The sequence below is a fragment of the Pogona vitticeps genome, chromosome 2 (assembly GCF_051106095.1).
Source record: "Pogona vitticeps strain Pit_001003342236 chromosome 2, PviZW2.1, whole genome shotgun sequence".
In the NCBI taxonomy this organism is placed as follows: domain Eukaryota; kingdom Metazoa; phylum Chordata; class Lepidosauria; order Squamata; family Agamidae; genus Pogona; species Pogona vitticeps.
In genome coordinates this window covers 158,834,372-159,088,394 of record NC_135784.1, presented here as the reverse complement: position 1 = coordinate 159,088,394, position 254,023 = coordinate 158,834,372, and the positions used below count along the sequence as shown (strand labels likewise).

General features: G+C 46.4%; 6 protein-coding genes and 1 long non-coding RNA gene across 11 annotated transcripts; 1 reads left to right on the top strand and 6 right to left on the bottom strand.

Moving 5' to 3' along the window:
* Positions 1–20,313: 20,313 nt before the first annotated feature.
* KMT2D (lysine methyltransferase 2D) lies at positions 20,314–122,229 on the bottom strand. 3 transcript variants are annotated; one of them, XM_072990975.2, is made up of 56 exons: positions 121,858–122,229; positions 120,835–121,216; positions 103,892–103,956; positions 100,793–100,928; positions 98,764–98,981; positions 97,644–97,753; positions 96,421–96,583; positions 95,935–96,100; positions 95,703–95,817; positions 93,520–93,671; positions 91,475–91,626; positions 90,981–91,112; positions 88,357–89,252; positions 88,057–88,170; positions 86,666–86,776; positions 83,956–84,060; positions 82,382–82,563; positions 81,523–81,687; positions 80,648–80,757; positions 79,517–79,564; positions 78,004–78,234; positions 76,391–76,540; positions 76,034–76,150; positions 75,364–75,500; positions 74,704–74,887; positions 72,153–72,233; positions 69,428–69,544; positions 68,930–69,091; positions 66,194–66,281; positions 65,560–65,795; positions 64,381–64,454; positions 63,306–63,356; positions 61,036–62,817; positions 60,059–60,235; positions 58,662–58,813; positions 55,673–57,831; positions 54,140–54,263; positions 52,088–52,178; positions 51,791–51,854; positions 50,415–50,647; positions 45,534–48,662; positions 42,633–42,779; positions 41,662–41,826; positions 39,560–39,716; positions 38,462–38,543; positions 38,103–38,278; positions 37,706–37,833; positions 34,307–34,442; positions 33,971–34,095; positions 31,212–32,364; positions 29,446–29,582; positions 28,917–29,047; positions 26,660–26,945; positions 25,875–25,948; positions 24,082–24,190; positions 20,314–21,392 (listed from the first exon to the last, which is right to left on the bottom strand). In XM_072990975.2, exons 3-56 carry the CDS (start codon positions 103,938–103,940, stop codon positions 21,300–21,302), a joined length of 15,762 nt encoding a protein of 5,253 aa, XP_072847076.2. In that variant the 5' UTR covers positions 103,941–103,956; positions 120,835–121,216; positions 121,858–122,229; the 3' UTR covers positions 20,314–21,299. The 3 variants fall into 3 exon arrangements, with proteins under 3 accessions (XP_072847076.2, XP_072847075.2, XP_072847077.2); XM_072990974.2 differs by lacking the exon at positions 120,835–121,216 and having other exon boundaries at positions 121,858–122,082; XM_072990976.2 differs by lacking the exon at positions 120,835–121,216 and having other exon boundaries at positions 69,500–69,544; positions 121,858–122,082.
* Positions 122,230–122,441: 212 nt separating this feature from the next.
* LOC140704634 (uncharacterized) lies at positions 122,442–138,306 on the top strand. Its single transcript, XR_012083950.2, has 3 exons — positions 122,442–123,000; positions 128,877–129,032; positions 137,817–138,306. It is a non-coding gene; the product is annotated as an uncharacterized LOC140704634 (long non-coding RNA).
* Positions 128,844–151,176, bottom strand: RHEBL1 (RHEB like 1). Of its 2 annotated transcripts, XM_072990972.2 has the most exons (8): positions 151,041–151,176; positions 146,043–146,114; positions 141,442–141,509; positions 140,992–141,074; positions 140,470–140,526; positions 138,820–138,867; positions 137,841–137,925; positions 128,844–137,391 (listed from the first exon to the last, which is right to left on the bottom strand). In XM_072990972.2, the coding sequence occupies exons 1-8, from the start codon at positions 151,090–151,092 to the stop codon at positions 137,302–137,304; spliced, it is 555 nt and encodes a 184-aa protein (XP_072847073.1). In that variant the 5' UTR covers positions 151,093–151,176; the 3' UTR covers positions 128,844–137,301. The 2 variants fall into 2 exon arrangements, with proteins under 2 accessions (XP_072847073.1, XP_072847074.1); XM_072990973.2 differs by lacking the exon at positions 146,043–146,114 and having other exon boundaries at positions 151,041–151,172.
* An 8,003-nt stretch (positions 151,177–159,179) lies between these two features.
* Positions 159,180–175,994, bottom strand: DHH (desert hedgehog signaling molecule). Its single transcript, XM_020783057.3, has 3 exons — positions 175,114–175,994; positions 162,598–162,859; positions 159,180–161,302 (listed from the first exon to the last, which is right to left on the bottom strand). The coding sequence occupies exons 1-3, from the start codon at positions 175,429–175,431 to the stop codon at positions 160,641–160,643; spliced, it is 1,242 nt and encodes a 413-aa protein (XP_020638716.3). The 5' UTR covers positions 175,432–175,994; the 3' UTR covers positions 159,180–160,640.
* Positions 175,995–182,380: 6,386 nt separating this feature from the next.
* Positions 182,381–219,564, bottom strand: LMBR1L (limb development membrane protein 1 like). 2 transcript variants are annotated; one of them, XM_020783076.3, is made up of 17 exons: positions 219,352–219,564; positions 202,692–202,776; positions 198,894–198,924; positions 197,937–198,076; positions 196,405–196,508; positions 196,174–196,300; positions 194,795–194,863; positions 193,114–193,178; positions 191,796–191,871; positions 191,599–191,682; positions 190,988–191,064; positions 190,144–190,221; positions 188,990–189,063; positions 188,136–188,226; positions 187,168–187,234; positions 185,815–185,976; positions 182,381–184,176 (listed from the first exon to the last, which is right to left on the bottom strand). In XM_020783076.3, exons 1-17 carry the CDS (start codon positions 219,421–219,423, stop codon positions 184,118–184,120), a joined length of 1,461 nt encoding a protein of 486 aa, XP_020638735.2. In that variant the 5' UTR covers positions 219,424–219,564; the 3' UTR covers positions 182,381–184,117. The 2 variants fall into 2 exon arrangements, with proteins under 2 accessions (XP_020638735.2, XP_078241304.1); XM_078385178.1 differs by lacking the exons at positions 182,381–184,176; positions 185,815–185,976; positions 187,168–187,234 and adding an exon at positions 187,510–187,702.
* Positions 219,565–227,661: 8,097 nt separating this feature from the next.
* On the bottom strand, positions 227,662–235,626 carry LOC110073656 (tubulin alpha-1B chain). The gene is made up of 4 exons (XM_020783088.3): positions 235,395–235,626; positions 231,925–232,147; positions 231,680–231,828; positions 227,662–228,860 (listed from the first exon to the last, which is right to left on the bottom strand). Exons 1-4 carry the CDS (start codon positions 235,395–235,397, stop codon positions 227,880–227,882), a joined length of 1,356 nt encoding a protein of 451 aa, XP_020638747.1. The 5' UTR covers positions 235,398–235,626; the 3' UTR covers positions 227,662–227,879.
* An 8,578-nt stretch (positions 235,627–244,204) lies between these two features.
* Positions 244,205–249,933, bottom strand: LOC110073662 (tubulin alpha-1A chain). The gene is made up of 4 exons (XM_020783100.3): positions 249,791–249,933; positions 246,813–247,035; positions 246,127–246,275; positions 244,205–245,402 (listed from the first exon to the last, which is right to left on the bottom strand). Exons 1-4 carry the CDS (start codon positions 249,791–249,793, stop codon positions 244,422–244,424), a joined length of 1,356 nt encoding a protein of 451 aa, XP_020638759.2. The 5' UTR covers positions 249,794–249,933; the 3' UTR covers positions 244,205–244,421.
* Between the last annotated feature and the right edge of the window lie 4,090 nt (positions 249,934–254,023).

The window sequence follows — 254,023 nt, the reverse complement described above, 5'->3', positions numbered from 1 at the left end:
AGACCCTTTTTGCTAGCTTCTGGCAGCTCCTCAACTGATCTTCCACTACTGGCCTCAGCTGAGGCTTCTCTGCCCCACTCAGGAGTCTGTGCTCTTGCTCATAACTGGAAGATGAGCCGAGGAGGTGGAAAAAAAACATGCAAACTGGGCCTGGTGAGTGGCTAGATTGGCTGAGGAGGCAGAGAAGGGGAGGAGCAGCACCTTTGCTGCTGCCTTGACAAACCAGTTTGTGCCCATCTCTAATAGGCATAGGACCTGCATTTCTTGGAAAGGCAGAACAGTAAGATCTGAGCCCAAGACACAAAACCTTGCTTTGCATCTAAGGTTTTATTCCAGCGGGCAACTCATTTAGTGGAAGTTACTTCAAAAGGTAAGATATCTTGTCTTAATATATTCTTGCCTGTCCAACTACAGATTATTGCAAATTGCACAGAAGAGCCGCACCTTTCGTATTGCCACTACAGGGGACCCAGTCTGTCTCTGGATTACATGCCAGACCCCACACCTACCCCTTTCGATCGCTAGTAAACTCTTTATCTGTCTTGGATAGGGATTCAAAATGTTCCATTCATTTATAGCCATCCATCCTATTCAGCCATCACAGCATCTCTCCAGAACAGAAGTCACCAAGAAGGAGGCCTCCACTGATCTCTGCTGTTGGGAGGTTTGTGCAGAAAAGGGTCTTTCTCTTTGGCCAACAGACTCAAAAGGGCAGAAGACTGTATAGCTTATAATCAACATGAACAAGACCCTCCTGCTACTTGAAAGCTGGTTTCGAGAAAGAGGGCATGGTTTCATATATATTTTTCCAACCCCTTAAAAAGATAGCTTGACATAGTGCATACATCTGGGGCAGACGAGGGACAGGAGAGTTGTAACTATCAATTTAGAGTTAAAGGCTACTGCTATTCATTGTGATCCATAACATTTGCCACATGTTACAGAATTAAAGGGGTAGGTGCTTAAAATAAATCAGATTTTTAAACATTTAAATAGGATTTGTTTTGCATTTAAATCTGGTTTTAAATGTATTATTGAAATACTTTTTTTAAAAAAAGCCGTGCACAATGATAACTTTAAAATGTGTTGCAGCTCAAAGATGTCATGATGGAATAAAGATTATAAATACTAATTCTATAATATGAGACAGTGTATTCATGTAATCATTTTTTAAAAGTTTTATAAATAAGGCCCAATAGTTTTTAGGTTCGTGCCTCAAATTTATAGGGGTTAGTAGTAGAAAGGGGGTTCCATAAGCTTCTGTACAGGTTACTTAGGCTGTAGTATACAAGTGAATGACGGATCAGATGTTTGGACTTTGAGGTCAATGGTGACTTTAGCGGCCTGGACATTGACACAGACCTGGCAAGCCTGGGAACCAACATTTTGGCTCAGCACCAACCACATGCTACTTGATGCTCAGAAAAGAACAAGAAAATGGGATAAGGAACAAAATCCAGTTTGGATTTTTGCTTTCATACAGAAAAAGCAAATACTCCTGCTTCTGGAGCCCTCTGTGAGTAGAAAGCCCGAATTTTGACATCAGTTTTGGTTGCACTTTTTTGCATGGGGGTGGTCTGAGGTGGCGTGGGAGACCAATGCCAGAACTGAATTTAGGATCACTCCTGTATACTGCCTGAAAAGGGGCTAGAGGTAAAGTTACAGAACTTAATGTAAGCCTGAATGGTTCCCAGAGTTGAAAATTAAAAGCAGTATCCCTCCTTATCCTGCCAACCTAGCAGTTTGAAAGCATGTAAAAATTCAAGTAGCTCAGTAGGTACCACCATGGTGGGAAGGTGTCTAGTCGCACTGGCCACGTGAGCACGGAAGATTGTCTTCGGACAAAATGCTGGAAATGGGGATGAGCACCGCGCGCCCTAGAGTTGGACACAACTGGACTAAATGTTAAGGGGGAACCTTTACCTTTACCTCCCTCCTTAAACTGGTTCTTGAGTTCATGACAATCATCAATATAAGGGAAGATAATTCTCATAGCCCAAGGAAAGCCAGCTGTTACCACTGGACCTCTGCTATTCCCCACTGTATTGGGGGATGATGGAAATGCTGAGAAGAAACAAGCAGAGCTGAAAGTAATGCCTAATAGCACATAGAGAAGCCCATGGTATAGAGTAGCAGTTCATAATTTTTTTCTTTACCCCAGACCCCTTTAAATATCCTTTGTTGCTGTGGACCACCAAGATTTAACCCAAGATTTAAAATCTTAAAATGTATCAAATATTTATTTAAAGTTTCTCATTAAGGATCTGATCAACAAATATTCCTTGCTATACTGCCAACACTTTTTAAGATTACTTTTGCTTTGAACAGGATACACCGTCATCAACACCTGCAGTTGTTTTGTGTTTCAGATTCAGCCAGTGATCCATTCTGAGGATCAGCCAAATGTATTGTTACAAAATTCACTGCGATAATATTGAGAAGTCCCTTTACCCAACAATAACTGAATGGTTTTATTAGCAGAAATTGAAGAAACATGATCACAAAGTCTGTCAGAACACTGACACTGACTGACTCTGACTCTCTCTTCCTGCAGCTTCGGACTGACCAAGAAATATCATATGCTGTCTCTCAGACATTCAGTGTCATTCACTTGCATGTTCTCACTGGTGCAAAAATATTGAACAGTTATTTGCTATTGAACAGTTTTTGCATAACTTTCCTTTTCCTTGTTTTTAACAGAGGCGATAGGTTAGAAAAGCCAAGTTTTACACAAGCAAGGGAAATTAAGGTTTTGTTCTGTGTTTCCTTTTCCTTCTTGCTTCATTCATTCATTCAATTCAATCAATCAATTTTAACTGAAAAAGATCATAACATTTCTTCAAGCCTTCACAGATCCCCTGTGAGGACATTGCAGCCCCCCAGGGGACCTTGGACTGCAGGTTAAAAACCTATGGTATAAGAGCAGTGATTCTCAATCTTGGGTCCCCAGATGACCTTGGACTGTAATACCCAGAAGCCTTCACCACCAGCTCTGCTGGCTGAGGTTTCTGGGAGCTGCAGTCCAATAACACCTGGGATACTGAAGGTTGGGAAACACTGGTATAGAGGGTAAATGGCTACATCAGTACACAGTCATCAGTGGAAACCTGCCAGCCCTTTGCCTTGAAGGAGAAAGAACATGTCTCAAAGTGTGTTCATCAGAAATTTGGTGGCAAAAATAAAATCACTGATAGACCTGACAATCCAGGATAAGAGAAAGGCCTTAATCATTTTGGGGGATCATAAAATAGCAGGAAATCAACCTAGGGCAGTATTGTTGGAACAGGCCCGTTCTGCTTTCTGGTCAAAAGAGTGGAAACGTCTTCAAAGAGTTCAGGGCTTAATCATGTGACTCTTATAGTCTACTGTGCACCCACAATAGACTGTAACCCACAAATCCATGACCATGAATTCTTGTATGTGTAAGCCATGGCAACAGAGGTGACAGTAAAAGGGAAAGAAATGAAAAGAGTAAACAATGCCATTTGCTACAGTCAGTCTGCTTGGGGACTAGAAAGCTTTGACTGTGGACAAGGCTCCTTTTGTGGGTCAGATGCTTTAGATCATTGAGAATAAGTGGGCAATTTCTGAGATCTGTAAGGGTACAAGTGCTTCACATGGTAAGGAAACAATAATGGATTCTCATCTTCCAAGCTCCATGCTGGTGCTTCTTGAGTAGAAAGACCAGCCAAACGGGTGCTGCCATTGCCCAGGGGAAGAACCCCAAATGTGTTCACATTCTTTGGGGAGGCTCTTTCCATGTCCTCCACCATCTGAGATACAGGTGGGCGTCTCAAAAACTTCAGGCTACCAGGAACAGCGTCTAACTAGGTCATTGTTTTGTCCCCAAATACCTAGGTGTTACTTTGGATAGTACACTGACCTGTAAGATACACTGCTAAAAGGCAATGCAAAAGGCTTCTGTAAGGAATTATATTCTTCAAAAGCTATTGACAACCAGTTGGAGCACAAAATCACAGACACAGAGAAGTACAGGCTACTCTGCAGGTGAATATGCCAGCCCCAGTGTGGTATAGCTCAGCCCATGCGAAAGAGGTAGAAAAAAGAACACTCAATAAAAGCGGTAGAATAATTACTGGAGGCTTGAAGCCAATTCCTGTTGATATCATCAAATACCTAGCAGGCATTGCATCGAGTGATGTATGGAAAGAGATAGAAGTTAATAGTGACATCTACATTGTGCAGCTACTCTTCAGTTTCCATCTGCTGCCTCCCATATTAAAATCTTATTAAAATCATTAAAAATTTTCAGAATATCTCTGAATCTTGGAAGGAGCAACAGGGAATGCCATGACTATAATGTGGAAAGAATGAACCACCCATCTCTTAAAATGGATGGAACCTCTGGAAAGTCTATCTCCCAGTCACAATGACAACTGGGTTAATCGGAAACCAAAGAGAACCTAAGAAAATGGGGTTTTCCCACCAACACAATCCTTTGCGAGTATGGAGAAGAATAGGCAACATCACACCTACATCACTACAGTCTAGGCCCCTCAGGAAGTCCTGATGCCAAATGCTCTTGATGTTGCTTGATATTGGGCAAACATTATCTGATATATTTCTCGATCTTACTGTGGTGCTCCTGATATAGCAAGCAAGCTCTTCTAATTGCTAAAACAACCTTCCTCATTAAATGGCAAATCCTCAATTCTTGCACGTGCCGTTGAAGATAGACGTGTTGAATAAAGCCAGACATTGCTCTCGAGTGCAGTGGCACCCACCAGTCCTTCCAACATTACAGAGCAACATGCTCTGAGCAACAGTGATTTGTTAGCCGGCCATATATGCTAAGCTTTGGAGCAAAGAACCTTTGCAATCTGGTTTGAGTCTTAAGGCAAAGTATCAAGCAAGGGGTAGTAAAGAAACAGTAGTTTCCTGTCGTGGGCCAATTATTACCTATATGAATGCCAGGAGATGCCAAAGAATGATGTTGGCAGTCTGTAGCATCATATGTCTGACCCTCCTTCTCTACAAATGCAGGGCAGCTCTTCTGCCCTTACTTAATTTGGAAAGGTTCTATTTTAATGGAATTGTTTGAAAAGGAAATTGAAGCAACCTTTCTGGACTTTATAGAATGACTAGTTAAGAAGAAGAAAAAAGGAAAAGGAAAAAAATGCTGCAGATAGTTGATCGCTTTATCCCAAATTGCATCACTGCTGCAAAGGAAATTTTAACATCAGAAATGCTATTGATGCTATCAGTCCCAATTGAATGTGCTTGTAAATTAGGTAACTAGTGTGTTCTTGAAGACTTCTAGGATAGGACAGCGGTCCCCAACCCTTTTAGGACGGTGGACCGTTGGGGGGGGGCTCTATGCGCAGACCAGGTGGGGGGGCAAGGTTGGCGTGTCACACTCACAGAGGGGCATGTCATGCTTGCAGAGGGGCATGTCACACTCGCGGATGGGCGTGTTGCGCTTGCGGAGGGGCATGTCACACTTGCGTGCATGTGCACAAGTGTGACACACCCACCCACAAGTATGACACGCCTGCCCACTCTCAAAATCTGCCTGGCTTCTAATTTCAGTCCAACCGGGAGCGGGAGCAGCAGTGGCAGCACCTACTAAGCGAGCATGGGGCTTCCTCATCAGGGGCTCCCAGAAACGCCGTGCTTCAGAGTTGTCTCCCTGGTCCTGGAAGGCACAAGGAGCAACCCCGCCACTGCCCACCTGCCCCCCCCCACAAAGCACCCACGCATCCAGAAGGGGAGCCCTCTCCCTGCCCAGCAGTCTTCTCCCTCCAAAGCAGTGGAGCTCGCGAGTCAGGGGTTTGGCGGAAAATAGCACTTTGTACCTTTAGCAGGCATCTCCCCCTTAATTGTGAGAGTCTGGTCCAGCCAGCGTAAGGCCAGCCTGGCTAGTTAGGATTGGGCCCTAAGTCAGGACGAGAAAAAGAAAGATTTTAGTGCTAACATTTTCTGAATTTGGACCAGGGTTCTGTGACATAAATAGTGCTTTGAATTGCAATTAGTTCTCCAACATCTTCTAATATTCCATTCTTGACTCTTGACCTAAAAAGGAGTAGGCAAATAGCTCCATGTCATTAACTAAGATAGTTAAGGGATGCTCATTTGGAGATACTACTTGTCATTTATGAGCTTATAAGAAAAACAAAAACAAAACAGCCCGACAGCCGCCCATGCAGAAGTATTTATGATCCACAGGACAAGACTTTTGTTTCACTCTTGCAAGCAGCCTGGTTGGGCTTAAGAGTGTGAGAGACATTTAAATAACTATTGACATACTGGTGAGGTCATAATGCGATGTGTCACATGACCTCTGAGGTCACATGATTGCTGGAGCAACAGTGCTCTGTTCTTGACAGTTGGTCTTTGCCCACTTGCTGCTTTCCTGCCTCAACAGCCATTGGGAGCAGACTGAGTTAGAGAGACCCTGGCTTTTCAAAATTACTTACATTTACCTTTCATACAGCCTTAACCATGGATTTCTCAGCCATTCAGGTTCATAGTTTGTAGAGATGTACTCTGTATCAACGGAGAGGATTGCTTCCTGTTTTGTCTATAGCAGGGGTCTCAAACTCAATTTACCTGGGGGCCGCTGGAGGCAGAGTCTTGGTGGGCCTGGGCCACATCAGATTTTCCGCCAAGCGGAGCAAGAGCCCGAGGAAGCCGCCCAGTAGTTTCCTTAGCGCAGCTGGTGCTCGGAGGAGGAGGAGGAGGAGTGGGCAGGTGCGAAGCAGAGAAGGGAGGGAGTGCTGGCGACCACCTAGCTGGGGGGGGGAGGAGGGCACGACATTAAAAAAAACACAGAATCGCCTTGCCAAAGGAGAAAAGCCCCCATTGGTAGCCGCAAAATTATACAGAACGGGACAGGGGGCCCTCACAGGTGCATGCACACAGGCACAAACACACACACACACACACACACACAGAGAGGTTGGGCAACCTTCCTCTGAGGACCCCCTCAAAAAAATGAGCACTCAGCAGCAGCAGCTACCCCCACCACGACAGAGGAACAAACTTTGCGAGCCGAGCCCAGGAGGAAGCACCGCTGGGTGCTGAGGCGGCTACTGGCTGGGCTGGTGTTGCCGAGAGAGAAAGAGAGCCAGAGAGCCTCTTCCCTGGAAGAGGTGGCAGCGGCAACTGCTGTTGGAGGCGCTCTTCAAGGACGGGCTGGGAGTGAGCTCTGCTCTCAGGCATCGCTCAGTGGCAGCTCGGGCGCAGGGGAAAAGGGCTGGCAGCACGCCTCACTCAACAGCTCTCCCATAAGACAGTGCCTCTTGCACCCTCCATGCGGAACTGCAGCCTGCCAACCAGCAGACAGGTGGGCTGGCTGGCAAGCTGTAGTTCTGGATGGAGAGTGCCAGAGGCGCTGTATTGGGAGAGAGCTGGCGAGTGATGCGAGGCTTTTTTTGACTCTTGACAACAGAGGATGTGTGGGCGCTTCGGGGGGGGGACAGGCAAGGCGGAGGCCGCAAACTATCATCTGGCAGGCAGCAAATGGCCTCTGGGCCGCATGTTTGAGACACCTGGTCTATAGCTCTGGAAACTATATTAAGGCGTTGCCTGGGTAGTGTAGGTTTAAGGCGGTGAGGTCTGGCAGGGCAGTTGATGTGGTACTTTTGAGAGGTTGCTGTTGTTAATGGAGATAAATGGGTTTGTTAGGGGCAGCCAGATGTAAGCTGGATTTCAATAACAGACTTCCCACACAGATGGGAAAGAGCAGCATTTGTGGAGATCCTTTTCTGGGTGCCCCCTTCCTGATGGAGCCGTGGGTGTAGTTGTTGGAAATGAAACAGAAATGTTTCATTTTTGAAACATTTTCCCACTCTGCATGATTAATCTGTGTATTTCATCCCTAGCATTCATTAGATTGTATTTGGTTAATCTCCTTCCCTAGTAACCATAATTAGAAAAAGGTTTTTGTTTATGTTGTTCAGAAATGAACAACAGACCTCTTTACGTATTGTTTCCGAGTCTGAAGGGTTCCAAAGATTATTGTGTGTGAAATATTTACCCATTTAATGTGTTAATATGGCAGAATCTATTGATTTGTTCAGCTTAATACAGTGGTGCCTCGCTTAACGAGCGCACCGTTTAACAACGAATCTGCATAGCGACCCGTTTTTTGGGGTTGCTAATGCGATTGCATTGCGATGTTTAGATAGGCTAAACATCACATTGCGATCATTTCTGCACCCGGCGACCCTTTTGGAAACAGCTGATCGGCGGTTCAAAAATGGCCGCCGGGTGCAGAAAATGGCCGCCCGCACCATTTTCGCACCCTGCCCTCGCTTAATGGGCAGCGAAAATGGTGGCCGGATCCAGGATTCTTTGCTTACCAGTGAGTTTTTCCCTAATAGGACTGCATTAAACGGAGTTTAATGAGTTCCTATGGGTTTTCCCCGCCCGGATAGTGAAGAATCCGGATAGCGACGTTAATCCTGGAACGGATTAACGTCGCTATGCGGGGCACCACTGTAGTTCTCTTTCTGGGTTGATTTCTCTTGTGTTTATTTTCATATTCATAGTGTTAATTACCTGCTCAAAATTTAAAGAGATACTGGTTTATAAATGTTAATATGTATCACATAACTATCTTCTAGGTAAAACAACATATCTTATGGTTAGGCACTGACCAGGTAAGGGATCAAAACTCAATTTAGATTTATTTATTTTTTTACTACCTTCCCTTCTCATACAGGCCAAGACACCAACCAGGTAAGAGATCAAATCTAATTTTGATTTATTTCCATTTTTACAACCTTCCCTCCTTATGCAGGTGAAGACATTGACTAGGTAAGAAATCAAAACCAATTTCTGTTCATTTTTTCTGTTTTAACTGCCTTCCCTCCTTATTCAGGTAAAGACACTGAGAAGGTAAGAGGTGAAAATTAATTTTGGTTTATTTTTTGCATTTTTACCACCTTCCCTTCTTATACAGGTAAAGACTCCAACCAGATAAGAGATCAAACCTAATTTTGGTTTATTTTTTTTCCCATTTTGACAACCTTGCCTCCTTATACAGGTAAAGACACCAACCAGGTAAGAGATCAAACCTAATTTTGGTTTGGTTGTTGTGAGTTTTTCAGGCTCTTTAGCTGTGTTCTGAAGGTTGTTCTTCCTAACATTTTGCCAGTCTCTGTGGCTGGCATCTTCAGAGGACAGCACTATGTGCTCTGGTTGTAGTTGGCTTGGGAGTGCCCAAATCTAATTTTGGTTTATTTTTTTCCTTTTAACTGCCTTCCCTCCTTATTCAGGTAAAGACACTGAAAAGGTAAGAGATGAAACTAATTTTGGTTTATTTTTTGCATTTTTACCACCTTCCCTCATTATACAGCTCAAGACTGAACAGGTTAGAGATCAAAACAGGTTTTGGTTTAGTTTTTCCAGTTTTACTGCCTTCCCTCCTGTGCTGTGATGTTTCTTGTGTTTTGGTGTTGTTTCTTCCCCAGCCCCATTGCATTCGGGCTGGTTGTGTGTGTGTGTGTGTGTGTGTGTGTGCTGTCTTTTTCCCCCCAGCCCCATCACATTCCGCTGGGGCTGGCTGTTTGTGCGGGGTTGTTTTTGAGTGTTTTTTTCCCAGCCCCATAGCGTTCCACTGAGGCTGGCTGTGTGGGTTGTGTGTGTTTTTCCCCAGTCCCATCATGTTCTGCTGGGGCTGGCTGTGTTTGGGGGTGTTATGTTCCCCCCTGCCTGATGGCGTTCCACTGGGGCTGACTGTGTGTTGGGGGTTTTTTTAAGTGTTTTTTTTCTCAGCCCCATAGCATTCTGCTTGGGCTGGCTGTGTTTTTTGTTTGTTTGTTTTGGTGTGTTTGTTTTTTGGCCCCAGCACATTCCAATGGAGCTTCCAGTGTTTTATTTTTATTTATTTTTGTATCATTTTTTCCAGCCAGAACATATTAATGGGGTTTCTATGTATTCCTATGGGAAATGGTGCTTCGATTTATGACCATTTCGAGTTATACACATCTTCTAGAATGGATTATGGTTGTAAATTGAGGCACCACTGCAGTGTGGTTGCTGAACGTGAGCCAGATATCCTGGAGAGTGAAGTCAAGTGGGCCTTAGAAAGCCTGGCTAACAACAAGGCCACTGGAGGTGATGGCACTCCAGTTGAACTATTTAGAATATTAAAAGATGACGCTGTTAAGGTGCTACACTCAATATACCAGGAAGATTCAAAAACTCAACAGTGGCCAGAGGACTGGAAAAGATCAGTCTACATCCCAATCCCAAAGAAGGGCAGTGCCAAAGAATGCTCCAACTACTGTACAATTTTACTCATTTCACATGCTAGCAAGGTTATGCTCAAAATCCTCCAAGGTAGGCTTCAGCAGTATGTGGACCGAGAACTCCCAGAAGTACAAGCTGGATTCCGAAGGCGCAGAGGAACCAGAGACCAAATTGCTAACATGTGCTGGATTATAGAGAAAGCCAGAGAGTTCCAGAAAAACATCTACTTCTGCTTCATTGACTATGCAAAAGCCTTTGACTGTGTGGACCACAGCAAACTATGGCCAGTCCTTAAAGAAATGGGAGTGCCTCACCACCTTATCTATCTCCTGAGAAACCTATACGTGGGACAGGAAGCAACAGTTAGAACTGGATATGGAACAACTGATTGGTTCAAAATTGGGAAAGGAGTACGACAAGGCTGTATATTGTCCCCCGGCTTATTCAACTTATATGCAGAATACATCATGTGAAAGGCTGGACTGGAGGAATCCCAAACCAGAATTAAGATTGCCGGAAGAAATATCAACAACCTCCGATATGCAGATGATACCACTCTGATGGCAGAAAGTGAAGAGGAATTAAGGAACCTTGTAATTAAAAGACGCCTGCCTCTTGGGAGGAAAATGATGACAAACCTTGACAGCATCCTAAAAAGCAGAGACATCACCTTGCCAACAAAAGTCCGCATAGTCAAAGCTATGGTTTTCCCTGTAGTGACATATGGAAGTGAGAGCTTGACCATAAAGAAAGCTGACCACCGAAGAATTAATGCTTTTGAACTGTGGTGCTGGAGGAGACTCTTGAGAGTCCCCTGGACTGCAAGGAGAACAAACCTATTGATTCTAAAGGAAATCAAGCCTGAGTGCTCACTGGAAGGACAGATCCTGAAACTGAGGCTCCAATACTTTGGCCATCTCATAAGAAGACTCCCTGGAAAAGACCCTGATGTTGGGAAAGTGTGAAGGCAAGAGGAGAAGGGGACGGCAGAGGACGAGATGGTTGGACAGTGTCATCAAAGCTACCAACATAAATTTGACCCAACTCCGGGAGGCAGTGGAAAACAGGAAGGCTTGGTGTGCTCTGGTCCATGGGGTCATGAAGAGTTGGACAAGACTTAACGACTAAACAACAAAATAGGTTGTTGGCAGGAGAGGTGAGTAAATGTTTTGGAGGAACACACGGTCCTATCCAGAACTGCTTTCTCCCATATATACTTCACACATTTCGGCTCCATCTCACTCCTTAGCCAAATCTTTACCCCCCCACTCAATCCCTACATCTGAATTCATCCACTATCACATTGACCTGCCCTCCCCACACCTCCCTCCCTCCAGCAACCGACAGAACATATCTCTTCTCCTACCCACAAACCCCCATCATTGCTCTTCATATGCACATACCTAGACATACTATTAATTTTTCACAAAGTTCCAAGGATCCTCTAGACCCACCCAACTCCCCTCTCATACATACACACTCCACCTTCGTCCCAGCCGTCCTTCGTCCCTACAGGGGATCCTCCCCTCCCAATCCCATATCATGCCACATGATGACTCCTCTGCCCCACATGGACAAAAAGCATCCCACTACGCCCTCCCCTCATCCCTTCCATGCCCCACATACCCGACAGCCCTAACCAATCCACACCATTTATAACACCCACACCCACAACCCACCCCTCAATAGAGGGATTAAAATCAGTTAAGTGTGTTCGTAGTTAACTCCAACACTTCAGTCCATCTCTGTATTTCTGGAGCTGGTGGGCAATGTATACCTCTGCCGGCGTGGATTCATACACTGGCTTGGAACTATTTTTCCCACGTCTCCTGATCTGATATAGGCAGGTAGAGGCACCAATTGGCACTTCCCACAAGGCTGTGCTGGGGCTGGATGTTGGTGGAATTATAAGATCCTTCTGCCTCCAGCCAGCCCTTTTCCTTTGAGTTAACCTGCCCGCCCTGGGTCCAGTGTGGCTGAGGTGGTCACTTCGGGGCCGGATAGGAATTTTGGGTCTGTCTCACCTGATTGGCATATAAAAGGTGGGCGGACGTATTTTTGCCTATCCCACACTGTTTACCCATGGGATTCTGAGGGCTATTCTAGGTTTGAGTCACATTTCAATAGGTCAAACTCTCAGATAGTGCGGAAGAGAAGGTGTGTTTCAGTGAGCTCCCAAAAAGCACATGGGGTCCTACCGCACCCAGCATCACAGCAACCAGGATCTAGCGTTTCACTTGCTGGGATGAGGGGCGAATAAGGTATAGTCTCATCCATTGCATGACTTAATTCTAGACAATTGGATGGATAGCAAATAGGGAGGTTTTTCTTCCCAGTCTGTGGCCAGCTGGGTACGTGTTGTTCAAGGGACAGCTCTGACCAGCAGCTTAGGACTCACCCGCTTAGGATTGGAGAGGGGGTAAGAGATACCCCTAGAGCCTGCCCCAGGGATCCACATGACGTCCAGGCCCCTCTGCAGGATGAAAGTGATTTGAGGTTAAAAGCAATAAAGTGTGTCCCTAGTTAACTCCAACACCTGTGTCCATCTCTTTATTTCGGGAGTGGGTGGGCAGGGATTAAGTAATAGTGGTGGAGGAAAACATTGAATATTAATTTCATGAACTTTAAAATATCATGTGAATAAATCTACAGTGTTTTGGAAATGCATAGTATTACTGGATATTCCAAAGTGCCAATAGTCAATAAGGAAACACAGAGGAATATTTTAACTACACACATTCTCAAATGCTTTCCAGTTTACATGTCTCCTCTACATTTTCTCTTTTGCATTCTTTTTCAACAGCTCCACAGTTCATCCCAAAAGCAGTCTTGACTGCCACTAGCAAAGTTCCATTTCCCACCCCTCCAAATGTAGGATATCCACAGGCCTGACACTATACTGCTTTCCTACTGATTCTGCCTCTTATCATACAAGAGGTGAATTACTGAGACGGGGCTCACATGATCAGCATTGCTGATTTCTCAAGAAAACATCAAACTAGTGGCATTCCCATTTGGACATAAGAAAAAAAGCTCTCCTCTTTTTCTTGATCCTGAAGGATAGAGATTATTATTATTATTATTATTATTATTATTTATTTAATTTATATCCCGCCTATCTAGTCCCGAAGGACTACTCTAGGCGGCCAACAACAACGATAAAATACAATAGAATAAAACAACAAATTACAAAACAATAGAGTAAAGAAACGATAAAGAAGAAAAAAAAAAGAAAAGAAAAAAATCAAAAGTAATCTGGTGGGAAGGCCTGCCGAAACATCCAGGTCTTTAATAGATTCTTAAAGGTGCCCAGCGAGGGAGCTCCGCGAATACCAGGAGGTAAATTATTCCACAAGCAAGGAGCCACCGCCGAGAAGGCCCTATTTCTTGTTTTCTCTTTTCGGGCCTCCCTCGGCGTTAAGCTCCTCAGCCTCACCTCCTGGCTCGCCCGTGTGATCCGGGTAGAACTTGGTGGGAATAGGCGTTCCGCCAGGTATCGAGGCCCTAAACCGTTTAGGGCTTTATACGTAAGCGTTAACACTTTGAAGTCGATGCGGAACCTGATGGGCAGCCAATGCAATGCAGCCAGAGTGGGCGAAATATGTTGGAATTTTTTCACTCCACTGAGTAATCTGGCCGCCGCATTCTGCACCACCTGTAATTTCCGCAGCAACCTCAAAGGAAGCCCCACGTAGAGCGCATTACAGTGGTCTAATCTTGAGATTACGAGCGCGTGTACTAAGATGGTGAGCGCCCCCACATCCAGGTAGGGCCGCAGCTGGGCTATCCGCCTGAGGTGAAAAAAGGCGGTACGGACCACCGATGCCACCTGTGATTCCATGGAAAGCACCGGGTCCAGATGAATCCCCAAGCTGCGTACCCCATCCTTTGCAGGGAGAGTCACCCCCCCAAAAGAGAGGGAGTTTCCCAAATCCCCACCCCACCCTCAATACTTCCGTCTTGTCCGGGTTCAGCCTAAGCCCGTTCTCCTGCATCCATCCCAGTATAGTCTCCAGGCAGCGCTGAAGGCACAGGACAGCTTCTCCTGCAGTTGGCAAAAAGGAGATGTAGAGCTGCGTGTCATCCGCATACTGGTGACACGAAGCACCACACCCCCTGATGACCCCACCCAGCGGCCTCATATAGATGTTAAATAGCATTGGGGAGATAATCGACCCCTGTGGAACCCCACAATTGAGGCTCCACGGGGCCGAGACTCTCTCCCCAAGCTGGACTCTCTGGGGACGGTCCTCCAAGAAGGAACGGAGCCAGGACAATGCGAGGCCACCTATTCCCAACTCGGAGAGCCTCCCCAGGAGGATACCGTGGTCAATGGTATCAAAGGCCGCTGAGATGTCGAGGAGGACCAACAGGGACACTTTGCCCCTATCGGCCTCCCTCAATAGGTCATCACACAGGGCGACCAAAGCCGTTTCTGTGCCGTGGCGCGGCCTGAAGCCCGACTGGAATGGATCCAGGGCATCTGTTTCATCCAGGAGCGCCTGAAGCTGATCGGCCACCACCCTCTCGACTACCTTGCTAAGGAAAGAAACATTGGCGACGGGCCTGTAATTGCCAATTTCGTCGGCCGCCAAACTAGGTTTCTTCCTGATGGGCCTAATGAGTGTGTCCTTCAGGGCAGATGGAAATCTGCCCTCAAGGAGAGACCCATTTATTATAGCCGTGGCCCATTCCGTTGTTAGCGGCCTGGCTGCTTTGATTAGCCAGGCCGGGCAAGGGTCCAAAGAGGAGGTGGTGGCATGACAGCGGTCAAGCGCCCTGGAAACAGTGTCAGGCGTAACAGGCTGAAAGGTGTCCAAAATCACCGGACAAGACGGAGCGCTGGACATCTCAGCTCGACTCACTGTACTCAAAAAAGGTGAGAGGTCCCGGCGGATCCAAGGCTTGGACCCTTATAAATTTTAAACAGAAGTTTCCAAGAGCTGCAGATGGAGATGGTATTTGTAGTGATCTGTGACAGATTGTTACCGCTGATCATACAGGTAAAAGGTAAAATGAATGGAAGAAGCAGTACAGGAAGAATAATCAATTATTCGTCTGGATACCTTTTTATTTGTTCCTTGTTGGCCGTGGTTCTTCAGCCCCGGCGGCGGTGGCACACAAGCAGCAGCGGGAAAGGAAAAGGGAAGGAAGAGAGAGGGAGGGAGGGAGCAAGCGACAGACTGTCAAGAGGGACAGATGGACGGGCGCGAACTCTCCGTGGCAGGCTGAGAAAGGAGACGGGAGAGGGAAGTGCATGCCAGAAGGCTGTTCTCTTGGTATCACCCCCTCCCACGGCACGTCTGGGCAGGGAGTGGAGGAGCGCCAGGAGGAAGGAAGAAGCGCACAACCAGATTGGGAGCGGGGCCCCTCCTTCACCTCAGCTGCAGAGGACAAGGCGAAGCAGCAGCAGCCTCACCAGGTGACCCGCGAAGAGCGTGGGGGGGGGGGAGAGAAAAGTAGAAGCCCAGGTGGCGCCAAACCCCTGAGGGAGAAGACTGCTGGGCAGGGAGAGGGGTCCCCTTCTGGACGTGTGGGCGCTTCAGGGGGCAGGCGGGACCCAGCCCCTACGAGGCGGGGAGGAAGCCCCGCGCTTGCCAAGTAGTTGCTGCCGCTGCTGCTCCCACTGCAGGTTGGGCTGAAATTAGAAGCCAGGCAGATTTTGAGAGTGGGTATTCATGTCGTGCTTGCGGGTGGCCGTGTTGCGCTCATGTGCATGTGCACAAGCGCAACACACCCCTCTGCAAGTGTGACATGCTCACCCACTAGCGTGACAAACCCCTCCGCAAGCATGACATGCCTCCCTGTGCATGCGTGCAGGGGGGGCAGCGGAGATCCATGTCCGCAGCCCAGTTAAAGGAATCCCACGGATTGGCGCCAGGCTGCGGATCAGGGGTTGGCGACCCCTGGGCTAGGATATTTAACTTGGTTGACAAAAGACTGACCACCCTCTGGGACATTTAAAGCTCTGGCCGTTTGATCTGAGGATGTTAAATGAGCCATTGCTGATGAGGTTGTGGAGGCAGGTTAAAAAATGTGACAGAGTGTTAGCTCACACTGGGAGAGCGAGATCATCTGGGGGAAAAAAAGCTACTATACATGGAGTCTCTCCATGTGACTGGGGATCCTGATAGCATGGAGAGGCTCAAGGTTTAGCGAACGGTCCCATTTTTAGTTTAGCAACAGGCACAGAGCAAGACTAGAACGCTACTTTCACATTTTTAAATTCATTTTTTTTCCAAAAGCAAATGAATAGTTGGTTGTTCTAGGTTTTTCAGGCTGTTTGGCCGTGTTCTGGAAGTTTTTCTTCCTAACGTTTCGCTAGTCTCTGTGGACAGCATCTTCAGAGGACAGGAGTTAGAACTCTGTCTGTGTTCTGATGTAGTGTGTGGGATTGTTGAGTATTTGTAGCTGTGGGATTAATTTTTTGTTCTTTTCAGTTTGGGTAATTATTCTAGATGGGTAATATAGAAATCAAATAAATGAATGAATAAATAAATAAATAAACACAATATTGGGATTAGGGTGTTTTTTGTTATGGGTGTTTTGTTGGGAAACTAGCAGCACTTAACCTTACCTTGAGGGTTTATTAAAAAAAGAAGAAGAATGTTGTGTTCAACATTGCAGTTTCCAGGGCAAAAAAAAAGATAGCAAGGGTGTCCGCCCAAAGGGGGAAGCTTGTTCTGCAAATGGAATGGAAAAGTCTGTACACTAATAATAAAATTAAGGTAAAATAATAAGAAGAAAGCTCCTCCAAAGAAAGCAATATTGTCAAATAAGAATTAAACTTAAGGAAGAGAAATAGAAGTAACAAAACTAGATGGGGAAAAAAAACTTTGCTTAAATTTGCATAGTTTCTGTAGTGGCCAAAGAGGAGATGAGGAGACTGGGGTGAGGCTGCCCAATGAAGGATGACAGGGTCTCTGTCGAAATTCTCTGCTTAGAACAGTCCCAGGTGGGACCCTTCACTGAAATGAGTGACACACAGGAAGCCATGACAGAGTCACTGTTTTTCTCTTTGGGCAGGTTGGCCGTGATATGTTACTGTTTCAGGTAGAAGAAAATAGTCTATATAACAATGCAAACTGCTATGTTTCAATGATCATCCCCACTCGCCAGCAATAAAAAGACTGTGTGCTGACCAGACAGCACATTTCCTAGTCAGTATCTCTCACTAGGCCACCCTTAAATTTAGACAGGCACAGGCTGTACATCACAGCAGTAAGGGGGCTGGGAGGAAACTTCCTTCTGCCTGCCTCCATGCCCTTGTTTTATGGCGGAGATTCAAAGAGCTGCGCAGCCAGAATGCTGCAAAGGAGAGCTAATTTTTTTGTGAACTGCTCAAGGGGTGCTCCATTTGGCATGTTTTTTTAAACTTTCCCCTGCACATGCCAAGCTGTTTGTGTTTTGTTTTGCAGAGACATCTTTGAAAAACAGTTTGTCTGTCTTGTCTGTTTTTCAAGATGGCTCCTCTTCCCACTGAACCAGACCAGATTATCCATAGGATGGATGCAAAATAAAAGCAGCAAGAATTAGAACGCCAGGGTTTGTTGTGGTAAAGCTGTGAAACTTAGACTTTAAAGCACAAAAGAATATCATGCTGAGCTCACTACCCATGCCTTACTATACAGTCACTTTCTGGTGGACAGGTAGATTGCACAGAAACCCTAACAAACTTTCTCTTATACACAAATGTTTTCTTAGGAGAGAGAAATCCATCATTCTCATGCAGGCACATAAGGTAAACACAGAAAGCCAAACTTAAACCAAGACTCAAATACTTCAAATGTACTTTAGTGTTTGTTTTTTTATTTCTTCTCTTTAAAAACCTTCTTAGCAAAGCAAAATTGGGAACCGATTCTTTCGCATCTTTGAATGAAAGCTATATACATTTCAAAACTACCCAATACAAAACATGCCACCTACAAGGATGTTTTTGCTTACTCTTTGTTTTAAAGGAATATTTCTGTTTCTTTTTAGCTTCTTGCTCTCATTACAACTCTGCTACACAGGAATCACACACACAAAGTAATAAAACCCCAAAACACAAAATATAATTCCTCACAAAGTCCACACTTTATTTTTAAAAAAGTGATTATTTTGGGTTCATAAAAGGGTTAAAACTTAATATATATAATATGTGCAACTGTAAACAGAAGTATGGGACAAGGCGTCAAATGCAATTATACAGGCAGAGAACTTTAAAAAAGTTTTAGCTTCAAGACCGGGTTATAGTTTATATAAAAATTAAAAACTGTATAGTCTTTCTTCATCAGCTAAAATCTACAGGATTATCTTAAACTCTAACCATCATCCAAAAAAATCTTGACAATCTATTATATTCAGTCACTTTATCTTTTTTTTAAATCTCTCTCAAGCTTTTAAACTTTTGTAGCAATTTTTTTTAAAATTTATTTATTTTTACATCTTTACAGCCTTCCAAATTAATGGAAAGACACATAAACAAATCAAAAGAGACAAAAAAAATGCATACTGGCTTTAACGCAAACCTTTATTTTGAAACAACGTCCAGTGGTTTTGTTTTGTTACTGATTAAAAACTCCCCCCCCCTTTTCTACACATCTTATTTACAATTGTAATTACTTTAATAATTTGTCACACACCCTTCCCACTGTATTTAACCGTCACCGCTCAGAACGGTTCGCAGAAGCAGCTTTTTTTTTTCCCCACTCAAGAACATGGTTCTCCTCTTTGTCGGTAAGTTCAAACAGCAAGACAACTTTCACTCTAACCCTGATTTCATGCCCCACCTCACCCGTTACAAAGGGGAAGTTACGTCGATCTCTCCACGCTACTCTTACCGGGGAAGAGGGAAAATGGTGCAATTGTGCGTTAAAGGTCTTGTCTGTACAAAGTTAGCTAAGAGAGCCCCATCTCAGAGGCCCGGCGACTCTTGTCCTTCCCCTGGACTCACTCGTGTGCAAGGGGTACAGTAGTCGCCCGAAGCCTTATTCAACAGTAGGGAGACCATGTGTGTATGTTTCAGATGGTGTCTGTGTGTGTCCTGTATAATGCCCACATTTTGCTTTCTATTCATATGAAATCGCCATACATGGGGGAAGATGCTGCTGGGCTGATGGCTCTTAAGATACTCGTTATAAACTGATTCTGGTTTTTGTTTTGTTTCTTTTCTTAGAAAAAGGAAAAAAATATATATCTATATACACAAAGAGAGAGAAAGCATAAACATGGGTTCTTTAGGTCCTTCCCTTTCCACCCGAGGATTTCCGAAGACACAAGCATCTCCTCTAATTCCCACCCATCCACGGGGCGGCGGTGGTGGTGGTGGTGGTGGAAGGGGAGGGGGTTCTGCAGAGATCCAGCCAGCTGCCTAGAAAACCCTGCAGCCTGGGCGTTCCTCCCGATGCTAGTTCAAATATATACACAATATATATATAAATAGATAAATAATCCCAAACTCTGCAATGTGCCAACATCTTTCTCTCATTCACACACACAAGAGCCTTCGGAGCAGCAAGTTGATCATGTTAAACTGGGAGAAGGAACTGGGGTTTTAGGGGGACGGGCTTAACCAAGAGCCAGCTGTCTCCACCACCTGCCACCCCCAATGGCAGCACCGGCTGCGAACCATTGGCCCTTAAAATCAAGGGCAAGTCCTGCACTCTGCAGATGGGCAAGATATACTCAAATGGTTTGGACTCCACTGGAGAGAAGTGCTGGGGTTGGCAGCTGGTGTCCAGGAGCCTTGTGCTTCCCCACGCGTTGGCACAGCCAAACCACATTATGCCTTGCAATCTGTCGGAAGATGGGAACCTACAGTACTTACTCAGTCTGGAAGGCTGGTCGGAGACTGAATCTTACTTTTGGTTGAGGCAGGTGGGGTGGAAGGCACAAGGTCTGGAAGAAGGAGCACTCCAAAAAGAGCCACCTCCCACCTCCACCGGGAAACTCTTCCCATGGCCGGGCCAACGCAGCTGTGACTCTTGATGTTCAGGAAGGAGGGTTCAAAAAGCAGAAGAGCGGCACAGCGAGGGGCTCACGTAAGAGAGAACAAAAACAGCAAAGTCTAACACTTCAAATGAGGTAGGTTCAAGTGCTCCTCGCGCATGGAAGATGGGAGGGAATGGGAGGGAAGGGAAGGGGAGAGGAATGGAAGGCCTGTTTGTCCAGCTTTCTTTCTACAAGGCAGTGCCTACTCATCACTGAAAAACTACTTTTTCCAAAAAGCACATGTACACACACACACACACCCTTTTCAAATCCAATACCTAAATGTATACAAAATCCAGAGGCAGCAAGCGAGCTCTGGAAGGTGGATTGTCAAGCTTATGAGTCTCTTTGAAGCCTCTTGTTACCTTGGTAGATTAGCAAGCAATAGATATTAGGGGTGTTTTTTTTTTCTGGGGGGAAGGGGAGGGAATCTCTCTCTCTCACACACACACATAAAAGTTCCCGAAACACCCACACAGGGGGAAAAAAAGGTTACAAATTATTCCCTGGGGATTGATTCAGTAGCCATGCTTCAGTCCCCTTGCCCCAGCTCTGCTAGACAGAATGCCCCCGTCTCCTCCCAGTATATTACTGAAGTCCATTATTTACAGGTGCACAAGGGTGGAAGGGCTCCCCATTTCGGCCGCAAAGAAGAAGAAGAAAAATACTAAAAAGAAAACCCTGAGTTACCAGTTTATCAGTCCCCACCCCAGATGGGGTTGCTTGTGGCTGTTGCCCTTTTGCTGGGGAAAAACAAGTTGCCTTGTCTGGAAGGAGGAGGCAGCCGGCCCTGGTAGCCCAAACAGCCAGCTTGACAGAATAATACTTGACAGAATAACTGCAACGGGTGTGCCGCAGCCAATATGCTAACACACCAACTCCTCTGACTTTGGTTCCTGGCTGTCCTCAAGAGCATGTTGGGGTGGGAGATTCCAAGCATGCTTTCCCTGGGTGATTCTCTACTGCACTGGAGGTTTGGGAGAGCTGGTAGAACAGACCTCTCTCTCTCTCTCTTTCTTTCTCTCTCTCTCTGCAGAGCCTCCTGCGCGGTCTGTACTGGGCAGTCAGGGTGTCCCGTCCTTCCGCCTGGTTCCAAGAGCCTTGTAGAGTTAGTTCATCCACTTCCTGCAGTTCCAGGCTCCACAATGGCAAGGGATTTTGTGCTGATCATCTTCAAAATCAAACTGGTAATCATAGGTCAGCTGAAAGGGAAGGACACCAGAGAAGACTAAGGGTTGCCCGTATAGCACGTCTCAGGCACGATCTAATCCATTTCTTTTTCACACCACTCCTCATATCCATCCTCACACCATCCAGGTTTGCTTTACCAATTACTCTCACAAAACCTTCCAATACTCTTCAATAGAGATGGGGATATTTGTGTACGAATACGCCCTCACAGGTGGAGATAATGAGGGTCCAGCTTCCCCCCCCCGGGGCTGGACTGTCCACTCACCATTCTGCTGTGGCTGTGGGCTCTGTGGTCCCTTCCTATCACTCCAGAGCTCGCGGTCTGCAAGCCACTCTTCAACCTGGCAGCGAGGTTTGTCCTCCCACCTCCTGCCAGGAGTGGCTCGCAGAGCGATAGGAAGGGACAGTCCGGCCCGGGGGGGGGGGGGGCTGGACCCTTGTTATCTCCACCTGTGCGGGGGTATTTGTATAGGAATACCCCCATCTCAACTTTTCAACCTGCTTCTGATACTTTGAAGCTAGGGTCTTCTACATGCACATGTGCCCCTCTATCACTCAGCTATGGGTCCCTTGGTGTTGAAATTAAAGGACTAGGGCCTGGCTGGGCCTTTCTCAGAATCCCTCAATTTAACAGGCAGGAAAGTCAAAACAGGACCACTCTGGGTCTTCTTCATGTCATGTTCTTCAACATAAACAGATGGCAGAAATTTACTCCTGAACATAAACCATGTAAGCAGCACACAAGTAAGGAAGACACTTATGAATAAATCTTTAAAGGGTTATAAAAATTTGCTCATCTTTCATTCATATGAATAAAGTATGTGATTATCACATTACAGCTGCGGCACCAATACAAGGATTTGTCAACAGATGAGCACAATCAGCCACGTTTTGAGGGATCTGAATCCACAGGCTAGAACGTTACTGGTGTTTGGCATAAGGTTTCTGGAACTAGCCAACACTAATTGATGAGGTGTCAGGATACATCTTGATTGTACCATCAGGCATATGATCAAGATGTGCCCCAACACTTTGTCAATTAGCTGGCATTAGCTGCTGCAAGTTATACACATACACCTTACACTGACACTGAGAAGATCCTGGCTACAGTCTAACACAATTCCTTCTACTCTGCTGATTCCTGGATCCAGACAGTATAATTTAATATATCACTGTAACATTGTTCTCACAGAAGAAGGGGTATGCAGCACATAGGTATTGAAATGGAAGTAGTACAAAGTACTTGTTGTCACTGTTTGGAAACCTTCTCACTTTGGGGATATGGCTCAATGCCAGGATGCCAAAAAACAAGGCTTTATATGCATTAACTTGTTTTTCCAAATGATAACAATAGTATTTATTTATATATATGAGTGTGTGTGTTTGTACATCAACATAAAACTCACCAGGCAAGAAGAATAAATCAACTGCTAAAAAACTAGCCAAAAAGTTCAAATAAAATACACTGGTTGCTCACCTCTCCCTACACCTGACACCTTTGGCTTCCAGTTGCAGACAGATTTTAAAACCTTGTCTACATTTGTCCTACTCTGGTTCCAGACAAAGGTGCTGGAGGAGATGGATCGAAAGCCCATAATGAAGCCACTTTGTTGGATAAGCAGGTCTGTACCTGGATGGAGGATGACCCTGAAAGCCACATCCACCCCAATCTGAGTGCCATGATGGCAGCAAGGCAGGATATGCCGTGTTTTTCCATTTATAACACGCCCCCCTGAACCTGAGCACCCCAATCAGCGGGCACCCTCTGGGCCAGCACATCCTCTGGAAGGCAGCCAGGGGACACTTCCTCCCCCCTCCCCAAATATAGGCAGGGCCTTCGCCTGGGCTTCCTGCACTGTGCTGCACTACACCCTGCTCGCTCACTCTCTGATGCAGTGCCGGAGTCACCGTTAATGGGCAGCAGCGATTTCATGCCAAGGGGCGGCTGAGAGCAGCTTCTCCTTTGCCTCCTGCTGCTGCCGCCTGATCACCGCCTCCAATGCCACTCACTGGCTCCCTTTGGGCGGGGGACAAGGTGGTGGGGTGAGCTTGAGCTGAGCCCCAGCAGCAGAGGGCTCTGCGTGCCAGCTGTGGCACGTAGGTTCGGCTAACCTCCGTGTATAAGACGACCCTCATTTTTTAACTCTACCTTAGGAAAAAGTAGTGACTTATACACGGGAAAATATGGTAAAAATGCTCTGAATAAATCAAATAGAATACAAAAAAAAAAAAAAAAAAAAAAAAAAAAAAAAAACCAACCCCACATCACCCTAGACTCAAAATCCCCCACAAGAACAGGAACATCTTCACACTCTTCCATGGCCATTTCCTACTCATAAAATTCACTCATCAGTTCTTAAAACCAGAGAACTAGGAGCCTCATGCTGCGGTGGAAAAACTGCAGTACTGCAGTGAGAACTCTGCTCATGACCTGAACTTGATCCTAGCCTCTCATAGCCAGCTCAAATGTGACTCGGCCATCTGTCCTTCTGAGGTTGGTAAATTGAATACGCAGCTCATAAGGTGGGGGGGGGGGATGTGTGGCCTGCAAGCTTAAATTATAAACCATCCAGAGAGTGCTTTAAGTACTATGGGATGGTATATAAGCAGCACTTTGCTTCGCTCATCGCTTGTTCTACTCTGGTTCCAGACAATGTCTTCCTTGTCCTCCTCCCGTAGTTTCTTCCACAGCAATCCTACCTCCTCTCCCTTGGGTATTCGACGACTCGAGATGATTATGATCTTGTCCTCCTTGTCAAAAGTCACAACCTCAGCCACACAATTGGGTGCGCAGGAGTGATTGATGTACCTGGAATTGGGGACACAGTAGTGGAAGGAAAGAATAATAGCAAGGCATACATGAGAGCAAAGAAGGATGGGAGGACACAGTCCATTTCACGAAGGTCACCATGAGGGCTTAGGCCTTTTGTAATCCATCTTCTGCTCCAGAACGTGACAATCTTGGGAGGTCTCTACGTCTGGGAAAGGTACGGAGGAGCTGGACAAGGTGACTTTGTGTTGTAATATAAGTACATAACTTAAGAATGTAACTTCTTTTTTAGGTCCAAGAAGGACTGAGAAATGCAAGGGTAAAACTAATAGTTTTTGTCAACTGACCTTTTTTGGTTATTGCTCTGGCATCGTGTATAGAACCGTCAAAGAAATCTCAAAGTTCGCCCTCTTTGGATAGTTAGTCTCTTTCAAACAGGAGGGGACCACCAGCAGCACAAAACTGGCATCTCGTCACTTTTGTTGGGCTTTCAATTCTACAGACCTCCTGGATCCAAATCATGCCCTTACCCCACTGTCTTCAAAGCAGCATTTCCTGCCAAAGGGGTTGGGCACGTACGTCTGCATTTGCTTATGTAGGACACGTATTTGTGTGAGGGAGAGGGGTTTGCACCCACTGCTCTAAGACAAGAAAAGCTTGTAGCTCTGCTTGCCAGTTCTAATCTCCACCCATGCTGATTATTACCATTCCCAGGCCTCTTCGTCCTCCTCGTCCTCCTGGCCTGCCATAGCCTCCCAGGTTCCACAGCTGAGTTCAAACATCCTTGAGTTTGGGACAAAGAAGTCTCTTAATGTCCCCTCGTCTCTCCTCCCATCTACATCCAATTGGCAGGCCCCAACAAATCAACAGCCCTGAGGTGGGGATATGATGAGAACTCCCAAGAGCTTTCATTCTTGAGAGATTTACTAGGTCTTCCCATGACGAGAATCTCTGTTGAGACTTTCTTGTGCATCCATGAAATTTCCCAGCTTCCTTTGAAAATGACATCCCCCATCTTTTTTGTTTTTCACCTGTTATCCTGCACAGGAAATGGCCAAATTCTACACAGGTTAGTGCCCCTTCTACACAGGAAATATGCCATTAAAAATTGGATTTTAATAATCCTATGCACAGGATGACTCTTTTGTGCTTTCAAGGCAAAACTTCTGTTGGAAAAATATTATTCTGTGCAGAAACTGTAATAACAATGTATAGCTTCATAATTTCCCCCCAGAAAAATGATCAGGATGTCCATGAAATCCCATGAGATTTCTTGGGGTGGGGGAAAATCTCACCAGAGATATCTTACTGTGAGGGGAAGGGAATCCCCCCCCCCGGTTTCTCTCTGAGAACAAGAAGTACAAGATTCAAATCCCTACCCAGTGGTAATTAAAACTTGATAAATTTAATGCAGAAAGTGAATTCTTCAAAAACTCTGTTCCACCAATGAGAAATATAAAATGAAAGTAAATGTAATCTAATACTCCCTGAAAACAGAATTGATCACCTTCGAATCAAACACACTGAGAGCCTACTTTTCAGCATAAAAATGAATGCCTTAACTTCCAAAACTAAGCTCTTTTAATTACTTAATATATCATGAATTTTGTTCTGGGCAGACCATAAATATTTTGGAGTACCTTGAGAATATCCACACTGTTGATATTCTCAAGGAACCCATCCTGCATACATGCAAACGCTTTCATGGCAGAGGGTGACTCACCGGGCAGGGCCGCCAGTCAGCGTGGCATCAATGACATGCTCATTGTTGATGCGGAACATGTAGATCCCTCGGTTCTGGAACAGGCAACAGTGATGGTGGGGGAAAAAACGATATGTCATGTTTAGGAACCAGGGTCTTATGGTGTTGTTGTTCTCAACCCTTGATGTTCATACACTACTACTCTGTAATACTCATTTATGTGCTTCTCCATTACAGTATACTAAGGGAATGTACACGGCTGGTTTGGAATTGTAGGGAAGCTTTCAGTTAGTTAGAAGGGATAAACTGGCCAGACATGTTGCTGCCGTGCTTCAACACAGTAACCTTTAGACAGAGCATGCATGTCATTTTTTAAAAATTAATTTCTTATCCCAGTTTGTTAAATTCTACAACTTTTAACACTTTGAGATAAACAATTTAAATTTCCTTAGAATTCAGTGCTGAAACATCAGCACTGCCACTATTGTTTTGAAGTTCTGGCAAGCAGCAATGGAAGCAAGAGACCAAGATAATGAAAATAAAAGGTAATAAATCGAATTAACATTAACTAATGTGAAACTTACTTACTTACTTAAAATTAAGGAGGAAGAGAACTGGAAGATCAAATTGTTCAAGACAGGTCCCCATGCCAAGGGCCTTGCCCCCCCCCCCAGCCTGTTTCCTAAATCCCAAGTCAGAGCACACCCACCCCATCCCCCGTTTAGGAAGTATTCCGGATGTTTCTACCCCAATCTCTCCCCAGCCCAAACAAGCACCAGGACAGAGGACTCCCCTTCTCTGCTCACCTGCTCCTCGTAGATCTTCTCGCGCCGGTTCGCCACCTCGTTGCGGATAATGGTGCCAATGTATTCAATGACCATTGTGTGCTTCTCAATATCCTTGGCTGCGTAAAGCCCGAGCCCTTGGATGCGGGAGCGTGCCAGATACACGTTGTTCTTCCACTCCGTCTTGAGGCGGCGGTACTGGGAGGACTTGGAGTGCACAAACTGCTTGCTGTAGGGCGTGTTGGTTTCCCCTGTGAATGTGCTCTGGTAGGCTTTGGACATGCTGGTGCTATTCAGTGTGTGGGGCCTTTGAAAGGTGTTTAGAAGGGAAGGGAGCGCAAGGCAGCCGGGGGGGGGGGAGGAAAGAGAAAGAAAGATATTAAACTTACCAATAAGAGAGAGGACAGACATCCTGAGGATGATGGGGGTCCTCCACAGGGGGTGGGACTGCAGCTCCCAGAAGTCTAGCCCCAGCCGACACAACCAGACGTGAAATGGGGCCTGCAGTCCCGAGGGCCACCATTTTGTCCACACGGCTGTAAGCAGGCGGTTCAACCGATGCTGAAGGCCAATCCTCTTTAGGAAAAAGCAGTCTAAGACACTGAGTTATGGATCCGGTTTGCACTTGCTGACTGGCAAAGCATCATGGAAACCTCCCTCTCGCAGCAGCTTTATCAGTAACTTTGGGAGGGTAATTGTGCTCAACTGCATTACAGACGACAACTAAATCCCAGCTGTTAATCCAAGAAACTTGGAAGCCTGCTCAAAGAATATAGCCCCATCCATATTCATGAAGAACCCAAATTCTGACGCCACACGGCTATGAGCTGAACAAGAATAAAATCAGGCTGGCACGGAGTTTGTAGTGGCCATGGAGCACCACTACTGCTGCTAAAAATCATGTTCGACTTTCAGTCCTCAACACAAGGGTATGCACAGTGCAATGTGGATTCTGCCTTAGGAGTGCTATTCTAGCTTTCACAATTAAAAATAAAAACACAATCATGCATTCTGTGCTCTTTCAGAAAGCAGGAAGTTAAAAAAAAAAACATGCCAGCCCGATTCCCCCTTAATCAATCAATCACTCAATTAATTAATTTTGGGGGGATCGACTTGTATGCCGCCCGCACTCTGCAAGAGTGCCATCAAACTTCAATAATATTCTGTTTTCAATGTCAGGATCCAAGTTTTGTTTGTTAAAGGCACAGAATTTGAAGGTCCAAAAGTTAGCTCTTCTTTCTTAGGGGCAAAGGAAGCATAAAATCGGTGTTCCTTTTCATTTTTTAACTTCTCAGGTTACAAACTCGCTCACTCCAGCTTTTCTGCATTTCTGCACCATGCATCCAGGCTACAGAAATGTAAGAAGCTGTTCAAAATCCTCTGTTGTGTAGTTACACCAACAGAAGGGAAACTGCAACTATCTATGAGTGTAACTTGCCGTGGTGAAGTGCTGCTTACAAATGAGCCTCCAATACCTGGCAGCATGCCAAGCGTGATGGATGTGCAATGAAGAATCCTTGTGCAGACTTATTAATTAGTGGCTATTTGCCATTGCGAGTTATGCCATTTCCCTTCTACTAGTGTAACTACATAGCAGGATTTTGGTCACTGACATATAGAAAATTAGACAATAACCATGTATTCTTATTGCAACCTACAGTGTAATAACAGTTTACTGAAATCTTACTATTTGTGATTTGTAAGCCTAGTTTTGCTGACAAGTAATAGTTTGTAAACTAGCCACAAATGCAGTTTGAACTCTTTTTGTGGAGGGGTGAGCTTAAGAACCTGGCTTGTTTAAACTGGGGCATGTTCATAGTTTGTTTCCCTAGCTACTAATGTTGAAACAGCAGATGACAAAAAGGGTGAGAGAGATATAAGCCACAAATGGGAAAAAGAGGTCATGATATGTTTAGCTTTCTGCTATGCAATCCACAGCTTAAACAATAAACCATGATTAACATAAACCATGATTTACTGTGATCCAGAAATACACCATGTTTATTGAATACAGCAGACCTGGCAGCAGCTCTGCACACTCTTGGGACACCTCTTCTTTCAGTTAGAACTCTCATAACTTTTTAGCTGAAAAAAAACAGAGATTGGACCTGGGAACCTTCTCTAGGCAAAGCACATGCGCTTGCAGTGACTCATGGTTACTTTCCTTACAACATCCCTGCCACCATCACGGTCTTGAACTGTTCCCTCAGGGCGAGGTGTGCACTGTCAGTGAAGGCCTCCACCTGAGCAAAGCTGTCTGGGTACCATTTATGCTCACCGTTTGTAGTGTGTGAGGATTTTGGGCTCCGATCGAGCACAACCTGTGGGATTGATCATGAGTGGCAGCTCCATGAGTGGATGGCGCCCATAGCGGAATAGGTAGTTCTGGCAGCTCTCCACACCAGGCAGCTGGGAAGAAAGAAGTGGGCATGACACCATTCAAAGCCTTAATGCTGCAGACGAATGCCCTAAGACGGCCCTGTAGGATGACGCTGACCCAACTCCCCAAACACATGTGATTCAGGAGTTCCCAGCACAAATCAATCCACATGGCATCACCTTTCTTTGCTAAAAAGGAACTTGAGCAACGTTCACATTCCATCACGAGGGCAGATCCCAGCACTGTTGCTTAGCGCCACCTGCTCTCCCATAGAAAGACCCATCCAAAGGCTACAGTCCTGCCTTCGGTGTTCCCAAAACCAACGCAACTCCTCCTTGATTCCTGAGTCAAGCCACGTTCCCTGCTTTGTTGGCCCACCCCCACCTAATTTTAGAACTCCTGCTCTCTCCCCCTATTTGGTACATACAGACTCTGCGATGCGCAGCACAGCATGGACCGTCAAGCCAAAGAGTTCTTCTCCCTTCAGGTACTCGGGGAAAAGTCGCAGCATGTCCGCTTCCTTGCGCATCATGGCCACTGGTTCAATGATACGGTTCCACACAGCTGGAGCAGGGGAAGAAGTGGAGAGGGGAGTTCAAAATGGACCCAAGTTTAACCCTTGCCCCGATAAGTCAGCCCAACACCTGCTCTGAAAGGACCGTGGCAGAATCACATTCTAGAATCCCAAGCCAGAGATGAGCTGATCGGTGTTTTTGTACTACAACGCCTGAAGTCGTCCAAGACTGCCTGGGGGATGCCCCAAAAGAGACAGAAACCAGCACACCTCTACTCCAAACTGATAGAAATGCATGTTCTTGCTGTACTGTATGATGCTGTCAAGTATTCATAATCTGAATGCAACAACAAGCCAACATAAAGAGCTAAGCTGAACTGAATAAAGGTAGACTCATTGAACACATGGGACACATTAAGCCAGCACTTATATAATGCTAACTGACTTACCCAGTGTATTCCAATTGGGACAAATAACTGGATTTAGTTCTCAGACCAAATAACTGCTTGGCAGCAGGTCTGCAGCTTGGCGTTTCAGGAACTTGGGAAATCTCTTTGATGGCCAGCAGGCTAAAAGTCAGGAAGGAGCACCTTCCCACAAGGCTCCTGTCATGCAACAGGCCCTCCGTTGTTCCATCAACACATACATCACACTGCCTACTTCCCTTGCACTACTCACTAGACTGCTCAGTCTTCTTCTGTTAGTAGGTTATATAATTATATTAGATATTAGATAAATACCTGCTCTTCAATTATGCCAGTTAATAAGAGCTTGCATGCTCATCTGATATCCATTATCTCTTTCTATTGCTAGACTTTGGTTCTCTTGTGAAGCTACTGATAATTTATTATTATTATTATTACATGCCCATCAAGTGGATTCCAACTTAGGGTGACCCTTTCTATGGCTTTCAAGCTATACAGTATTCAGAAGTTTTCAGTCCCTTCTTCTGAGGGAGCCCTGGGGCTGTGCAGCTGGCCCAAGGCCACCCAGGCCGGCTCTTCTCCCGGGAGGCACCCTGGGGAATCGCACTCGCAACCTCTGGCTCTGCAGACCGACTGGTCTAGCGGACAGGATACAGGCGAGTGAATGAATTTATTTCAGCACACACTTTCCCACCTGATCTGCTACAGGAATGGCTTTCTGGACCTTGCAGAATGTTTACCTGTCAAAATATACGACACGGCAATTCCTCTTCTGTCCTCTATTCCTAGCAACGCAGGTATCCACAGATACCTGCACAGTGAGGCACCGAGACATCCCAAGTTTCTCAGCCAGGGAGGTGGCACCTGTGGCCAGATGGCACTGAATTCTAGTTCCCATCAGCCCCAGACAGTCTGTGGCCCATGGTAAGGGCACGGTGGGAACAGCAGTTCATCAACACTGGGAGGGCCACAGGTTCCCCAGCCTTCCTTGGCAGAATCGGACACAAGGCACAGAAAATTGCTCTGCTCTCACACCAACACTTCACACTTTGCATTACTTATTGCAGGTACTGTATATGCAAAGGAACTGCCTCCCTCCCTCCCCCTCCCTCCCTTATTGCCTCATTCAACAGAAAGACTCCTAGACACTAAGAGGGGAAAGAGATCCTAGCTAGCTGTTTGGAAAATCCAACCACTGAGAGAGCCCCAGGAGGGAGGGAGGGAGGGAGGCCCCATGCCCAAGCGGGCCCCTACCCTGTGGTGAGGAGTCTGTGAAGACCAAGTCCTCCAAGCCCTGCTCCATGACCTGCACCACAAACTCCGGCCGGCCATTGTTCTCGCAGATGGTGCAGCGGTAGCAGCAGCGCCGGTTGTTGGTCCGCAGGCTCCAATAGATGCGGGTGGCCTCGTAGCCCACAGGGTAGAGGGCCGTGGCACTGTGGAAGTCTGCCATCTGGTGGGGCAGGAGCTGCCCAATGGCGTGGAAGACAAGGCCCCCTACCCGGAACATGTGGAGGCGCTCCCCGCGCTGGATGATGCTGGCGATCTGCTTGACCTCGTCCCGCTCGATGTAGACCCGCCGGAAGACCGTGAAGGAGCTGAGCTCCTGGTCGCAGGGGCCCTTGAGCTTGTGCAGCGGGCACAGCATGGTCTTGTCCTTGAAGAACATGCACTTGGCCCGGATGGCGCAGGCAAAGTGGTAGACGTTGGGGCAACGGATACGGTTGCAGCTGTTGGTGGCCCCCGTCTTCTGGCACAGCGAGCATTTGGTGAGGAGGCCCCGATGCAGGGCCACCTCCACGTTGATGAGGGCCCCGCCCTGGGTCTCATACACCTCGGTGGACCAGAGGGCACAGTTGAGGTGGACCCACAGATCCAGGTCCAGATTCAGGAGGCGGGCTGGGCCGTCCGTGGCCCCGTCCCCCTCCTCATGGCAGAAGCAGCATTTCCGCAAGTCGCGTGGCACTTTCTCGGGGCGGAGGGTGGTGGCCAGGTGGTCGATGAACTCCGCAATCTCTCGTTCCCCATCGCGCTTGGCGCCACCTTTCTGGATGGTGATGAGGAAGCGCAGCCGTTTCCAGCGCACCCCCTTCCACTTCTTCAGCCGCGGTTTGTTTTCCTCCATGTCCTCCAGGGGGCGGGAGCGTGGCTTGGCTTTGGGGGGAGACTGGGGAGCCGCCTCCTCCTCCTTGGGGGAAGGGGGCACGGGAGATGGAGCAGGCGGAGGTGGAGGGGCTTCTGGTTCAGGTTCAGGCTCAGGAACCCTGGGGGGACTGGGTGGGGAGGGTGCAAAGGGGGAAAGGGGTGGGGAGGGCTCTTCAGGGAGCGTCAAGAGCTGCCGGACATCCAGATTAGCAACATTGTTCACATAGCAGTGTTGAGCAGTCTTTTCTGGAGCTGGACTCTCCTGCAACGGAAGGAAAGAACGAGAATGAGAAAGATTTTGAAAAGGGATTGCAGCCTCAGTTCAGAAGGAAAGAATGCCTGAAAGGACAGGTTGCTTATCAGCAGCTGTAGTTCTTTGAGTGGTCATCTGTAAAATCACACAAATGGGTTGTTCTGCACCTGCACAGATGTTCTCAGAATCTCCCAGAGCCTAGGAAACTGTTAGCCCCCCCCCCAACACCCAGTGTATGCTCCTCCACCCAAACACCTGGATATTCTTTGAGAGGATACATAATTCCCCTTGACAGCAGACAAACAGCTTGGTAGTTTTCTGGAAAACCTTTGCCCTGTTCACGTACAACGCTAGAGCTGTACAGTCATCTAGTGAATATAGAGATCTTTCCAAGTCTGTCGTGGGGACAGAAAGAAAGTTGCCAACACCCGAGACTGACCAATATGAAAGTCTGTCGCAGCTTGAGGGAGAAAAGGCACATCTGTTGCAAGAGCCACCTGATCACTGAAGAACTGTAAGAAAGAGGAGTAACAACATTCTTTATGGTAACTTCTGTAAAATGTTTGCAAATCTGGCAGGACTGCATCTGATGTCCTTTTGCCACACCATAGAGGCACTTAAGAGTGTTAGTTACAGAGATCTTATTTTTGCAGGTGTTGCACTTTTTGAACCAGGCCGTAGAGGCCATAAAAGCTGGGAATGAAACAACAATGAACAAACTATTTTTGAAATTGTGGAACAAAAAAAATCTATGTTTTTGTTGTTGTTGTTGTTGCTTTGACCTTAAGAAGAAACACTGGTGGGGTTAGGAGGGAAAAGAAAGGGCTACTTATTGTATGTGAACTTGGTAAGTAAGCTCTGGACAACAGTTGAGTTGCTGCTTGAGTAGCAGTCAAAATGGAACTGAGAATCAACCATCGAGTGAAGGAGCATGCACTGGGTGTTTGCGTCGGGCTAACAGCTTTCTAGACTCTGGAAGATTCTGGGGACATCTGTGCAAACGCAGAACAACCCACTGGTGTAAATCACAGATACCACGAAGAACTACAGAGTCTAATAAACACGCCCGGCATTAGATCCTGCTACCATCCATAAAGTTTAGGGATCTAGCAAAGTGCCGCTCCAGTACACCTGTCTATCTGCTTGTACCTGTTTATAATATAGGCAGTACTTTAAATTTTCACTGGGGCTGGTTAAATTACAGGTAATGGGGTGATTGCTCATGGATGCCCTCATACACAGAAGAGGAGCTTGGAACACTACTGAGGTCTTTCTCAGATGCATTACGGAGTGCCTTGCTGTCTCCTTTGCTTTTAGACACACTTAATTCAGTACAGAAAAAGAAACCCACACAATGTACTTAGAAATACTTTTGTCAGTGTGAGATACATGGTTGGAGAAAAAAACAGAATGAGGAATTAGAATATCCTCTTTTGTCTGATCGATGGTTGCTGCTCTGGCTCCTACACCTGTTACATCTATGGATTGAACATTCTTGCTTGGTCAGTAGAAAAACAGAAGTTTTACAGATGGAAGACTCTGAAAGAAGAATGTGACCTAAATCATGACAAATTGGGAGAAAAACATTCTGGAAAAGGCCCCACCCCTCCTCCACCTGTTTGAGCAAGGTCAAGATGTCCAGCTCATTCTTGAGACTGTAGCCAGGCAACATGGCATCAAATTGCTTTAGCCACTCTGGACCACCTTCTGGGCCCTTTGGATTCACTGACTTCTCTTTGCCTGGGGGGAAAAAAATAAAAATAAATAGGGACCACTCCATCAAAGGTAGAGCATCTGGATCTTGGAGAAAGTACTTTTTTGGCTTACAATGCCCAAATTCCCCAGTCACCAGAGTCACTGGGGTTTCCGAGAGTTGCAATCCTCCCCTGAAAAACACACCCTCCAGACACAAACTTTTCCAAGCTTTTCGTAGTCAGGTCAGGATACTCACCCTGTGTGTCCGCATCACCTTTTCTGGGCTCACTGGTGGCACCCCGCATTGGGCTGTCTGGAAACAGCACTTCATAAGAACTGGGGATCTTCATGCTCAACAATTCAGCAACAGCCACCATGACACCATTCAGGTTCTGGAGAAGATGGGAAGGGTTAAGAAAGAACAATGGGCAGGTGATTCAACAAAGAATTTGGTGGGGATTTTACAAAGCCCCACAAAAGCTCTATCAGGAAACCACAACCCTCTGTGGCACAAACCATCTCAGAATGCTGCTGAGCTGCCATCAACTCCGGGAAGAGAAAATGGACAGGCCAGCAGTTCTTCATCTGTCACATTTATTTACCGCATCTTTCCATGTATAAGATACCCCCATGTATAAAACTCCCCCCCTTTTCTAACCCAAAATTTCTTTATTTGAAAGAAAGCGGAGGGGGAAGGCAGGGATCAAAGTGCTTTGATTCCTGCTTTCCCCCTCCACTTTCTTGTGAGGAAAGTGCATTCCCTCTCCAGTTTCTTCAAAAAAGGTGCAGGGGGAAAGCAGGAATCATCAAAACATTTTGATTCCTGCTTTCGCCCTCCATTTTCTTCGCAAGAAAATGGAGGGGTAAAGCAGGGATCAAAGTGCTTGATCCCCCCTCCTTCCATGTATAAGATGACTCCCAATTTTTAATCTAAATATTTTAGACAAAAGTATCACCTTATACACGGAAAAATACAGTACTTTTTTCTATCTTCCATTATAGCCCCTAGAGCAGCAGTTCCCAAACTTGGGTCCCCAGATATTCTAGGACTAAAAAGTCTCAGAAATCCTGGTCAGCACAGCTAGTGGTGAAGACTTTTGGGAGCTCTAGATCAAAAACATCTGGGGACCCAAAGTTGGGAAGCACCGATCTAGATATTCTCCGCACATTTTACAAAAGGCTCTCAACACAGAATCCTATTCAAATCTAGTACAAAAAGAGAAGATATGGTGTCTGTAATGCACACAGGATTATTCAGCAGCTTTTCCTGCTCTCATCCTCATTCTTCCTTGATGTCAATACAGGCTGCATCACCCACTAGAGCTGAGACACAATTGTTCAGAAGACTACACTCACAATTATTTATCTTTTACCCCTTTATTTTCCACCAAATGATGCTTAAGGCGACTAAGTAACAGCTATAAAATAGCAATGTTAAAAATTAAAACAAACAAACAACAACAAAACAACAAAAAACCCCACATGCATTTACACCCAAGGCAAGTGAAACAAATCAACCCCAACTCCCACATTCTTAAGGAGCTCAGACTGATACCAAATGATTCCTACAATTTTATACAGTGGTGCCTTGCTTAGCGATCGCTCCACTGAGCGATGAAATCGCTTTGCGATGGACTTTTGGCCATCGCTGGAGCGATCGCTTAGCGATGTCCCCTATGGTCAAAATTCGCTTTGCGATGATTGCGGGGAAGCGATCATGGCAAAGCGAACTTTTTTTAAACAGCTGATCGGCGGTTCCAAAATGGCCGCCACAAAAACAAAATGGCTGCTGCTGTTTTGCCTCGCTTTAGAGGCACCCAAAATGGCCACCACTATGGAGGAATTTTGCTTTAAGGTAAGTTTTTAGCCCATAGGAACGTATTAAACGCGTTTTAATACGTTCCTATGGGCTTTTTAATATCGCTTAGCGATTAATTCACTTAGCAATGTTTTTTCCGGAACGGATTAACATCGCTAATTGAAGTACCACTGTATCTACCTGTGAAGTAAGAGACAGTTTTGTGCACAGATGTTGCTGCTCTGGGTCAAGTTGCCAAACCACACTCTTCCCCTGCATATGGCAAATATTCCTCCACCCAAGATGGGCCACTGTCTGTTACAGGCAGCTCCTTCAAGGTACCTACCTTTAAACCTTGGAGGGCTGGGTTCAGGGAAAGGAGAAAGAAAGATATGTTCCCTCCCTCTGGCCAAAAGCTTAAAGGTATGTGTTCTTATGTTCTGCAGGAGCAGAAGTTGCCTGCTTGCTCAGTTGTTGCCTGCCACTTTTTTGGCTGGTGACTAAATTCCCACTCAGACGTGTTCTCTCCTCCTCAGACAACCTGCTGTGGTGTGCCACCGGCCTCTTTTCAGGGCTCCCTCCCTGAACTCTGAGAGTTCACCAGCCATTTATTTTAAAGCAGTGGGTTCCCAACCTAGGATGACCCAGGTGTTTTGGGACTGCAACACCCAGAAACCCTGAGCAGCCCAGCTGGTGGTGAAGGCTTCTGGGAACTGCAGTCCAAGAACACCTGGCAGGCCCAAGATTGAGAACCACGACTTTAACACACAGCAGGAGGAGAGATGTAAAGAGACAAGAAAGGCACAGCCCGCCTGCCCCCCACGTCACACTGGATGTCTCAGTGGCTACTTGCACACAAGGATGCACAAGGATGCTTTAACCATCAGGTCAGAAACTGGCATGGGTAAGTTCACTAGAGCAGTGGTCTCCAACCTTGGGCTTCCAGATGTTCTTGGACTTCAACTTCCAGAAATCCTGGCCAACAGAGGTGGTGGTGAAGGCTTCTGGAGGTTGTAGTCCAAGAACACATGGAGGCCCAAGGTTGGGGACCACTGCACTAGAGCACTTTGAAGCATTGAAGCCAAATTCACCACTTCTCTCTGGATACTGGGAAACCAAGCAAGATGGCATGAGTACAGCCGAAGATCCGGAACCTGAGGGGTTAACTGTAGCTGAGGAGAATGCTGAGCAATTAGAAATACAAACAGCTGAATCGCCTCCAGATTCTCCTCCCCCAGTAGATAGGCTGAGGGCCAGGCTTCAGGGAAGACTTATGACAAAAAGGTCAGAGGATCGCTTGAAGGCTGCCCACAGAAACATCCGATCAACTCGCCCTGAGTTCTGATAGGATGAAAAGGCTTCCAGCAGTTCAAGGACTGTTTTTACTATATAAACAGATCTCAGACGGCTGAAAGTCCATGGAAGCAACAAGTCAAACTCTGGCTTGCATCCACGCTCCTGACTACCTTGAATCTTCTTCTTTGGACCCTTGGCTTTGGACTCTGACCCTGGACTACGTTGTGCGATTTGGCTTTGGACTCTGACCCTGGACTACACTGTGTGATTTGGCTTTGGTATTTGGATATCGGCTCTGCATTCTCTGAGTTTCTGACATAGGACTGACTTGTCGGACTCTGCTGTTGTAACTCGCGGGAACGTGACACAAGACTGTTTATCTGGTGCTCCACCTTGGTGTCCAAAAAGGTCTCCCTGGACACATCGAGAAACGTTCTGTACTGGCACCTTCACAGAAACGATACACAACATGCAGGAAACCCACTGTCAGCCGTAGGAGGAGGGCTTCACTGCCTCAGAGAAGGCTACGGGGCACCACTCTCCAACTAAGCACCTCCGTACCTTGGCAGCGGCGGCAGACACTGTGAGCATGACGGAGACCTCACTTCCCTTGGCTTTGTCCCAGGAAGTACTTGCCGCCCCTTTTCCTGCCTGCTCTGAGGTCTCATAGGGCTTGGCATCTGGAAAGGCTGAGGAGCAAGAGGAGAGAGGAGGAAAGATGGGAATCAGAAACAGAGCAAAGAGACTAGCCCTTCAAGATGCTTCAAGAAGGGACGAGCTGCCCAGCCACCACCTACCTTTTATAGCTTGCTGTGTTGTACCAGCAGTGCCTTGGCAGACTGCCGTTTGAAGCCACTAGCACACCTGAGTGATCCTATTCCAACCCCCCCATCCTGGACACACTGCCTTCCTGCTGGGCTCTCCCGCTCCAACCCTGTCCTTTCAACCCCTCACCAACCTGGGATGCTGGCCTTGGGAATGATGGGTATGACGGGAGACAGTGGGCACTCCTCCACCTCGGACTTGGCTCCAGCCAGCAGGGGAAAACGCGGCACCTCTTCGCCCAGGATGCTCTCAGGGGATGACGCTGGGACGATGCTGTCGGGGGAGTCACTCTCCTCGTCGCTCTCCATTCTGCAAAGAAATCACCGATGCCTGATGGCCCGCATCCAGGAGGAAGCTTCCCTCTGCCACAACGTCAACCATTCAATCTATTGCCTCCATGTGATGAAAGAGTTTGGGATACTGCACGGCTAAGCCAGTTTCCTCTTCCAGCCTCTGTTTTGGGCCTCTATTCTGTCAAGTCTTCTTTCTTACCTGACATCCTCAGTCTGGTTGTGTGGCGGTGTCGGCAAAGCTGCCAGGAGGTCTAAACTTTTCACTTCCACAGGGGGAGCATCTACAAAGCAAAAGTGTGTTGTTTTAAAAGAAAAACTATCTGTTGCATATTCTCATTGAGGGCTTTTTTTTTTTTAAAAAAATGCTAAATATTGGTCTATCTTTGCAAAGTGAATTTGGATCAGACGTCTTTTCACCTTCCTTTACTATGCTACATGTTTTCACATGCCCCACACAACATAAGTTATTCCCTGTCCTTAGCTTTATAATTTACATAAGCATGTTTATTAAGTAGCTGGCTGGATAGTTCAATGGTTTAGGTATCTGGCTACGGAGGCAGAGGTTGGGACTTTGATTCTCCATTGTGACTCTTGGGAGAAGGGCTGGTCTGTGTGGGGGCAAGCTACACAACCCCAGGATGGCCCCTAGAAGAAGGGAATGGCCAACCACTTCTGAGGACTCTTGGCCCGGAACACTCTGAAAAGGGTCACCAGAAGTCAGAACTGGCTTGATGACACATGAAAAAAAGTTATTTTAGTAAAGTTATTTAGTTTTTGCAATTGCCCAGCATGCACCAATGGTTTTCATTTACAAACCTGCAGGGGTCGGTATAGTCTTTGCAGTGCTGAGACTTGGAAACCCAGGTTTAAGTCCCCAATGAACTGTGAAATTCACTGTACAACTTTAGGTCAGTCACTCTGATCCAGAATGGCCCCACACTATTGTGGAGAGGATCAAGTGAGGAGAGAAGCAAAGCAACAAGTTTTCTTTCACTGAAAAGAGGGTGGCATATAGGTCTAAAGAAAGGATTCTCCAGCCTTGGCACCCCTCTTCCTACATTCCCTTCCCCTTCAACTCTGCTGTGCCAAGGAGTATCATTCACCAATTTCCCCTCGGAGCAGCACCTAGACTTTCACCGCTATCCCAAGTCAGCCTGTCTTTCAGATTCCTTTTCAAGGAGTTCTAGGAGTTTCCTATCCTGAAATGAATCAGGTGGAGATAGGCAGGCAGGCAGGCAGGCAGAGCTTCCACATGCTCCAGGCACTTCCAGGGCCTCCTAGAGCCAACAGGCCTTACCTTTTTGCCCTTCAGGCTCACGGGACAGGACAGGCTCCTTGGGCTGCTCAGTGAGTTCCTCAGAAGACAGGACTCCATTCACCAGCTTTTGCTGCACAGAGGGAGGTGGTGTGGGGGGCAGTGAAGAAGGTGGTGTTGGTGGGTTGCTCAAGTTGCTCTAGGAGGAGATTGGAGGAGTCAGTATTCCCCTATGGCCCATGACCCAACTGTCTTTCTCCAAACCTTGAGAGACACGTTAAACTATTGCCCTGCCACGTGCCGCTTCCACAGAATATATTGTGTGATTGTGTGTGCCCAGGTAATGTTCCTATCACAGAACAAATCTCAGACTTCTAATACCACCCTCACCCATCAGCAGCGGGTTGGTTGTCTACTAGGGAGCCCTCTCCTTCACCTGCCTTGCCCAGGAACTGCTTTGGGGTCCTTTTGGGGCTGGGTGCAAAGACATGTTTATTCTTCCAAGTTTTTTAGACTGCAGTATATCTCGCACAATTGTACCTGCTAGTCTTTCTCTCCCATTTTTTAGTTGATAATTGTATGTACCTATTTTGACACTATTGCTATCTTTTCATATTAGACATTTGCAAATTAAATGCAGAATATAAATCTATCAAGCTTTTTTTAAAAAAGGGTACCATTTTGCTGAAATAAAGGGTGTCAGCTATTTGGCTCACTTCACAACCCACTTCTTTATCTCAAGTCCAAGCGTGATGTGCTCCACTGTTTGCCAACAAGATCTTCGTGAAAACCTCTATATGCACTGTGGGGCACAGCTTTTGGGCAGGTTGCATGACCTCAGAGGGGGGTGGCCATATTTTTCCCGTCAGGGGAAGGCATGAGTTGCACACAGTCCCTCCATATCAGGCGCCTGTTGCAAGGTCACCCTGAAGCTGGTTCTTTTACCTAGGAGGCCTTACACACCTGGCATCTTCTCTCTTTGGGGAGGATTTGGAGGTAAAACGCATCTCCACTGTTATCTCTGATCACCTTTCCAGGTGGGAGCACAAGTGGGGTGTGTGTGTGTGTGTGTCAAGTGGTCTCTCTCTCTCTCTCTCTCTCTCTCTCTCTCTCTCTCTCTGTGTGTGTGTGTGTGTGTGTGTGTGTGTGAGAGAGAGAGAGAGAGAAAGAGAGAGAATTCCTACTTCTATTTTCCATCAACGACAGGTGATAACAGCTGGAAACCCCGGAGATCTTCTAACCTTCTCAGAAGGACTGTGGATGCCTGCGGGAAGTTCCCCATCACTGAGGGAGGACAAACAATGTTTGGGTGGCTTAGGAATGGGGCAGGATTTACAGCGTGGGATGTGGTTTCTCCACTGAGCCATGCTTGGCCAAATGGGTAACCTCAGCAGGTCAGATCAACCCCAAAACGGGAGGTTCTCTTGCTCTGCACTGGAGCAATGAAGATGCAGCTTGAAATGGGCAGGGCTTTCAAAGCTGGACACAGGCAGAGAATCACACACTGATAGCATGAGGACCAAACAGCAGAAAGTGGGCTGAACAGCGCTAGTGCTGATGAAAATCAGATGAATCGGAGTGCTCTGTGCAGCATATAAACCACAGGGACAAGGGCTCAGCAACCCTGATGTGATGTCCAGCCCTGAGGGCCCACCTCTGCATGTATGCAAATCCCACACACAAATACCCACACATATATAGAGGCACCACTGCGCAGGTCTAAAGACACAACAGCATTCTAGGAAGGAGTAACAGTCATGACAAGCACTCAGACCTTCCAACAATTCAGTATGGATAGTTGTAGCTATAACCAACTTGCATGGCATTCACACACCCTGTAAAACAGTGGGCCACTAAAAAGAGCCACAAGCAGGACCAGATGCAGAGAGCTTCCACCTTCAGCTTTCTTCATCAATTTATAAAAAAAGAAAAAGAAAAGAAACTCTTCTCTGCCCAGCAGTAAGATACGTTCTTTGAAATTTATTGTCACCAAACATGTACTAGAATAGTACATGTTTTTTTTTCCCCACCAGCTACTCTACTATCTCCTCCAAGGTGCCCTTGCAAATCAACTACCAGGCCAACGCCTGCCCACCCCAGATGTATCACCAAGCATGCACAAAGCAGTCCAGGGCTGGCCTTACCTTGGTAAGCAGCTGGGAGTAGTAATCTGGAATACTGTCCAAGGCAGCATTGCCAAAGGAGCCCTTCAGCTGGCTCTTGCCATTGACAGGGCTGCTCCCAAAGGGGGGGAAAAGGTTGAAATTGGCGGTGATGACGGGCTCCATCAGAGGTAGCAAAGAGAGCTCCTGCCGGGATTGTTGGGGACGGAGGGAAAGAGAAACAAATCAAAACAGAGGAATCTTTGGAAGCTAGCATCTCTTCGGGCAGGGGTTTCCAACTTTGGGTCCCCAAAATTTCTTGAATTAAAATTCCCAGCAGCCTCCGGCACTAGCTGTGCTGGCCAGGATTTCTGGAAGCTGCAGTCCAGGAACATCTGGGGACCCACGGTTGGGAGCTACTATTTTAGGGGAATGTGTTTTGCTTTGAGCTTCACCTGCACAATGTGCTTGAGAAGGCTTACTGTCTTACTAGCTTCCACTTCCCACTCCGAACGTAATTTTTTTTAAAAAAAAACTTTTTCACATGATCATTCCCAGAAGCCCACAGAGAGGGCAGCAGGGACCATGCTTGCTGAGGGAATTCTGGGAGCTGTAGTCCAATAAATTAACATTTCCAAGCTCTGAGATTACTCTAAGGCAGGACAAGGCCCCCGAAAGATTGGAAAAACCTGTCCTGGGCTTTGGGTGTACAAAGACCTGGAGTAGTCAAGTCTTTTTCAGTCCCAGGGCCACTGCCTAGCTGTGGCAGCAAAGAGAGTCAACCTGCTCCAGAGTGAAACTTTTCCTTTCTCACAGACAGGAAAACACGCTGTTCTAAGCTGTAATCTGGAGCAGTCTCCCTGGCCCTTCCTTCTCCTAATGGAAGGCTGTTGTCCTTTCTTGCCTTCTTTCTGGCTCCAGAGGAAAACAGAAGGGGCACTTAATCAGATTTCTGCACGCCTTTCAAACCACTCCCTCTTCCTTCCACAGGAGCTTGTAAAGCAAATGAGTACCTGCTTCAGTTGTTTCATGAGGGCCTCGTTGGACTTCACTCCTTCCTCCTTGCGCAGCTTCTTCCGGGAGTTGGCGAGTCGCTCCCCAGCTTTCTGAGTCCGCTTAGGTTTGGGCGGAGGGGGTTTCTTGGACACCAGCGTCTCCTGCTGTGCTCCCCCAAATATATATAAAAAGAGGGGGAAAGGGGAAAAGACACAAAAAGAAATGCAAATGAGTTCCTACTCCTTGGCACACCAGGAGGGGCCTCCAATAAAGGCTCTTTTTTGGAAGTACCCAAGTTCCGGGAAGCTAGGACCAAACGTGAGCCATTCTTCTACCTAGAAGTGGCAGAATTACAGACTTCTGTATGCGGAATGTCTCCCCTTGGTGTGCTAGTTCACTGCACAAGCTTCTAGGAAATTTCTGTGTCTCAAAGACACTGTCATCCCAATGTTATATGCCCGCTGACTTTCTTACCAGCCAACCATGATCTCTGTATTTTGAGATCTATATCTTAATGCCATGTATAAATATTAGTCATACTACATGTCTACAAAAGCTCACATTAAAAAAATTCAAAAGTTAGTCTTTAAGGTGCCGCCACGTTTTTGTCATCTTTTTAACTTTTTGTTTTTACCTATAATACTTTACCACAGTATCTATGAAACTCGAGCACACACACATGTGTATACATACACACATTCTCTTTCACCTCATTTTAATTGATGTGAGAACACATTAGACAACTTTATTCCCCTTGATGTTGCACAGTATAGAAGAGAGTCTGCCAAGTTACTGTTTTTGCAGGACAGATCCCAGAAACTTCCCAAGCCTAGGCCTTCTGGTGTATCATCAGTGTATATGAAGAGGAGATTAGAAGGACTCCTTGCTTTTGGGAGTGGGGGTGGTAGTGGGGGTGAAAATGAACAAGGACAGGAAAGACAATGCATATGGCAGAGTCATTTGAGATTCAGCTCTTGTTCCCGGAAGCAGCCTGGGACAGTGAAAGAAAGCAGGGGGTGGGAAGGAAAAGCTTGACAGAAACTCAAGGACCAATTTCTAACAAGCAAGCAAAAAACAGGGATCATTCAGGAGCACAAACATTGCGAGGAGATGTGCAAAATAAGAGAATATCATTCATCCCTTCTGGGAGCAGGAGGGTCTAGTCACATCCCATTGGCCTCAGTTGAACAACAGGGAAACAGACTGTTCTGCGCCAACCTCACACAGAGGCTTTACCCTATGTCAGAAGAATCACTGACAGGCGGGGAAGGCGGTCAGCGCTGCAGGAGGCCCTTTCTTCTCCAAGGGCAAAGTTCAGATGCTATCCTCTTCTTTTTAATAGAAAGAGGAAGACTGCAAACAGGTAGAAAGCTGAGCCTGGGGGTAACCTTGCTAAGAAGATAAAAGAGACCTTATGTCTTTAAGAGAAAAGGCCCTGAGGCTCTAAAGCCAGTTTTGTAAAGGCTTTGTAACAAAGAACAACTAATGCCGGCTGGTGCTCTTCCCCCAGGCAGAAGAAACAACTTGTTATTTAGAAGAAAGAACAAGGGAGGTCAAAGAAAGATAAGAATTTGTTTTTACTTGCCAAGTTCTGAACAGAGCTGCTACTACAGTGGCGGTGGAAAAGAGAACTGAGGGCTAGGTCCGGGGGTGGAGTTATCTAGCCAGGTGTAGGGGAGGTCCTGGCACCAAGTGCTTAAAGCTGTGGAAGTTTCCAGGCTGCTCTGCTGGAGCGCAGATTAACCCATTAGTGTGTATTCACAGAGACCACAAAGGAGAACATGCAAGAGGCTGGGAAAGGATACCAACTGTCCTTCAGAAAAGGGATACAGATGGAGCAGGCCCAACACCTGCGAACCGGAAGGACAGAAGAGGCCAGGAGAAGGGATTGGATTGATGTGCTCAAAAAACGATTGTTCTACTTGCGTTTACAGAATGTGAAGGAGCTCTAAGGAATGAGACCTCTTACAGCAGCAGAAAAATAAAAACTGAGGTAACTGTTAGGGCGGGTGGACCATGAGGGCTTGGGGGAGGGGCTAAAATGGTTACTTTACCTTGTTCTAGAATGTACCGAGGCCTCTGTGCATGCACAGATTTAACTCATTAGTGTGCATTCAGAGGCGACGAAGAACTAAAGACACAAAATTTGAGATTTTGAAAAGGGCCAACCAAAGACTCCCAGAAGGGATGGAAATACCCCAAAAACCCAGCTCATTTTTAACATGTCTACCTGACATACAGTAATCACCATCTAAAACAAGGTATGCTCCTCCACATCTTTTAGGAAAAAAAAATCTGTTTTTTTTTTTTGTGTGGGTTTTTTTTTTGTTGTTATTTAGGTGTTGGTAGGTAGTTATGTGTCCATTAGGTGAAACTACCAGAATGGAGAACTGAAAAAAAATCATTATGGCACATCCTGTGACTTACATCTGGGAGACATTAGTGCAGCCCACAGAACACCCCCCCCCCAGCCTGGCCTTTGAGCTGGCAGCACTTGAAAATGCAGGGGAAGGGCCAGAGGCCAAACTGTTCTGCTCTAGGTAAGACAACCCTCTTCTGAGAGTGGCGGCAGAAACACCTGATCTTTTAGATGTTACTGGACGGCCACTCCCATCACCCTCAACACTGGCTTCACTTGCTGGAGCTGATGGGAAATGCAGTCCAAAAAATCTGGAGGACCATCCGTTACCCACCCTTCCCTTCTGGGAGCAGGGGGGCACACCCTCACGAGGGACAGAAGCATTCCATGCCTATGGGTTTGGCCAAGAGGCAAGCTTTCATACATGGACTTGGTAAATACACTTAGAAAAGTTTCTAACAAGACAGTGAAATTGAGCTCAATCAAAAGTGCTATACCAAATTCCTGAGACAGATCACTGCACCTCTGCTGGCACCGTCTCCTGTCTGTTCACACTCACCTCTCGCACATCTGGTGCTCCCTGCAGCCGGCCCTCAACCCCAGCAAGTTTGCCATCCATGTGCCCGTTGACGTCCCCCGAGCGCTGCATTGCCAAGGTCACGTTCTTGGCCCTGAGCAACTTCTGTAGCAGGAGATGGCTGGCTTCGGTGCGGGTGAGACTGTTGGTGGCAGCGGCCGCAGCAGTGGCAGCAGGAATGGTGGCTGCTGCTGATACAGGATCCCCATTGGCTTCCCGCTTGACCGGCTGGCCACTGCTCATCAGTGCACACTGAGCAGTTTCCTCCTTGGGTTCCTGCTTGATGCAAGCCAGGGGAAGCTCTCCTGGTGGGTGCAGGATCCTTCCTGCTGGGGAGGAAGCCGACTCTACCCCTTGCCCATTGACAGCACTCGGCTTCATGGACTCTTTGGTGGGAGGCCCTTCTGAGCCTCTGAGGCCACAGGCGCTGGAAGCCACATCCTCTGTGCCCGAGGCAACCAGGCTTGGGCCAGGGGGCAGCAAGGGACTGGGGGTAGCTGGCTGGTGTTTCTGGGTGGGAGCCAGCTGTTGCTCTGGGCTTCTGGCCAGAAGCAAAGGGGATGGTCTCTTTGGTTCTGAAGGGCTAAGTGGTGGCGGCGGTTGCTGCTGGTGGTGCACCGGCCCCATACCAGCAACACTCACGGGCACAGGTGGACCTTGAGGGATCGGAAGCCTTTGTGGCCCTTGTTGAAGGGGACTGATTGTTGCCTGCTGGCTCAGTGGCACCCTCTGCTGTTCCACAGAGGTAGCAAAACCCTGTTCTGGACGAACTTGGAACACCGCAAGGGGAGACTGCCTTGGTGGCAGCTGTTGTTGTTGCTGCTGCTGCTGCTGCTGCTCCTGGCCCACAGGGGCAGGCTGGGAAAGCATTGGAGCAGCTGGCTGACCTTGGTCGAGAGGGGCCTGTGCCTGCACCTGTCCCAGGTAGGGGCCGACTTGCCGCATTGCTTGGTTCTGCTGCTGCTGCTGCTGTTGTTGCAGGAGGTTCTGCTGGTGCCGTTGCATCAGCAGAGCCTGCAGTTGCTGCTGCTGTTGAGGGGTGAGGTTCCGCAACTGTGGGTTTTTGGAAATAACGCCCTGAAGCTGGGCACGGATCTGGCCCATCACAGGGCTAGACAGGATGCTTTGGCCTTGCGGGGAGGACTGCTGGACCATCATGTTTTGCTGCTGCTGCTGCTGCTGCTGCTGCTGCTGCTGCTGCACTGGCACCATCATCCCTGGTGTTCTGGGGGGCCCAACTGGGCTCTGGAGGCGCTGCTGCTGCTGCTGCTGCTGTCCCGGCAAGCCTTTGGAAGGCTGCTCCAGGTTCTGACCCATAATCCTCTGCTGCTGCATCATGATGTTCTGCATTTGACCCTGCTGTTCCATCTGCTGGTTGAGCAAGTGGGAGGCCTGGGAGGCATCTCTCGGGTGGTGGTGGTGATGCAGCAGCTGCTGCTGCTGCTGCTGCTGCGACATCTCTGGCTGCAGGACGCCATCCATAGGAAGGTGTGGCCGCTGGGGCTGCTGGAGGTGGCTGTTTTGCTGTTGCTGCTGCATCCGTAGCTGCAGGGAGTTCAAAGCATTCTGCTGCTGAGATCCCAGGAGAAGGTGCTGGGCCTGATGGCCTATTTCACTGGGCTGCTTTGGCTGCTCCCCATGAGGCTGCAGCATCGGCTGAGATGTCTGGTCTTGCAAAGGGGTTCCACGGCTGGGCATGCCCTGCTGCTCTTGCATCCCCATCTGCACCTGCCCTCCCAACTCTGGGCCCACCAAATGGGGCCGGAGCTGCTGCTGTTGTTGTTGCTGCTGCTGCTGCTGCTGCAGGACACTGTCTGTTCCTTCTTGAGGCAGCCCGGCGGTGCCTTCTGGTCCTCCCTGCTGTTCCTTGACAGCCAAGCCCTGCTGCGAGGGGCCCGGCTGAATTCCCTGACTCAAGTGCAGCGGCTGGTTTAGAGACCCGTGCTGTGCAAAGTGCTGGATGGGTTCTGGATTGGCCAGTCCCTGCCCTTGGCCCAGGACGCTCGGTTGAGCGGCTGGCCCCGGGCCCAGTGGTCCTCCCTGCTGAGGGGCTGCCCCCTGGCCAAGGAGGGCCTGGTGCTGTGCTATGGAACTTTGCTGCTGGTGGCTCAGCATGGTCCTCTGCTGGCCAAGCAACCCTGGTTGCTGCTGCTGCTGCTGCTGTGGGGACAAAAGAATCCGATGTCCCATCATCCCATGTGCCTGCTGCTGGGGAGAACCCAGGGCTCTGTGTTGCTGGGGGGCCAACAGCATTTGCCTCTGGGAAGCTGGGTGAGCCATCATGCCCTGATGTTGCAGCACGGCATGTCCCAGCAGGGCTTGCTGCTGCTGCTGCTGCTGCTGCGGAGACAGCTGCTGGACCATGACTCCTGGCTGACTGTTCAGCAGCCCCTGCTGCTTAGGAAGCAGGTTCTGGCTGGGCTGGGGTGTGGGTGGCGGAGGGGGAGGCTGGCTCATCAAGCTGGCCTGGCCTAGAGTGTTCTGCTGCTGCTGCTGCTGCTGCTGCTGCTGTTGCTGCTGCTGTTGTTGTTGCTGCTGCTGCTGCACAGGCACCTGTCCCACGAGGCTTTGCTGCAGGTGCTGCTGCTGACCTGACATCTGTCCCATGAGGTTCTGCTGTTGCAGTGTCATTTGTCCCATGAGGTTTGGGTGGTGCTGCTGCTGCTGTTGCATTGACACTTGTCCCATGAGGTTCTGCTGCTGCTGCTGTTGCTGCAGCTTCTGGGCCAGCTGCAGCCTTTGCTGCTGCAGCTGCCTCTCCTGCAAGAGACGGTTATTGGAGAAGAAGGCGTTGGGCGTGGCTGCTCCAGATGGTGGCGGCGGCTGCAGTTGCGGGGCCTGCTGCTGTTGCTGCCCCATGAATGGTAAGCCCTGTTGCACTGCCATGGGGGCAGCCTGAGGGAGGCGCAAGCTCCCGGCCTGGCCTGGCAGGCCCTGCGGCCCCTGCTGAAGACCATGGGCAGAAAGGAGCTGCCCGGGGAGCTTGGCCATGAGACGGGGGCTTTGCGAGGGGCTCAGGGCCAGGACCGTGGAGGTTTGCTGCTGGTGCTGCTGCTGCTTGTTGCGGTACTCGGCCATGAGGTTGGTATGTTCCTTTTGCTGTTTCCGTACCTGTCAGAGGCAGAGGAAAGGAGAAAGAAAGAAAGAAACAAGCAGAGAGTCTGAACAAGAGGAAGGAGAGTGGGTCAGAGGTAAACTGCTGCAAAGTATTCATTTATCCTGGGACAGCAGGCAACAAGCTGTTATGCCCTACAATCTAATCTTGAACTCCTGGGGTGTGCCTTTTGGGTTTTTGTTTAGTTTTTTTCTCTTCATCCAAAAATTTCCAAGGCAGGATTTTGGGAGTTCCAGCCCACAGATACAAACGTCAACATTTTATTCCCCAAACTGAGGCCTACCTCAGGCCTTGCTTCCTGCTTAAAAAGGACACTGCCCTAGTGCTTCCTGGGAGGCCTAGATCTTTATGGAATGTGTACTTTTGCTTCCCATTAGGCTCTCTAGAGGGCCATTTGATAAGAAACTGTATCTCCCACAACAGACCTAGGTCTCCCATGAAGTAACATGGCACTGTCCTTTTTAATTAGGAAGCGAGGCCTGGCGTAGGCCTCAGTCCAGGTGAAGTGAAAAGTAGACGTCTGTCTGTGGGCTGGAATACCAAGAAGTCTGCTCAGGGAATTCTTGGAGAATTTTGAGAGCTTTTCATACTGACTTGTTCACATCAAGCTATTTAAAAAATAGTAATCTGTTAGCGTTATAAGTATTTTTTTTAATGCTACAGAATTTGTTTTCTCATTCATTCATGAGTCTAAAAAACAACAGATTACTATAAAGGGCCATTAATGAATTAAAGTAATGATGATCATTATATACAGTGGTGCCCCGTATAGCGAGGTTAATCCGTTCCGGATTAACCTTCGCTATACGAAATCTTCGCTAAGCGGGAAGTAAAAAGCCATTGGAACGTATTAAACTTCATTTAATGCGTTCCAAATCGGCCCTAAACTTCCCACTTAGAGAAGTTTCCTGGCCCCGGGCAGCCATTTTCGCGCCCTCCCCTCGCTTGCTGAAGGCGCGAAAACGCCGCGGGGGGCCATTTCGGGTCGTTTTGAAGCCGCAAAACAGCTGTTTTGCGGCTTCAAAACGGACCCGAAATGGCCCCGCGCGGCGTTTTTGCGCCCTCGGCAAGCGAGGGGAGGGCGCGAAAACGCCGCGCGGGGCCATTTCGGGTTGCCCGCGGCCGTTTTGAAGCCGCAAAACAGCTGTTTTGCGGCTTCAAAACGGCCGCGGGCAACCCGAAATGGCCCCGCGCGGCGTTTTCGCGCCCTCCCCTCGCTTGCCGAGGGCGCAAAAACGCCGCGCGGGGCCATTTCGGGTCCGTTTTGAAGCCGCAAAACAGCTGTTTTGCGGCTTCAAAACGGACCCGAAATGGCCCCGTGCCGCGTTTTCGCGCCCTCCCCTCGCTTGCCGAGGGCGCGAAAACACAGCGCGGGGCCATTTCGGGTCCTCCAGCGCCCATTTTGGAGCCACCGATCAGCTGATCGGCGGCTCCAAAATGGCCGCCGGACACCCAATCGTCGCAAAGCGAGGTGCGGCGATTGGGTGCTCCGTATAGCGATCCCGAAAAAGGGGATCGCTATACGGATTCGTCGTTGTACGGTGCGCTCGCTAAGCGAGGCACCACTGTATTGCTCAACAGTAACATAACTGCCATTAAATTATTAAGTCTGAAAGTTTTAAATGCAGAATATTTTAACAGACGCTGGGTGGGCAGAAGATGGGACAAATTAATTTTTTACAGATCATTTCCAAGCTCTGGATCAGCATGCTAAACCCAGGCAAACCCAAAATTGCTGTGGGGATTACCTGATCCAGCTGCTTCTGGATCTTGCTTTGTTGCTCAGTCACCAGCTTTAGTTTCTCTGCATCAGCCTCCGGGAATTCACGGCCGGCCTTTTTAGCTGTCCGCTGCTTAGCACACAGAGCCTTGCGGGATTTGCGATGCACTCCAATCTGCTCCTCCAGCACCTTCAGCTGCATCTGGAGGAGCTGCTGGGTGTGGAAGAGCCACTCTTCATATTGACGCTGATCAGCTTCATCTGAGCAAGGAGGATGAGAAAAGGAGGGGATGATTTGGGAGAGGAGGAGGCGTCCTGCACCTCTGCCTCACGCTAAGCATAGAAGGGAAAAAGCCACCTGCACTTGAGACTGAATACTCCAGACTGCATAAAATCATAACACATACATTGGATTATTTTGGCATCAAGGCCCCAAGTACACAGGCTCCTGCTGGATGTCTGAGACTGTGCAGAATAGCCCTTGGAAGCACTTTTTGAGGGCAGTGGTATGATCACAGTAAACATGGATACAGACATGGAGCAAAAGGGTAACATCAACAGGGAAATGCATCAAGGCCACCTGCCTGGAGATGTAACATTGCCCAAATTTTCCATTTTTTTCCTGGGGGGAAATGTGGGGGGGGGGGAGACTTTTTTTCCTGAAAAAAAGAGAATTTTTGGAAATTTTGCATCTCTAAAGAACACCAGACGTCTTATAATAAAAAATATAAAATGAAAACACTTCTAAGCATGTTTTTTTTTTCCTGGAAAAAATGGAAATGTTCAGAAATGTTACATCTCTACTGCCATCCCTCTTCTCCTTTATCATCAGCAAGGACAGGAAAGCTACATGTCTGCCCCTGACCTGTTCGTACTACTGTCCTACCTACTGCTCTTTTTGAACATGCAGGACTAAGGCACAGGTGCAGAACCTCTGGACTGTAATTCCCATGATGCTCTATTACTGGCCATGACGGGTAGGGCTGATGGGTGTTGCTGTAGGCTGAGGGCCAAGGGTTCCCTCCTCCTGGACAATGTCATTATTGTCAGGTTGCCACAGATTTGTTTCCCAGACTCGCTCCTTGATGACAACCGTTAAGCACCACTTAGAAAATTTGTGAGTTGCCCTCTACACATCTTTTTTTCCCCATCTTTTTTCCAAATTTGCACTGGTTAAAAACCACTAACAAGTATAGAATTTTCTTCCACTTTCAGCCAACATGAGCAGAGAAACTGTGGAGACAGTATTTATTCCAGATTAAGCAGACTTTAAGAAATGTGTACGTAATTGTATTATGCAAATGCACAGCTGGGCAGGAAGTTGTCTGGGAGCATTGCCCCAGGGAAAGCAAGGTGCAGCCCTCTGATGTAAACCCTCTCCACCCTCGACCGCTGGCTACTTACTGATGACACCTTGAGCAAAAGTGGGTGGGTTTGGACGAGCCTGTGCTGGGTCAGTGCTCCGTTCCTGCAAGGGAGTTGAAAGATTCAGAATACCTACCATGTCACACACCCTACTCTTCTCACCACCAACTATATCTCCACACCCACACTCTCCCATCTTTGCCACATAACACCAAGCAAATCTATCACAAGAAAACCAGCCCAAATCCATCAACTTTTCTCCCAAGCCCACCAATATGTGGTTGGAAACTGGGTGTCTTGCCGCCACTCCCAGCTAGCCAGCCAAAGACTCCTCACCTGTCCTCCAGGACCGGGCAGGATATGGTTCTGCATTTCAGATGAAGAGGCTGCTCCAGACAACCTCTGAGCCAGCAAGGAAACCTGTTGCCTGAAATGGAAGGAAAGGTGCAAGGGGAGACAGGGAGAAGAGACCGACAGAGAATGAATGAATGAATGGGTGAGTGAAAAAAAGCACTGAGGAGGACTAGAAACAAGCCTTCCATGTTTACATAAAAGACAAAAAGCACGCATACACACACACACACAAGTTCTCCCCCCCCCATCATTTTCGTCTTCTCTCATTAACCCTCAAAATGGGGTCCTTAAAAATGAATGATTTGTATTAATGGAAGATGGGTACATGAACGTTTTTTGTTCTTTATGTCTCCTTCTTTTGTTTTAACCTTTCTTTCACTCTTTGTCCATCAAATCACTAAGATTTCCCTCCCCAATAGTGCTAAGAGGGTTAATCAGAGCAGCCAATCAGAACACCGGGGGGTGGGGGAGGAATTCTGAATATGTAAAAGGACCTGGATTGATCCTGGAATCCAGTGTGAAGTGCTCTTTTACTTCAATTATTCTTGTGGGTAGGACTGCTGCGTGCTGCTAACTGATCTCCTTCCGATGCTCTCCATTTTGTTGTGCTACCTGTCCACCTGACTCTGTGCCTCCATCTTGAATCCTTTTCTTTTCTGTCCCTTTAAAATGATTTTTGAGGGGATTCTCCCCCCCCCCAATGTATTTTTATTACTTTTATTGCTGCCTGCTAGACTCAAGAAGAGAGAGCATCAATTCAGGGTGGTTGGGGGGAATCTTCCCATACAACAGCTGCTGTTTCAGAGCAGTCATTTTGGTTTCAGAAGGTTTTGGTTATATTTCTTGCCTTTATTTGCTTGTTTTCTTACTTACTTTTCTTGGTTTCTGGAATAGGGAGCTATGTGTGTTTTTATTTTGCTATTTATTCCTCTCTCTCTCTCTCTCTCTCTCTGTGTGTGTGTGTGTGTGTGTGTGTGTGTGTGTGTGTGAGAGAGAGAGAGAGAGAGAGAGAGAGAGAGAGAGAGAGAGAGAGAGAGAGAGAGAGCTTAAACTGTTTCATTATTTTTTACAACTGTTATTAGATAAATTTGCTGTTAGAGGTGTACATTTTGGTGGGTTTTTTTAGTGGAGGGGACGGTTTTGTTTCCTTCTGTGCATAGAACATGTGGGCCACGGTGTAGGTTTTGTGACTGTGTACTATTGCCTGCTTTTGGAGTAGACTGATTTGTTGCCTTGCCTCTCTGCTTTTCTGAAGCAGTTTATAAGGTTTCTTTAGGCTCCATTTGGATGAAATATGGAATACCAGGAAATATGAACGGGGAAACCCAAAATAAAATAACCTAAAAGAGGATTTTCCCTTTCATTTTAAACAAAAGGACTGGCATGCTAAAAAAATACAGGAATGAAAGAAAACGGAAGTCATCCGGGGGGGGGGGGGGAAATCAAATTAAATATGATTTTTTTTTTGTGCCTTGCATACCCCTACTCAAGAAGATCACAAAGCAAGTCTCTCCACACAAGGGGGGGAAATTACTGAGCTTCACCAAGACAAGTCAAAAACAGAAGTCAAAGAATTTGCTGTTACAAGTATAATGGAGGAAAAGGTCATATGGATCATCAAGAATTGAAGGAAGGGTAGAAAGAAAGCACTGTGTTCCCCTGCAGAGCTGCCAGGACCACAGTGGAGCAAGAAAAGGTGAAAGCCCATCAACTCCACCACCAATCCCACAGAATTACAACTATTCTATCCCCATCCGCCTTCTACCAAATATAATTTAAGATTTAATTTAAACATTCTATTTTACCATGAGAGCAGCTACGGTAACTTGAAGGGCTAGAAGCACGATCATCACCTGCCTCCTGACAGAAATCAGGAGAGACACAGAACTTGAGTTCCGATGGTGATGAGGGTAGGGGTACTCAGGAATAAACTTGAACCTTCTCTAGCAAGATTTAGAGATATTTACACCCACCCACCCAGAAATGTTAGCACTACACCACACGGCGACCTCAGCCCTCCGGTTCAGTGTTTACCTGTTCATGCCAGGAGCCACCCCGATGCTGCCTTGTGCCATGACCTTCTTGATACCCTTCAGCGCCACCATCTTAGCCTTAGCAATGGGATCCATGATGTCCTCTGTGGCAAATTTATCCAGATCTGTGCAGGGGAGGACACAAGAAACCAAGCAATCATAAAGCTAGAAGTGCCTCCTTCATGTTCTCTGACATGGTATTAGAAAAGGGTGGGCTCTCCTTTACAGGATTGGCGCTCTTCAGAGGCGCATTTCACCAAAATACTCATCAAGTGGCACGAGCATGAACACACAGGCATGTATTTAGATTTGCTACTGTAGAATTCAGTGTCTGAAACGAAAGTAGTACAGTGATGCCCCACATAGCGACGTTAATCCGTTACAGGATTAACGTCGCTATCCGGATTCGTCGCTATGCGGGGGAAAAACCCCATAGGAACGCATTCAACTCTGTTTAATGCGTTCCTATTGGGGAAAACTCACTGCTATGAGGGGAATCCTCCATCCGGCCGCCATTTTCGCCGCCCAGTAAGCGAGGGCAGGGTGCGAAAACGCTGCGGGCGGCCATTTTCTGCACCCGGCGGCCATTTTGGAACCGCCGATCAGCTGTTCCCAAAACATCGCAATGCAAAGATCGGTAAGCAAAATGCTTACCGATCATCACAATGCGATGTTTTGCCTATTAAAACATCGCAATGCGATCGCATTAGCAATCGCAAAACACACGTCGCGATGCGGATTCGCCGTTAAACGGTGCACTCGTTAAGCAAGGCACCACTGTATATATATCATCAAAGAGAGAACTCAAGCACACCTTGAAAGTAATGAGCCAGCATTATGAACCAGATGTTCCTAATGGGATGGTTCCCCTAGTATGGCAGGTGACAGCCACAGATGAAATTTGGTTAAATTGATAACCAGAACTGGTTCAAGATTTCATGGAGGAACTAACCCACTGTCTGAAATCCTAATGAGATTTTATGTAGGCAAATGGGAACCACATAAACCACTGCTGCTAACTGACAAAGTGGCCTGGGTATATGATTGGTAGGATCGTGAGTGTCATGAACGGGCACCTCTTCAGCTAGCTCCAATTAGCTGTCACAATGTATGGGGCACCTGTCGCATGTACAGAAGATCCCAACAGGATTTTTGGTCACTGCCTTTTATTTGAAGGAATGAAACCATGCAACGCTATTTAAAACAAGAGTCTATGTAATGCACGTGTGGATCCAAATGAATGTAGCCCTTGTGAGGTTTCAAATCTCAAGCATATCAAACTGTCTGTCAGTTTGAAGCATAGAAAGCACTCAAGAAAAACGCCTGAGATCACAGATTATTCCTCCACATCCTATGTTCACTTAAAAATGTAGCACGTCTATTTCCCCCAGCACAGAAGTAGTCCCCAATTTCCTGATTTTCTCCCTCTGATTAAATCTGTACCAGCTATTAAAGTGGAAAACTTTAAGCTACATTTAAAACTTTACTGCATTTGTTGCCCTAGAATTAAAATATCACAACTCTGAGCTCCCACCTGTATCAGGGAAGAAGCTGTTAGCCAACTGCTGCTGCTGCTGCTGTTGTTGCTGCTGCATCACAACTTGCTGAGGCTTAAGTCCCATCATTTGCTGCTGTGGCTGCTGAACTCCAGGCATAGGTTTCTGGACTAAGATTTGCTGCTGGTTTGGTTGCCCGTGTGTGGTCGGGATGCCATGCTGGCTGGCAAGCATATGAGCCTGACTCTGAGTTACTCCCATGTGTGGGGCTAGCACTTGGCTTTGCTGGCCATCAGCCAGACGCTGTTGTTGCTGTTGCTGCTGCTGCTGCTGCATTAGGTGCTGGTTGGACACCATACCCTGCTGCCTAGCCACCATGCCCAACTGAAGCTGCTGCTGCTGCTGCTGCTGCTGATTCACTAGCTGTCCATCATGGGTTTGAGATGGAGGAGCAGCATGAGTCAACATGGTTTGAGACTGGAGGTGCTGAGAGCCCCCAGGCATCTGAGCAGACATCTGCTGTTTCTTCTGCAGCTCTTTCTTCTCATGTTCCAGCAGATCTTCAATTAAGAGCGGCAGCTCACTGGCTACTAGGGAACTCTCCATCTTGTCCAGGTCATCAGCTGGAGAATGTTGCTGGGCATTAGCCAGGCTTAAGGGCCCTCCATCCAGCTCAAACTTCTCCAGGACAGAGTTACTGGTGCTAGTCATCTGGACGGGAGTGAGAGAAGGGCGGCCTGGGGTGCCGTAGAGGACCTTATCCGAGAGGGAGGTGTGGCTATTACTGTGGAACTGGGTCATGCCAAGCCGCATCCCGCCAGGACCCACAAGGTTCTGGCTGGGCTTGATGTTGACTGCTAAGGCAGCCACCATTTTCTCGGTGCCTTCGGATTTGACAGGAGGCTTTTCTGAGAGACCGGTGTTGAACTGGCATGGAGTTGACTTGAGGCAGCCTTCCTCTATCTTAGGCTTGATGTCAGCTGGCAAACTAGCTGCCTTGCTGTCCAGCCCATCACTCTGGCCCTTGAAGGTGGAAAGAATGGGGGATGATGAAGAGACACCTGAAGAGGATGAACAGGGAACATGGAGGAGGCCAAGCCCTTCTTTAGCTTTGGACTCATCATCTTTAGGCAGAGGCGGTGCCTTCTGCTCCCCTGGCTTGCCAACGCCGCTGGTAGGAGTATCCTTGAGGTAGGGTCCAGCAGGGGGCTCTTTCTTGAGCAGAGCCTCACGTTCGGCCTTTTCGTTGGCAGATTCTACCAACCTCAGATGTTCATTGAAGATGTCCTTCTTGTCCCCAGTGTCCAGTTCCGGGTCTGTGTATGCCAACAGGTCAAACTCATCACCATTTAGCAAATCATCGAGGTGCGGGTCATTGGTCTCCAGGTTATCCAAGTTACCAAGATCATCATCGCCCTTAGCAACATCTGGATCCAGGCTCAAGTTGGCCAAGTCATCATCGTCCTCCAGATCCTTGTGGGAATCAAAGTCATCCTCAAGGTCTGGCTCCACGGGCACCTCGCAAGGCAATGGCCTAGTAGCCAGGCCCAGCTGGTTCTTACTAGCCGCCTGAGGAGGGTCGATGGCAGATGGGGGGTTGGATGTATCTTTTGGGCCAGAGGAGGAGAGCGGTCGGGGTGGGATATGTTGCATCTCCAAACCGCCAGGGGGCAGAATCAACTGTGGCAAGGAGGCCTTGGCCTGGGGGTGATGGCTGTTGCTCCTGTCTGCTCCCTGAGGGGAAGAGGAAACAGAGATCTTCTGGGTTTGCATGCCTTGGTTTCCCAGGACAGGAGCCTGCAGGGGAGGAACAGAAGCCTTCGCAGCCTGGTTGGGGCCATCGTTCCCGGGCATGAAAAATCTTGGTCGAGCTTGAGGATTCTGCTGGACAAAAGGGACCCCAGCTCCACTCCCAAGCACACCCTTCTGGATGTTGTGCCGCAGTTCGATGAACTGGGCTCCCAGAGCGCTGGCTGGAGGCTGAAGCGGTTCCCCCGGAGCTGGCAGGCGTGGGGCAAGGCCACCCAGGGCTTGCCGGCTCAGGTCTTGGGTGGACGGGTGGGGGAAGCGCGAAGGAATAGGGAGACGCATGGATGCTGCTTGCTGCTGCTGCTGCTGTTGCCACATTTGCTGCTGTGGGGACTGGCCCTGGAAGACACCGCGAGGATAGAATGGCTGTGCAGCTGCCACGGATGGCCTGGAGGGAAAGGAAGGAAGGAAGGAAGGAAAGGAGAAAGAAAGGAGAGGACACAGATCAGGACTCACAGCATCTGTGCCTACAGGCTGCTAGAAGGCGATGTGCATTTTTAAAAAAACCCAACGCCACTGAAGTGACATCTGGACAAATTCTGCACATCTCTTTTAAGCCAAGGGAGGCAACTTGCGGCACCCGGAGGTCCCCCTTCAAGACCACATGCCTTCCAAAAACAAGTTTTAAAAACTGAACTCAATTAAAAAGTTCCCTCCGCAGTCCCGGCCACAGCAGGCCACACCATCTTGTTTCCAGCCCCCCCCCTCCTCATCGGTTCAGGAGCCAGAGGAGCTGCTTCTCCCTAACCAGGATCGGATGGAACCATCCCCTCCTCCATGGCCACTAGTTGGCATCGAGGGGAGGGGGGTGGCGGCTTTATTTTATTATATAAAAGGATGTGTGTGTGTTTGGGGCCGGGAACAGCCCTCAAGGCCTGAGGCAGGCTTGTGTTGCCTCTCCATCCTTGGCAGTTGCCCACCCGTGTTCCTGAAGATTGTCCCATGGGAGGGTGCTCCTCAGACTTAAAGGACAATGGTGCTGACACCACACCACAATCACACCTTCTTTGGGCATGCGACACAGATACAGACAAAGCCTCCACTTCCCAGACACATGGAAGAAGCTGCTCTGTTCAACCGAGGTCTATGAGTAAAGGCTAAAATAAAGCATGGCAAGAGGTCCCGCTGACGACCAAACACTCTCTCTCCCCTTTCTCTGCCCTTGTTTTTGCAGCCACCGACTCGTCTTCCCCCTACACACAACAGCGGGAGACTCACCGTCTGTTGATATCCACAGTCGAAGGGGTGGCTACGGGTGGAGGCCGGGCCAGTCGCTCATCTTGAATGTAGGTGGGCTGCACCATCACTGCACCGGGCAGTTTGCTACCCCCTGGGGCACCACCCAGGCTGCTCACTATGCCCTTGTTGTCCTGGAGGGGAAAGCAGGTCAGAGGAGAGACTAATAAGGAGTCTGTCGCTTTTTGACAGCACAGCTTCAATGAAGATGGGGGGGGGGGGAGGAGAGAATGCTTTCCTTAGAAAAACCATATGTTAAGTAAGTAGGTAAGACAAACTTGTGGGTGAGGCCATTCATTCATGTTTGGGGAGCAGTATTCGATTCAGTTCCTATCAAAGCCTCTCCTGCAAAATCTGAAATAGTTTAGATTACTGGGTGCCAGGTGACCATCGGTTTCGTAAGCACTCTGTAACCCCTCTTCTGTTAAAGCTGACTCGTGTAGTGGATTTATGCTGAACCAGCATATTCCCTCTAGCCCAGTACGATCCACTCTGATGAATGGCAGCTCTCCAACATCTCAAACGTAAGATCCTTCCTAACCTGCCAGCAGGAATCCCTTTAACTCAAGGAATGGGGACCTTGGGGACCTTCAAACCTGCAACTGTAACTCTCATAATACCTGGCCACTGGCCATTCTGGCTGGGGCTGAAGGGACTTACATAGTCCATCATCATCTGCAGGGCATCCTCAGTTAAGCGTTGCAGAGTTGATCGAAAAAGTAACACACAAAGAGCCCGGACTCCTAGTTAACACCAAGTATGGAGAACTAGGCCACTGAATAGTTGATTTCACTTGCATTAATCTGACTGCACACATCTAAGACGGGCAGCTTCTGAAAGCCAAGGGCTTTCTGGTCCACAACCTGCCTGGGGTTCAGCCCCATTTCTCCCGGGTTTGCTTGGGATATCCTTGCCCATCTGTAGATGGCAAACGGGACTCCCATGCTTGGTTGCAAAACTGGAAAGCAAGCACTCCTTGTTCTGGGACTGCATAGGATTCTGCTCCCTTGAGGAGATTAGGACCACTTTCCTTTCATACCAACAAGGGTTCCTCTTATGTTTGTTGGCTTTGCCTCTATGTCGAGTTGAGAGTGATGAGCCGATTTCTGGATGCTCATCTGCTCCAGGGAGGTCAGGGAGGCTGACTGCACCCCTGCTCTCCTCAGTGCCCAACTCCAGACCCTCATACGGCTAGAGTTCAACAGCCAGATGGCAAGGACCAGGAACTGCCCCCTTTGTAAAAGACAACATTAAGGCCAAGAGCTCTCTGATTGCTGCACTGGACGTCCCGTGGCAAGCCGGACATGGTGTCGCAAGCCTCCAAGCCTTCCAGGTGGGAGTCACCACCGCAAGGCACTCTTTCCTGGATACACCCTTACCTGTGCTGACGGGTAGGGAGTCATGCTCCGAGTCATCTGCTCAAAGGGCTGCCCGCTGCCTTCAGGGTTCCACGAGGCCTGGGCGCTGGTGGTGGCGGCGGCGGCACTCTCCTTCTCTTGCCGCAAGTTGTTCCTCTGGATCTGCTGGCGGATGAGCAGCTCTCGGAGTCTCTGGCGCTAGCAGGGGAAAGAGGTCCCAAAGTACAGTCTGTCTGTCTGCCCTGAGCTCAGGAGATCTGCCAAATCTGGATCACTCCTAGTCACTTGTTCTTCCTCCCGTTGCCCCTGCACCAGTAAGAATCTCAGATTCTGGGACTAGCACCAGAAGCAATTGTTTTTTTAAAACTAGACTCATTTCCAGGGTGAAAAATGAACTCCCACGCTTTTCTCTTTACTGCACATCAAAGTGTGGGAGTATGTATGTATGTATGTATGTATGTATGTATGTATGTATGTATGTATGTATGTATGTATGTATGTATGTATGTATGTATGTATGTATGTATGTATGTATGTATGTATGTATGTATGTATGTATGTCACCTACTGTACTTACTCAACTGTCATTTAATGACTACAGTCATGCAAACAGACAGAAACACAAACTAAGAAATGGAGTAAGGAGCAGAAAATGCAAGCTAAAATGAGTGTACAAAAATAAAATCAGTATGTAAAGTTAGCTACTCTACGTAAGAGACACAACCTCTTACGCTGTCTTCAGTTTCCGGTTTGTTTACCTATTCATACAAATAAGTGTAAAATAGTGGGTGCCCTCTCTGTGAGCTCAAAGCTTTTCTTTAGAAGCACAGTATAGAAACCCAAGCAAAGAAAGAAATCCGTGCATTCTTGGTATTTTTATTAGGCCTTCTTTGGAGTGCAAGCCAAGCGCCAAGGACGGCCAACCCGCCCAGCCTCTTGCAGCCCCAGGGCTGCCCCTGGAGCCCTCTGCAAATGGGCCACAGGGATAACCAACTCACCTGCCTCTGCTTCTCCATCTCTGTTTGGCTGGCGCTGCTGCCAAGAGCCGCTTCCTGGCTGGCCGGCAGTTCTTGCAGCTCCCTATGCGGGGCTCCTACCACTCCATCTTCTCTCTTCTCTCCTGATGGCACCACACCTGTCCGTGGCAGGTAGGACAACGGGCTATCTTGCTGAGAAGGTGGCTGTTGGGGCAGGACTGAAGGGGGGCGCAATGGGGAGACAGTGTATGACTCTGAGGCATTCTTGCTGGGCCCCAGAGGGCTCCCAGCTGGGTGAAATCCAGGCGAAGAAACGTAGCTTGTGCTTTGGGGCTTGCCAGGTGCAAAATGGCTGTTGACCCCATGGGAAGGGGAGCTCTTGATTGGCTCATTCGGAGGGAAGGTGAAACGCATCTGGGGTTGAGTGTTCGGGAAGACGCTGGTCCCAGGGGAGCGAGCAAACTGGGGCTGCTGGTTGGCCTTGGGGTGGGGATCGGCTGAGGGAGCCCCCGTGGGGAAACTCCCCACAGCAAGGCTGTTATGAGCAATGGACATGGGCTTGAAATTGGTGTCCGGCATTTGGGGCCGAGGGGGTTTGTGCAGAGGGGCAAAGGGGTCCCGCGACTGGGGCTGTGACGGGGGCCGGGAGTAGGGGTCAGGGGACTGGAAGTGAGGGGTGACGGGGGACTGACAGAAGGCTTCGTTGGAGAGAGGCCGAGGAGTGAGCGGGGACTGGGAGCTGGACTGCGACTGCGGGCTGGCCGGTATGCGAGAGAAGGGATCCGAGGGCAAGGAGCGAGGAGGCAGGCCACAGCAGCTCTCTGGGGCTGGGGGCTGAGGCCTAGGTGTCAAGGGGGGCTGGGCGTAGGGGTCTGCATAGGGCGACTGCCTGTAGAGATCAGCCTGGCTAGGGGGAGAAGGTGCCAGAGGGTGAGGCTCTGGGGCTCGATGCCCCAAGCCTGGGCTCTGCGGCTCCACCTGAGACGGCCGGGGGGTGAGCGGGGCTTTGAAAACATCCGGAGCCTTCATTTCGCTGGGATGATGGTGAGCCCCAGAGGGGGAGTCCGTGTAGCTGCCACCGTAGCTGGGCGAACAGATCCCAGGGCCGACCTCTTCCTTCTTGATGTCCAAGAGCTTCTTCGGCTCCCCAAACGGCGGAGGTGAAAGCAAAAGGGCAGTTCGCTGGGGACTTCCAGGCACAGACAAGTTTTCCATGGAGCCACTGGGGCAGCGTGGCTTTAGGAAGGGGTCCGGGGTAGAGGGCTGATGCCTTGGCGTCCCAGGAGGGGTGGGCTGGAACTCCCCCGGCTGCGGGGCTGGGCGAGGGTTGGAAAGGAGAGGGGATTGTCCGGATGACGAGGAGGAGGAGGAGGAGGAGGACGAGGAAGCAGAGGCAAAGCCGGCCGGTATGGTAGGACTCTGACCCACCAAGGAGGGAGAGGGGAAACCTGGATCTGGTGGGGGGCAGGCAGAGGCCATGCCATAGGGCTCGTGCAAAGGCACTTGCGCTGGGGGCTGGGCACTGGTGGCAGAAGAGGGTAGCTTGAGGAAGACCTCGCTGGGCGACTCGATGCCTGACCCGCCTGGCAGAGATGCAGCATTGTTGACATAGATGGGCTGCCCTGGTACAGAGGTGGCAGGGGGTGGAGGTGGAGGAGGAGGTGGTGGTGGTGGCGGCGGCTGTGGCTGGGTGGCACAAGGCAGCGCCCCCTGCTGGGGAGGGATGCGCAGGTGCAAGGCCGGGCGGTCTGGTCTCCGCAGCACCTCGACTTTGGTCTGCTTGTTGATCTGGTTCTCAGCTTGCTGTGAAGGAAGGGGCAAAGAACACAAAAGAGGTGTGTCATCACGGACACCATCCGTAGCAGGACAGAAATACACTCACCCCCTGTGTAAGTACCCCATTTCCCAATGCATGGGGCACGCTATTTGTTGGAACGGGGGTGGAACACCGGGAGCTGGCAGATATTTTGGATTTCTTTTTTAATTTTGATAATTTTATTATCACAACTGCAGAATTTAAAATCTCAGTTTTCTCCCTTCATCCCTCCCTCCTCCCGGTTACATCAGCATCCAGACTCATCTTTGTGCTCCTGTCCACGGGATCAGAAGCAGCACCAATGACACAAAAGTAGCACCAGCTGAGACAGGAAGCAGAATCCAGCTTTTCTTGGGAGAGGCTTGACACGGCTCTGCCCAACAGCCTTCGCAGCACAGCATTCCTAGATTGCTCAGTTCATATTTGTTCACCCACTGGTTCTCCCCCCCCCCACACACACAAAGGTCTCCCTTACCTTTTGCACCTTGTTGATGCGATGGGCTGCCCGGTTATCTTTGGCCTTTTGCTGCGTAAAACAATTCAAAAGGAGAAAATGAAGGCCAAGAAAATGAAAAGTGCCCCTCATGGCAAAGCTGGACGAATGTTCTCTTCTTATCACGCTGAATCACCCACTTCCTAAGTTACTGTTGTTCTGAATTACAAAAATAAAATAGCACAGTAGTACAGGGTGCTATTTACGCCTTTTTTGGATTTCAGCTCCCGGAGGTCTCCCTGCAGACTTCTGGGAGTTCCAGCCCAAAACTATCTGCAGGCACCTCCATGTCACTCACCTGAAACAAAGTCTATCTTCCAGGCTGCTTAGCTATCTCAAGCCTACTTGTGGGGCATGTAGTTCTTTGTAGAAGCCCTTTAATAGAGCCTAATGGGCAGGGAAACTACAGCTCCCAGGAAGTCCCAGCCCTCCCAAGAAGCAATTGCCTTTTCATACCCTAACCATAGTAGGCATAAACTCAAGCTCCGAGTGACCATTCTCCTCATGTGGTCAAAAGTGTGGGTCAAGGACACAGGAGACACGAGTTCAAGTCCCCACAATTAAATTAATTGCAAATATGTTTACCCCAACTTTCTTCTTAAAAGGACCACAAAATTCATTAGATCCTCTCTCCCAGTCTCCAAAGCTGTTGTAAGGATATAAAATGGCTGAGGAGGATGGGGTGAAAGAGATCTGTACACTGATAGATCATCTTGGGCTCATTGGAATAAAGGTGAAAAATAAACATAACAAACAACAACATGGTGGTGGGAGACGGAATCAGATATTCCACTACAGAGCACAGCTGAGCATCTGAAACTCTAAACACCAGCATTTTTATGCAGACACGTTTTGTCGGAAGGCCTGCTTGTAACCTAGCAACGAGCAAACCGGGTAGGGACATAAAGTCAGAGTGCACATGCATGCACAGACACAAACAATCCAAAGTCTAATATATATATTAAAAAAACACATAAGTGCAGAAGGAAAAATAACCATTTAAGAAGAGTCATGCAAAAACTTACCCATATAAAACGTTTCTACACGTGCCACTTACCAAGTAAGGGGCTTTGTCAGGGGCTGGCACCTTTCTCCAGAGCTTCATGATTTGCTTGCAGCGGCTTGACCAGTCTTGGAGGAATGAGAAAAAAGATGTCTTGAGTCTACATATTTACTAAGGCCCAAAACGCCCAGTATGGTCTCATACAGTTTCACCAACTTCAGGCTTCAGAAAGGGAAGACCCACATTCAAATACAGTGGTGCCTCGTTTAACGGGTGCCCCGTTTAACGACGAAATCGCATAGCGATGAAGATTTTGCGATCGCTTTGCGATGGTCTGAATGGGTTTTTTTCGCTTTGTGATGATTGGTTCCCTGTTTCGCTTACTGATTATTGCAAAGCGATTATTTTCCCCCAGCTGATCGACGGTTCCAAAATCGGCGCCGGGAAAAAAAAGTGGCCACCCGCTGTGTTTAGGGACGGATTCCTCGCTTACCAGCCAGCGAAAATGGCCGCCGTATGGAGGATATTCGCTTACAGGTCAGTTTTAAGCCCATAGGAAGGCATTGAAGGGGTTTCAATGTATTCCTATGGGCTTTTTAAAATCGCATAGCAACAAAATCGCTTAGCAGTGATTTTTGCTGCACTGATTAATGTCGCTATGCGAGGCACCACTGTATTTGTCAAATCATAAAACCTACTACCACCCTTTCATAGAGTGCAACAAAATCAGTCCTGTATCACTAGTGAGAGAGGATACCTACTGATGCACACCAGTTGAATACATTTCTGTGAGAGCATACTCACTTATGCATATGCAGACAGACAAGAGACATGCCGCTTACTGCAGAGTGGAAGTGCTCCACCTTATACAATCTGCCTTGGACTCTCTTGTCTCCCATCATTTCCATCTATATACTTTCAACCTGCTTTGTTAAACCCACAAAACTGGCAGACGTCATGCCCAGTGGAAGAGAACGGGGAACTCTCCTGCTCAGTTAAACTGAGAATAATACCAGCAGCTTTACCAACCTGGCCCCTTCAAGCCCTGTTGGGTGTTATATGGTGTTCTGCTGTACCCAAGGCCCACTTCCCCAGGGAAGAGCAGACCCTTCACTATCACAAATGTGCAGTGAGCAGAAGTCCCTAGGCAACACAAAGGTGAGTCTTAAAGCTAGGGGGAATAGGGTCTGGGGGTGAGCCGTGGAATGGAGGTCGAAGGATGCGGCCACTGACCTGGGTAGTCCTGCTTGAGACTGGGGAAGTTCATGTTGGCATAGAGCACCGGAGAGATGGTGGAGAGCTCTCCCAGCTCCTCATCTTTCTCCCAGCGCTGCAGGCTCCTCTGGTTGTATGAGAGCCCATCGCTTTCCCCCTCCGTAGTGGGCGTGGTGGGTGTGGATGCTGCAGAGCTGCTGGCCCAGGGGCTCTCGGGCTCACACTGCTCGGGGCTGAAGAAGCCGCTCCTCTCCCTAAAGGCAGGCAAAAAAGGGGCGAAAGCAAGGCCACATGAACCGCCGGGAGCAGAGGCGCCGGCCTCCCGGGTGGGCAGCTGAAGGGCTGCACTAGAGCCAGAGTGGCATCCAGAGGTCAGGGCCATCCACAACACCCAGCAGAGTGAGGCCATGGGCTTCTCAGGTGGCAAACGTTTGAAGCGGCAACAAGAATCTGCATGGAGGAGCTCTGCGTGAAGTGTCTTGTCCCGAGCCCTCCAAGATGACCTGTTGCCTTTAGTCATGATGGGAACAAGGTGAAAAAAAGGGCCCACGGGCCGGCCAAAGGCTTGGGTTATAAGACCTTGGAGGCAGCACCTCAGGCAGCAAAAGGTCTCCCACTGGATGGGGAGGGGACCCCACAGCCACCAACTTACCTGCTGTCAAGAAATGGGGACTGGCAAACTCCGGAGTAGGTCTCCATGGGCACAGCAGGCTGCAGGGGCCCAAGGGAGACACCCCCACCTACAAAAAGGACAGGCAGCATCACCAAGGCTGAAATCCACCCGCATCTTCCACCCAAGGCCTCTGCATGTGGACAGGTGCCTATCCAAACTTTCCAAAGGCAACTTCCACATCGTATGTGTTCTTACTCATATTTTATTTTGTAATCTTTTTCTTTTTTTAAAAAAAAAAACACCACTACATTTTCAAATAGGAACAAGAATTCTACATTATTATGCTAAAATTCATTATTGTACAATTGGAAAAACAGAATTGTACACAGAAGAATAGCAGAACTGTATTAAGTAGAAATGAGAATCATACAACCGAGTATTACACAACAAGGCTAAGGGTCATGGGAAAGAAATAAGGGAGTGAAATGGGAGTAAAGAGGGATGTAGCCATGACACTTGCCTATCCTTCTTGATCCTGTGCATCCATAGCATCATTCATTGCTACGGTAAATTTAATATTCATAGCAAGTCTCTCTAAAATTTCAGTTGCATTTGTGGGAGACTGACAGCTGGCGCATTGTTGCAAAAATGCATAATAAACGGCGCCAGATTCCTGTGATTCTCTTTTAGCATTTTGATCTTGGGTGCTAACCGCTCCATCAGCGCACCATCCCATCTCTTATTTTGGAAACTTTTTTAACACTTCAAATCCAGCAGCAGAAAACATGAGATAGAACTCACATTTTAGAATTGCTGGTGATGAGATAAAAAGGCAACAGAATTTGTTTGGATTCTTTGCATTCTATTCATAAACCAAGGAAGGAAGCAGAGTCACATCCACCAGCAATGGCCTCCACGGGCACACCAGCCCATGTTCTGCTAGCGCATGATGGGACTCTATGAACATACCACTGCACCTGCCTGCTTGTTTGCTTATTTATTTAATTTTATTTAATTTTCTTTTAATATAATATACTGCCCCATTAGTGCAAAAGCACTGTTCTGGGCAGTTTGACAATATGATAAAATATGTATCAGCTGCTCAACAGACAAAGGTTAGAAACATAAAACCAAATGGCGCCAAAGGCAGTTTCCCAATAACAACAGGAGACAAACAGTCAACTGGGATCAGTATGAAGGGCGTCTCTGAAAAGGAATGTTTTGAGTTGTCTTCTAAACAACATCAGGGAGAGAGTCTGGTGTAACTCCTCCAGGAACTGATTCCATAAGGTTGGTGCCACCACAGAGACGGCCGGGGGGGGGGGGGGGGAAGGGAGAAAGAGCCTAGTTTGAAAGATCTGGTGGGTCAGGGAGATGACACTGGGGAACAAGTAACGTGGTCTCAAACCACGAAGGGCTTTATATGCGACTGTCAAAACCTTGTACCTGATCTGGGACTCAATGGGTAACCTATGAAGACGGGCCAGGGATGTGGTCAAACTTGCTCACACCAGTCACCGGTCTGGCTGCCACATTGTGGATCCACTGTAGTCTCCAGGTGAGTCTTCAGGGAAGCCCCACACAGACAGCATTGCACTAACCAATCCAGAAGATGACCAGTGCTCACACCCATGTCCTGAGAGCTCCTCCATGCAAGAGTGTGTGTGTGATCCTGTCCTCAGCTCCAAGGCTATGCAATGCTGTTGTGAAGCTTTCAGCAGGCACTATAGCTTCTGAACTCCATATAAAAGGTAGTCCATAGTAGTTGCTGCAGGGCCACTCCAACAGCACTGCTGAAACACCAGCTCGCCCCCCCCCCCCCGCCCCCAGGCTCTTCCTCTCCCACGTAGCCATGACCGGGACTGGAGTTGAGTGGGTGCCTGGTGTCTTAATTCTCTCCTCTTGTCTTGCGCCTGCTTCTTTGTTCAGTGGAAGTGAACGGGTAAGGACTGTCTTGATTTCACTGGGACTGTACGTAAGTTCTTCTGGAAGACCTCCCAGCTGACGGGTGAGTTTTAAATGCTTTAACTCAGAAGTGGGTAGTCTCCGGGGGTCCAGGGGCTGAGCCTGCCTACCCTGGGGCCTTAGGAGGGCCATGCCACCTGCCTCCCTTCTTGCCTTCTCCCAAATATAGCTGACATGTTTTGTTAAGTGAAAAAGCTCTCTAGGCCTCCTAGTGGCTAAAATTCTTGAAAAATAAAATTTACAGAATTGGGGCAGGGAGGGTGGGCTCCAAAAGACGGCAGAATTGCTTCTCGTGACCTCTAAAGGGGGCTTCTCGACCAACACCACACAAAACACACTTTTTCTCCAGAGAAAAACTGGGCTTAGGAGTCTTGAGGCTGCAGTTTGCCCACCCTTGTTTTAAATGAATAAATAAGTGAACAAACTGCAATGGTGCTGCTGTTAAGTTCTCTATGAGAAAAGGGAACATTTATACACCTTGACCTGCCGTATGTGCGTATGTGGTGCTATTGTTACAAAATAGGAAGAACAATCCCAGGGAAGAACTTCTCGCCCTAGTCACAAAACCTCCCAAGTTTTGCTGGACTATGGAAAACTTGCTGATGGGGAAAATTCAAGCAACTCTTGTTCTTCTGCTACTCTAGCAGAATATATGGTTTTTGCTATAGGGTTCTCTTAGGTAGAAGGCTCCACAGACTTAAGACGGATGCTGGCATGATGCTGCCTCTCTCTTTGAAATTTCAGTGGGCAGAGCCTCTGAAGTAAACCAAGAACGGAACTCATGTCCCATCCACATGATTAAAGGCTCACCTTGCAGGAACGGCCTTTGGGCAAGTGGTGTACGGTTCGGATCGCGAATGCCCCCCGCCTCGGCTTCAGTTCCCACACAATTGAGCTGCTGCTCTCGCTCAGCCGACCCCAGGACATCTTTGAAGAGCTGCTGAACATCCTTGCTTTCCATTTTGGGCAGCTCTGTTAGTAAGGAGAAAAGCCACAGGGGACTCTTATGAACAAATAACCAACAGAGAGCAACTTCAGCCATATAGGGAAGCTGCTGATCTCCCATGAGGGCAGGTTGAACTTCAAGGAAACCGGGGAGTGGACGCAAAGGGGTGGGTATAAAAACACTGGATACAATGGGTACAACAGCACTCATGCTTCCTTGAAGTCACCAGTTATCTGCCCCCATTCTGGAGCTGGGGAGGGAAGCCAGGAGAGCTCTGGCTCCCAGTCTCCCCTGCTCTCCAGGGGGCAGATCCTTGGTAGGGAGATGGGGAGCGGTAGGTCTATTCAAAGGGCCCGCCTGACCTTCAGTGGGGATTTTGTCAAGGTCGGAGCTGAGCACCCCCTCCCCCGGGGGTGTGGCTGGGTTCTCGGCACCTGTGGGGTCTGGCGAGGTCTTGGGCACCATCTGTTCCTCTGTGCCTGCGGGGGGGCAAAAAAACACATCAGGCCCATCACTGCAGGGAGGCAACACTGAAGGGCCCATTCAGCTGACCCTGACGCTGCAGTAGTGACTGTAGCTATTTTGGGAAGGATCACCTACTTCCACCCCCACACTGTCCCAAACGAGGATAGATGGCCTCTCTCCACTTCCTCGGGAGGGTGGTGGTGGTGGCGGGGATGGACAACCTGAACATTTTCAACCACGATCAGTCCCCAAATTCACTTCCAACTAAACCCCACCTCCCCTGCTGTAGAAGCCTGAGGTACCAAGGCAACTCCATTTGACATAAAAATGCTATTGCTATGTAAAAACTGGATTATCTGTGATGGAGGGGACCTTCCTGAGAAGCGTGCCACACCTCTGCTGCTGCAAGCATCTCCTCCAGCACTGCCTTCCCGCCGACTGAGAAGGGAGAGGGTGGAGCAGGAGGTGTGCAGCTACAAAGGACTCCTAGCCATCAAGGGACGGCACCTCAGTAAGTTGCATCACTCCCTTGCTCGTGCGAACTTACAAAATTTGGCAAGGAGGAAGCCAAGGCATACAAATTCATTTTCAGTCTTTATGGGCTGGAGAGGGGCTACAAGAATGCTCATTTGCATACAAATGCAAAATTTGCTAACTTCACGCACTCAATGCCAGCGGTCATAAAGCATCACAGAGGGAACCAGTGGCTGAAATCCATCAGTAAGATACAACTAGAGTAGGGCCACTACATCAACGAAAATTACAGAGGCATCAACTCATCAAATGCCTGCTGGTTCAGTGGGTCTACTTAAGCTGCAGTTTTCTACTGAATGAGTCACATTTTAAGGGATATAATATGGCCACTTATTTATTTGTATGCCACCTTTCTCCCCCTACATCAGGGGTGGGCAATTAATTTCTATAGGGGGGGCACATGAAAAATCTGAACTGTGTTCGGGGGCTGAACCAACTTTACTTAAAAATGAAATGAAACAGTGATGTTATGATTGTTTTTATTTTAAACTTGTTAATCTTCCCAAATACTAAAGAGTTTTTTTGCAGTATGTAAAAGATAAGCAACTGATCAACTTTAGACAAAAAGCTATAAATGGTTTTGATGCTCAAAACTGTCCGCGGGCCAGACAGGAGCGGCTCGCGGGCCGTATGCGGCCCTCGGGCCACACTTTGCCACAGGTCATATATTAGCAGCTAGCTTTGTGACTGTTGTATTCCATGGACTTCCACCCCCATAATTCAGGGAGGAAATTCAGTCCAGGCCAAATTATGAAAGTGAAAGTCCCATAAGAGGATGAGGTACAACAACCCCTTTACCTGCATTCAGTGGCCTTACTGTTCCTCCGGGCAGTGGGAAGAAAAGCATCCCGCTGGACTGCAGGAATCCTGAGATTCCTTGAGATTTGCAAACACGCTCTCTCAAAGGGCAGCCTTTGCTGAGACTCGCCCTACCAGGGGGCCTTGCATGTTTCAAGGCCTCTCATGATTCCCACAGTCCATTAGGATGCTTTCCTTTCTGCTGAATGGAGGAGCAATGAGGGAACAGAATGTCGTTCTGCCTCATAATCTGGCCTGGAAGAGTTCCCATCAAATTATGGGGATCGACGTCCATTAAATATGAAAAGTCCCACCCTTATTAGCAACCCATATACAACTTTGACACATATTGTATACTGTGCAGATTAACATGGCAGACATGCTAAAGGAGTAGAAACCAATACAAATCGTTTTTCTGGTTCCCTATCGTTCTTCACCCCATAACCCCATGGATGTCGAACTATAAGGAAACTTCACTGAGCAAAACGGTGCATACTTCCCAAGGAATTAGGTAGAGGCGTGCCAACCTTTAAAGCATAAAACGGCACACAGTCTCATGTGTGGCTTCGTATTCGTAGAGGAATAAGAAGCCCGCCGGCACAGGTGGCCCGGCCCAATTACCTCCTACCCCCCCAGAATCCACCAGTCCACTTAGAGCGCAGTGTGCAAGGTCTGTGGCTGGTGTCATCATCAGGAGCCAGCCTGGCTGCTGTAGCCCCATCTCCCTGCTCACCCGGCCACTCCAGGAAGGGGGCAGGAGGACGAGACTCCCTGCTCAGCCGTGGAGTGGCGGAATGAGCAGAGAGCCAGGCTACTGCCATGACTGGCTCCTGATGATGGCAACAGCCACACGCCTTGCACACTGCGCTATAAGTAGACTGGCTGGTTCCAGGGGTGGGAAGTAATTGGGACGGGCCACATGGGCCGGCGGGCTGCGCATTCGCCGACGAAAACGAAGCCTCCATCTGTACTCATGAGTCTCACAGGCCCAAAATCTGACTGGTGGTTGCACAAGGTCTGTGTAACTTGCAGTGGCTAACTTGGCAAGGTAAGTCATGGCCCAAGCCCTGCAATGGAGAGTAGTCCACCACGACTAGATAGGCGGGATATAAATTAAATAAATAATAAATAATAATAATAATAATAATACTCCGGTTTCTTTATCAAATGGCTGTTGTTTGCGGCAACAGGTGATGCAAATTTTACATAACCATCAATAGAATTCCGACACAGCCTCACAAACCATTTCCAAAACCTCTTTGCTCTCCTGTCAAGATCAGGCACACTCACCGCTATTTTCGGTCTTGGCGTCCGGGGTTTTCAAGTTGCTCTCTGGAACCGCTACTTCCCTGCCATCAACACACTCATCCCCTGGACAGGAAGGGAAGAAACAACAAGAAGCTGATGCACTAGAAAAGGGCTGATTTAAGCCAGAAGCCTGGAAAGTGCTCCACGGGCCATGGCATTTAGCCTCTGGGGACCCTACCAAGCTGCCATCGAAGCATACCAAACAGGCCGTCAACCTGTCTATCGATCCGCCTGTCCATTCGTCCATCCATCCCAGAAGGTCGTTTTGGTGAGGCTAATGGTAAGCTTCCGCTGAGGAGAAATTTCCACCAGCACAGTAAAACATGGGACTGTGCCACTTGAAAGCAAGCACTGCTTCTGGGCAACTGGTCATCTTGATAAAGAAAAGCTACTTGCCCAGCGGCAATACTTCTGCAAGCAGCCTGATTTCGCCTTTACTCCTCTGGTGGGACCTTCCACTCAGAGGGAGCGCAATAGAACACCGCCCTCAGAAAGGAGAGGAAAAAAATGTTTCGAAATAATACGGGAGACTCCACTCCGTAAAGGAGCACATATTTCCCCAATCTGGATGTGATCTGTTTGTACTACTAAGCATACAACACTCTGTAAAAAGAAGAACCTGAGGTCTTCGGAGAAAGTGGAACTGCTCCAGTAGTCTGAGTAAGAACATCAGCCATCTGTGCATGAGAACAAAGTGCACGAGAGCACGCGTGCAGGCACGCACGCACGCACACACGCGCACACACACACACAAACCATGTACTTCCTCCGGGAGAACTGAGGAGCTTAATGCTTGGGGAGAAACTGTTCCAACCCAGAGCATGTGTTATGTGCCACCGAGTCAGAACCAGCCTCTAGCAACCCTAACAGGATTTTCAATGTAATGCAGATATTCAAGGAGTGGTTTTACTAGCCCTACCCTCCCAGTGAGTTTCCATGGCTGAGCAAGGATTCACACTCAGGTCTCACGAGTCTTAGTCCATCACTCTATCCACTATACTGGGTGCCAACACTACTCTTTATTCTGCTACCCTTTGTCTTATGCTTGCCCATTTTACTATTTTAGAACAATTTTATACTGATGGCCAGGTCAAGAATTAGCATGATTCACAGACACAACAGAACTTACTTTTTTGACTGACTGACCGGTTTTATGCCTTTCTCCCAAAACTGGGACTCAGTGCAGCTCATATTGCAGATGAAAACAAATATATACAACACTGATACCACTTGTTGAAAAGCAGTACCCCCTCTATTTTGCTTTCCATTACCTGTCTCCACTCAAAAATTAAATGCAATTGTCTAAACCAGTGGTCCCAAACCTTGGGCTTCCAGATGTTCTTGGACTTCAACTCCCAGAAATCCTGGCCAGCAGAGGTGGTGGTGAAGGCTTCTGGGAGTTGTAGTCCAAGAACATCTGGAGTCCCAAGGTTGAGGACCACTGGTCTAAACCATGTCAAACATACTATCAAGTACAGTGGTGCCTCGCTTAACGAGCGCACCGTTTAACGAAGAATCCGTATAGCGATCCCTTTTTGGGGATCGCTATACGGATCTGCCCCAATCGCCGCACTCGCTTTGCGACGATTGGGGTGTCCGGCGGCCATTTTGGAGCCGCCGAACAGCTGATCGGCGGCTCCAAAATGGCTGCCGGATGACCCGAAATGGCCCCCTATCAGTGTTTTTGCGCCCTCCCCTTGCTTACCGAGGTCGCAAAAACGCTGCGGGGGGGCATTTCGGGTCATCCGCGGCCATTTTGGAGCCGCCGATCAGCTGATCGGCGGCTCCAAAATGGCCGCCAGACACGAAAACATCGCTGGAGGGGTAAGTTTGGACGCTTATTGGAACGCATTAAACTAAGTTTAATGCGTTTCAATAGGCTTTCCTTGCCCGTACAGCAATGTTTTCGCATAGCGAAGGTTAATCCGGAACGGATTAACCTCGCTATGCAGGGCACCACTGTACTTGCAAGCAGTTGTCATGGAATTAGCTATCTTGTTGAGTTTCAGTTTCTAAGCCCCCAATCTTATTAGCCACTCAACTGCCAAAAGGCCACCTGAAGAAAAAAAAAACACCTTTGGTTGCCAAAAGAAGAAAGAAGACTCCCTCTTGAGAATTTTATGGACAACCATCTGTCAGATATGCTTTGGTTTGTATTCCTAAATTGAGCAGGGAGTTGGACTCAGTGGCCTTATAGGCCCCTTCCAACTCTATTGTTCTATGATTCTATACCCACAGAGAAGTTAATATTTCTAACTCACTCATATAAAAAACCCCTTGCCATTCCGACACATTGCAAATAGTCTCTCATCTTGCATTCCTCCTGCATGATCCTATAGCAAATGGAACTTGTTTCCACTTTTTCAACTAAGAGCCTTTTTAAAGGAGAGATGCTGGCTCCAAGATCAAGCACGTTATACCGTATATGCCCAGCTCTGCTTTTCCTTCTACGCCGGCCACCTCTTTCCCCCCACCTGACAACCTCCCTCCATCTCTCCCCTATTTCTGCCTGCTTATCCCGCCGCCCTCTTACCTTTAGGCTGAGCGGGAGCCTCCTTCCCGTCCGCAGGCCCCTTGGGCAGCAGGCCGGTGTCCACCTTGGGCCTGGGGGCACCCTGGCCGACAGGAGGGTGGGCTGTTCCGTCCCCACCCACCCCACCAGCAGCCAGCAGAGCCTTCCTGCTCAGGTCGAGCAGGGCCTTTCCAAAAAAGGCTTCCTGTCGAAGGGGTTGAAGGAGAAGGGAAAGAAGAAGAGAAGGAGCAGCACAGGCCCTTGTTATGACTCTGACACCAGCAACTGTTCAGAAACAGACCCACCCCCTCCCCCCGTAGTCTTGCCCAACCTGTCAATCCCATCTTAGGCTTGCTCCTCCACCCTCAATCACAGTCTTCTTCCCGTTTATCCAGTGTTTGATCAATGGTTCCCCAGAGAGCTTTCCTCTAGTAAAACATACAGCAATTTTGTAGGACGAACTGGGACTCTGCCATCCCCTCCTTCCTACTCCGGACAAAAGAACAGCCGAAAGCACCAGGATAGGAGAACCTCCCCCCGCAGAGTCACCTCCAATGAACTCAGATAGCCTTCCCCAATCGAGTGCCCTCCGTGTAAATCCAGCCCGCACAGGCTACGGTAGCCACAAAGCCTACAGAGAGCACTGGACTGGAGAAGGCAGAACGAAGCGGACCCAGTTACCTGAAGGTAGGCAGGGAACATGTCCTCCAGCTTGCTCTTTTTCCTGCCCCTCCGCTTCTTCTTCTCATCCCCCTCTACCACACTTTGCTCAGCAACAGTCTCTGCGGGGATTTCGGCAGGTTGCGTGGGTTGAGACCCTAGCATGGGTACGACAATTAAGAGGGTGTCAGTATGACCTTAAAATGAGCAAGACGGGGAGAAACAATCTCATCTGCCTGATTCAGACTATACTGTATTATCTTTCTGGTTCTGAAACTAGAAAACAAGGAGAGGAAACTGGGGAGGATTTCGGCGGCCAGGTTCTGCAAAAGCGTAGCAGCTCCATGAGCATTAATGCTTATGGCTCTGCACTTCCTTTGTACCCAGTGGCTGAAGAAAAAAAAACTTAATTCCCCCCCCCCATGTCTTTTTCTCCCAGCCTTCTGCTGTCCTCAACCCTATCCAAAAAACTCCAGATTTAAGAACCTTGATCTTCAAGGCAGAACACTATGTGGTAATTAAACGGATGCCAGATGTATTTGCATTTCAGTGATAAAATTCTGAATGCAGGATTCAGGATGCAAAATGAGAAACACTGGTGGTTATGTCTATAGAAATACAAACCTTCTCTTTTCTCAACCCAAAACCCAACCCAGAGGAAAAAACTACAAGACACAAGCACAGTCTTTACCTTCCTCCGCTTGCCCCTCAGTGCCTGTCCCTTCACGAGAGGCTTCTGCCAAGACTACGGGGCCCTTTTTCAAGCGGGTATGTGACTTCCGCTGTCGCACCATGAACCCTCCAATCCCTGAGTCAAGAAGCAGCAGAGAGACCAGCCAGTTAGAAATCAGTCAGTCAGTCATTCAAATCAAGTCATTCATTCATTCATTCATTCATTCATTCATTCATTCATTCATTCATTCATTCATTCATTCATAATATGTTTACCCCACTTTTCTCCTTAAAAGGACCCAAGGTCACTTGGAGGAAGAGAGAGGGGAAGGCTCTCCTTCCCTGCCAGAACCCTGACCCAAGCAAGCGGACTGACCTGGGCGGTAGGGCTTCCGTTTCCGCTTCTTGACCTCTTCCGAGTCCTCCAGGAGACCCTTTCCCAACTCAGCTTCAGCTGCAGCCTCCCTCTCTGGGGTAGCAGGGGCTTCCAACTTGATCTCACACTCCATGTGTTCAACATGATTAACTGCAGGCCAATGGAGAAGAAGAGCAAATCCTCTTACACAGTTGTCACACGTTATCTGAAAATATTCTGAAGCCTGTATTATATCGTTAAAAGAAACTCTCCCATTCCTACCAGCGTACACATTCCCATTCCGTTCTGATCTCTTCCCTGTGCACTTTCTGTATAGTCCTCTAATGGAACTCATGCATACGCAATTGCCAAAGGAAGGAACAGACTGCAAACCTTCCTTCAGAATGGACAGTTCTGACCCCACTGCATATATTCAACAACAGTTCACACATCAGCAAAAATTTAAAACTCCATAGCTGTACAGTGGTGCCTCGCTTAACGAGCGCACCGTATAACGATTAAATCGCATAGCGATCCGTTTTTTCGGATCGCTAATGCAATCGCACAACGTTTTTCCCATAGGGAAAAATTCGCTTTGCGAAGACCGGTAAGCGTTTCGCTTACCGATCTTCGCAAAACGACCCCCGCCGATCAGCTGTTCGGCGGCCAAAATGGCCGCCGGAAGCCGGGAAATGGCCTAAAATGGCCGCCCGCAGCGTTTTCGCGCCCTCGTTAAGCGAGGCGAGGGCGCGAAAATGGCTGCCGGCCATTACGAAGCTTCGTTAAACGGTATTTGGCCCATTTGGAACGCATTAAACATGGTTTAATGGGCTTTTCTGTACCGTTTAACGATGCTTCAGCATAGCGAAGGTTAATCTGGAACGGATTAACCTCGCTATGCGAGGCACCACTGTACTTGGGAGGGGGAGCACAGGGTGGGAGGGAGGGAGGAAGCAAGATAGATGGAAATAGAAAAAATCATAACACAGAGATCTCCAGCTAAATAGGCCATTATGGAGTGGGTATTTATCTCTTAGTATCCAGATGCCATGCGATACAATACTGTGCTTCTGCTACAGCTAGAACTTTTTCTGCTCTTACCAAATCAATCATCTAGACCAGCCATTCTCAAACACTTTTTTTTTTGGCCATGGTCATAAACACAATATGAATGAAATACAGGCTGAATCAGGATTGTGTATGTCGCATAATTAGCCTTACAAGGTGGTGTGCGAAGAACCATTTCCAGTCTGTGGACCCCTTCAGATGGGTCAGCCCCCCCCTCCCCCCGCGGGAGCCCATATCCCACAATGCAGAACTATGCTACCTCCATGTGATGCTGCAACGTTAAAATCAGCAGAGCTTGTTCTAGATGACAGGTCAGACTTGGGAGTGGAGGAAAGACAGCTCGGGTATAAAGACATAGATCTGATCCCTGAGATCAAGTGCTGGGAAAGCTCCAGTTTCCACCCAGCAAGGAAATCTCCATATCCCAACATCCTGGCAAAGGACTATCTATATTCCACCACCAGCCAGGTGGACAGTACTGGGCTAAATGGATGACTGTGTTAAAACAGAGATATCAATGCAGCTGTTTTATACTATCCAAGAAGTGGGTGGGGACAAGCACTAACCTTCAGCTTTTAGGATCTCATCTGCCTCCACATCACCCTCCTTCTTTTCATCCGGGCCCAGGGGATCCATGACATCCAGCCCACCTTCGCCATTGAGGGTACCCGCCCGAGGCATGGTTGGTGTGGTCTTGCGTGGCCGGCGCTTGTGTAGTGGCGACAAGGACAGGTTGCGCAGCACCGCCATCCCGGTCTCTGTGAGCCAGACTCCTTCAAAGCGAAAATACTGTGGCTCTGGGTGGGGTGGGGTGGGGAAGGGATGAAACCATGGGTTACTGCATGTTTCCTTTATAGAACAGAAAGCAAGTGGGCTTGCATCCTCTTTTTCCAACCCATCAGATTCCATTTTCCTCTTGCACATGATAACAGCAGTCCGAAAAGCCTTATACTCAAGTTAGTTCCAAGTGTAATGCCTCCCACACCTAGGTGATAAAACTCTGCCTGCTAAGTGCTGGGGCCAAGGAAAAATGTTTGCGATTGTGGGAAAGGGATGGGCTCGAAGGAAGTAATCCATCAAGCTAGCTAGCTAGCTGGTCATAGCCCTCCCCCTTTCCTCCTGTGTAACTCAGGGGAATTTCATGGGTCTCTTCTTCCCTACCTCCACCTCACCATAACTCTCTTGGGGGAAGTGAGGCTGAGTGGTCTGAAGTCACTCAAGTGAGTTTCACAGCTCAGTACGAGATTGACTCCTAGATCTTTGAAACTCTACTTCAACAACACAAACACTGCACCACCCAATCCCAGGCTTCCCCAGGGAGATAAACCGGACAGGCACCAAGCACTTCAAGCCATTGTGGTACCGAAACCAGAGACAATTCCCTTCTAATTCAGAGGTTCTGCACCAGGAGATCTGCCCATATTTCTTAGCATACAGAAGAGGTGTGGGATATGAATATTTAAAAATGTATTTACCACCTTTTTCTGCGTGCAGTATATTATTCAAATTACACAAATGAATGAATTAATTCACTGGCAAAGTTACTCAAAGACAAGGCACAATTACCATAATAATGTGTTACTACAATAATTACCATGAGTACACAGTATGAGGTACATTCACAGCACAGCATCAAGTAAGAATATAAGCAGCAGCCAACAATTTATGCAACAACAAATCTCTCCAAGAGCGGACAAAACTTAGGGGCAGAGCCCAGGCTCTGCATATGGACCGTCCTAGATCTGATCCAGGCCATCTCACACATGGAGCTAGAGAAGACTTCTGCCTCAAACAGTGGAGAGCCACAATTAATCAGGGCAGACTGCCTTAAGCTGGGAGGATCCATGGCAACTTCCTCTGTTTCTAAGCCATCTGTGGTTGGCAGAAGCATTAACAAGAAGAGGAATATGAGTTTTCCTCATCCTTGGAGAACCGATATCTGTGATCCTAGGAGCTGCCAGGTGATTCCCTAGCAACAGAAGCAAGTAAGCTCATAAAATACTCTGGAAGAAATCTTGCTCACTCTTGGCACCCAACTGGAGGGGGTCGGTAGAAAGCATGGATAAGAAACACATTTACCTGGCTCCTTGACCTTCACTTGGATAATTTCTGGAGGTGGAGCTGGAACTGTTAAAGGAAATAACAGCCAAAAGAAAATTTATCTTGGATGATTCAGTACGACTTTTGGTACATTTTTACCCCCTACCTCTGCATAACAGGAGAGATACTCCTATGTTTGGGGAGCGTGCATGACTACCCACCCAACCTGTCTCCTCTGCTCCCTTTAACAGCACACCCTGACCCTTATCCGTGTCATCTCCACACCTTTCCCAGCCACCTGCAAGTCACTGTATTCTACGACTGTAAAGAGTAGCATAGACTAAGCTAGTCTAGCATCCTCTGTTCACTCATTGACTTACCAGGTGCTCTAATGGAAAGCCCTCCAACTCGTCCAGCCCCCAGCAATTAGTATCAAGAAGGTTGCTGGATACATCCTTTGTGACTCACAGCTTTATCTTGCATGACGTGGTTCCATCTTTCAAAGCCACCCAAACGGGTAGTCACTGCTACCATTACCACATTTCTCCGCCTCTCTACCATTACTACTACTCATGCTCCACCACCCTATCCCTCTTTACTCCGCCACTCTCTTCCCTAACGCTCTTCTGGCCAGCCTGGAGGTATTTCCACCACCCACCTCCAATGATCTCACCACAGCCCTCCATGCACCAATGACTTGTCACTTTTTTCTGCCCCCAAGCCATCCCCTAAGTTCAGGTGTGACAGAAGGAAGGTATGCTGGAGCAGCTGTAATTGTCTTCTGATATACACCAGGAGGCAACACCTGGGAAGACCCATGCTTTTGTGTTGATCACAAGAATACCAACCACGCTAGTGGGGGCCACCCTGCCTGGATTGGATGGCAAGGGAAGTTAACCCTTTCATGGATGGCTCCATCTCAGGAAATACAGAACAGTGGCCAGTCCTAGACCCAAGGGTTCTGGTGTTCCTATTTGAGCCGCTGGAGGGAAGGCAAGTGTCCGCGGCAGGTCTTGCCGCTGCACTGAAGCTCTGGCACCCACCCACAGGCACCAACGTGGCAAGCTTGGTGCCCCACTCCACACCTCCCCTCATTTATCAGCTGCTGCTGCTGCTGCTGCTTTGGGAGCAGAACGTGGTTGGAGACTCCTGCACCATCCCAAGACTCACCCACAGGCTTGATCACATAGGGCTGACAGGAGGTGCAGTCAAACCCCTCATCGGCCGCTTGCTCCACTTCCTCTTCAGTGAAAAGATTGTCACACACAGCATGCATCCACCTAAGAAGTACACAGAGAAAATGCTCAAGGGGCACGCTGGTTATTAATATTTAAAAAAAAAATTAAGGGACAAGTTTGGCCCAAATCACGCTGAGCAAGTTCCTAAGCCTATGTTTTTCCTCATAGCATTTGCTCATGTTTGCTTGAATGCAACCTTGGAAGCAATAAACTTTAAATGCCTGTTATTTCATCTTGTTTTCACAAAGAGAGCATAAAGGAAGCAAATGGAAAATACAAAGGCCTCCGAAAAATACATCATCCGTTTCTTAGTCACTGGGCTGTAGAACAGCCCTTTCCACCTTCGGTCCTAGGATGACTTCAGCCATTCGAGAACAATCCCATGGAAAGATTCAGTGAAGGCTTATCATATGCAAGGCCTGCCGCCTTCAACCAAGACATTTAAGCCCAGAACAGAGCTTGGAAGTAACAAGGTACAAGGAGCCAAGTCATCAATGAGTGATGTTTTCTAGTTATTTTTAAGATTTGTTTAAATGAATTTTAGAGGCATTTTGAAGGATTTATCCTGTCCTTCTATCAACCCTCCTGTTGAGAGTTTGCGAAGTAGTATCGAAAAAAACCTAGAGGAGAGTTCTACCAATGGAATGACATCTTTACACTTTATGTTTCCAAATTGGAAGGGTACAGTTAGTTATCAGAAGCATCTTATCAGTAAGGGCCTAACTTTACTTGCCTTTGCACAGATGCGACTGTGACAATCATAAAAGTGCCTTATCAGCGCAGGTGGCCAAGACAACGACGGCTTACCGTTCACACTGCTGGCACTGGATTAGCAGGTCATCCTCTACGTACTTCACCTGGCAGATGGGGCAAGTGACCAGGCTGGCACAGGGCGCACAGTGGGTGTAATTGTTCTGCCACTCGCAGTGGAAGCCAGGAGAAACGGCCCCACACTGTACACAGCACACACACCTATCAAAAAGAAAAGGGAAGGGGATCAACACAAACTGTTTAGATTCCTCTAGGATCCAACCCATCCCCTTCACCGTAAAGAAAGGAGATGCCCTGAAGCATGGAAAGCCAAGCTAGGAGTCTCCCTCTCTCCTTTCAGGGCCACCATCGGAACATCTGTACATACACACTGTGAGAGCCCCTGCAATTCTTTTGTGCAAGGATTTTCTTTTTTTAAAAACCTATTTGCCTCTGTAAGGCTAACATTTGGTGTCACTGCTGCAAATTCAATGATGAGGGATTAACTGCCCACCCCTTAAACAGATGACAATCCACGTCATCATTTACTTTCTCCAAAACATTTATCTGAATGTAGATCAGTAAAGTAGGTGACAAAATCTTCCGAAGTATCTGGAACAAGCCGTACACGGGAGAGTGTAGTTAATGTTTCCTATACAGTATATAAATTCCTTAAGTCCAATTATTATTAGGCCTTGTTACAGACATGGTGCAGATGTAGAACCAAGAGATCATTGCTAGCCACCTTCTTTCTCTGCATTTTGCAGTTATGCTTCCGGATACTTAACCTGCAGCAGCAACAACAACAACACCTGCCCGAATATTGGGAACAATGGCTTCAGGTGTGGACCCCTGGGAGGTGTCCAGGCGAGAGAAGGGCCCCTGCAGCCTTCCTTTGGAAAGCCTAGTCTCTCACCATTTGCACTTCCAGCCACCCTTGGGCACCGTGTTGAGAGGGGGGTCCAGGCAGTACGTGTGGTAGCTGATGTCACAGTCATCGCAGAGCAGCAGCCGGGAAGGGTCAGACGCTTTGCCACAAACTTCACACACAATGCACTCCACGCAGCGCCAGCCCTTTAGCAGCATCACCTTGGTAATCTTTGAACAAGGAAAGAAGAACAGACACATATAAAAGGGAGCCCTACGCCCTGGGGCAGAAGAACCGGAGGGTCCCCTTGCTAGGAGGAGGAGTTAAGAGCCATGCCTGCGCCCTGTCCAGCTCTCCTGGGACACCAGGTGTAGGATTCCTACAAAATGCAATCCAATTCCAGGTGTTCCAGAGCAAATCTCATCATCTTCACCTATCGTGATCCACAGGATGGTAGGAATCATCATTCACCAATTTCTGCAAGCAGCTGTCTCCCTACTCCAACCCACAGGGTTCGCTGGCTATATATTTATTTTATTTATTTTAACTTATAGCCAGCCCTCTCAGGCCTAATCCTTTGGCAGGGTTGCTGGGAGCAAGGGAAGTCGTTGTAGTCGTAGTAGTTATTGTTGTCATCATCATCACAGAATGGCATAGTCAGAACGGTCCAGTCCCTATCAAGGAAGTACAGTGACCTCTGACTCAGCAGCCAGAAGTCTAAACCACGGAGCTATCCAGCAATTCTATGATTCTTCGCTGGGCTCAACTAGTCTCTGAGGAACTGTTTGTCATACCTAGTCCAGCAGGAGCAGCCTATTTTTCCAGGTGCCTCTCCCATGAAGGTCCCAGGGCCTAAAAGAACTTTCTCAGGTCAGGACCTATGGTAAGTGATCTCAGTGCTGGACAGGTTAGCCAATGTCATACTTCCCAGATATTTTTGACTGCAGCACCCATGAACTACAACCATCATGGCCAGTGGTCAGGGATTATGGAATTTTTAGTCCAAAACAGCTGGGGGGAGAGCAGGTTATCTACCGTTACAATGCAGCCTTTATTTTTTGCCAGCTTCCATAATTCCTGTGGGCTGAACTGCTCCTCTCCTGACACATTCCATAAGCGCTTGACCCATTTGGCAATAAATAAATAAACAGACAGACAGATTTTGGAGCTAGAAGTTTCACATTCTACCATGATGTAACTCAAATACAGTGGTGCCTCGCAAGACGAAAGTAATTCGTTCTGCGAGTAGAGCCGTCTTGCGAAAAGCAGTTTCCCATAGGAATGCATTGCAATGCATTCCTACGGGAAACCTCGCAAGACAAATGAATTATTTTCGTCTTGTGAGGCATTGGTCTTGCGGGGGGAAAATCATCTTGCGAAGCAAGGCCACAGAAGAAGCCATCTTGCGAGTCACCAACACGATCGCAAAACGCTTTCGTCTTGCAAGTTTTTCATCCGGTGAGGCGTTCGTCTTGTGAGGCACCACTGTATAGGCAAAACCTTACACTGTGAGACAATTCAAAATATTCAGCTCAAAGCTCAATCAGCCGGAGAGGACCAGGGCTTTAGGGACAGACTTCTATCTTATGGTTGCGAAAGGAGGGGGATGAGGCAGACCTTACCTTGCTATTGACACAGTATGGATGATAACACTGAGAACACTGGGAACACGCCAGGAGATGGCCTTCAGCACCTCGGCCAAAGCTACCGCACACTACGCACATGTCCTGTTCCAGAAAAGATTGAGACGTGGATCAAGAGAGGCCCCACAAATCCCAGGAGAAAAGCTCCTGATCCCCTCAATTCCACATCATTCCCTACATTGCTGTTCTGCTTACTCTGCAGACTTCTGACATTTTACAACTAACAACTCCAGTAAAGGGTCAAGGATGGCTAAGCAGCCAAAATGGGTCTGTTAACACGGTGGCTTGTAGCTATTTCCATTATCCGGAAGATGAATCATGGCAACTGGACTTCTTCCTTATTAAGTTGAAACGTTTGACTACAGTAGTTTCTTCAGTGTCAGATGAAATGAAACTTTTCAACTTAATGAGGCACATTTGGATGAAACAGATGCCCTGGATCCATTTCAGTCGGGCTTCAGGCCGTGCCACGGTACAGAGATAGCACTGGTCGCCCTATACGATGACCTGTTGAGGGAGGCCAACAGGGGTAAAATATCTCTGTTGGTCCTCCTCGACATCTTGGTGGCCTTCGATACCATCAACCACAGTATCCTCCTGGGGAGGCTCTCCGAGTTGGGTATCAGTGGCTTGGCTCTTGCCTGGTTCGGTTCCTTCTTGGGGGATCGCCCCCAGAGGGTGCAGCTTGGGGAGATTATTTCGGCCCCATGGAGTCTCAAATGTGGGGTTCCACAGGGGTCGACTATCTCCCCAATGCTGTTTAACATTTATATGAGGCCGCTGGGTGGGGTCATCAGGGGGTGTGGAGCATTGTGTCATCAATATGCTGATGACACCCAACTCTACATCTCCTTTTCACCAACTGCAGGTGATGCCGTCCTGTCCCTCCAGCGCTGCCTGAAGGCCGTACTGCGATGGATGCGGGAGAACAGGCTGTGGCTGAACCTGGACAAAACGGAAGTTCTGAGGGTGGGTGGCCTTGTGGATGGTGGCTTCGGCAGCTCCCTCATGTTTGGGGGGGCGGCCCTGGCCGCGAAGAGTGGGGTCCGCAGCCTGGGGGTACACCTGGACCCGACGCTCACCATGGAAACGCAGGTGGCGTCGGTAGTCCGCACCGCCTTTTTCCACCTTTGGCAGATTGCCCGGCTGCGACCTTACCTAGACACGGGGGCACTCACCACCTTAGTACATGTACTCGTAATCTCTGGATTAGACTACTGTAACACGCTCTATGTGGGGCTTCCTTTGAAGCTGGTGTGGAAACTTCAGGTGGTGCAGAATGTAGTGGCCAGACTCCTTACTGGAGTGAGAAAATACCAAGGTATTTCTCCTACTCTGGCCATGCTGCACTGGCTGCCCATCCGTTTCCACATTGACTTCAAAGTGTTAATGCTTACATATAAGGCCCTACACGCTTTAGGACCTCGATACTTGGCGGAACGCCTGCTCCCACCTAGATCTACTCGGATCACCCGCACAAGCCAGGAGGTGAGGCTGAGGAGTCTAACGCCGAGGGAAGCCTGGTAGGAAAGGACACGAAATCGGGCCTTCTCGGCGGTGGCTCCTCGCCTCTGGAATAACCTTCCTCCGGCGATTTGTGCGGCCCCTACGCTGGGCACTTTTAAGAGCCAACTAAAAACATGGTTGTACGTTCAGGCCTTCCCTCCTGTCAGTACTTAATTTCTTTTTTTCCTTTCATTTATTATTTGTTTTATTACGGCACGTGTTACAGACTGTTTGTAAAATCCTTATGTTTTATTGTATACTCCTTCATTGGAAGCCGCCCAGAGTGGTCGACCAGACCAGATGGGCGGGATATAAATCAATCAATCAATCAATCAATCAATCAATCAATCAATCAATCAATCAATCAATCAATCAATCAATCAATCAATCAATCAAACAAACAAACAAACAAACAAACAAACATAAATAAGGAAGAAAGAAGTCCAGCTGCCATGATTCGACTTCCAGATAACTTCACCCGGATGACTGAGAATCTTCACTGAGAGTTACATTATATTACTCAATGCAGAAGTCTTCAAAGACTCCTGAATTGGACAATTGGACAAAAACCTCTAAAATATGATGAAGACGATAAATGTAATAAGTGAAATCTAATACATCCTATTGTAACCACAGAGCAAAAACAGCTTTCAACCACAAAGAAGTTCAAAGTGTTGGGGTGGTGGTGGTGGGGGGAAGAGATGTATAAACATTGTTTTAGCAGGATGTCAGCATGTACAAAGACCTAAAGTGGTAGTCATTAGAGCCGTGTTTCCGCAATACATGCATGTGTGTGTTTACCCCATTAAAAATACTTTTCTATGCAAATCTGGCAGGGGGAGTGGCAGGTTACTTGGCTATTATAAAAAGGGGTCAAAACCTGAAAATGTGGGGAACCACTGGTTTAGAGAGAGTCGGAGTTTGACCCAGAAAGGCAAGCTGCTTCCTCCTTGAAACACAGAGGCAGCATTGAACACCCTTCTGAAGTTCTCCAGGGAAGCAGACCTGCTGTGAGACCTGCATCTTTGCTTCTTGGCAGCAGCATACCCAGCCTCACCCCCACAAATCAATTGGTCAGACATTCAATTTAACCAATTTCATCAGTGCCATTAGAGACAGACTACCATACACATTTACATGTTTGCTCCTGCTGCTGTTTCTGAACTGCACCTGTCCTGCCTACCTGCATCAGCACAAATTTGTCAGTGTTGGAGAACAGCACTACGGTGTTTTGCATGGTGTCATCATCGTCGTCATCGTCCTCCTTGCTTGGGGAGCTGTCGATATCAGCCAGCTTGGAAGAAAGAGAGGGAGCAAGCAAAAGGATACAGTGAACCACTACGCCATCTGGAGAGAAAGGACATGGACAGGAAGGAGCACACGCGCACAACTCCATCCTCAGATAGTCCATCTTGCACTGGTGTCCCCGTCCATGCTATGAGTCCCCTTCGTCACCTTTCCGTGCATCACGCCCACCCTCTCTTTCTTACTCCATGCCCCCTCTCCCATCCACACTGCCTGCACTCCAAGAGGGCAGAATTCCTACTTCTTAAAGCAGTGGTCCCCAACCTTGGGCCTCCAGATGTTCTTGGACTTCAACTCCCAGAAATCCTGGCCAGCAGAGGTGGTGGTGAAGGCTTCTGGGAGTTGTAGTCGAAGAACATCTGGAGGCCCAAGGTTGGGGACCACTGCCTTAAAGAACATGGAGGAAGGCAACATTTCCACAAGGGTGGCCTCTCAATGTGGCAACGAAAGGGAAAAACAGCATCTGCTGAACAAGACTCTGCTTTTAAATGTGTGAAGGAGAACAAACTCCATCCCAAAAAGAATACGGAAGCCTAATCTATGCAAGGTGGGACATGGTGGCGCTGCGGGCTAAACCGCACAATCCTGTGCTGCAGGGTCAGAAGACCAAGCAGTCATAAGATCGAATCCACGCGACAGAGTGAGCTCCCGTCGCTTGTCCCAGCTCCCGCCAACCTAACGATTCGAAAGCATGCAAATGCAAGTAGATAAATAGGGACCACCTAGGTGGGAAGGTAATAGCGTTCTGTGTCTAAGTCGCACTGGCCATGTGACCACGGAAGATTGTCTTCGGACAAAAACGCTGGCTCTATGGCTTGGAAATGGGGATGAGCACCGCCCCCTAGAGTCGAACACGACTGGACAAAGATTGTCAAGGGGAACCTTTACCTTTACCTTTTAACCTATTCAAACCAAGAAGTGGGGGACTGATCCTGCAGCTCTTAACACTTTTAAAGGAATGCAAGCTCAAATGGGAGCTGGAGGAGGCCAGGAAGCACTTAAATCTAGGGCCAGTTTCCTCTCCTATATTTATGTGCCTGGAGCTCCAAGTACATTAAGTACTGGAAGGATCTGCCACGGGGCTGGTTGCAAGCCCAGGGAGGCAACCAAGATCTCATCAAGACGGCAAGAGCAGCTTCTGAGCAGGATAGTGGCCGAGCGGCCCAAGCTATACATATAGCTTCCCTAATGCTACTGCCACCGTAGTTTCTCTCCTCCACCCCCCTCATCCACAACAAATATTGTCGTGCCTGCCAAAACTGTCCCTACCGCCAAGGTCTCGATGGAAGAGGTGGTGGATTTCAATCGCGCTCGGCCCCGCCCTCGGCCGGTGTGGGACCCACCCCGAGGCCGTCTCCTCCCAGGAAAACTGCTGCTGCGACCCTAGGACCAGAAGGAAAAGGGAGAGGGAGGGAAAAGTCACGTAGGCTGAAATACACACCCTCCCTTTCACGACCCCCGTCCTCTGAAAGTCCCACGGCTCCCACAGGTGGGGCCCAGGCAGCAAGAGAACCACCGTGCCCGGCAAGGGCCCTCGAGAGTCTGTGGCTGGAGGGCACCCGAGCTTACCTGTTTGACCCGGGAGCGGGCTGGGGAGCCGCGCCGCCGCGCCTTCTCGCACTCGCCTTTGATGTCAAAGGGCAAGGAGTCGTCCATCTCGCCCATGGGCAAAGAGGCCCCATCTTCCCTCTGCAGGCTGACGTCCGTGGAGGTCAGACCAGCCATCTCCAGGGAAAGAGAGCCCCCGCCTTCGTGGTACGGGGAGGCAAACGGGAGCTCTGAGCCCGGGAAGCTGCTGGCGCTCGCATCGCCCTGGCTCAGGTTTGAGATCTCATTAACAATGTCTGACTTCACTAACTGGTGGGACCTCAAAGGGGGTGGCGCTGGGCCGGGTTCCTCCTCTCCACTTGCCCCTCCCTCCGTGGGGTTGGCACTTCCATAGGCCTCCATTGGGGTGGAGGAGCCGCCCAGCAATTCCGCCTCCACAGGTGAGGGAGAGCGCTTGGTTTCACTTGCAAAGCTGAGGTGACCCTCATGAGCTTCTGGGCCCACCGAGGCCGCCCTTTCATCTGGTGGCTCTTCCTCACTCAGCTGGGGAGAGAATCGCTCCTCAAGCTCCATCTTAGGTGCTCCGGCGTCCTCTTCCTCCTCCTCCTCTTCCTCCTCTTGGATGGGCTGGGCTTCTCGGCTGCTGCCAAGGGGGCTCTTCGGGATGGGCACCTCCACCTCCATGGGCTCTTCACTGGCCTCTCCTTCCACCTCGGCCATTTCGGGTGAAGCCACCCTGGACGAGACGGGCTGAGGGCTCCCAGGAGAGGACGGCGACTCCTCCTCAGCTTCCTTGGCCAAGGGGGCTGGCTCAGGACGGCTCTCTGGGGGTTCTGGTTCTGTGGGCAGCAACTCAAAGGTGGGATGCTCTTTGGCACCAGGGGATAACGCCTCAGGGTCGGCAGGGGATGCCGGATCTGGAGGCGTGGGGGAAACAAAAAGAAAATAAATAAATAAATAAATATGGAAACAAAGGAAGGAACATTCCACACACATGGGCAAGAATGATGTCACTCTGAGGGATGACAGGAACCAGAGCCCACTGTTTCCTGTACTGGTTTCTCTCTGCATCCTTGCCACCTACCCCCTTCTTTCACCTAACATAGCCATGTTCTTTGAAGAGTTGAATTCTAGAAGCAAAACTACGGACAGGAGTTCAGTCTGAAGCTACAGATTTGCTTGAACCTATTCCAAGTCTAATACCTGAGCTGATCATTTTTGTTTTGTTTTGCTGAAAGAGTCTGAACTGTGCAATATAAAAATAAGTGTGCTCAATGCTCCCTGGATGCTGTTAATTCAGCACATGTAAAAATTAGCAGAGAGTGCACATTTCTTGACTTGAATGGAAATCAGAACTTCCTTTCGTTGGAAACATGAATGACTTGTTAGCTTGACAAATTAGCTTGGGGGGGGGAATGTGGGACCAGCAGTGTCTCAAAAGCAGAGGAGATTATATTGTCATTGGTGATAAGCTTCTATTATCGTGCATAGCTATCAGCAAAAACAGAATTATAGAAATATGTATTATTAGGCAAATGAATGGTGTTTTGCAAATCCTATATAGCTTGCAGAATCTATTTTTCTTACCATTAAAAGTCAGAGTGAAATGCAACCGCTTGTGTTTTTTTAATGCTTTTAAAGAAGCTCCACACTCACTCTTATGAAATCATTGCAGGACAGCTGGCCATGCCACCAAAAGAAAATAGGGGTTAAAAACTACAGTGGTGCCTCGCTTAACGATGTCAAGCCTACAGTTCAATGCATTCCAATGGGGGAGAAAAAAATTCACCAAAAATTAACGAAGAGTCAGATCAAAGCCAAATTAAGTTTGCAAAGGTTTCAGAAGGTGCACTAACAATCCCAAGCATTTAAAACCATTTTTGAACCTTTTAAGACACTTTAAAAATAGCAAAAATGGAAACAGGGGACCTAAAACTGTCATCGCTAAGCGAGGCAAGGTCCCGAACATCGCTATGCGAAATTTCCCCATAGGGAACATCGCTAAACGGAGCGCAAAATCGCTCCAAAAACCTCATCGCTAAGCGAATACATCGTTAAACGAGGCAATCGCTAAGCGAGGCACCACTGTACTGCCAAAAGCTACAAGAAGAACAGCAACTTTGGTGATTCCAGGGACCAGATTTTGCATACCAAGATCCACAGTGGGCTATACCCTGTGCTGGACTGCTGAAAATCACCAGCAGAAGAGGAAAAGTGGGAGAAAAGCACACACACCTGATTGCTCTAAAACACCTTCAACACCAAATCTAGGTGTGCAGCAGATACATACAAAACAAAACAAAGAGTGATGCCTTTCTTCTAAAACAGGGAGATATCCTGCACACATCTTGTTTTAACATGGAAATTAGGTTCATTTTTTGTCAGCATGCCCCGCGAATTAGTAGTGCTGGAACTGCAGCATGGGCAAAAGTGGCCAGGACTGAGGGAGAGGGTGGCAAGCAGCCTGGGGCCCACATGTCACCCACCCCAGGCTACCCAAAGGTCAACCCTACAGGTTTGTGTAAGACCATCTAAATGCACCGGACCACCCTGGTTTTTACCTTCATAAAAGCATGCTATGTACATCTACACAAAATTACACCTTTGCACTATTTATTCTGGATGCAGACTTTGAGTTAACTTACCGGGTGGTACAGGGGGCGGGGGCGGGGGAGAGGGGGCCTTTTCTAGCTCTAATGGTGTCTCTACTTCCATTTGCTCCTGCCCTGCAGGGACCTCTGGATCCTCTTCCAACACTTCTAGAGGCTTGTCTCCTTCTGTAAGATGTTACAAAACAGGGTTCGGGGTGCATCAGGAACACAGCAAGTGTGTGCACGCAAGCAGGCAAGCAAGCGAGCTCTGTAGCGAACAACATTTCCACTTTCCCCACACCCACTTCAGTTTAGCCCTAGACTCCCTGTGGCCTTCTGGTTTAAAAGGCAACCAATATTCACGATTAAAAAAAAAAACAGGAGCAAGCAATAACTCTTCTCAGACTGAGCCACAGTTATGAGACAATGACCTGACTGAGCATTGCTTCTTTCTCAAGAGAGCGTCTATCACTACCCGTCAATTGGGCAGAGCAAACACACAGACACACCCCAAATTAAGAACCATCTGTTGGGAGATGGTCGCTTACCAGCGGGCTTCTCGCCACACTCCAGAGGCACCTGCTCCTCCTCTTGGTGACAACGGGCGGGGCTGCTTCGGCTTTCCGGCTGCCCTTCATTGGCTACACAAGCTTCTTCTACTGGCTGGGGAGATGCTGGCGTGTCTGTTGTGAGAACATGTCTGAGGAGGTAAAGAAAAAGCAAAGCATACATCCGAATCAAGCCTTTTGAGAGAACAGCCTATTATGTTTCCCCTCAACACATCCACAGCATGCGTATGGATTTAAAGCAGTCTGCATACATTTCCAGCCACCCTGGAAAAGATCTGTGTGTGACCTAGTTCAGCACTATTATTCCTTATTATATAGAGCTCTTGTGAAAAAAAGAGAGGGGAAAGTGGAAGAGAGGGAAGGAGTCCAAATGGTGAATTTGGTGGCAGAAAAAAGGCCTGGCTTGAGACTTCTGCTCCCTTCTTAGCCACCATAATGCGCTAAACTCTCAGCATTTGTATTTGGAACACTGCTTGAAAGCCCCACCCCATAAAACCCAGACGAACAGAAGTAGATGCGCACCCCTGCTCAGTCACAGCAGAAGGAATCTCCAGCCGACTTCACTGAAAGTCCAGCATTGTGTTCTTGCACAGACAGGAGGGAGAAGGGTCTCCTTTATTCCAAGAGTTGTGAGCCAGTCAGTCAGAGCTGGGGTTGAGTCCTCTTCGCCCACTTGCATTACTAGCTGTTGCAATTATCTCCCCTAAGAAATGGTCACTATGACAAAGGTGTATAAAGATGGTGATAATCACTAGTGGGGGGGGGGGAAGACAAGTGTTCTTGTTCTTACTGTTATGACCAAATGCTATAGCCTGTCATTTCCAAGGCTTTGAGGAACTCTTTCTTGCATCTTTCTGAAACAATTTGTTCTTCTAGGAATTCTGGTGCTGGTGTTGATTGAAAAAAGGTCAACAGAAAGAATTGCTTCAAATTCAATAGCATAACCATGGGACACGATGCAAGTACCCATTTATCAATGGCGATGGAGCACCATGTTTTGTAAAAAGGTGCCAAGGAAGACCAAGTGTCAAGAGTGAGGTGTCAGACTCAAAATGATTTTTTTTAAAAAAATGGTTGGTCTTGGGAGCATTCCGGTCAAAACTGTTGTTTTGATGACTTCCCAATCTTTTTTTGCAGATGTTGTTGGAGTCTTGGACCTTGGCCAAGTTGATTGCTGTTTAGATGGCCGAGCTGTTCTTTGTTTACCGGCAGGAGATCTTCCTTTCTGGTAGCTCACATGCCACCTGGCTCCATGCCATTCTCCCCCATTCCAATCATAGACCTCCTTCCAATCTATACCAGCCCTTTGGATTATCAGACTCTATCTATTCATGCTTGGTAATACTGTACTCGGTAGAGGCAGCTGAGGGAAAGTAAGTTGGTAAGGAGCATGTTTAGTCACTTATGTTCAAGGCAGTGTAGCTCTGGCACAGCCATGATGAAGGTGGACAATCTCTCTCCTGCACGGAAGTGAGCAAGGATGCCATAGTGCACTTGCCTCATAATTCATGTCCTTTCAGCACCCATTTCAGAATTCAGGCATACTCTGATGGAAGTTCTAGAAAATAATACACACTGCTTCTACCCTGCCTTGACTACAGGACAAGAAGCTATAGTTCAGGGCAAAGCCATGCGCACCAAGCCTTCACGTTCAACCCCATACAACTCCAGTTAAAGGATTAGGTAGGTAATGACGGGAAAGGCCTTCACACAAAGACCCTGGAGAGCTGCCACCAGCACGGCAGGCAATAGTGGACTTGAGACAGAAGCAGATACATTTATAAACTCCTCACCTCCTCACCTTTGGATCTGTCAATCCGACACTTAAAATTAGCATCCATCAAAGTAGATGAGGACTCAAGAGAACAGTGGAGGAAGGGTTTGTAGCGCAACCTTCTTACAAATTGACATATAACCCCTCCTGCTTAACCCATGCTGTAAGATGGGTCGCTGTCCTTATAACAAAAGTACTTAAGATGAGCCAAGAAACAGAGAATAGGTTCTTCAACCCAAGGCGTACTCACTCCTGGCTGCGCTGCTCAGGGGCCTCCGTGTCGTTTGTGTTCTTGCAGCGCTGTTCTCGGCACCCTTCACACAAAGAATAGTTCTCGTACCACTGGCAGCTCGGATCCAGTGCAGACGGGCGGAGGCCGCAGTCGGAACATACGCGGCAGCTCTGGAAGAAGGGAAATTATATGAGCATTCAAGACAGAAAGAGGCAGCTTGGGGGCTTTCTGAGACTGACAGATGTGGCCATGTATTAGACACTAAAATTAGGGCTGTGTGGTCTTGGGAGTGAAGTAGGGAAATGGGTAGAAGGAAGGACAACGATGAGGCACAGAAGAATGAACAGATGTTTTATTCTTAAAAAAAAATAAGGTTCATTCATTTGGGGAACCCATCCTAGATTAATTTGATTGGATGAATCTAGGAAACGGGATACCTCCTCAAACATACACACTGGGTGCATTTTGCACTGTAAGAACTCATGGCGGCATAAACTAACATGAAGTTGGGACAAGATGTATTTCCTTCTGATGCAAAATACTACTTGAAATGCCTGCAAGGGAAAAACCACTGGATCCCACAAATCTACTGCTCAATTATTCTACCCTTGTCAATTGTTTAGAAATTATTATTCTTAGGCCTTTCTCTAATAAGGTGGACCGATTTACATAAAACAAATTATTTGCATAAAAATCCCTAACTTATTCAACTGCTAAATATAGGCATTTTTGCAGAACCTGCATTCCCATTGGCCCAAGGAATAAAGTTAAGATAGAAGGAGAGATTGCAGAGCAATTGATAGATGGCACAAGTAAAATCACAAGGTGGGTAACACAAGGGACAGCAGTTCCACCCTGGACAAACTACAGCCTGTTAGATACTTTGCCAGAACCTATTCTAACAACAACAACAACAACAACAAAGGACAGAAGCTTGGCTTGGAAAGAGAGCAAAACTACTGAAAAAGTCTCCTTCTGTCATCCTGTGTTTCCTCACTTGGAAGCTGGCAATCTCCAACCCGTCTAGAGAAGAATTGGTTCCACCAGCCTGAGATGAGAATTCAGAATGCAGGTAGCAGAAGGCGGCTGTGTACAGCCAGGGTAGGCCAGCTGGGTATATGAAAGATTTTGGCTACTTTTCACAAACAAGAACACTTTCATTCTTGCTTTCAGAACAGGATAACTCCCAGGAATTTTTTTTCATTTTGAATGCAGGTAAAAACCACAAAGAACCCTCCACTACAAAACCGTACTGCTATGAAATCCTCTCAAGAAGCTTCCCCAGGCATGATTCCCTCTGACTTTCACATTTCTCCTACTCCAATGACATTGGAAAACAGCTCACCTCAGACGTTACTGTTCAGATTCAATGACTGCAACCCTAAACCAAATTTTAGCACTAGGTGAGTGAAAACAACAAGGTGCTCCAGACTTGCATGCGCCCATCCTTTTCTGGCACGACTATGGGGGCAAAGAGAGAACCGAGAAGCATCGGCTTCCTGCTTTAAATTGACCCGGGTTCGTTGTAACTTTGACTATGGTTATTTTGACAAAGTTTGCTAAAACAAGCCCAAGTGATAAACGCATTTGTTTCTAGTTTAACAAAACACAGGCAAAACTAACTATGTTTGCCTTTTTTGGGACATGAGAATAAACCACTGTTGTCAAAAAACAGTTGCAAATGTCTTCCCATCTCCTTTTAGAAGCTGTGCCACAGAAAGAGAAGCTCATGAACCCAAGTCTCACGCATATTCATGGGGTCCCTTCCAGCTCTGCAGCTCTGTGAAGGTGATGATAAACTACTGAAGCATGACTTTGTGCTGTCTCCAGAGAAGGCAAGGACTGCAAACAGGGCAAGAGAAATAAGGCAAGATATGTCAGGCTGCCTTCCTCCAAAGAAGAAAGTGGACAAGAATGCCTAAAACTGATTTATAAGTAAGGTCCCATCTCTTCTGGCCAGAGTTTGGAAAACACGGCATCCAGCACACAAAAGCTTAATACTCTTATTGAAACCAGGTTTCTAGCCCTGAGATTCAAAAACATTGGAAGCAATCGGTGACACTGTTTCTCCATGCCACATCCTTTACCTCTCAGAAACGGAACACTTTCTACAAAAGAAGCAAATATGCACATCCTTAATATAGCCAGGTTGCATTGTAGTTCAGCTACCATGTCAAACTCTACACACTGGGAGGGCTTACTTTGCACTTCCAGGAGTCTGTGGGAACATTCTCAATGGCTGGGTTCAAGCAGTAGGTGTGATAGCATTTTTCACAAGCTTCACACACCAACATCCTGCTGTCCTCTCCAGACAACCTGTTAAGGGAAGAGACACTGTGAGCAAGCAGTCAATCGATTCGCCCCATTACGTCTTTGTGGGATACTCAACAGATGGCCCTTTTCTTCCCCGCCTTCAAGGGGACTTACACTCACCTGCAGGTTTGGCAAACTTTGCATTCGTGACACTGCCAGCCAGACCGCTTGCGTGGTGTTACTGTGATTTCCAGACAGGCACCGTGATAGTGCAGACCGCAGCTGGTGCAAAAAAGTAAATCACGCAGCTCCCCTGGGGCATCACATACCATGCAGCGCGAGTCCTCTGCAGGGAGGGGAGAAGGACACACTAGGACCAAAGTGAAGGCTTCATCCCCCACTAGTCTCCACCGTCTGCAGCCTGACTCAAGAACCAACCCTCAACGTACCTGATGCGCCTCCCTTTGACTGGGCACACAACGCTCAGAAACAAAGTTTCTTAATGTTCTTCTTCCTTTAGCTCTACCCATGATCAACGCTTTCCACTTATTTCCATAGTGTTCACAGAACCACTGATGTACCTAGAATGGGGCCCACCCTAATCCCAGCACACCGGAGTCAAATCTGTGCCCCACCACCTCTCCTTGGCCTACCACCAACACATACCCATCTGTACAGCCTGGCTTAGGTGCTCTGGACACAGCAGCTTCAAGCTCTTCATTGACTGGAAGCAGCCACTAGCTGCTGCACAGGGGAAGTGATAATGGCGCTGGCACCCCTCCGCGTGGCATGGAATGGTAGCACCCCGTCTGTTACAGTGTTCACATTTCTGAAAGAAGCAAAGAATGTATCATGTACCCAAAGAGGAAACTGCTCTTTGTGCACAGGGATAGCAGACAAACAAAGGGTCAGAAAAGCTGAATGTACAACCCCAAGATACAGCTTTTGGTCAAAGCACACTTGTGATTACTTACAGTGGTGTAGGGCCCACCTAGTCTCTGCCTGCATGACACAGCTGGCTCCCCAAAGCTGTTCCACAACATCAAAGCATTTAAAGAAGAACTTTTTGGCCCACTATCCAAACTCCAATTTATCCCAAAAGAGCAGCAAGTACAGCACAGAGCATGCTGGGAGATGGTGGCATTCCAGACGTCTTGGCCTACACTGTGCATCATCACTGCCCACCTAACATAGGAACTCTGGGGGTTGTAGGCCAAAATGGCTGGGGGACCAAAGGGATAAATACATGAATTAACTGCTCTCCAAAGAATTCCTGGATTCTTCACGGCCACAAAAAGGAAATCTAAGTCCTTGTTGCCATGGCTTTGTATCATAGTATTTTCCTCTAGAAGTTTAAACATCCCGGATTTTTGTTACTGGAATGAATGCCTCCAACTGCCTCCATCTACTTAGTATGCACATATTACAACACAACCTAGCTGTAAGGAATGTGTTTTCTGGGGGTAGTGGTGGTTGTACGTTTGTGCCCAGATCTCTGAAGAGTGGAGAGGAGGCAAAGAATAGTACTTTGGTCTTTGCAAGAAAACATGTTTGCAGGAGGGGTTGGGAAGGTTAATAGGGGGAACTGGTTGCTCTGTTGGATGAAAGATCGTGCTCTGATCACTGAGTTCCAACATTTACTTTCAAGCCTCTATCTATCTGATTGTGTCAAATAACTTATTCTCAACATTTAAAGGACGCTGTAGAGTCATGAAGAAAAGTCAGAAAAACAGAAGAGCATTTTTCAAAAATCTAAAGTTATGGCTTTGATGCAGCTGATTCGTAGAGCCTTCCCTGGGAGGTTAATCCATGGGACCTGATCTAATTCATCCCACAATAGCTAGAGAAGGTGCCATCCCCGTACCCCATTACAGCTGACTCAAACAGACCTGTGCAATCCCTGAGATGACAGCTTTGTTCACATGGCTCAACCATGACCCTTCTGGACGCAGGACTCCAGCTGACCAAACTACACACCAGTGATGAGCCCAAAAATGCCCTGTGGAGAAAAAAGAAAGAACAAATAACAAAGGAACACAATATTCAGGGACAACAGTATTCAATGAGGAGGAGACCTGACAGCTTCCATTAGGAAATTCAGGAAACATTATGTGGCACAATGAAGAGGACGAACACCATCATTAGAGCCCCCACTAGTGGATCTGTGGGTGACTCACAGTAGATATGTACTGAGTTGCTTGTGGCCCCTGCAGGTGTTCTTGTACTCCAAATGCTATCAAGCCCTTGCTGGTCTAGACCAGTGGTTCTTAACCTTTGTTACTCGGATGTTTTTGAACTGTAACTCCCAGAAACCCCAGCCAGCACAGTTGGTGGTGAAGGCTTCTGGGAGTTGCAGTCCAAAACTCCTGAGTAACCCAAGGTTAAGAACCAGTGGTCTAGACAATGGTGAAAGATGGAAGAATCAGTGGTTCATCAACAGCTGGAGCATCCATGGTTCTCTGCCCTTTCAGTAAATCAACAAGGGCTTCCAATTCCCCGTTACTCAGTAAAAGCAACAAAAGGCCCTTTCAGTCATATTAGATCATCAAAATTAAGGAAGCTTGGGGAAAATCCAAGAGTGAATCTGCATGTCAAAACTCAGATATTGGGGGGGGGGGGAGGAGAGAGAGAGAGAGAGAGAGAAAAGAAACCCCCTGCACCTAAGCTCATCCTCAGTGGCATCGTGATCACACTCCCAGGCCACCATTTTGCACCACTGCAGGAAAGCTGCATCCCTGGGAGGGGTTTGAGGTTTTAGCTTTTAAGACTGCAGACCTCAAAAGCTGACGTCTGCCCTCTGCTAATCCAGAGGACGTGGAACATACGATTAAATGGGAAAGAGCCAACTTTGGGGGTTGATAACCACTGCTTTACTGGCAACGTTGCACATCCAAGTCAGAATAGGATGCCGAGGATATGGGGAAGGCCAGTCCAATACAAGGCGCCAGAAGAGAGGTACCTGTCTCCATTCTCCCCCATGGGGGCTCCCCCTCTGTGCCAATGTCTCACCTGTTGGCTCAAACACCTCTCGTGGTGACACCTCATCAGCAAAGCCAATCAGGGTCAGGTCATCGCTTCCAGCTTCCGCTGAGCCAGGTTGCTTTCCCTCCTGTGGATCAGGAAGATCTTCTGCCCACTCGGGTGCGGGATCAAAACGCAACAGCTCTCGCTGCCCATGAAGGCTCCACTTGCTACAGTTGCAAAATGCACAGCGTTTGGGTGGGGAGCTGGAAGGAGAGAAAGAGCCTGACATAATTTAAGGGACGCGGCAGCCTCTCCTCATCTAGACGGATGTCGGGGCTGGGGGGCAGACATAACACCAGCCGCTTGGGGTCTCTCGTTGGGAGAAATGTGGCCTATAAATAAAACTAATAAATAACAGTGCTGGGGGTTGGACTAGGCCTCAGGAGACTCGAGTTCCGCTATGAAGTCCACTGTGCAATCTCAGGCCAGTCACACACTCTCAGCCTCACTGAACCAGCAGGATTACTCCAAGAGTAAAGTGAGGCGAGAGCCATATATGCCACTCTTAACTCACTGGAGGAAAGGTAGGATATAAATGTAGGAGACAAACAAATTCCAGTTTTTATAGGCTTGTGGGTGTTATAAATGTCACCTGCGCCCTATCCCCATTTTCATAAATGAAAAGCCTGTTTCCTTGTATGCTTCTTGAATTTACGGTATATCCCAGATTTCCTTTGGGCAGTCTATGTGGCTCCCCCCACCCTTTACTCGATCTTCCAAAAAATAAAATAAAATAAAATTGCAAAGTAGTTCACTTATGGGAAGTCTCTATCAGTTCACCTTTACAGTGGTGCCTCGCTAGACAGTTACCCGCATGCCAGTTTTTTCGCTAGACATTGACTTTTTGTGATCGCTATAGCGATTCGCAAAACAGCAATTCCTATGGGGGGATTTTGCTGGACAATGTTTGATCCCTGCTTTGCAAACCGATTTTCGCTAGACGACGATTTTGACAGCTCCCTCCGCACTCGCAAAACAGGTGTTTTGGGACCTACGCTTCGCAAGACAACTATTTAAACAGCTGATCGGCGGTTCACAAAGCCGCTTTTCCTATGGCTGATCTTCACTAGACAACAACATTCTTCCCCATTGGAACACACTGAACAGGTTTCAATGCATTCCAATGGGGAAATGCTTTTCACTAGATGATGATTTCGCTAAATAGTGATTTCAGTGGAACGGATTATCATCGTCTAGCGAGGCACCACTGTGCATTGTGCTGTGTTTGGGTCACTGCAGGTGTTCCTATAAGTGTTATTATTCATACCTTTTCATAAAATTATTAATTGAGCACATCTAATAATTTAATGAAGTAATTACATGTTATGGTCCACAAAGGAAGGAACCAGCCGGGCCAGATCCGATGCGTCACAATCTGCTATGATCCATGTTCCTCATGCTTGATGCATGTGGCATGCACACCTAGCTCTCTGGATCCTTTTATGCCCCCGAAACCCAAATCTCCATAAAATGGGGATCTAACTTCTGTTCTGTCCTTAGTCTACTACCCCCAGGTTCAAATTCCACATCAAACACCTCCACATATCACCACACCATTCTTCCCTGGGCACAAACGTTTCAACCATAATGTTTGGTAGCCTCCCTGGTCTGCACAACAACGACCGAGTTAAAAATCTGCCCAGGAATGAGGCAAAGGAAAGGCAGGCAATTCAGCAACTAGGTTTCACTGTGGGATCAGGCAGACTACAGAGGGGGAGACGAAAAGGAGCAGGACTCTTTGATCACTTCAAACAGGAGAGAGAGAGAGAGAGAAGAACCACTACACTCTTTTTAGAAAAACAGCCGCCAAAAGAGAGAGCTGCTCATTTGCCCACAACACAACGGGCAAAGCACTTTCGCTCCCCTAGCGACCCCCTTTGTGTCTTTAGGGAACCCTCGTTCCACATGTCAGCAACCACAGCACAGAGCCTGTCGTCCCACCCTCACTATGCGCTTTCCTCTCCCTCCCCCTGTCACAAAACCTCCTCCAGCCCTGAGTCCATAGGTTGCCTACCTGCAGGTCTGGGGCGGCTCCTCTTTCGCTTTCGCTTTGTCCAAGGTCTCCTTCACAGGGCTCCCCTCTTCTGGTGGTTTCACGGGCTCAGCTTCCACACTGCCCTGCTCCTCAGACACCACAATCCCACCTGCAGCTGCAAGAAGGTATCAGTCAGGAGTTGGGCACGACTGGTCACAGGCCCTGATGCCTGAGCCGCATGTCCCTTCCCTAAGGAACTCTCCGAGGAGACAGTGGGCTACAAGGAACACAGGCCCCTTTCTCGTGTGTGTGTGTGTGGGGGGGGAGGGCATGGAAAGGTAGCACTTATTGAATTCTTCCATCTTTAACATGTCACCCAACAAATCTCGATAGGACTGTAATAAGCATTTCCAAACAGGGAGCTACCATGTTTTCCCAAAAATAATACAGGATCTTATATTAATTTCTGCTCCAAAAAAACCTTTGGGTCTTATTTTCAGGGAATGTTTTATTTTTTTATGTACAGCAATCTACATTGATTCAAGTACAGTCCTGTCATCTTCTTCTGGTTGCTGCACAAGGGTGGAGGGCGGGGTTTCACTTAACTGGGGCTTGTTTTTGGGGTAGGGCTCATATTGCAAGCATCCTGAAACATCATACTAGGGCTTATTTTCAGGTTAGGTCTTATTTTCAGGGAAACAGTGTAATAGTGAGTTCCACAGAGCGTCCAGCATTCTATGTTGTCATGAACTAAACACTGAGAGGGAGAAAGGGAAGGCAACACAGTACTCTTGTGCTTCCACAGCAGCCTCACGGATGCATCTAAGCTGTGTTTCAAAATTTATTTATTTTATTTTATTTATTTATTGTATTTATACCCTGCCTATCTAGTCATTTCGACCACTCTAGGCGGCTTACAACATAAAGCATAACAAGTTCAAGGAAAATTTATAACATTTAATTAATTAAATGATTCTGCAAGATGGGAAAAATACAAAATAAATCAAATAAAGAGGAAAAAAAGGAAAGAGGTCAGGAATTAACTGGAAGGGAAGGCATGTCTATACATCCACGTTTTTAGCTGGTTCTTAAAAGTACCTAGCGAGGGTGCAGCACGAATCTCCGGAGGCAGCTTATTCCAGAGGCAAGGAGCCACCGCCGAGAAGGCCCGGTTTCTAGTTCTTTCCTTTCGGGCCTCCCTCAGCGTCAGGCTCCTCAGCCTCACCTCCTGGGTCGCGCGGGTGACACGGGTAGAACTGGGTGGGAATAAGCGTTCCGCCAAGTATTGAGGTCCTAAACCATTTAGGGCTTTATATGTAAGCATTAACACTTTGATATGCAGGCCAGCTCCTCTCTGTTGTCCTCACATGATCGTGGGAAGTAAACCCACACTCCTTTTAAAGACAAATTTAAAGCAGCATACACCTCGAAAATCACATTCACCACACAGACAGGACCCTGGAGGAGATGTTGGTGGGCCTCCAGACATAGACTACTGCTTCCACAATTCTCTGAAATCGACTATACTGACTAGATGTTCTAGGCACTGCAGCGCAACAATATACTGCAGTGGTTCCCAGTCTTGGGTCCCCAGATGTTCATGGACTGTTAGTTAGTTAGGCATCCTTCAGTCTCGAAAGACTATGGTAACGTGCTCTGAATAAAGGACTTGGAACAGCGTCTAGTGTGGCTGAGGAGGCCAATTCGAGAGTGACAATCCCTACCACACTGAAGACAAATCCAATCTGACCCCTGTCCAGCTCTCTGCTTTTGCTGCTTTTGTGACTTCCTCTTCACCTCGGCCTGCACTCCCAGAAATCCTAGCCAGCACAGCAAAGGTGAAGTTTTAGAACATCTGGGGACCCAAGGCTGGGAAATCACTGAACAGGGGTGCCAAAGGTTTTGTACCCGCTAACTGAGACCAAGTAACCAAAGTGATTCATCTTTAGCCATATGAGTGTGGCCACAGAACCAACACCAAACATCACTTTCCCCATTCCTTCTCAGTTCTAACCCACTGACGCCCACTCCTCTTCCCAAGTAGAAAGGCACAAAAGCCCCATCATCTTTCACTCTTCCTGTGAAGTAGCCGCTTTGCATGTTAGAAACTGGGTCGAACATTTTGTACGTTCAGCACCGCACTGCATCTTCTGCTACAATTCTACTATTCCATTGTCATGGAAACTTCAGCAGCCAATTTCTTTCCCTTAAAAATAATACAGGAGTTGTTTAAGCATATCAATACCCGTGAGAAATGTGGAAGGAGAGGTCAGGAATCCAAACATTTACAACACCCAAATCTTTCCAGCATTACAGCTTTGTGGGAGGACATGCATCTCTCAAAGCAGTAAGAGGGAAAGCAACCATCCATTAGAGTACATTATGGGCTCAGAAGTCAGTATGAGGTGATGGATAAAGCAAGCCAAATTCCAGGAGCATGAAAGTGACATCTCAAGCACAGGAATGTGCCAGATAATAAAGAACCTCCAGCGACAAATGTAGAGTCCAAAAATTATGCAACCAAACACCTTCTGCTCTTTCTGTGCAACTTTTCATTACTGCGGGATCACCATTGCAAAGACTGTTGAGGATGTGCCACCTGCTGCCAGAAAACCGCCTCTCACCTATTTGGTTACAGACGGGTTTTTCTTGCCCATGACATTCTCACGCATAATGCCCACTCAGGAGAAGAAATATGCACTCACATCCTTTCCAAAAGCACCAGGAGTGCAGGGTAGGATATCATGGCAGCAGAGCCCCACCCTTAGGCACCGGGCAAAGCAGGACAGAGAGAACATAACGTGGGGACAGAGCTTTGGAGGACAAAGCCATGTGTGCCACATGCTCTGCTTTGTGTCCCCAATCTAACCTGCTGGCTGCAAGTACAGTGAAGGACAGTAGCCTGCATTGAGGCAAGATTCAACTCTCTGTCTGACTGGTTTCTGCAGAAAGAAGCAGCAGGCAGAGAAGGAACGCAATCTTGCCTTTTGCCCCAGATAGCAAAATGCTCTGGATCAGCCCCATGTGGCGACTGCAAAGGCTAACAGACCAGCAACTTACAGCTTGTGTTGACGGCACACTGCATTCACCACCAACAGGCTGCTCAAGAGCAAGAGGAGTCCAGTTGGGAGTACTTACCTGGTGTATCGGAGTCTTTGTCCTCACCAGTTGGTTTCTGATCATCCATCCTGTCTCCAAGGGACCTAGAGAGAAGGAGAAACAGCTCATTACACTTGCATCCCATCAGCTCCTTTTGGAACCTTTAACTTTCTTTCTTAGCATTTTGCTGTATTTTAAAATTATGTCGCATGAGCCGCTTTCCCATTAAGCCTAATGCTAAGCACACTAGATGCCAGAAGAAAAAAGAGAAAGAACTCCATATTAAAGCACAAAACATCCTGCACTCAAGACATACAGATCACATTTACATGCCCTGCTTCTGCATAATCACCTCCGCTTCCTGTACAAATGTTATCTGAAAATAAACCCTGAGGTGTGGGGGAAAAAGAAAGGGAAAGACATGGGACTGGAGCTAACTAGGGGGACAGTGTAGAGCAGGGGTCCCCAACCTTATTCACCTTGTGGACCTGCTGGGGAAGGCAGGACACCACCACCCCCGTGCTCATGCACATGCACAAACATAAGACCATGCTGGTACATGGTAAAGGCAGCTCCTTCCACAATATTAAACACTGGGAATGCCACACACAGTTCCCAATTTCCAGGAACGCTCCCCCCTTTAAAAAAAATTATTAGCAAGATAGAACCAGCCAAATAATTCTGGTCTACGCAAAAGAGCAATGATGTCCGATCTTTTGGGGATTGCCATGTTATTCCAAAATAGGTTGATGTGGCAAAGGCTCATGACTGGTGGGCTTGCTTTAATACATGAAGGTATTGGGTATAAGTAGCTACATAACCCACTGGTTCTTAACCTTGGGTTACTCAGGAGTTTTGGACTGCAACTCCCAGAAGCCTTCACCACCAGCTGTCCTGACTGGGGTTTCTGGGAGTTGCAGTTCAAAAGCATCCGAGTAACAAAGGTTAAGAACCACTGACATAACCTACCATTTGGGACAGCTTTTTTGAATCTCTCTCTCAGTCTACTGATTCTGGGAGGTATACCTGAATGAAAATACATTTTAAAGCCATTGCTTACACATATGTTATTGCAGTCTATTGCACATGTCTAGAACCTATTGCTTGGCCACCTGCATAAAGACAGTATCACCCCCAAATTCAAGTGATATGAGCATTCCACCTACCATGGAAATTTAACTGTGAATACTTTTATACTGGGGGGAAAACAGAAAGCGCCCGATTTTCAGTTCAATCTATTCTGAGACATCTTAACAATAGATAAATTCTTCACTGAATTATAAATTATAGTAAACTTCAAACACCTTGACAACTTCATGTAATACCAGTTCCCATTCCTAATACACATGGAAACTGTTTGAAGACTTTGTAACCGGCAACCAGGGTGGCTTTGATTTACATTTTTAAAACTGGATTTTTTTAACCATTTCAATCAAAACAATTTTTAATTTAAATTGTCATTTAAATCCGTTTGATTTTTAAAAGAAATCAATGGTTTTTGTCCACCCTGCTGGCAACTAAAATTGAACCATATTGAGTACTGTATAATTTTGAACAACTAATTGGCCATAACCCTTTTAGGTATTTACACAGAGAGAAGAGCATTCACAGGAGTCCAGCCATTTAAATGTCAAAGTACAGTATTGGTCAAAAGTTAGTTGCCTGCTTGCCTGTGCCCTTGACACACAGCACACACCTGGCACCTTGCCAATTAATCGCAATCAGCCAAGGCAAATTGTACAACTGCTCTTACACATGTTCTAACATCTGCCAAGATTCTGGCCACCATTTCAAAGACTCTCAAGGCATTCTACAATAAAAAAAAACAAACACATATAATAAAAACAATACCTAAAAATAATGAAGTAATGGAACAGAAGAAGCAATCATATCCATTAAAACAATTAATTACGGTAGTTGTTAACTATTAGGAAAATAGTTATGAAAAAGCCTTGGCAAAGAATTAAGCATTTGGTTCACAGCAGAAATATCTAACCCTGGAAGTCTGCTTAATCTGAATGCTGAGATCATTCCACTGGGCAGGCACCACAACACGAAAGTCCCTGCTCTCCAGCACAACGAAACAAGCCTAAGTAGGTGTGACGACAACAAGCAGAGTTCCCCAAAGGAGAAAAAGAATCTCTGTACAGGAAAGGACAGTTCCTCAGATAATATGCTCTTGACCAGTACAGGGTTTAATAAGGCAAGAGTAATACAGTGGGGTCTTGACTTGAGAACTTAATCCGTATTGGAAGGCGGTTCTCAAGTCAAAAAGTCTGTAAGTCAAGTCTCCATTGACCTACAGTGCACTGAAAACCGATTAATCCCGTAACAGGCCGTTTTTGTTCCATTTTGGGTTTTTTCCCGGTCTGTAAATCAAATCTCAGTCTGCAAGTCAAACCTAAATTTTGCAGCCAGAGAAGTCTGTAACTCAAAAAGTCTGTAAGTCAAGCCGTCTGTAAGTCAAGGGTCCACTGTAGCTTTGAACTTTTTTGCTACCAAACATCAATCACGCCCCCAAATCCCCCACATTTTCAACTTTAATTTGTGTAGGCATTTTGAGAGTCTTTTCTTATTTTGTGCATTATGAGGCCAACACCTAAAACAAACCAGAGAGATGAGACGTCACAGAGCTGTTCTTGATATCGAAAATGTCTCTCCCTCACCCTATTGTTTGCCTCAAGATTTCATTTAAAGTCTTTTACTGTAATACATCCCTTGGACAAAAGAGTCATCATCAGTAGCTGCCATATAGGCGCAGAGATGAAAATGCAGATTTCCAAGTTTAGGCGTTGCTCAAAACAGAACATGAAAGTGAAAAATCAGCTCCATATGAATCCATATCTGTCTTTCGGCAGTGGGTTTTAAATTACATTTCTTGTGGAGTTGCATCCTGCTCCAAAATTTCAGGAAAATGACATAAAATAAACCCAAAATAAACAAAGATGCTGTTTCCTTACATTCTGAGTTTAACTGTTAAGGGCTGAAGTTCCCAATGCTGAAGGCCACTGCAAGTTTTTTTTAAAGCCCCTAAGATCCAGTAACTCCACTGAAACCACAGAAAAAAGTAGATAGTCTCTGTCTCATACGGACTGATAAAATAAAAAAGGAGCATTAAAGAGAGGCAAGAGAATTCAGACCATACAGTGTTACAGTAGACTCTATTATGGGACATTCTGTAGTTCCCTGTAATCATGTGAACAAGAGTAAGAGACTTCAACAGTACTTTTTGGTTTACAAATGCAATCCTGATAAACAAGAATCAAGTCTAAACATCTTTATGAAGGCAAGAGTGGAACTGTAGGGTGTGATTTTTCTCATTCGCCTGTTAAATCACCCAGATCAGCAGTTCCTGCTACTCAGTGCCCTTGCTCCATATCCTAATTGCTTTTCATCACCACCTCTATGGTAGGATATCTTTAAGCGCAGCAATTTCCAGGGGGTGAACAGGCTTATTATGTGAACAGAAAGAAGCCACTGGAGCACTACCTGCAACAAGACAGCCCTAGCAAGTAAAAAGTAGCACAAGATATTTTGACATTTGTACAGACTGACCTCAATTAAAACCTTCTGAAGGATGGGAAGCTGGAAAAGCTAATAAATCCAGCAGAAGGTCCCCTGGGAAGAGGATACCCTATAATCTACCATGCTCAAGAGAGAAGCAGGAGGAAGAAGTGAAGCAAGAAAGCAGCCATGAAATGATGTGTACAACCAGAAAAGAGATCCAACCCTCTGCCATCAACCACCACACAAGCAGGCCACACCCTATATCCTGGAATGGAGCTCATGGGCAGAGGTCAAGCAAAGGCAATTAGGGAGAGAGTCAGGTTTGGAAACCATGGCCTGCGTGGCCTAATCTCAGCTATACTTTCAGTTTGTCTGATACAGTGCACTATCCTAGCCTGTTGTTTAGAAATAATATTGGGATGGCCATATTACGGGTTCCCATTGAACTCTCAGACATTTCAACAGTGTTTCCTGAGCCAAGAAAGGCTCTCTATGGACTCTGCAGCTCTTGGCAGCTCACTGAGATGGCCTGGAGAACCCCTGTCTTCTGCAGGTACCGTATATGTGGTGCGAGTGGCAGCAAAAGTAGAAATGCCTCCTCTTGCAGCAAAGAGATGAAGAACTGAGGAGGCATGGAAGACAACATGCAAAAGAGAGGAGAGGCAGCCATTTGCTAAGGAGGCCATGTCAGGGAGGAAAGAGGAGCAGCGCCCCTAGGTGGGTGGGCAGCAACAACAGAAGAGAGGTAGAGTGAAAGCTGATGAAGAGAGCAATGAGCGAGCACAACAACTGTGTGTGGAAAGAAAGCAGACTCACACAAAGTCCACAGCTCAATTTTGCACTGGATGAACTGCTGGACAGCTCAGTGGTTTAGGTCTCTAGCTGCAGAACCAAACTTTGGGAGTTCAATTCCAAAATGGGCCTCCTTGAAAGGAGATGGGCTCCATGATCTATAGGACCCTCCCCAGCTCTACAGTTCTAAGATGATGCTGATGATGATTATAATGGCCCAGAGACAAGAGCTGGGCCCAAGCTACTGGGCTTCGAACCCCAGCTGTCCATGACCCTTCTCTGCTTCTGCTATGCAGACGACACCCAAGGGTGGCACAAGTTAATCCACACGGGGGCAGAATCTGCACTTTCCCCTCCAGCCAAGCTCTCTAGGCCTCTGTTAGGAAGGAGGGGAAATTAATCTGTTCCCTCCAAGGCCCCTCCACTTTTCCTAGGTTAAATTAGGGGGTTAGGGCCGGAAAGGGGTTTGTTTGCATTTGCGTCCTTCACCCACCCCCGTGGGCCTAATAGAGGAAGGATGATCATGGACGCAGCTTTCCGACTTTTCCAAACTGTGTCTTAGGGGGTGGCGGGTGAGGATCTGATACTGTAGCCATTCCTAAAATACAAAGCACCAGGCCATATAATTTTATAGAGGGCTATGGGGGAAGGAGAGGCCTTCTATTTTCATGTTCTGGCCACAGTATTGGAACAAGAAAGAAGCCATCTTTCCATTCAGTTCAAGATACGCTAAGCTCACTTTTTGTGGACTGGGACAGATAAAGCAGCCTGGACTGCCTTTTCCTGCTGAAATTGCTTCCTGCCCTTTTGAAAGGTTGGAGCCTTTCTAACTTTCCCTCAAGCAAAAAAAAAATCCTACTTACACAGGAGTGGCTTGAGCAGCTTGGTCGCCATAGCGCCGGCGGAACCCGAGGCTGCTGGAAATGGGTGCTCCCTGAGGAAGAGATTTGACCCTTTGCCCAGGCATCTCTCCAAACCGGAAAAAGTCAAGCCACAAAGTTTATCATTCCCAACTCAAGAGTCCTTTCCAACATGGAGGAGATACTTGAAAGTCTGGGAAAAGAGGGGGGCGGTGCGCGTGCACGTGTATGCACAATTTTTCACCACTGCTCTTCAATGATATTTTCATTTGTTTTGACGTTTTTGCTTTTCTGGATAATTTGAATAATTGAAAGATTTTGGATTACAGTATGTGTGTTTTTAGAACCAGAAATAACATGTTTTAAAACAGGTGTTCATATATTCCTATCTAGTGTTGAGTCTCAAAATAATTTCCTATGCTCACTTAGGACTTGAGGTAGATGTTGCTGTTCAGCTAAATCCATTAGTGTATGCACAAAGGTTAGTATTCTCTGTACAGGTTTTTAAGTTGCTGACTTCAGTCAGTGGTTATAATGAACATCTGGGCAAGATCACACACACGAAGTAATTTGTTTGTTTAAAATGTTTTCACCACACAAAAGGGACCCAAGGCGGCTTACATCATTAAAACAACAACAACAATTAAAGCTAACAACAGTGAGTATACAAATACTAAAAAGGATCAAACATATACCATACTAAAAAATATAATTAACATCAAAATACATTCAATGCAGTAAGGTACAACAATCCATTGAAAAAAACACTCTGGTATGCAGTCACTCACTCAGGGAAAGCTCACCTGAACAGAAAGGCCTTCATGCCACTTCAGCCACGGTTTTTGTTTTGTTTTGTTTTGTTTTTAATTTAACTGAAAGTGGGGTCGGGGTAGAAAAAAATAAAGGTGGGCACAAATGCTACAACATATGTGGCTTCCATGTTACGCTGCAGGTTAAGATAAAAATAGGTCCCATGTCGCCATCCAATTTCTCTTTGGAATTTGGTAACAGATTAAAAACAAACTAGGATGACATTACCTCGGTTATATTTAAAATATCCACTGGATTTGCCCAAACACTTCTGAAAAAATGACATTTTTTTGCTTCTAATTTCTGCCTCGAGGCTTTTTGATAAATCTAAAAATGCCCACCTTCCTACCAGGTTAAAGAAACCTTGGCTCTCGTTTCTCTTCAGGATTTTAAGAGATTCAAAGACACAGTACAGTAAGAGAAAAGAAAGAGGCAGGAGCCAGGACCAGCTTCTCTTTCTGGGATAAAGACTGCATTTTGGTTATTAGATCTCTCTTTTTCCGTCACTCCCTTTTCAACCAGTGTACTTTAAGCACCAACTAAAGCCCATGCATCCTGCAACCAACTCCATGGCCAAAGTTCAGCACCAAAATTTGCTTTCTCCTCCCCCACACACATACCTTTTAAACGAGGCATTTATGCTTTAAAATTATGGCACTCATATGTAGTTTTAGGGTCAGCCAGTGTTTCAGGAAAGCTCTGAGGAGTTCTAATTGGGTTCAAACCAAGACATGCATGTCTCGTGCACCTTGTTTTAAAATCCGGAAGTGACCCATTGTTTCAGTCTTTGCTTTATATTGGTGGTGTGGCAGTAAAATTAGAGGGCAATGCTTCCTTTTGCTGCCACCACTGAGTTTTAGCATTAAAGTACTACAAACCCTTCTCTTTTTTGCTAAAATGAACAGTGGCATAGATCAAAAGTTGTCAACCTCTCTTTTGAAAATCCAACCGATGCAAGAGGAGAACCACCATAGGTTTGCTATCATTGTTTTTAACTTCTGGTCAGAATGTAAGATATTGGGTTTAATATAAAATGCAGAATGATTTAGGCCATTACAATCTAAAATACTGGCTGGAATCCTGTTGTTTTCCTTAGTACATTACATCCAGAGTAGGCCCATTTGAATCAATGAAACTTATAGAGGAGATAACTCATAAAATCCCAATGATTCAATAGGTCTACTCTAGTGCAAAGTACTATGTCAAGTAACACATTTTCAGCCATTAATTCATCTCCCAGAATCTGGATGCAACCAGTTTTGTCACTGGGAAGGAAAAGAATGTGATAAAATCACATTTTAAAAATACTGAGCACCAAGAGCAGTAAACACACATGGGGTGCAACAAGTAATGTTTCCCAGGTACTTCTAAAAGGCATTTGGAGAGCCATTTTAATTGGAAATTTTTATGCCATTCTTTAACAATTATAAGCTGTGGTTTTCTAAGTAACAAAACAGTACAGAATATAACAAACAATGAGTCACTATTTTTAAAAATAGCAATGCTATTTATTTATTTATCTCATTTACATCCTCTCTCTCTCTCCAAATTCAGGAACCCAAGGGAACTTACGAAATCAAGGAGGTATGACTGATAATATAAACCAAAATACTGATAATTCAATTAAATGTACAAAAGGACAATGATACTTAAAGCAATTAAAAAACCCAAAATAACAAAAGCCATATACATGCATATAAAGGCTCTTGGGGAAAAAAAGCAGAAAAAGGAGCATCCCCTGTTGAAACACTGCATTCACCTTAATGGCACCAAATTAGTTCTGGGGGACTTCATAACAAGGCACATATCAAGTAATTTTCAAAATGTAGTTTCCCAGCCCCTGTCCTGAACTCTGTACTAGTGATTTGTCCAAGATCAGCAGAGTCCAACCCCATGGCTACAAGGAGTTACAGAATAAGGGCACAAAGACTCCTCAATCATCCAAAAACACTCACTAAAGTCTGAATGAAGTATTTTTCAGAGCCACTGGAAGTCTGTGTGCATGTGTGTCTAGTCAAACCTCCAAAAGCCAATGAATAGCAAACCAATTTCTACCAGACTCTCTTGCTAACGTCGTAGGGAAGGAGACACAGAGAGCACATGCTTTCCATACAAATAGTCCCCAGGTACATGCGATGCAACAGCCTTGGCAAGGAATCTCCTGGTCAGAGCATCAACATTAGGCTACGTGGACCGAGAGACAGTTGGTAAAATGTAGTTTCCTTTGGTCCTTTGCGACGATGCTATGCAAACTCACTTTAAAATCATGGTGTCTACACTCTGTTCAAGACAGACAGACTCCACTCTTTTCCAAAGAAGAAAATTTAGTTGCTCCTTCTGTAGGACAGGTGACGATGGACATTTCCCCAAGGCATAGAAAAGGAAAGAAGGGTTCACAGAACTTGCCCCTTCAGCAGACCCAGCCCCATGCATGCTGCCTCTCTTTTCTCTCAGTATCTTTGCAGAGGCTGGAAGACAGGAAAGCACTCCTCAACATCAGAGCTTCCCAAAACAGGCTACTGGGACTGCGATAAGCTCCCTATGGCCTCTCTGTTGCACATCCGAATGATAATTTTCATGGGACTGGCTCTGCCACAGCTCAAATAATATCCCAAGAAGTCAGCATCTACCTTTCCTTTCACACCCTGCAACCGCTTTGACATAAGCTCTGACAATCCAACCTTCAGGTTTTCATAACATCTTTTTCCTCCCCAAGGCTTAAATCTTAAAGAGGTCTATGTCAGTTCACTGGATGTTTTAATCTAACAGATCTGGTTAAATTTGTGCTTTTAAAAAAGTATGTGGTTCAGAAGCATTCCATCATCATTTTTGGTGACACATTTGTAAGTACCAGGAGCCACTTCAGAAGAGGCATTCGTCTGCCACTTTATAACTTTTACAAGCCCTTGCGACAAAATTAAGTGAACGTCAGCTGGCTTTTAAGGCACATGTGGGCAAAGTCCAGTCCTTTGGATATTGGTGCACTGCAAATCCCAGCATTCCTCAACATTAGCTGTGCTAGCTAGGGCTAATAGGAACTGTAGGACTACACTTTGTTCACTCCTGTTACAAGTGTGATTTTAATATAAGAACTTAATGAAAAGCTCAGTGGTTCCCAACCTTGGGTCCCTGGATGTTTTTAGACTAAAATTCCCAGAAGCCTTTACCACTAGCAGTGCTGGCTAGGATTTCTGGGAGCTGTAGTTGAAGAACATCTAGGGATTCAAGTTTGGGATCCACTGCTTCTATAAGGAATCTGCCAATTAAATGGTAATGTGCCACTGGTAATGGTGGGGCTAAAAAAAAACTGTAAATAATAATAATAATAATAATAATAATAATAATAATAATAATAATAATAATAATAATAATAATAATAATAATAATAATAATAATAATAATAATAATAATAATAATAATAATTTATTTATTTATTTATTTATTTATTTATTTATTTATTTATTTATTTATTTATTTATTTGATTTATATCCCGCCTATCTGGTCCAAACGGACCACTCTAGGCGGCTAACAACCATAAAGATAATATAAACAACGAAAACAGACAATTCTAAAAAAGAAGGCACTACATTACATCATATAATATACAAAACAGAAAACAAAAACAAAAAAAAGGGGGGTCAAGAGGAGTATGATGGAAAGGCCTGCCGGAACAACCAAGTCTTCAATTGCTTCTTAAAGGCACCCAGCGAGGGAGACCTGCGGATCACAGGAGGTAAGTTGTTCCAGAGGCGAGGAGCCACCGCCGAGAAGGCCCGATTTCTTGTCTTCTCCTTCCGGGCCTCCCTCGGCGTTAGGCTCCTCAACCTCACCTCCTGGCTCGCGCGAGTGACACGGGTAGATCTTGGCGGGAGAAGGCGTTCCGCCAAGTATCGAGGCCCTAAACCGTTTAGGGCTTTGTACGTGAGCATCAACACTTTGAAGTCGATGCGGAAACGGATGGGCAGCCAATGCAAGGCGGCCAGAGTGGGTGAAATATGTTGGTATTTTTTCACACCACTGATTAATCTGGCCGCCGCATTCTGCACCACCTGTAGTTTCCGCAGCAACCCCAAAGGTAGCCCCACGTAGAGCGCATTACAGTGGTCTAATCTGGAGATTACGAGCGCATGTACCAAGGTAGTGAGCGCCCCCACATCAAGGTAGGGTCGCAGCTGGGCTATCCGCCTAAGGTGAAAAAAGGCGGAACGGACCACTGACGCCACCTGGGACTCCATAGTGAGCGCCGGGTCCAGATGGATCCCCAAGCTGCGAACCACATCCCTGACGGGCAGGGTCACCCCCCCAAAAGAGAGGGGGTTTCCCAAATCCCGAGCTGCGGGGGCGCCCACCCTCAGCACCTCCGTCTTGTCCGGGTTCAGCCTAAGCCCGTTCTCCTGCATCCATTGCAGTACAGTCTCCAGGCAGCGCTGAAGGGACGGAACGGCATCTCCTGTGGTTGGCAAAAAGGAGATATAGAGCTGGGTGTCATCAGCATACTGATGACACTTGACTCCACACCCCCTGATGACCTCTCCCAGCGGCCTCATGTAGATGTTAAACAGCATTGGGGAGATAATCGACCCCTGCGGAACCCCACAATTGAGGATCCACGGGGCCGAGACACTCTCCCCAAGCTGAACTCTCTGAGGAGAGTAATAATAATAATAATAATAATAATAATAATAATAATAATAATAATAATAATAATAATAATAATAATAATAATAATAATAATAATAATAATAATAATAATAATAATAAATTAAATCAAGGGTGAGCAAAAGACAGCCCGTGAGCTTCATGTGGCACTCAGGCTCCAAACCTTGGTCTCCTACCCCAATAGCCTCTGTCCTCCCATATCCTCCAAAATACTTGATTTTTTTTTAAAAAAGGCTTCTTGCTCCCTTTATGGGGCATGGGGGCAACTTTGCCAGGTATGCCGCAACCTGTTTTAGGCCTGGAGAGGGCATTATTCAAACTTGGAAATGATTTCTAACCATTTCTGATTGGGGGCAGGGAGGCCTGGCAATATTGCTTGCATCCCAAGCTCACTAGAGGGCTGGAGGAGGTTTTATGAATAATTTAAAAAGTTATTTTAAACATCATGGGGGGGGCAATAGAAAGCACAGGACTGAGTGCACCCCTCCAATGTCCAGGTATAGGTTCATGCAACATCTTCATTAAAGCACAGAACCCCAATTTTATAACAATTTTCTGCCTTGTTCAAAAGAAATTCCATCTGCTAATGAAGCAGCAAGTTAATACAGGGTATTAATAAAACACTCTTCTCACCATCCTCTTTGCCAACCTGAAACTCTGGTGGGTTCTGTGCTGTCAAGTCAGAACCAAATTTTAGCAACCCAAATAGGACTTTCAAGGTAAGTGAGATATTTAAGGAGTGCTTTTACCAGTTCCATTCCCCCAATGAGTTCCCATAGCTGGGCAGGGACTTGAACACTGTTCTCCAAAGTCCTAGTCCATCACTCTATCCACTACACTACACTGGGAAGTCTGACTTACTGTAAATCTAAGCTGTCTGAATAGCTCAATGGTTTAGGTATTTGGCTGTGGAGCCAGAGATGGGGAGTTCGAATCCCCACAGTGCCTCCTGTGAGTAGAGCCAGCCTATCTGGCCTTGGGCCAGCTGCACAGTCCCAGGGAGCTTCCAGAAGAAGGGAACAGTAAACCACTTCTGAGTACTCTCTACCTAGAAAACCCTGAAAAGGTTTGCCATAAGCCGGAATTGACTTGAGAGCACATGATTATTATTATTAACTTAAATCTACTTCATGTTATGATTATGGACCGATTATAAGGAAACATCTGTGACACGTGAAGTGGCCTGGTACATCATGAACTGCATGTTTTACAGATTAAAAATATGATTCATTCCTACATCTGGTTTACAAATTTACACAGTTTTGCATAAGTCTATGTATGCAGCTTCACACACAGCTGAACAATAAACATACATTTTAATGGGTAAACATACTGTTTTTTAACATCAAGAACTATGAACTATTTAGTAGTTTATGCGGACTCATGACACGACTGTGAATTTTTAAATCCTCAAAAGAGTACAAAATAAATACAATTTAGTAAACAATAGCTGATACCATTAATCAGCTGCCCAATTTCAACACAACTAGTTCCAGTGATCCTTGAGGCTTCCGTGTCAATAGACAGCAATGTCACCAAAGGGAAAGTGGCCACCTCTATTCCTTACAAAATAAGGTTTACAACGCACAAATTCAAGACACATTTTCCAATCCTAGAAAACACTCTCTGATCACTATTGTCATAGTCACATGCTCATTTATGTCACATCATTGCACTCCATGAAAAACTTTCCTTAGAAAAGCTGAATTTCAATCCCAGTTTTAACCATTTCAACTAGCAATGCCGAATGTTTACATTCACAGCCTAACCCAATTTTATGTCTGCGAAGTTATTGGAGGACAGCTCCCATCATGAAGAAAATGAAGAAAATCATAGCCCAATAGCATCTGAGGCTTTGTTTAGTGCATCAAGTCTGGAGCCAGATTTTTCAGCCATAGTTTTTATTTAACTGCATATATTTAAATGTAGGCATGTACATGGACATCCCACCCAAGAAAGCACCAAGAGCTCTCACAAGAAACATGCTACCCCTATGTACCATGCTAGATAAACGTCCCAGAGCGAGGAGTCAGCTGCCAATCCTGCCAAACCAAAACCACCCAGCTACCATTACTCATACCCAACCTCCAAGCTGGTGCTCAGAGACAAAACTGCCTTCAAATCCTATGCAGCCTGGGCACTAGGCATCTTAAGGGGCTGCCTACCACAATCTGAAACCTGCCCAAGTTGTTGAGATATCTTCAGAGGCTCCTCTGTGAGTGGCCCGGCCTCTAGGAGAGCCGAATGGTGGCAAGGAGACGGGGAAGTATCTTTTAAGTGATGGTGCATCTCTTGTGGATCTTCCTCCACATGCCAGGTGCCTCCTCTCTTACCTTTCCCATACTAAGCAAAGAACTTTCGATTTTTAATCAGCTTCTTAGTTGTAAATTGTCTGCTTCTTATTCATTTATTGCTATTTCTAAATATGTGATAAAGAAACCTATTGGTGTTTTTTTTTAACTTCAAGTTCCCATTGAACTGAAGAGTGGGATCTGAAGTCTGGTAAATAAAGTCAGAAGTGTGGGAATGTATGCTTCAATGGCAGTGACAGGAGCACTATGGAGTTTTCATTTATTGGCTAAAATCCTAATAAAGGAGTAAATCACAACTAGGACAGGGCCATCCAATGGGGATTTGGTAAGTCAAATCCTCCGTAAGTTCCACTGATTCAATAGACCTACTCTAGTTGCAACTTACTACCCTAAACAACAAGATTTCAGTCAAGAAGTAAAAAAAAAAAAAACCACCACACTACACAGTGCTCCTGTCATTACTGAGATCTAGAAAAGTGTAGCTCTGCAAAGGTGACAATTTAATCAGCGTTCTTTTTGCCCATACAAGACTGCAATTCTTTGTTCCTCCCCTCCTCCACCCCACCTCACTCTTCTGTGGGGAAATGAGCATAAAGGCAAGAACATAATACCTCCTCAAATGTCAAGCCAGCTCCATCTGCGTTCCCTCCCACCCTTCCTATGGCATTTCTGATGACCAAAAACCGAGTGTGCCTTTCAGTCTGAGGATCTTGCGCGGGGGTTCATTCAAAGTTTCAACCGAGGCTCACCAACCAGCCTGTGTCAAAACCTCTCCATTTCTCATCTGTGACAATGGGAGCACCAACCTATGCCCAAGGGATTGTGCAAATAAGCAAGATAAAGAAACAGGCTATTCTTCACCTCCAATGCTTTGGAATGGGAAAACAGAACAACCCTTTGAGAGGGGAAGAACAGAATTCTCATCTCTGCCTTTCAGAAACAGAGGCCCACAGATTTTTTTCAGACAGGTCCTAAAGCTGAACCTTAATGCAAAATTCTAGAATAGGGCAACAAATTACTCATGAGTAACTGGCAGATGAGTCCCAGAGTGAAGACAAAATCGTCCCTCTTGGTTCTCTGCTTACCAAGGATTTCTGGACTCAACCCAGGAACCTGAGGCCAGATCTAGCACAGTATGCTACCTGGATGGATAACAATAATACGCTTTGCCTTCTTAGAGAACTAAAGTGATGGGGCAGTTTGATGCATGTGGATCAACCAAACTTGCCATAAGTACCACCTCTTGCTGATTCAACAGAGCAAGGTCTTTCCATTACAGCACTTCAGCTCTTTGGCTCAGATACTGATCTTAGGGGTGCTGGGATATACAGACACACTAGAGTGCTGGATGCAGATGCAGTAGTCCACTATACTAAAAATAAAGGGGCCAATTCCTGGTTGTCCTAAGGTTAACCTTCCTCAACCTTTTGCACTACAAATATGGTGGGCTATAACTCTTATTTCAGGGACGTGGTAGCGCTGCAGGTTAAACCGCAGAAGCCTCTGTGCTGCAAGGTCAGAAGACCTGCAGTCGTAAGATCGAATCCACACAACGGAGTGAGCCCTGTTGCTTGTCCCAGCTCCTGCCAACCTAGTGGTTCAAAAACATGCAAAATGCAAAAGTATGAGTAGATAAATAGGTACCATCATGGCATTCCATGTCTAGTCGTGCTACCCACGTGACCACAGAAGATTGCCTTCGGACAAACAATAGCTCTATGGGTTGGAAACTGCGACTCTAGAGTCCAACACGACTGGACAAACTGTCAAGGGGAACCTTTACCTTACAATTCTTATAATCACCAAGCCAGCTCAGAAAAGTTCTTCATATCTGGATGTCATAAGGTACAAAATGACCATATCAGCTGATTCAAAAATATGTTTATTTTAGGGTAAGCAGTTGTTTTTCATTAAATTGTAGATGAGGTACGTGCAGCCCACCAGATCTGGTTGGGTTACATCTCCTGTCAAACCCAGCCAACCAGCTTAACGATCAGAAATGATGCAAGTGGCAGTCAAACAATGTCTACTTGGACACATCTCCCTTTCTTGAGGATGCAATGAAAAAAGGTAGCTGCCAGAGTGGCAATAAGAGGAGTCTAGCTCCTCCCTATATTACTAAAACATAGTAAACCATAATATACAAGAAAATCAGAAGATACACAGAAGTCTTGAGCATCAATGATTCAATCAATGACTCATTACAAATGTTAGCTGGTAGCTGAAGGATTAAAATATTTCCATAGAACAACTGGTACCAACAGTGAAGCAGAGAAGTGGGGAAGATTTCTAGATCACTTTAACGCAACCAAGTGTGCTAAACAGATCATGGTCATTTGTCAGGAAAAATAAGAATGACAATTGGAAGTCTCCCCACAGCTACAAAAACGTATGCTTGTGGGCTTCGTTGCGATAAAGGGTACACAATATGCCTCTTTGCCAATATCTGTGTCCATAAATGGTGCAGATCCAGTAGCGATTGCAAGAACTGCCACCTCCAAAAATAGTTATGTAAGTAATGGGATTTTAAAACAGTGCTGGAACATCCAGCACAACCTCAGGTGAGCTCTACCCCTGGATGTGGGTATGATATAAAACAGACACACAGATACACATACACACCCACCCACAGGCAGGCACACATAAATACACACACAGGCACACCACTGCCCTCCATAAAAACAGTTGCTGTTCAGCTGCTCTGTCCTCACTGTCCAGAAAAGCAAAGGCTCTCCTCTTCCCCCCCCCCAGGGGACTTAAACCCAACTGCGAGAGTTAAGAGACACACAGAGTGCAACAGGTGTGGCCCACAGAGTCCCCTTTGAGAGCCACAAGACTGAGGGAATGTGTTTATTTCACGGAGACACCTCCCCCCCCCTCAACCTGTAACCCTTTTAAAACACAACAGGAAATTCTGCCCACTAGGAAAAGACAAGATCCTTATTAAAGCAGCCAGATTCTGGAAGGGCTTTCAGCAGATCTGGGATTTCAACAGCTTGGAAAAGGTAAAGCGATCCCCTCATCCCAGTGATGTATGCAAGCTCCTAGGGAGAATGCTGGCTTGGCAAGAGGGAGAAAATGCCAATACAATTCTCCTCCCCTGCCCCCACCCTGTTCTTCTCAGAGCAAATCCCTTCGGACTCCTCCATAATCCTATGCAGGCTGCACGGATCTCCAGAGGGCTGCTGGGCAAAGTAGGCCTTGCCACATAGGCTGCTCTGCTTTGGGGAAAGTGGGCGCCCAGGAGAGAGAAAGGCATTTCAATTACCTTGAGCTAATTCTAGGAAACAAAAGTAGCAGCCTTTTCCAAAACACAGTAGTGTACATATATATTTGAAAAGAGAATGGCAGGAGTGTCTAAATTTAGTAGCAGACACAACCTCTGAAGATGAATGGGCACCTATGTTAGGAAGGCCGATTAGTAATATAGCTTTGTCCCTCTTTGCAGACTACAAATGAAACTGAACAAAAATAAGGGATGGGGGAATGAGAGTACTCTTGGGATAGGGATATGGCCAAGGGAAGGAGGGTGGGGGGGGGATCACATCAAACCTGTAATGAGTTCTTAACAAACACTTCCCTCCAGTCCCATCTCCCTTTAGTACAGCACAAAGAGAAGAAAGCCAGCCCAAAACAAATACACAGTTCCCTGTGGAGTCCATTATTGTGCCAAACATAGCAATAAATCTGTATTTGTGAACCAAAGAACAGATCTTCCCCACACACCCGAAAATTACACAGAGGTTTTCGCCTAACCGGAAAGATGCAAGGGGAATCAGCCCCCTAAACGCTTATTTCTAAGGCCAATAAGAACAGTGGCCTAGAGACTATGGAGGGGAATAGTCTCAGTTCAGTCACTCTAAGCAGCCCTCCTGCATAGCTTTTACATAACCATTTTTCCTGTACCTGAATCCTACATAAACCGACAAGATTTTAAAAGTCTGCTGTAAATACATGCCCTAGACCCAGAGAACACTGACACTGAAATAAGGCTAAGAGATTCCTTGTTCTAGTTCTAGAAAATGGGGAGTCCTCACCTACCTCTCTTCTATAAGACGATCCAGGAGTCCTCACTCGGCAAAATCCATCGGCAAGATATGGCAGAAATCATTATCCAAAAAAAATCGAAAAGGGAGAAAAAAGAACGGGGTGCATTTGTCCCCTCGTTTAAAAAAAACCTTCAAAAATGCGCTGGCCTTCTGTACACAGCCAGCCGGGAGAGAAGGAAAAACAACCAGCGAAAATTAGGATTGGAAAAGATGCTAAATCCGATATCCGAGAATCTCTTTCTCCACCCAGGAAAAAACAGACAGCCCAACCCCCTTCCGAGAGAAGGGGAGGGGGAGAACCTTGCTTCGTTCCTCCACCACGGTACTTTAGGGTTCCAAAATAAGGCGAAAGAAAGAGCGAAGCAGCCAGATCCCTAGGACAACACACAAAGGGAGCTCCGGGTTTGCCTTTGATCTTCAAGCAGGCGACGGAGGCGGCCTCCTCTTGCCTCGTTACTTCGGCCTCCGGACTCGTGTCCCCTCCAGCACCCCTCCCAGCACCCCCACTCCCCAAGAGAACGCCTGGAACGCTCACTTGGAGCCAAAGAGAACGTTGAAGGTTCGGGGAGAATGGAACCCCCACCGGATGGAACGCGGAGCCTTCCCGGGGCGCGGGGGGCAGCCAATGAGGGGAGGGCAGTGGAACGTTCAGACTTTCTTAACCCATGGAACGTACGGCGCCGGCCTCCCGCCTCGCCAAAATGCCCTTACCCAGCCCGACACACGCAGCACGGGAACTCAGGCGAAGTCTCCGCGTATCCCCATCACTCGCTACACGGGATCTTCCCGAAGACAGCAAAATGCACACCCAGCCTCGCTCGCAAGAGCGGCTCCTCCAAACCCCCCCCCCCGTCTCTATTTCCTTCTTTTTGAGGCTTAAGCGGGGGGTGTCTCTCTCTCTCTTCTCTCTCCCCCTCCCGGTAGCCTCCTCCCCGCCTCCGGTTACAGGCCTCCTCTCTTTCTTTTCCTGTTTCGCTCCCTCTCCTGCTCGTTTATTTTTTTTTCAACTTCTCACCTTCTCCCCTCGCACCCTAATCCTCAGCTCCAACAGAGGAGGGGGGCTCAAAGAAGCATCGCGGGCGAGTCTTGATTCCCTTCTGTTTTGCCCCCTACCACGAAGGGCTTCGAGAAATTGAACAGAAAGTGTTCACCGAGGCAGCCATTTTCAGAGAGGAAAGTAGGTCCTGCTGGGCCAGCTCCGGGTTTGCTTAACCTCCCCCCTCCCTCCTCCTCCTCCTGTGCAAAGGGAGGGTGGGATCCCGCACTTAGGGACTTAGCCTTTCTCTCTTTCCCGACGACTCGAATCCTCTTTGGGGTAGGGCGGGAGTGTCTCGGGCAGGATCCCTTTTCCACCCCTTGCGTTTGCCTCGAGATGGTGGGGGGTATAGGGAAAAGAACGGGCCGTGCACTTATTTTGTGTTGGAACCCGGAGGCGGAAGGACACGCAGAAATGGCTTTTGGGGAAGTGAGAGATGAGCCCGTACGGAGCCGCAGTGCACGCTCGGCTGAGGATCACTTCGCCGACTTTAACCCTTCCGTGCCCAGGCCGGGTGGTTGCAAAAAAGCACGTGGGATGGGTTCAGAGGGCTCTTCCTTCCATCTCCGCCCTTTGCGAGGCCTGGAAGGGACCGTGGGGGGACAGGTGCACTTCCCCGCGAGAGGTGGGCGGCGCTGCTGCTGCTTTCCCTCCCGGCGCCGTGGGAGGAAACAAACCGAATACTGGAGGAGGAGGAAGAGGGGGAAAGTTTTTGTTCCCTCGGCCAATTATGCAAGAGGTCGAAGGATTTCGGATGGAGGTCTCTGGGCGAAACCCGGAGGGGGGCGCTGTGCTCCCTCGCTCGGGCATATACTGTACATATGCCTTCAAGACTTTGTCACCTTTGCCTCAAGGAGGTCCCCGTGCGCCCCCTAGCGGCAGGAGCGCTTGGGCGCCCTCGGGGAGGCGCGCGCCGCTTGTTTATTTGGCTGCCCCCCCCCCAAAACCCTTTCTTTTTTTAATTATTATTTTCGGTGCGCGAAGCAATCCGCTCGCGGTCTACTCTACAAGGGTTTGGGAGGCCAGTGGCCGGTTGGACGTCTCTCATGGCAACCGTCCTGTGATCCACGTTTATTGACCCGAAGATCCCTCCTGATGTGTCGCTCTTCCCAGTGACTAGAGGTGATCCCAGATTATTAAGGGTCTTTCTCGGTTGCGGATCACGAAGCGTTTTGAAGTCTGTTCTGTTGTTGTTTTTCCACCCCTCTCCTCCCCCACCTCAAGATGGGACGAATAGGGCACGGAGGGTTCTGCATCGCCTCCTGATTTCCTCCTTGGGAAGTGCCTTTTCCCTCCAGATGTGTGCGCGTCGCTCCTCTCTCTCCTCTTGTAGTTTAGGGCTTGGTCAGCTTTCGTCTCGCGCATTTCATCCAAATGAAGCTGCAGGTTATGGAGAGAGAGCCTGGGAGTAAAGGGATTTAATGCTGCTACCTGGTTCTCCTCAGAAACTCACTCATTGTGCTTTTACTATCCTGACTGACTGATTAATTGAAGGCATTTCTAATCTTCCCTGTATCCTTAACAATGTAAAGATTTTTTTCTGTTGCTTGATGGAGATGTTATGAGCTACTCCGGACAATCTTTATGTTTTCTAGAAAAGTAGCCCTGCAGATCTTTTGCAACAAAACTAGGAGTTTGATGAGAAATATGAACCGCGGCCATTTCAACTTATGGCGACCTTTGCCAGGCTTTTCTAGGTACAGCGCCCTCAGAAGGGGTTTAACATTCCCTTCTTCTAGGAGTACGCAGGGACCGTGTTGTTGTCCAAAGCTGGGCTCTTTTTCCTCAAAAGAGACAGTATCAAAATAAACTCACGACCTCAGGTACTCCCAGAGCTATCCAGCCAGCCCATGGTAACTTAAAGGCTAATACAGTATATACTTATTGTGATACAAGCTGTCCAGACTCCGTGGTGTTTTTATTCCCACTTTTTCTCATCAACCAGCAGCACAATCTTGTATGTGTCTACTCAGACGTAAATCCGGTTTAGTTCAGCTGAGTATCCTTCCAAGCAAGAAGGTGTAAAATAGCGAACCCAAAAGGAAGAGTTTTACATTTCCCCTTGATATCATAGTTTTTAATAAATCTATATGTGTTAACAGCCCGCCCCTCTCAAACTAGGGAAAGAAAACTCTACAGTATTCTGAATGTTTTCAAGGAAGCAGCCATGTTAAGTCTTTTGCAGCAAGAATATCAAAGTCTTAATGTGGCACCTTTAAAATTAACTAATTTTATTTGGCACAATCTTTTGCACACTGTAGCCCATGAAAGCTTATATGACACATAAAACTTGTTAGCCTTAAATGTGCCACACTACTTTTTGTTCTTTCTCTTCAGAATTGTATTGGATGTCAAGAAAGAAACTCAACAGGATGTGTTGCTAAAAAGGTACTGATAGTGCTTGGCTCTGATTTATTGTTTCGGGAGCTGCATTCCAGGCACAGGCAGGGAGCGCTAACAGAGCAATGAAACTTCTTAATGAATCCCCCCCATACATTGAGCCACCTCAAGCCTAATGTCAGAGGCTCCCAAGTTTGTGCTGTCAAAAGCCTTTAGTATTCATGCGGAGCTCACCTCTAGTTCAGCTTAGGACTTCATAGACAAGTGTAGGGCTAACCAGGTCACTTGGGGAAGGAGTGTCTCAACACACATTCAAGGGAACATGTTGCATTTTTTAAAATTTGTTCCATGCATTTATTTATTTTCCACCTTTCTCCAAGGCATATCTATGGCCCTCCACATTTCTGTCCTCGGAGACAATGTTTAGCCCAGCAAGCATTTACCTGGCTTTGTCCCCTTCTAAGGGGTATACAAAATCAGAAGTAGACTCCTTTCATTTGGTGGCTTGCATAGCCTTCAGTAGGTCTTTCTGTCTGTGAATTGGTCCCTGGACCTCTAGAATTTCCAATTCCTGCTTTAATACTACACACAACCTAGTTCTCCAAAAACACCTTGCAAGTCACCCTGTTCCCTGCCTTTGAAGTCAATGCTAGGACAGCTGCCTACCTGTCACATTCTGTAAGCAAAATGTGGTGCTTATATACTGCCCCATAGCACTTAAAGCAGTCTCGGGGTGGTTTACAATTTTTTAATTATACAGGCTACACATTGCCGCCCCCCTCCAGCAAGCTGGGGACTCATTTTACCGACCTCGGAAGGATGGAAGGCTGAGTGAACCTCGAGCTGCCTTTCAGATCTGTTGGTATCAAATGCTGACCATGAGCGAAGTTTGGGCTGCAATATTATTGTTAAACCACTGTTTAACCACCAAATCTTGTTTAACCACAAGATTTGTTTCTTTCAGTTGGCTTTCCATTGTTGTTTTATTTGCTGACATTGCATGTGGTTTGATTTTTTATAATTACTCTTAGAGGTTGTAAATCATTCTGAGCAACCAGGAAAAAGTGCATAAATATGTAAACTAACTAAATGAATAATAGAAAATAAAATTTAAATCATAGTCACTCAGTGCCCCTTTTGACCTTATGCATATTTACTTTGAAATAAATTCTGGCTCTGAGTCCAGATTTTCTCAGGAGGTCACTCTTCCATACAAATAGACTTTAAGTGTTCAGATTCTCTCCCTGCTTCTGAGGTTAGATAGACAGGGATAAGAGAGATGTTGGCCCTTTCCTGTTAACCCTGCTTAGCCCTTCTGAACCTTCCTCAGTCTTGCAGGTACGTATAACATGCTAGATTCCTTGCCTGTTTCAGGACAATAGATATTTCTAAGAAACAAGGACTTCCCAGTTGTGGCACCAACACTATATTAAAATAATCCTAACTAGAAAATAAGGCGTCGCCTCAACACAACACTTGTACACAAAGTGGTGATGAACATATAGTTCTCCAGATGATGTTGGGCTTCAGCTCCCATCCTCCCCTACTGACTGTGCTTTCTGGGGCTGATGGGAGTTGGACTCCCAACTGGGCTGCAAATTCTCTTCTGCTTGTGTGTGTCAAGTTGAGACCTAGGTTTTCAGAGAGGCCTTTTGGTGTCAGCTGAGGACATGATGGTGGTAATTTTTTTTGCTTCTGTATTGGGGGATCCCCCACTTCAACTGCTGTTTCACGCTGCCTGTATTTTGTTTTTATTATTTGCAAACATATTTTCTACCGTGTCATTTTATTACATGTTGTAAGCTGCTCTTTAAGAGTGGGCTGCACATTTTCCCCCAATAAATAAATTCCTCAATACAGTAATAGTTTCTTGTTGCAAGTGGAAAGATAAGTGGTTATACTGATATCATGTTTTGTATTACATAAGGATTCTTGAAAATGCTTTTAGCTATTACCTGTAACAACATGTATCCAGACATAAAGGTATCAGCTGTATTACTAGCGACAACCTGACATGTCTACACGTTGTGCCTGTATATGTTTTTTTTAAAAAACAAGGAACGGCAATGGGAATGGGTGGTTAGTAGTGATATCAAAGCAGGGCTTTGAGCCGTCATTCTTTTGCACTTTACTTCCTGTGCCACCATGATCTCTGTCCCTTCAGCAAATGACATAATTTAAACCCTGTGTACTAAGGGTGCTCTGGAGGCTGCAGTTTCAGCCTGAATATAATCAGCTGGTTTAGAAGATTAATGGTTACTCACCAGACTGTATAACACCTCTGGATCGGAGCAGCTCCTTTCATGCGAGTGGTTGCACAAACTAAAGCCCTCTCCCCTTGCACCAGACCACCAGCAGCCTGTCCTTGACTCTTTCCTCCAGCCTTTGTGGCAGAGTCAAACCAACCCCTTCCAGCTGCCCTGTCTGACCAAGGCCCAACAGCAACTTTGCTCAACATTGTGGAGACTGATTTCCATGTATAACACCGGGGAAGAAGAATGACCGATAATAATATTCCAGTCCAAAGGTAAATAAAATGTATTCTCGAAGGCTTTCACGGTTGGGATCTGATGGTTGTTGTGGTTTTTTTGGGGCTCTTTGTTCTTCAGAACACAGCCAAAGAGCCTGAAAAACCCACAACAACCAAATAAAATGCAGTTTGATTCAAACCTGTTTACTCCCACTCCGTTTAGTGCATCTAGCATCCTAAAGCTGTATGTAGGTTTAAGCTGTGGCAGCCAGCACACACAGCATATTCACCAACACCAAACAGATACAAAACTCCCCACTACCAAATGCCAGTTATTCTGTAGGTGATTGAGCAACAGCTTCAATCTGCAGTGAAAGAGAGGCATGTTCAGATATCAATGGATCCCACAAACTTGATTTTTGTTATTAACTTTTATTATTAGAACAGATAGTGAGCTACCCTCACCCATTCTAACATGACTGCACTTTAAAATGAGGAACATGGGCCATCTCATCTGCCTCCCTCAGACACCAATGAGGTTAACAGAGGGAAGAATGTGACTCTTTTTGCAATGGCAAGTCCTAAACATTTCTACTTTTTGCCCACCCACCCAGTAGTGTTTTATTTGGATTGCTGATGGCTTTGCTATAAACCATTTATTGGATTTCAGTATTTCTTAGATTGGATGCTTATTTTTCCTGGGTTTCATTTTGTTGTTATTGTTGTGGATTTGCATTTATTACTGTGTATTGCATATTGCTGTTTATTGATACATTTTATCTTAAAAGCTGTCTTTTCCCTTAAAGGCAGTTTTTAAAAAATATTTTTTTAAAAGTAAAATGTAACATAGAAAAGGGTTTTAACAGCACAATACAGAAGGCCTGTGAATTTATCTAAATCTTACAGAATTATGATGATAATTAAGGAATTCTCAGCTAATAATGGGTAGTATACTCTGTTCATCTGAAGACAGGGATTATAGTTAATTTCTGTGCTAAAATAAATCTGTTAAGTTTTAAAGATGCTGCAAGAACTTTAAAATAAGCTTTCCTAATTATGAGGAATGGTGGCAGGAAGAATTAAGTAGTTGGAACTCAGTGTGTGTATGATCTGATGCACCTTTGGAAGTCCATAATGAGGGTGAGCAGCCAGAACCGCCACACATGGTCTGCTAATGAGCAGGAAGTGTCATTTGAATAGAAAGGCAGATGGATACCAGGAGGACCTTTATGCTGGTCAAATCAGCATGGGCAAAAATGAAATCAAGAAAACCATTCCCCAGAACAAAATCCAACAGAAAAAGAAGATAAAAAGCCCACCTGTCATCATTCCAGTGATCCAGCTTCTACTCGTCAGCAGTTTATAGATTTGCAGGTTTTTGTAAGAAAGAGTGGATCCTACAAGCGTAAAGTCTCTAAAAATCTGCCCACTGGCTATGATGCCAGGATGAGGATTATGGCTACCTGCATGCATGGGCTGGCCTCTTTTCGCTTCCAGTTGGAAGCTGCTGATGAAAAAAAGCTCCCACTGGTTTAAACTGGAGGTGGGGAGTGTATGGCTCTCCATATGTCTCCAGGGACACTGCAGAATATCGTTTGCCCCCTCCATAAGGGTCTTTTCTGTACCTAAAATTCAAAATGCCAGAGAGATCTGGAAGAGTTCACCTAGTTCTTAAAAACATAAAAAAACCTTCCATGTTCTGAAAGTGTGTGTGTGTGTACCTATATATATATATAGGCATCCTTCAGTCTTGAGAAACTATGATAATCTGCTCTGAACAGAGGTCTTGGAACAGCATCTAGTGTGGCTGAGAAGGCCCATTTGAGAGTGACAATCCCTTCCACACTGAAGACAAAATCTCTCCCCTGTCCAGCTCCTTGTTTTTTGCTGCTTTCAGGACTGCCTCTTTGCCTCGGCCTGCTGGACAAGTCTCTCTCTCTCTCTCTCTCTCTCTCTAATATATATATATATATATGCCTATCCAACTCCCACAGTCAGCATTCCATAATATAAGTTGGGAGTGATGGTAAGGATGTTGAAGACAAATGATTTGTTGATTATAATCAATTTCTATAAATTCAATGTAAATGCATATTGATTTTCCCTCTGTAAATTTTAGTGGTGCTATATACAGTGATAAAACAACACACACAGGTGATATTTTTCTGCTTTTATTTACAATATACAGTGGTTGCAATGACATAATGGTTAAAAACAAATACAGAAGAGAAACATGGCGCGAGGCAGATCTTCCAATATCTGGATCACAACATGCAGAGCCTAATGGCAGAGTCTTGTTAAAAACAGATCATCCTTCCCCCCCCCCCACAGCTGTAAAAAATGAGTAAGTATGGAGCTTCCAAGTCAGGTCTTTTTGGAGCACCTTTTCCATAACAGGATTCTTGTGTCCATCTTTAGTAACATTTGGAAAAGGCTGTGTCTTGGGAGGGAGGGGGACTGGGGAAGAGGGTATTCGGACCTTTTCACTTCCTGGCATTTATGTGTTCAAGGCCCCATCTCCAGCTGCTTGCATACCCACAAGGGAGCTATGGGCCGGTCCCCTTGCACAGTGGAAATGGCAAACTCCTCAGTGTGCACCTAAGGAGAAGCTACAGCCAGTCCTAGGTATCAGATACAGAGATGTAGGGCATATATCCTTGCAACACAGTGTTCTCCTCCTTGTTCTCACCGCACCTTCCAACAGACATCACTGTACACCAAATGAGCCTGATGGGTAGGAGGGTTGTGGGTAGGGTGGGTTGGGGGTGTTGGCCCGAAGTTCCACATAGCATCCAGATTCTAATTGAGACTTTACAAAAAGACTGGCCAGAGGAAAAATCATTCTGCCCTGTCATTTTATGTAGAAAGAAGACAGTATGCTTTCAGAAAATTCGAATACTTCTAGCAGAGATCACCGACACTTTCCCCTTTTTAGGTAAACACAAGCCTACTATGAAATTACTCACAAATATGGGCTGAGCTGAGAACAGAGGTGGTAATAAAACTGAGAAGGGCCTTGAATGGTGGAACTGCAGAGGTGCTTGGGGCCCTATTATCTTGGAAATACCCGTTAGAAACATGCAAACCTGCCCCTCCAAAGAATTGCATGCTTGCTACTTTGTTGTTGTTTAGTCGTTTAGTTCGTGACCCCATGGACCAGAGCACGCCACGCCCTCCTGTCTTCCACTGCCTCCCGGAGTTGGGTCAAAATGCTTGCTACTAGGGATGGAATTTTCATTTGAACTACAGCCCCCAGAAGTCTCCTGCAATTACCCCGGCTAGAATTCTAGAGGCTATAGCCCCCCAAATTAAAGACCTCTCAGGTGTTTGATATACCTGCAGCATAAATGAAAAAGATGCCTCAGCTTCTGAGTTCCAAGGCAGAAGAACTGGGTGGGGCTAGTTCTATGGCACTGCCATAAAACTTAGGGGTAGTGTAGTTTCTCTGCCCATTATGTTCTGTACAGTGTTTTTGAGGAAACAAATGCTCCTAACATATTTGTTCCCAACCTTGAGTATCTCAGGTGTTTTTGGACTGCAATTCCCAGAAGCTTTCATCACCAGCTGTGCTGATCGGGATTTCTGGGAGCTGCTGTCCAAGAACACCTGGGTTACCCAAGGTTGGAACGACTGCCCTAATGCTTTGCAGTGCCATGGAGCTTAGTCCCTCTCTTCCAGCCAGTTGCTCTGCCTCTGCACTCAGAAACTGAGCATTTTTTTCCTCATCTAGGCACCAGGTGTAAGCTATATCAACCACCTCAGAGGCCTTTTGAGAAGGGGGATAAAGCCCCCATAATTTTGGTTGGGGCAATTCCTGCAGACCTCTAGAAGCTGTGGTTAAAAAAACAGTATATAAGAAAATCCCATTTCTACTTGCTACTAAGGATTGGGGCTCTCCACACTGGCATAGCATGCCAAAGGGGTTGGGTCTTTGGATATTTTCAGCTTCCAAAAGCCCCAGCCCATGTGGCCAGTTCTAAAGGATTATGTGATTTGTAGCCCAAAACACACAGTGGGCCAAATGATTCCATAGTCCGGCTGTGGCAAAATCAGAAGCAGCAGAAGCTAAGATACAGGGAAGATCGTGTATGAACACCAACATTCTGACTTCTGGAACATGGGGTGACAATTGTTGTAAGAGGACAATAACCGCGAGCTAGGATGACAGCAGGACAGAAGGGTTGCCTCAAATTACTGAGTCTCCGTCTCCATACCCAAATAGCAGTCATAATTTAAATGGGTATTGACAGAGATACGTTCTCTAACAATGAGATGCATATTCTTTCTTCCCAATCCAGCTCCATAGCAACACACTTCAATCTTCCACAGAAAGAAGCCCACTCCTGTTTCTACTTTGCCTTACTCTTGCAAATAACAGGTCCAGAATATTTTCCCCAGTTTGCCTGAGAAAAAAAACGGGCCCTTGCTCTATTAGGACCAGCCCTTTTCTTCTCTCTGGATCCCCTGTCTTCACGGCCACTCTCTAAAACTCAGAACATAATTGCAGCAGCGTGCATGCAGAAAGAGGGTATATCACCACACATGGCTAATGGTAAGGACTCTGGGAGTTGACGTCCAAAACATGGGAAAGGCTAAAGGTTGCCTGTTCTTGGACTACCACTCCCAGAAGCCTTCACCACCACGTCTGCTGGCCAGGATTTCTGGGAGTTGAAGTCCAAGAACATCTGGAGGCCCAAGGTTGGGGACCACTGGTTTAGACTCTAGAGGATGCAAGGTAGGCCAGTCTGCTTTGTCCCTCATTGCCTCCTTCCCTCCCACAGCATTTTCTAATTAAGGCTGCTGCCCATTTTTGCCTAATGGGAGAGCCAGAACCATTTGCTGTGTACCAGCCCCCTCCCTGCACTGTCGGGAGTGGGACCGCACATGTTAGTACTAGACTCTAGAACTAATATTCTGGGTACTAGGGTATGATTACCCATAAGGCCAAGCCTTTTTAAAGCTGGTATCTGAATCCACTGATTATATGACCTTGTTTTCCCCCAAAAAACAGGAAATAGGTATCACAACTGCAGTGCAAGTGCCTACCTGACCGTGATACCCATTGTCATCTCCTCACCCAACGAAATCAGAAAAAGGGAAATGGTCTGTCTCCTAATTCGTGGGTTCACTTTAAAATTAAATATAGGCAGTGGATGTATGAGTCAAAAGGATGTTAGCTGAAGCCCTTTCCTACAGCTGGCTGTAACCTGAAGAAAGGAGGGTGAAGCCATCGCCCCACTTTTCTGTGACACTCCCTTGAGGATTTCAGGGAGGCTGAGTTCTGGGTGAGAGATACCTCCGAATGGCTTCAGTTGAAAACTTTTAAAGACTGTTTATGTTTTCAATCAGCCCAGAGCACAGCTCAGGATGGCAGTATCTCAATATTATTGCTGTGTTCACTAATAGCATAATTGACGCAATTAGTAGCAAATTAACTCTACATTTGGCAGCAACAGAGAATACTCGGAATACTGAGACATATTAAGCTGAATGTATCTCACAAGGAGGCAAACCATGGGCTATCTCAAAGTGTGCTGATCCCAAGATACAGCGGCACTTTCATTTGGTGCCAGCCCAGGTCATCCAGGCTCAAAGCATCTGCCAAGCCACACACTGTCCTATTAGGGTCACTTTATGGCTACTTTAATATAAGAGGAAACAGCTAGCTAAGATGGAATCGTCAAATCAGAGATAAGAAATGTTATATTTTTACAGTCCAAGAAAGGGGAGCTTTCATCATCTCTTCTTTGATGTCTCTTTCTAACTATCACAGTGGAAAAAGTGAACTTTCGAGCAATTAATTGAAGGTCAGACTATAAGGTGACCTCCTAACCCCACATTTCTGAGTCCCAGTCTTACAAAACAAAACAAAAATAGACACTGTTATAACCAAGAGGCAAAAGGTAGAGAAAGACTGATATAAACAGTAAGGGACTAAGATGGACTAAGCAGCTTCCTGTGTTTCACCTACAACTGGATCTTATTCATAAATTAATAAGAATTAGAGGTAAACAGAAAATGGCTGAATTGTAGACCACATAAAATGATCCAGGATAGGGAAAATCCGGTCAACTGCTAAGAGCGTGCAAAAAGCTCTTTCTAAAGTGAATGAATGAGTAACAAACCAGTAAGTGAGGTTCACTCAAAACAAGACGAAAAACAAAACATTAATCCCAGCTTTACCTACATGCTAGCGAGGTCTTAGCTACTGAGGACTATCCAGGGAAGAGATCCTGAGGCCAAGTTTGATTGAAACATTCACTCAGAAAATTATATCACCCTTGCTTCAAAAATATGTTTAATGCTATTCATTTTCCTGAGCAAAACCGGAAAAAGAGCAGACAAGAGGCCCCCCAAGTTGAACAGGAGACTTAAACACCTTCTAATAACTTCTCCAATCTTGTCCCTGCTGTGCAGGTTGGGCTCCAACTCCTCTTCCCCCTTCAGCTCTCATGACTAACACCTTACATTATTCATGTAAGTGTAAAGGAGGGGTAAGGAATGGGTGGCCCTCCAGATGCTGCTAGGCTGCAATTCCCAACAGCGTTAAATTGTGCCAAGAGTGTGGGACAGAATGTTGGCAATTGGCCTGTATATATACATTACTTTAACATTTATTCACATTATATACAATAACCATGAACGACAGAGCACCAGCAGAAGTCTGCTGTCCCCCCGACCTACATGCTTCTTGCCCTCCTCTCTCCTAGCCATACTTCAGCAGCTAATGGCAGCCCTTGTACAGTATAATGGAGGAGATGGTGAGCAGTTCCAAAAGTGTGTGAGTCGGGCACTCCAGAAACAATCAGGTGCAAGCCTTCATCACTGAGGTCATGTCATGCTAGTTACTCTCTAGGGTAATTTATGTAAATGGTAGGCATCGTTTATAGGCATTAGAGAGCAGTCACAGACAACAAACACCACCAGGGCTCTCTCCTGGCTAGCCTTGCTTGGTCTTTCTCCCCTTGTTCTCTTTTCTTTTCCATCTATCATTTGGCGAAAGGCTTCAGCAGAAGAACATGTCAAGATTAATCTGTATGTCCTGCCTCCCACCACCACCTACAGAAGACTAGATTCTGCAAGCTGCTTCCTGCTTCTGGCCTTCCCCCAGGCACAGCCCAGCAGCAGAATCCACCAGTTAGGTTTTATATTCTATGGCAGCCCAGAAGAGTTGAGACATTTAAACACAGAAGTCCAGGACAACCCTCCCACTAAATGGACATCAGGCACGCAAGCTGCTTCTTCCTCGCTCAGTCTCTGAAAGGGCATCAGAGTAATGGCTGGCCAATATGTTGCTTCATTACCTCTTTGAACAAAAGAGCAGCAAGCCAGTGCCCACAGTCGCCTTAGGAAAGAGAGAGACATGCCTTCAGCTCTACCTGCAGTCCTTAGGAAAAGGGACAGAGGACAGTGAGGAAGACTAAGCAGTGCACAGCTCATCTTCAGCAGTAACTAACTGAAGAGAACAGACTTCAAGGGGTACATTAAAAAATTAAGCTATCTAGGGTACTGGATGGATTAGATTTAAAAATCAGATTGTTTTTGCTTTAAATTTTAAAAATTGATTTAAAAAAAATTAAATTGTGATTTAAATCAATCTGATTTTTAAAAAATCATTGGTTTTTATCCACCCCGCTCAGAACTGTACAAAACTGGGGCAGAAACTGCTAACCATCCCCTCTCCAACAGGGTTAAAATGCTCAATAATTAAGATCCCTAATTTTTTTTTTTTTGCTTTTTGGAGAGACAATATGGGGGCCACCAGACGAGAACACTAGCTTAAAAATGTAAATTCATTAGCTTGCTGTTATACAGCTCCTAGCCACCATGGGTAAAACATATAGCTTTATATTGGCCAAAGTATTCTGTGTTGTTTCAGAGGAAATCTATTGACCTTGATAACATTCCAAGTGATGCTTCATAATCTCCTGAATACCCCTCAATGAAGTCAGGAAATCAATTCTCCACCAGTACAAAACCCCCATGAGTTTTCAGATTTGGAAGAAAGCCCTGGAAGGAGTGCATGATTTTGTGATGCTGGTCTAAAATCCAACATCTGTATAGAGGAAGCTTTCAGCATGGAACAGTGTTGACTCCACAAGAGCATCATAAGAGCTTGGAAACCTTGGTTTAAAAAAGTAATCTGTTCCCATTACTCTTTGCAGCTTTTAAAAACCACTTTTTTATAGTTCATTCATTTGATAAAGGAAGCCACAGGCTTGAGTCTACAAGAGCGGAGCAGGGCTGTAGCATTTTGGAGATGGCTCATTCATTCATACGGTCGCCATAGGTCAGAGCAATTTGACAACACATAACAACAAATTGTAATTCTTGCACTGTTGGTTACTATTTGTCACTTTCAAGAGGGGAAAATTCCAGGGTTATTAACAGAATGGCAAAACTCACTGAAAATTCTATTCAACCTGGCCTCTGAAGAAACCTCTAAAAATACACATTGAAGTAATTTTTAAAGTAACTGAAAATGTTACTCACTGTAAACATGCTCAGAAATATTTTTATATCATTCCCACTTTTGAAGTGTAAACTGCATTTACATCTTTTTACAAAAAAAAGTTTAAGAAAAAAACAAGTAATTCATCACCACTGACATTTAATTTGGAACCTTGCCACTACTGGGCTTTGAGTCGGGGCTCATTGACACCAGATATTATGGGCATTAAAGAATGTGGGCCCAGCGGTACTCTGGCTGGGGTCAGGACCTGTCCAGACCATGCCAACAGATCTCCCACACACACACACTTTTCACAGGCCACAGTGCACGAGGGTTCAAGAGCAACTGCTTCCTGAGATCTGCTCTGCCCAAGACTGCCTAGTGTTCCAGGGTGCTACTGCCAGGCAGCCGGTGGGAGTCTGCGTGTCTACATTCCCTCCAGCAGCCCTTTGCACCCCAGCCTCCATCAAAGGAAATGCCCCAAAGCCTCCTAGTTTGTATTTGACCCAAAATGGACAGAGCACAAGAAAAGCAGGCGCTATGTAGTCTGGGGCTAGGCAAGCCAAGTGAGGTGGGAGGGCAGCTGTTTACTCAGAAACTGTGGAACCCATTTCAAAGCTCCCTTTCTGGAGGTGGGGGGGGATCAATAATCCCAGAATATTAAGAGTGTGCCCTGTTACACCTGACCTTAGTCAATGGAGGAGCAAAATGTGGCTTTCAAAGTGTTATTGGACTGCAACTCTAATCAGTCCATGCTAGCATAGATCATGATGAAGAATGATGGGAATTGCAGTCCCAAAGTACTTGGAGGATCACATGTCATCTGTCCTTTCTCTAAACAAAAGGCAGCTTCATGCTGATGGGAAGCCGGACATGAACAATTTTGCAGAAAATGAGGAGTTTGAATGCTACATAGCTACCCTATGGAAAGACATGGTTGCATTTCACACTCTAGCATAGCAAAGATTTAGAAAGAGGCCTCTTCTCTCTGCTCCACTTTAGCATAATCAGGCAACACAGCTGGACTTTGTAGAAACACATCCAAGACTTCCAGCAAACTGCATCCCCCCCCCCAGCCATTAACAAGATAAGTGCAAACATTTCACCCCCTCAGAAAGCTAGGTCTTTCCAGTCAGTGTCAACGGAAGATGTGTTTCCCCCCCCCCCCCAAACACCCCTCTCTGCATTGCTTTAAAGATCTTCCAGATGAAACAATGGCCGTAAGCAAGACATAAGGAGATGGAAGAGTTCAGACAGGACTCCTCTACAACATCTTGCTTTCCCCCCCCCCATCCTTGTAGCAACACTAAGCAGTTCCCAGTATTTATATCAAGACTAGATGCAACATCATCAGATCAGTAGTCAGTATGCTGATGCTTCTTACATAAAGTTTTTTGCCATCTGGCTCCTGAAGAATTTTCCTTTTATTTCCATAATGAAAGAAAAGTTTACCAGGCCTCACTGAGCCATTAGCCATTTCGAGCGTTCCAGAGCTACAGTGGAAGCTGGGGAGTAGGGGGAATGCACTTTTGGATTCAGATCGGAGACTAAACTCTCACCCTGCCAAAAATAAGGCAATGAGTTGCAAGAGGCACAACTGAAGAATAACAGCATTTCTGGTTTAGCTGCCAATGGGGGGGGGGGGGGACAACTGTAGATCAAAGAACCAGCCCTCAATGGATTCCACAGGGAGGAAAATATACATTCGGCAGCCTCTCCATTACACCAAGCAGTGAACAGATAAATATGTAAACTTTGTGCATATATGGATGCTACTTTGAAATAAATGGACAAAAGAGCCCCTCCATTAAAAAAAACCCAAAACATAAATAGAACCCGTTGTGCTCCCAGGTACCCAGTTCTGTAAACATTTGGCAAAACATATATACATACATACACGCACGCACGCACACATACACACACCCCTATATATACATACACACACATTGTGTCTAGAAAACTCATGTGCAAAAAAATGGCTCCCTCCTATAGGAGAGGAGTAACGAGGTATAGTTGTGTCTATGTGTGGGTTACCCGTAAGCTACTTCAGACCTGTTGTTCAGGACTCTAGGTAGCTGTAATACCTTGTCCCGAGTTGGCCTGATTCACCTGATGCACCCCTCCCACTGGCAGAGTGGCCTCAGGCAGGGAGAAACAGGCATCACATCAAGATGCAGCTGCGCTGTTCACCATAGGAGTTGTCCACACGATCAATTTCCTCGATGACCTTTGTGAAGATACCTTGAGTCATCTGTGAGCCAGAGGAAGGAAGACGGGTCAATGTTACATTGGCAGCAAGGATGACCACTGTTTTTGAGATGGGGCAAGGAATTGGTAGGTCCTCCAGATGCTGCTGGAGTACAACTCCCATCATCCCGGGCCACTGGCCATGCTGGGATTTGGTGTCCAACAACAACATCTAGAGGATTACAAGTGCCTCACCCATTTTGAGAGCTTCTCTCTTTTTTTCTTTTTTCTTCTTCTTTTTTTGGATAAAGCAGCTGGAGAAAACGCCCAGTTTTCTCCAAAATGAGAGAATTGAGTTTACAGCTTCTTTTGCAATTATTTACAATGTGAAGTTCCCATCCAAATTAAACCCGGGATAAGAAAGCTAAGAAAAAAGCTGGATTTCTGTGGACATCCAAAAATAACTATATCCTTTTCTTCCCAATCTAGGTGCACAAGGAACAAATGTCAGACCTGGTTTTCTTTTGCTGAGGATTCTAGGAAAACAGCACCCCACGAATCAGCAAGCTTCCGTCCTTCATCTGTCTTCACCTGACGGCTAGAAAGACAAACAAATAGGAGGAGATGGGAAAGGGTAGCAGGGAGATGCCAACGCATGGCATAAATCTCCTCTTTTTTTTTGATAAAGTAAATAGCTCAGTGAGTTAGGGATCTGGCTGAGGTGCCAGAGACTGGTAGTTCCCCACTGTATATTGTGAGCCAAAAGCCAGCCGATGTAGCTTTTGGCAAGGTGCAGAGTGCAAAGGTGACACCAGAATAAGGGAATGTTAAATCTTGCCTGAGTAACTCAATACCTAGAAAACTCTGGAAAAGGTCACCATATGTTAGAATTGATTTGATGACATGCAATGATGATGACGATGACTGCTACACTGATGGTCTGGTCCAGGACAAATATATAAAAAAGCTTTCCTACCTCCATGATGGTGAGAAGCCTACTTTTAAAAAAATGAGAAATACCAATAACCCTTCAGAAGGCCACCTTCAAAAGAGTTTTTTAAAGAAACACACAAGAGCCAACAGAATCAGTTGGCACTTATAACAGAGGCCCATTCAAGAAAAGAACTCTGCTCTTGGGATGTTAAGAATGCAGCAAGATCAGAGCCAAAGGGGAAGGGCTGTCTGTTACGTGCTGTGATGTTCAAGCACTGTGGGAGGACATTGACATTTTACACAGGTGTACCAAAATTGTGTGTGGGGGGGGAGGTGGAAGTAACTTCCCCTTAATCTTTTCAAGGAAGTCACTGAACAGATCTTTTAATTAATGGACACTTAGTCCAGTCCCCCAATTAAAAAAATGATGAAAAAAGTGTCTGGCCAAAGATTATTCAAAGAGCCCTAAATTAAGAACCCCATCCAACTCAGATCACCAAACATGTTTTAAGGACATGTTTAGTCCTGTCCTTACATTTAGACATGACAAAGTTCTTACCTTTCTAGTGACAAATCAGCTTTATTGCCAACAAGCACTACAGGCATCCTGTTGAAAGAGAAGGGATATTTCTAAAAATGGCTTCCTCTGGGTCTCATCCTTTTTCAGTTATCCTAATACTTCAGCAGCTGGGGCAGTAGATCACCAGTTCTTAACCCAGAAGCAGATAACAAGACAAAAAGCTGGCACTTCTCTTGGAAGGACCTGGATTTCTAACAGGAATTACCCCTTCCTTTGTAAGGTTCTAGTCTGACACATTTCGCAACAGACCACTGCCTAAGAGGATCAGGCAGTGAGAAATTATGCTCACACACTTCTATCTCTCTCTGGACTCAGGCCTTACTGGAGCTCACATAATGACCTGGAGACCCCACCTATCAGTGCTCTGAGATGTGATGAGACAAGTTATTGTTCTTCCTCTGCATCATTCTTCCTCCCAGGGGGAACTCCCTCCTGAAGCAGAGAACAGGTACTGTGAGGAGCTGTCTGATCTGGCCACGGTGGTATATGCCTTATTAGATACATCTCCTCTGGATTCCTGCAAAATGCTGCATGTGGGGCTGCCTTTGAAGAGTGTTCAGAAACTTTTGCTGGTTATAGGAAACATATACAGTGGTGCCATGCATAACGATGATAATCCGTTCCATAGAAATCGCTTTCTTGTGAAAACATTGTCTTGCGAAAACCGTTTCACCACTGGAATGCATTGAAACCCATTTAATGTGTTCCAATGGCGAAAAATCGTCATTGTTTTGCGAAGATTGCCCATAGGGAAGCCATTTTGTGAAGTGATGATCAGCTGTTAAAATGGCTGTATTGCGAAGCATCGGTCCCGAAAACACCCGTTTTGCGAAGCGCCGATCAGTGCCAAAATCGTCGTCTTGCGAGAAACGGTTTGTGAGGCACGGACCCAAACATCGTCCATCGAAAACCGTCCATTGGAAACACTGTTTTGCGAATCGCTATAGCGATCGCAAAACCTCGTCATATGGATTTGTCGTTTTGCGAGGTTGTTGTCTAGCGGGGCACCACTGTAACCCCCTTGCTACACTGTATGCCAGTATGTTTCTGGGCCCAATCAAAGTGTTAGTTGTTGGCTATAAAGCCCTCTATGGCTTGAGTCCAGGCTGTGTGTAGGTCAACCTCGGTTTTATCCTTGCAACAATTTTTTAAAGATGCAAAGATGGGAGTACACTCAATCAAAATGCGCTGTTGAAATTGTAATTACAATTATTGTAATAAACAACAGAGTCAGTATAAAATCTGTAAGCTATTATCTAGATGATCAATTAAGTCCTTAGTGTAACTTCATCACCACTCTTCAAGTGATAATTTTGATGACATAGACACAAAACTAACTCTACCATTGCCTGTGTGGAAGTAGTTCATGAACTGAATGTATCGCCAAATGACGTCCATTCTGAAATCCATTCCTGGGATGTAACTCTTAACACCAGGCAAGGATGGTAGAAGCAAATTAGTATGTTTAAATTTATTTTCACCTGGTAGATACTAAATCTTCTAGCACCAACCCACAAGTTATCCTTTTTAACAAGTATTTTTCATCATACAGTACTTCTGTTTCCTTTGTAGTTTCTTCCCTCAGAAACTCTGCTCTTTCCTGTCCCCACCCAGCCAGTTTTGGTTTACCTTGTCTTCCCTCTGCTTTCGTACAACTTGCTGTGTAGAGACTTCACAACCTGAAAACTGGGGGGGTGGGGGGGTTTGAGCAGGGGAGAGAGAATGAGGCAAATGAGAGGCCACCCCTCTTTTACTCATATGCCTTTTTAAAAAGAGAGAGAGAGACCGTAATGTGAGCCACACCCTGCACAATCTTACTGGCTTTGTACACGGAGTAGAAAGCCTGAAATGGTTCCTCTTTCCCCAACATAGCATTTATTTACTGCAGCTCAACACAGCATGGAAACTAGGAAGAAAAGATGCATGCTTCCAATTGGAAGGGGAAAGAACATTATTATTATTATTATTATTACTCAAAAATATCAGACATTGTCAATCAAAATTATAAAAACATTGACTGGTATTATATAATAGATACAAGTTTTAACCAAACACCTATCTGTCAAAAAAGGTCCAAACAATCACATTGACATTTCCAGACCTCGGAACCTCCCTGACCAAACGGTCTGCTTTCTGATCTTTGCTCCTTACCTCTTGAGGGACGTGACAGAATATACCAGCACGTAGCCGTGGATGCCGATGATAAAGGAATGAGGCAAAATAGTGTATTCGTCCTGTGCAAAAGACAAGGGGAGGGAAAGATGCCCAGAAATTTAAGACGCGAATTCTTTCACAGTAGAATGGAAACAATTTGCTTAGGGCCACCTAAATTAGGAACTGGCCGCTGCTTTTTCTGAGGAGATGCAACCATGGGAGAGAACCGTATCTGAATGTGCATCTACTGACATGAGAGCAAATCTCTACGCCCCCTGCCCCTGCCCCGGAATGATTGCTGCCCAGGTTTCAGCAAAGTTGAGATAGACCAATGGAATCTAATGAGACTGATCTTTCTCACAGGATGTTATGTTCGGCATCAACTGCCCCCTACCCCACGTCATTTACACTCTTGCAAATGAATGAAGACATTCTCTTCATTCTTACCTGTCCCGCAGTGTCTACTAGTTGCAGGTGGAATTCATCTTTCCCCACCATCAACATTTTATTGTAAGCTAAAGAAAGAGAAATATGATTTTAAAGCAATCTTATTTTAGGCCAGCTGTACCCATCTCCCAAATCCATCCACATTCTAGACTCCACCCCAAAATTCTCCATACAAATTACTTTTATCTCCATTTGTCCCTTCCCTCTTCTTTTTCCAGTTTAGGACTTGGCCTGTCGCTAGACCAGAAATCTATTCCTTCCCTTTCCTACAATTTCTTCTCATTCTTACCCAGTTTCTTTGTCCTCCACCTACCTCCCCAAGCAAACCAGATTTCTTTCACCTCTGTTACGGGCTATCAGTATGTAGGTTAGAAGGATCAATAGGAGAGTTGGGGGGTTTCGGTTCCGGCAAAAGGTTGATGGCATCCAGCAGTAACCACTCCTTGTTTTTGCAGACAGTTGAGGTCATCCAGGTACTGCAGCATCCAGCAGCCTGGATGCTGCAGCAGGCTAGATGAAGGCCAATACACTGAAAACGAAGCCTGCAAGATGGAGACTATGTGGACTGGCAATTCCCAGTCCTTGTTCTTTGGAAAAGTCATCTGCCCTGGTTGGAGTTGTACTTTCCCTGGAGAGTACAGGAGCATAGCTTGAAAATACTCTTGGATCCACCTTTCTTACTTCCTGGAGGTTTGTGGCTTAGAGGTCCTTGGACCAGCTTCAACCAGCCTGTCAGTATGGCCTTTCCTGGACAATGATAACATGGCCACAGCAGTTCACACACCGATAATGACCCAGTTAGACTACTGCCGTGCACTCTGTGCAGGGCTGCCCTTGAAGGTGATATGGATGCTGCTGATGCAATATTTGGCAACTAAGCCTCAGGAATGATAATATTTCCAAAGGAACTGAACTAACTGCCACTGTGCTTCTGATCTGAACTCAACGCCCTGGTGATAACAATTAAAGCCCTAAACAGGATCTGCCTAAGGGGGTCCTCCCCCTGGTTCCTCCAATGGGGCCAATGCATTACATGGAAATATGCCAGTGGGTCTTCTCTCTGACCTACCCTTGAGTTATGGGATGTTGTCTCCTTAGCAGCTCCATTAGCACTGGATACTGAGCTTGTTTTGGTGCCAAGCTAAAACATGGCTTGCCATCATCAAAGCTTTTGGTGTGTCAGGATTTTGACCGGAGCTGGCTTTACATGGATTTCTGTACAGTACATAGGTTTTAAATGGGTTTAAACAGCTTTATCGGTTTTAAATTGTTTTAACTTGTTTCTTGTGTGTACTCACCAAGGGATCTTATTATTGTGAACTATAAATACTCCAAACCAACAAATTCTTAAATAAACTCTCATCCTGCAGAGAGGCACTCAAGAGATTGGAGGTATACAATATAAATAAGGCTTTGTGAAGTTTTTCCCCGCTCCTTGTGGCTTTTTGCAACACTAATCAACAAAGTGCTTTGTAAATGGGAGGGGGTGTCATACAAGGGCGAGACTTAAAAAGTAGACTAGCAATTATAATTAGAATGGGTCTGAGGAGCCCTACTAACGTAGGAGTGAAAAACAAAAACACAAGTGCAAACAATATTTTATTCTGATCAAAGCCATCACCCCATTGGAGTTTCTGCCTTCAAAAAATTACCTTTGCCTCCTGCAGCTGTGCAAGAAGATGCCTCCTTCATAATCCCTCCCTCACCCTGCCCCAACTTCAAGACTTCTAGCTTAGGAAGCCAACAAAGCTGTTACCTATGGTCAAGTCTTCTGCAAAACCACTTGCAAATACATAGGAGATAAGGATCTTTCTCACTCTGATAAGACATTTGTTCATTAAAATTTATATCCCACCATTCTGCCATAAGGGGCACTCCAAGCAGATCAAATGAGACAGTCAAATAAGAACAGAGCACAGATTAAAAACATAATTATAATACATCAGTACAAAGAAACAGCAGCAATATGCCAGTTAAAACCCATCTTCCATAGAAAATTATCTTTGATGCCAGTGTGCATTACAGCAGGGTTGTGGAATGTATGGCCCTCCAGATGTTGTTGGGTTGCAAATCCAAACATATCTTACCATTGTCTGTCTTAAGTAAGGCTAAAAGGAGTTGTGGCCCACCAAGATCTGGAGGGCTAGACATTCCTCACCTTTGGCTTATACAGCCCAGTGCAAAGTTAGGCTAACCTACTGATTCAGAAGATGACACAGAAGCAGCATAGCTACACTGCTCATTTGCTCAGAGGCACATTTACTATATATCCACTGACTTAAAGAGAAGATGGTTAGCTATTAATCCGAAGCAGAAAAGTCAAAGGAGAAATATATAGGACAAGTGCAATCCAACAGAAAAATGGATCATGGCGAAATATTTGCGTTCATATTCGTTGCCTTCTGGTAAATGTTTTCTATAAAGAAACTTCCAAAGGTCCTTTCTCTAGAAGTAATCACCACATTGAGTAAACAGGAACTGAGCTATCTTGTGCCACCAAAACCTCAGAACAGATTTATAGGCAAACCTGCCTTCAAAATAGCCTATATAGTTTATGAAATGAATGTTCGGGGTAGCCCCCTAGAAAAACAGGAAGGCACTGTTGTGATGGGGATGGTTCTGAAGCCAGGCAGGAAATGAGAACAGAGGTGCTACGAAATCTGTTACATTCAGAAGGAAAAACTCAAAACAGGCCAAGAGGTTTCAAGTAGAGCAGTTCCATGCCTCCCCAGAGGATACTCAAGACTTACTTGGTTTTAATGCAGCTTGAAGCTAGCTGGATAGTTCAAGGGTTTAGGCATCTCGCTGTAGGGCCAGAAGTTGGCAGTTCAATTCCCCACTGTGCCTCCTTGTGAGCACAGTCAGCCTGTGTAGCCTTGGGCAAGCTGGACAGTCCCAGGGCATCCCCAGAGGAAGGGAATAGGAAACCACTTCTGAGTATCCTCAACCTAGAAAACCCTGGAAAGGGTTGCCATAAGTCAGAATTGACTTGAGGATATGCAATCATTATTATTATTAGCACTATTAATACATTTTGATTTTCACATGCCCTCTTTATGGAGAGACATCTGCATCAGGAAATGGCACTTGCTGCCTCCATTGAGGCATCCTGACATCTCTTCTTTCCAGCTTCTTAGCCACAACAAGCAGCACATGAAGTTCATTTCCTATTTCATTCACCTTTGCCTCCCAACTGCCAGCCCACCAAGGCAGCCCACCTTTAAACAAGACTGGAAAAGTGTTGATACTTCTTATGACTTTGTGGGTAATCTAACATATAGACTGAAGTTATCCTAGCCAAGTAACTTTGTGGATCAAATCCAGCCCACAAAATGCTTTGAGATGAACCAAACCTCATTTGTTTGTTTGTTAGTCTGTTCCTTCCTTCCTTTCTAGTCTGTCCTTTCCTCACTCCCACCCAGAAAGGGATGAAAGCAGAAAAGAAAAGCCAGTTTCACTTCTCTGTTACTGCCTATGCAATCCTCCCATGTGTTCTGTCATTTTGTCAAACTCTCAGTTTCTATGAGGTGGCAGAGGAGTGGAGAAAAGAAAGGGAAGCTCCTATCTCTAGAATCGTAAGGACTGCCGTATTGAAGAATGCACATGAGAACAAAGAGGGGGCGGCTGGAATGGAAGACTAGAGCAGGACATGTCATGTTTCCACCAGCAACCAGCACAATATTGCTCCCCAGCCAAATATATTAAAGATTTTTCTGTATTTATATTTGCATGAAGAACTAACCAGAGGCAGTGTGAAGCAGGAGTTAAGAGTGAGATTCAATTTCTGGTCTACTCTAAGCCGTGAAAACTTACTGCATGATCTTGAGGGAGAGACCCTTTCTTGTTCTGACCTAACTCACAAGATTCTTATTGTGAAGATGAAGTGAGGAAGTGGAGAGGTCTGATTCAAAACACGGAGGTTGCAACTTCAGGCATGCTACCAGCTCAGTAAGGTTCAGCATGGCTTGCTTCAGAATGGATGATAATTTCTTGGCAAGCTCCTGCAATCGGATCAAGTGGCCAGTCCTCCTCATTGCTGACACCTCTGAACCAGTAAAGGCTACCTGAGCTTCTCTCTCTCTCTCTCTCGCACGAACACACACACACACACACCCCACACAGTATGAGTAACTACTCCCTACTGCAGGGACTGCCATACATTATGATCTGATGGTTTCAGTTTACCAATTTGAGCTTTAGAGGGTAGGAGGGGAAAGATCAAATACATGCACTAAATAAAATGTAACATTATCCCACAACACTTACAACATATTTCCCACATTACATGGAAAAAATAAAGTCATCCAAAAGAGAACCCACATCCATACCAAGTAAGGGGCATCACTATAATATCCTATGGTATGAGCATACACCTGCTAAGAAACAATCATATATTCCGACACCTCCCACGTACATTTGCTACTGGTGGTTTTCTTGGCACAGAATGTAAGATTATTTTACCTTGTCCTCAAGCCAGAGAGAAGACACTGACAAACCAGGCTTGGCAATGGTCAATATCTTACCTATCCCTCTCTCTTTTTTTCATCCCCAACAAACAAACGCACAGGTACACCTAGTAGAGACTTAGCCATAAGACTTACTGCTTTCCACCGTGGGGTCATAACACTCCAGAAACTCCCCATCAATGAACTGGTGAGCAAGAGACGTTTTACCTGAAAAGGAAAGACGTGAAAAGAAAGCCTTGCTACAGGTGTGTTTCTTCTGATTTTAGCAGCCAATTAATTAAAAACATTTAAAGGAAAACAAAGTAAAATAAACAAACGGCGATCTTGAGCAGGTCCCTTTCCTTTTCAATAGAGGTAAAAAAAAAAGGTATTAACTTGTAGTTAAGGGCCATGCTGCTTGAATGGAACCTTAACCTTCCAGAGCAGAAGGTTGTGATCATATGAGCTGAAACAAATTAATAACCCAAACACCAGGGCAGTTTAACCCTGGGCTTACTCAAAACTTCACAGGAACAAACAGCAAAGAGGTACAGACCATAAGCAAGAACTTAAAGTGGCTAATTTTGGCCTTGTTTAAAGAAATAACCTAAAATATTACAAAAACGACAGTTTCATCCTGTTCGCATATCTCTGTAGGGGGACGAGTGACATTTCTGTACAGGTTATTGAAAACAGATACAACACAAATGAAGTCAATTCGTCTGTTGTTCCACTGTGACCAGTAGTGAGATTTTCCCCTCTCTAAGCAGAAACATTTTATCTTTGCATAAAATGTCACAGATTCTTGCTCTTGTGTTTCACAGAGTTTGCTTCTCTTGTGTGTATACCTGTATATGTGTCAACTGGGGACAGTCTTAATGCAACAGATAGAGCTCAACTGCACAAGAACCAATGCCATGATTAATCTAATGTAAAGTATCACATGATCTTTGGTTGTTTTGCTTATGAAGAAAATCAGATTCCTGTAGATTCATTCTGTTAATTTTAGCAAACTGGTTGTAAGCATATCATTCTGTTTATTAGTCCGGAATTCAAAACATAAAACCCAGTTATTTATCAAGCTATTATATTTTCTTCTTTCTTTTAAAAAAATGAATCCAGTTAATTTACAGGAATCCCTATACAAGTCTAGCCAAAGAGGGAACTCAATTCAATGATGTTAACTCCTAGGTAAGTACATAAAATTTGAAATCTTAGACCTATCCCATGCTTCAGATCCTGCAGTATCAAGCCAATGAAGGAGTGGGAGGTTTTTACACAGCAGAAGGCAAATACGTAGTATCTCCATAGCTGTTAACCAGTCCAGTCACCATTATCAACCTAATCACAGAGAAAACCAAAGACTGCTACAGAATCTGTAGAAGAGGATTGTTTTTTAATCATATCATAATCCACATTTAGTACTGTATTGGTGTCCATAAGATTTAATAGTCAAAAGTCAAAAGGTACTGTATACTGAATATCTGCTTATGTTTGATTACAGCTCCAATTTGTATTGATTCAGTGTTATTTTATTCAACACAACAAGCAAAATCAGCACACAGCACTGCATATCAACAGCTTGTGTGTGTGTGTGTGTTTCCAGAAGGAGCATCCTGTAGACCAGTTATTCTCAAACTTTCTATCTTGCATCTCCCTCACCCAAATCAATCCAAAAACCAGTCCCAGAAGGATAGAAACAAAGTATATATATGCACCTTTCTCAGAAAAAAAACAAAGCTTTTTTGTTTCTATCCTTCTGGCACTGTTTTTTGGAGTGATTTGGGTGAGGGAGATGCAAGATAGAAAGTCTGAGAATAACTGGTCTACAGGATGCTCCTTCTGGAAATTTAGTTTGGGAATGCATAGTTTCAGGCTGCAGATGTAATGCATTGTTGAATCTAATTAGGCTTCACAGGCTGATTCCCAAAGTCTGTTCCGATTTTGCCAAGAAGGAAGTGGAGGGGGTAGGATAGCAGCATCAGCAACATGGATCCCTGGTTCTGTTGTAATACAGAAAATGGGACACACACAAAGGTGGTCCATAAGCCCCAGCAGTCATCTAGAGCTGACAGTGAGGTGAACGAGTTCCAACACAGGACACTACAGCCGCCACCAACAAAATGGCTGTGGTTTTACTGTCTTTAATTTCCTCATGTTAGAAGAATCAGTGTTTTAAAGGTGGTGGTGGGGAATTCACTAAAATGCAATAGTTCACACAGCTGCTGATCAGGCGTGGAAGCACCAGAAGAAAACAAAGACAGATCTGCATAGGTGGTTTTCAGGCACATTATCATCAGTCAATTTTAGTACACAGGACCTTGTTTCTTTCTTCCCCACCATGTGAAGTCGTTTGACTTATAAGCACATCTCTATGTGAAAAATGTCCATAGCTGAATTTCTAGCTATTTTGAATAAAGGGTAATCATCCACATAAAGAACTCCCTTTTGAGAAAAGGAGCTTTTGACAAACCACTTATCTTGTAACACCACGTTAAGGGGCAACTGTATTATTATGGATCTCAGGAGCAGAGCAGCTTAACTGAATGCTTTAGTGGAAACCTAATATATTCTCCAAGATAGGGATGGAGAAGCCTGTGGTGCTTCTCACTTCCCCTGCCATATACCTTGACCATTGTCCAGGTTGATGCACGTTGGAGGGTGACAATGGCACCATCCCTGTGCTAGAGCATTAGGGGTTTGATCCATTTATTAATCCTACCCAGACACAGAGTCACTGAATGAATGGGATTTGTTAAGTCTGCACATGTGTAACTATGCATTCAATTTGTCTGCTCTTGTTGGAACTGACAGACTGTAATTGTCAAAGGTGAAACAAGTATTCTACATGTCACAGTGCCAATAATGAATTTTTAAGAATTTTGGCAATTTGGCACTCTAGTCAGTGGTTCACAACCTTGGATAATTCAGATGTTCTTGGACTATAACTCCCAGAAACCCCAGTAAGCATAGCTAGTGGTGACGGCTTCTGGGAACTGTAGTCCAACAACACCTGGGTTACCCAAGATTGGAAACCCCTGCTCTAGATTCCTCCACTTCTATTTAATATAACCTTCTGGCATCTATCCTCATTTTGATACAGTACTTAACAAGTAACAGCACTTTACTCTTTTGACTAACCATCTGGGCTTGGGTACAAGAAAAATGAGCAATATGCCCAAGCAATGGAGTAAACAAAAGCCTTTATGGGGAGCTCCCCAAGATGATGTGATTATGTGACTGAACAGCTTCCAGAATAACTAGTTATAAGCAGCACACAGTCAGAATACAGATGACACAGTGGTGCCAAATACCATAAGGGAGTGTACAAATGGCGGCTATATTTATACACAGTCCATAAACGGTAGCACTTTGTTTCACACTGACTCAAACTGGTCTGGCCCCGTACTTTCTTCAATCGGCTCAAACAAGACACAGAGAGTGGTGATAGAATGAGCAACAATCTCCAAACATGCATTAGAGGCCAACACACACAAGCCTTCATACTACCTAGAAGTGCATTAACCCATCTTATCACGGAGTGCCTGGGGTGGGTGGGGGGACAACCACCTAGCCCCCTAAAACAGATGTTCATGCCTTGTGTCAAAAGGACTTAATCCTCCACAGAACTCCCTCAATCACAACAAAAGGGCTGCTATAGGCTTGATCTAAGGAAACAAGCCATTTCACCACCCAGTCTCTGGTGTATCACCTCTGACCTCTGGTCATTTCCTCTTCCTGCATACAGATTAATAGAAAACAGACCCGGAGTGACCTCCTGCATTTGTATCCAGGAATTGGGAGTGGGGGAGAGAAGAGATAAGATGAACAGGGAATTGTGTCTCCACAAATAGCTCCCTGAGGAGGAACTAGCAAAGGTCAGGCAATAGCTGCCCTCCATCTACAACTTTTCTCTACCCACGAGCAGTTAAAGCCCAGATAGATGGGAAAGGAGCTCCTTCTCTAGAACTCCAGTTCATGAGATACAGGTGACCAGGAAGAAAGGGGACTTACTCCTGATGGAAATGTGCACCTCATTTTAACATAATTAGGACTTCACACACCTACAAAGAATTTCTACTTAAAGTATTTGTCAAAGCCTATAAAAGATTTGCTGGGAGTGTTTCACTCACAACTTCCTCCTCCTGCATCACTGCCACCCTCCTTTAGACAAGGTTGCAACAAGCTTCACAACAATTTCCACCTACATTAGTTTACAACAGCAAAACTACGTTTGTGGCACCTTTAAAATTAACAGATTCATTCCAGGTTTGGCGATACCCATTCCACGCTACTGGACCCCAGCATCAGCAGAAAGGAAATTTATCTGCCTCAGGATGCAAGACGTTTTATGCCCAGGAAGCTCATAGACAGGAAATCTTCAAGGCAAAGCATCAGCCTGTCCCTCAAAAGGCACCAGGCATGTGCTGGGCAGAAAGCAGAAGCAGCGCTCCTTTCTCCCGCTTGCCGACCCAGCAAGTTCACTTGCAAGCCGAACACAACTAATTTATTTTTAAAGAACAGAATGCAAATAACAGCCACCTAACACCGCCCTTTATTCTTTCCGTAGGAGCCTCTATTCATCGAGACCTCCTGCAAAGCCCTCGAGGCGCTTCGCAAGCGGGCTGAGTGTTGCCTCGGTCCTGCCGGCTCCCCTCCGTGACAGAACCGGCTGCCCGAGGTGGTCTTCTCTCGCGGGGAAGTCCCCGTCCGTCGCCTTTTGCTTCAGCCGGGAGTTCCAACCGGGCGCGCCCGCCGCGACAGCGACCCAGCCCAGGGAAAGTCTGCAGCATCCTCCACGCCCACCGCCTCACTCCCTTCACAGATGCCCCCGGCCCCCCTCGCCCGCTTCCCCGCCCGCCCGCCCCCCTCAGCCAGCAGCCCTCGTCTTCAGGCCGCTCCCAAACCCTCGACGGGCGTGAGGGCTTCTCTTCGCGCCCACAGCCCCGAGAATGGCCAGCCTTTTCCCCACGTGCCGCGGGAGCGCCCAGGGCTGCCACCCCGTCGCGCGCGCACCCCTCTCGTCCCGCGGAGGAAGGGAGCCCCACCGCCCAGGCAACCCTCGCCACGTGCCCCCCGCTCGCGGCATCCATGCACGCCATCCCGCCGCCCTTTCGCGTTCCCCCCCCCCGCCGCCCGCCCGTCGCCACTCACCCACAGAGCGATATCCCAGAAGCACGACCTTCCGGTAGCGCACCAGCGGCATGGCACAGCTCCGACTCCGAGGCCAGCAGCCCTGGCGCGGGGAGGGAGGGAGGGGCGGCGGCGGCGGCTCGCGAGGGTGGGTGCCGCAAGGCGGGCGGGCGGGCCGAGCAATAAAGAGCCCGCCGGAGTAGAGCCGCGGGCGCCGCAACTACAAACGCCCACGTGACCACAACACTGGCCCACAGCCGCCGCTCCTCATTGGCCCGGGCGAAAAGGGCGCGTGCGCGCTGGGGATTCTTTCGGTTCCATTCATGAAAACGAGAGAAGGGCTGGCGAGAGATCGTGGGCTTTCTGAACCCACGCCCAGGCACGCCTCGCAAGCAAGTCAGCGTAAGGTGCGCCCGCGGGTGGAAGCGGCCCGTGTGGCTTTCTTCCCGTTGTGCAGAAAGCGACGGGGCGCAGCTGCCTCTCCTCTCGGATGGGCTCCTGTCTTTTTGCCGCTCTGTGGTATATACAGACGCCTCGGCGGCTCGTTCTTCTTTTGGGCAGTAAACGCCCTTGAATTCCGTGGGCCTGAAAACGTTGAATAAAAATCTATGGCGAGGGTCCTTCCTCCACGCTTTCTCTCCGTTATCCCACAACGTGCTCAGCTTCGTCATTGTCCCCTTTCAAGCTTTGCCTGAGCCTTTAATGGTTGGTGGCTTTCTGTGGTCCGAGGCTAGAATTCGCGTGCCTCTGACTTAAAGCATAATTAGAGAAATACCGTCATCCACGCAAAGTTAAGCGCTTTAAAATCTCCGCGATTTCATGAAAGAAGTAAACACGGTCTTAAAGCTCTGTAAATGGAATTAGTGGAATTTCGTATCCACGTTCCTGTAACATAATTACATTTGGAGCCAGTTGGCTAGTGTTTACAACCGGTTCGCCCATTGTTATGCGAAGTCCGGATGTTTGCCCTTTTTTGACAGATCGAGGCATCCGCCGTTCGCGTAAGTAGATGCGGATCATCATGAAAGCGCAGCAAGTGATGGTCTTACTCTAAAATCGTTACTCCCCTGGAAGGAGAAGTGTGGTTTTGGCACTTTCTGGGCAGGATATTAGCCAGTGAGGTTAATCCGAGGCACGATTATTGCGAACAGAACATTTCCCCCCTTCCCTAATACTCGGACCTGGGGACTTGCAATGTAGTAATGATGACTTGATGTGTTGTGAGCCATCCAGAGTGAAGTGGTATAGAAATAGAAACAACAATAACATGGCAAAATATCTGCACTGGCTTTAAGTACTAAGCAGATTTGAGGGGGGCAGTTGCTGCTCTACCTCAGCCCAATGCGTTGGCCATGTAGAGGTGTAACATTTTACTTTCAACCATCATTTATTGCTATACTGTAAACAAAGAAGCTGCATTTTTTTCAAATCTGTGGTCACAGTTAGCCTTATTGTATAAGACGTATGCCCTTTGAGTCAAGACCAGACAGACAGCGTGGTATTGTGGTTAAAAGGTCAGACAAGAACCTGGGAGACCTGGGTCCAAATCCTCCTTCTGCCATGGAAACTCACTTGAGGGTGGGATAGTAAACTGCTCTCTGAACATTGCACATATTTTGGAAACCTTGTTGGGGTTGCCATCAATCAGAAACAACTCAGTGGCACCTAACAGAACAGGCTTACACAAAGCTTCTGGGTTTAGATCTCCCTTGAACGGCTCCTCCCGGGCTTCCAACATGGGGCTTTCCAAGCCCCATGTGAGGATGCTAGATACCGAAACTTGGACTTGCTACAGGGGAAAGACTCTCTGCATCTCCCCTGCTTGGGCTACTTTATTGCACAAAGGGTTTTAGCATTTCTGCTGAGTCCTTATCACTTATCATCAATAGCATCCCTTTCCCCAGTTGTTTGTACACATTCCTGAGAGTCACTTTTCAGGAAGCACATGTAGGTGGACTAAATCAAGCAATACAAAAATAGAATGGCAAGAGTTGGAAGGTACTGAGCCCGTCTACCCCCTACAAAGGAGGACCATTCACCCACCAACCATCCACCTTTGTGGGCGGGGGGTTTGTGCCCCAGGGCGGGCTCCTCTGTCTTCTTAAAATTTCAAGACATATACAGTATTTTGAGATCTAGTGAGTACAGCTTTCCAAAGCATAGAGATATTTTGATAGGAAAGGCTTCCCCTGTTGAACTGGTCAGGCATTGATTAAAAGGGGGGGGGAGTAGAAAAACTTTTTGGATGTAACATCTTTCCAAGGTGTTTGATATTTGATACATTGGAGGAAGAAACATTTGCCTCAAGGTCCTTTGATTTTCACTTTTAAAACCAACTGCTTGCATGCCTGCTTAAAAAGAAGAGAAATCCCAATGAATTCAGTGGTTTCCACTTTCAGGTAGTGCCTGTCAGATTTACAGGACTGTGTCTTGAAATTATTTATTAGGCTATAAATATTTTGTTTTGGGGGAGTGCCTTTTTGATGTCCCAGAATATACAGTAAGACTTATATTAGCATCTACCCCACCTTTGCAAACTAATGATCATGCAGTTAATTTAGCTGCAGGCAGGTCTTTCTATCCAATTAAAATGAACAAACAAAAAAAGGTTTTAGTCCCATTTTATCCTATGTGTAATACTGGCCCCAAGAGAGAGAGAGAGAGAGAGAGAGAGAGAGAGAGAGAGAGAGAGAGAGAGAGAGATTTAAGTTGACCATCTAGTGTAGGCAAGACAGTGGGAGGAAGGGAACAGTTGTGTTTCGTTCTTCTAATCATATCATGGCCACAGCCCCATCGGAGCCCCATGATGGCAACCACAATAGCAACAGAAGTGGAGGAACAATATTGTTTGGCAGAAGCAGCGTATTTAGGCACAGGTGTGAAAGTCAATGTTTTAATGACACCATAGATGCCCTTGTTAGTCATGGTTACAGGGGTTAATATTTGCTCGTTCTTAATTATTTTTAATAATAAAAAAGAAGCCATGTAATCACATAATAAAAATAATAAGCTACCAGAAGCCATTTCCATGCATTCTTTGTCCAAAGCACCAGAGGGCATAAGAAACCGTACAGCCAAAAGTTCCACGTGATGGATGATCCTCAGCTATTTTCCTGTAAATAAAATCTACACGGTTAGACTTTTAAGCCACAATCTAGCCACCAGCGAGTGCATTCAGCAGACACTGTATGTGCTTTATTCTCCCATTTGAAATAATTCTACTTAGAGCTACTGTATTTGGTATTCTCTTTCAGTGTTTGACGTGGGAGTGGATTTCTTTGTTTGCTGTTCAATTAAACAGAGTTAAGCACCATTCTTTTATTATCGTACTCTTGTCCATGAATTTCAAAGCCCAATCTGTGCCTGTTTACAAAACAATAAATCAGACTGTGTGGAGTGGAATGAAATATTTGGCAATTATGCCTAGGATTTTGACATCCACCACTTAGCTGTGGGCTAAAGCCAGCAGGGGACAGCTGCATCTCAGTCTAACCAAAGGCAACCTATATGTGATAAGGTCAGCAGACCCCATTGGTCTCTTACCCATATACCTGCTTTTTATGTTATAACACACTGTTAAGTTGCATCCAACATCGAGTGACCTCAACCATACCTGATAGCATCTCACAAACTGCTAAAGCATACACAAAAAAACTCTTTGCCATTGGCATACACAGTGGCCATGATCCAGCAAAAGTATGATAATTCCCATCCATATTCACCATGCTAAATTGTTTGTAGATAACGATTTCTGATTATCAGTTGCTATTTTAAACTTGAGTTCATTAGGTAAAGGTAAAGGTTCCCCTTGACATTTAGTCAGTCGTGTCCGACTCTAGGGGGTGGAGGCAAAAAAAGCTTTTTACTTGACTTTTCAGGATTCCTTCCCTATGATGTGACTTGGAATCAACCAACATTACATTTTGACAGATTACAGACAAAACTATGTGCCATAAAATGTATTCTGTCAGTCTGACTTGATCTGCACAGAGAGGTACCATATTGACTTGAACTCGAAGCCTGGATTCAGAACTAAAAATTTGCCCAGCCTCCCAATTTTACTTACATTTGATAAAGGTCCTTTATTTGTTTACCATTATCAGTCTGAATTAACCTATAATAATTCAAGATTTTTTTTTCTGTAAGAAGCAGGAATGGACATACATACTACTGCTTGCTTCAAACAGGCAGTTACTGTATTCTGGAGGGAGAACAGTTTATATAGGCAAGAAAGTCATCAGAGATTAAGGGAGCAGGTGAACCTATATAACTACAGCCCTCTCTCCCATCACCAGCTTTCTCATCCCATATCCTGTGTACTGGCAACTCCTAAAAGCCTTCAAGATAATGGAAAGGAAACCAAGCCAACTGCATCACAATATCAGCCCCTATGCTGTGCTACAAAGGCCCTAGGATGGATAAAGTCATTTCCCTCCCACTACTCTCTCTGCAGACACTGGTGTGGGTGCTACATTCAAAGCCCATAAATAAACTTCTTTCAGGATTATGGCTCTGTTTGGTATTTGGCTGGGGACTTACTGAAAGTTTGGCATTCACCCGTCTTTATAGGATAATAGACCCAAACGCTCTGTAGCATTCCCCTGCCAATGCTTGCATCCTGCTCTGATGCAAACACGGCACACATCTTGCCTGTGATAACACACAGCAGACATGGCTTGGATGCAGCTGAGCTAACAGGCACATGCTTTTAAAAAAATATTTCTAGACCAGTCCCAGTATATTGGTTTGGGTTTACAGTGTGTCAGAAAACATGCAGCATGCTAACACCATGACTTCTTGCAGTCCCTAGCACCATGTGGGGGATTTATTCCCTTCTCATGCTGTTTTGCAGTTCACACCATAATTCTTTCACATACTGGTTTGTTGTGCAATCTCAGTATCCGGCTACCATGCCACAGGACCACCAGTGTTTTAATACATCAGTCCCTTCCAAGTCTCAGTCTTCTTCTGATTTCTTGGCTGCAGTGTCCATCTGGATTAATGACTGAGCCAATGTATACAAAATCTTTCACTGTTTCAATTTCTTCATTGTCAACTTTAAAGTTGTGTAGTTCTCCTGTAGTCATGATTCTTGTCATCTTAATGTTAAACTGCAGGCCTGCTTTGGCACTTTCTTCTTTCACCTTCATTTTCAAGTTACTGCTGCTTTCTGCCTGTAAGATGGTGTCACCTGCATATCTTAAATTATTGATGTTTCTTCCACCAGTTTTCACTCCTCCTTCATCTGAATCTGGTCTGGCTTGCTGTATGATATGTTCTGTGTATAGATTGAATAGCTAAGGGGATAAAATGCACCCTTGCCTGACACCTTTGCCTACAAGAATTTCGTTGTATGGTATACTGTGTATATACTTACAATGACAATAAATTATATTATTATTATTAAAGAAACCATTTTGTCCCTCCATGTTTTCATTTTTCTATAGGCAACAAGCATATTTGCAAGAAACACAAAAACCAGAAAACTTTTCACAGCTTTCTGTAGTTTGTTTAACAAACTGTAGTTTAAACAAACTAAGCATTAGTTTTACCATTGCAGTAAGAAGCTGGTCTTAGGTGATAGTTTGAGGGATGAATAAAAGAACCAAATCCTGAAATCTGGCTTTGCACTGCATTCTCGCTAGATGTAATTTGAATCTTAAAACAATTGCACCATAGTTAGTTTTAATGTTTCCTGATGAAAGACTAACCTCCAGGATTTTGGTCGCTGCAGGAATTGTAATAGTAACTATGGCAGATGGCACAAAGGTCCAGCAGTTCAGTATCAAAAATATTGTACAGTGCTATGTTCTGTAGAAATTAATAATACTGATTAAGAAGGCAATGTGAATCTGGTTGTAGATCACCTCCCTTTTTCCAGTTCTGCCCACCCAACCCTAAGGTAGTGATGATTATTCTGATGGAAATGTAAGTTGAATAGCACTTTTCAAATACTTAAAAGGTAGTCAGAGAGAAGGAGCAGGATCTGTTCTCAACCATCCCAGAGTCCAGGACCCACAAAAATGGGCTTAAGCTACAGGAAGCCAGATTTGGGCTGAATATCAGGAAAAACTTCCTAACTGTTAGAACAGTATGGCAATGGAACCAATTACCTTGGGAGGTGGTGAGCGCTCCAATGCTGGAGGCATTCAAGAGAAAACTGGACAGTCAGCTGCCAAATCTGTTTTGACTTGGATTCCTGTATTGAGCATGGGGTTGGACTAGATGGCCTTACAGGCCCCAACTCAATTATTCTGTGAATCTATGATTCTATGAATATCCTGGGACAACTTCGTTTTTTCACTGCCTCTCCATCAAGGAGCACATTACGGATGCTGATTCTAACTTGTGAGGCACAACTGAATATTTAGCCATAGAGATCTAAGTAATGAAGCTGGTTCTTGTTAACACTGTGAAGCAAAGAGGTCTCATATCCTTTTGCAAATTATCAACCTGTAGCAAAACAAGGTCTAAAGGTATTCCTATATACTGTAATATATATTTTACTAATTGTCCTTTGACATAAATTTTGACACCAATTTTCAGTTTAGTTCTTTTTCACAGCAAGACTTGATGCCCGGCTAGAAGTCCTGCAAGCGCGCACCTTGTGAGTCTCTTACGTCTGCTCCACAGGCATACCTGGTAAAGAAGGTATGCAAGGATCTTACTTTGCTGCTGACTCACACCGGACAGTACACAACAGCAAAGGGGGGGGGGAGGGAAGTGGGGCTAGACAGAGCGAGGCAGGACATGCAATCTGCCAGACTTCACGCCTACACACCCCAGTGTAAACAGTTGCTTCTCTCAGCTCCCAGCTCCCTCTTGACCTTCATTATACAAATGCCAGAGGCAAGAATGCGAAACAGGATCAGAAGAGTATGAAATGGTGGCAGAGTGTCAAACGTCCCAGTGGGAGATGATGGGGGGCACCCTCTCAAGCATGACTCGGAAGGCCAACAAAGCAGGCCAGTGCACTGCAGGAAAACTCAACCGTGAGTTGAGTTCAGGGGCTCTCTATCCTGCAGGACGGAAGAAGATCAACCAGCATCATTTATATCTATTTAATTCTTCTGGTTCCTCTCCTGCCGGAGGTTGAATGTCATGGCTCCAAAACGTTGGAAGTCCAAAGTCAACCTGGTCCTCAGTCTTACCCAGGCTCCCATATATGCAGGCTGCTTCACTCTTTCCAGCACACACAGAAGAGTGCTTCCCAACCCCGAGTCCCCAGAGGTTCTTGGACTACAATTCCCAGAAACCCTGGACAGCACAGCTACTGGTGAAGACTTCTGGGAGTTGCAGTCCAAGAATACCTGGGTGACCCAAGGCTGGGAGCCCCTAACATGGAGGAACCATATACCCTGATGGACATTAAGGTGAGTCTGCTGGTTAAGTTGAAATTAGCAAAATGGTAACTAGGAATTTTGATGCCCAGGGCTTCTCTGCTCTATTGGCTCAGCTGGCAAATGTAGGAAGCAGGCCAAAGCATGGGAAGCAATATGTAGGTCTGTATGAGGGCCATAATGGTTCCACTAGGAGCCCACTAGTGATTCCCTCTCTGCAGGGAAGAGCGGCTGGAGATAGTATACGTGTTTGAGGTGAGCAGGTTTGCTACCTTCCATCAGCAACAGGCAAAATCCTTCTCTTCCAGCAGCAAGGTTCTGCACCTGCTAAATGACAGTGCCTGGATCAAAGCCCCGGTTGCCCCATCCAGGTCAACACTTGGGAGATTTAACAGGGTAGCCATTATGAGCAACCGTGCTGTGTGTGAACTTCAAAGCACCCACATCCAGAGGACATCCCTGGGCTGGGACAAATGGGTGAAGTACAGAGCCCTACTGTATCCGGAGGCAGAGCAGGGCTATTCTGGCCCATCCAGATGTGCAGGAGAGAAAGCTCTGGTACAAACAGCTTGGCGTCTTCCAGCTGTTTTGGACAACATCTCCTAAAAACCTCAGCCAGCAGGCATTCTGGAAATTATAATACAAAAACATCTGGAGAGCACCAGATTGCCTGTCTTCCATAGCAGGTCATCCTGAAGAGATTATGAAGATATACAACCACAATTGATGAAATACGGATGTTTCCTGGCATGTCATGCTTTGCTTTCTTCAATATGTAATCAGAGAGTTTTCCCTTGAAGAAATATTACATGCAATGGTAGCCAGAGAAATCCTCTTTAGTTAAATTCACACAAAAACACCATTGTAAAAAAAAGAGAGAGAGAGAGAAGTAGTAGTTAAGACAGGTTACAAAAATAAGCTACTTCTCCTTCAATTCCCACTGAAACATCAAATTAATACTTTCCATGAGATAAGAGGTGGCAGTAGCCCACATTTAAATTACTACATACAAATATAAAAATAAAAACTCTAGAGCTGCAGGGAAGAGTTAATCTAGTTACAGCAGGCTTAATAAATGAGTGGCATGGATTTTCTATTTGATAAGAAAGTGTAAAGATTGCTCGGTTTGGCTTTCAATTGGCAACAGAAAAGTCAAGGTTGAGGTGGCAGAGAAGAGAAAGTAGTGGCCCAATACAGTACAGTATTAGAATATTCAGATCTTGGAAAAGTTGCTCTTTCAACTTCAGATCCCAGAATTCCCATATCAGTGTGGCCACTGGCATGCTTGCTGCAGGATACTGGGTGCTGTGGTCCAAAAAAAAAAAGAAAAAAAAAGAATAACTTTTCCAAGCTCTTGAGAATATTCAGCATTTCCAATCTATATGAAAGGAGCTGTCCCTTGAAAAAAAAAAAGACAGGAGCACCCCTGCTTGTGCCCCCTGCTCCTCTTCCTCCTAAATCCAGTGATAACAACTCAGGAAAGTAAAGAATTCCAAGTTAAAGTGACCCTGTGCACACTGTGTTTCATAGCACCCTTGTTTTCGGATAGGGTTCTCACGGTCATAGCCCAGCCCTTTGCGAGACAAACCTCACCCTTTCCAGGGACCCTTTTTCTGGTGCCACCTCCACTTAAATCCTCAGTTATTGTTCACTTCAGAAGTGCCAGTGCAGCCCTGGGGAGGAACAGATATTCTGCTCTCCCAAAGATGACGGCTGCTTTAGCCTATCGGGTCTTTGCTTCAGCCTCAGCCATGCTGTGCTCCTTTCCCAAACAAAGCGGAGGGTGGAGGAGAAGCCCTTGTATCTTCCTTTGTAGCAATGTCAAGCAGAGTTCAGGACAACCGTGGGGAGAGGAGGAGGAAATCCATCCTGCCATCCAGTATTCAAGACAGTGGGTTTGCTGCCCTATCTGATACATTTGGTGGAGGAACACAGAGTGCTTTGGATGTCTTCAAGCTCTGTAAACATGTCTGTGGACAGTCTCATCTCTTCTAGACGCAGCGCCACAGAAGGAGCCTTCATATCAATTGACTTGACCAATCCAGTCCCTCCATATACACAGGCCCGTCTCGCTGCTGCCACAGGGTCCCCTCCCTCCGTCTATGCTCTCTTTCCAGCGGCAAATATCCATGTTGTAAAGAGGCATCAATTCCAGGATCACAGCCAAGCCAAGGCCAACCAAGTGCTGAGACTCGGCTGCTATCAGGCGCCCTGTCCTTGTCCTTATCTTCTGGCTTGAGGTGCTGAGATCTCTCGGGCCACCACGCGGTCAGACAAGTCTCTAGGGGTGAAGGGTCTCCTGGCCCAGAATACCCCATGCTAGCTGGTACAGAAGCCAAGAATACCAGTGCACGCCAGTCTCCTGGATGCTGCAGTTCCTGGCCTCGTCCTTCAGTGCAAAGAGGCCATGGGCCAGGCGGAGTGGACTGAAGGCACGATGGGCCCAGAGGTGGCTCTCAAGGACCGCGTAACAAGACGCCAGCACCCCATTGACCAGAATGGTGCCGTGCGAAGTCAAGGGGGCATACACCCCAATGCCCTGCTGCTGCCAAACCCGGACCACCCGGGCAGGATGCAACCGGGGGCTGCCCGCCTGGTATGCCAGCACTGAGTCCCCCACATGGACCCGGCTGGCAAAGACCGGGGAGAAGTCTGCTGTGCTGTTGGCCGGGTCCTGCGCGGCAAAGATGAGGTGCGAGGGCGTGAGGAGCAGCCGAGACCAGGGGGTGTCTGTCTCAATGGCCACAAAGGTGGCCTGCCGGTCCTGGTCTCGATCGAGGAACAGCAGAACCTCACTAGGCATCACCTGCCCGCTCTGGTGGTCCACACTCAGCACATAGTCGCCGCGGCGAAGCTCTGAGAGGTCTTTCGTTTCACCACTCTGCAAAGTCACCTTTGCATCCCCAGGAAAACAGCCACCAGCCCGAATAGCCATGGAGTTATCTAGGGGAGCGGAAGAGGACAGCGTTAGAAGTGCAGCCTTTTCCTCCGGGTTCCAGCCAACATGCCGATATCTTTGGCTCTGATTAAGAAGTGAAGGGCCCCAACTCCTCTGCCATGTTTTGACATCAGCCAGAGCCACAAAGGGAAGGGAAGGACAGTTTTGCCACAGGGTGCTCCTAAAGCAGCAACCCAAGGCCGAATCTTGGTGCCTGTGGGGTGGGGTGGGGATGGTCCAGATTTTGCTCTTCTGTACCCAAGGAGGAGGGGGAACCTTTCTCCTTGGCATCCCATCTTTGCTAATAACAACATGTGAGAAGAAAGAGAGCTGTGGACTAGGCAGACAGGGTACCATGGGAACCAGTATCTGGCGGCAGGGCCCAGGGCACCCCCAGATTGGGGTTGGTGGGTGCATAGAGCCGCTCCTGGGGCTCAACAAGCCCAGGAGGAAGAAAAAGATTAAATGAGGAACGAATCACCCTGCTTTAGTTCCAGAGCAACCACAACACTTCTAAGGCTTTGCCTAAGATTGCAAAGTATCTGAATTTTGTCTTCTTCAAATTTATATAATCTATGGTTTGTTTATTTATTCAAAACATGTGTACTCTGCCTTTCTCCTAAGTCTAGTTGACACTATATAGGCACTATATAAAATAAACAATATTGAAAGCCAAGAATAAATTATTGCCTTTTAAAGAAAAAATAAATAAATATCAAAACTAATAAATTAAAACAGTACTAAAAACACATTAAAAACTACCAACATTGCCCCCGCCCCCACAACAGTTCAATTTTAGAAACCCCCTCTTAGACAGCTAGTCACTCAGGGAAAGCTTGCCTGAAGAGGAAGGTCTTTGCAGCAAAGACGGGGCCAGCCAGGACTCCAGTGGGAGGGAGTTCCAGAGTGAGAATAGCAACAGGGAAGGCCCTCGCCTGTGTTCCCAACAAATGCGCCTGTCAAATTGGTGGGATCGAGAAAGATGTCTGTCCTGGTGATCTGACAGTTTCACAGAGCAGCACTGTCCAAACTAGTGGCAGAGAACTTGAGGCCCTCCAAACGTTGCTGGAGAACCAACATCATAAAGTGAAGCCAATGTGGCCACTGGCTAAGTGTGGTGGGAGTCAAAGAGTCCCTGGAGGACCCCAGGGAGGCACCCCACCTCTGATGTCACCCTTTTTCCAAACAGGCCTGGAAAGGGAGCCAAAGGATTCTGATCTTGTAGTACTTCTGCCACTGTCACCTCACCCCCACCCCACCCTTTTTCATTACGAAAACTGCAAGCTCTTCCCCTGTTTACCTGCTTTGACTGAGACGTGAATATGGGCCTTGGATTCATAGTAAACCCAGTCGAAGCCAGCCTCTACTGCCAAGCGGGCCAGCATGCCGTATTTCTCTCTGTCCCGATCGGAAGTGGTGATGTCCAGAGCCCGGCCCTCGTAATGCAGGGAGTTGGGCAAGTGGTGCCCGTCTTCATCCCAGCCCTCCGTCACTCGCAGCCTGATGCCTGGCCACATGTTCATCACCGCAATCGCCAAAGCATTCACTCTGTCCTTGCAACGCTGTAGGAAGCAAACAGTGCAAGAAGAATGAGTGTTGCAAAGATTAAGGGATGGGAATGAGAAGATGGCTCTGCATTAAAAAGATAAAGAAAGAAAAGCATGCCATGTCAGTTCAATTGCTTCTGGATCAGCCCTTGATTGGCAGGTGGTGCTAATTGTGGCCAGTAGGGCAGGAGGCTCAGGCAGAGCCAAGGATGATAATCTACTGCTACCTGCTTCTCCTCCTCTCTTCTCTTCCTTCCCCTTCACATACACACACACACTTGCATTGGACAACTGCTGGGATTGTCCTGGAGGGGCGTAACCATGTTCTCGGGAGCATTAGGGATCACCAACCAGCCTACTCGGAGGCTTCTGTGCAAGTTCTCCACTGAAAGTGGAGGCATCACCCTGACCTGCCGAGACATGTATGTAAGTGGAGGCAAATGCCTCTGGAATGTTGTTCTCTGGAATGTTCTCTGGTGTTCTCCAAAATCCCTTGTAAGGTTCCAGAAGATGTTCAAGCTTCACCTTCAGATTGATTGTCATCCTGGCTACCTCACCTTAGCTTCCTGTTCACTCAGGCTCACCAATCATAATCTGTCAACTAACCAATCATCTTCTCCTAAGCCTCCTAGACTATGCAGCAAGCCATCAAGGATACAGAGAGACATTTTCTTCCTGACTGACCACCTCTGCCCCCAATGTAGGGTTCCTTTCATGCTCATCAAAGCTTTACAGCACCCCATCATTCTGCTAAGCCAATGGCTATGCTATCTAGCTGTGTTTCCCAACCTAATGGTGTCATAAACCCCAAGAGGGTTGCAAAGTGTTTTCTGGAGAGTCACGGGTCACCTTATATATGTTGTAGCCCTTGTTAAATAGCTTTAATATTGGTCTTTCATTATGTAGGCTGCCTCTTTATATACCTTGTTATTATATTTAAATACAGGTATTGGCTTTAATGGTGCAAACCACTGTAGTATACCCATTGTTTTGAACTTTAAATACTGTCTTTCAATGATGTAAGCGGCCTTGCGTCCTTTTTAAGGAGAAAGGCGGGATACAAGCAAGCAAACAAACGTCTTCCTTGACCTTTTCAGAGCGGGATATTAAGGTTAGCATGTACGTATGAGAAACAGGCCTTTTGGGAGAGAAAGAATCCTCTGCTTTCTGAGAAGGGGTGACTTTACCCTATTAAAAATGCCTTTTTATGCAAATGTGGCGGCGTGTGTGTTGCAGGTCACTTGGCTATTCTAAAGGGGGTTGTGACTCAAAAAAGGCTGGGAACCACTGCTATGTAGCGATGCCTGCCATTACACCCCTATAAAGCAGACCTAACTCATATTGTCCTAGAAGAGGAGTAAACAAACAAACAAAAAAACAATACCAGCAATAAGAAAAGACAATGTGGGAATACTGGAGGCACTCCACAGGGCTCCTACCACCCCATCATCTTGAGTATTGGCAGTGGCCTGACATTACCTCTGCAGGGATAGTGTTATAATGTCCCAGAAGAGTGACTTCCCTCTACACACAATGCAGGCAGCAATGAAGATAATTATTGCAGCGCCTCAATCGCTAGAGCATCCAGTGGGACTCTGGATAAGAGGGTCATGAATGAACCTGCAGCCATAATATCCAGAGTTTGTCAAAACACATGCATACACACACACTTTGTTCCCTTTGGTAGCCCAAATACAGCCAGCAACAGGAAGGCAGGAACTGCAGTTTAGACCAAGGACACAAAGAAAAGTTTGAAAAAAGAATCATCCCACCCACCCCCTCCCAGCCACAACAACCAGCCTGTTCTGTTCTCCCATAACGAGATGAGCTGAGGGCCAACTTGCAAGCTGAACCTGGGTTTGGCCATGGAAGCAGACTGTGCACTAAGGACACAAATTAATGCACAACTTGAGAAATAAGTTCTCTTCATGAAAGAGGGAAAGGAATAAAGTGACTAAGGGGAGGGGGGGGACACACCTTCCAAGAACATGTTCGCAGGACATAGAGCTGTGACAGGAGCGATGACTCCTTCTGTCAGAGCTATGCAGTGTTTAGCTTCATTTTCCAACCCTTGTGGATATAAGTATGGCTTATTTTTTGTAAAAAAAGTTCTAACATTACTAAAAAAATTGGCAGCTTTATTTGATGTTTAGATGATGTTTAGAGGAACAGCAAGAACCTCGCAGGACAGAACTGGTCTTATGCTGCCATGCCTTGTAAACGGGAATCCCAGCCAGGCAGCCACACTGGGGCGCTCTTGGGCACATCCCTACTTCAGCACAGGTGCCACGGCCTAGACTGGGGAGCACTCCTGGAAGAGCAGTCTTGGAAAAGCTACAGACCGTAGAGTGGCTGTGGGTCTAGTGGTAGGTCTCCGAGAGAGCAACAGTCCTTGGGCAAAGAAATTTGACTCCCATTTATTTTCGTGGTCATAGCAACAAAGTGGTCCCTCATTCTCAGTCCGCTCTAAATGATACTGCATGAGCTTACTTTTACCATACGACATAGTACTGGATATAAAGAAAGCTTTGGCCAGCAGGTACTCATTTCCATTTCCAAACTGCTGCAAGCTCCAGATCCCATCCTTGCCAGATCCAAGAAGACCTGAGACACTCAACCTGATTCCCTCCCTGGTCACAGCCTGGTGCAAAGACCCTGGATTACATTGCAAGGTGAGGCTCTTTGGGACACCCTTCGAAACCTTCAGATCCAGGCTTTCTCTTAGCAAATGAGGGTTAAAACTCTGTTTGTTGGAAGCCAGTTGAAATGCACACAATGCCATTTAAACATTTCCCATAACATGTGTATTTAAAGACACGCTTGGCTGCACAGAGCTTTTGTAGCTAGTACTAGTGGAAATCTTAAATAAATAGAGGGAAAAGTGACCAAGCCTGTGGGAATTGCCCTCATGCGTCAAATCCTTTTGCTCCCATTTGGACTAATTTAATTAGCAAACACCACAGTGTTAGTGACCTAGCAGGAGAGAAGCAATTTGTAAGTCAAACATTAAAATATAAATGCAGGAAGTTTTCAGGAGCCCAGAAAAAGAGTACGGTACTGTGAAAGCACTGGTTTATTTTGGAAAAATATGCCAGCAAGTTTGGAAAACTCAGCAGTGGCCAGAGGATTGGAAAAGATCAGTCTTCATCCCAATCCCAAAGAAGGCTGCCTAATCTGTTTATAAAAACAATCAATAAAACAATCGTTTTCAAAACAAGAGATGGAGTGGAAATGGACTTGAACTTGGCCATTAACTATTATTCATTAACCCTTCAGGATCTGCCCACCGCCCACCTGGAGCAGTCATGTGGAAAGAACACAGGACATAGGTTACCAGCTGCCCTGAGAAAAATGCATTCCAGCTCATTACCTGGTTTTTAATTAACCTGGCCTTTAAAAAAAAAAACTTTGCAAAGACTGAAAACAAGCAGATACAAACATTATTTGATACTCTGTCAAGTAAATATTCTAGCCCCTCCCTGCAGCTTCCCCTGCCCTATGAAATGGAATCAAGAACCTGACTTACACATCACATCACATCACATGTCCCTCTGAGGCAGGTACGGCCCCAATCCGTGCTGTATGCACGAGAGCCTTGGGCCCACTCTGACCAAGGGAAGGTCTCCAGTTCAAGAGCACGGATGCCTGAGTGCTGGCAAAATGTGGTCTCTTGCAACAGGAAAACCCCTGAATCTACTATGCAAACACCGGGCTGAGTATCCATGGCTGTATATTCCAATCACCATATTTTGTTCTTATTGTTTTGGAAATCCTATCAGGCCATATCCTTCATTTATCACACAGTAAATAAAAAACCACACAAATTGCACAAAGCACATCTCTGGACCTTGCTATGCTGTTTTTGCTCAAAGTTTTGCTCAGTCCTTTCAGTTGTGAAGGATGTAGTTTGAAAGAATGTAGGCAAAGTTTGGTGGACCTCTGAAGCCACCAGGAGTTTGGCAAATCAAAGGTGAAGCCCAAGGGTCTTCCCCTATGAATCACAGAATTGGACCTAGCATGATGTGGAAAATACACACAGCTGCATAACTTAACAGAGCTTGCAAAAATCTACCTTTCCTTAATGCAGATTTTAAATTCACTGCATGAATCTAGTGCAGATTAAACACAATCCTGATTATTTTTACAGGTACAAAACATTTGAGGGCCTCTCCACATAATGCACACGAGGTGCCTACTTAAAATATCATAATTGTATATGCAAAAATATGCATGGAAGACACTCCTCAAAACATGGATTCCCAATCAACACATTTGCTAACTAAGACTGGCACAACTTCCTGTTGAACATACATTCAGAGGCACCTTTAGGTTTATCTCTACAAAACGTGTGAAGTGGACCTATGTTTTTTCCAATTTGTCATCATCATCGCAAGTTTTTACAGAATTGCGTGTTCAGAATTTCACAGTGTCTTTGGGACAAAAGGCGATGAGTGTTTGTGAAATACAGCAAGCTTGAGGGACAAAGCAATTGATTACATAGAGTCCTGCTTCAGTCTGCATTGAGATTTACCAGCATCTGGAATAACTATATAATGGGGCATAAGAAAAACATGAGAAGGAGAGAAAGAAAAGCATGGACAATACAACTCCTAGATTTTCTCATGTAGCAAATTACAGTTATTTGAAACAAGGATCAGAGCCTAGATAAAAGGCTCTATGGAAGATGATAAAAGCTGTGCCAGCTCGAAATTTTTATTTTCCTTCAAGGCAATGGATTGCTGTGACAGATGCAGCTATATCTCTCCCACCACCACAACAACCTCAAATACAAATGGATAACTCTGTCATGCAGAATAATAAATTTGCAACATTAACCTATTATAACTCTCTCATATGCACATTAACTCCAGTATCAAAGCATCTTTAATATATAATATGGTACAACTGCCTCTTCTAAAAATCCAGAAGCTGCGGATGGAGCACAGTGAAATAAAAGTGGGGGTGGCATTCACTAAAAAGGGAATATGCTGTCTTATCTATCGTGCAAGGAACATGCTAGAAGCCCAAAGAGGAATGTGAGACACTTCCCACCGGCTCCTGGGCCAGAGGACAATAGCTGTTCTCCCGGCCCAGAATTACTTAACTCGGCGAGAATTCAAACTCCTCGGGTCATAACAGCAAAATCATCAACTTTGTCACAAAGGAGTCTTTGAGCAGCTCTGCACTCCCGGGGTTGGTGTCAGCGGAGAGGGAAAAGGCCGCCGTAGGACGTGTCATAGATGGGACCTCACTGGGCTGACCGAACCTCCCCCCCCCGCTACTCCCACTGGCAATGGAGGGGGAGGGAACCCTTTGGGATCTTAGCCAGCGGAGCTTGCTGGCAAGCGAGTACAAGCAGAAGGCCTCCGAACCAAGGGGCTCGTGTGTTCCTCCTGAGTGCATAGGGGAAAGATGTATGGACCCTATTGGAAGGAATTCCAGTTAGAATGATTGTCCCGCTACCAAGGAACAGCCATGCATGTGTCTCCTCAAGGAGGAAGACTTTGAGTGTAAGCCTTTCCGCATATGAGTGTGGCTGAAGCATTTCCTCCACACCAGCAGAGATACCACTACCCATGCTAGCTGGGGGATTCTGAGAGTTTTAATCCAAAACAACAAGAATAATAGTATTTCCCCCCCCCCCCAGGTTCTAGGTCCACCATAAAGGGAATCTGCCTTTCAGGAGGTATATAAACATCAGTTTCTTTTTCTGGCAGCTCACAAAAGATCTGTGTAGAACAAGGAAAGAGGAACTCATAACCAGTGTCAGCCTTAACTGTGCAAACCTGTACACCAGACATTTTGAAGCCAAGTGCCTAAGGACACGCTTGCAGAACCATGATCAATCAGTGTGAAAACAGCAGCCGCAAGAGTCTGAAATCCATATGTTTAAATATAATGCAGTCTAAAGAAGTTAAAGTGATACTGAAGTGCCTCTTAAGTTACCCTAGTGTCTTCCGGATTTCTCAGAGGAATTTGAATCAGAAACATGTTTACTTTATTAAAAAATTGAGTGTTTTGGTAGAAATAGGATAAAATATCCCACTTCCTGTAAGTAAAAGGGATTAGAATAGCAGGGCACCAAATTCAATTCTGCAAGTATTTTAATTTGACTGCAGCTCTCGTTGGCCCTTAGCCAGTATAGGCGATAGTGAGGCAGGATGGGAGTTGTAGTCTAATCGCCTCTGAAACTTTGCCTGTTTCAAATGGGAAACTTAACACACATCCATAGGAGCCGAAGAATCACAAAATGTCTTGTTTTTAAATATAACAAGCAATTTGAAGCGACTTTGAAATAATAACAAATGCCCAAGGCTGATAAAAGCAGAGAACAGGGGAGAGATCCCACTTTTACCCCTAATTTTTTTTTAAAAAACAGAATATTAAAACATAAGAGAGGTAGCAGAAATTGTACAGGAAATCTTGTCTTGGAGTCAGTTCCCTAACCTCCAGATTTTTATTTTGCGCGCGCGCACACACACAGACAAGACGGGCATCTCTCCTCCCTCTCAAATTCTTTGTATTCCTTCTCTCAATCCCTCTTCTTGCCATCTAATTCCTAACACTATTTAGGCTTCTCTTTAAAATTCTGTAAACTGCCTTTCTCTTTCTATCAGCTGCAACCCAACATGCAAGGGTTGGAGCTGGAACCCACTGTAGTTGGTGAAGTGGAAGCCCATGGAGGCCAGAGTCAAGGGGAACTGACCGCTCCTGCTGCTTCCACCCCCCCCAGCATCCCCATTCCCACTGAGATCCACTCTGAGGGCGGGAAATCAACAGGTAGAGCCCTGACCACCTGTGCTCTAGGAAAGATATAGGCAGGAGTGGGTAACTGGACATAGCCCAAGGCTAAAACAGGGCAGCACTTCATTTGCCTGCATGGACCAGCCACCACGGAGGGTTAAGGCCGGTGTGGCATTCCAGATGGTTTTGGACCTCTGACCAATGCTGGCTGATGCAAGTTGTGGTCCACACATGAACACCTGGAGGGCCACATGTTCTCCATCCACTTATCAGAGAGAGTCAGCCACAGGACACGCCGTGGGACTTATTTCCAGGCAGATATGCATGACTTGCAGCATCAGTTCTGTATGGTTTGACACTCGTGATAGCTGGCCCAACTGACTATTTGTTTTGGGTGGGATGGGAAGGCAGGTTCAGCCATGTAAACTAAAACCAAAAAGTCAGTGGGAACTCTTATTTGGAAACCAAGCCAAGCCACAACAGCAAGGACAGTCACAGTTAAGATCCCTTTTGTTAGGTGACACTGAAGACAGACCCGTTGAAAAGAAATGACAGATACTCTTCTGCTTGTATATCCTGAGTAGAAGAATAACAATTTCACGAAGGCAAGAGAATGGCAGTGCCACCTAGGCAGCTCAGCCCAAAGAAGTCAAGGCTGCGCATTAATTCAAGGGAGTCATGCAACCCAGGACTGAAGGCACTCCGAGAAGAGACACATTCTGTAAAGTGACTGATGACCCTGGAAGGTAAGGTCAGCAGCAAAGCTGCTGGAAACACTACAAGCATAAAAAGCTCAACAGGCCAAGCCAAACCTGCATGATCTCCTGTCCCCATGACCCAGGGAAACAGTCCTCCATGAATTGATACAGTACAGAATAGCTGGAGAGCTCAGTGGTTCAGCTGCAAAGCCAGTAGTTGGGAGCCTGATTCCCCATCTGGGCCTCCTTGACAGGGGCTTGATGATCTATAGGATCGCTTCCAACCCTAAGAAGATGATTATTAGTCATCTCCTGAGCATGAACAAAATGCACCATGCAATCATCCTAAGGGATATTTGTAATGGAGTTCATGCCCACATTACCCGCCTCTCTGTCTCCATCTAGGGCAGTCTCTGGTGTTCCAGAGGAGGCAGTAAACCCTCCTGCTGTTCTCCTTTTTGTTCTCTGCACACCCCCACAGAGCTATTCAGAGTTAAAAGATCTGATGCCAACCATCACCCACCCTGCTTTCAGAAGGCATGTTATGACTCAGCAGCAGGAAACTTATCTTTCTGCCCACCAAAGGCTAAATGTCCCTGCCCCAAAAGGCGAGAGACCCTTGTCCCCACTCCCCTTCCCAGGGCTCTCTTTCCCTACCAATTCAGATATTTTAAGATGGATCCCTTAGAACGTATCAACTCTGCACTGACCTGTCCTTCCTTTGAAAGTGGCACCTCTTGCTAACCCACCGTCTGATTGCTACAGGCAAAATAGTATAGAACCAGTGGCACAGGGTAGAAAATTTCCTGAAGATGTTTCCAGTGCTTAATTTGTGTGTGTGTGTTTGTGTGTGTGTGTGTGTGTGTGTGTGTGTGTGGAAACATTTCCACTTCTGAAAGAAAAAGAGTTGCTTCATAAAATGCACTAGTAACAATGGTGAGAATCCTATAGGTGTTTGTATACAGTTGCTTAACTTGCCATCGCTAATTGCGGTTCATTGGCAAAGACGCCAAGGCACATCTTTCTTGCACAACAGCTATGGCTCTAGTCTAACACATTGACCACTGCAAGAGATATTTTAGTTAAAAATGTTTGGGTTGTTGGGATGTTAACAAGTAAAATCACACTGTATTTACAACAATGGTATTTTTTCCCAATTGAAGCATCTCCAGACAACCGACATCACTTCATAGGACGATGTCAGCAAAACACTTGTACAGGTTACAAGGAAAACATGTGGAAGTGCTTCCCAAACACACCAATGAGACAAACTCTGATTTAACATCGTGAGCTGCCTAATTTTCCCCTCCTCAGGAAAATGGTGGCCTGCAAGTGATACCAAATATCTTGTTTTCTTTTTCATAAGCTGCTTTCCCTATCATGTTTGAGAGATAGAACAGACATCTTTCAGAGCTCCTCACAGAATTTCAAAATACAAAGTTCATGCCTACATAAGCAATGTTATGGTGAATTTGGGAGTGCAGGATATATATACATATAGGAATTGTCTATATATATGGAGAGAGAGACTAAATATTCTCTCTCTCTGTGTGTATACACACACACACACTATAGACATATACATGTCTCTCTCTATATATATTGTCTATATACTGTATATATATATATATAGAGAGAGAGAGAATATATATATATTAGTAGGCTATTAAGAGCTATTACCTTTGCAAAGAGTGTGCATTTCATTATATAATTAATTATTTTTTGCAAAGTTAAAAGCTCTTAATAGCCTGCTCAAGGCTCAACCACTTCTAAATACTTTGCATTACAGGACAGCTATCTTGCACCAACATATTGTTCTCGAGAAAATCAGTTCTTCTCTCATGCGTTCCAGGGCTTACAGCTCAGCTGAGAAGGAATGGCTGGGCAGTGGTGGCTGATGATGATGCCACACTCCCTGCTATTTTGAAAGCCCAAGTGGTTCAATTCTTCAAATGCTGACTCATCAGCTATACGTACTACTGTATGAAGGCATATACTGTACAGTCTATCTTAAAACTCTATGAAGGCATATACATCTTAAAACTGCATTAGGAACTAGATAGTCCAGAATTTTTATGACAACTGTTTCGTTTTCTTAGCAATTTTGAGTTCTAATTGTTCCTACAATTATTTTTCTACAACCAGTGCCCATTGCCCTGAGACAGATGGTGAAGGATAACATTTTTGCTGAAACAGGCTGGGTTTTTAATCAACAATCATCACCTGTCTGTAGGCCTTGGATGTGATCCTCCTGCAGGGCCACATCTGCTGATACAATGGTACCAAGTCAGTCAAGATTGATTTGGGCATCCTTGAGGCCAAGAATGTCCTTCTCATCTTTGATCCTCTGTTTCGCAGATTACACAAGTGGAAAAATGTCCATAATAAGGAGGACACAAAATGCGGTGGGGTTTGAGCCTCAGGAGCTTGGGGGGGGGGGGGAGAAATATTGTTCTCTTTTTTCATCTCTCTCTCTTTGCACCAATGCAAAACCAGTTATTTTCACTCATGGAATGGGATTGGATTTTCTCACCTTCTTTCGTCTCTCAGGCATGAGCAGATGGAATACCCAACAAAACCCAAAAAGCACAAGGATTTTTGAAATTAGTATTAAGGGGGGAAATCAGCAATGAAAGAAAGAACAGGGCATACTGAACAATTAAGAAAATCTAAATCCCTACTCTCTAGTCTAGGTAATGAAAGAAACCAGGACGGAGAGACTTGTTTTGGCTAAAATGTAACTCTTTGAAGGTTACGTTTCGCTTCAATTTGGAGGCTGGCAAAATCAAGTGCCTTTCCATCCCCTGGGTCAGCGCAGTTGATCAGCCTGCCCGTTGTGATGGCCCCTGTTCTGGAAGCACGGGAAAGTTCAGGCAAAAGCTTTTAGAGAGCTGAGTAATTTCCTCCTTTTTGGCAACAATTCCCAGAATTCCCCAGTCAGCAATTACTGGGATCGTGGTCTTTAAAAAAAAAAAAGAGAGCAACATTTCAAAAAGTAACATTTCTGTTTTGGCTTAGCAACGGAGCCATGTCTGTTCTACAGGGGCTGCTTGATTTCTGGAGTCAGAGGAGCTCCGGCATGTCTGATTTTAAACAGACCATCTTTAACTTCCTTGGTGAATTTTCGATCTTTCACTGCAGAACTAAGGAATCAATCACGGGTGCCTAACGGTTTGTCTCCATGGAGTGTAACTGTGCCCCACATTTTTTTTTCTTCCTAGATACATAGATCTATTATTTATCATCCTACATATGATAGAGTTATATTACATTTCCCCATTAAAATATTCACAGCGACTCATGATCAGAGCATTCCAACACAGAAGCACATTACCATAATTAAAACTACTTGCAACAATACCATATCCTGAGAATTGGGTTTTTTTAAAAAAATTCATGCAGGCTTATATCCTATTGCTAGCTGCAATGCGGTTAGACCCATTAGGTCACTTGCTGAGTGGTGATTCAACACTCCTGTAACTCCCATTCATTCAACAGCTATATTGGGGCTACCAATAGGGTTCTGGGCAAAGGGTCTTTTTTAAAGGATGGTTCTTCATTAAAAGATAATCTTACATGATTCATGATCCTTGTCTGCAAAGCAAGTGTATTAAGAAGGGAGGAGTTCCCATCCCATGTGCTTGTAGCAGGAGAGGAAAAATCTGCACACTTCATAAAGCAATGGTGTACACAAAAACTGTTTCAGTTTAGGGAAATAGACTTCTGATCTGAAGTAACACATGTGGCATGCATTCTCTGCCCCCCTAACCATCCCCCGGGGATAACAATGAAACACTGCTGAGCTCTTACTCACATTGTGTGTCACTTCTGAGTTTTAGACACATGACATAGATGGAGGGGTAAAATCTGTCCATATTTGAGTGCCTCAAAAATATTTTCTAAAATTCTTCAAAGGGCAAATAGCTATTTATGGCATGGATGGAAGCAATGGTATTAGATCCTTCCTTCCTTCCTTCTGCACTAGAGACATGAAAGTTTTAATTAGACAAGGGCTAGAATCCCTGCAAATTCAAGGAAATGCATGCCTGCAACTCTCCAAGGGGAACAGTGCAGGGACCATTCTCTAGACCGAGCTTGCCACTAAACAAACGATCCAGACCCAGGCAGAGCCAGGCTGCATGTTGCAAAATCCCCACCCGGCTGTAGTACTGCTGTTCCTTTTCTTCAACATTTTTTTTTAAAAAGGCCAAGGTGTTAGTGCCACCTAAGGATTAAGTCAGTCAAAGATCTTGGCTAGATGGCAGTTTGACTCTGAGCTAAACAAGCAGCCTAAGAATAAACCAGCCACAAAAGCTCATGCCTATCTTCACACTGGAGCCTCTGGACAAAACGGAACCCACTCGACATTTTCTCAGGCCTTTGCAACAAGACCTTCTGGACAAAAAGAGAGAGACTAAACCTGAATCAATAACTTTGGACCCTTTGTGTGATCTTTTCGCACATCCAGCCACAGCTCCTGACACTGATGGGGGGTGGGGTGGGGAGGAAAGAGCCCGCCGGTAAAAGGCGCCGCTGAGTGAGGCTGGGGGGGGGGGGGAAACATGTATTGGGATGTGAAGGCACCTCCTTTAACCTCAGAATATTCTCTCAAGGGCGCTGGAGCTGTTTAATCAGCTGCCAAGGGAAAGGTGGCCATCCTATGCTCAGTGAGAGGTTCTTCTTCAGGAGAGGCTCCTATTCTCATTTCAGCTCTGCTGAGGTTCAGATTAGACACACACCCCCTCCGGGGAAAGGCAGGCATTCTGGAAGACAGCAGAGACCCCCTGGCCACCAGGATTCCCATTCTTGCCTACAAGCAGCACCCACCTCAGTCATCAGCCGGTCCGCCCCTGTGTTCTCTTCATCCTTAAAGATGATGTCAGGGTTGTAATTGGGCACCAAGTCCTTGAAGCGGTCCGAGCGGCGAGTTATTTTGCCCTCTGCCTTCCCGCTGGCCCCCAAGGTCTGCTCCGCAACATTGGGCACAAACTGTTTATACTGCAGGGGAGTCAGGTTCTTGCGGGCATAAGGCTTCCGCCCCACCGGGCCCCTCCCTGGGCCGCAGCCCCCTGCAGGAAGCAGCAGGGGCCAAATCACCAGGCAAAGCCCAAGCGGGCAGAGCAAGGCATGCCTGGGCCAGGCCATCTCCGCCAGGGAGCAAGGGCTGCCCAGCGGCCAGCTTGCCTAAGGGGGCAATTTTCTGCTAGTCGTCCTCGGCTGTGCTGCTGGGACTGTCCGCTGTGGTAGGCATCCTCAGGGCAAAGCTGGCCCGTGCAGATGCCCACTGGTGGTTTTGAAAAGAGCCCTCTACACCCCCACCCACCACGAGGACATGGGCCTGCCCTCCTCTACTCACGCAACCTCGCCCACTGGACCACATCTGAGATTCTGGCCGCTCCTACTGGGCGCAGGCAGTGCCCCCTCCACGTCGGTCAGGCACCTGCCAGCACCTGTCACAGGCCAGCCTGGCGCCTTCTGCCCACCCCCGGACGCCTCCCGCCCGGCCTGCCAAGAGCCACCGCGGTGCCCCGTTCGCAGCCAGGGACGAGCGGCATCCTTGGCCGCGGACTGGAGACCGACAGCCCGAGCAAGCGAAGGCGGGCAGGCGGGCGCGCCGAGGGGGCGGTGCCGTGGCCGGCGCGGGGCAACCCAGCCGGGTGGCCTGCGTTACTTACTCCGGCTGGCCGACTCCGCCTTCTAATTCCCCCCCTTCTCCCCCCCTTCCTTGACATAAAACCCTGGGCTTATATCCCAGGAACTAAAGCCCACAGGGAAGCGCGGCCCCGGAGACGGGCACGGGCGACCCACAGACTCACATGCGGACACCTCTGGGCGGAGACGCCTTCGGGCGACGGTGGAGCTCCCGGTCGCGTCCCGCGCCTTCCACCGCCGCGCGTCGCCTCCTGGCCTGACTCCGTCCCGTCTGAAGAAGCGAGCGCCGGGCACGGGTTCCCCCTTCCGCGCAACTTTCTCTCTCACGGGCGCCCTCTGCTGGAGAGGCTGGCTCAGTGGGGACGGGTCTCTCCTCCAAACCTCGCAATCCCCGTTTCAAATTTGCCGCAAGGCCGCCGGGAGCGAAAGGGCGGCGGCAGGAGCGGCGGACCGAAAGGACAACGGCAACGAAAGCGTTTTGGCCACCTAAGCTGCAGACCTGAGGGTTCGCGGGATTGGGGTGGGGAGGGGGCAGGGGAAGGAAGGGCACCATCTCCCCAGTCCTAAAACTTGGCACTCATCAAAAATGTACACAGGTGAAAACTACAGTCAGGCCAACAATCTCCAGGTATTATTAAACGCACGCCGGCAGGCCGATTGCGGCTTAAGGGTTTCCGTTCTCTTCTGGGGAGGGACACCCGGGGACTGTGCAGCTTGCCCAAGGCTACACAGGCTGACCCCTCTGAGATGCATCGCGGGGAACCTCTGGCTCTGCAGCTGGAGACCTAACTCACAGACCTATCCAGACCCCCCCCCCCCATACACACACACACACACCCCAATTATTTCTGCGGGCACAGATTAAAAATGCAATGGCAAAATGACTTGGATAAAGAAGTAATAGAAGAATGGGGTAGAATATGGGATCAGAGAATTATGAAGAACATGTCAGTAAGGATAAAAGAAAACTGCTATAAAGTAATATGGAGGTGGTATTTAATGCCGGTCAAACTGAATATAATGAATAAAAGTGTGTCAACATTATGCTGGAGCTGTAAAAAAGAAGGGGACATATTTACATATGTGGTGGTTATGCGAAAAAAGAAAGAAAGAATGGAATTTAATATTTAAATAAATATCCGAAATAACTGGATCGAACATTCAAACGTCTCCGTTAATAGCGTTATTGAATTTGATTAAGGAAGATCAACTGGTGAAAGAAAACAAGGATTTAATAGTAATAATGGTTACGGCAGCAAGGATAATATTTGCAAGGAACTGGAGAAATGATAATAAATTTAATTTGGAGGAATGGTATAGAGAATTATGGGACATGGCAATCAATGACAAACTGATATGTGATATGAAAATAAGTAAAGGCCAAATGAAAAATAATGATTTTAAGAAAATACGGAATGTATTTCTGGAACATGTATTTCGGAGAGGGAAGGGGTTTACACCGAGGGAAGAAACAATGAAATTTTGGAGTGAAAATGGATGGAATGAAGTGTAATGCTAGTCCTGAAGGTGATGGGTGCACAGGGTAATTGTATTTTATTGTATTGGTTTTTTTTTGTATTTTATATAGGTTTTTTGTGTAGTAGCTGGTTTATTTTGTATTAAGAAAAAATATTTTTAAAAAAATTCTGCAGGCACTCCTGCTCTCCGACATACCGTGTATGTGTGTGAATAACCCTATCAGTGCGTATTTAAGGCTACACAGACTCAGGGTGTTCCTTGCAACACAGCCTGCAGTCGGCCTATGTCTCTCTCATCTACCCCGTGTCTCCCTGTTACCCACCAATCCCTCCTCCCTAATGACATGAAGTTGAGAGAAGCAGACCTCAGTAAGGGAAGAAAAGCACCGAGGGGACTGCCCTGAAGGCCGGTTTATTGGTACCTTTCCTGTCTGCTCACCTTTGCTTGCTCTGTTCCCAGATAAAGGAGAATAAATGGAGGCAGAAGCGGCCAGGAGCCCATGTTGGCAGGCTCTTCCAGGGCAGCCACCATCTTTGTGGAGAATCTTTTTCCTTGCTGAGCAGGTCTGATCCTTACCTTATCCGGCTGAGGAAACCAGCCCTGCTTCTCTGGACCTGGTGTGGTATGGTGCTGGCAGTACTTTGCCTACACATAAAAGGCACAACTCCAAATAGGCCAGAGCAAACAAGGAAAAGGAAAGGAAACACAGCCACAAGTCCGGAAAAAGAGGGAAAACAAGTTAGCCCCTATCTTTCAAGTTAATGATGGGGGCATAGCAGGCGAGGGCCATGGATGGGGCAAGGTGCAGCTAGGCAGGTACACCCGTGGTTCTGAATTTGTCATAACTGTGGGCACAAGAATGGCTGCGGCCGCTCTTCCCTCAGTAAAGCCTAGCTAAATGGGCTCCAATTAAGGCGAGGAGGGGGAGCCACCTGTCCACGGCAACTGCTGCCATACATCCCTTGGCAGGAAATAATACAATGTACCACCACTTCCACAGTTCCATTGGCACTGGATGCCTCGGGAGGGAAAAGAGGAGGCCATGTGGCAGGAGCCCCCCAGCCTGTACTGTGCAGGGGTGGAACCCAACCGGCAGTCATGACAGAGCTGTATTCCCTTCTAATATCGAGGCCATGCCAAGGAGGGGAACATGCTTTGTTCCATAGGCTTGGCCTCAGGATGATTATTACTGAGATACAAGAAAGATTACCATACCCTGCATGTATCTGTGTCATTTATTTATATGCTAACCAACAGGCAAATACCCTTGGGGCAATTGAAAAATGTTGAAATATTTAAAATATGAAAAATACAGGCTTCTGTTTAAATTTAGCTGCTGCATGTTTCTGTTTTTTCCTGCTTTCCTGTCAGGAATAAGCATATTGCAAAGGAGGAAGGTAGGATTCTGGCAACATGCAGAACGCTCTGTTATTCTTTGTACTGAATCACTCCCTCACACATATCCCTCCAAATTAGAATACACACACACACAGATATCATGTCAGGGCTGCAATCCACTTTAGTTTGGAGAGGCAACCTGCCGGAGAAATGACAGGTTACCCATCTGTAATTATAGTTCTTTGAGCGGACCTCTGTGATTCTCACCCTGGGTGATTTGCGCCTGCGCGGAACCTCATTGGAAGATTCTAGAGCTTCTGTGGTAGCAATAAACACATTAGAATATGCCCCTCCCCACCCATATAAGTACCTTGGTGCCAAGCGTCCCCTTTCAGTTGTGTCAACTCCCACTTAATAGTAAGCAAACAATGGTGTGACAGAGGGGAGGGGCATATTCTGATGTGGGATGTGTGAATCACAGTGGTCCACTTGAAGAACTACAATTACAGGTGGGTAACCTGTCATTCTTCTTTGTGGCCTCTGTGAATCACACCCTGGGTGACTGTCTTACCTGGAGGCAGGGTGTCACGCCAAGGGAGAGGCTAGAACAGCACGTCCAAATGCTGCATCAGACTTTTGCCAGAGGTTGAGTCTATAATGATGGATAAACGTGGACGGCTGTGCCCAAGTAGCAGAGGCGCAGACGTCAGGAAAAGGTACGCCACGGAGAAAGACTGTAGAGGCTGCCACTGCCTTGGTGGAGTGAGGGTGAACCACTCTAGTTGGGCTGGTTGTCGAGCAAGTTGAATGCTAGAGGCGACCCATCTGGAGATAGATTGGGAAGTCACCTGATGGCATTTTGTAGGTAGCTGATGGCTTATGAAGAGACGAGATAAATGTCTAAAAGGTAGGGTACATTGGAGATAAAAAGCAAGAGCTCTTCTGACATCTAACGTATGGAGTATTTTTTTTTCTTGGTTTGAAGGTGGTGATGGGAAAAATGAAGGCAGGACAATTGGCTGGGAAAGATGAAACTGAGACACAATTTTGGGGAGGAAGGAAATGTCCATGAATAACTTCACCTTATCAGGAAAAAATTGTAGAAAATGGTAGTCATAGAGTAAAGCTGCCAATTCACTAGCTCATCGAGCTGAGGTGACGGCTACGAGAAAAGCTGTTTTAAAGGTGAGAAGTCTTAAGTCAGTTGTAGCTAATGGCTCAAAAGGAGCTTTGGTAAGCTGCTTCAAAACAAGAGTTAGTGACCACTGTTGAGAGGGAGGTCGAGTATTGGGGTAGATATGAGAGAGACCTTTCAGAAAATGTTTGTTGTTGGATGTCTGAAGAAGTTTGCTGCTGGAGAATTTGGAGGTTGGTATGATATTATTACAGAAAGGTAGACTCTCAAAGATGAGATGGAGAGGCCCTTGGATTTGAGATGTAGGAGGAAGCAGAGAACAGTGGAAAGTGATGGATTGATGGAGGATGATGAGGAAGATTTGGTAAAGGATTGAAAGTTCTTCCATTTGTACAGGTAGGCTTTCCTTGTGGATGGTTTTTTGGCATGATGAAGAACATTAATTAACGAGGGAGAATCCTCCATGCTGCCAGGTGCAGAACAGGTAAGTCCAGGTGTAGGACTTGGGAGTTGTTTTGTGTGAGAAGGTGTGACAGGTGAGGGAGATGGTGGATGTCTGATGAGAGACTGCGGAGAAATGGGAAGCAAGTCTGTCTCGGCCACCAAGGGGCTATAACGATGGCATTGTTTTTGTCTTGTTGTAGACGGACAACTTTGTGGAGGAGAGGGAATGGCAGAAAAAGGTAGGTAGGAGTCTTGGGCCAAAGGCCAACAAATGCATCTCAAATGTGGTGGGCGATCCAAGGGCATTGAATATGGAACGACGTCGAGCCGTTCAGGATGGGAATCCTCAGGCGATAGAATAACTGAAGGATTGCTGGAAGGAATGGAAGGTTGTTGACTGGGAGGAGAGGATGTTAGTTGGTTGACTCTATCATCCCATTCTGGAGACTGAGAACAGGATTGATGATATGGAGATCCAAACGAAATTGATTCAGAGAGTTGTGGTTGTGGTGGGACTGTTTAGTTTGTTTAGGATGAACAGGCTCCAGAGCTGGAGCAACTTTAGTCGGTCTCTGACGTTTAGAGGTTGTTTTCTAAGTCGAGGACTTTGGTATGGAGGGTTTCGATTTGTGTGTCTTCGAGGTCTTAAGACGATGCAGATAGAAAATTGGAATTAGTTGGTGTAGCCGATGGATGTTGTTTTGATGACTCAGTAATGCCTTTTTCCATTGCTTTGGTTTGGGAAGTGACCCTACAGGGAGGTTGGGACATTTGAACTGGTTGTAAGGATTGTTCCCAAAGTTGGAGTTTTAGCCTCCAGAGGCGAGATCGAAGAACTCTACGCTTAAAATTTTTGCAGTGGGTACAAGGAGGAAGTTTGATGTTCTCCCAAGCAGAAAAGGCACTTAGTGTGTCTGTTGGAAAGTGGGATCTTATTGTCACAGACAACGCAGTGCTTAAACAGGCCCAAAGGGGCCATGAATAGAGAAAATAAGTGAGGAGAAAAACCGATAATTTGGGTGTGTGTGTGTGTGCTATGGCCAGAGGCCAAGCAAGGGAAATGAAAGATCTCTGATAAAGAGTTTGATCTAATACTTTAAAATAAAAAGATTGATAACAGGAAAGAATCAAGAATAGGCTCTTTCTCTTTTACTCACAAAAGCAGAATTTGAAGCTCTCAATGCAGCGGTTGAAAGAAACTGAAAGGGGACACTGGGCGCCAAGGTACTTATATGGGTGGGGAGGGCCATATTCTAATGTGTTTATTGCTACCGCAGAAGCTCTAGACTCTTCCGATGAGGCTCCGTGCAGGCGCGAATCCCCCAAGGTGTGATTCACAGAGGCCACCAAGAACAACTTACCTTTTAAACTGAAGACTGTGTGTGTTCTGTGCTCTAAACTGATTTATAGTGACTTTAACAGGGCTTTCAAGGTGAGATATTTAAGAAGTGGTGTTACCAGTTCAGTCCCCCAGTGAGTTTCCATGGCCAAGTGGGGATTCGAACCCTGTTCCTCAGAGTCCCAGTCTATCACTCTATCTACTACAGCTACACCACACTGGGAATTCTCAACTGAATGCTAAAAGTCAGTAAATACATTTCCCCTTCCAAGGAGCCAGTTTTGCTGGAAAATGGCTAGGTCTCCAAATATTGGAATATTTAACATAAACAAAATATAGAGGTTCCCACCTATCTCCATTATAAACCCACACAGAAGGAAATCCTCAAGTTATACCATGTGGGTCAGCCGTTGCGGCTCAGAGCTCTTCTCACCCCAACTGGTCTGTGACAAGACTAAAAGAACCAGAACGCTCGTCTGTGTTACAAACACTTCTCCACAGGAAAGAATGAATGAAGAGGCAGGTGGACAGGCTTCTAATGGCCCTAAAGATTATTTTCAAGACCACTGTATGTAAATACACACCAGAGTTACTCCTCCAGATAGACATGGCTAGTCTTGTTTCATGTTTAAATCTGCCGACAGAACACGATCCTTCTTTTCCCAGCCTCCCACACCACAGGCAACACAACCAGAGAGAGGAAGGAGTTAAAAATTCCAGGCAATTTATTGATTCCAGGCAATTTATTGGCTAGAAGTCCTATGAACGGTATACAGTACTAAGACCAGACATTTATTACATGAAGCACACACAAAAAGGCAGGCGTTACACATTGGTTGGTCCTCTTTGTGATGAGCCTTTATAATGCCCTCTGTTTCTACAGAATATCCACCCACCCAGAGACCTCCTACTATCCGCATACATATGGGGCCTTCACTGAGGAAGCAGGACCTTCTTGAACTTCAACCACGAGGTTTATGGAGACTAGAAATAGTTTTTGGAACCCAACTCTCAAATCACACAGCATCACGAAAAAAAAACCCCAAACAATTAATTTCTCCAGGTTCTGCTTACTATACCTCTCAATATGGAACAGACCCCATTGTCTAGGTTACTTCTCCCTCCCTGGCCACATGCAATCATAGAGCTATTCTTGCAGCCGAGTATCTCTAGAGGTGGACAAGTCCGTCCTCCGCTGGAAGTGGTTGGACGCAGCTCTCTTTGGTGCTACACGCCAAGGCTGGTGGTTAGGGATGAAGTCTGATCATCACTGCAAGGAGTAAAGGGTTGTCTACCTTTTACGAAGACAGTGTGTACGAAGGGGCAAGAGAGGCAGATCATGTGTGAAGTTCACTTCTATAAGGAATCTTCTCCCACCACAAAGCTACAGGTCTTATAGGAAAGCACAAGAAGGGTATCCACATTCCAGAGGGCCACACTTGACCCCCATCCCTCAGAAAGCCTTGGCATTTGCTACTCTTCGATGTTGCAAGAATGAAGGGAGGGCAGTGGTGGCAAGTTCTCTGCCCCACCGCTGCTCCCCATCTTAGTTGCCATTGGCGGAGGGGAAGGGAGAGAAAGCTTAAGGGTAGAAATAACGAGGTGTATCTTCTTTACTAGGTTGACCTTTGCTGTAGAACAAAGACACACACATTGCAGGGTACATTTTAAGCACAGACATAGGTAACTAAAAAAAAAAAAAGACATGCACACACACACACACACACACAAACATGGCTGTTGCATGGAAAGCTGCAGCCCAACAGCATCACGTTTTTATTGCACTTGAGTAAAGTATGTAAACATGGAACAAAGTTCAGGCTGCTCCCCGGATACGTTGCAACTGGCTCAGAACGCAAATCTGACTGGCCGTTGAGACAAGAGGCCTAAGTGGGCATGAGGTTTAAGACAAATGTAAACATGAGGGGGAGCAGCAGTATCCTCTGTCAGGACCAGGGACACCAGGCACTTTCCCCAAATGCCTCTACTTGCTCTTTGCACCCTACAAGTCCCAGGGACTAACTCACCCCAGAGCCTCTCTCTCATATAGTCTGTGGCTCTTCTCCCACCACCTAGTCTTGCTACCGGGGTATGGTGGCGTCCGCTGAAATAGCACAGTGGTCCCTCCGCTGACACGAGAGACAGTCTCAGGAGGCCTTTTGCCCACTTGGGAGCCTCCTGCTGCCACCTCTTCCTCCCCAGGCACCTGGGACATAGGGAAAGGGGCTCGGCCTTTTGCCCCCTTGAACTTTACTTCTCCATCTTCCTGTTTTGATCCAAAGTGAGGTCAGAGCAAGGGATGTTCCCTGCTCTCATCTTCTGCTGCAACCTGACAGTTCAGACGAGAAGCATAGCCAAGATGTCCAAGTCAGGGAGTCCCCCTCCAGGGAGGCGACAGGAAAGGTTGCTTTGCCACGTTCAATCCGGGCAACCCGGTGCTGATTCTAACTTAGCTTGCTGGAATGGTGAGACCGTGTCACTGGCAGAGGCAGCTTGTGGAGACCTGAGGAGGGCAGGAGGAAGGAAGGAAGGAAGGAAGAAACAAGAGGAAAGAAATACTAAGATATGGAAGCAGAATGTCCACTCAAACAAGAGGAAGCTCAAGCCAACACTCTTTTAAAACTGCAGTTTTATTATTTGTTGCAAATATGTTCCGAGTCGGTTGCTCAAGAGTGACTGCTAAGCACAGTGAACAAAAATGAAACCCCCAGCAAAGCATGTGAACAAGCATAGCTAGAGAGAAAATGAATGTGGAAATCCCTTTAGGACAGGATGGGAGAGGTGCAGCCCTGGAATCAAATGGGCTCCCCCAAGTGATGAGGCGGCCCACCAGACCTGCCCAGCCCCCTCTTGTTCCATCAGGGAAATCAGGGCTGCTCCTGGAAGCCTCCAAGCCTGACCATTCATTCACCTTTTAAGTAGGCCCATAACCCTCCATCCTTCCGCTACTTAATACCTCCAAATGTCCAGTTCTTCAAAACAAGACTTCTACAGCCACATCAACTTCTCTATTCTAGTTTCAGCAATCAGTGTGGCCCTTGGAGGAAGAAAATGGGCCCCCAAACCCACTTGCCTGACATGAAGGATGCCTGATGATTAAGTAGGAGGGTTGTTGTTTTTTGCCTAGGCAGTAAAATGGTGGAAGGATCATAAAAGTATTACAAGCTTTGCACCCCCAGGATCAAAGGCCCAGTACATACAGGCATCCCCAAAAGAAGGGGCTATGATAACAACCCTTTTCTTTTCCTCCCCACTTCTGCCCAGGAGTCTAGCCTTCACTGCTATTCCCTAGGAGCTCAGGAAGTTCTTTTTCAAAGTAATTCATGCTGCAACTTTATGATAAAGCCCCCAATAGCCATGTTGCCTAATAATGTTGTGTTTTTCAAGAGAACAACACACTCATTGGTTTCTACCTCTTTTATTTTGGGGGTGGGATCTATCATAGGAAGGAAAAATAGCTTGCAATGTGGCACAGAAAAACACACACAGCTCAAAACGCCCCAAGGATGTATTTTAAAACCTCTACCAAAGAACAAGAGAAAGGAGTAAATAAATACAATGGTACCCCGCTAGACGATTACCTCGCAAAATGGTTAATTCGCTAGATGAGTTTTTGCAATCGCTATAGCGCTTCACAAAATGATGTTTCCTATGGGTGATTTTCGCTGGATGATGTTTCAGACCGTGCTTTGCAAGACTTTTTTTTTCTCGGGACCGATTTTCGCAAGACGACGATTTTGACAGCTGAGTCTGCGACTCGCAAAACAGGTGTTTTCGGGACTTTTTTTGCAAGACAACAATTTTTACAGCTGATCTGCCCTTCACAAAACGGTTTCTCTATGGGCGATTTTCGCAAAACGACGACGATTTTTCCCCATTGGAACACATTAAACGGATTTCAATGCATTCCAATGGGGAACCGCATTTGGCAAGATGATGTTTTCGCTAAACAGTGATGTTTCCTGAACGAATTAACATTGTCTTGCGAGGCACCACTGTAATGCAAATGCACAAGGAGTGTTCTTACTTCTAACCCGTTACTCCATGGTCTGCCGTCAACCCACTTAATGGTCCAACCCACACCCCTCGCAAAGTCATCATGGAACCACGTTGGAATGGAAAAGCTACCCCTCCAGCTTACCAAAGGCTCTGATGAGTTCCGCTTGGACAGCCCAGGTGAATTTCTTCACGAGGCAAAGAGTGGTCAGGCTGGCAAACAGCATGTTGTAGAGGAAGACAATGTAGAAGTTTCCAAGCCAGTTGAACCTCCCAAAGTCACCTAGCAAGTCAAACCTTGTAATCCCTGAGACACAGAGGGAAGAAGAAAGAGAGGAGGGCGTTTGCCAAGGGCCACAGACTTGGATCTTCATGCTCATTTCCCAATTATCTCAGCACACCTTCATTCATTTTCTTCCCTCCTTTTCATTCGCTACCCAAGAGACTTATCCACTGCCACCCCAGCCACCTTGGGGTTCGGTGGGGGGGGGGGGCGGAACAACAGAGATTCCTCAAAGCTTCGTTTTCCAGGCCCTGTTTTAATATCAGTTTACTTTCCTATCCAATGAAGGCGCTGAAGCATCCATGCCCCCTACCAAGTTCACCTATCCAGAATTCCAACTACTGTACTCCATATAATCTGATGACACAGCGGAGTTTCATAAAACTCACACTGCCTTTTGCTTGTCTCCCACGCCCGCCCATCCCCCATCAAGGGAAGTCTGCAAAACAGTAGATTTCTCTACTCACCCACCACACGCAAAGACCAATTAGCAAACATTCCTTCCATTCAGAGCTGGATAAACAAGTCCTCAGGCAAACTGAAAGTCATTGGTCATTTTCCTGTCCTTATACCAATGGCTCACAAATCTGGAAATGTTCATCCTTCTCCCCCTACTCTTCAAGCCTCTATTCATCAAAAAGCAATGTGTATCGCTTATATACTACCTCACAGCATTTAAAGCACTCTCTGAGCAGCTTACAAATAATTGTGCAGGCTACACATCAAACTGCTGAATAATCACAGCATTGTGTATGCATGTTACAGCATCTTACCTACATACAGAAATAATATGGGAGTCTGAAGTCCAATGCAGGGTGCATCAGCCTACCTCTCCTTGCTTTTTTAAAAACAAGTTTCTAGTCCATATGGCTATCAGGATAAGTTGCAGGGACAACACTTCTAAGACTTTACTTAGAAAAAAAGGGGAAAAGAAATAAGCTTTCTAGGGATGGTGGGGCAAATTGCCCTCCCTATCCTTCTGCTAGATATGTGGAAGTATGCAAATAAATAAGATATGCAAAGAAAGCAAATGTGCTTGACGTACACTATCGATACAGGTCATAGAACTCTTGTTTTTATTTAAGCAACTTTTAAAATGCCTACAAACCTAGAAATAAGTTGATTTTTCCACAATGAGGCTGAAGCAGGTGCCTTACTTTGTGCCATCCCATGAAGACAAAAGAGGTCAGCATGAACAACAAGGATGACACTTACCCAAAGTCCGAGACAAAACAGGGAGTGCAGAGCTCAGCACCAAGAGGGAGACACAGTTCCCGATGATCTGCAGGAAAACACCACTTAGAAATAGGGCTTGGGTGCTTGACAATATTTGTAGCCTCCCCAAGCGTGTACAATTCTGTGTAGCTGTTCCTCCTTTCCTCTTCCATCCATCCATCCATCCTCCCTCCCTTCCTGCAGCCCAGCCATGAAATGGGTAGACCTCACCTAGCAGTGAAAACAGACATGGCTCTCTTGGGCCAACATCCTGTTAGGAAAAAACTGCATACAGAAAGGCAACCGCGCAGCAGTCCCCGTCCCCCAATCCTCCCCCCCGGGTCAGCCAGCTGTTCTTCACAGAATTAGTTCTGGAATTGGCGCTGTGCCTGATTTTGCAACTGGTGTATGATTTGGACATGCAAAGCAAAATCTGCTTGTGGAGTGAGGGTAGACATACAAGTGTGCCTATGTGCTTGCATCAGTGGACAGGATCCTGCCCTTGTAGGGTTCCAAATTCAGTACGTTCTTTCCTCTAACGGCAGGAGAAGCAAGGCACTCAGTTTGCCAGCAACTTTCCTAAAACTGCAGGCCTTCACTGTGCCCTCTTCTTGGGTGCAGAGATAAAGCCCAGGGTATTCCATTTCACAGAGCGGTCACTATCTGCTCTGAAACAGTGGTAGACTTCCAGATCCTTAGTGCTGTTCACCAACAGCCCCTCTCATCCCCAGATTCAGTGTGTGATTTATCCACTGTCCTGTTCTCAGGTTTAAAATCCTGTAAATTTTAATATTCCATATCTGATTCTCCCTCTCCTCCTCTTTAGGATGTTTGAGCAGCTTTACCCCCCCCCCCCTTACTACATGGAACGTTCCATGATGCCATGGCAGTTCAACCAATGAGTTTGCAAGGGTGAGGTCCCCAGTGACACTTGCCAATCTTTAAATGTGTTACACGTAAAAACTCACCTTGGTCATGGCTGTATCATGTCGCTCAGGCAGCAGCTTGGTGAACAGCGGGGAGCTATAGAACCCCACAACAGAGGAAACCATGAGATAGCTAAGACGAGAGACCGTTAAGGAAGCAGAGTGGAGGAACTGTCATAAATACAGACAACACTTAGGCAGGGGGACAAGTGTCACTGCTTGCCACTTCCCCTTTGATGCCACCCAAATGCCTCGGTCAGAGGAGGTCACTGCTGAAATGTGTTGAGCCTGAGCTCTTTCCATAAGAATAAAATCTGCATTGTCAACATTTCCATACATCTTGAGATTCTGTCTCCCGTTTGTATTTTTGCTACCACTGCAGTGTTTACATGATCCGCTCCCCCTCCTGATCTTGTCAGTTTGGTCAGGGAGGGACCACACCTGCCTCTTAGGGAGAGAGCCCAGCAGGAAGGGCCAAGTAGGAGAACCTCCACAGAGAAATTTCTCCCAGTATATATATATATGCATGTGTGCCAAGCACAGGATTGTTCCGCTCAGTGCGCTTTGGGCCTTCCTTTCCTTTCCACAGAAGTAAGGCTCAGAGAAAGCTGCCGGTATAAGGAATCACCACCAGCAGGTCTGGCCTCCTTGCCCCGTCCTGATGAGTTGTAACAAGCAGCCAAAGTAAACTGGGATGGCCATGAAGCAGGAGAGCAAGAAAACCAGAGAGAATGAATGTTTTTGAGAGGCGGAGGAAGGAAAACCAGAATGGAAACGAAAGGAGAGGCAGGAACGTCCCGTGGGTGGTTCCAGTCTATATTTATCTCCAGGGAGGGGTGGATGGTGAGGAGCCCTCCACTCCCTCCCTGCTCAAGAAGGGGTGCTGCAAAGGATACAATATAAGGATCACCTGGATGGCTGCTCCAAAAGAACCAAAGACAGAAAAGGAGACTTTTCCTAACGGTGCATCCTGTGAAGGAAGACAAACAAGAAAGACAAGTGATGCCACACTGAGGAGAGGAGGAGGAGGAGGAGCTGGAAATGCACTGCCCTGAGAAGCCAGCTTGGCCCCCTCCCGGTTCTCCTTCCCTCACGTGGCAAGGCTTCAAGGGCACCAGGGCACCGCCTGCAGACAGGAGGGGCGAGGGTGGCCCACCAGATGCTGCTGGATGGCAACGCCCCATGACCTCTTACCATTTGACCTATGAGCTAAGGCTGATGGGAGATGTACCTTAACAACATCTGGAGGGCCGCATCCTGTCCACCCTCTGGTGCAGACAAATGCCCAGTGAAATCCCAACGATAAAGAGGCTGAGTAACTGTGTCAGAGGCAGGCTTTAAGTGCCTCTTTGGCTCTTGGCAGTCTCAGACAGACAGCAGAATCGGAACACACAGCTTGTACGAGGAATACAAGAAGATGCCATATCCACTGGAGGAGGCCACCCCTCTAGGGTGGGAGGGCTCTCCAAGGTTGCTGGGGACGTTTTTTCCCTTGCCCTACCTGCAAAGCAGGTGCTGTGCCCCACTGCGCCACTCAGATAGCCTCTCCTGCTCAATCCCTCACTTCCTGCCCTCTCAAAACCTGTTCTCGAAGACTGGAACCGCTTCAGGAACACATTTTGGAGTGGGCAAGGGGGCTGCAGGGCAGATGAGGGGAGGTAAAACCCCACTGCACAAGCTGAAGTCTGCACTGTCGGATCCCATTTTAAGCGAACCAGCTTCTTTTGATGCGGACTTTATTTCACCGTCCCAAGACCTGTACAGTTTCTTGGGCACAAGCTTGATTTTATTTTACATGGAGTCCTAACACATATTTGGAGGCCCACAAGACTCTGCTTTTCAATTTATCAGCTAAGCATCACAAGCCTTTGTTTTTCACCTAAATGTTATGAATAGGATAATGAATGCTTTGGGGCATTAAACAATTCAGCCAGGGCGCACACAGAGAGTCAGGGGGCGGGGTGGGGGGAGCAGGGAGAGAAAATGGGTTGGAGAAAGTTCTCATGCAGTCTAGGACCAAACAGACCACAGGGGCTTCCACTTGTCTGACCTGGATTCCTCGTGGCATGGCGGCATCATCCAACAGCAGCTCCAAGACATGGAAGCAGACCACAAGGACAGAGATACCCTGGGGATGGTAAATATGGGGGGGTGGGGGTGGGGAGAAAGAGACCTTGTCAATCTCAGCCTTATATAGCACAAGAGAAACCATACAGAGCTTGAAAAAAGCACCACCTCTTTTGAGGCACCTTTTAAGTCAGAATGTCAAGCCAAAATTTACAAGATAAGAGACGCTGGAGGATTTTAGGGACAAAGAAGAAATCACCTGTGGAATCAATGAACACCGTCCCCCTCTGGGCTTCTTTTCCCTTAAGGCCAAATTACAGACCAACCAAATTCCTCCCCCTGAACAAGAAAGTCAGCAGGGAGGCTGGGAAGGGCTTCCTGGTTATGCTGATGAGGGCAGGGGTGCTGATCCTGGCACAGAATCCTCCAAGCTCTGGCCAGAGAGGGTGATGGCAGAAAGCGGTTCCCTGATTGAATATATAGCAAGATGAACCCCCCCCCCCCCGCCGTGGTTGTTTTCAGATATCTGTCTGCACAACACTGGGAGGCCAACTGGCTAAAATCAAGGGAGAACAACCTTGCCCTCCCTCCCCCCCCCCAACATTTTATAGACTGCAAGTGGCACAGTCCCTCACCCTCCAGCTATGCTGGCTAAGGCCCATGGGAGTTTTAGGTGCAAAACATCTGGAATGCCATGGCTGGGCAGCCCGGGGTGGCCTTATGCCAGCCATTGTCCCCATTCAGACCCAAGAAGAATAGCAATCTCCCCCCCCCCCGCCCCGCCCTGCTGCCACCGCCACCACCCACGGTCCAGCTCCAGCACTTACGGTCAGCAGCAGTAACGACAGCATGGCCAGCGGGTAGCCCAGGTTCCGTTGCCAAGCCGAGGCCGTGCGGCGCGTTTCTGCCCAAAACAAAAGCCACAGAAGCCGGAGGTGAACTACCAGAAGGTGTGCGGGTTGGGGAGGCAGTTTGGGTACGCCAACACAAGCTCCTTCTCCAAACTTCAGAGCTGGCAGAAGACGTGTTATTTCCCACAGGAACAATTATACCGGCTTGTTCCATCTGCACAATTTATCTAAGCACTGGAGTTGAACTTTTCTTGGTATAAAAGTGGATTTTTTAAAAAATTGTTATCATTATTATTTTACTGCAGAATAGACACAGGCACCAGAAAAGGAGACAACCTGTGCTTTAATAAAACAACGGGGAGAGCCTGTAGGGTCCCAGATTTCACACGAGGAGGATTTCCTAGGTCAGCCTTGGGCCTTCCAGATCTGTGTGGCCACCTCTCTCCTCGTCCCTTGCCAGCAGGCACCACGCTGGCAGGGAAGGCTTGGGGTCGTTCTCCAACACACTGGGAAGGCACCACAGCTCAGTAAAGGCTGACCCACTTGAAGAGAAGAGTGAATGCACCCCACTCCCTTTTTGCACTTACCCAGAGTTATCCTGTGGGCATGAATTGCTAGATATTGTTGCCTCAGGACTTCCATATCAAACTTGAGCCAGCAGGAGGTTTTCCCTGTGGAATGAAGATGGGGGGGGGGAATCAGGTGGGGATCAAGGGTTGGCTTAACCTCACTGGATACCCAATCCAGCCCAGCCAAGCGCCCACTCCATCGTTTGGCCGCTTACCAGAGTTGATCTTCCGGGAAACAGCAGCTTCTTCGAACTTTGTGCAGCTGAGGTGCTCATCGAGATCCTCCAAAAGCTGCCAAGTGAGAAATGGAGAATAAAATATAGGAACCCACAGCCTTCACTGCCACCTCCCCGGCCCATCTTAACCCCAACGTGGAGAGAGATCTGCTCATTTTTCCCTCCTCTTCATATAAATCATTCTGACAAGGCTGAGCTAAGGGCAGGGGGCTAATGGCAGCCCTTTTCCGAGGCACCCTGGATCACAGCACTCTTGCTGAATACCTCTCTCTTGTGCTGCCCTCCTGAAAAGCTTTTGAGACCTCACCAGATAAAGCATGCCCACCCTCAAGGGTATTTTATTCAGCCACAAAGCTGGAATTTCCCTCCCTCGTCTCTGTGGAGGCAGAGCTTGAACATTCTGCAAACCATGTAGGCACCTCATAGCAGCAGTTTCCCCAATTATTGGGCTGCTGCTTTGATGTGCAGCTGGCTGGTCCTCTTCCTGGGTAGCATCCAAGAGATGCCAAAGGCAACACAGCCCTTCCTGGTCCTGCCTCCTCTTGGATGTCCAGCGCTGTGCTGGACAACAGAGAGCTTGCTTAAGGTGGTCTCCCGACACCCCTCTTGCTGTGCTTGATGCTGGTTCAAAGCCAAAAGCCGTGCTAGCTTGGGCTTCTAAGATGCAGCCCTCTTGATGAAGGTAAGCAGGTCTAGGTCGTCAAGTCAGGGCATGGGTGGGAGACTGCTTCAGAATCGCATGCGTACCGTCTTAATCTCCATCACAGGGAAGAAAGGCAGGCTGGAGAGATAAATAAAAAGCCCCCCCCCAAGCTACCTACTGGACAGCAGTCTTACTTCCACACCAACGGCACCTTCTGTTAGCCAGTTGAGTCCAGGCAAGAGTTTGTAAGCTTTTGACCCTTCAGATATTGCTGGACTCCAATTCCCACCAGCCCCACATAGAATGGGCCCCAGAGAATGATCACGGAGAGCCGTCCTTTACCAGTATCTGGGAAGCTGCACATTCCCGCATCTTTATCTAGACCAGTGGCTGCCCACCTTGCGTCCCCAGGCATTCTTCAACGACAACTCTCAGAAATCCTGGCCATCACCGGTGGTGGTGAAAGCTTCTGGGAGTTGTAGTCCAAGAACATCTGGGGAACCAACATTGGGAGTCACTGATTTAGACTACAGTATTCTTAGTTCCTGCTACTTGTCTTGCCATTCCTCTTTCCTAGCTATGCCAGCGTGATGGGGTAAGCATGGTGCCCCCGACCCTCATCTTTGCATTATTCCTGGCAAGTTGTGATCTTACCCTGGGCTTCACCAGCAGCGTCCCCGTAACAGTGAACATACGTGACAGACCAAAGGGTGTGCACACTGTGGAGGTTCAGAGAGAGAGAGAGAGAGAGAAGGAGAGAGATAAAATTGGACATCAGCATCCGTCAAGACCCCATTTGCCAGCAGGGGGCACCACAGTCCATATTCAAGAAAGAGCTGCTCACATAGGCGCGGCCAGATCAGCAAAACAACCCGGCCGGCCGTTTCCCTTGCAGACTAACCAGGTGAAACGCAGAACAGCTTCCAAACCCAATTACAGCTCTGGGAACACTGCGGAATCAGAGCAGTCCGAGTACTCAAATTGTCACATTTTGCAGTAGAAGGGCTCTTTAAAGGGTCACTATGATCTCTGCCTTTTTGATTAACATGACTTTTTGGAACGCCAAAAAGGCCTGAATTCGAGGCAGCTTCAAAAACAGTTTGTCCTGCCAGACACACCCTGATTTGATGGCTACACTATGTTGTTGGCTGAACACCATGCTAAACAAAAGACAGTTTGGAAAAAGGTGTGGTTTTCTTTTACACACATACCACTCCAAAAAGAATCTTTTCTAAGCGGAGAGATTCCGTAGACATGTTACTTTCCCTTTAATTTGTTACCAGTGGGAGGTTTTTTTTGTTTTGTTTTTTTAAAAATCCTTTTCCAAATCCTGCAGTCTGTTGGCGGCAAGAAAATATTTCTCCTTCTCAAATTGCTCTGATTTTTTTTTTGTCCATTTGTTTTCTAAGCAGAGTTATATACAAAAGCATCTGTGAATCACATCCACCCAAAGCATGCTATCTCTGTGTTCAAGCCATACCATATTCCCGCCCCCCCCCCCGGACCATACTAGAAAATTGAATTTATATCGCTGGATGTGGTTGCAGACAGGAAATGCAACGGTCTGGCTCAGCAATTTAGAAAACGAATGGAGCGGCTATCTTCCTTTCTCTCAACATTCAGTGTTTACTCACATCACAACCACTCTTCACAAAGGCATAAAAAGTTGGGGGGGGGAGCTCCTGATCATATATAAGAGAAAAGGGCTGAGGCAGGGCTTTCACCTTCGCAGGACAAAGGGTTCCTCCCCCGCTCCCCACTGTCACCACATGGCATACATCGCAGCAGTCAAGATTCCCCCAACTGCTGCAGCTAGAGATTTTGAATTGTATCTCACAGGTAGAGCGCACACGCTGCACAGAGAAAATGGCCAATTCACTCTCTCCTATTTTCTGCTAAAAGGATCAAAGAGCAGGAGATTAAGAAAGATCCCTCTCTACTCAGATTGCTGCAAGGAGGCTGAACAGACTAGGCGTTGGGTACCCTTGACTGTTCCAGATCTTGCTGGACTGCAGCTCCCATCATCCCCCACCAGCTACGCCAGCAGGGGCTGACTGTGGCTGAAGTCCAACAACATCTAGAAAGCCACCACTTCTGGGAGAGGAGACGGTGCTGAGTTAAACCGGCAGGCACGCAACCCGTCACAAGATGGCTTCCTAGGCAAGAGATGGTCAGCAGGTCTCACTAACAAAAATCAACAATGGCCATTAGAGTTTCAGCCCGTTCGCACTTTGTGATCACCTCTCATTTGCTCCAGCCCGGCCTGGACCGTTCCCTCCTGCTCACCCTTTCCCGGCATCCCAATGAAGAGCAATGCAAAAGCCAATCAACTTACACAAGAGCAGCAGCACACCAAACAGGGAGATGCCGGAGTAGAGGTAGGGGAGGTAGTACTCCCAGAGGTCTGCGGGTTGAAAGAAACACATCAGATTGTTTAAAAGGGGAGGCGGGAATGCACATTTATGATATAAACAGGTGTTCTCAACTTTCCGCTTAGCTACCAGGCTGGATTTATGGCATCCCATTGGAAAGGCTGGATGGATGTTACCATTTCCCACTGGTATGCATACCAAAGGCTGGTATAGCAGGACCCCTTCCCATCTGCTGGACTGGTACCCATGGTTTCACTTTCCTGCGGTCGACTGCAACACTATGTACAACATACAAAGGCACCCTCTTGTGACTCCTCTGTCCCACCTCCTTCTATGTTATATGTAGGCTTCCTACACACGACATGGTTTCAGGGATCCAAGGCAGATCACAGAACCGATCCCTTGCAGATGCCGGGGATCCTACTGTCTTTTGCACTTACACGAAAGATAACCGCTCAAGTCCAGACTCTACGAGGAACTGGTGACAGCACACAATTTTGCAAAACCTGATAACCATTTACAAACTTTGTAGACTCAAATAAAGGGGTTATATCTCCCCCCTCATCATACACTGATATATTCAAATGAGCACAACAACGGGCCGAAACCCTCTTATGCAACATTACACCACGTAGGAGGATTCCAGCCTTTGTAATCCTTTTATCTCACCCTGTAAGGTTTGTTATGAATTGGATGTTATTGCAGATAACATTGTATGATAAATTAATTAAAGGTCTTTTTTTCTAAAAAAAGAAACATGTTGGCATGACACAGAAGAAAGAACAGTAGGCCTACAGAAGCTGAGGGAATTCAAATCCCCTTTTCAGCAGCAGAGAATAATCCCACCGTTCTACTTTCCCCTGAATTTGTTTTAAAGGAAAGAAGACCATGTGGCACAATCCAGAGGTCCCAGTGGTCCAGCCCATTCTTCTATGGCAGCCTTTTGCTAACAAACACCAATCCAACCATCATGGAATATCATCACCCTCATCAGAAAGAGGGTGGGGTGATGGGAGTTGTAGCTGACCACATTTGGAGGAGTGCCAGGTTGGGGAAAGCTCCTTCTGGCTGTGTTGTTTGAATCAAAGGAGAAAATGGAATCTCATCACATTCCACATAAAGAAGCAAACGGGCAGTTAAATTTTGCTCCAGCACTAGTTGTGGTAGGAAACCTCCCACCACATGAGGACAGGAGACTATTTGGGAGTGGGGGGGTCATTTTCCAACAGAGAAAAACAGCCAGATTCCGGCTGAGGTGGGCCAGTTTTTGTCATCTCCCAGCCTAGGCCACTTGAGGCTGTTCCTCCAGACTGCCCAACGACAGGGCAAGCTGATCACTCACCATAGAGAGACTCCCTGCTGGTGGCATCGTCGTCCAAGATGGCAGACGCAACCCAGACCATTCCAAGTATTAGGAGTGTCAACAACAGCAGCACCACAAATGTTTCATAGACACGGGCCATGATCCCCTGGAGAGATTAAACAAGGAGAGTAAAGAAGGGGTTAATTCATCCACACACACCCAAACTGAGAGCAGTTAGGGAAGAGTAGATGTCTGAGGAGCAGCTGGTACCTTCTTTGAGCCCGCAAAACCTTCGGACTCCGTGAAGAAGTAGGCAAAGGGCATGAGGAAGACCAAGGAGAGGTTGGAGAAAAGGAAGACAAGGTTCCAGAGTCCTAAGAAGAAAGTGAGAGGAACAGATTTAAACAGAGGCACATATCTGGGCTAAGCTCCTACTGGAGCTGCCCCTGTTCCTGCCCGGCCAGTTCTAGAGGCCCCTCCGCTCCCACAACTGGAGACAGCATCCACAACGCCCACCCAGCCCACCCACCTGGGCCCCATGCCGTTCACTCAGAGCTGGACCCCCCCCCCCACCTGCTATGTTCACTTCCAAATTATTACCAGGCGCCTTTTCATATTCTTGGAAGCTGGAATACTCTCCCTGAAACAATGGACAGGTCAGTACTGAAAATACACTTGCTAATTACTGTACTTGGGATTACCAACTTGCACCATTTCTGTGCTGGCTCCACAGAACATACACCAAATCCCAAGCGGCTCAGGTTCCAGACCTAAACATACTGACATGGCTCTCATCAGGCTCAACCGGTCCTGTGCCAGTTGGAGGGCTCTGATGTCGTTTATGTTTTCAAGACAGCAAAGATAGTCCAGCATATCTCCACTGACTTGAAGGGCACAGCACCCTCCCGAGGAGGGGTTCCCCCCTGAAAACCACCAAGCATCATGCGTGTATCAGCATGCACCCTACAGAAGAATACTGTTCTGAGCGTGAGATCGGCTTCATGCCTACATAAGGCTTTGATGCTTGCCAAAGACTTGTTTTTCCCCCAATTAACCCTTCCTGACCAAATAAAAAATAAAAAAAAAAATCAAATTCCATCCAGTTTTATGTACTGTATATGATTCTCTTTACTTTTTACTGAAACATTTTCAGTCTTGTTTTAAACTACAGTAACACCATTAAAAAAAATTTTTTTTTACATGGAGTGGCTTATAATTGATAAATAGTATATTTTTAAACCTGCCTTTCTTCATTTGGTAATAAGTGCTGGAACACAGCTAGAGTGGTATTTTAAAAGGATGAGGGCAGCTCAGCTTAGGGACAGACAGCTCCAAAAGGTGGAAGAGCTCCTTCACAGAACTGCAGTTTGAAAAACAGTAACCTTATTAAGCTGTTCTCTACTTCCCCATCAAAAAAACCTATTCAAAACTGGATTGTTAAAAGCTTGATGTAGGTACTAGAGGCCAAGTCATTGTATTTTCACTGTAATGGAATGTATCGGGAGGGGGAGATGTGCACCTTGCCAGATGATGAGGGACTCCAATTCCCACTACCCTCAGACAGCACATAAGGATGGATGATGGGGATTGTAATCCACCAGCATCTGAAGGGGCCATAAGTTATCCACCTCGATTTAATGCATTCGGTAAATTTTATTCCTGGCTACTACTGAAGAGCCTCTTGAATCCTGCAGCTCCTCCACCTCCCTCTGCCCTTGTAAGCAGAACAGATTTTGCTTCTCCAGCACAAGGGGGCTTCTCGCCAAAGCCCCCACCTGCGGACGCAGACCCCCATAGCTCACCGTGGATGAGGGAGCCGTTCAACCACTGGATGTAGTAGTTCTGCGGAAAGGAGAGCAGCACTTCATTGCTGATGATGGAGAAAGGCAGGAGGAGGACAGCCCCTAGGGACACCGCCAAGGTGAAGGTGCACAGCCACAACCTGAGAAAGAGAGCAACGAAGGGATGGGCCGGGGGTCTCTGGTCAGTGCCTCCCCTCCAAACTCCCTTCTCCCAGAAAGAAAGAAGGAAGGAAGGAAGGCCACCTTCTGCAGAGCCACAGTGGGGGAAAAACATCCTTCCTACCGGAGACTCCCTAAACTTCCGAGCCTCAAAATAATGGGGGGGGGGGGGGGTTGTAAAAAGATCTCCTTCCCCAAATGGTGGTGGTGGTGGTGTGTGTGTGTGTGCGCACATGCATGTACATACACAGGCACTCCCACACACCTTAGCCCAAGAGCGTCTAAGATCTGAAGAATGTGGGCAACCATTCTTTGAATTCTTTTGGGACCATTAACATTTTCAGCAATTAAATACAATCCCATTCCCTAGAACTGCTGCCTGTATTTAAAGGAACACATTTACATCCACACTTCGGAAAGTTATTTGTTGCAGCAATGACTCCCAGAATCCCAAGTCAATATGGAAATGTTGGGAATTGCAGTTCGGGGTGTGTGTGTGTGTGTAATGGCTTCCCCTGGCTACTTATTCCTCTTTTCCATATCCTCAAAGAGTATTTTGAGCACACTGTTCCACTCGCCTCCCTAAATGCAGAGAGACAGAGGCATGAAGGGGGCGGAAGAGACTGGTTGCACTTCCCCTGGATTTTTCAGTCTTATTTTTACCTCAGCTTTAAAACAGTCTGACAAAACCATCAATGGCAAAATACGGCAATGAGATAAAGCAGGAGGGGAAAAGAGAGGGGGAAAGGATGTTAAGAGTCAGCAGCAGAGACGAGAAAGGGAAGGGAAGGAACTTACGCAATTCTGTTGACAGCAGCATCTTCATCAACTAAGAAAGAGGAAAAATATCATTATTGCTACATTCATATCCCAGGGTGCTTAAGTTGGGGGCATACATGGCAGCCTCACCCCCTATATTTATTTTCCCAAATGTATTATAGAGGGAGGGGACAATTATTTTCTCTGAACCCGACCTATGGTTTTTATTTACAGTGGGGTCTTGACTTGAGAACTTAATCCGTATTGGAAGGCGGTTCTCAAGTCAAAAAGTTCTCAGGTCAAATCTGCATTTCCCATAGGAATGCATTGAAAACCATTTGATCCGTATCTGCTCTTTTCCGTCCATAGAAACTAATGGGAAGCTGCTATTCTGCCTTTGACCACTAGAGGGGGATATTTTGTTTCTTTTTTTCTTAGGTCAAGAAAGGTTCAGGGAAGGCAGGGAAAATACAGTCCAGGCAGTACCAGGCAGTCCGAAGACTGTCTCCCAATCCACTCTCTAAACGCTGGGAGGAGTGAGGAAGCAGACAGGCACCCTTTTCACTGGCCAACAGTTAACTGAAAGTTCAAATTTTGCACTTTCCCTGCCTCCCACGTGGTTTTTTTTCAGTTCGTAACTCAAATCTAAGTATGTAAGTCAAGTCAATATTTTCCTATGAGAGTGGTTCTTAAGTCAAAATGTTCTTAACTCAAGCCGTTCTTAAGTCAAGACCTCACTGTATTCATATTGACAAATTATTTTTTTTAATTATTGGTTATATATACATCCCAAATTTCTTTGCAATAAACCCAAGGTACTTCTTCCCAGTTTATCTTTAAAACCACGCCCTATGAGATAAGCCATTCTGAAATACTACAATGGGCCCAATGTCACCCAACAGGTTTCACAATCAAATAAGGTTTTGAACCTAGTTGAACACTCTCATCCCAGCCCTGTCCTTTATGGCCAAGCAGGTAATTGAACACCAGTTTCTCCCGCTATTGCTAAACAAGAGTGCCTTGCAGATTAGGCTTGTATTATAAGCAGATCTGCAACATGGCTGGAAAAAGCCAAAAAGTCATTTTGGTTGTAGCACAAGTTTGGGGAAAAGGTGACCTTCCAATATTATAGGACTACAGTGTCCATCAGCCAATGGCGAGGGATGCTGAGAGCAGCAGTCCAAGGGCAGACACCTGGAAGGCTCCAGTCCTAGGATGGAGCAAAGGTAGATAGAGCTCAACTAGGAAGCCTTCAAATAATGCATTTTCCATGCAGGTCTCTCCAGATCACTCCGCAAGCAAGGATAAGCGCCAAGCCCTTTGTGTGGCCCTTCTGGAGAACAAGCTGACTTCTGTGCAAGTCCTTGCTACAGGATCAGAATGGTACTGCCGCTAAAACACACAGCAGTCCCATAAAAGAATGGTGGTGGAAGCAGGAGAGAGAAGTTCTTGGGATCAGCAAAATCTGTTGCTTCGTGGTCACGAACAATCAGGAATAGAAAAGTGAGAGGCTTGTGTAGCGGATTGGGACTGACCCCCCAGGAAAGACTCATTAACTACAAGGGACCCATTTTATGAAGACAAAGATCCTAATACTAGAATATTATGCAACCAGCATAATCCTCTGGTTGCTTTAACTGGACGGCAGTCCTTTAAATGGGAAACGGTGGAACAATCACCCTTTTCACCCTGTTCTGCAGCAGTGTTAAGTCCTTCAGAGAGCAGATGGTCTCCTCAGTATCCATGCCAACTACAAGGCACACACAGTGGACACCTGGCTTCTCACACAGTGGCCAATATCCTGTTGCTTAGCCTAGTAAACGGCATTAGAGTCGATGCATTGAATCAATGGAGATGTGGTGAGTCAACTCCTTCATACGTTCCACTGATTCAATGGGCCTAACCTTTGTGTGTTACTACTACACTAAGCAACAGGATTTTTAGCCCCCGTAGGGCTCACTTTCCCAGCCTAGTGAACTCCAGATGTGTTGAACTGTGGAGGCTTCTGGGAGCCACAGTCCCGTGTCTGGCATAAAGGAAGAGAGGTCTACTCTGTCTTCTCCGTGTCTGGCAGCCTGGTGCTTCCCCATCCCAGTGCTACATTTTGACTCCTTTAGGGAAACCAGGAATTTGTGAGGCTTCCAGCCCTGAAGGGATTTGGTGCAAGGCAGTAATACTATCAGGAGAATAGCATTTGTTCCGCAATAAAAATTTAAACATGAGCAATTTTTGATTAAAATTACCCCCGTGTCATCACTTCTACAGCCAACATTCCTTTTGACCCGAGTGAAGGAAGCTGCGGCCCCTCAGATGTGGATGGGATCCAACCCCCCAGTCGCCTTAACCAACACAACTAAGGGTGAAGGATGCTGGAAACCATTGTTCAAAACAGCAATTAGGGCGACAGTTTCCCACCCGCGCGTTGACTATTTCCATGCTGAAACTCAGCCTTCTGGCAGAGAATCTTCTACGCACACAAAGCGCAGGACTTTTTCCGTAGCAGCTCCCTTGTTGTGAAAGCGTCTTCCCTCAACCCCGCAACATACTTTGTGCCTGAGAAGCTGTTTCCAGCCAGAAATTGCTGAACCAGTTCATGTCTTATTTGAAGATTAGAGAAGGCTCACAAAGAATGTTGTTCTCACATTGCCTAGGCCAACGGCTGCCAAGGCAACTAATGCTAACAGCAACAAACTGCCATTTGAAGGAAAAAGGCCTTTCCACAGGGGCTGGCTGGCTGGCTGGCTGGCTGGCTGGCTTGCTCGCTCACTCACTCACACACACACACACACACACACACAGAGAGAGAGAGAGAGAGAGAGAGAGAGAGAGAGAGAGAGAGAGAGAGAGAGAGAGAGAGACTTTATATATTGCTCCTTCTCTCATATATATATATACATGAGAGCAAGAGAGCAAGAAAGCAAAGCTGCTGCAATAATGCCAGACTCTGGGGAACCATGGCTTCTCCAAGGCCAAACCACCTGGGGAAGAGATATTTGTTTCTGGTAGTTTCTAACTTCTGCACAAAAGTCAACACATGATAAAGCCCAACGGAGCTTATTTTGAGGGCACTGAGGGAGAGCTAGCAGATTCTCTCTCTGTCTCTCCTTTGTAAACATTGTCAACACTGTCCTTGAAGCAGGGAAGGGGTTGCCACAGACTGGGCTTTGTTGTCGTTTGCAAGCCAAACAGTCTTAGATAGGAAGCCCTGGTGTAACACTGGTATACTTGGCAGGGAGGAGAAGGGGGCATTCCCTTTAAGGCAGAAAGGAAGAAGGCAAGCAGAGTGGCCTGGGTTTTTGTGTTAGGGACCGACTGAGATCCTCATGATCCAGCAAGGAGAAACATTTTGGGGGGTGGGTGGGATGGGGTTGGGGTTGGGATTCAGTATAACTGCTTAAACGTTTGCCACAGCCAGGAGTCCTGGCCCAAGATAGGCAGGACTGAAAATATAGTGGGTAGAAGCTATATTCACTTCTGCCGCCTAGTTCTGTGAGCAAACCACTCTGAAATGAGGAAGAGAAACCTAGCTTGTTGATACTCACAGTACACTTTTTTTTTAACTAGAGTGGATTTGATTTAATCACATTTAAAATCATGATTTATTTTTTTAAAATCAGATTTTCAACATTTAAATTTTTTTTAAAAAATTATTTTTATTTAAACCATGATTTGAATCAACTTGATTTTTAAACATCATTTTTTAAAAAAATCCACCCTGTTTTCAGTCTTTTCTCTCGGCAGCTCCCCTAACAAAGCCAAATGTGCAATGTAGAAATCTATGTTAACGAGAAAAGTTGGGACCCGTTCATACAGGATCCTGCCTTCTCCCCCACTTACCTGTGGTGAAGTCTGTGTGTCTCTTGAAGCGGGTTAAGATGAAGTAACACAGGATGTAGAGGCTGGCAAACAGAAGAGCACAGATCTGCAGGAAGACAAAGAGGCACGTGTCAGCAGTCCCAGAAAGAAGCTAAACATTCAACTACCCCACTGTCAGATATATGGACAGGCAAACCATCTCAAGCACACCCAGTTTGTCACATGAATTCCAATCAGATCTTAATAAAGCTATAGACGTGTGTGTGGAGAGAGACAGAGACTGTAATTCTAGAATCTAGCCAGCCAGGTGGTTTTCTAAGCTCTGGTTTCAAGAGACCACTGATACGTTCTTCTCTTTCTCATTACCAGCTGAAAACATCATGTCCCCTTTAGAACCCACCATATTGCAAGTACTCCACTGTTAATGTCACCGAAAATAAATCTTGATGGGATTTCATATGACTGGAAGTTGAAGCACTTCCTCCCCAGTTTCACCAGGGTTATTCACTATGCACTTTTTCAAGTACCAATTTAAAAAGTACGGCCAGAACAGTATGATCCAGAAGCTGCCTGCGCCAAAAGGAGGATGCTGTTGTTGTAAGGGAAAGAACTGCCATCATTTCCTACTGGATGTAAACATGTAGGCTAGGATCCAAGAAAAAAACAACACCTTGAGGATGAGGTGATGACAGTGATGAGGACAGTAGGCATAAGCTACCAAACGTAGAGGGTCTCCTGGTAGGAAGAGTCCAGGAATCGTGGGTATTTCAGGAGAACAGATGTTCAGAACCACCTTTTGGGTGGCAAGGGACAATCATAAAACGGGAAAAGTAGTAGAGAGAAAGGGAGGAAAACAGGAGGAAATAGTCAAGGCTGTTCTCAAGTGACCATAAACTGCAGCAAACCACCTCTCTGCCCTATAATCTCTGTTTGCAATCTGTGCTTAGAAGCTATTCTACCATTAAGCCTCCAAGTGATAAAACAGATGAACCCCTGTAATCCCCATTTATTTCCCAGAACAGATGCCAAACCTCCCTCTCCTTACCCACAAATCCCAGCTTATTCCACTCCCAGCCCATTTATAGTACCCAGGATTTCAAAAGCAAGGGAAGAAATTCATCTTTTAAATTCATTATGAAAGGAGAGATTTATGGGAAGAGATTAGATGGGTTGTGCTTTAACTCTATCAGAACATGCTTTCAATTGAGGTCACAGCTGTTTCAGCCACAGCATAGCCTTGCACAGTAACCTACTTTCTTTGTTTTAGAAAAAGGTATACCGCCTTCTTCAATATATTTACATAGCAGAGGCTTAGGTTAAAGACAACCAAGTGACATTTGGAATAAAGATCCCATGTTCTATTCATCAGCATAAGTGCATGGACAGGAGAACAAGGCAAGGATAACTCTGAGAATTAGCCTGTTTGCCTGCCACTTCCTATGAACATGGCAAACAGTCCACCTTCCTCCTGCCCAATTCAGGGTGAACATTAAATTGGCAACACAAGACTGTGATCTCAAGGTCTAAGCAAGGAAGAGGCCATTTAATGTTCTTGCTGGGCAGGGCAGGGCCTGGCAGTATTGACAAATCAAGCCGCTTTTCATTGAGAAGCTCTCTCTTGCTCTCTCACTGACATATTCCCAACCCCTTAAAAAAAAAAAGAAAGGACATGAATGAAGTAATCTATTATTTGTCAACAAAGGTTTGCAGGATATAAAGTGACATGGTTAAAAACAATAGAACGGCTTTAAAGCAGAGGATTTTTGTACAAATGCTACAGTCAGAATCCTGTTGCTTAGCGTAAGCCAAAGAATTGCTTTGGGTCCATTTCTCCCTGACAAACAAAGTATCCCCACTGCAGTTCTTGGGGTGTGCACATGGACACACCAAGCCAGCGTATGCACGCCTGAGAATCATGGCAGGGACGGGTTGTTTGCTAGAGGGAAATGGGTCAAAAGTTACAATTTGTTTTATGCGAAGCGGCAGGATTTGGATCAGTATGTGTGAACCCAGCATAAAGAGGAACTCCCCGGACCATCTTGGACAATCACATACGAATGTGAATTCCATCTTGGGAGTGCTGGTTCTGCTGTAGTCCTCCAAAAGCACCAGCTATACACAAGAGGGAAATATGAACAGCCCTGGGAGCAACAGCAACAACGGTAAGCTTCTGCAAGAGAAAGACAGAGGACTGGGCAATTTCAGTGAACACAGAATGTTTGTTGTTGCAGCTGACACCACTAATAAGAAAAACCTGGGTTGGAATAAGAAAGAAATGGAGGTACTGAGACCTTGAACTGGTCTTGTTTTCTTCAAAGTATTAACAACTGCACGTCAAATTCCAGAATCAGGCAAATGAGTATCTTTCTGAATGTTTTGGACTCCAGATCTCATCATCTCCCACTGGTCCTGCCAGCTTGGACTGTTGAGAGTTGGAATCAAAATATATGCAGGCTCAGACTGTCAGCACTAGAACTACCCATTGGAAAGCGATTTCATAACAAGCGCTGAGAGATGGTCAGCAGCACTTTCACCAGTGTTTTGTAGATCTTAGCAATTGGGGTGAAAATCCTGGGTTCCCCTCTCTAGAGTGAGAGTGCTGAGGGCACATCCAGACACAAAAATGGGCCCACCATAACCCCCTCTGTTCTTTGTAGAGGGATGTGGGACTTTGCTGGCAAACAGGGCAGCACAGTCCCGCGTGAGTGGGAAAGAGTGCAGGATCCAAGTCAGCTCCCGTCGTGCCTTAAAGAGGCACCTGGGTAGAAGCAACCAAAGATGAGGAGGAAAGGAGGCGGCGGGAGGGGCAGGCACGAGGGAGGAGAAAAAGGCAAGGTACCTTGTCACACAAGGACCACGGGCGAAACCGAGGGCAAGGGGGCAGCCCCAGCAGGTGACTCAGCCAAGCTGCGGAACAAAGGCTCCATCTGAATGAGATCTGAAGAGAACAACTGATAGAAAAGAAGCCAGACCCACAGAAAATGATGATGGGGGCTTGTCCAACTTTCTAAAGCATGCCAGCTAAAGATTTAAAACCTGTCAGCCAAAACAAAAACTCTAGACTTGCATCAGATCTCAAGAGAAGTGGAATAATAAGCACCTGAGGGAGCAGCGTCAGTGGCACAGGATAATCCAGGTTAGATGTGTGGGACGGTTACGTAAGTGAAGCATTTCAAGTTTTTTATATCTTTAATTATTGCTGTCATTAAAATCATGTTTCTAGTCCTTAGTCATACAGAGTGAAAGAATCTGGGCAGCAGACATACAAAGGGAAAGAAGTAAAGAGATTGTCAAGAACCACTTTTAGAGACCAAGAAAGAGCTTGGATATGTGACTTTTTTGGAGCACAATTCCCAGAAGCCACCTTGACATCCCAAGCTCTGTAGAAACTAGGAGACGAGCACTGTAGAGTTCAGACTCTCTCAGACCTGCAGGGCAGGAAAGGGCCCTATGGATCACGAAGCCCAGCCCCTGTCACAGTGGGGAATCCAAATCCCAGCCTCTGGCTGCGCAACCAGATATCTCAACCACCGAGCTATCAAGCCATACCAGTCACTCCCTTCAATTGTTATTCTCCCATGTCCCCAACCATGGGACTCCTGCTTTATATAGACAATCCTTTTCCCCTCCAAAATGTTGTTCCACAAAACACCCAAGGGAAATGGGCGTGCCGGTCCTTCTAAGCCACCTGACATCCTGCGCTTTGTAGGCTGGATTTTCCTGCCTGAGAGGTGGTGTGGCAGAGGGCTTTGTAGCACAGCAGGCTAAGTTGGCTGCATTATTCCACATTTTCCAAAATATGCCCTACAGTTAATGTTTCAGATTGGAAAGGAAGGAAACACATCTATCCAAAACAAATCCATTTAGGCAACCCTTCCAGTCGACTTCCTCAACAACAAACTAGGCACCTGGTCAAAAGGCCACTGACAAAGAAAGGGCAAAGCTGTGGAAAAATCTTTGCAACCTCATAACATAACAGAACCCCATATTTCTTTAGCACAGAATGTGGACAGTTTCGATTTAAAACTGATGGTTATTTGCTCCCAAGTTTTAAGAGTAAGAGGGGGAGCAGGAAAGAAGTATTCAGGATACTTGCCAAGAACTTAAGACTTGTGTTGAACTAACTGGATGAAATGACAAGAGGATAAAATCTCGAAATGGCAAGATTAAGAGGTGGACTCATTGATATGAGCATTTTCCTCCTTTAAGCCAGTTTTCTTCTCTAGGCAACTTGTGGCCTTCCAGATGTTGAGGGACTTGTCACTGGCTATGCTGATTAGGGCTGATGGAAGTTACAACCTAGCAGCATCTGGATGACCACAATTCCCTACCTCTGCTTGAAGTCCATAGCACATAAATCTTTCAGAACTTTCTGACCTGTCTTGTAAGGCAACTGAATTACTGCATTATCTCTCTGTAACAGCCAGAGAAGCTCACAGGAGATCCCAGGGAGGAATGATGCCGGGTAGCTCAACAACATCTGGAAAGACACATGTCCCCATTCCATGGCCCACAGCACCTCTGACAGCTATTGAGCTTCTGCTTAAAAACCTCCAGCGAAGGGAAGCACCCCAGCTTCAGAGGCAGTCTGTGTTCCGCTGGCAGAAGAGCTCTCTATTAATTTATCCTAATGTTTGGCCAACATCTGTCTCCCTGCAGTTCTCACCCAGTGCTTGTAGCCCTGCCCTCAAGCAACAGAGAACCCATCAACAGCTCTTCAGTTATTTGAGGACTGCTATCCCCTCTCCCCTTAATCTCCCATCCTAGAGAAATACTGTGTTCTATAAGTTACGCTCTTCATACATTCAGTCCTTTTCAGCTATTCTTCACAGGACCTGGGTTTCTCATCTATTCTCAGCTGGTCTTCCTTGGACACGCTGTCATTTAGCAAGCTCAGCATTGCTCCCTTTGCCCCAAAGGAGTCTCCCACATATCACGTAGACACTTCAGACAAATATTAACAGCCTAATTCCAACTTCAAATGTTGTACCGAGAGGGTCAAAGGCTGGAAGATTATGGCAAAACACCTCCTAGCTTGGCTGCGTATCAGGGAGGAATGCTGACCTGTCGTCAGGTTGCAGTGCCTTTTCCCACCCAAGATGTGCTACTCCTGACATGCATTGCTCCCCCACCCAAAAAACCTTTTTGTTTGGTCCCGAGGACTAGCACCAGCATGGCTTCTTTTTGGAAGGCGGAACTTGCCCTGATGCCATGAGAGAGTGAGGTGTAACCCTCCAGATCAGTGTTCCCCAACCTTGGGCCTCCAGATGTTTTTGGACTCCAACTCCCAGAAGCCTTCACCACCACCTCTGCTGGTTAGGATTTCTGGGAGTTGAAGTCTAAGAATATCTGGAGGCCCAAGGTTGAGGACCACTGCTCCAGATGGCTTACAATCCCTGGAACTCCTCATCACATCCATCCTGATTAGGGGTGATGGGAGCTATAGTCCAACAAACACGCTTTGCCCACTCTAGCTACAAGCAAAGACATTGTGTTTTTGTTTTTTTTACATTCGCAGGCATCTGCAGCCCCTTTCAAGTCCCCTAGTCTGGCCATTCACAACCTTCTTTTGGGCCATGGCCATAAACACAATACGAAAGAGAGGCCAAATCAGGAACGGTACAATTTGCATAACAAACCTTGTAAGATGTATGTGTGAATAATTGTTTTCTATCCGTAGCCCCCTTCAAAATGTCCAGGGTCCTTCGGGGTGCCCCATGGCCCCATGTTGAGAATGGCTCCTCTCCAAGCCACTCCGTTGTCAGGTCTTAGGGTGGGCAAAGCAAGAACTCGGCAGCAAGAACCAGGGCTCAGAACATAGGAGAGTTAACTCTGTAACAGACTGCCTCACTTTGCTGCAGATCTCCATAATGCATGACGGTTGACTATGAAGCCAAAAGGGGCCTTCCCCCACCGTGCCCCGGCCCCATCCCCATGTGGCTAATCTACACAATGAAAACACAAAGATGCAACTCCCCTCAGTCCAAATCCATAGAGCCAGTGGTGGAGAATCCCATGGGTTGCACTCCTACAGGACCTGGATGGCTGCTTTGGGTCTACTGCTGTCCTTCCAGCAAAATTTCCCCCCTTAAAAAGAGGGGACAATGGTACGACCCATTAGAAACAAACTACTCCAAGCTAGAACTCATCAAAAGTTCCATTTAGATGAAAATAAATAAATAAAGATGCTTTCCCATAATTGTGAGAGATGCAGGCTTGAAGAAAAAGCACATGTCTAGTCCTTTAAGTCCACCAGCACCTCCCCTGACATATGTTTTAATGCAACACCCATTTCCTACAAGAGGGCCAAGTTTTGACTCAGTATAATTCATGAATAAATTTAAGGCAGTTTCCCTAAGATCTGGCAGAGCAATCGCGGACTGACAGAAGCATCGGCACTGCTAGCACCTTCTCAGCCCCAATCAGCTGGGATCTTGGAACAATCTGAATGCTAAACCCTGCAAGAAACCTGCATCTCCTGATTGCTCTTGACCTCTGGCAAGGGTTTTTAAGGCTCCTGGCAGAGATACTGGAGACACACAGCAGCAGAAGCCCAGGCTTGAGGCAAGGCCAAGGATCGGAAGCTGAAAGTTCAGGCCTAGAGCTCCACGCTGTCTCTGCTGAGGCAAGGTGTTTCTCCGGGACCCTTGGCCACTTTACAGCTGGGCAGAGGGACAGAGGAGATAAAAATACTTCACACCGTAGCTCAGAGTGTGATTGGGGGAGGGAAGGAAATACAGCACCAAGAAAACAAGCAGCTTTCCTGCCAATACCCAAGTGAACCCCTCTCTCATCAACTGATGTCAAAACTTCTTCTGTCTCATCCCTTGGACTATTTAGGTAATGGTCTCTTTTAAAAACCACAGGAATAAACATGTTTTCTTTAACTATCTTCACTTATTTCCTCTCTTCCTCTTTCACTGCCACCAATCTTTAGTTGCCCTCATGTCTCTCTCTCTCTCTCTCTCTCCTTGGCCCTTCCCTCAAGCCCTTATAACACCCTCATTATAGCCAGCCCTCAGGTATTGAGATTCATACCACTCAGCTTGCATTTGTTTTTATTAAAACAACAGCGTCCAGAGAATCTTACGTACGCCTCGGTTTTAGATGTGTGCAGCACAATTGTTCAATCTTTCATTTGTCTCCCCCTCAAACTCCCAGCAATTCTCTTGTAAAATACCAACTTCTCCCCACCCCTCAATTGAATCCTCCAAAAACTCAACCAACACTCAACTTCCCTCGTTTCGCAGAGCCAATCAGAACCATTCCACGCTCCTCACTCACCCCTTCCAAATACATACTTACCCAACAAACACATTTCAAACAATACACTCACCATTACCATATAAACCAGTAGTTCATAACTCTCAGAAACCCCAGCTGGCACAGTTAGTGGTGAAGGCTGCTGGGCGTTGCAGTCCAAGAATACCTGGGTTATCCAAGGTTGGGAACGAGTGAATAAACAATACACTTAAACATAGCCAGCTACCACAAAGCCCAAAATCCATGGTCTCAAACAGAGGCTGAGCCACTCCAACAATATTTGCACATAAAACAAAACGGGAATGATTCTTTCAGAGAAGATGTCTATGTAAAAAAATAAGAGGAAAAAGAGAGAGATAAATGTCTCAGGATCTCTCTTAGAATTCAAAATGATAGAGAAAGGAATGCTAGAAATATTCACAGACATGAAGGTTTTTAAAAGAGAACTGGACCTGACAGTGACAGAATTCGCCCTTCACAGAGCTGCTCCAAAGGCCTCACATGTGAAATTCAGACCCAACTTGCTTGATAGGTGAAGCTCTTCAAATGCTGTGTAAGGAAAGAATGTCTTTTGCTCTTTTGCACAAATTATACAACTCTGACATATCTAATCCCAATCATGGTGAGGGGAGGCACCTGTAGATCTGCCCAGTTTCATTTTTCACCATTTTGGGTTGTGAAGAACTAAAAAATGCACCTTATTTGTAACATCTTGGTAACCCAGCAAAAGTATTCCCAAACTAAAGACAGGGATTGTCTCACTGTTTGCGAAAGGACAGCGCTCTCCATTACGTTCTCACATTCAATGCCAATTTCTGGGGTTAGTATTGTTTAATTTCAAGTGTTTGCCTTTTCTATTAGACTCCAGTTGGTAGATCTAGATCCTGAAAGTTTGACATTTGCTTAGCCCTGTTGCAAAGCACTGAAGATTATGGGGACACTGTATTTTAGACTGATTATTTATACATCTAGATCTGAGTTAATGATTGCTAAGGTATAGCAGCAAAAATATTTCAATCAGAATTTTAAACTTGCAAGCCAGGATTTTAACAATGTAACTAGTTAGAAACACGGACCTAAACCCAGTTCATAGTTCCAACTAGAAGAGTATCACTGAATCAATAGCCAAATGGTGAGTAAGCACTCATGTAAATCCCACTGACCCAAGAGCTGAAATCCTATCGCAGAATCGTAGACTACACCCAGCCTTGTATGGGACTTTCGCTCAGCCAGGAAATCAGTGACAATTTATGTTGTTTAGGTCGGTTGTTTGTTTAATAAATTTATTTTTAAAAAAAGAAAAAGAAAAAAGAAATCAGTGACAACTTGGGATGTGTGACACAAAAAGAGCAGGATACTGTGGTCTTCCACCTCACTGATACAGGAGGGTACTGCAAACTAACTGAAGCAAGGCACTGAAAAGGCAGGAAATGTGAGTAGCTGCCTTATGAAGAATTGTGAGCCGAGGCAAGGAAGATATCAAGGTTCTCATTTCTGCTTCCAGGGCAAGCATTTGACTTCTGATGCTCTGGATGAGCTGATGGTTGACGTCTTTGGCGGCAGAGACTGGGAGTTTGATTCTCCGCTGTGCCTCCTCGACAGGAGCTGGGTCCCTCCAGCTTCGCAGTTCTAAGATGATGATGGTTACATTTCATGGGAAATGTATTTTCCCCATACTGTATCTCTTCTTCCCCTCTCCCCAGAGACTTGCCAAGGGAAACCGCAAGCCAAGTTGTTTTGTTCACAGGACTCCCTCCCCTCCCCTCCCACCTCCAGTTGGCCGCTGTTGCCAACTAGCTTGGCAGATGGGCCTCCGTGTGCTGGACACACTTGGGGGCAGGAGCAGCCAGAGGAGTTGCTGCCTCAGCTCTTCTCAGAGCCAAGGGCTGCCTATAATAAAAAGGGCCCATTCAGCTGCCGCAAAACCAACTGCGTTGGGAATCCCAGCGGCTGACATGTCAAATCGGTCGCACTCAACATTATCCATTATCCATTCAACATTATCCACGAGCCAAAGCGTCTGGCATAGATGGCCACAAGCCCCGATCTATTTTCTTCAAAGAATGAGCAACAAAACCAGAGCATCAGCAAGTTCACACAGAAAGGCTAATCTCAGAGCACATTTGCCTGCACGAGAGTCATGGGATGGCTCACATCAGTTCCCGGTGGCTAACAGGAAGAACGCCCTTCTTTTTGATTGGGTAATCACGCCAGTGCTGCATTATTAGATGAACATCACAACCACCTCTCAATTTGGGGAGCACTGGCTACCAGGCACATACGTAGAGCTTGACATTCCATCCCCATTAAAGGGGTCAGAATGATTTAAAGAAGAGTCCCCTACCCGCCCACCTCCAATCTGTTACTTTCCAGCTGTGTTGGAATGAAGAGTTTGGAAAAGTCATTTCTGGATTAATCCCTCAGGCAGTTGTGTGATTCTGAGAGCTACAGTACATACTGTACATATGTATGTACACACAGGTACATGCATGCACACGCGCACACACACACACATACGGCACAAACTTTGGAAAGGTAGTGCAACAGAAGTGGAGAATGCCAAATTGGGGAAGATGCTGTACAGCAGTTGTTCCCAACCTTGGGTAACCCAGGTTACAATTCCCAGAAGTCTTTGCCAGCAGCTGTACTTGCTGGGATTTCTGGGGACTGCAGTCCAAGAACACTTGAGCTACCCAAGTTGGGCATCACTGGCATACAGCAATATATAAACCGCGAAGGAGTGGCTAGGGGTGCTCTGATGTGCTCCCAGCATGATCCTGCCAGAGTAGCTTGATTTTATCTCTCAGTAGTAGTGATGGTGAAGGAGTGATTCAGAGAAATGTGGATTGTCACAGCCTCTATGAGCTACCTGGACCACTATTTTAATTGTTGTTGCAGAGGCTACTGCCAACCACTGAATCTGCAAGTTGCAACAAAGACTGGTCATGACTGCAGGAAAAACTCTGGAACAATCAGCATAGCGCACCTTGGCAAACTTAAAAAAAGTGCTCACAAAGGGAAATCACAAATGTAGTTTCAGGACCTGTGTCTCTTTGTGCAAGACATGATAACTTAGTCTCCTCCTGCAATTGTGACACGTGGAACAGAAGTTATGTCAATGGTCACAGCTGTTTGCCAAGATGCCTGGCTGTGTGCTTGCCAGCCAATGAGACAAACATATCACCAAGGCCACTTCCGTGATTTCTGTTCCGCCATCCGGAGAGGAGCCATGGTTCACAAACTCCAGTTTTACATGCAACAGCGCGTGGAGGCTGTCGCTCTGTACAGAGATCATAACAATGGTGGACTCACCTCTGACCTGACTTCCCTCAAGCTAGCTGAATACGTCTACTTGTCTGACCATTTCAAAAAGTCTTAAGCCTTCGTGAATACAGTCTTAAGCTGATTTTTATGTACAGTGGTGCCTCACTAGGCCGTTACCCCGCATGACAGTTTTTTCGCTAGACATTGACTTTTTGCAATTGCTATAGCGATTCACAAAACAGTGATTCCTATGGGGGAATTTCGCTGGACAATGTTTGGTCCCTGCTTCGCAAACCAATTTTCGCTAGATGACGATTTTGACAGCTCCCTCTGTGCTCGCAAATGTGTTTTCAGGACCTAAGTTTCACAAGACAGCTATTTAAACAGCTGATCGGCAGTTCGCAAAGCGGCTTTCATATGGCCGATCTTTGCTAGACAACGACGATTCTTCCCCATCGGAACGTATTAAACAGGTTTCAATGCATTCCAATCAGGAAATGCTTTTCGTTAGACAATGATTTCACTAAACAGCGATTTCAATGGAACAGATTATCATCATCTAGCGAGGCACCACTGTATTCATAAGCTATAGTTATATCCCATTATTCTGCCAAAAATCTCAAGGCAACACACAGCTCTCCTTTCTACTCCATCCTCTCAATGACCCTGAAAGGTAGATCAGGCTGAGAGACTTGAGCCAGTACTTTCATGGCTCAGTGGACGCTTACATCTTCCAAGCCCCAGTCTAGCATCCAAATGATGGCACCACACCAAGCATCGTCATTCTGATTCACAGACTGCGAGGCTGCAGAGATCAAGCTCCGTGTGATGTACAGGAAGAGATAAGCCAAGGGTGCTTTCACATTCAAACAGCGGTCAGTTGTTTCTCTCCCCACCCCTGGTCACTGCAAATAAAGTCAGCTTAGGTGATGAGACTCGGCTCCAGGTGAGATCTGCGGGAGCTGCAGCATGATTCAGCAGATGGTAGAAGAAATGGGTCCATGAGGGCAAGTGGGGTGGCCTCCCCCCACTTCAGGCTTAGCCTTACACTATACCCAGCCAGCCTAATTTTCCCACCGACCTCTGGGGGGGTCAAGACCCCAGAGGTGTTTCCCTCCTGTCCAATTCATTCCCAACCCCACAACCTCTTTGAACCTCGCTCCCAGGAAGCAGGAGGAGGAAGAAACTTGCGTACAAGCTGTATTTTTCTGCTCCTCAGCTGAGTTCCAGACCAAAATGAAGGGGCTGGATAAAGTAGTGTCTGAGTAAGTGACAGCCTGTGTGCATCTGTGTAAGTGTGAGCGCCTGCTTTTCTTCCTCCTGACTCTGCCCTCTATTAGCTGCTTTATCTACTGCCCCACCAACCGTATTGGGGCACCAACCACCACTGGAAGATAGTATTGGAACAGCCAAACACCTAATCTAGCTTCTATGGACACACATTGACATGGAGCTAGCATATTTAGGAGATGCCCTTTAGGCAAGCAGATTGGCAACACAGATCCTTTTCTGGTGTGCAGGGGGGTGTGAGTGCATGTGTCCATGCAGGAGGTTGGATGTGTGTGTGTGTGTGTGTAGCTGTGCGTACACATGTACACACGCACACATTCCTTTGGCCCTCAAAATATTTGAAAATATATGATGTGGCCCTCACACTCAAAAGTTTGGAGACCCCTGCTCTATGCCAAGAGATCACTACCGGTACTTGCCAGGTGAACACATGCTTTGAATCCCACAGCTGGGATTATGCCTTGAGGCCACGGGGCAAGAAGTTCATCTTGCGTAACTCCAAGCATTCTCCCTGATAATCGGATAACTGCTCCTTGCAGAACTCCAAACCCCTGCCAGCATGCTGGAGTCCTTAGATGGGACTCCGGACTAACCTTTGGCACACAAAGCCACGTTGAGAAGGCTGAACTCACTGTTCCTCTCCGCTCCCCAGAGAGTGATGCCAAGAATCTCTCAGCTTTCCAAGCCGCTCATATCATGCATACACCAGACAGGTGGCTGTCCCTAGGCAGAGGCAGTGCTGCAAATAAAGATGCAACTCATGCTGTTGCCACCCAGGAATCACAGGTCACACTGGGAAAACTGAGCCGCTTGGGCATTAAGGGCCAAAAGGCAGCTCCTCGCAAACAGGCAGGAAGCCCTCACTTAGCTCGGACAAAGCAGGGACCATATTTAAAGCAGGTGGCCAGAGCAAAAGGATCCCCCTCCAGTGGAAGTCTATCAAACTCAGGCTGCTCTATTTTGATGAAAGCAAAATAAGGTTTAGAAAGCAGATATGGCAACAAGCAGATACGGCAAGCATGTTTTGACAGGAGGCTGCAGCTCTGGTGACTCAGATCAAGGACAAATGCATATACTGTAATCTTTTCTGTCCTGTGCATGCCCCAATACTGTGACCAGCTCTGCATGCCTGCCAAATCACACCTGGCTCCTTAAACCAGCAAGGACAAGAACAACCACATTAGTATACACGTCGGCAGCCTCAAGCCAGACGTTCTTCTTCAAACTAGACAAAATCTCCGGGCCATTTTGACAGACATGTGGCATGAATTTCTATAAGTTAAGGAACTGCTTTGTCCAATTCACAAAACTGTCAGTATGGCTACAGCATGCCACTGTAATTTTATGCTGTTTTATCCTGTCCTCCCTCCAAGCAGCTCAGAGCTGTGTACATGACATTCCCAATGAATTATTCAGTAAGGTACTGGATGCAACTCCATACATCAAGGGCATCATCAAACACACACACACACATTAGACCTAAAGCCAAGGCTCAGAGAACAGGGACCATTTTGGAACCATTTTTGAGGGCTAAACTAGAGACTGTTCACTCAATCTCCACTTCTTTCTAACTCCAAATAAGCATGCACAGATCCAATCTAGATTGGGACCTCCACACACAGGTAAGGGGGATCTTTAATCGCCCCCTCAATGGGAACTAAAAAAAGGAAAGAAGCCCATTGGTGTTAATATAGTCTTCTCTCTCTTTCAGCCCTACATGGGGAGAGAGATGATTTAAGGAGGGAAATGGATGTGGAGGGAGGGTGAATCTTCTCTATTTACTGTATGTGCAGTGGCCCAAATCCAAACTGGGGCCATGAACACTTAGTAGAAAGAAAGGAGGGAAATATATGAGCCTCAGAAGCCTGCTATATATTTAACATTCACAAGATTCAGCTCCAAAATGGATGAGCTGGAGTTGGAAGCTCTTGAAAGAAAACATTGGTATGATTTAGAACTGTTATGAATGCTCTCGCAACAGGTCCAGCTTTGGCCACTTATCCTAAATACATATCTTAAGAGCATAACAATTGCACATGTGCCAGATATTAACAAAAACGCTATCAGCCTGAATGCACGCTTTAATGCACATAATTACACAGGAAACAGCTCTCAGCCTGCCTTTCAAACAATATCCGTGTCAAGTCACAACTCATTTTAAAAGTAACCCTTTTAAGCTGGGTTGTGACATACAAAGGGTGTTGTCTGAACCCTTACCTTTAAGCTGGCAACTGAACTAAAATGTGATGTAACTATGGCTTCTCCTAGCCACCCACATCCTTCTAATATAGGAGGAAGTGATACCAGGTAGGCCACACATCAAGTGGAAGACAGATATGTAAGACGAAGAGAAGGACAAGCAAGAGATGCCAAAGCTACCACATCTAAACTTAATAACAATAATTATGTGCTGTCAAGGCAATTTCAACTTATGGCAACCTCTTCCAGAATTTTCTAGGTATGGAGTACTCAGGGGTAGCTTCTTATTCCTTTATTCTGGGGTTGCCCTGGGACTGTGCTGTTTGCCCAAGGCTAAAAAGGCCGAATTTTCATCTGGGATACACAGTGGGGAATTGAACTCCCAACCCCTGGCTTCACAGGCAGGTGCTCAACTGACTGAGCTACTCAGCCAGCTGTCTCACAATTTAACACTCTTCTCTTAAAAGCAGGAAGGTTAGTTTACCGCAGAAAATCATTATTGAGATTTATTTATTTATACGCTGCCTTTCTATAGGAGACCCAAGGCAGATCCCAACAATGAAAACTGTACTATGATCACTGTTTTAAAATGTCATAACAAACTTAACAACAATAACAAAAACCCCAAACATTTCTAATTAATCTGTTTTGTTGTAAAGCAAGTTGGGATTCTTCTGATTTTAGGAATGGTATCACTAACTGAATCCTAATCAAAATGGGCCTAGACAATCCATATTTTGGCTGAGGTTTACTTGAGGACGGTAAGAGAAATAGATCTCGGTAGGAGTCTGAACAGGAAAAAAGACCGAGGTTCAACTCCCCATTGATTATGAAGCTCACCAAATGCTCTTGGTCAAAGCAGCACTTGTAACCCAACATTACCTCACCGGGGTTGCTGGAAGGTTTAAAATATTTAAATTCTTTAAACAGCCTAAAACGTGCTTAATGTACAGTCATTCACTGCTCAGGTAGATGGACCACAGCCCCAAGGAATGACATGGAAAGAGCAGCTAAGACAGCCAACAACATTTAAGATTGCCAAATCAAGCTGTCATAAATTTAAGCCCCCTACTCACGACATTCCTTCAAGAAAGAGTGAAATCTCACTGTCTTTGCCTGTGGCAGCAAAAGCAACCAAAAGATTTTTTGGCAACTGAAAGGCCAACAGGTTCTATTGGCATAAGCTTTCTACGAATTGTAGCCCTGCTTCATGAAGTGGATTCCTGAACCCTTATGCCTGTTAAATCTTACCAGTTTCAGGACACCTCAGGACTGAACTGCCTCATTTATTATTTATTTATTAACCAATTTTTTTTTTACTCTGCCTTTCTCCTAATAAAGGACACTAGGTAGCTTTCAATAATTAAGGACACAAAATTAAGTCAAAACAGGATAATTCAAATATTAATGAAATAATATTTTTTTATTTATTACAAGGCACACTTTAAAGTCGCCACCTCTTGATCAGACCCATGTCCCTCCTGGCTCCTGAAATTAGCCAAAGAGGTGATTGTCAAATGGGTCACTCAAGTAGTAAACTCCTTCTTGCAGGACAGGTATATTCCTGTTTGAAAAAGTCAATCTTCGAACAGACAATGTAAACTATCATGATGTTGCTAATATTCCATTTATGGGGAAACTGAGCTTCAAGAGGTTGGGGGCTTGTCAGGTGCAGGCAGTTTTGGAGGACATGGATCGTCTGGGCCCATTTCAATTAGGATTTGGGCCATGTGCCATGGGACTGGGACAGTTCTGGTCGCTCTGCTAGACCAACCTACGGTATTTACAGGGGGCCGACCAGGGCCAGGGGAATGTGAATTAGGTAAAAGATTTACGAAAACAGATTTAGAAGCAACAAAATATAAACCCCCTACCCCCGTTGACTGCCTCCAAGACAGCCAGTCACCAAGAGAAAAAGTGTCTGAAAAGCAAGGTCTTTGCCTGCTTACAGAAGGACAGCAAAGATGGGGCCAGCCTGGCAGCAGCAACAGAGAGAGCCCTCCCCCCACCAAATGCACCTCTGAGGGGTAGTGAGACCTGGAGAAAGGCCTTTCCTGATGATCTTAACACCCGGGCCAGATTCATGGAGGGAGATACGGTTTTTAGATAACTTGGACCCAAGACCTTTAAAGGTTTTTTAGTAGACCATAATAATAAATATATAAATAATAATAAATAAATAAATTAAATAAATTAAAATCAGCACTTTGAATTGTGCCTGGAAAACAGATCGGGAGCTAATGGAGCTGCGGGGGTTGGGTGGGTTCTGTGATCCCTGTAACCAGTCCCAGTTAATAATCCGGCTGTAGCAGTTTGGGCCCGCTGAAGTTTCCGAGCACTTTCCACAGACGTGTCTAATTAACTACTAGTTTCTGACTACACGTTCCTCGGCAGAAGAGAGAATAATGGAATTCAAACACGTAGGAGCTCTTCTGGTACTTTTTTGCTCCCACCTCTCTCCCCTTTTTTCTTTCCGTCTGAGCATCACTCCTCTTTGCCAACACGTAGCTAAGCCTACTTCTGACACCCCCTCTTTCACGATTCACACACACACACACACACACACACACACACACACACACACACCTTCCCCTTGCCATCTCCTCGCCTCTTCTCCCGCACTGCTCCCAGCCAGCCAGCCAGCCGGGTCTCGCGGGCTACTCACAATGCACTCCCGGACCCTCTCGTGAAAGAGCTGCTCCCGGGCGGACAACCCATCGTGCTCCCCCGCGTCCATTCTCTGGTCCGCATGGCTGAAGGTTAGAAAGGCCTCTGGCAGAGGAGCCGGGGGAAGGAGGGAACGGGGCGCCCAGAACCCCAGCGTAGGAGCCACAATGGACCTCAACTCCGCGGCCGCTTCCGCCTCTGGGCGTTAGGCGCAACTTTTGGAACGCTGCGACGCCGCCCCCGCGTCACAATGCCTCGGGCGCCGCCGAGGGAGCTCCGCGTTCCATTCTTAAAGAGACCCCGACCCGCAGAGCCCGCTCAGCCGCCGACTACTGTTCCGTTCTTCGCCAGCCAGTGAAGGGCGAAGGCGAAGGCAGGGCTCGCACCTCCAGATCCCGCCGCCCTGCCAAGCGCCGATTGGCTGGATGTTTGGCGGGCTTAGCCAATTAGCCTTTATAGCTGACATCCGAGGGAAGCTAAAGCTTTAATCGGGTAGGCTGAAACATACGTCCATCATCCCGTAGCCAGCCACTCATTGTTGACTGTGCAATGACAGAGACACGGCGATGTCCTTTTCCCCCCCCTCCCTCCGCACTGCAGAGACGCGCGGCTCTGCGGAAGTTCGCACGAAAGTTTCTGCTCGGGAATGCAACCCTTCAGCCCTTCTCTGAGGGCCAGACCGGCCGTGCCCTTACAGATCTAGGTCAGCGGGCAGTCGGATTTGTGCACAGGCAGAACTGCTGTGAGTGCTTGAGGCAGATTGAAAAAAACACTATCATTTCTCTCGGTATAAAGCCGACTCTTTGTCTTGGCAGCAAAAGTGTTTTGTCTGTTGACAAAGTGGGAAAGGACTCGTGGTGCCAAAGACTACCTGTGCCCCCTGGGCAAGACACCCGGATGTGCCACTCACTTGCTCACACCAGGGGGAAAGGGGACTCCCTCCAGAAAATTTGGCAAGTCCTCACGATCCCCGGTGACTTTGCCCAGCCTTGATCTATGGTGGTCCCAATTAACAGGTTGTTCTATCAGTGAGGTAAAATTACCCAAACTTGGATGGAGTTCATACTTCTGTTGTTTCTTATTGCTGATGTTTCCCAGTGGCATCAAGTCACCTCAGACTTCCCAGCACCCAGGGTGATAGGTAGCATCAAGTATTACTTACCAATTCAGAAAATGCAATATTAGAGGACACCAGGATGAGTAAAGCTGATATTAAAACACTTTCCTTAAGAATCAAATTTAACAATCTAACTAGCCAACAAAGCCCACTGTTAAAACCAGCAAAAAGCTCTATGAAACAAGTATCTCCCACTGAGGAATTAAGCAAAGGGTGGGGGAAAACCACACTAAGTCCAAAGTTGGTCCCTGGTTCAAACAGGGCCACACAGCACTCTGAAATTTTAAACTGAGCACTCTAGTGGGTGCATTAATTGAGAAGGCCTGGGCTGCCCCTTAAAGCATTTCATCAAATTACAGATTCCAGGATTCCATAGAATGGAGCTATGACATTTAAAGGATGCCAAATTTACCAATGGAAATGCATCCTCCATAGTGACAAAGAAATTATTTTCTGGAGTCCCTTACTGTGCTGCCTTTTCAAATAATTCTGCAAAGACTGTCTATGTGTTGTGTACTGTATAGCTGTGTACAGCTTTTAACAGAGTGATGAAACTGTTTCCATATACATATCTGAGATTTAGGAACAATAAATTATTCTACCTGTCTTTTGTAATAGTTCCCTTCTCAGAGATATTCACAAAATATCAACCAACTTCTGTCTGTTGAGGATTGGCCTAGATTCTGCAAAATTTGATATGGTTAGAGAATAAACTGTTATTAAAGTAATTCTAGATATTACTGAGATTTTGTTTATTTGGCTTACATTATTTGTTGTTGTGACTCTGATGTGTTCGACTGCAAAGAAAGAAAATTTCCATCACACCCCATGTGCTACCTGTCTCTAGCAAAAGTAGAACAGTGATTCTTACTTGCAAGAGGGAGTGGGAAAGTAAAGTCTGAGTGTTGTAATGTACACATAAACCAGTAGCTACTTGAAAACACAAGAGGGAAGAAAAATGCCTAAACCTATCTAGGTATCAGTCTGCCTAGTGACCCTCATAGCTTTGGGTTAATTTTTACATAAGTTCAACATATATTATTTGTGTATGGTGGGTAGCAGCTGATATTTGGCAGAATTTGTAGCATAGTTAAACCATTTTTCTCCCACTGCATAAAATTATGTTGAGGACCACCAGTTTCTTGCTTACAGAAGACTCCATTAAGAGAGGTTTTCTCTCTGAAGACCCAGCTGTAGAACATTGCCAAGTGCTGACATTGTTTCCTCCTGGACTCTGAAAGTGTGAAATAGGAAGGCTATATTCTCATCACTATGAATTTTGAAAAGAAGAACAGTGCTTCTTAGCATGTCTAAATGGCATGCCCTGAAGCCCTGAGAACAACAAATACCCAAATGTAGGTTGCTCTCTTGTCATCATCTTATTCCCCAGGATTCCAAGTTCAAAATCATAGACCCAGAGAATAATTAATAATTACATCATATGACTTGCTCTTCATATTGTTAAAACCACTAAATATGATTCTGTATTACGGTACATTTAATGTTTACCTACAGATTATAGAAATGGGACGTGGTGCTGCTGCTTGTTAAACTGCAGAAGCCTCTGTGCTGCAAGGTCAGAAGACCAGCAGTCGTAAGATTGAATCCATGTGACGGAGTGAGCTCCCGTCGCCTGTCCCAGCTCCTGCCAACCTTGCAGTTAGAAAGCATGTAAAATGCGAGTAGATAAATAGGTACCAGCTCGGTGGGAAGGTAATGGTGTTCCGTGTCTAGTCGTGCTGACCACGTGAGAAGGGAAACTGTCTACTGACAAACGCTGGCTCTATGGCTTGGAAATGGGGATGAGCACTGCACCCTAGAGTCGGACGCGAATGGACTAAATATCAAGGGGAACCTTTGCCTTTATCTTACAGATTATAGGGTTTGCTTCTCTGGCATGAAAGAACTGTCCAGTCTCACCTTGAAAAGCAGCATCCTGTTTTTCTTGCCTTCTGACGACAGCAGCTCCTGATGACGGGTTTGCGAGATTCCAGGCATCATCCAGGGCCTGTTTACCTGTCCACTCCCTGAAATAATTGCTTACATATAGCGCCATCTTGTGGCCTTGCATTAAGTTTTTTTAAAAGCTGGAAGGTTCTTTCACAATAAGACCTGGCTATCAGGAAGTTGAGTTGTGGCAACTGGACTTCTTTCTTGCTAGGTTTAAATGTTTCGCTACTCATCCAAGTAACTTGTTCAGTCAGAAGAAGTCCAGTTGCCATGACTCAACTTCCGGATAACCACACCTGGATGACTGAGAATCTTCACAGAAATAAGACCTGAAAGGTCATGTCCACACTGAGACACAATAAGGGTATGTCAGGCAATGTGCAGTGGATAGAGACCTGACTAGTCAGTCCATGGAAACTCACCAAGAAAAGATAACCTCAGGTGGTTTCATAATCCATTTCCAAGCCTCCATATAGGGTATATTATTTTCAAAAGCAGGAGGTCATATCAATGCCAACCTTTATACTTGTTCAAAATACAATTGCAGAGAAGAACTGCATTAAAATGTTTACTGTATTGCAGAACATCCAGTTTTGTTCTTCAGTCAGTTGATAAGCACAGGATTTACCTTGTCTAGTTGAATCGCAGTTCTGTTCTTCACTCACCTGTATTGCAGCTTCCTAACCACAAATTCCAGTAAGTCTGAGGTTCCTTCTCTCATTCACATCTGGGCCTCCCTGCCTAGATTAGCTTTTACAGTCTTCCTTCCCTAATTTCTTTCCTTGTTCAGCTGGGCCTCTTCCATTTTACCACACAGAGATCTTTAAAATTCTCTTTGCTTCCAGCAGACCATCACTTTTATTACCTGTATTGAAACTCCCAAATAATAGATTGAATGCATAGCCATGCGTTGACATGCTAATGACTGTGGCTATCAAAATCTGATTAAATGGAGATCACACACATTATTATTTTCTATATTTATTCTGAAAATGTGTTAAACCTTAGGGAATTACCTTGTGATTTCTGCTTTGTTCTTGTGAATTCTTCATCATTTTATTTATTGAAAGAATGTGATGGATGCAAACATAGGATGCAGAACTGTGCACACTAATTAAGAAGGAATTGTGAAAATAGGACTGGGCTGTAACATGAACAAAAGCTCACTTGTGGAACTGGCATGTACTGTGGGATAATTCTTATGTAATACAAGCTTCACAGATTTATAGAGAATTACTATTAGACTATCCATGTCAGGAGTCCTTGATTAGTTTAATAACGTCTCTGTTGCTGCTCCCAGACTCTCAAATCCCTCCTTTGGGAGGCCAGGCTGGCCCCATCTTTGCTCTCCTTCCGCAAATAAACGAAGACCTTTATCTTCAGGCAGGCTAGTTGACCAAGGCCGCATTTTATTCTGCATTTTATTTGTCTTTTTAATCTTGCTGTTAATATGAGTTTTAATATGTTTGTTTAATGCTTTTTGAAACATTATAGCAATTTATCATTTGGTTTTTAACTTTGTTGCTCTTAATACTGTCAGCTGCCTTGGATCCTTTAAGAAAGACACAATATAAATATTTTAAATAAATAAACAATAAACAGTGTTACTATGTAAAGTAAAATCCTATTTTAAAAATGTAAATAAAGACAGCAAAATAGAATGTTCTGCTATCGAGCCTTAATAAAGCAGTATTACCACTTTTTCACATAAAGCAGAAACAATCTATGCTACTGGTTGTACTGTATTTTTAAATGCAATAGAGTGCCGGAAAATAAAGGGGGGGGGATGAGGACTTTAAGCAATGTTTTTAAGGCCTGGTAACCTTCTGGAGAAGTGGGATGTAGCTGAGTAATAATGTGTCAGTTACTAGTCTGGGCAGGTTGAACAAACCTTATGGGAACACCAACAGGGCTCCACCTATGAAATACATCCCTATTGTATAATTCTGCCAATATAAAACCAGGAACATACCTTTCTAATGCAAGTAACTGCTAGTTAGTAAATTACAGTAGGCATTTCATTTCACACACAGAACTGTGATAGGGGTGCCATAAGATTCATATTTTGTCTTTTTGAAGCAGATCCTAGCCAAATTATGCTCCTAGCGTTATGACAGCAGAACAGCTGATGTAATAAGGTTCCTGTCAAAGTCTTTTCCTTCATAATGCATGGGTATGTATTAAGGGAAATTGAAGAATTGTTGGGAAAACCCAGGAAATACAGACAGGCCTTCCCTAAAGGCTTCCATAAAATGCAACTGAAGGAGAATGGCAATTCTGTAAAATCATCTCCTAAATGCAACCAGAGTGTAACTGACACTGCTCAGCATGATAAAGATGTATACAATGCCCTCCTAGTACAAGCAAAATGGGTCTCGGTACCAAGAAAGCCATGTTTATGTTTGTTGGGGTTTCAGAGTTTTTATCACAAACCTAAGAGGCCACACCTTGGTGCTACCTGTGGGGTATCATGCTCATAATCACCACTAGGCATGTGGTACCAATCTGATCACCCTTGATAATGAGTCAGATTTTTAAAAAATCCGCTGATTGCACAATGAAGCTTGTGAAGGTGGTCCAGAAGAGAGTGTGCTGTCTCAAGAGGAAGAAGAAAAGGTGTGTGTGTGTGGGGGGGGGGACCTGAGAGTACAAAAGAACAGATGGATGGGAAATTTGAAGTAAGTCTGGTAGAGGAGCATGGGAGTAAGAGAGGGGAGGAGCAGGAGCTGTCAGTCTGGGAAGAGGCTATAAGTACCCAAGGAGAACTGCGGTTTGAGGTAGAACTGAAGTTGTTGGAAGCAGAGGAGAGAGCTAGAAAGATTAAGAGAATATGAGAGAGTAAAGACGCAGGAATTATTGAGGGATTTTCCGAATCTAAAACTAGGCGGACTGCTGCCAGATCCTACTCCAAAGAAGGAAGGAGAGATATGAGACCTTAGAGTGGTCAGTTATAGTTTTCCCCAAGAATAAAGGGAGAGGACGACAAGTGATTCGACCTGATTCAAGGTACAACACTCCCCCACCTGAAGGGGATTGGGCTCGGCACCCATGCTGTGGCACCATCTGCGCAGTGTGGAGTGCGCCCCTTTGGAAGCCAACCGAGGTGGAGAAGTTTGGCCCAGCACCCCTGTGAGTTCAATGGACAGGGTTCAGGATTTTGTATTGGACAGTTATGGCATGTTGCCTGAGTTAAGTCTTTTTGATTTTGTCATGAACAACGTTGATTTACCTGTAACTAATAGTTAAGAAAACGTCTCCTGTGATATTTCCCACGCAAAATGAGGAGTTGCCAAAATTTGAAACAGAACCCATTCACAATGACCACCAACTGTAGTATGTACTGAATTCACAATGGAGCGAGCTCTTCTATCAGCAAAATGTGTCAACATCCTTTGTTCAGTCTGACCACAGCCTTCATTTTATTCCCTATCTTAAGAAAAAGTGTGGCCAGGCCACAAGCAGTGTTAGTAGAAACTGAGTTGGCCTGGTAGACCCACATCACACTCAAATAGCCTTCCTTCTGCTCCTGCTCCTCAGATCAACTGGCGGGACTTGCTACTGCTTTTGGTGGGTTGCTATGACGGGATATTTGGATTTGACTCAAAAAGTGTCCGGCTACAGAGCCAGGGGCTGAGAGTTCATTTCCCCACTGCACCTCCTGTGAATAGTCAAGCCTGAGTGGCCTTTGGGCAAAGAGCCCCCCCCCCAAAAAAGGGCAAATCACTTCCAAGTATTCTCTACTTGGAACACCCGGAGAAGGGTCACCAAAAGTCAGAACTGAGTTGGCAGCACAATTTTATTGCCACTATAATTTCATTTGAGGTCTTTCTGGCCTCAAATAAAATTAGGCAGAATTAATCAAGAGTTAAAATTAAGTGTGACAATGCCTGGCTTTGGGCCTCCTCTCAGACGAAGTTATCTGAGACTTTTAATTATGCAACCGACAGATTAAAATTAACGTTTAATCTTACCTGGGGGAGGGGAAATGAGTCTCTGAAGGGGTCACAAGATTCCTTTTATCCTCTTGCAGCAAGGAATCTTATCACCTTATCAAGAATGTCAAAATACTCACTGGTCTGAAAGTTAAGGTGGGATTATCCCTCTGCATCCAAGGTAGGCAGTGATCAGTCCAATAATGAGCAAGGAGTACCTTTTCCATCACTTTGTAGGATGTGGAAGACAGTTTGCTCAATTTGAGTATCAAAGCAGTGACAGCTTTGTCATTCCACCTAGTGCTCCACTTCTGGTTACCCTAAGCTTTCCTCCTTCTGGCATTGTACTAAAGGGTGGGGCAGGGAAATCATTTTACAGATATTATTCTTAAACAATAGGGAGTCAGAAGTCCTCAACTACTCTGGATCATCCAGACATTTAGCAGAAGCAGGTATACCTTTGCCTATCCTTTCCTTTGGAAATGCTAATTAAAAAGTAGGCAAGGATATATTCTATATTTCAGCACTTCCGTGCAAAATATTACTATTGTTTCACAAGCATTTCTGCTGAGGCAACCACCCTGCTTTGGCTAAGGTAGAAGATTATTTGCATGTACCAATGAGAGCTGTTGGGAGATGGAGCCAGAGAAACTAGAAGGGAGGGGGTGAGTCAGAGTCTGAGAGAGTTCACTCAAAGACAGAGAAGAGAGAAGATAGTTTGGGTTTGAGGCAGAGTGCTTAAGGAGTGATTAGTCAGAGTGTGACCTGTATTAAGAGGGAAGACGTTAAAGTAAAATACTGAAGTTCTGTGTAACTTTAAGAATGTGCTTAAGAACTACGTACAGTATTCTTAAAACAACTTATAATCAATAAACCTGTTTCTGTTTAAAAGTTCAGTACTGAATGGACCTCAGTCTTTCATAGGAAAAATAGGTGGATAGAGAGATCAACTGGCGGCAGCATGCTAAAGGGAGTGTTGGAATACCTTCGTGAGCTCCGTTTGGTGAAAGAAGCAGGGGCCACGGAGTAAATGCAACACTTCCTTACCCACTTTTAGTCGAGGAGTGCAAATCTACATGGCAATCTGAAGAAATAAGCTGTGCAAGCTAAGCTATTGAAGTAAGCTATTTCACATATTAATAGCATAACATCAGGTGAGTTTCCTTTGTTTCTTAAGACATCAGGAAAGCAGCATCTGAATCACACAGAGCAGCAAGAACTAGGCAAGAGCTAGGACCTCTAATGACTCTGGTCCAAGCATGCTGCAGAGCAATCTTGAATGTTAAAATAATGGTTCCAGTGGCACATATTCATGATGTTTCTAAAGCCTTTTATTTCACAGACATGATACGTTTACAAAGACATGGAAAACTGACATGATCACAGAGCAGAAGGGCAAGACATCCTAATGAAGACTGCTGCACTCCCTCATAGTAACACTTCCCCAGTTAACAAGCAAGCTAAGTGTGGCAAGCTGAAAAAAACATGGAGATGAGCCATGCAGCTGAGAGATGTAAGGGAGCAGGTTTAGTATTCCTCTCCTTCCTCTTCACCCTCTCCTTCAATAGAATCCACACCCACTTCCTCATAATCCTTCTCCAGGGCAGCCATGTCTTCCCGAGCCTCGGAGAACTCGCCCTCCTCCATCCCTTCCCCGACGTACCAGTGGACAAAGGCACGCTTGGCATACATCAGGTCAAACTTGTGGTCCAGGCGCGCCCAGGCCTCTGCAATGGCGGTGGTGTTGCTCAGCATACACACGGCACGCTGCACTTTGGCCAGGTCGCCTCCGGGGACCACCGTGGGGGGTTGGTAGTTGATGCCAACCTTGAAACCAGTGGGGCACCAGTCCACAAACTGGATGCTACGCTTGGTCTTGATGGTGGCAATAGCAGCATTGACATCTTTGGGAACGACATCCCCACGGTACAACAGGCAGCAGGCCATGTATTTACCGTGGCGAGGGTCACATTTCACCATCTGGTTGGCCGGCTCAAAGCAAGCGTTGGTGATCTCAGCGACAGAAAGCTGTTCATGGTAAGCTTTCTCAGCCGAGATGACGGGGGCGTAAGTAGCCAGAGGGAAATGGATACGGGGATAGGGCACCAAGTTGGTCTGGAACTCTGTCAGATCTACATTCAGGGCACCATCAAATCGCAGGGAGGCTGTAATGGAGGACACGATCTGGCTGATCAGGCGGTTGAGGTTGGTGTAGGTGGGGCGCTCAATGTCAAGGTTCCTGCGGCAGATGTCATAGATGGCCTCGTTGTCTACCATGAAGGCGCAGTCGGAGTGCTCCAGAGTGGTGTGGGTGGTCAGGATGGAGTTGTAGGGCTCGACTACCGCGGTGGAGACTTGGGGGGCTGGGTAGATGGAGAACTCCAGCTTGGACTTCTTGCCATAGTCAACGGAGAGGCGCTCCATCAGCAAGGAAGTAAAACCAGAGCCGGTGCCACCTCCAAAGCTGTGGAAGACCAGAAAGCCCTGGAGACCTGTGCACTGGTCGGCCTGTTGGAAAAAAGTAATAGACCCTTACTGCTTGGTTTTGTTTTGTTTTAAAGATTCTGAGTGTTCTAGATCCATGGTTTCCTATCCTGGTTAACCAATAAGATAGGCATTTAGCAAAATGAAATGATAAATAAGCTGATCATTAGTTAGCTGATCAAAGCACTTAAATTAAGGGTACACACTACAGGAAATGGCCCCTGCATAAACTAATTGATTTTTTCTTCTATTTATCAAGTTGGGTAACCAGGAGGTTAAGAAGTTTTGTCTGATCTTGTCAAAAGTTTGTCATCACCACTACTACTCTTCCACCTCCCAAAGAGTAGGATCCTACCCCAACCTTGTTCTCTGCCTCAGAAACACCGGACAAGATGACATGATAATATGCTCTTCACTGTTGCTTGAAAGGATTCATTCTGTCAGGGTGAAAACAGACTGTCTCTCCCCCCCCCCCCTAGTTATGCAAGAGGTGACACTGGTGCAAAGGCTTCAGGGAGGCACAGAAGCCCATGTACCACCATCATAATCCCCACCAGTTCCTCATCCGTTTCAAAACTAGAAACAGAAAAGTGAAAGCTTATTCCTTTCTCCTGTCCTCTATTCTCAGGATTTACCACTCGATGCAAATTAGGTTACTAAGTCAATTTTCACATGGCATAGTTACATGAATGCTCAATCAAGACCATTGCAAAAGGTCTTCTGCTGAAAACCTAAATCACGGCCAGCTACTAGGAAGGCAGAAAAACTCAATTTCCCACTATTCCTTGTGGCGCAGTGGTTAATTGCAACACTGCAGCCAAAACTCTGCTCACAACCCGGATTCAATTCTGGGTGTGAGGTTCACTCAGACTTCCATTCCTCTGAAGTTGGTAAATTGAGTACCCAGCTTTCTGGGGACAGTGAGGGTGAGATATGTGGCCTGCATAATTAAACTGTAAACCGCCCAAAGATTGCTTTAAGTGGAATGGACAATATATATAAGCACACATATATTTTGCTTTGTTCCTGGCAAAAAAGAGAAGTGACTTGCCAATATTCGGGTAAGTGCAGCTAGAATAAATTTTACTGTTTATTTAAATTGTTTGAACTTGCAATGCAATGCTTTGCACATTTCTCAATAGATAAATGTAAATTTGTTTAAACTATAGCTGGAACGGTTTGACCCACAGGCATTTTACACAACAGCATCCTTCCCACAACCCTACCTTGGATCTTTTTGCCTAATTAACAGAATGCACTACTCCTCTATACTTGGCTATTTTACTGGGTTATTTGATTGCGATTTTACTGATAGAAACAGAAACTGAAATCCCCAGTTAAGAATGCCTTTCTTTGTGATCCCCATAGGTCCCATGGTACATTGTGACAGCCATGTTAGGAACACGTATAAGCTTTCTAGTCAAGACAACAGAAAAGTACACTGATTATTTATGAACCACATATTACTAGAATATTCTGCAAATGCTTTTTCTTTCAACCTTTAACCATCGCCATATACCATGTGTTACCTGGCAAATAAAATTAGAAGAGTCCTTGTTATGAATACATAATACCATGTCCTTTAGCTGGAATAGGCTAGGAAAACAAAAATAAATCTAGAGACGTAGTCTCGACAGAAGAATCACCCTGCCCTGTCCCCTACTAGGTCCTTAAACTTTGTACCAAAGGATCAGGGCAAATAGCAAAAGAATGAAAGAAGGACAGCTGCCCAATCTTGACCTAAGTGGTAGGCAGGATACCATCACAACTCCCTCTTTGTTCTGAATCTTAAACTCAGAGATCCTGCACAAGTTGCTAAAATCAAGTTCATCTAATTGCACAGAGAAGGGGAAATTCTAGCATAACGGGACAGCCCTGACACTTACATATGAAGGAAGAGCCAGACCTCAATACAAAGGGTACAAAAATGCTCCCTCTTCCAAAGGGGATAGAGAACAGTGGAAAAGATAATTCTATCTTTTGTGTTCTGAACTGGGCTTTGGATGCCCATGTTCTCTTTTAGCTTGCTTCCAGCATTCATGCAAGGCTATTAGGGAATAGATAGTGGATGGAAGTAAGAAAATGAATAATATGTGTGCATGAAAGAACAAAGGCTGGAGAGGTGGCCTCAAGCAAGAGTAGACAGGACAAGAAAAGCAGAATGGGAGACTCAACAGGTCTGAGAAACCAAAAGCTTAAAAAAAAAAGGAACAACAGATGGAAGTGAGCAAGCCACAAACATGAAAGATGGTGCGAGGAACACTGGAAACAGTGCGATTTTCACTGTGAGTATCTAGTGTGAATTTTTAATAACACTGCCAAATGCTGCATGTTCTCAGCTCATGTGTGACATCCTTCTTTATCGCTCATCTACTGGTTTCATTCTTAAAATAACTGAAACTCAAGTTTTTCTTTGTGCTTCACAGAGCCTGATAGAAATAGTTACCACGCACTGACCTGCCTCTACTGTTACTACAACATTTCATTCTGGCTAGTGTACCTTACCTTATAAACACCCCATGGTAGCCCATTATCTATAATATAATTTATTGTCATTGTAAGTATATACAGTACACAGTATACCCATACAACGATCTAACAGGTCATGTCAAAAAATTCCTAGCACTTTTCCAGTGTATAGTGAATCCATTTGTATTTAATTACTCATTTCCTCTTGATTTACTAGTTTCATACTTGACCTCCCCTTGCATCTCATCAAATCACCACCTGCACTTTTGCACAGTAGGGCTTTAATTTTCAGAAAACTAACTTGGCAGATTTGGTTTAAATACACCTTCTCTAACCCAATTCACCCCAGATACTCAGACCCACAAATTATTTACCAGCTTCCTGATCCTGTCAAGGACCAAATCAATGATCTCTTTGCCAATGGTGTAGTGGCCCCTGGCATAGTTGTTTGCAGCATCTTCCTTGCCAGTGATGAGTTGTTCAGGATGGAAGAGCTGGCGGTAGGTTCCAGTGCGCACTTCATCTGTGAAAGAGTCGAAATGTTAAAGACAATTCAGTTCCTTTTGTGTGTAGAAGTAGAGATGCATTAAAAGCTATTTGAAGGCACGTGTTTGCTCACCAATGACTGTTGGTTCTAGATCCACAAAGACAGCCCTGGGGACGTGCTTGCCGGCTCCCGTCTCACTGAAGAAGGTGTTGAAGGAGTCATCGCCTCCCCCGATGGTCTTGTCACTGGGCATCTGCCCATCGGGTTGGATACCATGTTCAAGACAGTACAGCTCCCAGCAGGCATTGCCAATCTGGACACCGGCTTGGCCAACGTGGATGGAGATGCACTCACGCTGCATTGGGAAGAGGGAGAGGTAGAAACAGTCAATCAATGTAAGAATTGTTGACTTAAGTTACATGTAGCTCTGAAACTGTACTAACAAAATGTGTCAAAGAAATAAGTCAGAGGATCTCAGCTGCAAATTTGGCAGTAGATATCTGACGCCTATTTATTTACTCTCCTACTTTAGCTTACTATGCATCCCTATACACTTAGCTTGCCTGATGTCAAAAGATCAACGCCCAGACAGAAAATCCAACTTGTCAACAGGGGAAGACTATTACCCTCATGTCTCATTGTAGGCTTCCCTTGGCCACAGTAGGTAAACTGGACTAAATGCACTTTTGGTCAGATTAAATGGCAGGTATATTTTCTCCTTGGGAACAAATTTCAAATATTTCACTGTATTGAAATGCATCATTAAATGTCTGTGAAGAAAGCACTGGGTCAAAAAAAGCAACTTTCAATACAACCATTTTAAATATATAAGCAACAGACAAAGGGCTGTATCCTAATTTAGACTGCTAGTGAGGAACAATTAAGATTTGACTTTGTGATTCTCCACTTGCTGGAAAATAACACATTAACATTAGCTGTTATTTGCAAGCATCAATGAAGTTCCAGCATAGTGTAAGACTTGATCACAGAGGGAAATTCTGTGGTCATTTAAAAAAAAGGGGGGGAATTAGCTACTGAGGACAAAGCAACAAGTGTGTTCTGTCTGCTCAGCCCCCTGAATGGCCTATCCGCAGTCACACCACTTGCAAATGCATCAGCTGACTCACGTGGCAAAGCGGATGCAAGCTGTCTCTCCCTCCCACGTCTGCACAGAGAACAAGGGGGGGGGGAGAGGAAGAGGTCTGAGTGGATGGCAGTTCCCTGTAAGAGCATGGATTCTCTCTCTCTCTGTGGGACATCTGTTTGCAGTCTGTTGCCAGAGCTATTATTGCAAGGCCCCTCCCTCCTCCCAGTCTACTTGTGCTCATCATCACCCACAAACGCCACATCCATCCCACAGAACTGCCACCTGCTTCAACACGTTCCTTGTTAAACATCTTCCCCTGAACAGATGGCGCTAAGATGTCATCAGCTGCTGAGTTTTCCAAACATTTGGGGAACTAAGCCAAGCAGAGTGAGCAAGTTGCACAGCACCCTGTAAGCAGCTTGAATAAAACAGTTGTTCAGCAACTTCGAGTTGAGAGCTGCAAGACCTGGGTTGGTCCCAAACTTCTACCAACTTCTCATCAGCTGGTTGGGACTGAGAAGATTTTAGAAACACAAAGGAGCCTCTTTTTGTACCACTCACTGGACAGTCAAGGTGAGGAGAGAGACATGTGCTTCAGCCACCAGCTTATGGCTCCATTCTGCCTTTCCAATTCCCATGTATTGACAAAAACAAGGTATCCAATTTTATTTTTGAGTCTGCATATTCTGTTCTGAGGTCATGGTATAGGAAGAGATGTCTGGTATAGCAAGATTGGGCTTTATACAGTGGATGGCAGCCCATTAAGCAAGCGGAACCCTGTCCTCCCATTTAGGTTGCAAAGGCCCTGATTTTCATCTGCAAGAAAGCTAACTGGAACCAAGAAGCAGCCTACTGAACTAACAGACTATTCTGCAACTGCTAGACATTGCCGGTATTTCCCCGCAGCAAAGGAGCTGTGTAGGGCAGATAAAAATCAGCATTACGTTGCCCCGTCTGCTCCCGATTTTTGGCCTCCCTTCCACCGGCTACCCTGCCCTCCTCCTCCTCCTCCCCCCGATGGGCCAACGCTCCATTCAGAAACCATCGCTGCTTTGCAACGGAGCGGCCGGACAGCTTCCGAAGCAGGCGGCGTTGGCAAAAGCTTCCAGACAGAGTCCCGGGCGGGGTAGCAATGGGCCCGGAAAAGGCGATTAGCAGGCTTAACCTTGCATTCTTTGAGCCAAGGGAGAGGACGGAACCAAGTCGGGGCTGGGAAGGGGGAGGATCTGCAACTGAGGACTCCCTCCCTCCCTCCCTCCCTCCCACAGCACAGAGCCGAATACCCGCAGCCCTCCGGCCCAGACTGCAGCGGAAGCAGGGCTCCAAGGCGCGCACCCGCTCGCTCGCTCGCTCACGGCGCCGAGGCACAGAAGGCAGAGGCCACCCCCACCCCACCCCTCCCCACCTCTTGCGCGGGAAAAGTGTAACGGCCGGCATGGAGGGGGGAGGAGCCCGGGTGACTCCACGCACCTCCTGCCCTCCCCCCCCCCACCCGACTCCCATTCCCGGGCTCAGAGTCATTCTCGCCGCCACCACTCATTCCTTCCCCCGCGCCTCTTGCAAACCTGGCATGGCCTGGGCGGTTTAGTGGTTCAAGTGCTGGATTAGGGCGGAGGTGACTCAGGGACAAAAATCCCCGCTTCAAGTCATGAGGCTCACGGAGGTGGGGGTGGATGGGGGTTGACCTTGGGCCGTGCAACCCCGCTAAGCCTCTCCTGCCTCACAGGGATGTTGTTTAGGATAAAGAGAAAGAGGAGCGAAAGAGTGGGCGAAACATAAAACCAGTGGCAGCCATTTGCACCTCAGCCCTCTTACAACGACCACCACTACCAGCGCTCCGTTCGTCTCATTCGTCTTCTGCCAAACGTGCAACACCCCCCCCCAAAAAAAACCGCACCACACATCTCAGCTCTTCCCTACCTTCCAGAAGCTTCTGGCCGAATCTCTGCCTCAGCCCTAACTCGCCTGTTCCGAGGAAGCCCTGCGACCTCACATCCCCTGAAAACTAGGCTGCCCTCGTTTCCCGCCATCCCATTTCAAGCACTTTAAATGAATGCAACCTTCTCTCTGCTTCGTGCCCCTCTAGAAAGGTTCCTTCCACTTACTCTCCTGGGATTCCAGGTTCCCTCAAAAACACATCACATAATCTCGCTTCACCTATTCCTAAAAGCTACCCCCTTTTTTCTTTTAACTACCCAAATCTTTCCGCCGCCCCCCCCCCCTTCCTGGCATCCTTCCCGCCTCCGCCTGAAAGCCCGCCATCTTCGTGGTGGCCTCTTTTAGCCTCTATGGCATTCCATCCAGACTCCACGTTGGCCCCTCTTTTCTCCTTCTTCCTTTCCCCATCCTATACCGTTCCCCTAATCCACCGTTCCAGTGGCCAGAGAGACCATCATCATCATCATCATCACCACCACCATCACTGCCTACCGACCCTCACCCACACGCTGAGCTCCCCCTGCACAGGCGAACTAGAACTGCCCGTCTCTCTCCGGCTTCACCTGATCCCACTCACCATGATGCTGACGAGAGAGGATTGCAGGAAACGGAGAAGGAAAGAAAGGGGGAAAAATATGAAACCTCTGACGTTACTTCTCCCGACAAGCTAAGAGTCGATGTAAGTAACAGAATGGAGAAAGGAAGGGGCCGCCCCGCTGCTTTTATATCCCATCTCCCTCTTAGGAGCTGGGTGGGGGAAGCTGGCTTTACATGCATTTAGGATAATGAATTTATTGCGCGGTTGCCATTGGGCAGCCCGACACGTCCATCTGTGAGCTCACAATCGATGATTGGCTAAGACCAATGACCCCCTTTTTGCTACAAGAAACAAGAGGCGTTTTTCGTGGGAGAAAGGCAGGCGTGTGTTCGGGAAGGATCGTGGTGAATTGAATGAGCCAGTCTTCTCTAATGAGAAAACAGCGGGACAAATCCTTTTTTAGAGGAAAGACTTATTCGTAACACTCCGCTGAATTCCGTTAGATTTCCAGGCGACACTGTAGCACTGTTTTTTAAAGAATCGAAACGGTTTTCCTATACGGACAACAGTCGCCTTTATCGCAAAGGGGCAAGTCTAACTTCGCAGTCAAGAAAGATGTAGGCGTTGCTTTTGAAGAGCTCACGCAAATTTTAAAAAAGAAAGCTCTCTGCAAAGCCATATACAGTACTGTACTACGAAGAACACGCCTGTCACACTTATTCCGATCTTAGGAAGGCAATTGCCTATTTGGACACACTGTATCTATTCTGCTTCAGAGACGAGGGCAGATATACATAGTATACTTTTGACCTCAAGAGTTGCAGAGATACAGACACTCAAAACGTGCACAGCACTCTCTTTTGAAACCCGCAGCTAATAATGGAATTGCATTCTACCCTGCCTTAAGCAAACCATTCCCGTTTTTACCCCTTTCTTGGATGCTTCTGCGCGGGTCTCATACACTTCAAAACCCACCAGTCCATCGCCGCCCTCTTTAAAACATTTAATGACACGTCGCGAAAGGAATCGTTTGGGCCATTTTACAACACAATGCTTCTCCTTTGAGTCCTGCTAGAACTGGGTAGGTGGGTGGGTGCAGAAGACAAGTGGCCGACAGCTGCGCGGGCCTCTCCCCATACTTCATGTTCGAATAGTTCACATGCTTTGGGGATGAGATTCACCTTCAGCTTGTGGGCCCCCTCCATCCCCCGTGTATCTTAATTTGGGGGGTGGGGTGGGGGGTGATTGAGGAAACAGGCATGCAATGGGAGGGAGATGGTTTTGGCGACGCCGTTGCATTTCAAATCCTCCCTCGTCTAAACCAAACATATCCAGAAAGACCCAGCCTCGGCCTTTCCTGGGTATATAGATGATCCTATTAAAAAAAAAAAAGACGAAAACCGCGTGGTCATCGTGGCGGAAAGGATTTCGAAGGCTCCAGCGTTGGGGAGAGCATGGAGCCAACTCCGGAGTTGCAGGCGCGAGGAATGTCCCGGATGCCATACACATAATACGTAGAGGAAAGCGCTGCAGTGTGGGGGGGGGGCGGGCGGCGGCGGCGGCGGCGAAGCGAGGCCGCGCAATGGAACTGCAGGTCCATTCTGCAGAGGAAAACTGCGGCAACAGCAGCGGCGCCTCTGAGCCAGCGCCGCAGTCTGCAGATCGCGGAGACGAGCGCTGGCCCGGGGGCGGAACCAGAAGGGGACGGGCGGCATCGGAAGCAAAGGCATTCACGCCGGATCCTGCCGAGCAGGGGCCTCCACGCTTCCCCTTTATAAGGCTGGAGGCGGTGGGCGGACCTGAATAATCAGAAACGTGCCTGGAAGTCGAGACGACTTCATTGAGTCGAACGGTATTAGGGCCGTTTTCCATTCCTCCGAAGCGGCGCCGGAGAGGGAAGGCGGCGGCAATGGCGCCGGTGCGGGACGCCACCTTCCGCGCCCTCGGTTTCAGGACAGACGCGACGTCGTGCCTGCTGGAGCGCCGAAAAGCGGGGGCAGGGGCGGCCTCGGGGGCATCCACGTGGCGTGGCCCATCCGCCCTGGTGCACGGCGTGCTCTGTCGCTGCAGAAGCGGGGCGCTTTTCTCTTCCGCTTCCTGAAAGCCTTTTTCCCCCCAGCCGCCATAGCCTTTCGTTTACTACGGCTTTGCCGTGGCGCACCGTATGTGATGAGCTTCCATTTTAAGCCTCTGGTCTCTCCTCCTCCATCCTGCGTTCCACGTGACAGCCCCTGTTGCGCAGACACTTGTTTTTGAGCAGACTGATCCTAACAGTGGCCTTTGGCAGCCTCGTGTCACCTTTCTGGCGTGGAGGCGAATATCGGGCCGGAGGGTGGAGAAAGGAAATACCGAGCTCAGCCCCCGCTGGATTTTATATTCTCGTATGCTTGTAACTCTGCTAGATCTAAAAAGGGAGAAAGCAATGACTCAGTTTCCCTGGTCTTAGGCAAACCCCAGGCAGAAAGGGAGGAACCATAGGATTAGGTACTCTTCCAATTCCTGTCCCAACCTGCATACTACTCTCAATTTTGCTTGCGCTTCGGTGCACGCTGCAACTCCTCTTTTGCCTTATGGGGCGTGAATCCTAAGGACGGAGAAAGTGCTACCTTTTCTGGAAAGGCTGGTGCATTCATTAAGGGCGGCACTACTCCTCTCAAATTCAGGGCTAGCCTCAGTCTGATCAGCCTGCCCTTTCTCACCTTGTAAAGGAGCCACTGTGATGTACATGGGTAAGGTTGGGAGACCTGGGTTCAAGTTTTTGCTTACCCATAGACATTCCCTAGATTGTGGCACTAGTAAAACAATGCCTTAAATATGTCATATACCTTGAAAACCCTGTTAAGGAGTCCCCGTAGGTTGGATGTGGCCTGATAGCACACAACAGCCACCGCCACAGCAACACCAGTGTGAGGAAATGGGGTGGCTAGAAAGGATAGTAAAGGAAGTGATTCTTCCCTGGTCCAGAAGAGGATTAGGTTCCAAAGGGTGTGAAAGTGTACTATTTATTTGTGTGAAGGCATTGTAATATACAGAAGAATTGTGTTAATGTTCATATTAAAAGCCTTGCACAACTGAAAGAAAAATACATATAAAATGTAGGCAGGAGAGGAAGCTGAACCCATTCTATATGCATTCTCTCCGACGCATTTTTGGTATCACTTGGCAAGACAACATTCCAAATATAGTCCTAGAATGAGCTGGAATTTTTAGCATGTATACATTACTGAAACAGCAACATCTACATTGGCTTGGGCAAGTCGTGAGAATGGCTGATGGTCAGATTCCAAAAGATCTCCTGTATGGAGAATTAGTGCAGGGAAATCACCTCAGAGGGAGACCACAGCTGTGATACAAGGATATCTGCAAGTGGGATCTGAAGGCCTTAGGAATGGACCTCAACAGATGGGAAACCCTGACGTCTGAGTATTCAGCCGGGCGGCAGGCGGTGCATCACAGACTCTCCCAATTTGAAGAGACCCTTGTCCAGCAGGCCGAGGCAAAGAGGCAGTCCTGAAACCAGCAAAATCAGGGAGCTGGACAGGGGACAGATTGTATTTGTCTTCAGTGTGGAAGGGATTGTCACTCTCGAATTGGCCTTCTCAGCCACACTAGATGCTGTTCAAAGTCCTCCATACAGAGCACGTTACCATAGTCTCTTGAGACTGAACGACGCCTAAGAGAAGAAGGATAAAATGTAACAGTATATTAAAAGGAAAAGGATCAAATAATCTACTGAAAAATCTCTGAACCAATTTGAGATACTTTTCCAAGCAGATATTAAATGGGATTGTAAGGGAAGGGGAAAGTGACGAAACCATAATTAGCAGACTGTGCCTGCTGCTGATTTTGGCTTCCCCATCAGTTGATCTCCCTGCCTTGCAGAGTGTCATCATTTTGATGCCGAACATCTAATTTGTAACCTTAGTGGACTGACATGCTTTGGAATGGGTGAAAGTACCATTTTCCCCTTCAGCCTTTCCTAACAATCTGGTATGAACATTTTTGGCATGTTCACCTTTTATTCATAGTATGATCACCACTGTACGATTTTCACCATTGGCAGGATATCAAAGGACATTCAGTAGAGGCACTACTGTATAACTTAACTGTTGAAGGTTTGTGAGAACCTGTCTGGTAGCAGGGTATGGTAAAAGTACACTTTCCATCGGAATATTTTTTTGTGTTCTTTGTTGTCATTTTTTTCATTATCCTCAAAAACTGGAAGATTTTCCCCTATATGTTAAATACTGTACGTAGTTGTATTTGGAATTTAGATGCTTCAAATGCTTATCTTTGCAAATATTTAATAATTTAATTTGGCCAAATCTTTCCCCTTTTTTCCTTTGAAAACAAAGTGTTTCTAACACTTGAATAGTGCTTTCAGTTATACAAATTAGCTCGCAGACATGACCTAACTGCAGTTCTTACAATAATCCTGTAAAGTCTCTGTTTCATTATTAGTCATATTAAAGAGACAGGCAGGGACTGGGGATGAGAACGTGGAAGAGTAATGGATTTGTCTAAGGCCACCTATTGAGTTAATGGCAGGGGTGAGATTTCATATATTTATCCTGCTGTTCTCCTTAAAAAGGACCCAATGTGGTATACATAATTAAAAACACAATATTAAAAGCTAAAAACAGTAAATTATTCAAATGTAAAGAATTATTCATAACATATTAAAATGTTAGGTAAAGGCATAATTAAAAGCAAATTTTGGAGGAACAAAATATAAACCATTTATTGTCTCCTAGACAGACGGTCACTAAGTAAAAGCCTGGCTGAAGAGAAAAGTCTTCATCTGCTTTCTGAAGGACAGCAAAGATGGAACCAGCCTGGCCTCCTGTGGGAGGGAGTTCCAAGGTCTGGGAACAGCCGCGGAGAAGGCCCTCTCCTGTGTCCCCAACCAAGCACACCTGTGAGGGTTGTGCAACCGAGAGAAAGGCCTCCTCTGATGATCTTCACACTCAGGCAGGCTCATGAAGGGAGATATGGTTGTTGAGATAACTTGGACCTAAACCATTTAGGGCTTTATAGGTGAAAACCAGCACTTCAAATTGTGCCTGGAAACAGATTGGCAGCCAGTGGACCTACGTACTGTAACAGAGAGTTGTGTGTAACCAGTCCCCAGCATGATTGCAGCATTTTCGACCTGCTGAACTTTTGAGCACTTTCCAATAGCTGCCCCACATAAAGCATATTGTAGTCATCCAACCAGGATGTAACTAAGGCATGTGTCACTGTAGTCAAGTAGGGTCTTCCTGATTTAGTAATAATTTGAACAAAAATAATCAAGGGCTGTGTTTAGTTGTAAGTGAGTTTAAGGTGGTAGTGGAGTAGAACATATATCAGAGAATGGAAGGACACATTACATGAATGCTAGAGGGGGAAGTCTATTTTCCTATATGTACAAATCCCTACACTATCCATCAATAATTTTTACAAAAGGTGGAGGGGTTGTAGTGGAGCCCAGTAAGGCACAGGCTATACAAACAGAGGGCCTACAGTTGGGGGGGGGGAATGAGGAGTCATAAAAAGCCCCTTAATGCCAGCAGTTATGAAAACAATGTGTGCCTTTTTTTTTATTAAACTAGGAAAACATTCCCCATTTATAATCCTGAAGTAGAGAGGAGGAGGAATGTTCTAAGTTCCAGGCATTCAAGCCATCTCCTGTCAGGATGGTTCGATGGCTAGAGAGGTGTCACAAATACTAAGGAAGGGGTGTTAAGACTGTACAGCATCACTGCTCTGTATGGCAGAAACACCCAGAAGTTTTGTGTGTACTGAGATGGCAACATCAGGCCTTACTTTTGAAAAATTAGGCATTGAGGAAAGCTCAACAGGTATTGTAAATATATAAAGTGAACGCAGCTAGCCGTCTAAGTTTAATCCTTTGAAGTTTCATACTCACATGATGACAGCATAGAGTTTACCAGCCAGCTCTTAAGCAGGGAATTTCTTCTCACCTTGCAGTGCAAGAGATAGAGCTTGGTGTCTCTGCCATATTGTTCAAAACAAAGTTTTCCTGTTGGGGAGAGCTCGGAGAGGAAGGCTTGTATTATTCCAGCCAGGCATTGGTATCTGCACCCTGGTTAAAAATCTAAGTAGTTTTAAAGAAGCAGACACTGGAGGAGCAGCTTTGTATCAGGACAGTGTTTTTTCAGTTTGGTTCAATTTAAAATTGGGGGTTTCTGAATAAAGCTTCCATTGCCAGATAGTGAGAATATCTGTTCTATGTTGCATTGTTCTTGTGTTCTGTTGTGAATGTATAGTTTTTTTGGAGTCCAGTGAAAGAAGGTTGTTGTTATTATGTGTTGTCTAGTCACCTAACAAATCATGGTGACCCTATGAATAAGTGATCTGCAAAATGTCCTGTTCTCAACAGCCTTGCTCAGCTCTTGTGAACTCAAGCTTCAATTTTAAAAATTGTTTTAACATGGGCTTTCCTTCTTATAGTGTGTATTCTTTTCCTTCAGCATGAGGCAGACTGACATAGAGTAAATGCACCCTTTTGGGCCATTTTTGTTGCAAAGGTGTGCTTGTCCTATCAAAATATGCTCGGCCTTCTCACCTTTCCCATCTCACCTTTCGCCCAACTCCTTATTTATTGTTTATTATTTATTTATAATATTGATTACCTTTGTCTGAAGGTTAAATCCATTCAGACTCGTTATTGAATATTGTCAACAAAGCAGTTGTGTTTTACAGCCTCTCTTTAAATTAAGCTTCAGTCTAACAAGTTTCCTGAGCCTTACTGTTTGTAATTTAAAACTTGTAAAGCCGTAGGATCTCTTTAGAGCATTAAACATCTCTTCTGCAGTCTCACATTTGTCTATATAGATCATCCCTTGATTTCAAAGCCTGGCAGAAATCATTACTTCAGCTGCAGAATATTTATTTTGCCAGATAATTTTAGCTTCTCCATCTGGTTCTGGTTGTCAAGTTTCTATAAAGTCATGCATTCATACAGCTCTTAAATTAATATTCAGCCTTCCATTGGGAAAAGTTAATAGAAGTAAGCTTTGGGAGTTTTCCAGAAAAGCTTCTACTTCTACCCATCCTTGTATTTCTGAGTAAGTTTGGTTACTTATTTCCAAAAAAAAGGAGTTTAAAAATGAGAAAAATAAACAATCTACAGCTAGTAGTCGGAGATGGAGAGAAAAAGATGGCAATACTTAGGAAATAATAAATCCTAAAAAATACTTGTACGCTATCTCTCTGAGCTATGCTATTCTGCCTGTCCATACTCTAAGCTCATAATTATTATAGATAATTGGCAATTCACTTTTGGGTAGCAGAGTATAATGCACAAGAAACAACTGCAGAGAGAAAGAGAATTGCTCGTCTCAACGCCAGCCCTGCCTTCACAGTAACTAGCATTTTATATGTTAAAAATCACTCTATAAGCATTTTAAGCAGAAAAAGAAAATGTATCTTCACATATAGTTGTGACCAACAGTAACAAAGAGAAGAATAAAAGGAAAGTTGCAGTTTCCACATGCAGGAAACTGCCCCCATGACCACATGGTCAAAAAGGGTCAGAGTAAGAGAAGAAACAAAGGAAGCAGGACAAACAGGAGGAGGGCCAGAAGAGTGGAGGGTTGCCTCAAATGCCAGTGGTGGGATAAAAAAACTCTGCTAATTGGTTAGTGGCAAAAAAGAGACAGTCACTTTAGCTTGTGAATGCTCCTTCCCATTAATACCCAGTGTCAGTTGCATGCAAGGTTGTTATTATCCCAACAGTACCTGCTTAGCAAGATAGGCATTCTAACCTGCCTGCCAACATTTGACTGTTGTGCTTGTTCCACCTCTCCCCTGGTCTCTTAATGCTTACCTTAGTCTTGAACTGTGATGTTTCAGGGATCTTGGCTCCAAAGTGGTACAGATATCCCTTTAGTGACCAGTGGGAGCTTGGAAGTATTCCGTCTCAGACATTCCCACTTAGTTTTGAACTGCAATCTTTGCAGTGTGTATGTGCATGTCTTCTCTTAGGAGGTGTTGAAATCAGGGTCCTATGGAGCATGTGTTCATTTATTCATGGAAATCCACAAATCCACTGACCATTCCCTTTCTAATGAATAATGACAACCAGAAAAATAAACAAAATCCTGCATGGATACGAAATCGCTAGCCTCCTAAGCATGTTTGTGCATGCCTGCCTTGCAGTATTCACCGTAAGGATCTCCTGCTTGTTTCTGTTGGCTAGGTTTATCTCTTCTGTTGGGAATGGGTGGCCATAATTTTCTATCCTGGTGGAGAGGATTTAAGCCAGGAGCCTCCTAAGCATATCTACCTGCCTTAATGAATAGCACCACAGGAAATCATCGTCTGCATTTCTTGCACATTGGCAGTGTGGGAGCATAAAGTATGTACATGTCTCTGGGTTGGCTCTCTCTGCAGCCATTTGACAACAGGACCATCATTGACTGGTGGGGACACGTTTACAGGGATATAATGGGATACATCCATTGTTTTCTTACCATTTATGTGATTTTCTGCCAGCATTCATTGGTATATATTTTTTAAAAATATTAGTTTGCTGAATATCCTGTTTTTTTCCTCCAGAGAATAATACTGTGAGGTGGATCAGGCTAGAACACTGTGGTTGGCCCGGGGCTGCCCAGTGAGTTTCATGGCTTATTGAGAATCTGACTCCAAGGCTACTGAGTCATAGTTCAATAAACCAATCATTATACAGTGCTACCTCTGTCATTTGAGTCTAGATGATGATTTACCAGTACACTGGGAATGGTATACTGGTCCTTCCATAAAGTATGAGTTTATTCTGTTAGCTGTTAGAGAAAGAGGATATGGAATAATGTTAGAATGAAAACAGAAGACAACAATCATGTAGGACAGGGAATGCCTTTATTCACAAGCCCATAACATTTTTGGACGGCTTGGGCCAATGAAATGTTTTGAAATTCAGATCAGTTTTTGTAGGGCAAACAATGTACTGTATCTGAATATACAATGCTACATAGATCAATTGATCATACTAGAACTTGAATCTTGTTAAATAGCTTTAAATTCCCTGTAAGAGCAGCACCATTGTGACATTTTTCTTTAGTATTCCTCTCCTTCCTCCTCACCCTCTCCTTCAACAGAATCTACACCAACTTCCTCATAATCCTTCTCCAGGGCAGCCATGTCTTCCCGAGCCTCGGAGAACTCGCCCTCCTCCATCCCTTCCCCGACGTACCAGTGGACAAAGGCACGCTTGGCATACATCAGGTCAAACTTGTGGTCCAGGCGAGCCCAGGCCTCTGCAATGGCGGTGGTGTTGCTCAGCATACACACGGCACGCTGCACTTTGGCCAGGTCGCCTCCGGGGACCACCGTGGGGGGTTGGTAGTTGATGCCAACCTTGAAACCAGTGGGGCACCAGTCCACAAACTGGATAGTACGCTTGGTCTTGATGGTGGCAATAGCAGCATTGACATCTTTGGGAACGACATCCCCACGGTACAACAGGCAGCAGGCCATGTATTTACCGTGGCGAGGGTCACATTTCACCATCTGGTTGGCCGGCTCAAAGCAAGCGTTGGTGATCTCAGCGACAGAAAGCTGTTCATGGTAAGCTTTCTCAGCCGAGATGACAGGGGCGTAAGTAGCCAGAGGGAAATGGATACGGGGATAGGGCACCAAGTTGGTCTGGAACTCTGTCAGATCTACATTCAGGGCACCATCAAATCGCAGGGAAGCAGTGATGGAGGACACAATCTGACCTATCAGCCTGTTCAAGTTGGTGTAGGTGGGGCGCTCAATGTCAAGGTTCCTGCGGCAGATGTCATAGATGGCCTCGTTGTCTACCATGAAGGCGCAGTCGGAGTGCTCCAGAGTGGTGTGGGTGGTCAGGATGGAGTTGTAGGGCTCGACTACCGCGGTGGAGACTTGGGGGGCTGGGTAGATGGAGAACTCCAGCTTGGACTTCTTGCCATAGTCAACGGAGAGGCGCTCCATCAGCAAGGAAGTAAAACCAGAGCCGGTGCCACCTCCAAAGCTGTGGAAGACCAGAAAGCCCTGCAGACCTGTGCACTGGTCGGCCTGTTGGAATAAATTAGCATTAATTTATATGTTTCAGTTCACAAACCTATACAGTGGACCCTTGACTTACAGAGTTTTTGAGTTACAGACTTCTCTGGCCGCAAAATTTAGTTTTGACTTGCAGACTGAGATTTGACTTACAGACCAGAAAAAAACCAAAATGGAACAAAAACGGCCTGTTACGGGATTAATCGGTTTTCAATGCACTGTAGGTCAATGGAGACTTGACTTACAGACTTTTTGACTTGAGAACCGCCTTCCAATACGGATTAAGTTCTCAAGTCAAGACCCCACTGTAAAACAGGATAGAGCAACCTATAGCTCTCCTGTTGGACTGCAACCCCCATGAAATTTAGCCTAAATTTTGCTTATGATTGGAGGTGAATACAACAACATTTGGAGTGCCACAAGTTGTTATTTCCTGAATTAACCATTATGGGGGAGAGGCCTCTTTATTGCATTTCAAGATCAGCATCTTTTGCTCAAAAAACACACACAGTGTATACATACCAATCAGGAGTTATGTGGGACTTTGCAATCACTCTACACCACATCTGTAACAGTGAATGTATTTTTGCCTTTTTCTGACTAATACAGTAGTCGATAATAAACATTTTATTTTACTATGGAACGTCTCAGTCTGGTAATATTCAATATAGCTACAGTAGTTACTGGTACTTGTTTTCTTGTTCTGCCAATAATTCTTCAGACAAATAATATTTACCAGCTTCCTGATCCTGTCAAGGACCAAGTCAATGATCTCTTTGCCAATGGTGTAGTGGCCCCTGGCATAATTGTTTGCAGCATCTTCCTTGCCGGTGATCAGTTGCTCTGGATGAAAAAGCTGGCGGTAGGTTCCAGTGCGGACTTCATCTGTGGAGAGTTAAAACAAATAACTGGAATTAGGTGATTATATAAAGAATATAAGTGACAACAAGGCAGCAATTCCTTCTGTGTTTTATTGGACAAGACTACATTACTGTCTTCAATCAGCTGGTGTGTATACCTGCTATTCTGATACTTATGTTTAGATGTTTAGGTGGAGCTTGTGAAATGCAAATTTTTTAAATTAAACTGCGGGTTTAACATTCTGTTAGGAGATTTATTATACAGGTTTCTAGGAGTCTGTGCAGAGGGTAAATTGAGGAGGAAAAATGGCATATATATTGCATTGAGCTCATTAGTACAAAGGTACTAATACTCTATTATGAGTAAAACACTTCATAACACGATAATTTCTTGGAGTTCATTAATCTTTAGTCCAGGTTATTGTCCTCCTTGTGTGTTACACTGCAATTCCCATCATTCTCAGGAAACATGCAGGGGGATCTGGAATTTTACTCTGACAGATAAAGAGAACAGAAGGTGAGAGAAAACTGTTTTTCTCCCTTGGGGAATGTTTACACTCACCAATGACTGTTGGTTCTAGATCCACAAAGACAGCCCTGGGGACGTGCTTGCCGGCTCCCGTCTCACTGAAGAAGGTGTTGAAGGAGTCGTCGCCTCCCCCGATGGTCTTGTCACTGGGCATCTGCCCATCGGGTTGGATACCATGTTCAAGGCAGTACAGCTCCCAGCAGGCATTGCCAATCTGGACACCGGCTTGGCCGACGTGGATGGAGATGCACTCACGCTGGAAAGAGGGGTTGGGGAGGAACAGTTGCATTTTATTAACCAGGTTTCAGTTTTAGTGTGTTGTTTTAAAAAACCTTGCTATTTTTGGTTAAAGAAAAAGACTAGAGTGCTACATGCTATGCCGTTACTGCAGTCCTTTTATTTGGTTAAGATAATAAGAATTAAGGTTTTTTAATGTCAGTGCTGGATGTCCACAGGGTGAAAAACACAGATAAACAAGGCTAAGGTTTTTTTTAACTATATGTAACATCTACTAGTTAATTGTTAAAAAAATTATACTAATCAAATTGATATTAAATGGGGGGAAAAACAGAAGTGTGGAAATAACCTAGAAGAGTGAAGTAAGCTCATGTTACTAAGATACTATAATGGCGGCAGCACACCTTTGAGAGTGTGCTGGGGTGCCACACCCACCTATTGTTCCTGAATACTATAAAGATACATTCTGGGCATTCAAATCTCCTTTTGGTCTGGTGCTGAATCGAAGACAAAATATTGTTCACAAATGCCCAGCCTCACAAGACACATCACAGGCCAGGTTTTCTGAGGATCCAAATCTTGTCAACCCTTAACCTCAAGGTTAACCTTTTCCTCCCCGCTTTGAAGGCTAAGTGTTCTCATGTGCAAGTACTTTCATTTTGTGTATTTTTGTTTTTGTTTTATGGAACATGTTGTCAACTGATGAGAAATAGCTCAGTCTAAGGCATCAGGGACACACCCAGTCCAGGCTCATTGAGTATGCTCTAGTAACCACACCCTGACTAATAATTCGACCATTATTTTGCTGAAGATCACACTGCTTGTGTTTGCGATCTGCAATGGATTAACAGAGCTGGGTCTATTTCCAGCATGATCTCATTATGTTGTTTTGCCAGTTTTCCCTCCTCTGACCTCAGCTCGGCTACAGCCAGGCTTGGGAATGAAACAAATCAATGGGGAAGTTGGATGAGAAGACAGTTCTTCTGCATCACTTGCCAAGAAAGAATGGCTGTTAAGTGGTGCAGGGTGTTGGGAGAGAGGCTGTCCCTTGCCCATTCTTTGCACACAAGGGCCAATGCCTTAAACCAAACTAAACAAACACAAACCTCAGAAGAGTTGAAAATAAGAAGACCCCATCCCTTTTTAATGTACTATTTAAAAAGCAGAAGCCTTCCACTCCATAGAGCGCATAAATTAAAGTTAAGTGTCTGGAAAGGCACTTGTTAGAGCAGAAACCAAGACAGTTGGGCTGCAGCATTGTCTCCCCATAATTATTCCGGTCACATCGGCTTGAGGAGCCACCTTCTTTGTCTGCTCTGTCAGCCCTCGCCTTCTGCCTCCTATTCATTGACAGACAAATCTGCTTCAGGGCATGTGGGCTGGAAGCGGGCGGGCGAGGGGGGCGCGAGGGGGGCGGAATCTCCCACTGCAGCCCTACCGGAGAGATACCCACTCGTTCCTCTCCCACCCCCCACGACCTCCTCTCTGCCCAGATTCCTTTCATAACGCTGGTCTTTATGCCGGCTCTCTTGTTGGAGGAGCGAGGCAAGGGCGGGCGTGGCTTCCCCGGCAGCCAAGGCGATCGCAGCCCCCAACCCGGTCACAAGGCATCGGCGGAGCTGAGAAAGTCCTCGCACTGCCTGTGATTTCTTTTAACAGTGGAATATCCCGGGCATGGGAATGAGTGTGTGTGTGTGTGGGGGGGGGGGGTCGCGTGGAGGTTCCTCCCAGGGAGCTGCGTCAAGGAAGCCTCCGCCGCGAGGTGGGACGCAGGGCTTTCGAAAGACCCGTCCCACACTCACTCATCGCGCTACCCTCGCGGGTCTCTGCTAACTTTTATTATGATGATGATTATCCATCCACACACCCTCCCCTCTCTCTGGATGCGTCCGGTCGCCGCAGTCAGCAACCGCACCCCATACAGATACATATAAATATTTTAACAGCACTGCCCCCCAAAGGCTCCCCGGGGTTTCTCACACACTTCTTAAAAGGTGGCAGAAAAAAGGAAGGAAAAAAGAAGCCTGACCCAAATATTGATCTCTTTCTAAATAAGAGGCTTTGGATTTTTAAAAGCAGTGAGACCCCAGGGCAGCCCTCTTCCCTCGGGAGGCAAATCCTCCGGTTTCAATTAGACTTTGCTTCCGAATAAATGTACTTAGGAGAGAATTGCAGATGGCGCTCCCCCCCCCTTCCTCCTCCTCCTCCTCCTCCCAGCTCGGATTAAAGCACCGCTCGCGGCTGGTCCTGCCGCTTCCCGCTGGCATCGCCGCCCTCTCCCTCCGCCCCCCTCCCACCCCCGCTCGGCCCATCCGCAGCTGGGGAAGCTTGGAGGCGGCCGAGGCGGAGGCAGGCGGGCAGGCAGGCAGGCAGGGTTAGGGAGGGAGGGAGTCCGTCAAGCCGCCAACTCGCCTCGCCTCGCCTGCCCCAGCCACAAGCATTGCGTCAGGCTTAGGAAGCGGCTGGGCTGCTCCCGCCGCCGCTTCCCTCCAGGGTGGCGAGAGCCGCTGCTTTTCTAGGACCCCGCTTGGAGGTGGGGGCTGCGGGGGGGGGGGGGTCGCGGCGGCGGCGGCGGCGGCGGCGGCGGCGCCACAGAGGTGCAGCGGAGACAAAGCCTCTTGGGGCGGCGGCAGAGGCGGCGAGGAAGCCGGTGGCTCAGGGACACGCCTGCAGCCCCTGTCGGGGCCGCCCAGGCACGTCGCTTTCCCCACCGAAAGGACCCCCCCTGAGCGGGAACACACGGGGGGGTCGGGGAGGGCGCGCCCTCGGCTTACCATGGCGGCGGCGGCGGCGGCGGCGGCGGGGCTCGCTCGAGGGTCGAGAAATGGAACCGGCGCGAGGACGGTGCTTTCTTACAGCGCGACTCTTAGGAGGTCGATGTAAGAGAACCTGTAGCCCGCCCTCCAACGCGGCTCCCCTATATACAATCCCGTCGCCATGGGGACGGGCGAAGGCTTTTTCGGTTGGTCGAAACACCCCCAATCTGCCCGGAGAAGCCACGAGAGGAGAAAAGTGATTGGTTTAGGGCGCCTAGGATGAGGTAATCCTTCTCTCTCCCCCCCCCCGGCACACCACCAGCGCCGCGCACACCCCTCCGCGCCTCAGCATCCCGAGTCTGCTTCCATCCTCCAGACAAAGAGAGCAAACAGAACAGTTACCCATCCATCATCACCACCACCACCAGCAGCAGCATCTTTGAAGCCCGGGCACTGGCGCTCGCGAGCGCGCAGGGTGTGGGTGTGGGTGCTGGGGTTTGTATAAAGTAGGAGAAAGGAGAGGAGAAACGAACTTGGGAAAAGATGAAAGGGCAATTTTAAAAAAAAATATATATTTTTCCTTCCAGGAGAAATGCCAAAGAATAGGTCAGCCCCGTCCCCGCCCGCCGCACACCCACACCCCGAATTAAATAAAAGTGACAGGGCCGCCTGACTTAAGATTCACATTTCTGCCAAGAGTCCACACCTGACAGCTGAGATGTCGTAATACTTTAGGTTTTTGAAGGGGAAAGAGAGGAAAAGAGCTGAGCGACGGAGGAGGGCTCGTTTTCATGGGGTGAGCAGCGGAGATCCAGCGAAATCGTGGCCCAGCCTAAACTGTGAATGTCGGGCTAACCGGCGGGTGAACTTAAAAAACAAAAAACAAAAAAACCACTGCCGCATCCTGCGCGTCCTGCGCGAACGGCGTGCCCCTTAGCCCGGGATGGGGTTCCTGCCGGCCCCCAAACGTCAGGAGGGAAAAAATCGCGACAGGGGAGGAAATGTTGCCCCCCCCGGGCGAACTTTGGGCGACTTCCCGGAGGTTTTCTTCGGTGGGGAGGAAAGTCCGACACGAAAGCCTTTGAAAGAAAAGGGGTGTCGCCGGGGCGGGGGAGGCGGGAGGCAACAAGGCAGCTGGGCAGCTTTGCCTCCGCGGTGGGGAGGAAGAGCGAGGAGGAGGAGGAGGAGGAGGAGGGTGGGGATGGGGGGGGAACTAGATGGGCGACAGCCAGCCACACATCTCCAGCGAAAGAAAGAAAGAAAGAAAGAAAGAAAGAAAGAAAGAAAGAAAGAAAGAAAGAAAGAAACTCTGCCCCATCTCAGAAATTGCTTCCTGGAAAGCGGTCGCGGCGTTCTTTCTGCTGCCGGGCGCCGGGATGGGAACTGGAAAGGAGAAGCCGCAAAGTATTCGAGGACGGCTTGTTTGTAGCATGGGGGTGATTAGACATCTATTCCCTCCAAATTAGGTACCAAAATCTGGTTTACATTCCTTGGCAGTGGCTCATCATTTCCTTGCTTTTCTTTCTTTCTTTCTTTCTTTCTTTCTTTCTTTCTTTCTTTCTTTCTTTCTTTCTTTCTTTCTTTCTTTCTTTCTTTCTTTCTTTCTTTCTTCCTTTCTTTCTTTCTTTCTTTCTTCCTTCCTTCCTTCCTTCCTTCCTTCCTTCCTTCCTTCCTTCCTTCCTTCCTTCCTTCCTTCCTTCCTTCCTTCCTTCCTTCCTTCCTTCCTTCCTTCCTTCCTTCCTTCCTTCCTTCCTTCCTTCCTTCCTTGTAGCCAAGTTAGACCCTTGGAGGGAGAGAGAGTCACGGACTTACAGGTAGGGTTTGGCGGTAGCTCCCTTCTTTTCCTGGGCAAGAGGGACCGCATCCACACTCCAAGTCATCCCTTCCTCTATCTCAGCATCATTGCATTTTCAAGGGATGGAAAATGTCCTTGTCTCTCTCCCCCCCTCCACTGCTTGTCCAGTTCCCCCTTCTCTAACTCAGGTTCCTCTTCTCCTTCCCTGTGTGAAATGAGACCTTTGGTTCAGGGTTGGTCCAAAATATTCTGCTGACTGAAGCTGCCCCCAAACATTGAGCAGATGGCCCCTCCCACCCTCATTAAACTGCATCAGAACTGAACTGGGCCAGATTATTTTTGTATCCAAAGCAGAAAAAACACACAAAAGCAATTATTTTATTCCCTGACAATAACAATAAATAATAATAAATTGAGTACCTCATACTGGCTGGAATCCAGTAATAAGTTGCAACTACAGCAGGCCCATTGAATCAATGGAACTAATTCACCAAATCCTTGCGAATTCAGTGCGCCTGCTCTAACAACAGCAACAGCAACAACAATCTTGTGCTGCCGAGCTAATTCCAATTTATGGTGACCCTTTCCAGAGTTTTCTCAGTAGAGAATACACAAAAGTGGTTTACAATTCCCTTTTTCTGGGGTGCCCCTGGACTATTCGGCTTACTCAAAGCCCCACAGGTCGGATCTTCTCCCAGAAGGCATGGCGGAGAATTAAACACTTCAACCTCTTCCTCTGCAACCAGAGACCTAAACCAACGAGTTATCTAGCCAACAATGGACTTACTTCAGTTACCTCTTATTACTGGATTTCAGCCAAGGAACTGCCTTTTCAAAGTCTGCTGTCTTGTTCGGCCAAATGGCAGGGGCTGGCCCTTGCTTTGTTTCAGAACACAGCGATTGGAAAGGTTACACCAGCCACCCAGATTTCCTGACACTCCGCTTTTACCAGTTCACTCATCCTTGTGCACGTACACTTCCCAATCCATCCTTTGTACAAGAATAGCTTCTATCGATGGATATTTTGATGGGAATATTCGCATCTCCTCCTGACTCATATGCCTCTGGTCGACCCTTTGCTAGCCACTCTCTGGCTGCCTGACCTACTTCGCAGGGCTGTAAGAAGTATAAAAGGGGGAGTAGGAAAGCCACACATTCTTCCCTGAGCTCATTGGGCACAAGGTGGGATACAAATGTTACCAATAAATATATGAATAAATAATTACAGCATTATGGAAATAGGCAGACAGACCTATCCCCTAGTCACTGGAAAACTAGCAGAAGCTTCATGTGTATGATAACAAAGGAATACCCAGGGCAATACTTTTAAAGACTCCATTTAGACCTTTCTCTGCCATCACAAGGGTCAGAAAAACTTGCTTTAAAAATAAATAAATACATCTAATGCACTTCAGATTGTACAGGCATTTTGGTAAACCACCCAAGTCTGTTTCTTATAGAAGAAACCCTGCAGATTTCCGACTAATTCCAAAGACTGTCTGCAGGTGACCCGTTCAAAACCAAACCAATACTGTACCATAATGCTTAAAGCACTCTCTGGGTGGTTACAATTTTAACTTATGCAGGCTGCACAGATAGGTACTCAAATTACTGACCTCGAAAGCCTGAGTCAACCTCTAACTGGCTACCTGAGGCTGTCAGGATTGAACTTAAGTTGTGAGCAGAGTCTTGACTGCTTTACTGCAGTTTAACCACTGTGCCACAAGTCTGGCACCAGAGCAGACATTTTGTTTGTCCCCTGGCAGCCCACTGGGTGGGGAGGGAGAGAACGGCCAAAAGGTAGAATGCAGATGACCCTTTATGAGACTGAAACTGGGATGGACAGCCTTGCTTCTCTTTGAGGGTTGGAAGAGATATGCCAGAGGCTGCATGATGACTGGGGAGTGGGGTGGTGGGGTGGAGGCATGAAATCAGTGGGGCTGGCAGGCAAGAGCCAAAAGGGGAGAGCAGAGACCCCCTTGTCTCCTTGTGTATCTGTGTGTATCTCTGGTTGCCACTCTGCCTCTGCCCTTCATTTATATCTCTCCCTCTCCCCACCCCCACCCAGTGGGCTGCTAGGGGAGGAACAGATAGATTGTTCTTGTGCTACATTTCCAAATTGATCATTTGCACAGAGTATTTGGAAGGTGACTACCTCTGCTCTAATTTAAAATATATATATTTTTACATCTTATATCTAGTGCTGTTGGATTTCCTTTTTTTTTCTTTTTCTTTATAAACCCACTGTTTCCTACACTGCTCAATGATTTAAGGATGGTCAGCAAGCCTCCATAGAAAGAGGTTTCGTTTACAATTCTAATCTGTCAATTGAAGCCGAATGAGCATCAATATTTTACTGTACCTCAGCTGCTCCTGCAAAGACTTTGCAACTAATACATGAAACAGGCAAGCTAAGCTGGCATGATCACGTGGTTTAGCTATGATTGCTGTAGATC

Coding starts and splice junctions, on each gene's coding strand:
- LOC110073662 (XM_020783100.3), bottom strand. Junction 246,276..246,812: donor TCTAGAACCAACAGTCATTG/GTGAGTGTAAAC, acceptor AACTCTCCACAG/ATGAAGTCCGCACTGGAACC. Junction 245,403..246,126: donor TTGACAGGATCAGGAAGCTG/GTAAATATTATT, acceptor TTATTCCAACAG/GCCGACCAGTGCACAGGTCT.
- LMBR1L (XM_020783076.3), bottom strand. CDS start 219,423: ATGGACGCGGGGGAGCACGATGGGTTGTCCGCCCGGGAGCAGCTCTTT. Junction 191,683..191,795: donor TTCCCGGAAGATCAACTCTG/GTAAGCGGCCAA, acceptor TTCATTCCACAG/GGAAAACCTCCTGCTGGCTC. Junction 190,222..190,987: donor TGTCGTTACTGCTGCTGACC/GTAAGTGCTGGA, acceptor TACCATCCCCAG/GGTATCTCTGTCCTTGTGGT.
- LOC110073656 (XM_020783088.3), bottom strand. Junction 231,829..231,924: donor TCTAGAACCAACAGTCATTG/GTGAGCAAACAC, acceptor ACTCTTTCACAG/ATGAAGTGCGCACTGGAACC. Junction 228,861..231,679: donor TTGACAGGATCAGGAAGCTG/GTAAATAATTTG, acceptor TTTTTCCAACAG/GCCGACCAGTGCACAGGTCT.
- KMT2D (XM_072990975.2), bottom strand. CDS start 103,940: ATGGATGATCAGAAACCAACTGGTGAGGACAAAGACTCCGATACACCA. Junction 93,672..95,702: donor CAGACTCCTGGAAGTGCAAA/GTAAGCCCTCCC, acceptor CCCTTCTTCCAG/AGCTGCCGCGTATGTTCCGA. Junction 64,455..65,559: donor TCTCAAGCAGGACTACCCAG/GTCAGTGGCCGC, acceptor CATTCCTCCAAG/ACTGGTCAAGCCGCTGCAAG.
- DHH (XM_020783057.3), bottom strand. CDS start 175,431: ATGGCCTGGCCCAGGCATGCCTTGCTCTGCCCGCTTGGGCTTTGCCTG. Junction 162,860..175,113: donor CGGACCGGCTGATGACTGAG/GTGGGTGCTGCT, acceptor TGCTTCCTACAG/CGTTGCAAGGACAGAGTGAA. Junction 161,303..162,597: donor TCACGTCTCAGTCAAAGCAG/GTAAACAGGGGA, acceptor CCGCTCCCCTAG/ATAACTCCATGGCTATTCGG.
- RHEBL1 (XM_072990972.2), bottom strand. CDS start 151,092: ATGCCGCTGGTGCGCTACCGGAAGGTCGTGCTTCTGGGATATCGCTCT. Junction 146,115..151,040: donor TCTGGGATATCGCTCTGTGG/GTGAGTGGCGAC, acceptor TTTCCTTTTCAG/GTAAAACGTCTCTTGCTCAC. Junction 138,868..140,469: donor GAAAGCAGAGGGAAGACAAG/GTAAACCAAAAC, acceptor CTCTTTCAACAG/GATGCCTGTAGTGCTTGTTG.